We start from the raw sequence: 248,921 nt of genomic DNA on the forward strand, positions 1-248,921 counted from the left end.
GTGTGTATAAATTGTATACTCCATTTATAACTGAGGAGAAAAACTGTCATTTTTAAAATATATATATATAGTTTTAGTATGTGCTATCCCAAATGAATATTTTAATGATTCTGACTTGTAAAACATTGGTTTGGCATCTACTAGGGTTATTACTTGAATTCTTCCTCTGTAAACTAATCAAGATGCAACTGGATCAAGTCCACAGATAAAGTGCATAAGTTAAAAAAAATGGAGATTGTACATCTGAAATTCTTTCTGAGTTGTCAAATCTTGTCCCAAATGAGCATTTGCTGAGTGGTCAAATCTTGTCCTGAATAAGGATTTGCAAATTCAAATTCCATGCACCTGAATTTTCAAACATAAATTATCTGCTTGGGATATGTGTTATTTAAAAATAATATCTACAGATAAAGAGTTAAAAAAAAACCTCCTCAAAACTCTTGTGGAAGACAGGTCACTGGAAACACGTAGGATCTGGTTTGGCAGAATAGATTGTCTAGCAAAATGTAAACAGTTAAACAAATGAAAAAAAAAGATATTCCTGTGTCAGCTTCACCAACTTCTTCTAATCCTGGTATCATCTGGAAGCTGTTTGCATTTCCAAATCAGTACGAGCGTCTCAATCAAAATCTCACTGAACCAAATGTTAACTTCTTTTAGTCACTGCCCAGGCTAACTGTGCCCCTGCCCTATCCAAAAATTTCCATAGAGGGAAGAGAAAAAAATAGCAGCGTTTACAGAAATGCTATCGGGCTTGATTAAATATGGATGTCATGGAAGGAGGTAGAAGAGAAACTGGAGATGCTTAGAAGCAGCTCTGCATTTCTCCCTTCCTCTCCCTAAATGTTTCATACATTCAGCCTTGTATGAAATCAAAGAGGTAATTGAAAACAGTTTGGCTTGTCAGAAGGAAAACAATCACCTGTTTGTTGTTCCTTTGCATGTGCCATTTTTTCCAAATTAGAGGAGGCTGTAGTGGCTCCAATTGGAGTCTTTGCAGGATAAGAGCTGGGAGTCATAAAAAGATTAGCTAGAAATCCCAGGTTTTAAAAAAACAAAAAAAAAACACATTTTTTGACTAGAGAATGAAGAGTGGGGTTGTTGGGTTTGTTTTTTTTTGTTCCTCAGCACCAACATTGCAGGGAAATGTATGCATTTTTGAAGGCTGCTGATGTGAAAATCCTTTGCCTGGTGCCTGGGCCTTTTGTTTCATTTTTCATGGCAATTCCCTGCCCTTTGGCACGGATGCACTAGGAGCAAAATTAATTTCAAGACTCTCATGGAAGATGGCCTCGATGAAATTCCCCCTGCATCCTCCTCCTGGGGATAATTGGGATGTGACGTCATATGAATTGATTGTTCTCCTGAATGGTTGGGGGGGAGGAGATTGACAGGGAGAGGAGAGGAGAGGAGAGGAGAGGAGAGAGAGAGAGAGAGAGAGAGAGAGAGAGAGAGAGAGTGGAGTTCATCAGCAAACACAAACGTGCTAAACCACATTAACAGCTCCTCTGTGTTATGAGAACATAACATCTTGCCTTCACAAGCCTGATTATTGCATCGTAGCCTATAATTCTCAGGCTGGTCTTTTGCTACCTGATTATTATTATTATTATTATTATTATTATTATTATTATTATTATTATTATTAATTTCCATTGATTTCTTCCCCCTCCTGGCAGGATCCGTTGATCCAACGTGCTGCTCCAGAGGCTGGTACAAGATGATAGAGATGGGAAACGCATCATGACAGAGAGTTCCAGAGGGGATGGGCATGCATGTTGAAGCCGAGGGAGGCAAAGAGGCGAAAAAATTGGTTCCTGTGTTCTCCAGGGGTATTGTGTCAGGAGATGCAAGCAAGGGACCATGTGACAAGTGAGAAAGCTGGAGGGATTGGTTGAGATGCTAGCAGCAAGTGTGTGAGCTAAGCTGGCTCCCTCCACCACCCCTCCCTTCCTTTCTCTCCTCTCTGCTCTCTCTCTCTCTCTTGCCCGTTCTCTCTCTCTCTCTCAGCATCTTTCTGTGATTCTGTAGGTGATACAGTCAGAGCAGCATCCATGGCCTGCCTTTTGCCTTAGCCCACTCTCCTCCTGTTTTGATTCCACACATTTCTTCTCCTTTACCTCCCCTCCCCTTCTCTTTTTCTTTTCTTTTTTTTTTCTTTTGCTCTGACAGCTTCACCAGCGATGCATCTGAGAGCCCGGCACTGAGAGTTTACATGAAGCATCTGCTCAACTGGAGTCCTAATTTCCCGTCTTTTTTTCAGCCTCTGTGGAAACTGAGGAATGCAATTCCGCCACCATGATGGAAGGTAGGTCCTTTGCTGATTCTGGCTTAGGGCTTCTGCTGCTGTTTCTTAGGGCAGATTTTGCAGGGCAGAGACGGAGGAGGTTTGAGGTTCTGTCATTTAGTCTCAGTTATGAGGACTGATTTTTTTTTAAAAAAAAAGGCCAGCTTGGATTATGACGATAGTTGTCTTTCCGGATAGCCTTTGCAGTGATCAAATTGTCAGCTCTTTTGGTGCATCTGAGGAGCTGTAATGTTATTATTCCTGGAGCTTTTTTTTTCTCCTTTCTCCCCAGGATGGAAAAATAAAATCCAGCCATCTGTGGCCTGTAGAAATAGTCTCAGTCCAAGAAAGGAGAAAAGTAGTAGTAGCCCAAAAACATTGAGATATTTTTGGTTTGGTCTGATGCCTTCCCCCTCCCCTCCCCCCCAATCAAAATTGATGCTTGAGAGAACATTGTCACTTTAAAAAAAATATGGTGAGAGAGGAGATAGAATGTCAAATATCATTTTAAGCAGGTGTTCTGCAATCTTTTCAGAGGAAAGATTTTATTTTATGCCATGGAATCCTTTTTTTTAAAAAAAAATTATTTATCCTTATTTCAAGATATGCCCTTCAAATAATTGGTGGAGATCATTAAAAGAGCCTTTTGCTTGTATAATATTTGTGGTCTGAAGCCTCCAGGTTGCAGTCATGCCTTGCATGTGCAGCAGTTGCAGCTGTAGGTTATCGTGCTTATGGGCAGAAGTACAAGAAGTCAAGGCAGTCTCCTTGGGCCTGCAGTACAGAATAGGGTGAGCCATTTCGGCCTTCAGGCTTTAAAACCAACCAACCAACCTGGCTATGATCTGCTGCAGGCCCACCACATAGCCATCATGGAACCTGGGTATTTGTTAGGTCAAGACAAGGTGGGTGGGAGCAGGACAGTAGGTGGAAATAGGTTGTAGGCAAGCATAGCAGCTAGCCAGGGCATTTTCACTAGGGACAGCAGCAGATGGCAGCAAAGAAATAGAGACTTCCTTAACTCTTTGCTGTCATCTAGTGGTGGTCTGGATTTTTCACCTAGTTGTCTGGATTTTTTTTTTTTAGATTTAGTAATTGCTTAGGGGCAAACAATTTCCACTCCAAAGAGGGTGCCTGGGACCACTGTTGCATGTCTTGAGGGCAGCTGGTGGACAGGGAGAAAGAACTTCTCACTATTTTAAGTGGCAACTAATTTGAGGAGGACAGAGTTGCCCAACTGTCTACTGGAGTGAAATGGGTGAGAGTTTCCATAAAACATTGAAGTATGTATATTTACACGTGTAATAGAATGTAATCCCATCTGATTGGTTTCTGGAACGGAATTTAATGAAGATGTTCGGTTTTCATCTGTTCTAAGCATCTCAAGTCTAGGCCAAAAAAAACATGTTATGGAGGTATGATAAAAAAAATTCTGGAATGTAGATGGTGTACAGATCACAATGACAGATGGAATGATGAGGTTTAAGAGTACTAAGCACATAAATAGAGCACTTAGTACATAGAGTGCTAAGTCTCTATTTCTCCTGGCCTCCATGCTGTAGATCATGCAGAGATAGTTTTGGCAAGAATTGACTGACACCTGCAAAGGCCTGCGTCTCAAACCTGAAAATTGCATCCATGATGCATATTCATTCCGGATTTGTCATTTTAACACTCCCACCACCACTACAAACCCTGTTTAAACAACTGCCTGGATGTTGCTTCCTTTAATCTAATCGTGAGAATGCTACCTAGAGCCTATTTTTGTCCATGCCAAATCTTTCACTGATCTTAATGAGATTAGATTACAATTTGCCATTTTATAAACTCAGAAATTTCCAACAATGGAAATTGCCTATTTAAGGATTAAAATTCCTGAAATTGATCAGTCTTTTCCATTATAGGAACAGTTTGAAACCGAATGATTTGAACACATTTGAACACATTTACATTCTTTCTTTTAATGATGTATTTGTGTGTATTTTAAATTTCTTGCAAGATGAGTATAGATAATTGAAGCCAAGTTATGTGTTTTTTCAGGACGGATGAATAGGAGGAACTATTGAACTTTTAATATATCTGATTAATAACTTTGGTTTCATTTTCCTTTACAAATTACGTTTTTCATGACAGACATGAATACTGTATGTGATATTAGGATTAATTACTATTGCACTTAATTTAAAATATGTGAAATAACTAAACACACAAATGATTTTGGGGGTATATATATTTATACAGTGCATTCAGAAAGTATTCAGACCCCCTTCACTTTTGTCACTTTTGTTATGCTGCACCCTGATTCTACAGTTGTTGAAATTCATTTTTCTCATTAATCTACTCTCAGTACCCCATAATGACAAAGTAAATAAAGAATTTTAGAAATATCTGTAAATATATTAAAAAGGAAAAACTGAAATATCACATTGGCATAAGTATTCAGACCACTCAATACTTTGTTGAAGCACCTTTGGCAGCAATTGCAGCCTCGAGTCTTTTGGGATATGATGCAACAAGCTTTGCATACCTGGATTGGGGAATTTTCTGCCATTCTTCCTTGCAAATCCTCTCAAGCTCAGTCAATTGAATGGCGACCATTTTCGGGTTTCTCTAGAGTAGACATGTCAAACCTGCAACATCACGTGACACCCCGCGACGTATCGGAGCTTTTTCCCCATTGCCGGCAATGGGGTGGGCGCAGTTTCTTCGTGACGTGTCCAGCCCATGGGCTGGCAGTTTGACACCCCCTGCTCTAGAGATATTGAAGGACTGAAGTCAGGCCTCTGGCTGGGCTACTCTAGGACATTCACAGAGTTGTCCCTAAGCCATTCTTATGTTGTCTTGGCTATGTGCTTAGGACCGTTGGCCTTCTGTAAAGACGTGTGTGTCTTTCCAAATTATGTCCAATCAATTTAATTTACCACAGGTTGACTCCAATCAAGGTGTATAAACATGTTAGCAATTATCAAGAGAAATGGGAGGCACCTGGCCTAAATTTCAAGTGTTGTTCCAAAGGATCTGAATACTTATGCCAATGCAATATTTCAGGTTTTTTTTGTTTTAATAAATTTACAGTCCTTTTTATTTTGTCATTATGGGGTACTGAGTGTATGGATTTCAAAATAATGTTAAACATACAACAAAATAAGCCTGTAATACACCTCGGCCCAAAATAACTTTAAAATGTTAAGGCTATTTATATCAGTTTGTAAGGCTTTATTATTCTGTCAAATTTATTAGAAAGGCAAAATAGTAGTTCTTTAGTTAAGTGATACAATCATTATCAGAAACATTTTAAACTTAACATTTTAAACATACTATTACAAGTACAGTTCTTTAAAAATAGTACATTACTGACCTTCATCAATGTAGACATTGGCCAACCAATAAATAGACTGAATGAACTTCCATTTTACTATGAAGTCTTCGAAGTACTAGTGTTTCTTAAGAGATACCAAACTTCCTATTAATTGATGGAGAAGCACACTGAAAGGTATTTCTCTTATTTTAACGTAGCTGTTCTAATGCTAGAAGGAAATAAAATATTTTGAAGCACCTAGTAGAAGAAAGAAGCAGGAGAAATTCAAACCTACAGAAGCAAGAACTAAGGGAAACAGGGAGATTTAAAGGAAAATATGGTATGGAAGAAAAATAATTAAAAGCACACCAGTGTACAGGAAAGCTGAAAATAAAATGATGAGTAAAATAATAAACTGGCCGAGATCACAATTTTGAAAAAGGAATAGTCTTGGGCTCCTGGTAATCCATTTTCATCCATTTAAGAAGACTTAAAGATCAAATAAAATAAAGTAAGTGTGGCAGGGGATGATAATCAAGAAAAGTGGTTTGAGAGCAGATCAAAATATTTCCAAAACTGTTGGTGCATTTTTATGTAGTACTGCTGAAACACAATGGAATCTGTAAATGTCTGAACACTATTCATAAAAGTAATAGCTTGGGGGAGATACTTTAAAATGTCTGGGCCAAGTTTATGGTGCTGAAACATCTTTTGGATGAATGTTTCGACCAATCCCCTGTCTTGCTTAAGATTTGAGAACTATGACTGACCCGAAAAGCAGGAAATATACATTATATATATGAAATATTACTTGCTTGAAAATAGTTTGACATAAAAGTGCTATCTTTGCAGCCTATACACATATGCATTCTGATTAGACATTTGTTTTCTGCATATGGTAAGGATATTAACAGACTCTAGCCTTATACACATAAGTTTCAACCACACCATCTGAACATTTTGTTTTATGGCACATAGATTGTGCCTTTATTTATTACAAATGTTTTTATGCTATTTCAGACCTCCATGACTAACATCACAGTAATTATCAGAATATGAGAATTAACATAAAGCAGTGTATAAACACAAGCTGCATAAATTGTGTTGTAGTCAATAAAAATCATGTCATCTTATACGAGTACTTCTCAAACTTCTCATTACCCCAAACCATTTATCAGAAGGTCCTTTTTACACAATGTAGGCAAAATACTTTAAGTCAATTTAAATGTCCCAGTTGTCATTGGCTAATAGGCTTGTGAGTCATTATCTCCCCCCCCCCCACAAAAAAATACCTTTATCCAATTTTGGGTAATTTACTGCCTAATGCAGTACAGGTAGTTCTCGACTTATGACCACAATTGAGCCCAAAACGTTTGTCGTTAAGCAACAGTTGTTTAGTGAATTTTGACCCATTTTATGACCTTTCTTGTCAGAGTTGTTAAGTGAATTGCCCTGACTTTTAAGTTAGTAACATGATTGTTAAATGAATCCAGCTTCCCCATTGACTTTGCTTGTCAAAAGGTTGCAAAAAGGGATCACATGATCTCAGGGCATTGAAACTGTCATAAATACATGCCAGTTGCCAATTTGACCCTAATTTTGTTCACGTGACATTGGGGGAGCTGCAACAATTGTAAGTGTGAAAACTGGTCGTAAATCACTTTTTTTCAGTGCTGTTGTAACTTCGAACAAGCAGTAAGAGAGTGATTGTAAGTCGAGGATTACCTTTATCTTCAAAATAGCATGACTGATCAGTTAGCTTGCCCATTCTTACCTCTTTCTCCAAAGGCAAATTGAATAAAATGAGTTTTTGGAAACTTCCCATAAATAGAAAGCAAAATTATGGTTCCTCTGTCTGGTGGGAGAGTCTTCCATGGCAGGGGAGCTCCTGCAGGGAATCTTTGTCTCCTATGTCTCCTCCTTTCAGGCTGCAGAAGGAGTGGGGGACTCTGTGCAAGCCAGAGAAAGCGGTTTTGGAGCAAAGTGGTTCTTGGAGATGGCCAAGTCCCAGCCAGGAAGGACTTTATGGGAGATCACGAATAGCTCATGTCGCTTTTGGACATTCATGCGTTGATCTCAATACACTTTTCTTCCTTTTTGGTAATAATAATTGGACAGTTCCTTTTGTGCCTTCTTCAGAATATTTCAGTACATTTCTTCCACACACTATCCATTTTTCTCCTCTGTTCATGCATTCCGTGACCATTAAAAGCACTCATCCATTATGGACTGCAGTTTGAGTAGGTATTCCTCAGGGTTTAATTTCAAAGACATTTTATATCTGTGCAAGTCTTTTGCTTTATCCCTCTAGTTTATTACTTGCTGTACTCTGAATACGTAACAAACAGCCCTCAAAATTTAAATTCAGCCAGAAGCAGAAGTGATTGGAAGTATATATATATATATATATATATATATATATATATATATATATATATATATATATATATATATATATATATATATATAGTGATATGACTAAGAGGTGCAGAGTGTTATCAATGGGCAGCTTCTCTGGTTACACATTAGCACACTGTCACTTTATGGATAAATTGAATGGGACTATTTTCATTTTCACTGCTTGTCTCTTCATGCGCCTTGTTTACTAGAACAATTTTTTCTAGGTCTCTGTTGCCTTTGCCTTCCTTCATCTGCTTTTAATGTATCAGCAGCCAACCATTTGTGTTCTTTTTCTCGATGGTTAAGATACTTTTGTTTGCTTCCTCTTCAATAACGCCCAGAGTTCTACAAGTACTCTACTCATCAGATATTAAATCTATTCTTTATTTTCACCATGTAATATATGAAATATTCCTGAGATTATATCTTGTTGGTTAATAATTTGTTTTCTTTAACTGACGTTTGTGATCTGAGATTAGATCTTGTATTTTCTGACCATCTTTGCTAAGAGAATATATAGTCAGTTTGATTTTGGGGTTGCTCATTTTGTAGTTCCAGATATAAATTATTTTCTAGGCTGTTGGAAGAAGGCATTTCCTATAAGCATGAATTTATCTCAGCAAAATTCTATTAGTCTGTGTTCTGCTTTGTTTTGTACATTTTTTTTCTATTATCCAGATATTGCTTTGCTTCAAACTTCTATAATTAGTATGCTTCCAGTGTGAATTTGTGTTTGTGTGTGTGTCATGTCATCAAGCTACTGCAAGTTGTCATAGAATTGTTCTGTTTCCTCTCTATATCTGGGGGAGAATAGCATCAGGTCACTGTAATATTAACCTTAAGACTGCAATTAAACTTGTTTTTTTTCTGTTGCAGATTATCGTAGCCAAGCAATAAATAAATAAAGTGTATGTGCTTTTCTGCTTATGAGAGAAGATATTTATATATTTATCTAAATCTAATAGATGGGATGAAAGGATGGCTGGCTGGCTGGTGAGATAGATAAAGACATAGACAGACACACAGAGAGAGACAAAGCTTGTTGGGTAGACCGTTGCAAAAAATTACAGTAGAGTATTTTAAAATTATGATGATCCATTTTTCAAATTCTTTTTAGTAATGTATTTAGATTTCATTGAAGTTAACTGAATGCTGCTGCTACTGTCTATGAAATTCAATTAGAATTTGTGGTCATACAATGGTATAACGCTCAGTATGTTGTTGATAATTTAGTTGGGTCTTTTTTTATAAAACGTATTTATCAGACTTATATAGCTGTCTATTTTTTTGCACCACAATCCTGGGAGGCTTATAAACAGCAATAAAAATTGCAAGCAAACAAGAAAAAAAAAAGGAAACTGCCAAAGGACACACCCTGCACCCACACATCAACACCAATTCTACACGGCTCCAGCTTCACTGTACCCCCACTTGTGGGACAACCCAGTTGTTCAAAGCTTTCTAGAAGAGGATAAGGCCCTTGCAGATCTCTAGGCTAAAGAGCGTTGCAAAATTTATACTTCACCTTAAAAGAGCTTTTCTATATCAGTCATTTCTTTGTGGGATGTCCTATTAGTATAACCTCTCCTTGTGATTTAGTCTCCATATTGCAAGAAAGGGCATTTTTGATGAAGAGCAGCATTTGGTAGCACAGATTTTTTTTAATACTCTGAACCCAGAAGCAGTGGTTGTAGTTTTACAAAGGGAAGAACTTGTGTGGTTGTTAGATGAATGGAGCTCTTTAAAATAATTTATAAAGGTTTTCAAGACAAAAACATAGTTGGCTTGCTGCCAATGCCATGATGAATTTCATGTATGAAGTCAGTGAGGAAGAAAGATTATTTCCTGCAAGTGCTGAAAGAAAATTGTTGCATATGAAGTAAAAACTCCCCTTGCTTTCTTCCTTAGCTTAGCTTGTCCTCACATATGGATATATCTGGGCCTGTCACTTTTGCTCTTTTAGTTCCCCCATCTTTTATGCCCTCCCTCATCAAAACATTATCCTTTGACAGGTTATCTCTTTCCCCAACCACTCCAAGGGTGTTTTTCTTCTTTTCCTTCTTCCACTTTTTATTTTACACTGTAGAGCGCCCGGGATGTTTCATAGTGCTACAAAATCACTGATGTCCTTGTTTGAAAAATTTACAGGCCACCTATAGTCAAAGAAGCCTCCAGGCAGCAAGGAACAGACTGCGAGTTGGTCTTTGCATGTGCCGATGATCCGTGCAACCCAGCAGGTCAATCCTTTTGGGCTATACAAAGTGGTTGCTTGGATGCATTTCAAAGTACAACAATTAATGCAGCTGTGCAGCATGATGTCTACTTCTGGCTATTTTATTTTGAGGGTAAATGGCTTTCTTATATTAAAAAAAAGGTATAAGGCAAACTGCATGTGAGTGCTAGAAATGGCTTCAGCTATTATCGCTTCTAACTGGAAGCTGCCTGAATGAAATCTCTTTTCTCTTTCCAGAGGCCATTTTAGACAAGTAGATGCATAATTCTACACATTCCTATATCAAGAAGGCAGATCAAATTTAGTCCCTAGGAAGCTAGAAGATCTTACCCACTGGTTCTTCTGTGTTTTTTGAGAGCCATATTATTTATAATCAACAAAACATATGAAAGTATCTATTAATATGACTAATACAAAGTGAACATCTGCGGAGACTGGTACAGTGTTTGCAGCTTTGTTCAAGATTCTGGGTCACAGGGAATCTTCTGAATAATTCAGGCACAAGGCCACTACTTCCCAGACATTAATGCTGTAGAAGTGCACAGCAGTGAAGGGTTAGGTAATGTGTAAACACTGGGGACAGTTTTACTCAGATGGGCCCAATCTGCATTAAGCAGGATCAATAGGATTTATTTAAATAAAAATGTAGCATTTGTGGTGGTATACGGATGAGTTAGATTTGGAGCTATGATCCGGGGGAAGGAATTATAAGATACAGCCAGACACACAGATACAGCCAGACAGAACAGACTGGTTTACATCATAATGGAGCAATATGTAATCACTTAAAAAGGTTCTCCCAAGAGACCATTAAGGGCAGTTCGATATAAGGATTCAATGTTACTTTGAAAGCAACTCCAGGCTTCTGTGATTCCACAAGTTCAGCTATGCTGAGAGGTGAGTGTGAGAATCGGTACTCACATAAGTAAATGGAAATCAATCTCTTATCAAAATGAGAGGTAGATGGAAACCCAGCCTCCTGCCCCAAAGAGAGGGCCATCCAACCCAGTGTGCAGAAAGGAGAAAGAGGCAAAAAAAAACCACAACAACCCTGAACACTGAGAGCATTTTATATACAGTACAGGACTCTGTTTTGATATACAGCACTCACTGGAATTCTTTTAGAATAGCTTTTTGCTTTTTTAAAAAAAGAAACCAATAAAGATCCTTAATAGAAGTTCCTGCCTATTAATTAGTTCCAGCCCGGTTTAGCAAGGAGAAACCGACCATAGGCCAATTTACTACCATCCGTTCCCCCATCTGTCGGAACTCCTCACCTCTACATCTCAGGTCTTTTCAAGAGAAAGGCGGTTTGTTGTCTTTCTAGCTCTCCTTTATAGGAAGGGCCGTCATTTTCTTTGCATTTGACCAGAGAAAGGCACAAAATTCAGGAAGAAAAGTCATGGAGGGAGAACAGATGCACAAGCAATTAGTTTGACAACCCTTCTGCACAGAGGGAGATGAGGGCATTTATGTTATTTCAGGATGTCTGGAAACTCAGCTGGACAGTGAGTTTCTCCAGCATTTTAAAGCTGGTAACTTTGAAGATGGATTGCTTTAAATTAATATTTCAATTTTTGAGATAGCCCTGATGCCATAATAATTTTTGGAGGCTTACCCTAAACTTCTTCTTACTGCTTCTGAAGGACGGGAGAATGGAAGTGATGATGATCTGGAAAAATCTATAGTCTTAATTGTGGGCTGGCTGCGTGGATTTGCAGTTCTCTTAGGAGCCTGCAGAAGAATGAAACTGATCCCCCTTCCAGTTAGATGAGGAGAATTTTGGTAAACTGAAGAGTATTTATTGGTAATTCACTTTTTCAGTCATAATAGACTTCTGAGACATCACTTCCCACCACCTGGTTGCTATGGCGCTGTCAGAGAGGCATTCATTGCAGTCAGTTAAAGAGGGAGGTTTTATTCTCCTGTTTCCCAGAAAGATGGGGAAGATGGAGGCCAAATGATGACTCAAAGCCATTCCCTACTCCCTGAATAATGCAGATTCAGGGGGTAGTGGCAATTTTAATACGATCCCTGCAATCCAAAGTACAGATGGAAGACTCGGCTGATGATACCTTATACAATACAAGGACTACAGGGCTTCAGTGCAGCAATGCAAAGAAAGAAAATGATGGCTCGTTATCTAATAGGAATGAACGTAAGTTCCAGATGGAGAGAGATGAAGTTGATTAGGCTTCTTAGGCTTCCAAAAGCAAAAAAAAATAAAAATCCAAAGGAATGATTCCCCCCCCCTTTCTGTTCATTCATGTCCAATTCTCACAGACTGCCCTGATCTGTTAAGTCTTTGCAGTTTTATTGGCAAGGTTTTTCAGAAATGGTTTGCCATTACCTCCTCGTTAGGGCTGAGAGAAAGTGACTGGCCCAAGGTGACTTGGGTGGTTTCCTGCTTAAGGCAGGACTAGAACTCACCAACTCCTAGTTTTTTAGCCTGATGCCTTAATCACTACACCAAACTGGCTCTCAAAGGAACAAATATATGTAGTAAGCTCAACTATATGAGACCAAATAAACTCAATTGTACATGATATATTTTATGGAGGAAATAAGTATAAACAATAGGAAGAACACTAGAATAAGCAGCAAATTAAACATGAGCTAAACGTGAAATTATTTGCAGCTTTTAAAACTGTAGGATGCCATTTTGATTTTCTTCTCTTCCTGACCTTATGGCTAGGATACTGACTGGTGGCTGCTATCCAAAACAGAACTGTGGTACTTTTCCGCTAAGCAAAGCTTTGATTCTTGCAATTGTTGTGTGTGTAAAACTTTTAATACCTTTGGAAGCTTTTCTTTTTAATATTTCCAGAGCACTGACTTCTATTAGTTCTAGTCCAACACTAGTAACAGGATACCTAGATATGCTACTAATAATACATAATAACTGATGGTAGGAAGAGCTATACTACTTGTCATTAGTGATATTCAATAACCTCAGAGGTCATTATACTTGTGTATTAGACCTATAAGAGGTATGCTGTGAAAGGAAATAATCCTTTCTCTTGTAACAAAATCCTAATGTTTGAAATGTTTTTAAATTTTGCTATAAGATACTTAGTACTGTATTTTAGAAGCATTGCCCCTGAGGTGTGCTTCTAATATTTCTAGAATTGTATCAGGAAGGAAAAGCAAGCTATTAAATTTTTTTTTAAAAAAAATCAATTCTAAACCTCCATTTTCTTCCGGGGTTGATATGAAAGCATTTATCTTCCTGATTCATAAAGTTCGCAATCTTGCCTGTGTTTAATCATGTTTATCTTAGCCTCCTCACCAGGAAAAATTTCTCCTCAAAAGATAGCAGGAATCCCTGTGTCTGATAGCTGCCAATCTAAGTTAACCCTGGTTTTAAGCCTGGGCTTAAAACAAGCACCTGAAAAAAAAGTCTCAAATTCAATACAGTGGAGCCATCTATCCTAATTAGTCGATGCAGTTTTACAATTGCTTCATGCGGTGAAGGAAGATGTAGCCACTGAGGGTGCTTCTAAAACATTTATAGCTAGGCTGATTCATGACTTCAGCAATGTAGTAAAGCTTTCAAAAGAGGAGGAAGGAAGGAAGGAAGGAAGGAAGGAAGGAAGGAAGGAAGGAAGGAAGGAAGGAAGGAAGGAAGGAAGGAAGGAGCCAAAACATTGATTGATCACAGTCTACTCTACAGTACCAAATGGATTGTTCTAAACTGTCATGAGCAGGAGATACTTTCAGCTGCAATTAATGGATGGGCTCACAAGGATTCCATAATTTTTTTTAAAAAACTTTTTAACTTTTGTCCTAAATTACTCAAGGCCTGCACAATGCCTTTAGTTTACCTATCCTCTTTTTTTAGAGCGAAGGATACGATCTGTTTCACATGCAGTCTGGTTCTTTTATTGAAGGTGGGAGGTTTAGGGATGTAAATAAAAGGAACAGCCAGCCTGGTGAGTGGGGTCTGGAATTGCTCACTACAAGGAAAGGCTTCTGGGATCTCTAGCTTGGAATGAAGAATAGAGGGAGACATAGTAGAACAGTGTTTCTCAACGTTGGTCTCTTGAAGTTGTGTGGATTTCAACTCCCAGAATTCCCCAGCCAGCCGTGCCTCCTGAGGAATCCTGGGAATTGAAATCCGTTCATCTTCAAGATGCCTAGATTGAGAAATATTGTGCTAGAATCATAAAATAATGGCTAAGATAGCTGTTTCTCTCTCTTAGGTTTAGAATTCAGAGTCATTTGCTAAAACCAGCAGAGGAAGAATCAGGACCAGTATAGGAAATATCTTTAAAAAACAACAACAGCTATTGCTTTTTAAAAACCTTTTCGCTGATTCCAAGGAGGTTATAAGGATTCTCTCAGGGAAGATTTGAAACTAAATCTAGTATTTAGTGAGAGTGTCAAGTAATCCAGAAGGAGACATTCCACCTTCATTGATTTAGGAAATGTCTTTTAATGCAGCTTGCTTCCAGTTTTTATGAGAAACATTTTTATAGGCTTTAATCTGGTGAGTAAGTCATACGTTTCCTGAAAAAAAGCTGATTTCCCTCCCCCCCCAATAATCCCTGTTTATATTGAGGTTATAATGTACTGCATCAGGCCATTGTATTGTATCAGGGTATCCTTGAAAAATATGTTTTATCAAAGATATTTCTTTTAAAATTTCTTAATTATTTGAGATCTGAATATGGCTTAGAGCCCACATACCTTTAAGACTGCATTTTCCTATCAGAATACTCTTTCTGGGAGAAGCTTTTAGTCATGTCTATTTTCATGAAGTAAAGGCAACAGAAGCTGGAAGCTGTTGCTTTCTAGACTCATAGAAAACTGCCTTCTTAGTAGTAAGACTTTCTGCATCTTCTTTAACATTCTGGAAAATTACTGAAGACAGAACTTTAGTAGCATTTGAATATATTATTGTTTCTGTCTTTAATTTATTTCATTCTGAATTACTCAAAATAGATTTATTCCCTGAAATGTTATTTGGTTTTGTTTATTTTTCATTACTGTTATTGTTATCTGTGTATTTTGTAACTTTGATTTGTTGTTGATTGTTTACATTTATTTGTATTTACTGTGGATTATTTTTTTTACTATTAGGGATGTTTCTGTTGATTGTTTCATTATCCACTGTAACTCTATGTTGATGGAGCAGTATTTATTTATTTAGAAAATTTATATAGCTGCCTACTTTCTCATATAATACAAACAGACTGATGAATCAAGGAATGCATGAATATTTCAGGGCATGCTACTTTTTCCATGAACCTGCCTGCAAACCTAAGTAACTGAGAAGAAACCTTTTTCCAGGTGCCATTATTTGTCCTAAAGTAGAATACGGTGGCTTATTGTGGGATATTTTTATCAATAGTCTGTTGATTATTTTCACTATGAGAACTGCAACTAACTTCTGTAAATAATACAACTTATATTCAATTAAATATAAATATTTAAATATAAATATTTAAATCTGATTTTGACAGCTATTTCTGTTTTGTGGCAGTCATTTTCATAGTTCTTTGATGACAGTAACGTCTTTGGTCTGAGGGCCCTTTAGAATAGAATGAAATGTAGAACATAATGTAAGAATATATTGTTAAACAAAAATCTTCATCAGGGTCCAGTCCAAGCTGGGAATAAACAAAATGGAGACTGCTTTAGAAAGAAGGTTGTACTTTATTGAAGATCAAAGCCAAACAGAAGCATGGCTCTGGGAAAGCTGATCACATTTAGCTGGTAGTGGTGGGTTTTTATACCTTTTTGGGCTTTTAAGGTTGTTTCCTGTTCTTGTTTGAGGCTTTGTATTTCCTGTGTCATATACATTGACCTGAGTCTGAGTGTGCCCTTTTGGTATTGGTGGGTTAATCCTATTTTGTCCCCAAAGATCATGCCTTTTAGAGTTTGGGTAGGATATGTAGATTTTAGGGGTCTTTTTCTTCCTAATCCCATCAGCTCTAAGCTTACTGGTGCCAGTCTTTCTAAAAGGATTGTGATATCTGCATTTCTACAGAGCTGGTTTCTGCTTGAGGGAGGGAGACAGGGCTATTAAGAAAAACTTTTTAAGATCATTTGAGGAAATATAATATTCTGCATTTTTAATATTTCCTTCTCTGGGGGGAGCTGACTTCCCACAATATTATGTAAGATGCAAGGGCCTAAGCCCTAAGCAACTGAAAGTGAAGCATTTTGACATTTACATCTGACTCTGGTCTGAAGCTTCATTTACTGTCTGTCAGATATATAAAGATGTAACCAAAATAATTGGTGTCAGGCCAAGAATGTGCAGAAGTTGCCTAAAACTGACATGGCCAATGTTTAGGCAGGAATGGTATATAACTGTTGTGTATTTACTTATTGTTATGTATTCACACATTGAGTTAAATAGAAGATTAACAGGGCTGAGGTAAAACCGCGGCAGCTTTTGACAGCTGTCAAAAGCTGCTGGGCGGAACTGCGCAAGCGCCAGCGACTGACAGCTCAACACGCGCTACCGATGACAGCTCCGAGTTGTCAAATCCGGACGGCCCCGATTGGCGGAGACAAACGGCGCGGGAATGGACTCACCCGTGATTGGTCAAACTGCCGGCAGCTGTCAGTATAAATAGATGTTTTGTTCTCTTGTTGTTTGCCTGGTTCAGAATAAAGAGTTGAATGGTTAACTCGCTGTCTCGCCTGCTTATTAACTAAAGCACTGGCGACGAAGGTGGGATGCCTGCTTGCCTAAGCTGAAGTCACTACCTAAGGGGAGAAGAGATTTTTCCCCTTAGCCTAGCTGGTCGCTTGCTGAAGTCACTCGGAAGCCGAACTTCCATTCAACGCAAGCAGCGGCACCCAAAATTACAGACAGCATGACGAACCATGGCCATATTCGGGAATTCAATACCCGCCACCCAGAAGGCTGGGAGTCTCATCTGGGCCAGGTAGAAGGATACCTGGTGGTCAAGAAGATCACAGATGACCGGGCCAAGGCAGCCGCCCTCCTTTGGCTCAGCGGGCCCGCCGTATATGATGCCGCTGTGGGAATCTTCACCCCGGAGCCGATCGCCACTATCTCCTACGCCGACCTTACCGAGGGGTTGAGCAAATACTTCATGCCCATCAAGTCAGAACTCTTTTGGAGAGTGAACTTCGCCCGGAAACTACAGCTTCCTGACGAGCCAGCAAATGACTTCATAACCCGGGTCAGACACGCCGCATGTCGGTGCCGGTTCCCGGACTTAGAAGACCGAATCCGGGACCAGATCGTCATAGGGCTCAAAGACGAATGGCTGAGGAAGAAGCTGATCGCCAAGCCAGAAATGACAATGACCGACGTGGCGAGAGAAGTCATCGCATATGGGGACTGCCATGGAGACAACCGACGTGCACCTGACAGCGGGCCCAGCGGGTCCGTGCACCAGGAGGACGGCGGGTTCAGCGGTTCCGAAGATGACGACGGCCCCACAGACATAGATGCGGTACAGCGGCGGTTCGAAAAGCTCAGGCTGCAACGCAACTACAGAGGGGGGCCTGCCAACAATCAGAGGGGCGCTAACTTCCAGCCAAACAGGGCAAAGTGTGCCAGCTGCGGCGGAAGCCACCCGAGAGCAACATGCCGGTTCCGCAGTGCCAAATGCCACGGGTGCGGGAAGACAGGTCACCTCAAAGCCGTGTGCCGCAGCCGGAGCCAGGAAAACCTGCATGAACTGGAGGTGACAGCCGAAGGTATGACCCCACACATACCCAGAGCCAGGCACAGTCCCAGAACCCTAGTGCTTAACGTAAGGGGGAGGGGCGGAAGATATACAGTCCACAGCACTCTTAAGCCCAAAGTCAAGGTGGACGTTCTGATTCAGGGAATTCCCTGTGAGATGGAAGTGGACTCTGGGTCCTCCGTCTCACTCATTTCATGGCGAACCTACAGGGACATTTGTAATCAAAGTAGAAAACGGCCCGCCCTTCGACCCACCAAACTCCGCCTAGCTGACTTCCAGAAAACGCCCATTAAACTCCGGGGAAAAGCGTCCGTCCCCGTAGAGTTCAAGCAATTTAAAGGATCCCTCCCTATTCTTGTGACCAAAGAAAACAGAATCAGCCTGCTAGGATTAGACTGGTTTGAGGCACTAGGGATAGCGTTGACAGGTGTCAACGCCATTCAGCTGTCAAACTTAGAATCCGTCTGCCTTCAATTCGCGGACGTCTTTGACAGCTCACTAGGGAAGTACACTGGACCACCCGTATCTCTTAAACTAAACCCGAATGTAATGCCTGTCAGAATCAAGGCTAGAAGAGTTCCCTTCGCCTTGAGGGGAAAAATAGAAGCTGAGCTAGACTGATTAATGAACTTAGGGGTCCTAGAACCGGTAGAAGGGGCAGAGTGGGAGACACCCATAGTGACCCCAGTTAAGCCAAATGGCCAAATAAGATTATGTGCCGATTATAAAGCGACCCTCAACCTCGCATTAAATGCACATGCCTACCCGCTCCCGGCTGTCAAAGACATCCTCGCGGCCATTAAGTCAGGCGCCATATTTGCCAAGTTAGACTTGGCGCAGGCGTATTTACAGCTGCCTGTCACCCCTGACACCGCCTTGGCTCAAACAATTGTCACCCACAAGGGAGCATTCAAAATTAACCGCCTTCAATTCGGCATCTCTGCAGCCCCGGGGATCTTCCAGGAAATCATGGAAAAGACACTTAAAGGGATCCCCGGGGTCTGCCCATATTTTGACGACGTCCTAATTGCAGGGGAATCAGAAAAAGACCTAGCTGACAAATTAACTAAGGTGCTCCTAAGGTTCAGGGAGGCTGGTCTCAAATTAAAAAGAGACAAGTGCTCCATCTGGGTGCCCTCAACAGAGTTCTTAGGTTTTAAAATAGACACTAAGGGAATTCACCCCACTGACACAAAAATTAAAGCTATTAAAACAGCACCAACCCCTAAAAATAAACAAGAACTTCAAGCCTTCCTTGGTTTAGTTAACTTTTATCACACCTTCCTGCCTCATAAAGCCTCCATTGCTGAACCCTTACATAGGCTATTAGACAAAGGCAAAACCTGGACTTGGTCCTCTGAGCATGATAAAAGTTTTAATCTATTAAAAAACTTACTCTCCAGCAACACAACGGTAGCCCTGTTTAACGAACAGCTGCCCTTATGTCTAGCTTGCAATGCCTCCCCCTACGGCATCGGAGCGGTCCTAAGCCATTTAACTAAAGAAGGAATACAGACCCCTGTAGCGTTCTATTCCAGAACGCTGTCAAAACCTGAGCGTAATTACGCTCAGATCGACAAAGAGGCGTTAGCTATAGTAGCTAGCGTAAAAAAAATTCATGATTACCTTTACGGCTGACCCTTTACCATTTTTACAGACCATAAGCCCATGTTAGGACTTTTTACAGTAAACAAGCTAACACCACAAATATTATCTCCCCGCATCCTGAGATGGTCTACCTTTCTGTCAGCCTATTCATACAAGTTAGAATACAGGCCAGGGAAAGCCATGGGCCATGCTGATGGCCTGAGCAGACTGCCCCAACCAATAGTTGACCCAGACCCAGCACCAGCTGGAAGAATACTGGCTATCTCAGACCTCCCAGAATGCCCATTATCTGTTAAAGATATCTCTGCAGCTACCGCTGCAGACAAAATTTTAGGCAGAGTCTTAGGCTATGTCATGACTGGCTGGCAATACACACCCCCAGACCCAGAATTCCAACCTTATATTTTAAAGCAAAAGGAATTATCCACCCATCAAGGATGTTTACTATGGGGCAACAGGGTAATCATACCCAACAAACACAGACTCAGGGTGTTAGAAAGCCTCCACGAGGGTCACCCTGGTACCGTCAAAATGAAGGCTCTGGCCAGAAGCTATGTCTGGTGGCCAGGATTAGACAAACAGATTGAAACACACGTAGCCGGCTGCTATTCCTGCCAACTTGTTAGAGCCGCCCAGCCACAGGCTCCCATACATAGATGGGAAACTACAAAGACACCCTGGTCTCGTATTCATATAGATTATGCGGGTCCATTCCAAGGACAATCATTCTTAATTGTCGTGGATAGCTATTCAAAATGGCTAGAGGTAGCGCCAGTAGCTAGCACAACTTCATCAGCCACAATACAAGTTTTAAGGGGATTATTCGCAACACATGGGCTTCCTGATGTTATAGTTTCCGATAACGGCCCCCAATTTACCTCCTACGAATTCCAGAGTTTCACAACGGCGAACTCTATTAGGCACACCACCACGGCTCCCTTTCACCCATCGACGAACGGCTTGGCAGAGGTGATGGTGAAATCAACCAAGGAGGCACTGCGGAAAATCATCTCCGGCAACTGGCACCGAAGACTGGCACAATTTCTTTTATCACAACACACCACACCATGCACAACTACTGGAAAGTCCCCAGCAGAGCTTCGCTGGGGCAAAAGATTAACTACCAGACTAGACCATCTACATCCAGACAGATCCCCTCCAGACCCAGAACCACCCCTCCAACATAGAACTCTCAACACAGGGCAAGCTGTCTGGGCAAGGAATTACGGGGGGGGGCAACAAATGGACACAAGGGGTGGTCATCGAACAAACAGGCCCCCTGTCATACATCATAGACATTGGACAGAATATACATGTCCGCAGACACATAGACCAACTTCGGCGGCGCAGTCCTCAAAACATAGGGGGAAGGGGTAACGACGAAATGCTGACAGAAGCACCGCCGCAAAGCCTTGCACGCCAAAATTCCCCCGATCGGAATATACCACTTCAACACCCCGCTCCAAGCGACGCAGAACATTCGGAGCCAGACCCCCTGCCCCAGGAGCCAAACCTTGAAGCCCCTGGGGAAAAGGAACAACCAACCGAGACAACCCCCCGGCGCTCCGAAAGAATAAAAAGACCTCCCACCTACCTAAAAGACTTCGAATGGGGAAACCCGAAAAAGAAACAGTTGGGGAAAAATCAACTCAATCAGAGGGAGGGGTAAGGGGTGTTGTGTATTTACTTATTGTTATGTATTCACACATTGAGTTAAATAGAAGATTAACAGGGCTGAGGTAAAACCGCGGCAGCTTTTGACAGCTGTCAAAAGCTGCCGGGCGGAACTGCGCAAGCGCCAGCGACTGACAGCTCAACACGTGCTACCGATGACAGCTCCGAGCTGTCAAATCCGGACCTCCCCGATTGGCGGAGACAAACGGTGCGGGAACGGACTCACCCCTGATTGGTCAAACTGCCGGCAGCTGTCAGTATAAATAGATGTCTTGTTCTCTTGTTGTTTGCCTGGTTCAGAATAAAGAGTTGAATGGTTAACTCGCTGTCTCGCCTGCTTATTAACTAAAGCAATAACCTCATTACATGGGTTCCTTTTTGTTCCATATCAAAGCTGAGACCAAGCTAATAAGCGCTGCCAGATCTCTTCTTCTGGCATTGCAAGAGACAAAACATTCTTAGCCAGTTTGTCCCCCTTGACTACTAGAGAATGTTCCCAATATTTCAACTCAAGAGAAAATATTTCACTGGATGTTTTAGTGCTTTCTTTATTTGGTATTATTTGAAACAGACATTTTTTATGAACAATTGAATTAATTATGTTTTTCCTGGTTATTACCTTGGTCTGTTTGATACACTGAGTATTTAATCAGCTGTGATATGTACTCTAATATCTTAGTTCCTTATTAATTTACAGCCCTTTGCCCATAGTGATGGCTTAAATAGATCTTAAAACAATAGCAGGTTATTATTTTCATATAAATAGCAGTGAATGGAGAGGGTAAAGTGCTTAGGTGGATTGTTTAAGGGATATCCCCAGAGAGCTGTGACATGTTTTTGTCAACTGATAATTGTGCCCAGTTTTGTGAAGATATCATTAGATATTTGTAGACTACCTCATCCAGCAATAACTAGCTGTTTATAAACTACCCAAATCATAAAATTAGAGGCCAAATGTTAGAACTGAAAAGGAGAGACTCGTTTTGTGTTTCTCATATTTTCCCAATGTCCATTTGGGCATCCCAAGTTTATTTGCTATAACAGGGTCTGAAAGAGTTTTATAGAATTATATGTCTATATTCAGTTTGATTAATGCCATTATATGTGAAGTATTGGATCTTGTAAAAAAAAACTTTTGTTTCTAGACTCAGCTTCGGGCTTTTAAAGTCTGAATATTTTGGAACCTAGAGTTGTCTTCACCAAGATCCTTTCCTATAATACTTCAGACCCTAGGGGAGCTTGTGCACTCCTTTCATTCCACAAATTTTCACAAGCCAAATTATTAATCATGATCATCTTCACTGCTGTATTGATTGAACTACCAGATCTATGGATGAGGCAGTCCATGCTCCTGATAGCCAGTAGGGAAACACACATCGAGATATCTTCTCTCTTCCTTAAAACCTGCATTCAAAAAAGGATGAATGGTCACTACCTCTCCCAAGCACAGCTATAAATCTCAGTTCTCCAAACACTAATCCCAAATTCTAGAATAGGTTACTTGGCAGACCCAACATGGCTTGATTGATTTCTTTATTGCATGAAGCTATATAGACAGACATGTCTATGTAGTAACATTAAAGTTCGCTGGGTATAGGTTGGTAGGTAATAGGTCAGTATGGGTATGGATGTGGGTGTGTCTATGCATCAAGTTTTAAACTCTAGCCTTCTTTCTCCCACCTTTCTCAGTCAATGGAAATGTGACCACTTTTTCCACTATTAGTACTGACATAATAGGTCTGAGGACTGCTGGTTCTTGCCTTGCCAGCCTCATTCCTAAGAGTAGCAGGTTTCAATGTGTGCCAGCCTCAAACAGGAGCCAAGGAGAGCCAAAGAGCTGATATGAGGGTTGAACTTAAAATTCTTACCAGTGGGAAAGATTTTACTGTTACAATGTGTTCTTCCTGCAGTTTCTCTTGGGCCACAGCTGACCTGGAAGTTATCAGCTCAGTTCTACTCTGACAGCGTAGAAACCCTGGCATGCAGCACTAAATAGGGAATGGCACCTATTGCTTATATGAGAATACCTTCAGAAAAGTTTGTCCTATTCTTCTAAGTTTCTGGTGTCATTTTATGGCATTCAACATCAGTCTTCCTGACATTGAAAAAGACTAGAGCATCAAATAATATTTTTCTTGTTTTTGTAAGCTGTATTTTTTTAAAAGAAATTCAGACATAAAATTAACAAATAAATAAGATTTTTTTCCCATTGGTAAAAATGTTATAGAAAACATATTCCTATTGCTAAATCTGAATATAAACACAGATTAAGGAGCCAAAGCCATTGTGTAAAACAAAGAGGTATTTAAAGAAATATAATTAAAAAGGCACAAGTTAATTTTTCTTATTCTTTTTCAAACTGACAAGAGGTTTGAAGGATATTACAGTCCCTATAGAAATGTATTCACTTATGAGTACTGGTTTATTTCACAATGATATATGTACTTTTTTTAGTTTCCATTTGCCATTTGGCAGGTATACTTGAAGCACTACTTGAAAAATTGTATCTATATGCTACTAAAATTCTGATTCCGGCATAATCTATAACTGGGCAAAACCATAGGGCAAAACTTTTTGAACAAAATGGGCTAACCTACAGAATATGTCCAAAATCCAGGAACCATGATCCCCATGTAATTGAAATTTGACAAATTTTATAAAACATTTTATGACATAAACATTATCATGAAACAGTTTATGACATAATACAAAATGTCACAAACATTTCCTGTCCTGATGTTTGTGCTGTACAGTTCAACACGAGCTATTTTCACCCCATCTTTTCCAGTGAAGGCAGTATATTAGATGCTCTGTCATTGTTGAAGATCTTGAGGAATCTGGTATGAAATATCTCTGAAATGATGATCAATGGGGCACAGATTATCTAGTAAATATTAACAGTAAATCTCAATAAATTCAGTAGGACTTGATAGAGACCATATGTTAAAAAATCTGTAGTTTATACCTTCAATTGTTTACACAAAATACTGTAATGGTGTCTGCAGAGAAAAAGGTCAGATCCTGGGTATCCTCAACTGTATAAGGTCATCTGTGGATTGCTGCTCTAAGATAAAATGTTCTTAGAGATTTGCAAAATCTTTATTCGTAATCTATTCTAGCATTCTTTCTCACAGCTGTCACAGAAGGCTGGAGTATGCCATAACAAGAAACCAATGCAAGGGTGTCTCACTCATTTTCAACATCTGCCATTCAAATCTATCACCCTTCCCCTGACACTTCATCTATGTGTACAGGTAGTTCTCAACTTACAACAGCTAGTCTAATGACCGATCAAAGTTACAATGGCAGTGAAAAAAGTCACTTATGACCATTTTTTCACACTTAGGACAGTTGCAGCATCCTTGGATCATGTGATTAAAATTCGGATGCTTAGCATTTATGACGGTTGCCAAGTCCCAGGGTCACATGATCACCTTTGGCGACCTTTTTGACAAGCAAAGTCAATGGGGAAGCCAGATTCATTTAACAACAATCATCTTACTAACTTAACAACTGCAGTGATTCACTTAACAACTGTGGCAAGAAAGATTGTAAAATGGGGGGAAACTCACTTAACTCTCTCACTTAGCAACAGAAAGTTTGGGCTCAATTGTGGTTGTAGGTCGAGAACTACCTGTATTTAAAAATTAGTTTGGTGTAGTGGTTCCGAAACCTAGGACAGTGAAAGTTCTGCCTTAGGCACAAAGCCAGCTGAAGGACTGTGGGCCAGTCCTTGTCTCTCAGCCCTAGGAAGCAGACAATGGCAAATCCCTTCTGAAAAATGCAAGGGTGGTCCAGACAGTTGCCAAGAGTCAAAAATTCATTCACAGGGACATATACAAAACTTTGTATGTGTTGTGTCTAGATACTGTTAGAAGGAAAAGTTTTCATCATGGTTCAGTCCAAGCTGGGAATAAACAACATGGCGACTGCTTTAGAAAGAAGGTTGCAATTTATTGAAGAGGACAGCCAGACAGAAAGATGGCTCTGGGAGAAAAAGAGAGAACGAGCACATATAGGCAGTGGGTTTTTTATACCCTCTGGGGCTCTTGAGATTGTTTCCTGTTCCTGTTTGAAGCTATGTGTTTCCTGTGTCATGTATTTTGACCTGCGTCTGGGTGTGCCCTTCTGGTATTCTGCTAGTGGTGGGTTAATCCTATTATGTCCCAATTGTCATATCCTGCTTCCTTGGAGCTGTGGCTGATGACTCTTAGATTTTTGGTGTTGATTCTAGGGATCTTTCTTTCTAATCCCAGTTTCCTGATGCCAGTCTTTCTGACAAGATTAACACATCTATAATTCTGCAGACTTGTTTTCTGCTTGGGACAAAGAGACTTGGGGACAGGGTTGGTTTCTGCTTTTAAATCCTTTAGGGAAATATACTGCCCTTCTAATATTTCCTTCTCTCGGGGGGTGGGGGGGCTGACTTCCCATAATACCATTGATAACCTTATCCTCAGGGAACTTGTCTAATACTTTTAAAAAATAATTGAAACTAGTGGCTGTCGTGGTTTCCTCCCAGATTTCTTATGCCTTGGAAATCTTCTCATTCAGTGTTTGGGAAGGAGGGTCATATTTTCCAAACTCTAAATCATTTTATATACTTCTATATTACAGTCTTCCCCCACTTTATTTGCTGTGTTTCTAGGCAGAAAACCCCAGAGTTGTAATCCTCCCAGCTACAGTATGTGGATTGTTCCAGTCCTTGGATCATGAAGAAAAAAAAATCGGCCCTTTGATTTTTCCGGGGTCAGCCATGACATGTTGGCTGTTTCTGCTGTTTTTAAAACAGGTTCATTGGATGGAATTGCTGGCCCTTTGGGTGCTTTTCTTTTTTAACCGTATGAATTTGACAAGAGTTCTGCCTGACTGCTCTTAATTTTTTTTACTCCTAATCTTAAAGTAGCCACTCAAACCCTGTTGGAATCAATAGGGCTTGTTTGCTGCAGGTAGCCTGTCCTGTTGAGGAACTCATACAATTAACTTGCTTACAGTTAAGGCTTCTTTTGTTTTAATCTATCTAAATCGACGAGTTAGTTGTCTAATTTTGTAGCTGACTAAATTTGGCTAGATCTTATCCATTGTTCTGATTGGCTGTTTCTTTCTGAAAACCCCCTTGGAGTTCAACTCAATGCATGATGACTACATAGCCATGTATATAGGGTTTTCTTAGCAATAATCTCCAGGGGAATTGCCCAAAGCTTCTACTGGGATGCCTTTTTTATACACTTCCAAATCTAATCCTCAGGCTTTGTGATCTCCTGGTGATTTCCCATCCAGTCAGGTCTAACCCTGCTTAGCATTTTTCAAGATCAGCCAAAGTCAGCTAGTTGCTGACCATTAAGCGTTTGGCCCAATAGGCCATATGGAAATAAGCAAGAGCATAAACTGAAAAAAACAAAACCCACCGGCTAGTCTGGAAACATTTAATTATATTTTAGATGACATAATAATTATTAATGATGAGTAATGTAGTCTTTTGTTTATTGTTGGAGATTTCTTTATGCTTCTGATGCTACCTCCATTCTGTATGTTTGTGATGAACTGTCACTCTTTCAAACTCTACCTTCAAATTGTGAAGCTGTGACTTTTCAGTCTATATAAAGACTGACGCTTTGCATCGTGTACTTTAAAAATATCTAGTGCGTACAACATTGCAGCTGGACTGCAATGTTATTTGTTCAGTTTTTTTACTTCATAAATGAGACTTAAGCCAGCAGAATGAACATTTTCAAATATTTTCAAAATGGGTTTAAGGATGCATGTCCCTTCAACCGCAATCTCTCTAACTTTGATTAAGTATTTGGATGTCCATATCACTGTAGGGATTGCCATGGTCTCTGTGCAAATGTATAGTATTATTTGTGCTTTAAATGAATAATCCTCCATCTGTAAGAAACTGTATTTATAATGCAACTGTAGGGATTGCCATGGTCTCTGTGCAAATGTATAGTATTATTTGTGCTTTAAACGAATAATCCTCCATTTGTAAGAAACTGTATAATGCAACAGACACAGTGATCACTAAAAATGCAAATATCAACATACATATTATAACTTATTTTTTGGGTTGGTTCCTGGCTGGCCTTAATTTAAAATGTTTAATTTTGCAAGGCACATCAGAGTAGGCTATTTTTTCTCTGTGTTTTAACTGCTGTAGATGTACTATTTGATACTTACTATGTTACAGAGAGAGAGCTAGCTTACATCAGCAATTACATTTCTTTGTGAAGCAGCCTTTTTTGGTTGGCCAATAGGTTCAGCTCATTGAAAGTTGCCTGCAAATTTGCTAGGTTATTTTTCTCTTAGGACAATTTGTCAGAATGTCAATGCATTTTACGGGTTTTTTTTTTAAAAATAGGAGTGCCTAGAAATGTTTTCCAAAGCAAATTGCCTATTATGTATAATTTTTATTAAAACTTTTAAACCAGAAAATAAAAGTTACCCAAACTAATAGAAAGAAAGAAAGAAAGAAAGAAAGAAAGAAAGAAAGAAAGAAAGAAAGAGAAAAAGAAAAAGAAAGAAAAAGAAAGAAAGAAAGAAAGAAAGAAAGAAAGAAAGAAAGAAAGAAAGAAAGAAAGAAAGAAAGAAAGAAAGAAAGAAAGAAAAACAAAAGCAGAACAGCCATTATCTACCTTCCATTGCAGGGAGGTGGAGTCTATTCCATCCACCCGCCCCAGGCACCTGATGGGCCAGTGCAGTTTCAAGCAGAGGTTTGGGGGTTTTCTTGCTGCTCTGTTACATGGTTCAGGAGAGGATCTCGTTGCAGCTTGGAATGAGCTGAGGATGAGAGCCTTGAACCTTGTGTGGACTCTCTGTGTCTGTGGTTTTCATAGAGCCCCAGGGTTTACCAAGCAGCTCAGACAAAGTAACATAACAGTTCTCAAAGCACTTCTGGAGGAAGAAAAGAGCAAGGCCAACTGACCATAGATAAGAGCCATATTAGGACTTACTTTGTCCTACGAAGCATAACTACTTCACTGTTCTTATTGCACCTGCAGGTAGCCAACCAGCAGCCCTGTTTGGGTAACTAGATCCCTCCTGGGTAAGAAGGAGCAGGGGAACCTTTGCAAGGTTGCTGTGAGGAATATACTTGGCATCTGTCAGATAAAGTTGCTTGACCCTCAGAGTTAAGCTCTGGCTGGGCAGAAAGTTCGGAGGTGACGGGGACACATCTAAGCCTTGTTATCTGGGAGGAGTTAACCTGGTTGCTTTTGAGGAAGTGGACAGGATCCTTGGGGCTGTGAGCTTGGCCACCTGTGTTTTGGATCCATTACCTTCTGGCTGCTTAAGGACTCCAGGAGATGACATGTGTTGGACCTAAATGGTGATTAATGCCTTTATGTAGTAGGAGTGGTACTGTCTGGCCTGAAAAAGGTGTGCCCTGTTCTCAAGAGGCCATCCTTTGATTACCACACTATTGGACAATTTTTGCCTGTCTCCAATCTTACATGGGGACGCGGTGGCTCAGTGGGTTAGGACGCTGAGCTTGTCGATCAGAAGATCGGCAGTTTGGCGGGTTGAATCCCAAGTGCCGCGTAACAGAGTGAGCGCCTGTTACTCGTCCCAGCTTCTCCCAACCTAGCAGTTCAAAAGCATGTAAAAAATGCAAGTAGAAAAATAGGGACCACTACGGTGGGAAGGTAACAGCGTTCCGTGCGCCTTTGGTGTCTAGTCATGCCGGCCACATGACCATGGAGACATCCTCGGACAAGCGCTGGCTCTTTGGCTTTGAAACGGAGATGAGCACCGGCCCCTAGAGTTGGAAACGACTAGCACGCGTGTGCGGGGGAACCTTTACCTTTACCTTAATCTTACCTGTGCCATGGTGGTGCAGTGGTTAGAATGCATTATGTGGGCTCTGTAAGCTGCTTAGGGAGGGCCATAAAGGACTTTGAAAAGGTATCTAGTCTAAGTGCTATTGCTATTGCTATCTTGCCTTTTTAGGAAAGGTTGTTGAGAGAATGGTTGGCATACAGCTAGAAAGGGTCCTGGATGGAATGGATTATCGGAATCTTTTTCAGTCTGGTTCACCCCTGTGAAATAGCACCGGAATGGATTTGGTAACATTCATTGATGATCTTTGGAGGGCTTGGGATGAAGGTGGTACAACTATTGTGGCCTTTCTGGACTTCTGGGAGGCTTTCACTATCACTGAACATGATATCTGAACTGTCTTCAGGGCCCAGGAGGGAGAAGCACTGTATTATGATGGTTCTCCTCCTTCCTTCATATCTAGTTCCAATCAGGGTTGGTAGAAGGGTTAGCCCCCCACAATGAGGGGTACCCCAGGGCATGGGCCTTTCACCACTCCTTTTTAAATTTATTTATTTATTTATTTTATTATTTGGATTTATATACCGCCCTTTCCCAAAGGACTCAGGGCAGTTTACAGGATATTTAAAAGAAAAATCAGTACAAAAGTTAAAAACAATTTAAAAAGATTAAATCAATCCCTGAGAGAAAAATAAAAACCCCAGTTAAAGTTAAAAATTCTCAGCCTGGGCCAGAGAGCTCGAAGAGCCAGGTCTTCAGGTCCCGGCGGAATGAACGGAGGTCGGGGGCAGTCCTAAGCTCCGCGGGCAGCTGGTTCCAAAGGGCAGGCGCACCCACTGAGAAGGCCCTACCCCTGGGTGTTACCTGCCAGCAATCTTTAACTGGCGGCACCCTGAGAAGACCCTCCCTGTGGGAGCGCACTGGACGAAGGGAGCTTGATGCTGGCAGCAGGTGTTCCCTCAGATATCCCGGACCCTCACCATTTAGGGCTTTATAGATCATCACCAGCACCTTGAATCTCACCCGAAGGGCAACCGGAAGCCAATGCAGCTCGCGGAATAGAGGTGTTACATGGGAGTATCGGGAAACCCCCATCACAACTCGCGTGGCCACATTCTGCACCAGCTGAAGCCTCCGGGTGGTCCTCAAGGGCAGCCCCATGTAGAGAGCATTGCAGTAGTCTAAACGGGAGGTCACGAGTGCATGAGTGACTGTGCATAGGGCATCTCGGTCCAGGTAGGGTCGCACCTGGCGCACCAGGCGAACCTGGGCAAAAGCCCCCCTGGTCATGGCTCCTATGTGATCTTCAAAATTGAGCCGTGAATCTAGGAGGACGCCCAAGTTGCGAGCCCTATCAACAGGAGGTAACACCTCACCCCCCATCGTTAGAGATGGAATAGTCTGGTTGACCCGAGATGCTGGTATGCACAGCCACTCAGTCTTGGCAGGATTGAGACGAAGCCTGTTTCTCCCCATCCAGACCCGGACCGATTCCAGGCAATGGGACATCACGGCGAGGGCATCGCTGGGTTGGTTCGGGGTGAAACTGCTAGGGGAGGTTATCTATCAGTATGCTTTACAACAGATTTGTTTAGTGCACCAATTGCATCCTTTCCTGGACTGGGAGGCCTTGCTCACAGTCCCTCATGCCAATAGAGAAGAATATTTGTAGTTCAGGCTTGACATGAGGGGGTCTTTGATGGTCTCTGAGTTTGGTTGTTTTCTAGCAGACGTTTCTTTACCCAAACCATGTAACTTTATCAGTGCTAGTAGGGAGTGGGGTTTTTCTCTCATTTTATACTCTGGCTTGCCCTGCCAGTATTTGTGGAAATGTCTTGGTGGTTCTTTGGTTGAGCTGTTTACTGTTAGCTTGTTTGACAGTTCCTTGATAAGCATATTGTTTGCTTCAGGATTGTTAGTCTAATTTTAACCTTGGCGTTAATCTCTGCTTGGTATTAATTGCTGCTAAGGAGGTATTCTGCTCTTTTTGTTCCCTTTTTGGCTTGTTGACTATCTCTTTTAAATGATATATAGATGTTGTTTATCTCTATGTGCCTGTTGATGGCCAACTTGTCAGCGTGCCAGGCTTCCAGGAATTGTGTAGCAGTTTTGGACTTGCCTTGGTCTAGGATGGTTACAGTTTCCCATTGGTACTAAAGTTCAGTTGTTCAGTTTATGAGTTAATAGATTCAGCGTCATACTCATCTCATGAGAAAGATATTATGTTCAGCTACACTCTTTCAAGGCAGATTCAATGACCTAAATGATATTTTTCAACTCTGTGGTTCAATGATTCAATAGCTAATTCACTTTAAGCACAGTGCATATTAGCACTGCAATGTGCAAAATAGTCACATTATAATACTGAGCAATTGAGCATATGCACATGTTCTAAATCTGGGAAAAAGAGAATGTGAGACTTATTCTTTCCTTGTTCAAATTACCAATAGATTGACTCTGAGGTCGAATCTTTCACAGCAAACCGAGAAACTTCACAGCAGTCAAGATATTTCAGCCATTAAAGAAAAAGAAAAGCTGAAATGGAAGGGCCCTGCCCAATATTTAATAATCTGACAAAATGAATACTTCACACAGTTGTATGTAAAATAACTCTTCTCTTCTTTGGGAATTCCTGCCATGCATATATTGGATCCAAGACATTCTAAGCATTTGATATGTCCTAAAAACTATTATTAGACTTCATTAAATCACTTATAGCTGTTTTAACAGGTTTCTTGTGATTTTTGCAACTGAGATAGTCTGTTCTCAGCCACCTCCAGTTTGGTAGTTACAAAATTAATGATAATTTTAATTTGTTTTTATCTTTTTCTTCTCTATGTGGACAGATCTTATATCTCTCTCATAGTTTGTGGCTGTCACCTTTGTGCCAGAGCTTTCTTGGGAGTTATGTAAGCATTTAAAAATAGATTTACTCCAATAACAAAACACTAATCATCCATTAGTTGTGTTGTAAGTTTTAAATAAGAGAAATAAATGCTGTTTAGTACAATATTATTAATACATCTCCATGTATTAGTACAAGCCATTGCCTCTGTGACTAGACGACCATCTTGAATGAAAGCCAAGCTTTCATCTTTGTTGACTTGTTTATTTGTCAGATTTATATAGCTGCCCATCTCACAAATAAGTGACTCTGGGTAGCACACAACAAGGCTAAAAATAGTTAATAAATATCAGTTGTTGTTATAATTATTATTACGACAGAAGAGAAGAAATATTGGGTGAAGATATGTTTATCATACAGATTGTCCTTGACATGCAGCTATTCTTTCAGTGGCCATTTGAAGTTATGATGATGCTAAACAAAGGGACTTACAATCTGTACCCAAAGTTATGGCCACTGCAATGCCCTGTGATCACAAGTTCATAAATTGGTTGCTTGACAATCTGCTCACCTTTACGACCACCTGCAGAGATGCAGCAACTCATCCTCACCCACCTGTCTTTTACCCATCCTGCATCTTGGGCCTACTTCTTGCTTGGCTGGGTTCCCACAGGGTTTAAGTCTGCTTCCTGCCACATTGGGTTCCACACTCTTGAGCCTCCTCCCATCTTGTACCACTTACCTCTTCTGAAAATTGCTTTTCTGAAAGAGTGTCCAGACAATCCAGCACACAACCTTCCTATACAGAAACTGTCTCATGCCATCCCAGAAGTGGGTGTCATTTTCGAAGGATTTTTGCATTTTTTAAAATTTTGAATTCTCAGATTGTAAGAATTGTGGCCACTTCCACAATGGTGCCCGCATCTGGGATGGCAAAAGGGAGCTTCTGTGTAGCAAGTCTGTGCAGTGCATCGACTGATTCTGTTTCACAGTATATGCCAGGTCAGTCCACTCATCAACAATTAAATCACAGATGAGGGAGGCCTCATTACAGACTGATCTGGCATTGAGAAGCAGCATCTGAAAGCCTGTGGAGTCTTTGAAAGCCTGGTGACTGGGTACAGGAATTGAGATCAAGGAGTTGGAACATGAAACTAATATGAGATTCTCAACCCCACAAATATGGCTCACCCCTTGTTTCTTGCCATATCTCCCCATGCCCATCACCATTACAATACTTTGGGCTGCCTATATCACCTACAAGCCACATTATCCTCCAATCCATGCCCCCCAATTTCTAAAGCTGGGATCATCTCATAATGCTTAATCCCATCCATCCCAGGAAAGGGAAGCTAGGCACCCTGACACACTTCAGCTTTATTGGCTCTCAGTGCCATCAGGGTGCTCAGTGTCCATCTCCCCCAGTGTATCCACACACACACACATAGACATACATAAACACATCACAGGAACACATCACAGGAACACCCTTCCTACTGATCTCACCAGTTGGTAAAGGTTTCCTTCCAATTTACCCCTACCCAACCAATGTTCACTTCTGGCTCTCACCCAAAGGAGGGGATCACTCAATCAAAGGTACCTAACTAGCAAATAAAGTCACACCTTGTGTGTTCAGCTCTTCTCTAGAGCCAACAGAGGGAAAGATAAGATGCAGTCTGTGGAAAAGAGGGTCTAGTTGCCTTGTCCTCCTTGCCTAGTCACCAATTTCCCTAAAGTCTAGAGTCCTGGACAGTCTCTTCAGATGAAGGGTCGCACAGAATCATATAGTCCACATGGGTACAGACACTGGCAGAAAAAAGGGTGCAAACCCAAAGAACATGACCCCATAACAATCAGAGCTGCAAATGAAGCCCAAGCTATTCCTTCATCCAGCACCAGGTCCACAAGGACAACAGGCATGAACAGCAGCAGGTCCGCCAAAGCAACCAGGGTTGCAACCACAGTCCATCCTCCAGTCTCCTCCTCTAACCCGATCTCTAGCAATAGCAATAAAAGAATTGAGAATCGGTGAGAATCAGACTTCTGGCTGTTGGCAGAATTAGCCTGCAATATTGCAGTATGTGGATCGAGAACTACCAGAAGTACAGGCAGGATTTCGAAGAGGCAGAGGAACTAGAGATCAAATTGCTAACATACGCTGGATCATGGAGAAAGCTAGAGAGTTCCAGAAAAACATCTACTTCTGATTCATTGACTATGCTAAAGCCTTTGATTGTGTGGATCATAACAAACTCTGGCAAGTCCTTAAATAGATGGGCATACCAGACCATCTTATTTGTCTCTTGAGAAATCTATATGCGGGCCAAGAAGCAACAGTGAGAACTGGACACGGAACCACTGATTGGTTCAAAATTGGGAAAGGAGTCTGGCAAGGCTGTATACTGTCGCCTTGCCTATTTAACTTATATGCAGAGCACATCATGAGAAAGGCAGTGCTAGATGAATCAAAAGTTGGAATTAAGATTGCCAGATGAAACATCAACAACCTAAGATATGCAGATGATACCACTCTAATGGCAGAAAGTGAAGAAGAACTAAAGAGCCTCTTGTTGCGGGTGAAGAAGGAGAGTGAAAAAGTTGGCTTGAAACTCAACATTAAGAAAACCAAGATCACGGCATCCGGCCCTCTCAATTCCTGGCAAATAGATGGGGAAGAAATGGAGGTAGTGACAGATTTTATTTTCCTGGGCTCCAAGATCACTGCAGATGGGGACTGTTTCCAAGAAATTAAAAGACGCTTGCTCCTCGGGAGGAAAGCCATGTCAAATCTAGACAGCACACTAAAAAGCAGACATCACCCTGTCAACAAAAGTGCACATAGTCAAGGCTATGGTCTTCCCAGTTGCAATATATGGCAGTGAAAGCTGGACCATAAGAAAGGCTGAGCGCCAAAGAATTGAAGCCTTTGAACTATGGTGCTGGAGAAGACTCCTGCGAGTCCCTTGGACTGCAAGGCGATCAAACCGGTCAGTCCTAGAGGAGATTAACCCTGACTGCTCTTTAGAAGGCCAGATCCTGAAGCTAAAACTCAAATACTTTGGCCACCTAATGAGAAGGAAGGACTCACTGGAGAAGAGCCTAATGCTGGGAAAGATTGAGGGCAATAGAAGAAGAGGAAGACAGAATGAGGTGGCTGGATGGAGTCATTGAAGCAGTAGGCGTGAGCTTAGATGGACTCCAGAAGATGGTAGAGGACAGGAAGGCCTGGAGGAACATTGTCCATAGGGTCGCGATGGGTCGGACACGACTTCGCAACTAACAACAACAACATTGCATTCTAACCATTGCACCACCACAGCTCTAGCTGTTCCTCTGGCCTCCAGACTTCCTAGAGTGACTAATGCAAGTGATAAATGTGGCAAATGCACTAAGTCCATATGTACAGCAAAGCTGCCAGCCTGTTTCTTTTATATATATATATAATATTTTATTAGTTTTCCAATATTTACAATAATATCTTTAAAAAGCAACGTGGTGTCCGAGTTACAATAATTCCATTTCAAACAAATACATATTATTACAAATCTCCACATTATTATAACCAATACTTCCTCTCTCTTTTTTCTTCGATATATACTATCGCTTATCTAAATTAACATATTTCTTATTGCTATCCATCAATCATTTAATAGTTTATTTTATTTTATTTTATTGAATATATATCCATCAATTTTTAGTATATTTCATATTTTAACATTCCAGCTTCAAACACCTTATCTATTTTTTCTAGCTTTAATTTTACATTGATATTAAAATTAAAACGTTAAGATTTCTTAATTTCATATTACTAAAAAAACCTTTTTCCTTTATACAATTCTCTTCAATACCTAGTAATGTAGTCCAGTTCTCATTTATCTCATTTCCATATCTATATCAATTATACAATATTTAAAATAGTAGTCATTAAGATACAAATCACAAGGAGAAAAAAAGAAAAGAAAAGAAAAAAAGAAAAAAGAAAGAAGAAAAAGAAAAAAGGAGGACAATAAAATATTCTTGTTTCTCATTTATAGTTTCCACATATTAAAAATTAACTAAAATTTGTTCCATTTTAACATTCAATACATCCTTCATGTCTATGCATCCAAATATATTAGTTACATTCTATCATTCTTAGCATATATACATCTTAACCCATATCATTTAGAAAAATTCAATATTTCAATGTTAATATTCATACATTTGTATTTTGTTTAATTTTATTATTTTTTAATTAGTTAATCAATATTTTTATCTACTCATCAAAACATTCTCGTAATCCCAGTACCATCCTGTCTATTTTAATATTATCTATTTGGCCTCTTAAAAATGTTCATATTTCTTCAATCTTATTCTTGCTTTCTTCCTTTGCCATGTCATTTTATGCTTCTTTGCCTCAGGGTCATCAAAGCATTCTTGTATTACTATATCATATTGAAGTGGACCCCCAGTCTCCACCTTTGAAGAATTAAAGAATCTGCCAACAGCACCAAATCTCATTATTTTCACCTTTTGGTACAATTGTCCTGGTCCAAATAAACTTCCTTCCATATTTTCTCCATCACCATCTTCAAAAACCTGTATTTGTTGACTATTTAATTCTTCTGCCGGTGTATTTAATTGTTCAATTTCTTCTGTTAAGTTCTGTCCCAGTAAAATATTAGTTGTAGTCACAGTTTGAATTTGAGTTTGTTTCATCGAGATACGTCCTAATTCTTTTCCAAAAGCTCTTATTTCATCACCAGCAGTAGAAAGGAGCTGATAAGTTTGGTAAGATATTACCCACAGAGCATAAATTTGTTTTTGAAACTCTTCCATTGTAAGCTTTCACATCTGATGTTCAAGGTTACTCTTTATCTTGTTTTCTTAAATATTTTCTTGGTTGTTTTTTTAAAGAGAAAGTCAGAATTGCAATTTCAAATTTAGCCACTGAGTGTCCCTCAAGTACTTTAAGAGTTCTTTTCTTTTGTTATTTCTTTCTTAAACATTCTTTTGTTTCCAAAAAACACCCCTGAGTTTGTTCACCGCCTTCCAAAGGGAGGGTTAAATTCCCCCTCCCTCTCCACAGGGGGGAAAGTACTTAGCAGCTTAATTAGGTGAAAAGAAGATGATTAAGGTACAAGAGAGGAATCTTACCCTTGCCTCTTCCACACTGCTTTAATGTTGTCTGATGGTAGATTTGACTTTGGCTGTTTGCAGCCTAGGAGCTGGCCATATTCCTATGGTCAGTCTTTCGTCCGTCGGTACAAAGGGAATGCAGGCACTAACGAGGGGGTTGCTGCCCTCCCGCGTTTCTGCAAAAGCCCCTTCTGTCTGGACATCCCTCCAGGGTGACTCTTCGGTCCTTTTAGGACCCCCCAGCGATGCAAATCTGGATGTGGAAGACAGGAGCCGTCCTCCAGGCGTCCATTTACGCCTGTTGGCAAACCGGAAATCCCCATGCCAGCCTGTTTCTCTAGCCAGTCCTGCACCCCATTTCTTTGGTCACCAACTCTCCAACAGGGACAGGACCTGTCAATGCCCCTCTGTCCCATTCCTTCCTCAAAATCCCCACTCTACCTAACATATAGGCATGACAATACAGCAAATGTGGCAGCACAGCTCAGTAGCAAACATAGCCCCATCCACCAGCTTCTCCAGCTGAGGAGATCCAAATTCAGGTCCAGTTAAGCAATCCATAGGTGCCAATCAAATCACTAAGGGGACCATCTTGATGTCTATGGAGATTCTCAATCATCTAGGTCATGGTTGTCTCAAAGATGCTTTCTCAAAAGGCAATTAGACTGTTTTTCCTTGAAGATGTTTCGCTTTTCATCCAAGAAGCAGTCTCCAGTCAGAATTGAAGAAGCTTCCTGGATGAGAAATGAAACATCTTCAGGGGAAAAAAAGAAAGTCCAGCTGCCTTTTGCAAAAGCACCTTTGGGATTTGTCTTGACTTCTGTTCTCTGCCACCATGTTGCATGTTGTTGTTTTTTTTTCATTTCTAGAAGAATGCCACTGCCCTTATAAGAACAATTGTTAATGTGAACTAATTTAACATTGGGATGGTTTATACTTATTTGGCTTGTGTGGTACTGCATCTTCTTCTTAAGGCAAATGGATGAAATTTGGTATATAATATTTTTACTAGGCAGAGCTGAGCTAAGGTTTGAATTAAAGATTTTGCAGCTCATAGTATATTTTATTTCTCTGATAAAGTCATATGAATGCAAGCAACCTGTCAGCTCCACAAGGTAAGCCAGATCAGGAAATCAATTCCGCAGGAAGACTCAAACTACTCTTATTGAGATTGTCTATAACAGGGGTCAGCAACCTGAAACAGTGAAAGAGCCACTCGGAACCGGTTCCCTCACAAAAGGAAAAACTGGGAGCCACAAAAAATGTGTGCACATGTTCATACATGCGCGCATGCGCAGAACAGGGTTTGACTGAATAGTGGAGCCAAGGCGAGATATGCACCTACCCTGCATATTTGAATTGATTGGTTGAACTTTTTTAGTCCCACTTTTTTTTTTGGACTGCACATGGCAGAGGACCGGGAGCCGCAGGAGATGGCTGAAAGAGCCGCATGAGGCTCCGGAGCCGCAGGTCTATAATAAAATAATCTTGCAAGTCTGATTGTGCTGCAACTCTTTCTCCTCTCCTCTCATAGATCAGTAAATTAGGGAGATGTCTGCCTGAAATGTTATTTCAAAATGAATGAAATGTTATTTCACCCTGGACTTAAAAATGGTTTGGTCCCTTCTGCCTTGGCAACAAATCCTGCATATCTGCATCAAGGTCATCTTCTCTACTGTCTACAACACTCAACACACTAGAATCTGAGGATACCAGTCTGAAACCTAAAACTGTGGTATGAAACTATGGTCAAGTATTATTTTCCTTGTATAACTGTCTTTAAACAGCAATCATAAAAACTCTGGTTTACTTGATCAGAAAAAGCCTTAATTCTATAATCTGTAGACAAAAATGTCTCAGATGATTACTGGTGTATCCATTGTAGACCTTGCAACTAAGGTGAGTAGACTGTGTATACCTATATTTATTTTTTTATTTATTTTAATTCCATTTATATCCCGCCCTTCTCCGAAGACTCAGGGCGGCTTACAAGCTTAGCAGTAGCCTTCATTCTATGTATATGCCTGCTTATTAGGGCTTTCACACACACCCCCAAGCGGCATTATTACAAAGTCAGCTTAATTGCCCCCAACAATCTGGGTCCTCATTTTACCTACCTCGGAAGGATGGAAGGCTGAGTCAACCTTGAGCCTGGTGGGATGCGAACCTGCACTAATTGCAGGCAGCTGGTGTTACTTAAGGAGGCATTAGCCCACTGCTCCACCAAGGCTCTATGTAAGAAAATCTACAAAGCACTGCAGGAAAGATAAATTAATCCTTAAAAATGCAATATATTCATTGATGGGGCAGGTAAGACAGGTTTTTTTTTTAAAAAAAGTGAATGATTTGTACAGCATCTACAGAGGAAAAGGTAGAAAATGAAGACATGCATTTTCTACATGCTGAATTGCCCTGAACAGTTTGTTACAACTCTTCCAGAGAATTCAACTGCATGTCTGGAGTTGAATCACAAGAAAGAAGGATACTTTTCTGAGGGGAGAGAATGTTTCCACATCTCATCTCTTACACAGTAGTGGTGGAAACAATATAAATATGCAAAAGGGCTGCAGAGATTGAATATATGTACTGCAAACAACTTTTATGGTTTCACTTGAATTTCATGAAATGTTTTCCTCTACCTCCAACCTGGAATAACTAATAAATTGCTAATATAGTAAAAGAAAACAAACTGCCTAGAATTAGCTGTCCTCATAACCATTTCTGACTCTAAAGAAAAATATGGCAATATTGCTACAGTCCATCAAGAGTGGGTTGCAAATCACTGTTTGAGGGAGTGTTTGAACATTTGTACTTTCTTCTCCTCCTCCTCCTCCTCCTCCTCCTCCTCCTCCTCCTCCTCTTCTCCTCCTCCTCCTCCTCCTCCTCCTCCTCCTCCTCCTCCTCCTCCTCCTCCTCTTCTTCTTCTTCTTCTTCTTCTTCTTCTTCTTCTTCTTCTTCTTCTTCTTCTTCTTCTTCTTCTTCTTCTTCTTCTTCTTCTTCTTCTCTACTAAAATGTAGTTGAGGGATAGTTGTGTGATCACTTAAAAATAACAATTTATCACCTTTCTTTCAAATAATTCTCAATCTAATAGTTTTCCTCTTATAAGCAAGTGAGAATCCAGTGCAAACCGGCCATCTGCCTTTATGGAAATACAGAGATGGTTATAATATCTCACTATTAATGGTGTCTGTGACAACTTGGTGATATCAAAGAAATTATCTGATTAATCTGGAGGGAGTGTGATACGTGTTTAATTTGAATATTCTATTGCAAATATGTTGTGTCTTTATTCTTTTTTTATTGTTTTAATACATTCAAGTTAATACTGACTTCTGGTGATTGCCTGGACTAATCCCTGCAGTTCTGGCAAGACTTTGGAAGTGGTCTTCCATTGTCTGCTCTCTAGGGTTGAGAGAGACTGACTGGCCCAAGGTTATTCAGGTGGTTTGTGCCTATGGTCCTGTCTCCAGGTTTCTAGTCTGGTGCCTTAACTACACCAAACTGGCTTTCATTATGTTTACTTACAATTCTGTATGACTCTGGATCTTGATATTTAAACTATTAGCCATCTAGTCATCTATACTTTCTAATATTCTAACTTAAATTCAGAGTTATGTATTTTCAGTTTGTACTAAAAAGGCTATTGTCTCATGCCAGCATTTCTAAGCATTTTAGCATTAGTCCCCTCCATGTGACATCAGCAATTCTTTCTTGTAAATGAGTTCAGTAAAATATTAATGAGCGTATCAAATTGCCATGCCAACCAATCAAATTGTTCTTGTGTCTCTGAAGATAATTGTCTCCTTTTCTTTTTCCCCCAATAATGAAATACATCAAAGAAGTCAGGAAAATACAAAGCATTATATCACTGCACACTAAATTTACATCAAAATATTTCTGTATCATTCAAGCTCTGAAAATACTAGGAATGCTTTAAATACCTGGATTATATTGCTGTATGCAATTCGAGCTGGTGTAGTACAAAAAATGAAATATACAAATGTACAAAAAATGAAATATATTTAATTAATAATAATGAAATGGGCCTGATACATATACACTCCATCCTCTCCTTTCTAGTTTGCCGCAAAGGTTAATATTATACCTGAACTAGGGAACAATGATAATAGTAACATGTTGCTTGTCACACAAGCTAAGGAAGAATGAAGTTGCACTGTGGATAAAAATGAAGGAGAAAAGAAAGAACATGTGTGTTCAAAGCTCCAGAATTAGTGTAATTAATTTCTGTTTCCTGCTTATAGTTAACTATGAATATTCAAAGATAATAACTATAATCGGTGTGCTTTCAAGATCAAAGCACTTTATGCTGGGGTTACAATATTTTTTCCATTATTATTTTGATACACAGAATGGCACAAATAGAATTACTTTGTGTAGGCACATAATCTTAGAGTGCTCTTTAGAATCAGAAATGATTGCACTAATTTTTTTTATCTTTTTCAAATAACTAAGCTGAATGATCAGCAGGTACAGTAATATTTTCAAAGATCAAAAAAAGCATCCAATATATTTTGTCACCTTGTACAGTGGAGACAAAGACTGCAAGTCAGTGATTTTGATTCCTGTGAAAGCTAATGAATTATACAGTGCGTAGTCTCCATACTCCAATACAATCTTTCAAAATGTACAAGACATGAAAATGTGTATAAATTCATATTATTAATGCTTTCTGTTAAGATTATGTAACAAAGTGCAGCTCTTGATTAGGTTGGTGGAAAGATTCTTCTAAAATTCCACTTTGTACCATGCAGCAAATTTCTCCACCAGCCGATCTGACTGGGAAATTGTTTAGTTTTAAATGTGGATGTTAACCTGCTGTGTAGAAAGCATGTATTTCTGCCTATTCCCACATCAATTACTTCTGCATAAAACAGAGAAGTACAAGAATTTCAATATGCTTTTAGACAATACCATTTGATTTTTGAATATTCAGATTTAGTCCTCTATTTTCATCTCTGGCTTCTTATTCATTTGCTCCCTGGGCTATCTGTCTTATTGCAACCTTAGAATTGTCACTTAAATATGCTTAGTAAAAGAAAGAAACCATTATTATATATTGGGTTTCTAATAGGAATTTGTCATGCAACTGCAATTAAAGTATATCATATGGAACATGAGGCTTCCTTATATTTAAGATGTAATTATTATTGTTGTTGTTATTCCCCCTAAATAAAGTATAAAGACTCAAAACTGCTGTTCCTGGCTGCCATGAATAGCAAATGCAGATTTAGAATTGACTCCTGGTCAAAATGTGTGTTTCAATTTTATCTTTGCAGTAGCCTGGTCTGGTTACACAATGCCTAGAATATCAGATTTTTCTTCTCTGCTTCCCCTCTAAGTCCTTAAGCATCTGTCCTTCTGATGACCCCGTTGCCCCAGCAAGCTAACACAGTTGTGCAGACTCTACTCTCTAAAGATACTTTCAGGAAATGAGGGTGTGTTTGTGTAGCAAGACAATCATTAGTTTGGCCTCTGGAGGTTAAATGGGTGGGTATCACTGTAGCAACAAGTTGTGAGCTACCTCTGCAAAGCTAAGAAAAGCTGTTTCTCTTCTGGCTTACACAAATGTGCATGTAAACGTGCTTAAGGAGGCTTCGGTGAGGTTGTCATCTTCCTCCAAGGATTGGAAAAGGAGATGGATTGTACCACAGGGAAAAGTGTACAGAATCACCTGTAGCCCTAAGCTAGGTGGGGACAGGTGCAATGCTTCTTTTCCCAGCATTGTATTGCAACAAAGGCAGAACTGATAGTGGCAATCAATAATATTTATTTGGTCAATGATCAGCAGAAATTTATAAGAACAAAAGCAAAGTGAAGCAAGTAAATACAATAGTAATCCTACGAGTATCAGAATATATCATAGAATACAACATTTACTCCTCTGTTATTATGTTAATACAATTGTTACCCGGGTGATAAATCTACAACAATTGATAAGTTTAAAACAAAAATAACAACTGCATATCCCCTGCAGTTTATTAGTTAAGATACTAAATAGATTTATAGGAAAAGGACTAAATAACAACCTGCTGCAGGCAGGGTTTTTTAAAAAAATCTACCAAAGTAGAAGTCCATGAAACAACTTTTTAGCTCTAGAAGAGTGCTGTAATGACCTTGCCTTTTGTATTTCGGTTTTTTATTATTATTATTCTCAGTTTGATAAAATGAACTTTTTCATTTGCTTATCTTTTTTTCAAAGAGAGGAAACATAATTTAATTACTTAAATTATGTTAACCTGTTAACCGCCCTGAGTCTCTTGAGAGAAGGGCGGTATATAAATAAAATAAATAAATAAATAAATAAATAAATAATAACTAAAGATGGCCAACATACCTTCCTCTCCCTATTTTCGCAACAACACAACAACCCTGTGAAATGGATTGGGCTGAGAGAGTGATTGGTCCAAAGTCACCTAGTTGACTTTCATGTCTAAGGCAGGACTAGAACTCACAGTCTCCTTTACCACTAAACCACATGGGCTCTTCTCCTCTTAGGAGAAGTTTTGGATATTGTTCTCTTTTGCCTTTAACAAATATAAGGTAAAGGTAAAGGTTCCCCCGCACATGCGTGCTAGTCATTTCCAACTCTAGGGGCCGGTGCTCATCTCCGTTTCAAAGCCGAAGAGCCAGCGCTTGTCCAAGGACGTCTCCGTGGTCATATGGCCGGCATGACTAGACGCCAAAGACACACGGAACGCTGTTACCTTCCTACCGTAGTGGTCCCTATTTTCCTACTTGCATTTTTACGTGCTTTTGAACTGCTAGGTTGGGAGAAGCTGGGACGAGTAACGCGCTCACTCTGTTACGCGGCACTCGGGATTCGACCCGCCAAACTGCCGACCTTCTGATCGACAAGCTCAGCATCCTAACCCACTGAGCCACCGCGTCCCTTAACAAATATAAATAATGTCAATTAATCAAAACTGTTTGCTTTTATAATGTGTGTGTTTGTATATGTGTGTGAATTTCTTAATATAGAAAATTATGACAGGAAAACCAAAACAGCATTTTCTAAATAGCTTGTAAAAACATATAAAAATATATCTATTTCTTAAAATATTTAGTTTTATTTACTCTGCTGAGGGAGTTTATCATTTATAACTGAGTCCTGGATGGAACCATTCTTCACTTGCAATTGTCTATTAAGCCAGTAAAACTCAATAGTAAATCATACCAGAATTCCTTTTGTGTGGAAAAAAAAAGTCCTTTACATTCTATGCTTTAATTGTGCAGTGTAATATAAAGCCCTCTATTCATTACATGGCAATACTGTTTATTTTTAAAACACAGCTCTCTATATGCTTCAGTGAGACTTAACTTCCAAGTATGTTGAATTGGACTGCCTGCTAAGCCATCTACTGTATTTCTTAGCCAAGTTTAAACCTGGCTGATATAGTCCATTATTTTTTCTCCTATCTCCACAGGATTGAAAAAACGTACAAGGAAAGCCTTTGGAATACGGAAGAAAGAAAAGGATACCGATTCCACGTAAGTATGTACTGTGAATTAACACTCTGAAGATTAACAGAGAGAGATTAAATCCAGTCCTATCCTTAGAACAGTGCCCTCTAATGGGATCTAGGTGGTATGCCTTCCCTTTCATGATTCCTGGCCTCTGGAACAATATGTATATGGTATATGTATTTGTAGCCTGCCTTTATCATTTTTACAATAACACCTGAGCATACAAGTAAATAAAAATAAATACATAAAATTCAAGGCAGCGAACATATCCACAACATCTTCCTCACTCCTAATTTCCACACAACAACAGTCCTGTGAGGTGGGGTTTGGCTGAGAAAGAATGACTGGCCTAAAATTCCCCAGGTGGGCTTCATGGCGAAGACAGGATTTGAACTTATGGTCTCCTGCTTTTTAGCTTGGTGACTTAACCTCAATTTGAACTGATTCAAGGTCCTGAGTTGGGAGTATGTCCCTTGATGGCAATTTTATATACCATGAATTATTTTAGTTGGTGTTGTTCTCATCTGTTTATCTAGGATATACCACATTTCCGTTTTTGTGATTTTGAATTTATTTTTAATTGTCATTCAAAGTAATTTTTAGTTGGTTGGGTGGCCCCTATCAATATGAATTGTAAACAAACACACAAATACATAACTAGAACTGTTTCGTGAATGAGGGTGTTTTACACAAACAGTTACTCATTTCTCAAAAGCTGATTCCCTGATAGTATCACTATTTATTTATTTATTTATTTATTTATTTATTTATTTATTTATTTATTTATTTATTTATTTATTTATTTTTGGGACTTATATGCCGCCCTATCTCCCGAAGGACTCAGGGCGGCTAACAACAATAAAAACAACAATACAAAAGTTAAAATAAATTGAATAAACAGCCCCAATAAATAAGTTAAACTAAACAATTAAAAATTTAAAAAAAACATTTTAAAAAACCCTGTTATCAGTCCAGGGCAGCATGATGAAAAAGGAAAGGACCAGAGATCCGGGGCCATCCAGAGCTCAAGGGGGAGTTGGTTCCACAGGGCTGGTGCTCCCACAGAGAAGGCCCTCCCCCTGGGGGTCGCCAGCCGACATTGTCTAGCCAATGGCACCCTGAGGAGGCCGCCTCTGTGTGAGCGCAGTGGGCGATGGGAAGTCGTTCCCGGCAGCAGATGGTCCTGCAAATATCCCGGGCCTAGGCCCCTGTAGGGCTTTAAAGGTAAGTACCAGCACCTTAAATCTCACCCGGAAGACAACCGGTAACCAATGCAGCTCATGCAGGAGGGGTGTAATATGGGAGTATCGGGATGCTCCCATCACTACCCGCGCGGCCGCATTCTGCACCAGCTGGCGCCTCCGGGTGGTCTTCAAGGGCAGCCCCATGTAGAGAGCATTGCACTATATTTTATCTAAACTGCCAAAGGGGTGAAGGTTGAAAGTTTGATTGAATTCTTTCAACTCTGTCAGTATAGACACTTACTGCAAGTAGAAGCCAAATTCTCAAAAAAGAAAGCTGATGTTAGATGTCCATGAAGAATTGTCTTGCTTTTTTAGTTATATCACAGGATTCTATTGTTGGTTTAGAAGAGTTTTTGAAATGAAACTGTTTCCCATGGTGCAGTACTTAGCAGTTCCTGGATGATGTGTGAGGAAAAAAATTGCTGCTTTCTGTTTCTCGAAGACATTTTTCCCCACCTTATTTCCTTGAAAGTTTTCATAGCAAATATCAGAAAAGCTAAAAAAAAAAATAGGAAAGTGAAGAAGTCAAGGAGATTCACAAGAACTTTTGCATTTTGACATGTGTGAAAATGCTTTTCATCATTCTGCACCAAGCTTTTAGAGTACTTGATTACTGCTGATCAAGTGCCTTTAATTATGCTTATTTGACAAGATTTAAATCATGTTTTGGAATAATATATAAAATAAAGTAATTTCTGTAGATTAAAGTTATGGAGTAGTTTATCAAATCTGTTGGATGCATCACCTCCTCCCACCAAATAGTTTAATTGTGCAGAATAGAAGAAATATCATCCATTGTCCCATTTTTCATCCCTATTCTGCTTTGTTAAGTACCATAGTTTCCGGCGTATAAGACTACTTTTTAACCCATGAAAATCTTCTCAAAAGTCAGGGGTCGTCTTATACGCCGGGTGCTGAAAATTTAGGGACAGGGCTGGCTGGAAAACCTGGAGCGGATCTCCCATTTAGTCTGCGCAGGGAAAGCGGGACCAATTTGGGAAGAAGCTGCAGTCTGTGATTTTTTACAGGCTGGGGTCTGGGTGTCTTTTCTTCTAAAGTTGAAGAGCAGCTGTAGTATATCCCAACTTGAAAGGCAGGTGGGGAAGGCAGCAGCCAGAGCAGCGGCTTAGCTCTAAGGACACATTTGACTCAGGAACTGGGCGGGCGGGCTGGAAAACCTGGAGCGGATCTCCCATTTGGTCTTTTTTTTTTTAAAATCCCATTTATATCCTGCCCTTCTCCGAAGACTCAGGGTGGCTTACAATTTAAAGCACAAATCAATGTGCTTAGCAATAGCCTTCATTCTGTGTATATGCCTGTTTATTAGGGCTTTCACCCCCCCCCAAGCAGCATTATTACAAAGTCAGCTTATTGCCCCCAACAATCTGGGTCCTCATTTTACCTACCTTGGAAGGATGGAAAGCTGAGTCAACCTTGAGCCTGGTGGGATGCGAACCTGCACTAATTGCAGGCAGCTGGTGTTACTTAAGGCTCTGCGCAGGGAAAGCTGTAGAGTGAATTAGGAAAAGTGAAAAAGTGAATTAGGAAAATAGGGAATGGTTGCTGGAATCAGGGGCTGCCACAAAGAAGAGGGAGTCAAGCTATTCTCCAAAGCACCTGAAAGCAGGACAAGAAGTAATGGATGGAAACTAATCAAGGAGAGAAGCAACCTAGAACTAAGGAGAAACTTCCTGACAGTTAGAACAATTAACCAGTGGAACAACCTGCCTCCAGAAGTGGTGAATGCTCCAACACTGGAAGTTTTTAAGAAGAGACTGGACAGCCATTTGTCTGAAATGGTATAGGGTTTCCTGCCTTAGCAGGGGGTTGGACTAGATGACCTCCAAGGTCCCCTCCAACTACTTCTTCTTCTTCTTCTTCTTCTTCTTCTTCTTATTATTATTATTATTATTATTATTATTATTATTATTATTATTATTATTATTATTATAGTTTAATCCACTTGCACTGTTTTATGTTTACATGTTTGATGACAAACAGCCTTATGTTTATAAGTGACAGTTTTCCTACTAAGCACCTGCATGTCATAAGCATTTGAATTAAAATTACCATATTAAAATCAAATCTGATGTTTTTTAATTTTTATTTGGTGTGCGTTGGAAGAGGGGTAGTCTTATACGGCGAGTATAGCCCAAACCCTATAATTTAACAGGAAATGTAGCGGGTTGTCTTATACGCCCAGTCGTCTTATACGCCGGAAAATACGGTATATGCATAGGTTAAAGCTGGAATAAACTAAAAACTGGAATAATCCCTTTAGGATTCTTCATGCTGATTATCTACAGCAGGGGTGTCAAACTCGCAACGTCACATGACGTGTCGTGAAGTATTGCGACTTTTTTTGCCATTTCTGGCCATGGGGTGAGCACGGTTTCGCTATGATGCACGCAGCCTGCGGGCTGGCAGTTTGACACCCCTGACCTACAGTATTGTTTTCAATGGTTCTGGAAAGTTTTGTCCTGCCCAAAATGTGAGGCCAAGTTTCACATAAGAGCTAAAACTTTACTACAGACTTGGTTTGACTAAATTCCTTAGTAACATGCTAGAGGAAGATGCTTTGCAGCTATTCATATGATCAACTTAAAGTGACAAGGGGGAGCCCCATTCAGTGCATTGAAACTCCTGGACTTTTCAGCCTATTGAACATATGAGGCAGCAGGTTAAAGATAGAAAACATGCATGTGTTTGTATGTTTGCATATGTATGGATGTGGACTAAAAAAGGAAATTAGTGGAGGCAAATCAACTAAGAAATCAAATGTCCAATTGGTGTTAGCACACAGGCTGTTTCCTAGCACCACATTAAGGAGGCCCATAATACAGTTGAGGCAGACTATTTGCATCACTAATGCAGATTGTAGCCTAGGGCTCTCAGCTGAAATTATCTAAATGAATTTAAACATGCTCATTGAATTCAGATCCCAAATTCTCTATCCACAAAGATGTAAGAGTTTTAAAAACTACTGAACACCCCCCCCCAAAATTTCTGATAACAAATGTTATTAATGATGTCAGCCTTCATGAGCTGCAGCTCATTCCATCAGATTAATTTAACAATTTTTTTGAAATTCGTTCTTGAATTCGTTCTGTTGCATGTATAAGGCCTATTATAAGGTTAGGAAATGTGGTTTAAGAGAGAGAGCTGAATTATGCAAAAAATCCATTTCAATCTGTACAAACTGAAAGGTATTTGAGGTCATAATCATGTTATTTTAAGTGAGAAGATTCAAAGTAACATATCAAATTTGGTATCCCTAAGCTCTGCCTGACTTTTGTTTGTATTACACCTTATCTTCATTTACAAAGTATATGGGACCTAGTAATAGGCAAAGAAAATGGGAACATTTTTAAAAGTATATTTTTAAAAAGTATGATCATTTTCAGTGCAGCTGTTTTATTGAGCAGTGGTGATAATTAAATTAATGTAGATCTTTGGATTCCTTATAGTAATGGAATGTATTTTCATTTTATTACAGAGGATCACCAGACCGAGATGGAACTGTAAGTTTTAAAGATATTTCTTTTTGAAATTAGCCTTTATTTTGAATTAGGTATATTCAATAGAAAATATGCCTTAAGTATTCTTGAATCTTCTTCCCTATTTCTATTTTAATACTTTGAATATATTAACTATATTCTATAGTTGGTATAGAACAGGCATGTCAAACTGCTGGCCCACGGGAGGTATGCATCATTCCGAAACTGCACCCACTCCATTGCCAGCAATGGGGAAAAAGTCCCAATACATTGCGCAATGTCATGTAACATCATGAGTTTGACATCCCCGATATAGAATATTCTATATCCTAAATTAGAAATATATTGAAAACTATAATTTTCAATATATTCTGATTTTACTTGAATCCAGTTTCCTTCTCAAATTTGCAGACAAATCTTTTTCTTGCAGTATTTTTTTCTCACAAAATCTTCCCATATGAAATAATAATTACTGCACTGGACAATATACAAACAGTTTAAAATACCATATGAAGATTTAAAATTGGAAAATCAGTTTTTGCAATTGAGGAAATCAACTGAAGGTAATCACAACCAGAGGAAAATAAAAATAGGAAAGAAGGGCTGCTCTTAAATTATTGTTGCTGTCTTTTATGGTCTCATATATGCTAGAAAGAAACTTACCTCGGCTATTAGACTTTATGTTTGCAATAAAGAATGTTGGGCTCAGATACAAATTTAGCTTTGTTTTATATTGATTCCTGGTTTAGAAGACTTCCGCATATTTATCTGGTGAAAAATCTAAGAAAAAAATGGGGGTAATTGTTGACTAGTGCTCAATAGATCTTCACAAACAGAACGAAGACCCAGAAATTACGAGTCCTAAGGGCCTTTCCAGATGATAATTTTCTGAACAGTGAATGAACTTCTAGTTCATGGCTTATGAGCTGGATTCACGAAGTCCAACTGATGTTCCCCCCCCCCCCCGCCAAAAAAAAGCATTTCCCCAGCATTTTTATGTTACTGGAGAATGTGGGTTCTTCTAGCTGGCATGTTCTTCTTGCTTTGGGGAAAATGCTGTATTGGTGGAATTGTGGACTGAATCACATAAAAGCTGTCTCATTATTAATGACCAGCATACCTTACCTATTAATTTTATGATTCCTGATTGAAAGTTTCTCCTTTTTTAAAAAAAAAGTTTATGTAATCCCTTACACAATACAGAAATACAGAATTCCATGTGTTTATCCTTTTTAAGAAGTGATAAACATAAAGCATGTTTTCATTTCCTTTTTAAAGTAATTGTCTATTATAAAAATGGTTTTTTTTAATTGAGTTCTTAGTTTGGAAGGCTTTATTAATATAGAAGTGCATGCCTTCTAGATACCTTTTTTAAAAAGTATCTTCTGTGAAGTAAGGTATCTTTTGCTTCCTCACAGCTACACTTCTTACTAGTGATCTTAGATGAGACTGAGCTTTGTCTTCTGGAAAGGTCCCAATACAATTTTTTGCTGGCCTAACTTTTTGAACATCTGACCCAAGATCCTTAATCCTCCCACCTTAACTTAATTCCTTTCCAGCTCAATAGCAATGATTTCAGAAGAACTGAATTGGGTAGAAACGCTTGTAGCTGCAACCATAGCTTGAAAAAAGCTGGCATCTACACATCATTCTGCATCCCCATTGTGTCCGCTCATTGCTTTTAGGTTTTTTTTGTCTTTTTAAACAAAAGTAGACCACACCTGGAACACTTATGTTTAACAGTTTGGTCAAAGCTCTGTTCAGCAGCAGCAGAAGAAAAAAGACATAGACTTTCCTAACTTGCAAGCTGACTCATTCCTTAGGTCCCATTTGTACTGCAGACTACTCTGTACTGATAGTTCAAACTAGCGGTTCTTGAACTGCTTGATGAATTACACCTTTTCCCAGTCTTGACTAATCTCATTCATTCATTCATTCATTTATTCATTCAATCAATCAATCAATCAATCAATCAATTTATTTCTATGGCCACTGATCTCAGTCAATGAATCTGGGCAGTTTACAAACAATAAAAACAGTCAAACCAATAAAATCACTAAACACGTCAAAGTGAAATATACATAGGAGCAAGATACTTGACTAGTTAGCAACAGGTCTTATGAAAAGCTAACAGGGTTTGGGGTCATTCTGATCTCTGAGAGAAAAATGTTCCATAGAGCAGGGGCCACTGCAGAAAAAGCTCATGTTCTGGTCCTGCTAGCTGTCATGCTTTGACTGAGGGGATCTACAGCATACTTATTCCGCTGGACCTGGTTAGACAGGTAGAGACTCTAAAAATTTTTTTCCCTCAGATACTCTGGTCCCAAGCCATGTAAGGCTTTATAAAGGCAATGCCTTGAATTTCACCTGGAAACACACCAGTAACCAGTGCAGCTCACATAGAAGTAGTGTTATGTGTGCCATATATCTGGCAGCATTTACTATCCATGCAGCTGCATTCTGCACCAGTTAGAGTCATTACTCCCACAAAAAAAGGCTCTATTGTTTTACACAAGCATCTCAGTAGTAGTTGTCTCAATCCAGATCTTCAACTCACAAACAAGTAATTATGAATTGTTTCATTGCCCCCAAGATATGCCAAATTATCAGTTTGGATAATTATCCCCAGTTTAACCACCACTGATCTAAGCATAAGAAAGAGGTGATAGCTTTCCTGGAGCTGCTATTAGACACAGAGGCAAGAAAATGCAGTCCTTTCTTTAAACACATTCCAGCTTGCCTACATCATTCTGAAAGTGGAGCCCATAGGTTTTGCATATAGCATATGCATCATGACTTTGTCACACATAAGGAACAGTTGTGTTCTTGGATCTCAATGTTTGAAGCAAATACAGAAGTCAGATCATTTGCATGATGATGTCACGACAGATGTGTTGTCCTTTGCCCTCCTTATCCTCTTACAAATACCCTAGAATCTGTGTTTTGCCCTTGCCATAATTTACTAGCAACTTGGGGAGACAAGTAGTTTATATTGAAGAAATAAATGGAGGAAAGAGTGAGTCTTCCCTGCCACTACTCGCTGTCTTGATCTATTTTAACTTCCCATTTTCTGCAATTTTGGTTAGTGGATTATTTTTTAACAGCAAAACACAGCTTAGAATTTTTTTCCACACGACTTAGAATTTGGCTCACACTATTTAAATGAAATCAAACCTTTATTAAGTTCATAGACCAGCATTGACTCAGACAGATATATTTCCATTAAATCAGCCATACTGAATCTGTGCTCATATAGTTTTCCATTCCTCCCATCTTTCCATTTTCAAGCAAAATCATATTTCTGTAAACCTTAAAATGACAAAGGAAGCTATCAAACCTGAAACTGAAGATTATTCTTATCTAATCATTTTGCACTCTTTCAAATGACATTATTTGCTATTGTATAGTTGTGTAATATGTGCTAAATGTCTCTTAAAATGGTATAAGTACTTTTCTTGCTTTGTGGGACATGTTTACTCCGTGTAGGATGATTGGGGCTACATTCCAGTCAGTGGATTTCCCATCAGGCTGAATTTTGTTCCTAGTTTCAAAGTTTAATATTATAAAAAGGTAAAGGTTCCCCCGCACGTGCGTACTAGTCGTTTCCAACTCTATCTAAGAAGAGGTGTTTATTTTGTAAACTCAGGGATTAATTGCAAGTTTCTGGATGTAGCATCTCCATTATTACAAGACAGACTTCCCATTTTTTTACAGTTTTTATTCCATCTTGAAATACAATCAATGACTACAATTTCTAGTCATAAGAAAATACCATCTTTCCTGCAACTATTCAAAACTTACTTAACACAAAAATACAATTGACCTTTTTTCTTATAGACAAACAGGATGAATTTAGGACCACATCCCTTTTAGATAGTTCAAAGATTGCTTAATTAAATTATTCCTAAGATTGATCTGCCCAGTTTAATTGGAAAAAGATATACTGCATTGAAATACAAAATTGAAAAAGTTATTGACTGATGAAAAAAACAGTGGAGGAAGGTTTGGTTTTGAAATACATAGCAATCTAAAGTTCGGTTAATAGATCATGACATGGTATTTAAAATCATGATAGCTGTCAACTGAATTCCCTTACAATGACTAACTTCTGCTGAATGGAGCAGTACTGTATGTTCCAAAATAGTCTGCTGATAGCAACATTAATTTGGCATATATTGCCTTCAGAAAGCGCATTTTCAGCTTGCTTACTCCATGTGGTTTCATGTATTTTTTTTAAGTTAAACCACCAAACACTTTAACCCTTTTTCTATAAAAAAACAAAATCCATTCCAGCCACCCAGCCCTCATCCTCATGATCCATCCTACAATAGCAAACCAGAATGTGCCCAGGAAGTTGGAAAAGCAGTTTCGGTAAGAATGTGAATATTGGCTTAAAGCTTCAAGTGGGTTGGTTACAATAATGTTGAAACTGGAACAGCTTTGTTTTTCTTTAAAATACACAAATGCATGTTTGATAGTCTCCACATGTTACTTATTTCAATGTACTTTCACCTTTGGTGTTCTAGATAGGATGATTAGCTCTTTGCTTTTACACAAACTACAGTCGAAGTGGTGTAGCTCTTTGTAATTGACAGGTGGATTGTTGTCAATGAACAGATTTTCTATGTGCTGTCTAAGGTTGTCTGGTATGGCATGCACTGTGCCAATAGCCACTGCGGCAATCATGGATGGTTTTTATGTGTTTCTACTGTATGTTCATATTTGTTTATTTGATTTTTATCCCGCCTTTATTATTTTGTTAAATAACTCAAGGCAGTGAACATACCTAATACTCCTTTCTTTTCCTATTTTCCCCACAACAACAACCTTTGAGATGGGTTGGGATGGTAGAGAGTGACTCGCCAAAGTCAGCTGGCTGTCGTGCTTAAGCTTAACTCCTGCTTTCTAGGCTAGCACCTTAAAGCATATAAATACCTAATTATGTTTAGATAATAATTAGTGCTTTGTAATAAAAGGATTGGGGGAGAATTAACTAATAATCACGACCATCATGGCTGGTCACGCTATAATCTTTTGATTTTAATTTTCAGATCCTTATACTTCGTGATCTTCTCCAATTCTTTGTCTTCTATTCCTGAATCCCTGAAAATTGCCACATCAATTATCTGCATTTTCTTCATTTCAAACACAGTTAGGCCTGGTGTGTTATGAGCCAAGAACTTAACCGTTTATATTTGGATATCCCAACAGTATAACTCAGCATTCTTTCTCTCAATGACTTCAGGGTCTTAGGCTAAGATGCCTACAAACCTGCTATATGAGCCTACGACTCAGGATGGCAGGAATTAAATCTGGGACTTTTGCCACTGAGTTATCATTTTAATTTTAATTTTATTAGATTTATATACCGCCCTTTCCTGAAGGACTCAGGGTGGTTTACAGGGCATTTTAAAATCACACCAATACAAAATACAAAAGTTAAAAGACAATTAAAAAGATTAAATTATCCCTGAAAATAAAACCCCAGTTAAAATTCTCAGCCTGGGCCAGAGAGCTCAAAGAGCCAGGTCTTCAGGTCCCGGCGGAATGAACACAGGTCAGGGGCAGTCCTGAGCTCCACGGGCAGCTGGTTCCAGAGGGCAGGCGCACCCACAGAGAAGGCCCTCCCCCTGGGTGTTATCCGCCGGCAATCTTTTACCGGCGGCACCCTGACAAGACCCTCCCTGTGCGAGCGCACTGGATGAAGGGAACTTGATGCTGGCAGCAGGTGTTCCCTCAAATATCCCGGACCCAAGCCATTCAGGGCTTTATAGGTCATCACCAGCACCTTGAATCTCACCCGGAGGGCAACCGGAAGCCAATGCAGCTCACGGAGTAGAGGTGTTACATGGGAGTATCGGGAAACCCCCATCACAACTCACGCGGCCGCATTCTGCACCAGTTGAAGCCTCCGAGTGGTCCTCAAGGGCAGCCCCATGTAGAGAGCGTTGCAGTAGTCTAAATGGGAGGTCATGAGTGCATGGGCGACTGTGCGTAGGGCATCTCGGTCCAGGTAGGGTCGCAACTGGCGCACCAGGCGAACCTGGGCAAAAGCCCCCCTGGTCACGGCTCCTATATGATCTTCAAAATTGAGCTGTGAGTCCAGGAGGATGCCCAAGTTGCGAGCCCTATCAACGGGGGGTAACACCTCACCCCCCCATCGTTAAAGGTGGAATAGTTTGGTTAGCCCGAGATGCCGAAACGCACAGCCACTCAGTCTTGGCAGAATTGAGACGAACTCTGTTTCTCCCCATCCAGACCTGGACCGCCTCCAGGCAACGGGACATCACGGCGAGGGCATCGCTGGGTTGGTTCGGGGTGGAGAAAAAAAGTTGGGTATCATAAGCTTACTGATGATACCCCACCCCGAAACCATGAATAACCTTCCCCAGCGGCTTCATATAGATGTTGAACAGGAGGGGCGAGAGACCCGACCCCTGAGGAACTCCACAAACGAGAGGCCTTTGGGGTGGATCTCTGCCCTCCCGTCAACACCAACTGCGAGCGGCCCAGGAGATAGGAGGAGAACCACCGTAAAATGGGTCTTCCCACTCCCAGCCCCCTGAGGCACTGCAGTAGGATACCATGGTTGATGGTATCGAAAGCCACTGAGAGATCTAATAGGACTAGGACAGAGGAACAACCCCTGTCCCGAGCCTGCCAGAGATCATTCACCAGCGCGACCAATGCCGTCTCCGTGCTGTGCCCAGGCCTGAAACCCGATTGGTATGGGTCCAGATAATCAGTTTCCTCCAGGAACAGAGGAAGCTGATGCGCCACCACGCTCTCAACAACCTTCGCCAGAAAGCGAAGGCTGGAGACTGGACGATAGTTATTTAAAACAGCCGGGTCCAGGGCAGGCTTTTTGAGGAGGGGTCTCACCACTGCCTCCTTCAAGGCGGCGGGGAAGACACCCTCCTTCCAAGAAGCAGTTATCACTGCCTGGAACCAGCCTCGTGTCCCCTCCCGAGCCACATAAACCAGCCAGGGGGGATACGGATCCAACAAGCAAGCTCAGCCTCCCCATAATCCTGTCCACATCATCAGGGGAAACAGGATCGAACTCAGTCCAGATAACATGCTCAAGACTGTCCGATTCCTCCACATCATCTCTTGCATAGTTGTCTTATACTGTACTTTGCCAATGAAAATTCTAATATTTTCTTACAATTCCTACACTGGTTCTCAGCTTTGGAATAGTCAGGAATTCAAGAATGGGAAGTTGCTTTCCAGATGTGAAATAAAGAACCTGGAATGGCCTTTTTAGTTTTTTTGTAATGGGCTGATCAATGTTGGGGCATTCCTCCATTGAAAACATTGACTTTTTCATGTCTTCTAAGAAAGTATAGCATTTTAATTTCTTTCCTCTTATAACAACAAAAACAAAAACATTGTTTAAACTATGTATTACAGAAGAGAACAAATGGTGCTCCAAATGGATTTTATTCAGAGATTGACTGGGAAAGATATGTAAGTAATAGTAATTTTCAAAAAACCCATTGTTGACAGCAGTCTTTTAATTTAAGACATTCTTTGTTCCAGTGAGACTTGGTTACTTATTTGCATGTTTATTATTGTGTCATAGTGACTATGAATTATATTTTTAGCTGATCCTATCATATCAGCCCAAAATCAGTAACAATACCTGCGTATAAAGTATGCTGCTAATACATCCACTTACCAGATACATCCCTGCAGTTGGCCTGGATTGATTCCCCCCCCCATGAATCTAATAGGTTATGTATAGAAGAGATCAGCCATGTCTACCTTTGCCCTTGCTAATAATCTCCACCAACTGACGTATTAAAAGGTTCCGAAACTGAATACATATCTGCTAATTGTTTGGAATGCTGAAAAGTTAAGAAATAGCAATGGACCCTTCCCCAGATTTGTCTTCAGGGAGAGTTCAACTACTTTTTTGAACCCTCCAGCAAAAACTAAGGCTAGAAGGAGTTGAAATATGTGAGATGAGTGGCTATACACATTTACCAAATAAATCAATCTAGCTTCACTTGAGCAGAAATTTAGGACTTTTCCACGTAATCAACTTTCTGTCTCTCAACCCTACTCAGTTCAGTTTAAAAGGACTCCAAGGTTGATTTGAGCTGTTTTCATTGACTTAAGATCTGTTTGGACATCAGACCAAGACAAGTGGAGTCACGTTTATACCTCATTGTTGCTTCACCTCTCTGGCCAAGAGCTGAGCGAAGAAAACTGCAAACTGTTCATTGATCAATGGTTATCCTTCCAAGCTGGAAATAACTAAGGACCTTGTCTATTCCCTCAGTTTATCAGAGCCATGCCTAAAGAAGAACATTGCTTCCTCTCTGACAAACAGAAGAGCAAAAAAATTGCTACTCTTCCCCATCTAGTGTTTCATATGTATATGAACACTTGGCCCATTTGATTTGGAAGCAAAAATATAATTGCAAATCATTGGAGAAATTGGAGAGATAGTCCTTTGAATCACCAATTTCTATGCTGTGTAGAGCTTTATATGCAACCACTGCACCTTGAATAGTATCTGAAAACCCACTGGTATCCAGTGCACCTAGTACAATAGTGGTATTACATGGACATATTGAGAGGGACCCATAACTACTTGCTCCCACTGTTTGGACCAGCTGTAGCTTTAAGGGCAGTCCCATATGTAGAGCTCATTGCAATAGTCCAGATAAGGTATGAATGATTGTGCCTAGAATTTATATGTTAGGTTACTTTTTAATGATATATGGTTGGTTTCTTTTCTGTTAATGTTTATTTTTGTTGTAGCAATTTATTTTTATTTTTTTGAATTTGGAGGCCTTATAAATTCTCAAAATAAATAAGTAAACACCTCGTTAATGCGATTTTTGAGGAAATGGGGAAAAAGAAAAGAATGTTTATACTTTGACTCCTTCACTGTGTTTGCCATACCAGAATTCACCTGAGCTTGATGAAGAAGGATACAGCATCAGACCAGAAGAACTAGGCTATATCCTTTATTTTTAATGTGCAACTTCTAGCTACACCTGCCAGAATTCCCAGCTCCTTCTCAAAACTCACTTCCCAATGTCTGAATTCTCTGATATTGGGGGGGGGAACCCAACAGAGAGAAAAAGAGTAGGATTCAAATGTTATTAGCATTTTTAGTTTTATGCTCCTTATATATTGTGCCCCTGGGAAGAGATTGCCTGATTCCAGATGCCACCTGCTCCCATAATGGAGAGCTCTCTACAATGGACCATATTCAAGGCTCTTTGGAGCACTGTCTGATTTCCCCCTCTAAGTTTACAGCTTTGCTTCCAACTTATGTACTGTAATGTACTAAAGCTGTATTGTACACCACTGGAATCGTACCATTCATTTAAAATTGGTGCCTTGATAGGTCTATCCTGAAACTGAAATAACGTTGTATTGTAGTCTACAGATTGGTTGCACTTCTCTTTAACTGTGATCTACCTACCAAAGGAAAGCACTTTTATTCTTCAAGTGAATCTGAAGAGGAAGAGGAGGCACACAGGAAATTCAACATTAAGATTAAACCTTTGCAATCTAAAGACACTCTTAAGAGCGCAGCAACTGTTGATGAACTGAAAGCTTCTATAGGCAATATTGCACTTTCACCTTCGCCAGTGGTAAGCAACCTATTTTTAATTTGCTATTTCCCAAAACTTCCCAGATTGTATTTTGCTTCTTCCCCAGGTGTGCCATACAATCAGTTTATGTTATTCATCTCTTCCAAACAGCATATCTCACAGCATAAAGGCTTCCTAAAAACCATTTTAGATTCAAGATATGGTGAAAGTTATCATGACTTCCACAGCGACATCATCCTTTTGACAGATCTTTTAGAGAACATTTTAAAGAAGTTACAGCGATTTTATCTCCATACTGCTATTATGGGTTTAGAAATGAATACATGACATAGGTATGATTTATATTTTTAAAAAAATTCCTGACAGTTAGAACAATTAATCAGTGGAACAACCTGCCTCCAGAAGCTGTGAATGTTCCATCCCTGGAGGTTTTTAAGAAGAGACTGGACAGCCATTTGTCTGAAATGGTATATAAGGTTTCCTGCTTGAGCAGGGGGTTGGACTAGATGACCTCCAAGGTCCCTTCCAACATTATTATTATTATTATTATTAGTAGTAGTAGTAGTAGTAGTAGTAGTAGTAGTAGTAGTAGTAGTGGTGGTGGTGGTATTTTGAAAAGCATTTGAAAGAGAAATAAGAGGCCACATTAAAAATAGCCATGAAATGGCCACAATTGAGAGATTTTTTAAAAAATTAAACCGAGTTGTTTGCTCTCCTATTTTTATATCAGTTATTGGAAATTGGGTTTCCAATTTCCAAAAGAGATCCAGGATAAAAAGATGAAGAGTGTCATTAGAAATCTTCAAAAGTCAGAGATAAGAGATTTAAGTCTTTGTGAGATGTAGAAGTGATGGGTAGCATTACCGGGAGCTGAATAATGTACCTTTTACTCTCAATAGTGAAAAGCTTTATTGCTAGAAATTTAATATGACAAGAATACTCAAGACCTGATTATTTTCAGTCATAGTAATTCTGGGAGATGGCCAATTTGTTGGCAATGTCTAGAGCGACAAGATGCTCCCTATTATAGCACTGTCTCAGTATGTCCTTCCTGTAGCCTATGTGTTCAGAGATGGCTGCATTCTGTGCTTTTAGTTATGACTTTTGTATCTCTATTGTTTAAAATTAAGCCTTCACTTTTCCTCTCTTGGCTTGAGACTAATACTATTAGTGTTCCCTGGCTAGATTTGTCTCTACCCCGGTATGGTTAGGAATACAAGTTTTCTGTATAGCTATTTGATCGCTTTGGTTGACTAACATGTTCTATGCTTGTGTCCTGTTACCCACTGATCCCATATGGGTGATCAGTTTTCTCTTTTAGATTCCAAAGAGATTCATCTCAAACTGGATGCTTCCTAGCATTTATTTCTCTCAACCCCACCCCACCTCTGTAGGACAATATAAAATGTATGTTGTCATCTTTTTCATGTTAAACATGAATGATTTGGTATTATTAAGCATGACAAATAACCAATATTGTTAAACATTTTTGTTCATATGGAAATTGCCCCTTTTGCATAGTTGCTGCTTATCCTGAAATGTTCTCTGTCCCTAACAAATTGAATACTCAACTCCTTCTTAAAGAGTGTTTGTACTGTTTGGACAGATACCTGAGGATGAATTATGTTAAGCAGTTCAAGGTTTTTCTGTCCAAACAAAGCTACACAAACAATATATTGACCCAGGATGTTTCATTAGGATTTGTTTTTGCTTCCTCTGATGATTAATTCATTAAACACTAAATAGTACTTACTTTCACTAAATAGTACTTACTTACTAACCAGTTGAGGCTTTTTCAACTCAATGGAGTGATTTGTTCATCAAATCAAATAGTTATATATCTTCTTTAGACACGAACCATTTTAATAACATTCCTTCATAAAAATTATGCAAATGAACTGCAAGTCTACAAATTAATCACTCTTATAATAATAGTACCTTGACCATTATGTTGTGGAAAAGACAACAGTACAAAAAGAGGATGATTGCAACTTTCCCTCAATTGGTCCCTGGGTACTATTTATTTAATTGGATTTGTATACCGCCCTTTCCCGAAGGACTCAGGGCGGTTTACAGGGAATTAAAACAAGAAATACAAAAATTAAAAACAATTTAAAAGATTATAACAGTAACTATCAGTTACTGAACTTGTAAGAAATGATTAGTAGTAAATAATAAAGTTGTACTTGACATAATTTCATAAAGCTTACAAATTATCAGTTAAAGAAACTATATGGCTTTGTTTCTTCTGTCATTTGGCTTTAACAACATAGAATCCAGCTGGAAACAATTTTAGCTAATCTAAAGTCCGGCAAATTGTTTGAAACCTAGTGTTGGGGTAACATCTATGCCTTCATCCTTTATTGCTGCACAAAGTTCCAACTTTTATGCATTGTGTGTGTGTATGCAATTTGGTGGTCTTTATTTCAGTAACTGAGCCTTGCAATCATTATGAATTCACCAGGCTGATGCAGCTGGGTTTGAAGGCAACAGTGTGTTGTATTGTAGTGTATGAAAATCAAGTTCAAGAGGTGATTTGTAACACTCATTTCCTGGACTGTGGAAGACATGGAAGCTGTTAATTAGAATGATGACTTTGTTGCATGGGAGAGAATACAGCTTCCTAATCAAGAGAGGCCATACAGTTTAAGGAAGCTTCTAGAGCTGTAATGCTTTTCATGAATCTAGCATGTTGGAAAGAATAACTTAAATAGCTTTACACTGTGAAAAGGGAAAGTTAGAATGTACTGTCATTTCTTTAAATTGAGTAGGACTATACTTTACATTGGTGGGATGTATTGCATGTACAACTGTTTGCACAATAATCTGAAATTTTTGGAGCATTTAAACCAGGGGTGTCAAACTCAATTTCACTGAGGGCCACATCAGCATTGTGGTTGCCCTTGGGGGGCCAGGTAGGTGTAGCCAGGGTGGGCACGGCCTACTGGGTGGGCATGGCTGGAGTGGGTGTGGCCTACTGGGTGGGCATGGTCAGCTCTACATTGTTCGTGTCAAGGGTGCCTGTGGGGGCCTGGGCAGGAGTGGGACAGATCTGAGGGTGTCTGGCAGAAGGAGATAGGACCGGGGCAAGTGCCAAGGCATGGTCCACTGGAGGAGCCTCACTGTTCCTCTCAGGCCATGGTGGTGGTGGGGGGCTGGATGGTGGCACGGAGGTCAAATGCTCAGCCCAGCCCTCAAGCACCCACGGCACTAAGCCCAGCCCCACTTTCCCAAGGGGGTGCCCAGCTGCACTTACCTCCTCCTCAAGGCTGCTGCTGCTGTGCTTGCTCTCCTTAGCCAGATTGCTCATGATGGGTACGAGGGCAAAGTCAAGAGGGAAGCCCACTCCCTCTCCATATGGGGAGACTTGGCTTTGTATCCAAAGCTTCCTTAGCAATAGGATCAGAGACCCCCCCAAGATAGGCCAGGAGGAGGATGGTGAAAGGGCAGCAGGGAAGGTCTAAGTCAGGACTTCCCTCAGAACCTCCCTCTCCCTCCTTCCTTCCTTCCTTCCTTCCTTCCTTCCTTCCTTCCTTCCTTCCTTCCAAGAGTGGTGGGAAAATATTTGAGATGAGTGAGGGAGAAAAACAGGCAAGAAACGCAGCTGGGGAAGTGTCATCCTTTGTGAGGAATGCACCATCGCCTGGAAGTGGCCAGCACATGGCCCTCGCCTACTTCACATATCTGGCTTGGTGGGCTCTTGGGGAGGGGATGCCATGAACAGCATGAGAGCCAATGTTACCTGCGCAATGCTGCCCAGCCCCCAGCCTGCCCAGTTTTGGCAGGCAGTGGGGCGCTCTCCACACAGTGCCGAGAGGCTAAGCCAGGTGGCATGAATCTGAAGAAAAGCGCAATGCTGCCCAGGCCCTAGCCTGCCTGAAGTAGGCAGGGCCATGTGCTGGCCACTTCCAGGTGTTGGTGCATTTCTTCATTCCTCACAAAGGGTGATACCTCCCCAGCGTGCGCCCAGGGGGCAGTGCCAATGCGGCAGGGGCTGGTCCCTCGCTGTTTCCAGATGGCCTTGTGGAGCTAAAACTGAATGTATTTCAGCATAGATGGCCACCACGAAATTGTACATTGGCCCCCGGCTGGCCTGGGCCAGGGCCAAGGCAGCGGGAGCTGTTCCCTCACTGTTTCTAGGATGGGTTCATGGGCCACATGAAACCGCTTTGCGGGCTGGATCCGCCCCCCGGGCCTTGTGTCTGACATGTCTGATTTAAACTAAATATTGCGCTCTCTTGATTAATCAAAGTAATATCCCTTGTTTAGCAGCATTTGAATTCAATTTTACATGCAAAACTATTATATATTTATTTTGGAATTAACTTTTGGCAAAAGAGAGTTTTTCTAATGTTTCTATGAGCTGTTGTTCATCATGCTACCTTGATCAGAATGTTAGGTATGCTGGATTGAAATCCTTATATTTTTTAATATTTCTAGTCAGAATATGATCAGTTTGTTTTGTTTCTTAGAGCAGTTTTCTATTCACAGCTGTAGTGGTATACATGCTAATTTTAATTGTTGCAGCATAATTCAGGAGAAATGATACCCTTTAAAATATTTCAGAAGAAGTTTGTTCAGGTAGTATTGCAAAGTAAATAGTAATTGCACTGTTATTATAATGGTCTAGAAGTTCTGTAGTAGCCCGATTTAGTTGACTTGTAGTAGGAAGAGAGAATTACATATTATGTACGGGAAAGTGTGCTTACATCGTTCATACGTATATCTAATAAGTTTAGACCAAGATATACATTAAATAGAATGTAATATATTTGGAAAAAGATATATTATCCTTTCCCTGAAGCTTCTTCTAAAACTGCTCTAAGAGTTGAAAAGATACATATAACAGCATAAGAACAATACAGTGGGGAAATACGAAATGTCCCAAAATTGTTATACCTTTTTATCTTTTTTAAATGCTGTTTTTCTTTTAAAAATAAAGTCATGTCATTCACAAAGGTCTGGATATAACCGATTTAAATTTAAAAGCGCTATATTTTTTGGAGCAAATTGAAATGCTATAATCCAAAGTGTTGTTTTCTCCTATAGAGCTGATTATATAACTAGCATGTTCTTCTTGTGCTCCTGAATATATGACTCTTAGCGATGCTAATTTAAGGTTTAGGCATCTCATGAGCTGAAAATCCAGTGTGAGTCTCTGCTTCTTGCCGGAAATCAGAACCTGAAAAGATTAGAGCCAAACCAATAGCAGGACTGAAATTACTCCAGCTCCCTTTGTTCAGTATTAGGGTAGAAATGGAGAAAAATTGCACATGTTCAAATGTAAAAGGAAAGGCTAGTACAAAGCAAATATTCTGTATATTCCTTTCGTTGCTCAAGAAAGTCATTCCCATTTTATATGACTTTTGGGGGATATATGGATGATGGTTGCAGCATATCTATTGGCTATAATTCTTTTTATAATGGGATTTATCATGCCTTTGTTTAAAGAGATTAGAGAGCAGAAGAGCTACAGTATTTTAACACTTTTTTTCAGGCATCGTTACTATTGGATTTATTTTGCAAATTACAAGAAACATAAGCCCATCTTAAAATTTTGCCTCAAATCACTGTTATAAAATCATGACTCACTGGCGATAGCAAGGTTTGCTTGAAATGTTATGAAATAAATGTTAAATTATTTGCTCTTTTTAATAACATTGTGATTAGCTCAATAATGTATTATAAGCCACTGGGTGATGCATTATTTTTCTGCCAAGAAAATCTAATTATGGTGTGTGTTTCTGTGTGATGAATGTTTATGAGCTGTTCTTCAAGGTGATGTGTTAACAAAATAATTTTTGTGAGATGCTTACACTGCCAACTTCATCATTGAGAATTTATGCCCAAATAATTCAACACTGTTAGATGAAGAAGAGAAGACAAGTGTGCCCTATGTCTCTCCTTCCTTCTTCCTAATCAGTCTAATAGACTTAATAAGCTTTGCTGTACTCCATAGTCTACTTTAGATAATGACCATCTGCTCAAACATAGAAAAAAAATATGATGGGGGAGCACTTGGGAGCAAGTAACATTTTTAAGGTCCTACACTATTTAAAAGGAAAAAGAAAGGGGAAAATAATTTGGAACTGACACATGCTAGAAAAGATCAGGTTAGTTTAAAACCTTTGTGGCATTTTGTCAAAGGAGAACTCCCTTCTCAACTAACTCATCTCATACCTCATGGAGATGGCAAACAGATAATTGTACACTGAAAATGAAACCGCAGGAAAGATTTCATTTCATTTCTCTAAATTAGTATTCAGAGCTGTCTGTTGAATTTTAATTGGATTCTATTTGATTACCAAAGGAAATGTGCTGTTCCAATACATAATCAGTAAGTTTTGTTCTCAATTAAATTGGGTAATAGTTTCTGACTGCATAGCTATGCATCATTATTTGCGAGTTAGTCTCATTGAATACAATATGTCTTGCATCTAAACAGATAAACAAAAGAGCTGAACCCAGTTAAGCTGAGAACAACCCTGACAGTAAAAAAATACTTTTAGTCTTTTCGCAGTTACTTATGGAACTTTTGAAAGTGAATTTAATTAAAACTGATTTTTGAATAGATGTCTTTAGGACTGGTCTGTAAAATATTTAATGTATCATTTCATTACTTTTTCCATGGATTATGTAAGTGGAAAATGCCTATTTTTTTCTCTTCTTTATCTTAATGCATTTTGCAGAGGAAAAGTCCGGTAAGAAGTCTTCTTATTCCCTAATACTCTCATGTTATTGGATATAAATACTTCTGTGTGCGTGTGTGTGTACAGGGCTTTTTTTTTGTCATAGAATGCTCAGAACAGAGTTCCAGCACCTTTTTTGGATGGAACATTGTAGGGTAGGCAAGGCGGATTGTATGACATGTGTGAGTTCCAGCACCTTTTTATTTTACAAAAAAAGCACTGTGTATATACAAACATACTTTGTAATATCTGGGAGGGTAGTGCTGTCAGGTTGTTCATCTTCATGTCATTTCACAAGAAGGAATAAATGAAGGACAGCTTGGGGAAGAGAGGCTCTGAGAAGGAAGCACAGCTCTTCCCCACATATTGCCAGCAGCACTAATGGGAAATAAAAAATGGCAGCACGCTAGTTGAATCATTTGCTCTCCCTGAAGAAGCAGGAACCATGTTATCCATGCAAGCAAGTGGTTGGCAGACCGCCTGGTTGCCTCTCAAGCTAATTGACTTTCTTAAAGTTGTTAGAATAAATAGGCAATCCATGATGATTTGAGATGTGAGATTCAAAGGTAACAAAATTCACTTTGAACTTTTGAGTTAGAGCTTAATAAAAGATTTGAAGATTAAATACCATTTTAAAAAAATAGTGTAGATAGAAGATCCTTTAAGGAATATTTAGCCTGCGAAATTTGGGCCAGATAGGTTCAACGTTTGACACAATAAAGCATTGAAATATTCTTATTAAATGTCTTTAAAGGCAGAAGAAGCGAGGATAGGAAATGAAAGAGCACAGCAGCTTCAGAATTGTCCAGCAGAGAATCTATAGAGAATTTGCACTAAATTCACATAGCAAGTGTCCTATTCCAAATTAATTTTGTTACTAAAGATTAAAGAGTTTATCACTCTCATAAAAGCATGCTCTTCTAGGCTAGGAGATATATTGGCATAGTTCAATGGCAAAATTAGACTCTTCCAGGAATAACTTATTAGATATTGCTTATGCAACAATATTAAAAGGATATGAGAGTTTTGTATATGACTCTTTTTTATATAACATATATGATATATAGAATAGTTTGTATTATGTAGAATAGTCTAAAAGCAAAGCATACTGTCTCAAACCACTCACACAGGGAATAGACCAGAAATAACAGATTCTCACTATTTTGGCAGAATAAGGGTCTCAACCAGCTGACGATTCGCAGCTAGACAGGACATAACGACTAACAAAAACATAACTACAGATATGATAAATACAATGAGACATAAGTAAACATAAGGTAAAAGTTATGTAGAGTAATAATAGGTATACGTGAATATTGACAACATACGAAGTGTGCCTGTGTTTTTCAGAAAAAAAGAAAAAGAAAAAGTATAATATTTAACTCCATAGTATGAGCCTTTGCCAACACAAGGAATAATTGCCAATTTTAAAAAATATAAGAAGCTGACAATATATGCACATATTTTTGAATTTCCAAAGAACTGGAGGTAATTGCAAATATGACAAGGCCAGTCTCCTGAACTGCCCAAAATATATAAAGAAAGAGGACATGATTTTTGATTAATTTAAAACTTTAATTAATTTTAGATCAGTAACACTTTTATTAATGTTAGATCTATAATAATCTTTTAACAATATGTGGGATAAAATAAGCAAATGTGGATTTTCTGTTGATGTTGTTCCTGCAAATATCTTCATAGTATAAGTTCATTTTTAAAATCAAGTTTAAACCTGCCCAAGACCTTAAGTGGATTTGGGAAGACAACTATTTGAGGAAAAATAGTTTTGAAATTAATATTTTGTAAAGCTAGAAGATCTCCTACCATCCAAAGCCATTTTTATTACTGATCTTTCACACTCTGACTAGCTATCTGTTCTCTCTTCTTTTTTGCTGATAACAGAGACGCAGCCCGGTAAGTCGTGAATTCATCTTGAAACAGTTGGGTAAATGACAATGGGTAATTTAAGACAGGATTGATTTAAATTTATTTGGGGAATATGCCTCACATAACTTGCAGAGAGTGTTTAGGAGATAACAATTCTTGCCAAGCTTAATAAGGATCTTGTTGGTTAAGAAATATTTCCCATTTTATTCTCTTTAAAACCCTTCCCTATTGAACTCTTGATCATTCAGTTCTTCTTGATCTTCCCTTTTCCTTGGATGTGATGTTATGGCCTCATTTTCTGATGTTAAAATATTTCATGGAATATGATTTGAAAAGAAAAAAATCTGCCTTGAAAAACGCATCCAGAAATGGTCAGAAAAACCATTCTGGATCCAATCCTCTGTCACCTTCTATTCTGATATATAAAGTATAAGGAGCTATCAGAAGAGTATATAAGATAACTTTTTGTTTATGTTTTATACTTCCAGAGTGTTCGGTTTTCTGTTTCTATGTGTTTCCCCCCCCCCCCGTCTTTTTCAATATTGCAGTCTAGATTTTTAGTTTAAAAAATTAGACATAAACCAATATACAAGCAAATGAGATTTTATGAATGTATTATCTAGCTCTGGGGCTATAAACATGTTGTCTAGGATTTTTTGGCAAACTGAGTATGTGTAAAATTCTACATTTGTAACTATTACGCTCAGGTCTATTCAAAAGATGTTTGAATAGTTTGCATGTTCATGTAAATATGAATGAATGAATAAACTGGAAAAGGAACCCACAAAGTGTACTGCATTTTAGTGTATATTTTGTTTTACAAATATTATTTATCTATGGCTTTTCAGCATTTGAAAACAGTTTGCATGTTCATGTAAATATGAATGAATGAATAAACTGGAAAAGGAACCCACGAAGTGTACTGCATTTTAGTGTATATTTTGTTTTACAAATATTATTTATCTATGGCTTTTCAGCATTTGAAAACAGCAATGATGTAAATATAAACCTTTAATTCTAAACTGTAGTTTTCTGTATTTAATTTTAGGGTACAGTTAAGAGGATCTTATCTAGTAAGTACCATTTAAAATCACATTGGACTTTAACTGGTGAAAATCCATAGATGGAGTAGATTTCTTTTATAAGTTTCATATTCTAAAAGAGCAGCAGTAGCTAATTAACAAGAAAGATTCAGAACGTCAGTGAAATAGATCTCAGTATAGATTGAGAATACTTCTGCAAACTGCTTGCAATTTTGGTACAGATGCATAAATATAATTAATAGTCCTTGATGGTCTTAAAGTGATGCATTTTAAATCAAAGTGCCTGCAGTGTATGCCTCCCAGCATATACAAAGGACAGCATAGCAGGAGGCTGATGGTGCAGATCAGCAGAGGGGCTGGACAGCTCCAGGCGATGACTGCTCACTCAGGATAAGCCTAATGACTTAAGCTGTTGACAGCCCCAGGCATGGTCAGCCTGGTGGGAAGCCAGGATCTACACCCATTGTCACCTGCACTGGCAGGAAGCCCAGCTTTGAACTGATTGGATGCCATCCACCTGGGCAGGTACAAATAGACGCCAGGCTTCCCTGTTTCCCCAGTTCGTTCTGTTCAGAATAAACTCACCTTTACCCCAGCTCTGTGTCCGTCTCTATGTGAAGCACACGACTTTACAGTGCCCATGCAGAATTTGCAGTTAACTGACTGCACAATCCATATCAAAAGGCCATATATTTTTTTCTGGGTGTAAGTGAAATATCAATCACAACTCATGGAATACTCTCATATATATAATAAAAATACATATATTTAATGAAAATGTTTTAATTGCATTCATTTTTTTCATAAAAACACATAGGTAGCCCTAAAATGTGAAATGTTACAGTATATGTAGAAAGACTAGGGGGGCAAAAATAATCTTGGAATGATTTATGAAATTTTGTATTATGTTAAGGGGCCATAATTAGTTTTCTGCCATTTTTATTAAGTATTAGTATGCCTTAAGTAGAAAAATGTAGATTGCCTAACTATAATTTTAATATTATACTACATTTGGCCATATGATCATATTTTAAAGATATTAAATTATAATCTAATATTCTCCAAAGCTATCATAGCCTTTCATGCAGGCAGCAGTTAGTGTACCTTCCAGTTGACCAACCATGGAACCCATATATTGACTTTCATTCAGCCCTAGCTTCCCATCCTTATCTTTGTCTTATGAGCCAAGAAAGAAAACACCCCTTGGATCAATTTAAAGTCAGTGAAATGGTGGCAAGGTGGTATGATAGAATAGGAAAAATGCTGAGGAGCCAGAAGGCAGGAAAGTTGAATGTTCCTGTCAATAGAACAATTATCCCATAGCTTAGGAGTTAACATTGCAGAATTGTTCTTGCAGAAATAGCTCCTACACTCCTGCAAAAATAATTGCCTCGACTGAAAAAAGGCTACAAAAGTCGCAATATTATGCAAAAGGGATATACTTATGGTCTCAGTTCAGCACAAATGCCATGTCTTCAGGGGCCCACTGTTCACTTGACTTTATTTAAAAGTCTGCAGGCAGTTTGTCTACATTGTACTCCAAGAACACAATTTTAAATGTATATTTTGTGCTAGGTGAAGAGATAGCAAGACCCCGGCGTTCAACACCTACTCCAGAGCTTCTGAGGTTAGTGTAAAACTGAGGCCCCCAGAGATGTGGAATTCTTATTCCCAAAATGGACATGTTTGGAGGGATTATTGTTTTATGCTTGATTGCCTTAAAAGATTAACTCTACATTTGTTTCCTATAAAAATCTATAAAATTATAGATTTTCTTAGCTAATTCAAGGCCAATTTTCAACCCTGGGTGTGGCTCTATATGGAAAATGACAACCCCTTTTTATTTACATCTTGAGTATGAAAAAGAATATTGTAATGTACTTTTTTATCTAAACTTCTAGAGAGAGAGGACATCAGCTTGTATCAGACTGTGAATTTACACAGATATGATAGCTTGGTTGCCTGATAATATTATTGAATTAAGACAGCCTATCGGCAGAAATGCATAAACAAAATTTACAATACTGGGGACAGTTCTTGCCATCTATTTATATTTACTCTATTATTTATACTTATAAGACTCCAAATAAATGAATAAAGTGGATTCAAAATATAGCTGATTTATTATTTTATTGGATTACAGTATTCATTTTCTGAAAGTTGATCCTAAAATGTGTAATTTATTAACGATTAAGACTGAACATTGGACAAAGAACAAATAACACCAGAAGAACCATTAGTGTTTTGCAAAAGGAAAAGTATTATTGATTAACATTTCTTTGATATCATTTGATTAATAAATATGTTCAGGAACAAACACAGGGAATGCCAAATGGCTTTGAATTGAAATATTTGAATAACTTTCTTTTATCCGAATTTGCTGTGGTAGACCAAATACATAAACAATGTGATATCACAGATTTATGCATATACATACACACAAACATATTTGTACAAATGTGTATGCATATATGTATAAGTACATAATATATGCACACAGACACATACACATTAAATGAGAGAGAGAGAGGGTAAGAGAGTGAGAGAGAGAATGAAAACCTAATCTACACAATAGTTAGTGAGCAGAATTAAGCATTGGGACATGATACTGATTGTTAAAATATATCTTGCATAGTTGCTACATAGATATGGCAATGATTAATAGCAGATCTATAACAAGCAATGTCAAAACAAAACTCAATACTTGTGTAAATATATGAAATGACATTTAAGAGTTTGACCCTTGATTTTATGGAAAACATAAAAAATAACCAGTTTGTCACATCTGCTGATACCAAGTAACTAATTTTCCTGTAGCAAAAGAACTTCAGAAGACCCTACTATCCTAGCACCATTATTTGGTCCACCCCTAGAATCTGCATTTGAAGAAGACAAATTGGAAGGTAAATTATTAAATTGTATTTATTTATTTATTAGATTCATAGCTTGCCTTTCTCCTAGGGCAGGGGTAGGCAACCTCGGCTCTTTTATGACTCATGGACTTCAACTCCCAGAATTCCTGAGTCAGTTGACTCAGGAATTCTGGGAGTTGAAGTCCATGAGTCATAAAAGAGCCGAGGTTGCCTACCCCTGTCCTAGGGACTCAGGTGGGAATACCTAGCTTTCTCTCTATTGGAGTTTCTTCCTTACAGCCTTTGTGTTATTTTGGATTGAAAAATATGATTGTCTGGAAGTTACCCAATTAACCTCTATGATTGAAACTTGGATCTTATCTGCTCCAGTTCAATATCATCCCCAGACCATACTCCATGTACTATACAGTCTTCGCATCGGGCTGATTCACCTGAAATAATCATTAGATCCGTCATTTGATTAACTCTGTCCTTTTCACCAGAGTGTGTTGCTTTATTCAGAATAACAAAAGCAGTTTCATCCCAGGCTCTGCCCCATTTGTACCTGCATGCAACCTCTTGGCGCAGGTATGGAAAGGGTGGGGTACATATTCCAATGCTGCTTTCGTCATGACGTCCCTATGCTCGCTTAGCAAATGCAGCTGACTGTTTCTTATTGTGAGCGTCTCTGTGCTCACCTGGAGTGCTGAACTGCTAACCTAAGAAAACATGGAATCAAATCTATGTTAAGTTTCTTTTTTTGCTCCTATCTGAATCATTTTTAAGGAGCATGTTGATATTTTTTTTAAAAAAATGTTTGCCACATTACCTGAATGAGAAATGCGAACTGGATACACGCATCAGGAAGCCGCCGGTTCCAATGTTGTACTGCCTATTTCATGGTAAAGCAAACACTCAAAATAGTACTTGCAAGTATTGGGATTAATTTTTTTTAAAAAAAATATTTTATTTGAGTAGTTGCTGTAATTCGGTAATACCTAAAGTTCACAGTTAAACTGCTACTGGAAATAAAAGAGAATCAAGCTCTTGTGTTACTTCTAGATTAATACGTTGTTATGTATCTGTGACTTCAGGTCCCGTAGATCAGTCTGAAGTTTGGAGTTCTATGCAACCGGAGAAATCAAGTGTAGAAGCTCCTAATCCATCACGGCCCTTCCCATCTGGAAGTAAGTTAGAATAATTCCCAGTAGAAAAAGTGGTTTAATTTGTTTGGCCTTTGTAATTGAAAAATTCTGAAACGCAGAAATAAGTAAATCCATTAGGGATCGTGGCTCATTATACTGTGTGGAAACAGAGGTATTAATTCAACCGTGCAATGAAAACTCACCTTTACTGCCAATATAATATATTAGAAAGAGAAATTAATCAGAAAATGTGTCATTAAAATGGCTATAGTCATTTTAAAATGCATTATTTTAGTAACATTATTTATGCTACCGTACTGTGTATTTCTGATGGTAGAGATACTCTGTATAAAAATTATGGGATGCTCTTTGAAGGTCAGACGCTAACAACTGGTAGTCCTGCACAAGTGGAAATGTGTTCTGCTTGTACAATGAACTCTCTGAATTGCAGCCCACATCTACATGAGACTGAGTTGGAATACTGCATCCAGTTTTGGTCACCACGATGTAAAAAAGATGTTGAGACTCTAGAAAGAGTACAGAGAAGAGCAACAAAGATGATCAGGGGACTGGAGGCTAAAACATATAAGGAACGGTTGCTAGAAGAGGGTATGTCTAGTTTAATGGAGAAGGACGAGAGGGGACATGATAGCAGTGTTCCAGTATCTCAGGGGCTGCCACAAAGTGGAGGGAGTCAAGCTATTCTCCAAAGCACCTGAAGGCAGGACAAGAAGCAAGGGATGGAAACTAACCAAAGAGAGAAGCAACCTAGAACTAAGGAGAAATTTCCTGATAGTTAGAACAATTAATCAGTGGAACAACCTGCCTCCAGAAGCTGTGAATGTTCCAACACTGGAAGTTTTTAAGAAGAGACTGGACAGCCATTTGTCTGAAATGGTATAGGGCAGGAGTAGGCAACCTTGGCTCTTTTATGACTCGTGGACTTCAACTCCCAGAATTCCTGAGCCAGCCATGCTGAGGGGAAAGGGAGAGGTTTCCAAGCTGAGCCATGCTGGCTCAGGAATTCTGGGAGTTGAAGTCATAAAAGAGCCAAGCTTGCCTACCCCTGGTATAGGGTTTCCTGCCTGAGCAGTGGGTTGGACTAGATGACCTCCAAGGTCCCTTCCAACTTTATTATTATTCTTATTAGTTGTCAATTTCTTTGTGATTGAGCTTTGTCCATCCTTGTCTTTAAAATATTCCTTTTATGTTACAGCACCTCCACCACTTCCGCCCAAAAACATTCCCGCTACACCTCCCCATGCTGGTTCTCCTTTAACAATTGGAGTAGGTAAGAATATTTGACATAAATAGTCAGACCGAATCATTGTATATTTTGCTGCATAATAATGATGACCTTGTTTAGTATACATTATGAAACTTCAATATGAACTGAATTGTAATTTCTTAATAGTATTATGCATATGTGTGTTTAATATTTTGTTCACAAAACATTTTAAGCAGATTTCTCTTTTTAGATACAAAAAAAAAATCTGATGAAGCTTTATACATTATTTTCTAAAAGCCTTGAAATTTTGATACGCTTCTGTTACCTGTTCTATATTAAGTAATCAAATTTAATTTGAATGTTTTTGGTAATTTTATCAGTTAGCTTTTGTTTACTAGACCGAATTTTATGTAAGAAAAGAAGTTGGATAGCTTAAATATGTTTGTCTTGAATCTCAATGGATTTAGGGATTTTTCTCAATCAACAAGTGATTCTGTTATATAATGAAAATTGCCATGCATACCAACTCAATTTTTAAAACATTTCTTTATAAACATATGTAACATTTTGGATCAGATTTCTTTCTCTTTTTATCAATATTTCATTTATGCATACATGGCTTATGGTAGATGGTTACCTCCCCTGGTATGCTACACTTTTATAGAAAGGTAGACTACAAATATACTGAAATACATAATGATTATGTTTCTCAAACGTAGCCTTCTCCAATCTCAAATACAGCAATCGGGAAGGTGGAGGGGGCTGAATAAAAAAATTAATATACTTTTGCTTTCCTAAAGAAATTGGGCATTTTGGTTTCATATCTATTTATTCATAATTACAGAATAATAATTATAGAAGTTACATTTCAACAATGAACTTATTAGCTGTGATCCAGAGCTCTGCACATACAGTCTTCTTTTCTATGGAAAGAAAATGGTGCTACATTGTTTTCTATTTTGTATGCAGATTTGGAAAATTGCGACCATTTCAGATAAAATGGAGGCTGGGGGTGCATCTTTTGTTGTCATTGGGAATTAAACTTGCTTAACTTTTGTTGAATGGCAACTAATCACAGAGCTTGAGACACATACTAAACTTTTAACGTTTTCTTTCACAGAAGGAAAAGAATGTAGAAACAGTTTGTTTAATTTCAGTTTATCCCAAACACTGAAATTTAGTAATGCAGCAATGATTTGAATATAGCAACCATTAATTAATTTTTCATTATGAATCTTTTCCTGTCCCTTAACACATCTGTTGTCAAATGTTCTGCTACATTTACTAAAATTTATTTTGGCAATAATGATGATTCAGCAATCCTAAGAATAGAAATGTATTACGAATTATATCCTTTTTATTTGCTAAAATAATGCCACATTGCATATCACATAACCCAATGCATTACGCAATATACATGTTCATACATGCACATACATCACCTTTTTTAAATTTTGTATCGTTTTGCCATTTCTCTTCTAATATTTAGTAATAAAGTCACAGTGTGAATTGTATTGCCTAGGCAATTTTCTCTATCAATATATAACGTATGATATGTGATTTTGAAAGAAGAATGTAATTTACATGGAACGTATTTCAAATTTATATGGAAACCTGCACACAACTATGTTCTCAAAAGCACCTTTTAAATGTGTTATCGAAATGTCTTTGTGCTAGAATGTAGCTTGAATTTTTGAAAGCCCCATTCATACGTAGAGCAATAATACAACCTAACTGTGCAAGTTGATGTTAAAGTTTGAAATCAAATACTTTGACCACAGGAAATGACCAGACAGCAACAGAGGTCAAAAGTGACAAACTACCATCAATCAATGACTTGGACAGCATTTTTGGCCCAGTATTATCCCCCAAGTCTGTTACTGATAACGCAGAGGATAAATGGATCAGTTTTTCTGATCAGTCCCTGGAAAATGTAACTCCAGAGGTGACTTCAAGGGAAAAAGTGGTGTCCCCCCCTGTGGCATCCGAAATCCCAGAAGAGCCTCCGGAGGCTGAAGTCTCTCGCAATGTTCCATCTCCACTCAATTTAGAAGAGGTTCAGAAGAAAGTTTCAGAGCAGACCCACGTTAAAGATGATAACTTAGCACCAGCAGCATCTCCTAAAGATTTTGGGGTGGGACAGAAAGCAACAGCACCGCCCCCTCCACCTCCTACCTACAGGACAGTGGTGTCATCACCCGGACCCAGCCCTGGCGGTGGCACAGGAAGCACCAGTGGTATGTCTAAACGGCTTTGAGTGTGCTTCAGTGTGGCCATGAATGCTGCCGTGTGAAAAAACAAGCCTTTTTAGCTGTTAGTTTTTTTTTGTTTTTGTTGGTTTTTTTGGCTTTTAGCATCAATCATCCCCCTTTTGTTTGATTGTACTGTGCCCGGTGGCCTTTTTTTTTTTTAATTCCGTGCTCTTGTGACTCAACTCAACTGTGAATCCTTGATAGTATGTTTTATTTTCCTACCATTGCTGAATGTCTAATTGTTGATGGGAGAGCTTTATGTCTTATGCACCAGGTAAAGGTGGGAATGTATTATCATTGATCAGGGATGCTCTAGAATTTACCAAAGCTCTTAATCAAGAAATGAAGTATTTTATTTTACTTCGCTTGGCGATTTTCCTCAGGAAAATATAATTTCCTCATCTATATAATTCAGGACTTCTATGATTAGTAGTTATGAAGAAAAAAACAACCACCAGTCTGATAGCACTTAAACAGTAGCAAAAAAGATCACATCTGTCTAGGAAGGTTTTTTTTTTCTGTCTCAGGGCCTGTAGTGATCTTTGTCCCACGACAGAATGGTCCCAAACCAAACTCTCCTTAACATGGGATGGGGATCTGGGAAAATGCAAATTTTAATTGGCAATCAAAAGGAGCCTCTCAATTAGCTCATATTATAAGCTCCTTTTTTAAAGATAGGTGTAAGAATAGTGCTAAACCCTTCATGAAAATCAGCTTAGATATCAGCTAACAGATATAATAAGAGGTATAATGTTAATGAGGAAAAAAAGAGTCAATTTTGTCTTTCTTGCTTCACAAACCTCTAGATTTGAGATTGGAAAAGAATGGACATGTCCGTATAGTGATCAGGAGATGAACTCAATTTAAGAGAGATAATAATTTAATCTTAGTATAGTAATCCCAATGTGGTAATCCCAAAAGCAAATTATATATAGTACTATTTCATTGGAAATACAAATATGGATATAGCAGATGATTGTAGTAGCCCAAGAAACAAAGATGGGTAGCGTGAAAAATTATTTTAGGAAATCCATTGAGTTACTTCTGAAGCTGTTGTTGTGTACCATGGACTCTAAGGTGTGCTCCAAATGACATCAAGGCAAACTTCTGCCCTTTGTGATGACAAGAAAATATCTTTGGCTGTTTTCAGACTAATAGGAGCTCTGGTGTGAATTTAACAGGAAAGAAAAATATTTAAATCTCAGATCAATAATGAAGACTTCAGGGGAACAACACTTTGGGTTGCTTTCCCTGTAAATACTTTTAAAATTTGTTATGTTTCCTAATGTATCCTTTAAGTAGTTTAGAAAATAAAAAAGGGATGCAGTGAACCATACACCCCATTATTTCTACAAGCAACAAGCTAAACCCATCTCTATGTAACTAAAAACAGTTGTCCAGAGTCTGAAAAAAAACTGTAGTTTTTTTCTTATATGAGAATAATTTCTTGAGCATGTCCAGTAAGTAACTTCCTTTGGGCAACATATGCTTTGCATTTTTTCTCTCATTCCCAATTCAATTTTGGAAGGAAATGAAAACTATCTATTACCTAATTACAGATAGGAAATCAACAATATGTTCATCTAAGTTGAGACTGAAGAATTCTCTCTTGTCTTTGATAACCTCTCCCTGTTGATACTTACTTATCTTTATTTTCACATTTTGTAGCAAGAGTGAATTCTGAGAGAGGGGAACAGAAAGAAGGAATATATTCAAAACCCTATTTTGAGGCAACCCCCCCCCCCCGAAAAACATTCTAGAGGTCTTAGAACTTATCCTTGAAGTTCAATGTTATATTTTTCCCTTAATAGCAAATTTCATAATTACTATTTTTAGGGAACAGAATAAATGTTATCATTAGTCTTTAAAATTATTGTTTTCTTTTAAAGCAAGGAATGCCCTTGTATATTCCAGATACGATAAATGGAATAGCTTAAAGCTTGTAAATTCTATCTACAGATGGATGGTGAAGTGAGTAATTGCTGGTCTAGGTACAAACAGTTTCGTATGGCTTATCATTGTAATAAAAAAAACAGTTATGCAAATTTGAAATGCCCTAGGTGAAAGAAATCCTTTTTTAATTTAAATTATTTTTGTAAAAAAATCAGAAATCAACCTTTCACAGTTAATCATTATATTTTGGGGAAAAACACTTCTCTTATTCCTTGAAGTGTTTTATTTTCCTAAAGTTTGATAGTTGATTTTGATTAAGATGTTCTCCCTGAAAAATACAAGTTAGGCCTGGGTTTGATCTGCAATATAATTGCAACATTATCTGTTTACAGCAAACTAGGATTCATATTTTTTTATAAAAAGCAAAAATAATTTTTGTGTTATCTATTTCACTTATTATTCCCATGAGTGAATGGAACTGGGAGACTGAAGTTAAGCAGGTTTTTAACATCTCTTACAGTTTTATATAACAGTATGTAGAATTAAGGAAGATAGGGGTCTGTAGACACATATGCTTTCCTATCTCAAAATTCCTTTCCTGTGTAACTAAAATCAATTCTTACAATAACTTTTGGGGTTGTTGTATTTTTGCTTGTTTGTCACTTTCAGGGACACAACTGAAGGCTATTGAGGAAGTTTCTTCTTGTGTACTTACCACAACATAATATTTCCATGATGTTTTAATCCAAGTGGAGCAAAGGAGTGCATTTTCAGACACCAGTCCCAATAAAAATAATGTAACTTCATCAAGTTATTCTGAATTCTGCAGTATATGTCAAGAACTCAAAAAGGAAGAATACATTTGCTTAATAATTAGATGGAAGGAGAATGTTTTACTTTACTTTTTCCTTTCCTTTCCTTTCCTTTCCTTTCCTTTCCTTTCCTTTCCTTTCCTTTCCTTCTTTCCTTTCCTCCTTTCCTTTCCTTTCTTTTCCTTTTTCACTTTACTTGTTACAATAAAACATAGGAAACAACCAGAAAAAGTCAAAAAGGAAAAAAATCTAAGCACATCCAGGAAACATACAATATAACAAAAAGATGTGAACAGCCATTCTGGCCTTTTGAAATGTCAGTTACCACCAAAATTATCATAATGATTGATTGGAGTTAGATGCAAAATAGTTTCAAAATAATGTCTTTTTGTTACCAGTCAAATCAGCTTTAACATATTACATGGACACTGATGTGACAGTTCTATTAAAAGTGTCCATTTCTTGTTCTGATTTTGAGTCAGAACTGTCTAGTAAGTTCTACACCAAATACTAAATTTTAGAAAATTGCTAAGGTATCTGAAGAGTCTGTAGAAACGTTTTCAATTCTGTGTATCGTCCCTTGAATATAAAGCTTCTTTGCTGTTTCCAGAAGATAGATGTATTCTTACAAACTGCCACCAGTTTCATGGCGCCGATTCATCATAAGGGTGCTTTTTCAGAAGGGAGAACCGGACTTGTGTTTTTCCTGAAAGACATTTCATTTCTCATCTAAAAGGCTTCTTCAGTTCTGACTGGAGAAAAAGTTTTTGGGTTGAGAAATGAAATGTCTTCAAGGAAAAACAAAGAAACAACCATGACCTAGATGGCTGAGAATCTCCATAGACATAGGTCTATCAATATACATTTCTTCTTTATTTATCACTAACAGGGAAAACTGAACTGTACAGCAATACACAATGAATATTTGTGCAATCATTTTGCAGGTTTTTTTTAATGATACAGTATTGAAGGAAAGGAAAGGAAAAAGGACATGGCAGGACAGTACGGGACAGGAAAGGAAAGGAAAGGAAAGGAAAGGAAAGGAAAGGAAAGGAAAGGAAAGGAAAGGAAAGGAAAGGAAAGGAAAGGAAAGGAAAGGAAAGGAAAGGAAAGGAAAGGAAAGGAAAGGAAAGTTAGTATCAGTGCAAAAGATGTACTATACCAGTAATATGGGTCACTAAAAAAACCTAAATTGTCAACTTTTCCCAAAACCTTATCTCGCATAAGCAAATTATTCAGAGCATGCTTAGCAAATAGAAAATTAGTGATGCAACAAATATTACATAATAATTTATGATGCTGTATTTTAAAGCTCCATCCATCCACCCTACCCTTGCAGCTGAGTGTTTTACTGACTGCATGAAGCATGTAATCAGTCAGTGCTTATAAGTTTCACTAATATTGACATGATAGATCAACTCTCCTGACAAGAATGTCTTGCTTGATACTAAAGGGTTCAGTTAGAAACACCACAAAAAATCTGACTGTTTGCCTCCTTTCTTTATTCCCTTGAAATAAATCTTTGCTGTTTGATAGGGCTGTGCCAAATATTTAAAATGGGATCTTTGTAAAGTATTGCAATATTTGGCTTATACAAGCCAAATATTCATCCTCAAAGCATCCAAGTCACCTAAAGGTTTTCTTAGCTGCCTGTCTATTTGTTTGCAGGTACAATTTTTCTGTACCGACTGCCCCAAAATGGCATTGCATGCACGCATATCACACGCACAGACAATCAGGCAAATCCTTCCACAATTTACTCCAAGCCTTCTGGAGGATGTGGCTGCTTTAACTCTTTAAGGAGGGGCATTTCATTCACACTACATGTTTTATAAAGCACCCCTTCCAAATGCTTTGTGCAGCCCTATGTGTATACTTGGTATCTTGGGAGAAAGAAGAAATGAAATGTACTATTCATTGGAATGGATAAAATAATAAGTATGTATGCTTACAAGTTTTATGGCTCATTTTTATATTTTCCCTTTGGCAGCATGAAAACAACTGCAGCATACTTCCTTCCTGTAATACACACTAATCACTGCTGTAAACTGGCCGTGCATACAGGGAGTCCATGCTGTGAATTCCTTCTATGCTGCAACTGTTCTAGTTTCCAGAAAGAATACTGATAGAGTAGAAAGAAGACACAGCATGGATTCTTCCAATTAAAACAAACGATCGATGTTACCAAACTTAAGTAATAGCTTAGATGTCCTTTGAAGTCATTTGAGATATGATTTTGGAGTTCTTCTAGGGCAGACATGTCAAACACAAGGCCCAGGGGCCAGATCCGGCCCGCGAAGTGGTTTCATGTGGCCCACGAAGCCATCCTGGAAACAGTGAGGGAACGGCCCCCACTGCCTTGGCCCTGGTCCAGAGACCCTCCTTCTGCCAGAGACCCTCAGATCTGTCCCACTCCTGCCCAGGCCCCCATAGGCATCCTTGATGCGAACGATGTAGAGCTGGCCACGCCCACCCAGTAGGCCATATGCACTCTAGCCACACCCACCCAGTAGGCCACACCCACTCTGGCCATACCCACCTGGCCCCCTGAGGGCAACTGCAATGCTGATGCAGCCCTCAATGAAATTGAGTTTGACACCCCTGTTCTAGGGTAATTTTTAAAGATACCTGATATTCTTAAGTTTCAAAAAAGACATTCTAGTCTGTTGGCAAAAAAAAAACCCCACAAAAAAACCCAAAAAGAACTTGTATGGTAGTTGGATTTACATTGGCATGTGAGGTAAATCAGTTTCAGTATTATTCTTTTATAATGAATGATTATACTTAAATGAAACAGCTTGTTTAACAACTGCCAGTGGCAATTTAGAAAACGTGTTCAACACTTTGGGAAAAATTACCCTTGAAAGAGGAAGAATTGTGTCAATTTCTTAAATTCTGGACATGCATTGTTCTCCAGAATAACATTTGATTTTCGCAATTTTAATCATCCTTGATTGTTATCTGATTTGCCAGCTTTTTATCCTTCTTTTTTTTACTGTGATTAACCATTCACTATGGTTGCAAATCCATTTACATGGGAGTATATTCAATTGAACATCATCAGATTTATTTCCAAACAAATATGTGTAGGTTTGCAGTGTACCTATTTTTATCATTATTAATTGATTGCAGCGTCCCTGATTAAATTTTTGGAACAATAACATACTGTCCATTTATTACAAGTTAATATTAAAGAAAGGAGGCAATATTTTGGAATGCTGCATAGCCACACTTAATCTAAAATGGTGCAGTTCAACCAGTGTTCCTTTTGAATTAAACTTTGTAAGGTTTACGCACACGCAAATATATCCAAAACATATATATTGTTAACGTATGTGTGAAAACTGCACTGGCACAAAAGCAGAGAAATAAGCTGTTCTATTTCATGGTTACCTATGTGGTTAGAACTTTCTATTTCATCCAGTTTGAGTCCACATATATGAATGCGTATGTTTACTCAGTAACCCCTGACCCAAATCCCAAGCTGGTTTTGCAGTTGTTTAGCTTGATTGACTCTCCACAGTGTAGCATATACAGTATATTTAAAGGTATGAGGGGAGCTGTCATGAAAGTAGCTTAACACCAGACTGATAATGTACATTTCTTTCAGGGTCATCGTCCCCTGCTCGCCCTGCGACCCCATTGGCATCCTGCAGCAGCCCTACTCCACCCCCGCCGCCACCTAGACCCCCATCTCGTCCGAAGTTACCTCCGGGAAAGCCAGGTGTTGATGTGGTAGGTTTTAGATTTTTTAAGAATTGTTAACTGCACTGAGGATGTCTCTTGCCTACTATGGAGAAACTAAATATTGTAGATATGAATAGGTATTATATGTGGACTGGCTGTATTCTGAGCATGAGGAATACCAGTATAATAAATTAGTAAGTGAAGAAAATGAATAAAAGATGTAAAAATTATGTCTGTTAGGTCTCTAGCTAAATTCTTGCTTTTGTTGGAAAATATCCAGAAGAGTGTTGTCATTTAATGTTAGATTTTTAAAATGAATTAAATTTAAAATTATAGGCTAGTTTTGTTGGCTTTCATGAAGGGTTTTTTTTTAGAATTATTTCTTTAGCAAGACTATCAAGCTTTTCTCATGCAAAGAAACGATAATCAATTATAGTTCTTTATCATTTCAAATCAATCACCATGGCTACTATTTGCAACTATTTCTTCACAAGATAATCTCATATTTATTAAAAATATAGGATTGGAAAAGACTTGTACTTAATAGACTGAAAGATGAAGCTGGAATGTGGCTTTTGTTAAAATATTTTCACTTGTTTTTCATGATTCCAGCCTTACCCAAGAAGTTGGAATAGGAAAGAATTACTAGATAGCTACTACATAAAAGTCTAGCCAATTAGCAGTTCTGATTCAAAAAATTCAGATTTTAGTATACTATAAGATTGTATACTGACACTAAAAATGAGACCACTCAACCCACAGGAGCATCATTAGCTTTGGGCACCAAGCTAGAAGATAGAGAGAAAGGTTTATATCTGCAGCCCATGGTATGAGGAGGCTTTATTATAATTAATATATGCCTTTCAAGTAGTACGTGCCCTTGAAATTAGAACTGATAGACTTCTGAAGGCTTCTAGCATTAAACCTTTGTCCAAGTATAGCTAAAATCGAAACAGTTTGTTATTAAATGGCATGGGTCCGGGTTACTTACGGGAGCATCTGCTGCCGGTATCAACTTTCCTTCGTCCAGTGCGCTCCCACAGAGAGGGCCTCCTTAAGGTGCCGTCAGTCAAAGAGTGTCGACTGGCGGCCCCCAGGGGGAGGGCGTTCTCTGTGGGTGCACCAGACCTTTGGAACCGTTTACCGGTGGAGCTCCAGACGGCTCCCGACCTTCGCTCCTTCCGACGTGACCTAAAAACATATTTATTTGAACAAGCCGGCCTGGTCTGATGGGTTTAGGGCTATTTTAACATTTTGTATTAATTTATTTAATTGGGCTACTGTATTTAATATTTCTTTTAATTTTTATATATTGTATTTTATTGTATTGCCCTGTACACCGCCCTGAGTCCTTCGGGAGAAGGGCGGTATAAAAATATTATTATTATTATTATTATTATTATTATTATTATTATTATTATTATTATTATTATTATTATTATTATTATTATTATCTATTCTCAAGAGCCTGTAAGTGTATTACTCTTCTCTGCTGTAATTCTCAATTTCTTGCCTTGCCCTTTGAGACCAGTTTCCTAGGATGGAACTCTAGACTTGAACATAGATTGAATTAAACTGTCAGCTTTCCTTACAAATTAAGTGAAAACACCTAGTTAATTTACAACTTGCTGAAAGCCAATAGGTCAGGACACTGTGCTCCTTTGATAAACTGTTCTCTGAGAGCATGGTAGAAGGGGCTGAGGTTTGGGGGGTAGCAAAGGGAAATCAGCTAACCATTTAGTCCAAATCTCCTATCAGGTGAATCCTTATTGCAATGCTCCCATTTCCTGAAAGGCAAGTCTGAATTCAGAACCTATTGATTAGGTTGGAATATGTAACTTTTGTCAGCTATTGGCCTTTCAAAAGTAATCATACATGGTTGTTGGGTTGGTTTGGGGATTTTTAAGAATGTATGAATGGTTTTTTCCCCTTAGCAAAAGAAAGATTCCATTTTGCTTCTTCAAAACAAAACAAAATTCAAAAGTGGCCCCTATCTTTGGCATCACACTCTTCTTGGATGAAGAGAGGAAGCTGGCAAAGCCAAAATTGTATTAATTAAAGATGACACTTGCAATCAGTTGTAGTCAGGAAATGGCTGCTGAGAAATCAAACTAAGCATCTATTTGATATTTACGGATGAATCTTATTTTATTTTATTTATTTATTTTATTACATTTATATACCGCCCTTTCCCGAAGGACTCAGGGCGGTTTACAGGGTAATTAAAAACCAAAATACAAAAGTTAAAAAACCAAGTTTTAAAAAAAATTAAATTTATCCCTGTATAAATAAAACCCCAGTTAAAATAAAATTAATCCTCAGCCTGGGCCAGAGAGCTCGAAGAGCCAGGTCTTCAGGTCCCGGCGGAATGAACGGAGGTCGGGGGCAGTCCTCAGCTCCACTGGCAGCTGGTTCCAAAGGGCAGGCGCCCCCACTGAGAAGGCCCTATCCCTGGGTGTTACCCGCTGGCAATCTCTTACCGGTGGCACCCTGAGAAGACCCTCCCTGTGGGAGCGTACTGGACGAAGGGAACTTGATGCCAGCAGCAGGTGTTCCCTCAAATATCCCGGACCCAAGCCATGTAGGGCTTTATATGTCATCACCAGCACCTTGAATCTTCAATTTACCCCCAAATCTAAGACTATGTAGAGTTATGAATATTTTTGAGTACTGAGTGGGTTTATTAAGTGATTGTTCTGTATTTCTAATGTTCTTTGTGTTTATCTATAGTCCAGACCTTTCAGCCCTCCGATTCACTCATCTAGTCCTCCTCCAATAGCACCTTTAGCACGTGCTGAAAGCACCTCTTCTATTTCATCCACCAATTCCTTGAGTGCAGCTACTACTCCTACAATTGGTAACAACTTTTTTTTCCTTTTGAATAATAGTTTCTGTTAGCAGAATGGCTTAAATCCTTTGGTTTCTGATTATTTTTATTTTGGTTATGTTTTCTTTGTTTCATTATCATCATGTTGCATGGAAAATGGAAAAAAACCAGGGGAAAATCATAACAGAGAATCGCAACTGTGATTCTCTTTAGGCCACTACATTTTTTTTACATATCTTTATATACATAATAGTAGGATCTTATAGATCAGGGGTCCCCAATCCCCCCAGGCCAGTTCTGGTCTGCAGCCTGTTAGGAACCAGACTACACAAGCGGTGGGCGACGAGCGAAGGTTCATCTGCACATGTGCAGGATCTAGGTTGCACATGAAACTATCCCTCCTCTTGTTCCAGGGAAGATAATTTTTCTTCCAAAACTGCTCCCTGGCACAAGAAAGGTTGGGAGGGGGAGTGTTATAGATTATAAATAGGATTATACTGTATATGGTAGGATCTAAAGGGGAACACATTAATATTCAGCGTACACATTCATTTTTTTCCTAAGTTATACAGACAGAACACACTCTTAACTAACATACATTGGTTCAGAAAGTTGCATCTTTAACTGTTCCTTTTTTCCAAGAAGGAATCAGAGCAAGAAAGGAATAGATCTCAGATTTTTATATTAAAAAGTTCTTAGTTAAAACCAACATACTTTTAAAAAGAGCCTTGGTGGAGCAGTGGGCTAATGCCTCCTTAAGTAACACCAGCTGCCTGCAATTAGTGCAGGTTCGCATCCCACCAGGCTCAAGGTTGACTCAGCCTTCCATCCTTCCGAGGTAGGTAAAATGAGGACCCAGATTGTTGGGGGCAATAAGCTGACTTTGTAAAAATGCCGCTTGGGGGGGGGGGGCGAAAGCCCTAATAAGCAGGTATATACATAGAATGAAGGCTATTGCTAAGCACATTGTGCTTTAGATTGTAAGCCGCCCTGAGTCTTCGGAGAAGGGCAGGATATAAATGGGATTAAAAAAATAAAATAAAATAAAGACTGAACTACTGCTTTGTGCTAAATTAAATTGAACTATGTGCTTTCTGATAAGCTACTGTATATGTATAGAATTGTCATGTATATCCCTTAATATCTTAGCAATTTAACAGAGAGCGAGGGAGAAAGAAAGGGAAAGTAGTTTGTATCACCCAAGTATTTTGATTTTACATTTCAAAGGAAACAGAATATAAAAATGCTGCTGTGTCTAACCATTGGTAGCATAGTGGTTAAAATGCAGTATTGCAAGCAAACTCTGCCCACAGCCTGGAGTTCAATCCTGACCAGGCTGAAGGTTGACTCAGCCTTCCATCCTTCCGAGGTCAGTAAAATGAGGACCCAGATTATAGGGGAAAATATGCTGACACTGTAAACCACTCAGAGTGTGCTGTAAACCACTGGGAGGCGGTATATAAGTCTAAGTGCTATTTCTATTATAAGCTGCTTTCTGCTACAGGTCTATAGCATTGGCATAAAACTGACTGCATACCAGAACACAACCTTTCTAGTCAATATAGGAAGGCAAAGGTGTGTTGATATGTTCACCACCTTATTTGTAAAAAATAATAAAGGTGGAATACAAATAAATAAATAAAAATGATGGCCAGAATCCAAGAGCATCTTTCTTGCCCCTCTCCATTCCCCAAACAAACAAAAAAAGGAAGACATCTTGTTATCATAGTGGCACATACCTTGGCAGACTATTTCTAGAGTTTGGTCTTTTTATCATGTCCTTCAACCCTGAGATATTATTGGGGAATTGGCAGGCATTTCCTCTTATGGCCATATGAGTGCCTAGTTAAAGACAAGATGTGGATTGCCACTATTTGCTGCCTGCAGAGAGAAACTCCAAAATTTTGAAGATCATGACCCACACAGGTGGAGGACACCCAGTCTAAGTAAAACAGCAATTCATCAGCAGTGAGTTTGTTTGTGTGGGAAAGACTACAAGATAGATAGGTTGGTGCCTTCTAGATTTTTTTTTAAAGTTTATTTCTCTTCTGCCTTGATTACTGTAGTTTAAATAGCAAAGGAGTGCAGTATAGTACTTAAGAGTTGAAAACATCTGGAATGGGTCAGACTTATATTTGTTCAAGAGTCTGTAAAACATAACAGCAGTCTGACCATTTGATTGTTGTACGAATCATTGCTAAATTAAATATATCTATGCTAAATACATTCAATATACAGAAAATGCAATTGTGAGTAGAAATAAGCAGGAACTAGCTATATGTTGACATTGTCAAAATAATGTTATGAACAAAATGTGTTTTCAATGAATTGCAGACAATGAAAAACAATAAAAATTTAAAAGCAGCTAAAATGTATGAGTATGAACCTTCTAAGAATTTGAAATGTGAAAAACATTACTAAAATATTATTCCTCCCTAAAGAATCTGCATTACAGTATTAGAATCATATTCTCTATCCTTTCCTTCTGTTTCATTATTTCTTTATTCTTTCTTGTTCTTCCTGTCCTTTTCTTTGCTGCTTCTTTCATTTTTGTTTTCATTCTCATCTTCTTGAATCATATATTCTGATTCCCGCTGCCATCCTCAATTTCAGTTGCATAACTTTGTTTTTAAAAATACTTTTGTCAGATAGAGTTCCTCCTTCTGCAGATTTCAGATTTGCTCTTTGATCTGTTTCTTATTTCATCAATATTGTGCCCTTTTATACATCAATTTTGTGACGTTTAATTCACATTTATCGCTAGGCTATATCCTTTGCTGTTATTTTTCAGACTTGGTTTCATTCTACTATTAATCTAAATTGTGCTTTATCACCATTTCTGTTATGCTCCTCTTATGTGATTTTCTCTCAACTCTTTTTAGTTTATATGGAAAGGCATTTTGATTATCTACCTAATTATTCTGATTGAAGTCAGAATGGCAACAGTTTGAATATTCTTTCAAAATAAATCAAAGTTGACAATATGAGAAACAGAATGAACTGAAATAATTGTATTTTTCTTTACACGATGGATATATGACAATGTGATTTCCCCTTTACAGAAAATTTTCCATCTTTTAACTCTAAAACATTACTTTATTGCAATTGTTTGTGTTATTAGAAAATGAATTTACTTTCGGCTACAGCGTGCATTCAACTAGTAACTTGTTAAACTTTTAATCAAGTGCTTCAAAATCTTTGTTGCCTTTCTGAAAAATCTAAATTCAATTTCATTGTCTATTATGCGTAATGTGACATTGGGAAGAAGATCTGAGGCATTTTTCCGACTTCTTTCCAAATTCATTATTTATCTTTGTTTTTAATTTGCTTTTGGACAATAGCAGCATGAACATTTTATCAATCAGTGAAATGAATAGCAACTCACTTAATGCTGTAATGTTATAAACTGCGGTCTTTTAGTAGGCTGTGTCATGAGTGACTCAAATGTTCGTATTGTATGTGAAGCTGAGTGTTCCATATATTAGTGCATTTTGTAGGAAACTGAATTTATTCAATACAGTACTTAAGGAGCATGTGTCAAATCTTCAGACTGCGAAGGTATTTCAGAAATTGCAGTTGCAAATCACTCTTGCAGGCTGATTTGTAAAAACTATACAGATAAAACAAAAGTATGATTAATTAACCATATAAATTTACCTTAGAATAATTACTATTATTTAGGGGAGCTGCTGATATCTTTAATGAAATCTTCTACAGATATTAAAATTTCCAAATACCAGTTCTATTTACAGTAGAATGATGTTCTTAGAGATTTTGTTGAATATATAATGGGATATAGATAGGCTGTAGTACAAAATGATTTTATAAATTATGCAAGAAAAATGGCTTAAGAAATCATATTGGCTCTTATTTTATCATTGTTATATTTAATGATTACTTATGTGTTAAAAATAAATGGCTAAGCATTATTTATGTTTATAATATTAAAATAACATAAACTAGGTATATATAGTACAATGCAATTTAATTTCTTAATTTCTATATTTGAAATTTGTTGAATCTGTATTTCTGTGCTAGAGAGAGCCATAGGAATGGTCACATTCTTGGCAAACCACTTTTTAGACTATTTTTAATGTATTATTGAATGCAAGAATATACGTTTTTCTTGTATTAAAGCAAGCTGTTTTGTCCTTTTGATATTGTTGGATGTCTGTGGCCATGCTCAAAAATTTGTTTCATTGTTCTAAATGAAGAAAACAATTATTAAAATTTCAAATTCTGTGTTCTCCCCATGCTCTCCCTGAGCAGGGACGGAGGGAAGGACCGTATTTCCCACAGGTATCCTAATTTTAACAATCTCCCTTAATTTTCTGTTGCAAGATAAGAAAAAAACAAAACAGGGAATGTTTCAGAATGTATTGGCTTTGAAAGAAAATAAATGGAATTTAGTCTTCTAAAAACAGGATGTTTACTTACCATATCTGTTTAAAAGCATCCTTTACTCCAAAAGTTTCTTGATGCTGTGAAAATTGGTAAGGTAGTCTGGTATTGAATGAGATGGAATGGGCTTGACTAATTGCATATGTTACCAGGTGTGCTCAATATCCTGAATGGTATAACATATAATAATTTCTAGCTGAAGGCAAAAACTGGATGGGCAGTTTCTATTGTGGGGATGAAGTGGCAATTACAGTTGAACCAAACTTGGTTGTACAAAGATTAGTTTGGGCCTTTCATTTGAACAAACAACACAGATTTCAAAATACATGCTAGGAACTTGTCCCTTGGAGCAGGGCCCCTTCTTGCTGGGTCTTCATCACAAAAATGCAAGCTACCCCTATTTACAGCAAAACAGATGAGAGGAGGATGTACATTGGGAAAAATCTTCATATTGCAAGAATGATTGAATGAAATATACTTGAAAACAGGGAAATCCATTAAGGTTTTCAATAAAAAATAATAATAACACTTCAATAGATATAATTGCAATAGGAGGCAGTAGATGAGAAGGACAAGATTTTAAATCTATGCAGCTAAAAAATTGAAGTGGTTGCCCGCACATTCATTTGAAATAAAGAATAATGTTTAGCGGAGATTTCATGCTTCTCAGTCATATTATTTTATCATGTATTGTTCTCTTAGTTTCTGAGATTTATTCCATACGTTTATGCTTTGTCCAAAAGAATATGGCATAGATTTCGTTCATTCATTTGTCCTTTCTTATATTTGTTTTTGTGTTGGTGGTAATATTGAACATGATTTTCATAATAAAAGAGCTGTGTCCACCATTTCTATGTAAATCTTTTTTATTGTAATATTTGTGGATTTGGTTAATAAGGAGCTCCTTGGTTTTCATTTAGAATTTGTGTTTGCATTGTTTTTCTTTTGCATTTCTTTTGCTTGTGGATTTTGGAAGATGATACTTATAATGACAAATTGTCCATGTTTTCAAGGCACTGTGAAACACCTGCAAGTATTGTACAAGCAGAGTTGTGGGTTTTTTTTAAAAAAAAATCCAAGCCATTGTCATCCAAATGTTTTCTTCACTACCACTCTCACTATGACAATTGACACTATGAGAGTCAAATGCATTAAATGCATAGCTGATATAGAGGAACTCATGTTGCACATAAGAATTCTGTCTTCTGAATGTTCGTTTCTCCAAAATGAGTTTCTGAGTGATGACATAATGTTTGATACATTGATACAGGAATAACAAAACCTATTAAGGACTATTATGGACAAAAAATTAATTATATATGTTTTTCTTCCAACAACCTGAGACAGAAAGACATCCATGCATACATCCATGCCTAAATGGATACATATATTGTTTCCAGGAATTTTAGAGCTAGGTGTGCTCTTTTAGTAATAGAAGTTTAACATGAAATTCCAATTGTTAGTCATGTTGCCTGAATTCTTAAATAATGAAAGTCAAAGAAACTGTTAATTGCCGACAAGTAATGTTAAAAGCTTCCCTGTTTGGAATTTTAATAAAGTAAAAGGATGAATAAAACCCTGCACTTACCCAGCATTACAGAAATTCTGTAATTCTGTTTATTAATCCGAATTAAGCATTGCTACTTGGATAAACTCTGAGCCAGAGGTTGATGTCCCCTTGGGAAGGCCATCAATTTTGAAGATCCATAATATCAGATTTACAGTGTATGTTACCTTTACAAATAGTGCATGTGGCTCCAGAAACTACTTTAGGCCTCCCCTTGATTCATGATTGTTCTAAGACAGAAATGTAGCATTATTTGGTTCTCTTATTTTTAAATGTTTCTCGCTCAAACAACTTTATAGACTTGCAGCTTCATCTTTTCAAAGGGAAAAAACACGTAAATGGCAAATTCCACTGGAATTAAACTACGGTATATTAAACTGGTATCAGGCATTGAAATTATACCCCACCAAGAAAAATAAAATAAAATTAAAGAAGAGGGAGAGAAAAAAAATCTCAATCACATTTTCAGAAGTTCACAGTTATCCCCATCTGGTAGGATTCCATACTTGCTTATTTTGTTTCTTCCCAAAACAAAACAAGACTATAGTCGATTAAAATCCTCCCCAATTTTCCTTGCACATTAACAGCTTTCAGCACCTCCTCTTTCCCTGTAGTGAGATTAATAACCTGCCTTTCTGACTCACACTTATGTCCTTCTCTCTCCTCTCCTTAACCTTTCCCATTCCGCTTCAACTCCCGGCCATACAGAGAATGAACAGCCTTCTCTCGTCTGGTTTGACAGAGGAAAGTTTTATTTGACTTTTGAAGGTAAGTAGTGCATAGCATATTGGCTTGGGCCTTTCAACATCCTTCTTCTTATATTTTAATAGAAGCCCATTGGCTTCTTCCAAATAAAGAAACCAACTCTACTTTTCAGTATAGTTAATGCTATGGCTACTTAGTGGAAATGATGGGCTGAATCAAAATCATTTTTAAATTGAGTTATTGCTACAATATCCATTCGATTGTTTTAATTATTTACATATAAAGGTAAAAAGAGAAGATATTTATACAGTAAATATTAAAAAAAACAACCTCAGTTACTAATCATCAAGGAACTTGACTCTGTCAACCAAGGCTTCTGATATGCTTTGCAAGCAAGTTTGCATTTTATAATCATTACATTATATATACATAAATATGTTTGTACTTCTACTTGTAGAATTTGCCATCATACTGAAAATCTCCCAAATAATTAATAAAATATTATATTATACTAATTAATTGCTTGAATTGTACATTAGCATTTTTAGAAAGTAAAAATGATTTTTAGGGTAAACTAACATTGTTCAGTTTATAAAAATTATGAATGATCCGTTTATACTTTAGCATTCTCCAATGACACTCATCGTATTAAACTATGTGTGACTTTTTTTCCAGCTTTGCTATTAATGAGATTTACATCTTGCCTTATAATGAGTGTTTCATTCCATGAACCTATTTCTTGTTTTAGCTGGAACAAGAATCTAACTTTAATCTATGGCGTTTTGTACTTATATATTCACGGTATCTGTGGGATTTTATAATCAAGTGTACACATTTTATAGACAAGTGTACACAGTAGGTTAGATCCAGAGTTCAACCATGATCCAGAATTTTGATCATGGTATCTGATACTGGTGGGTCTTCAGTCCTTTTTTTTTAATTTTATTTTGCATCTCCATAAAATCCTCTCTAGAGCATTGGAGCTTCTCTTAGGTGGCATTGAAGAAGGGAGCCTGAAGGGAAACTAGCAAAATTACCTTCCCTTGACTATCTGCGGAGGTTCTGTTGGAGCCAATTGAAGCCATGGAGCCATGAACCTTTAGGATCAAGCCAATTAATTCTTGCAGAGGAATGTCACTTTGGTGACAAGTCTTGTAATTGCTCTGTGCTTTCTTTTTTTAAAAAAAAATGAATTAATATAAAATATATTGACATGGAAGGAAAAACAACTCGTGGCATAAGAGGAACTAAACGTAACATTGAGCACATTCCATATACTTGCCACATCTAAATTGCCCTTTGTGATGCACTTAATAAGAAAAATAATGCAGTTTGGTGGCTTTAGGAATCAATCATTTCTTTTTCATCTATGTGCTGCATACAGCATGTGTGAAAAGGGATTTCCCTTAGTTAAGAAGCAGCTGCCTAAACCTGCCCTAAGACATCAAGCTAATTTGTAGATAGTTGTTTGTTACTTTCAGGTTTCTGTCTTTCAGGAAAACAGTTCAGGGTTTTAGAGGCCTAGGCATAATACAGCTATTCCAATTGCAAATGTCATATCCCTTCTGTGACCAGTAGTTTATATGGTTGGAAACCATTCAGAATGGAGTGATTGTGCTAATCTAGAAAACAGCTATAAAACAGGGATTTTGATTGCATAATGCATGCATTTCTCTCAATCATTCAAACGCTGAGTCAATCTGCACCAATATCCTTGCTTCCAAACATATTGTTCCCTACCTAACCTTAAATTGCTCACATCCTCATTTTCTTTTAGCAGATGTTCAAGGCTGAAGCCTTCAAGATAGGTGCAGAGGCAGTGTTCCAGGTGTTCTTGTTCCAGCAGATCTTAATATGAAAATGTGTACCTGTCCATGCACGTGCGTGGTTGATCTTGTGTTTCAACCTTTTGCAAATGAGAGTACTGTATTTCCAAGTATCCATAATTGCTGTCTCATTTACCTTCCATTACATTTAACAATGCAAGCTGGTGGTGGTTGCAGGCAATCTCAGATACTCATCAAACATATTTTTACTATTGGGCCTGGGGCTAAACTTTTTAATAGGAATTTGCAGTGCATATGCTAGCATTAAAAATACTGTATCACTATATTCGTCCTTTTTCCCTGTGCTCATCAGCATTTTCTTTCTAAGATCCCTATTGCATTTTCAAAACAATAGCACAACATACACATAACTTTCAGTAAATAGATTAGTTATTTGGGGACAGTTAGAAGAAGAAGTTCAAGAATGCGCTGCAGCAAAATGGAATGAATGTACAATCTCTGATAGAATGAGCAGGATAATTTTATGTTTTCAATTAATTTTGTAGAATAAATGGCTGAGTAATCATCTATAATCAAGAAAGAGAACCAAACAATTTGACAAATGAGGAGTCTTTTCATTCCCTTCCACCAGAGTTTCACGACTTTGGCAACTTAAGACGTGTGGGCTTCAGCTCCCAGAATTCCCCAGCCAGCATGTAGTTCACAGATTTTCAAGTTGCCAAGATTGAGAAACAGTGCATTACACCAGGGCTTTTCAACCAGTGGTACAGGTACCACCTGTGGTACATTGGCACCTGGCAGATAGTACGCAACCATCCTAGAAAAGTGGTAGCGGGGGAAGGGAATGAGCTGAACCGGTGGCAGCACCGCACAATACTGAGCGAGAGATGGCTGGAGCTGCAGAGCTGTCAGGGCTCAGTGGAAGCGCCAGGATCAGCGCCAGGCTCCAGCTGGAGCTTGGTGCTGATCCTGGCGCTTCTGAGCCCAGAAGAAGCGCCGATCAGCTGGAATGTTGCAGCATCTCCAGGGTCTTGTGATTTACATTCAGATGCTTGACAACTGATTCATATTTATGACAGTCACAGTGTCCCAGGGTCATGTGAAGTGACCAAAAGCTGCTGCAACCATCCAGCACAGGGGGGATAAAAACCAAACCCCACCCCATCCCACCCCTGCTGCCAATCCTCAACAGAAATGCTCACAACAATTAAAACCTTGGATAGGAGGAAGAGCGCCGCCGGGCAGGCAGGCATCTTGCTCGGCTGTGGCTTGGGGGGCACTTTTTTCAGTGCCATTGTAACTTCGAACAGTCACTAAGTGAACTGTTGTAAGTCGAGGACTATCTGTACTTCACTTTTTTCCTTTTTTGGCGGGAGGTCATCAAGTTTTTGACACCTTGCTAGGCGACTGGTGGTACTCAGATGTTGCCGTATCCTAAAAGTGGTACAATGGGTGAAAAGGTTGAAAAGCCCTGCATTACACTATTGCAGCCTCTCTTTTTTTGTACCGGGATTCCTCTCTGGCTCCACAATCACTGGTGCAGATTGTACTATAGATCAACAAAACATTCAGCATCTGTTATTTCCTGTGGCAATGTTTCTGTACTATGCCAAACTGCTTCTCCCCGACAAAGAAACAAATATTTGAGATAGTTATTAAAAAAAGAGAGCAACATTTTATAATTAAGCATGGTAGATAAATCTCTAATAAATGAGTCATATTTCATTATACTAATTAAATAAGCACTAAATATATAAAATGTGTGATTTCAGATGCAGCATGGGAATTATTTTCAGATTGTTTTCTGATGCTTAAATTAGTTCGTTTGAAATACAACAAACAATAAATCAGCAACTGACACTTCAAATTGAATGATATAATTAAAAATATAAAACACATTCTAAAAAAATATGTTGGGATTCATTAAATTAATACAAAAGATTGAATGCTAACCAAAGAAAGAACTTTTCTAAAAATCTTTATAGCCCAATTTCAATATAAATAAATTCTTTCTGCAGTATATTGCTCCCAAGTTGAAAAAGTATACGTGCTTATTGGCAGCCAGTGTTGCTGTGCTCCAAAGCACTCTCTGCTGTTCATTATAAGGAGGCAGCAGCACATTATATACAGTAAATTACAGCTTATAAATGACATTGTCTTGTGTACGATGCACTGCCTGGATCAAAGTGAGCAATACAAGCAATACATGTGTAGAGTCATACTGTAATTGATGATTGTCATAGAATTGATGAGAATCAGACTTCAACATTTGGAGGTTCCCATTCTGCCCATTTCAGAAGTAGTTTGAAGATTTGTTAATGTTCAATCGCTAAGTAATGTCTGACTCTTTGCAACCCCAAGGACTATACCATGCCAGCCCCCCTGTCCTCCACTATCTCCCAGAATTTGCCCAAATTTGTGTTCATTGCATCAATGACACTATCCAACCATCTCATCCTCTTCTCCAGGGGTCCCCAACCTATGGTCTGCGGCCGGGGATCGGGCTGCAAGCTCTTGGCCAGCGGGCCGTGGAAATGGCTGGCTGGTGCGCGCACCTGTGGGCGTGCATTCCCCCCCACTTGTAGTAGCACCTGCGGCCCCATTTGCACATGCACATGGGCATGAACAGGGATGCTAGCATGAGGCAGGTGTCTGCAGCACATTTGCACATGCGCTGCTAGCCCAGGTGGTTTGTGTTGCCCATTTGCACATGTGCATACAGGCTGCTAGTCACCATGGGAATGCATGGCCGTTCGTGCATGTGCACGGCACCAGCACATGCCACATGTGCCAATGGGGCTGCTAGTGCGGCACCAGTGTGCATGGCCCTGTGAAGCTTCTCTCCTTCCCTCCGATCCTCAAGTCCGGAAAGGTTGGAGACCTCTGCTCTTCTCCTTCAGTCTTCAATCTTTCTCAACATCAGGGGCTTTTCCAATGAGCCCTCTCTTCTCATTTGGTAGCCAGAGTATTTGAGCTTCGGCTTCAGCATCTGTCCTTCCAAAGGACACTCAGGGTTAATTTCCTTTAGGATTGACTGATTTGACCTCCTTGTAGTCCAAGAGACTCTCAACAGTCTTCTCCAACACCACAATTTGAAAACATCAATTCTATGGCACTCAGCCATATATTACTCGGGGAAAACCATAGCTTTGACTATACGGACCTTAGTTAAAGGTTACAGAATAATTTAAGGAAGAACGGTAGCTTAATGTTTTAGCTCTTATTTCTGTTCCAGTAGTCTCAGATTCAGTGCCTGAGTGAATTTAGGGTTAATAGACATTTAGCTATTTTTGGCTCCAAAATCTTTGGGAATTACACACATTTTTCTGTAGAAACTATACATTGTGGTCAGTACTATGCTTGATTTAACCAATGATCTGACTCTGCATATACTTTTCCTAGATTTCTGACAAGACTCCCATTAATTAAATACTAACTGATAAAGATGTTTTGTCTTTTACAAGAGCAAGGAAGCTTCGAACACTCTATTGTGTTCTGAATACATGTATCCACAATTGTCATAAGTCTGGAAATAAGACAGGATCCATAGATGTTTTAGAGAAATAATTAGGTTCTAGCCTGTCTCTAAGGAGACAGACATATCACATAGATACTAAATGGAAACCAAGCTGCTTGCAAATCCATATGTCAGATCCAGTGATGATAGGGTGCCACTCCCACTAATCACACTTTGTGCCTTGTTCTCTCTAAAATCAGTGACCTGCTAGCAAAATCCCCCATTAGCTTTTTCTCTCCGCAATGTTCTTCCTGATTCCACATTGCCGTTATGTAACAGTATAAAATAATTGGTAAATGAATCATTTTTATTTTCCCCCTCTTTCTCATCTTCTGTATCATGACTGTTATATTACAAACTTATAGTATCCACTATAAATCACTTCGAGTGTTTTAATAGAAAGACAGGTGTAAATATATTGACTGCCATCTTCTTACCTGAAATGTATAACTTACATGAATGGATTTTAAGTAGGTTTCCATGAAGTGAAAATGCCTTTCAGATGCTGTGTTGTTGATCCCTGGTAAATCTGGCTCTCACCAGAACCAGAACCAGAACCAGATCCAGAACCAGAGGCACATACACGTTTTACCCTAACAGTAACGTACAACCACATCCTAAGTGCCTCTGCAAAGCAATTTTATAGAAAGTAGCTGTTGAGTTGAAATCAGGAACACATACATACCCACCGGAAGAGTTTTGGAAAATAGAACTATCAACACTGTACAAAAGCAGGATTAAAAATTTGAGAATAATGTCTATTACCTGTATATGGCATGTTTAAATGGGGTTGTTTGAGCCAAGATCTGTGTGTGTAGTTAATGACTCATGAGCTATTCTAAGTACTTTTTATGACTTGAATTCAGTAATAGTATTTAACAAATTGAAATTTAATCAACACAAAAGAGAGGTATTTTTGTTTAGGTAGACTCCGAAATTTCTTTGGGATAGGTAGTATTCCCCCCCCCCCAAAAAAAATCAGAATTTCAATCTGGAAGTACTTCCAGACTGAGCTTTGTACTTGAATTTTAACAAATAAGTGCTTAAGCTTGTATTTCAATTCTGTCTGTTCTGGAAAAAATTATGGCCTGGCTATAATATAAAGCATCTGCACTAGTTTATTGCTTTTGAATATTTTTTGAATTTATTATTCTCAAAAATAGAAGTTAATTTTAAAAACACTTGAATAATCAAAGACTCTTGCTGTTAAATAAATTACATATGTTATATTTATAGTATGAATCTATGAGTAGAGAATAGAAGCATGTAAATTCAAAAGTTCTTTCATATAAGAATTAAGTAACATTTGATATATAAGCATTTGTTAAATTTAATTTTGAAGCAAAATGATGAGCCATTATTCAACTGTTTTAGTGCTGTTTTCCACTGCCCTGAAATTCTTTATACCAACTGTTTGTGGTAAATTTGCAAAAGAAAAACTCAAGAAAGTCAATCACATGATAACAATGGGTTTAATAATGTATCGCATATTTGTCAGACAGGAGGCACCAAATAATTCTAGCTTTTTTATTTCTGGGGTGTATTTTGGCATCTAAAATTCTCAACTTACCTGTGGGTGTATATAGTAGCTGCACATCTATTTAGAAACTGGATCTAAGTGATCAAGAGCTACAAGGTTTCTAACATACAGTATATATTCCAACCAAAATAATTACATTATTTGAGTTTGGGGAAGTTAGATGAAAGAAAAAAGGCAAACACCCCCCCCCCATACTTTCTATTCATTCTTTATACTGTATATGAGAGGATTTGTTCAGGTTGCATTATATTCTATAACAGGGGTCTTCAAGTTTGGCCCTTTTATGACTTGTGGACTTCAACTCCCAGAATTCCTGAGCCAGCGTGCCTGGCTGAGCAATTCTGGGAGTTGAAGTCCACAAGTCATAAAAGGGCCACATTTGAAGATCCCTGTTCTATAATTATCAAAGGACACAAGAATTTCTGGTAAAGAGAAGTAAAAAAAAGTCAGAAATATTATTCTCAAAATTCTTTTATATAGGGTGAATTGAAAATTAATTGCACATATTTGTTTTTGGATGCAAGGAAAAAACTCTTCTTTTGCACCACCTTTGTGGACACTATTTATCAATCTTATTTATTTATTTTTTTATTAAAGAGTTTTAAAGTTTTACAATACATTTTAAACATAAACATAACATACATTATCCAGTACATTTAAAACATAGCCCCAATTCCCCTCCCTCCCCCTCCCCCCCGACTTCCCAGAGCTGAATACAGGGTATTGCCTTTAACAAACTTAAACTAAAATATGCTAAATTAAACTATAATTAAACTCTAAATCCTATCGCACTTTAACTCCCTTAAACATAACTAAATAATAACACATCTTATAATTCTAATAATTAATCCATTATCAATCTTGACTCTGTTGTCCCAAATAAATAGGAGTCACACCTTTAGACTAAGGATCAGCATAAGATATTTTGATCTTCTGTTGAATTCAGTACAATACAGACCCATATTCCAACCATTGAAACCAATAGACTACCTTGTTTTTCGCTCCAGAATGCCAGAATAGATAAGGAACAGTTTGTGTTCACTAGTATACAATGCCCAAACTGCAAAATAATAATGTCAGTTAGTTGGTTTTTAAAAAACTGTTTCAAAACATCTTAAAAATCCATTAAAAGATAGAATTGATTAAATCAGTAATCAGGAAAACGCTCCCATATTTTCAACAGAGGGAATGTTTCAGTTTGTTAAATTAATCCCGAACACAGTATATAGGCAAGTATATAGGCACCAAACAACAAAAAGTAATCTATTTAAGTAATATATTTTCAGTTACAATTTAACTAGAAGTTTTAACAGCTTAACAGGAGCAAGCAATCTCTCCCTGAAAAGAACAAACAGAAATAGTCAAGTCAATTAAATTATACTGTGTTGTGGCTTTTTTTCTCTTTTCAAAGAATTATTATTTATTTTATTTATTTATTTTAATTCCATTTATATCCCGCCCTTCTCCGAAGACTCAGGGCGGCTTACAAGCTTAGCAGTAGCCTTCATTCTATGTATATGCCTGCTTATTAGGGCTTTCACACACCCTCCCAAGCGGCATTATTACAAAGTCAGCTTAATTGCCCCCAACAATCTGGGTCCTCAGTGCCCCAATGCAAAATTACCTTTAATAATCATTTGTATTAATAAATAGAAAATTTTAAATAGTACTAATATTTAATAGTATTAGTATTAACACTTTTAGTGTTAATAATACAATGTGTTGGTATTAATAAATAGTAACTGTAACTATATTAGCTACTGTACATTAATAAGTAGAAATTATAGATATGGCCAAATAGTGAATAAGAAAAGAAGCAAATCCACTAACTTAGAAGTGAGTCAGCAAAATTTTTAATTTTAATTTAATAATATTTCTATACCGCCCTTCTCCCGAAAGACTCAGGGCGGTGAACAGGGCAAGAATAAAAATACAGGATTACAAAAGTTAAAAAAATGATTAAATACATGCCCATATACTAAAAATACATCTTAAAACCCCAATAAAATGACAATAACAACCCCCCCCCAGTCCCCTCATCAGGCCAGGCCAGCTTGTTCAAAAAAGTATGTTTTTAGCTCGCGGCGAAAGGAGCGGAACGCCGTCCGGAGCTCAACCGGTAGCTGATTCCATAGCTCCGGGGCGCCCACAGAGAAGGATCTCCCCCTGGGGGCCACCAATCGGCATTCTCTGACCGGTGGCACCCTGAGAAGGCCCTCTCTGTGGGAACGCACACAAAAGTTGAAAAACATATGTTAGCACAGCACAGGGGGAAAAAAAAGCAGAATTATTTATCATCCATGCCAAAGTAACATAGAATGAATAGTCTTGAAACTCGACTAGCTTCAAAAACCTGCACACAATAAACACATCCTAAGTCCCATTAAATCAGCACAAGACAGAAACTTTGCTGTTTTAAATGTGCTCTGAAACAGAACATTAACAAAACCAAAGCACACACACAGAATGCAACCACACATACCACACAAACACATCAACCAACATTAGGCAAAGTTATTTCAACAACTTTAGTCTCATGTATTAAACTTATTAATGCAAGCCTATGCACATATACCTTTGCATTATCTGTCTGCAGTATTAAATATAGCACAGGCATTGTACATCTGATCCAGATAAATTCTAACTGCTCTGCGCACAGGAAACCTGGATTAGAATGCCACCATCACCTCTGGAAGCTTCCTTTGAGGCTTTCACTGTCTCTTATCTCCTCTTCTTCAGAGGGTTGTTATTGTTTAGAAAAAACCAAGTTCCTGAAGGGAAAAAAACAGGATATCAATCTGACAAATGAATAAATTAAAGTGTCTCCAGGACAATGTTTTTTGGGGAAAAACTAGCAATCACTTTCCAGGCATCTGCAAACAACAATTTCTTCTGTCTGTGCATTAAACTGCTGCTTTCCTCTTAACACTCCAATCCCACAGTGTCCCATTCTTCCAACAGTAGCAGTAGTATAACCAACCACTGCTAATAGATTATATAGGCTGGGAACAGACTGGAAAAACAGAAACTTATTACAAGCCAGAAGACAGCAGCAACACTTGGGACAATAAAAGATAATATTTGTAACTCAGAGTTGAAGTGTGGGGTCCTTGGTGCTCTCTGAGCTTGGTTGTTTCCTTGCAGATGTCTCATTACCAAACCAGGTAACTTCATCAGTGCTAGAAGGGTTTGCCTTCTTCTGATATACTAAAGTATGATAATATGCAACGTTTATGGTACATAAAAAGAGAACATACCTCACTGCCTTCTAGCACTGGTGATGTTACCTTGTTTGGTACGAAACATCTGCAAAAAAACAACCAAGATCATAGAGCACTAAGGACCAATAGAATAGAATAGAGCTGGAAGAGACATTGGAGGTCTTCTAGTCCAGCCCTCTGCTCAATCAGGAGAGCTTATACCATCTCAGACAAGTGACTGTCTAGTTTCTTCTTAAAAACCTCCAGTGATGGAGCACCCGCAATTTCTGAAGGCAAGCTGTTCCACTGGTTGATTGTCCTCACTTTTAGGAAGTTTCTCCTTAATTCCAGGTTGCTTCTCTCTTTGGTCAGTTTCCAACCATTGTTTCTTGTCCTACCCTCTGGTGCTTTGAGAATATTTGTGACAGCCCCTCAAATACTGGAATGCTGCTATCATGACACCCCTGTTCCTTCTTTTCTTTAGACTACCCAAACCCAATTCCTGTAGCCCAGGGGTGTCAAACTCAATTTCATTGAGGGCCGCATCAGCATTGCAGTTGCCCTCAGGGGGCCAGGTGGGTATGGCCAGAGTGGGTGTGGCCTACTGGGTGGGTGTGGCTAGAGTGCATATGGCCTAGTGGGTGGGCGTGGCCAGCTCTACATTGTTCGCATCAAGAGTGCCTATGGGGGCCTGGGCAGGAGTGGGACAGATCTGAGGGTCTCTGGCAGAAGGAGGGTCTCTGGGCCAGGGCCAAGGCAGTGGGGGCCGTTCCCTCACTATTTCCAGGATGGCTTCGTGGGCCACATGAAACCACTTCGCGGGCCGGATCTGGCCCCCGGGCCTTGTGTTTGACATGTAGCCATTCTTTATATATTTTAGTCTCCAGGCCTTTGATCATTTTAGTTGTTCTTCTCTGAGCTTTTTCCAAAGTCTCAAAATCTTTTTTGTAGTATGGTGACCAAAATTGGTTGCAGTATTCCAGGTGTGGTCTTACTAGGTTTTTATAAAGCAGTTCTAATATTTGCATGATCTTGATTCAATGCCTCTGTTTATACAGCCCAGGATTGTATTAGATTTTTTTGGTGGCGGCTGTTGGCTCATATTCAAGTGATCATGCACTGGGACCTCAACGTCCCTCTCACAGTTACTGTTTTTGAGCCAGGTCTAGTCTAATTTGTACTTATACGTTTCATTTTTCTTGCCTAAATGTAAAACTTTGCTTTTCTCCACATTAAAAGTCATTTTGTTGGATAAGGCCCATCGTTCAAGTTTGTCAATATCTTTTTGGATTCTGAGGTGTTGGATATTCTTGCCAGTTTAGTGTCATCTGCAAATTTGATAAGTTTCCCATCTATTCTCTCCTCTAAGTCATTGATGAAGATATTGAAGAGTAGTGGGCCTAAGATGGAGCCTTGTGGTACCCCACTGCTTATTTCTCTCCATGTGGATATAGTACCATTGAGGACTACTCACTGAGCACGGTTTGTCAGCTAGCTACAAATCCATCAGGTGGTGATGTTGTCTATCCCACCTTTTTCTAGCTTACTAAGCAGCTCGTTGTGGTCTACTTTGTCAAATGCCTTACTGAAATCTAAGTATACTATATCCACAGCATTTCACTAATCTACTAATATAGTCTACTAATATAATATAATATCAAAGAATGAAATAAGATTGGTTTGACATGATCTGTTTTTAACAAATCTGTGCTGGCTACTAGTTCTAACTTTGTTTGCTTCTAGTTATTCGCAGATCTGGTTTTTTTATTATCTTTTTCAGGATCTTCCCAGGTATTGATTGGTCTGTAGTTTCCTGGGTCTGTTTTTTTTCCCTTTCTTGAAGACCCTACACTTGGAACAGTCAGAACATTTGAAATCACTGCCCTCCCCACCAATAACCAAGGTTTTGTTCCAAATCCATGCTTTATTTCAGGCTCAGAGTATTGAAATGTTAAGACATTTTGAAGTTACAGTCTAGTGTACCATCTCCCTAATAACTGAATAAAAAATAGCATAATGAGTACTGCTACTAAATTGTGCATCATTGCTTAATTTAGAATTTGCAGGATGGATACAAAGAACAAGCACACCAAGGGAGATGTCCGAATGGCAACAAACTCTGAAGGAGTTTATTAATAAATTGTCCGCAAATATACTTACAGTGCCAGGGGTCCTTCCTTGATCTGCTGCAGTGAGGCTGAGTTCTGAGGATGTCTCTGAAATTCAATTCATGAGGACTTTGTTTTTTCCAGGATTCGACTGTCCTCTGAATGCACATGATTAACAAGAAGGAAATTAATGTTTTCGTTTATATCCATCAAAGAGGAAGGCATTACACATAGGCACACAATAGAGGTGTTACATGGAAAGAAATGTTTGTCTAGCATGCTTGCCGCTCTGAGCCATGAGACACTCAGGAAGCAAAAAACATCAAATGGGTCAGCCATAGGACAATGATAAATAAGAAAAGAGGAAATATTTGTTTTAATTACAAATGAGATTGGGAGGATAAGAATGTTTTTCCTGCCTTAGGAAGACTTCCTTCATACTTTTGGAGATAATTATCTTGGTTTTATCAGCAAAATTGAAGTTCTTATAAATCCAGTCACCTCTACAACCATATGCATCTAAAGATGGATTTCTTTCCCCAAGATTGTTAGGATTAAAATGAAGAATTCAGTTGGCCATTTTATGATATTTTGCAAGCAGGCGGGTGCATTCCGATTAAAATGCAAGAGTGATCATAAAACTGTGTGAATTATTGAGAAAAAAGCTGCTCTCTGCAGCATTTGGATTATTATTATTTCTCTTGCTAGCTTCCTTAATTTTGAAATATATAACCTACAGTCCACTGCCTATTAAATTATGTCAACACCAATGCTTCATAGCTGTTTGGGAGAATCAGGAACAAATCTATTTTTTGTGAATTCATGCTAATTAAGCAAAGAATAATATTTAGACAGTAATATTTATCCTGAAAAATAAATGCACTGAAATGAATGGCAATTCTGCGTGCATTTATTCTGGAAAATGAAGCTTTTCTCTTTTGAGACATATCTGTGCATCTGGATGTGAAGAGTGACACAGACAAGAAATTGACTTACATAATAGATGTATTCATATGATGTTACTCATGATTTCTGCCCAGAACTATATTCAGAACATTTTTATCTTATGAAAAAGGCCTGATTTTATTTGCAAGTAGCTTATTCAACAAGGTGTTTACATACAAATGTTGACACATTGACACAATGCTGGTTTTCAGGTGAGTATTGCATTAAATACATGTTATTTAGAATTGTTTGCCTGCATATGCAGCAAGAAAAAAAACTTAAAACAGACCTGAATGGTTTCAGATGTATTGCTGTATTTTGACAATAATGAAGGTAATTAAAAATACCAACAATCTATAGAAATACAATCAATAATACCCAAAGAGTGTTCAACTAATACAAACTTACTACAATTCTTAATGTTTCTTATTTTTAGTCAAAAATAGAATTTAAAAAACCCTCAGAAAACTGAATATAGATTAGAAGACCATTTATTAATAAATGAGTTTATTCAAAACTATAAAGACTATCTGTAGGAAATTAAATGAAAAGGTGTAATTCCTTGTGTGATTCAAATTCATGGAAGCAAAGGAATACCATTCACTGAAATTTTGTAGCTTTATTCCAACATGTCTACAATGCAGCTGAAAGATTTTTAAAAAGGTGTGTGTGCGTAGGAGGGAGCCATCGCAGTGCAATGGACACAGAAGGAAAAAGAAATAAGGATATGGTTCAACCAGCCAATGCAAATTATGGTCACTTGAAAATTTAAGGATAGAACAAAGGTATTTTGCAAAAATGGGGATCACATGGTTGCCAGAAGACTTTATGGGACTTCATTTCCTTTATAAGCCATCAATGAGTCAACTGGAAGAAAACCGGGGGGGGGGAGTGGAAGGATGTAATAGTCTTACAGGAAGAAACTTGGTTCTGGGGGGAGAGGGAAGCATACAAAATGCTGTAGCCAAATAGTGCTGGGGATATGTTAGATTGGAATGAAATGTGATAGACTAATCACTTGGAAATGCTTAAGATTGCTTAGAATAGAAATAGTATCTTTGAAGCAGAACTTCAAAACATAGGCAGGGTATATATGTGTGATGGGCTGAGAGTTGGTGGAGGATGATATTTGTTCAAGAGGCAGTGGGTGGCCCATAGTTGTGATAGGACCTGGGCAAATTCTGAATCAGAGATTTTTTTACTTTAGGCTTAATCCTCGTTGTTGCACAGTTGTTCCATTCACTTGCATGACAAAAATACAAATCAGTACAGTATTATTATTATTATCTGTTCACAACAATGTCAAGTCAGAGTTGACAGTCCTTTAGCTGGTGTTGGTCTTCATACACATCAAGTTCAAGAATCTAGGATGTCGTAATGAATCGGTGTAGTATATAGGTGAATGCAAGTACTGTGGCCTTTTGTAATTGACAAATGGAAATTTTGTTAATGGACAGATTTTCTAAGTATTGGCCAAGATTTTTTTCATATGGTACCCAATATGCCAATAAGAACCGGGATCACCATAGCTGATTTATGCCATAATCTTTCAATTTCGATTTTCAGAGTTTATTACTTTGTGTTCTTCAATTCTTTGTCTTATATTCTACTATCCTCTGTTATTGCCACATCAATTTATCCACACTTTTTTCTTTCAACCAGAGTTATATCTGATGTATTGTAAGCTAAGACTGTACTTGAAAATCCCTGTTCATTGTCAACTTCTTTTTCAACTTAATGTTCCCACCAATTTTTCATTACCGGTATATTATAATTTTTAGATGTCCCAATGAGTCAGTTTTGGCAACTGTATTATGTCATTGACTATAACCAGTTTGTGCCATCTTGCATGAACTGAATATATGATCTACTATTTCATTTGCTTCTTTGCACAATCTGCATTTTTAATCATTCAGTTTTTCAGTTCTAGCCTTGATTGCATTAGTTCTAATAGCTTGCTCTTGCACAGCCAAAATGGACCCTTCGGTTTCTTTTTTTAATGTTCCAATTATAAGCTATTGCAGATTTTATCTTTATCTACTTTCCCCTTAATCTTTTAGGCAGAAATTGACCATGTAGTGCATTTCCTTACCAGCATTTTGTTCAGGATTTTATTACACTATTTTGATATTCACTTTTTGTTCCCTGTACATTTAGTAACTTCCAGTGTTTAATTTGCCTCAGTGCTTGTTCTTACGTACAAACTTTTGTTCTCTGATAGTTTGGATGATGGTGATGATGATGACAATGACGATGATGATATATACAACAAAAAAGATCTTTAGACTAGGTCTTTTTAAATGATTTGCATTCTAAGAGTTTGGGAAGAATAATTATTACTATTACTGTATTGTTAAAAGGGAACAAATAAGTTATTTTAAATTATTTCTTGATTTATGTTTATATGTATGTATGTAACTTTATTTATTTTAGAAGAATATCTAGAAAAATGTATTTACATTTTCCCTCTGATTGGGCATACAAATTGTAGGCAGGTAAGATGAAGGGCTTTCATTAAATTAGATATTTACAAACTGAGGAGTAGTAAAAAGTTACATGCATAATCCTCAAGGACAATCTGTGAGAAGGTGTGAAATAAGGTTTTGACTCAGCATGCCAAAAAATACCTATTTTGTGGGAACCTAGAACTCAGAAAGCAGAATTTCCTAGAGAGGGATGGATAGAAGCGCTACAATGCTGTTTATCAATGTATTTAGAGAAGTAAATGACTAGGGTTTGCTTTAGTAAATGTTTTTTTTAAAAGAGCATTATTTAAAGTAAATAAAAATTTTGATCTGAGGACAGGTCCTTAAAACAGCCGATTCTTCATTTATGGCTGTTGGCTTTCTTTGGCCATTCACAATGAGCAAATACATTACAATGAGTATCCAATTTTTTTTTTAAAGTATGCCTTGTCTGGTTAAGGCAAATCATTTTCAAAAGCACACGCTTGGAATATTCTTACTGACATAAGGTGCATACAAGTCACCAGATTTATACAGTGACCACTTGAATTTACGGCTGCACTGAATCAATGGTAGCTTTAGCAATCCTTGAAGTTAGAGCCACTGCAGCGTCTCTGCAATACGTGTGATTAAAATTTGGGTGCTTGGCAGCACCACTCACCTGTCTCTTTCTCCCCCCCCCCCGCAGTCTGTTCCCTGCACTCCACCACCACCTATCCCTACTACTTCATACCCAGCAGCTTTTTTTCTCCTGGTGCTGCTGAGGCAGGTCTGGCCAAAGCAGCCACTGCCGCTCCCTGACAAGGCCTCCTTGAAGCCTTGTGAAGGCCTCACAAAGGGCCTATGGCAGGGGTAGGCAACCTTGGCTCTTTTATGACTCGTGGACTTCAACACCCAGAATTCCTGCATCAACTGACGCAGGAATTCTGGGAGTTGAAGTCCACGAGTCATAAAAGAGCCAAGGTTGTCTACCCCTGGCCTATGCAGAATGAGCAATCATACTTTATTTTTATAGGCATTCCCACAGACTTTCCCCCCCCCTTTTTTTTTTCCTTTTTTTTCTTGTTGAAATCTAAGGGATTTTTGCACTTTTTAAAATTCGTTAATTAATTAAATACTGGGTTGAATCGTGAAGCTTTCTGAAATACTAAATGTGGTCTCCGCCTGCACAGAAAACACCTGCTCACAACTCGATAATATATTCAAGTCTGTTTCATTGCCGTGCCAGTTTAATTGAACCCAGTCTAGAGAAAGCCTCCTCCTCCTCTAGTTTTAGTTCAAAGGTTAAAGTAAACAAAAACAGCTTTTTGCTGATCATATGTGTTATGTACTGAGGTTTGGTGAAACACCTATTCACTTGTATACTGAGAACTGACAGTTCTCCAGCACTTGTACTGAGCTCTAACAGTTCAGGTGGGAACCAAAATAGCGGGAATAGTGGGTTCAATCTGATTGGTTGTATGATGGTATATAAAGAGTGCATGTACACCCTAAACCCCTCAGTACAGTTATGGTTATCAATAAAGTTGCTGTTACTCTGTACTCACATGCCTGGCATCTTTCCTGCTCATTCGAACCCGAAACACAACAATATGCAAGGATTCAAGATCCATAATAGGCTCTGAAAATAAATCTATACTTTCTGTCTGATTTGGTTTCTGCATCTGACCCTTATCCCCATGTACTCTTTGAAAGTTAAAATATATGTACCCTGCCAGAAGGAGCATGCTATTACTTAAGTATTAAAAATGATATTTGTACAGTTCTGTTAATGGAATGCTCACCTTTTGTCATTTGTAATTGTAATATCCAAAAAACCCACTTTTTTTCCCTTGCAATCGTTGATATCCTGGGAAGGGGAAGGGATCATTTGATCTTCAGTTTCTCACTATTCTAAATCAAATATAATAGAAAAATGATATGGATTATATCTGCATATACTGGCTACTAAGAAAATATGCAGTATCTATCTAGTGCTTCATTTACTTTATCTAAACTTTAGCTGCCAACAATTGCTTATAGTTTAGACACTATTACTATAAAGTTGCAAATTATGTATAATGCTTCTGATACATGTTCTTTTAGTATAATCCAGGGGTGCCAAACTCAATTTCATTGAGGGCCGCATCAGCATTGTGGTTGCCCTCAGGGGGCCAGGTGGGTATGGCCAGGGTGGGCGTGGCCTACTGGGTGGGCGTGGCTAGAGTGTGTATGGCCTATTGGGTGGACATGGCCAGTTCTACATCGTTCACATCAAGGGTGCCTATGGGGGCCTGGGCAGGAGTGGGACAGATCTGAGGGTCTCTGGCAGAAGGAGGGTCTCTGGGCCAGGGCCAAGGCAGTGGGGGCTGTTCCCTCACTGTTTCCAGGATGGCTTCGCGGGCCGCATGAAACCACTTCGCGGGCCGGATCTGGCCCCCGGGCCTTGTGTTTGACATGTCTGGTATAATCCATACTTTAATCAGCCTTTTCCAAACCTGAAACCCTCTAGATATGCTAGGACTTCAGTTTCTAGACTTCTAGTTGACAATTGAATTATACCAGACAAGTAGGCAGTGGTGGGATTCAGCCAGTTCGCACCAGTTTGGCAGAACCAGTAGCTAATTTTTTGTTGCCCAGGGCCAAAACGGGCTTCCGGAAGCGGCATCCACATAGAAAACCAGTTATTCACATATTTGAATCCCACCACTGCATGTAGGCACCTATGAGCTTTTTATGTCCCTCAACCTATTTTAGAGGTTCATAAAACAAAAAACTAACTGCACATCTCAAAGTTATTTCCACTGGAATATATTTTCCTTTTTTCAGAAAGCTCATATATTGAGTTTAGCCTTTAAACTGTTATTCTCCAGCCATTCTCCCATGTTTATGAACATCATAATCCTAGTCTTCTTTGGCTAATCATATTGAGCAACCAGCACACATTTATCCTTTAGGTTTTCTCTTGTTGACTTCCTCTTTTTTCCTTCATTTACATTGTCCTTTAAGCAACATTTGAGTACTTGCTATTATCAGTAGATTATTGTGATCTTAAATTCAACTATCACTAGACTGCCATTATATAGATTCTCAAATGATTGGCCCAAATGGTCATGTTCTACTGTACAACCATGCAAAAAAAGCTGTTTTAATTTCAAGCAAACATTCCTCTTGTTTTGATGTTGTCTGAATTATATTGCTTTATTTATTATATTGCTTAAAGAAATTTATAAATATTGTATATATTTGTAGACTGCTTTGGTGATAAAAACAAGTTTGCTTTTAGAGGTTCTTGCCAAACAACCATTCATTTAGTGACTGTTCATAGTTGCAACAGTGCTAAAAATGTGGCTTACAATCAGACTTTGTACTTGTCACAGCATTCCCGCAGTTATGTGATTGTAATTTAGGCACCTGGGAATTGTTGCATATTTATGAAAGTCACAGCATCCTACAGTCGCATTTAAGATCTTCTCAACTGGCTTCTAACAAGTAAAGTCTGTGGGAAAGCCAGCATGGAAAACCACAAGTGGTAGCCATGTGATGCCTTATATACATATGTATGTATACAGCATGTCTATATGTGTGTTATGTATATGTACACTTTTGAGAGCAGGCAACAGAATTTCATTTTTAATTTGTGCCAGTATGCCCACAGTAAAAAAATGTCAATAAAGGTTATCTATCTATCTATCTATCTATCTATCTATCTATCTATCTATCTATCTATCTATCTATCTATCTATCTTAATGATTCCACTGCTTAACAATGAATTTTCTGCTCCCTAGTATGGTTGTTAGTCAAGGACTACCTGTACAGTATTTTTCAAAGCCACCTCTATCTTTGTTTTAACATTGATCTGAAAGAAGTAAAAAAGTTTTAGTGAAAAAAAGAATGTCTGGCTTTCATTGGCTGCAGGCTCTTCCAGAGGACCCAGCCCCTTAACAATGGGTGCACAAGATACCCTCCCTGTAGCTGCAGCTTTCACTGAAACTGTTAATGCGTACTTCAAAGGAGCTGATCCTAACAAGTAAGCGTTGTACCCTTTCTTCTCTTCCCATTTAGTTGGCAATTCAGGATTGGATTTATACTACCCATTTCCTCTTGAATACCATTTGTTCGCAATATAGCAACAAATCTAGACAAAATATTTCCTTTCATCAGACACATATGTTGGGAAATAATTGTGGAATGGCAATGGGACACAATTTTTTTTTAAAATGACAGTCCTTTAAATTATAGTTTCCAGGATTTAATGATATTCTTCTTAATGATACCCATTTTGTTAGACTTCTTAATATACCACTTAATGACCAGTGATTAATGTGCCATTTAATTCTTCAAATATGCCTTAATATCTAGGGATGACAAATTAGGAACTAATGTACTTCCTCATGGTGATAATGTGCCGTAATGGAGATTTTCTCTTACCCTCGCGCCCCCCCCCCCGCAATGCTATCGTCTCCGGGAAACTTTCTGGAGCAAATTTCCAATGGGAAGGAGCAGGAAATAAAAGGGGAGAGGAAGTCCCATGTTTCTCCTTCTATCTTCTGCCCTCAGAAGTACACTTAGCGAAATTCTATTCTATACAACTCCAGATTCAACCCAGAGATAGTTTCCTTAATTTTGTACCACATTTTCAGAATCACTAAAACCAGCACAAATACATCCCAAGGCTAATTCAGGCCATATGTTATAATCTTTCATCTTTAGGACATATATCAGTACTGTTCATGCAAAAATAGATATCATATAATTCAGAGGAACATAATAAATCAAAGAGTGTAGCTTTATGCATTTTTCCTAGCCACTGATCTTGCTTTCTAAAAATTGCTTTCTAAAACATTTTATTGTAATCATTTTTTAAAAAATATGAAAATTGTGGGTATAACTTAGTTTGTAATTCTGACACATTTGAAGAACTTGCATTCTTTTTAATAGCATCGCAAATTCTTGAACACCATTTTTCATGTTTCCAAATGAGTGTATGATAGATTAATTCTATATGAATGCCTGAAGCGGGAGTAGAATATTCTGAAAATAAGAAACCAGACTATACATACGTATGTTTTGATTCAAAACTAGTTAGCTGTGCATAACTTGCTCTTTTTTCTCTGCTTGCCATTCTTTTGATTCTGAAGATGTATAGTAAAGATTACCGGAGAAATGGTGCTGTCATTTCCTGCGGGAATTACTAGACATTTTGCCAATAACCCTGCTCCAGCTGTTCTAACATTTCGTGTGACAAATTACAACAGATTGGAACATGTTTTGCCAAATCCTCAACTTCTTTGCTGGTAAATGTCATGATAATAAGGTGTTTTTTTACGGGAAATAGTAATTTTTGCAACTTTTGCCTAAGTCATGTTTATGGCTTATGTTGTTGGTTTATTAATTGATTTTTAAATTGCACTGAAACTTTTTTTTCTGCTATTCTTTGAAAAAGCTCCCAAACCAAACTGGCCCTGGTGTAATACTTAGGTTAGGTAAAAGTCTAGTTTTTAAAAAGCATGAACATGATTTCAAAACTCAGAAGAAAACCATCTCTTAATCCAAGAGATTGTGACATAGGTCCAGGGGTGGGATTCAGCCAGTTCGCACCACTTCAGCGGAACTGGTAGCTAATTTTTTGTTGCCCAGGCCCAGAATGGACTTCCGGAAGTGGCATCTACACAGAGAACCGGTTGTTCACATATTTGAATCCCACCTCTGCATAAGTCCATAGGTGGTCTTTACTCCATTAGATCACACATTGTTAAGTTTATTTCCCCTGGCTTAAAGAGAAATTGTGCAGCTGGAATTAACTATAATTTTAATACAAAACTGACAAATATTTTATATTAATGAAAATGGCATTTGTAACCTCCTGTTTTAAATTAATGCAGTGACAGCACTCATGCTGATGCCAACACAAAGGAGTTCTGGGTAAACATGCCAAATTTGATGACTCATTTGAAGAAAGTGTCTGAACAGAAACCACAAGCAACATACTATAATGTGGATATGCTTAAGTACCAGGTATGAGGTCCTTTCTGATCTTGCAAAGTCTATAATCATAGTTTAATCATAAACCCATCAGATGTTCATTATGAAACATTTTTCTCACAATGTTTTCCTCTCTGTGTCTGATGGCTCATACAGATACTAAATGTTCTTTCTATCTTACAAGGTATCAACACAGGGTATTCAATCTACCCCACTGAATCTTGCAGTGAACTGGCGGTGTGAACCTACAAGCACAGATCTACGCATAGACTACAAGTATAATATAGAGGCAATGACTACACCAGTAGCTTTAAACAATGTGCAATTCCTTGTTCCTATTGATGGTGGAGTGACAAAACTACAAGCTGTGCTTCCACCTGCCATTTGGTATGAACCAGAGGTGTTCCTTAAATTCTTTCTTATTCCATCAGTGTACTTTTTTGGTAACTGAAGTTGAGTAAAACCTTTGGAGAGCCTGAAATAGCCTTGGCAAGCTATAGTCAATAAGAGCCATATGCTTATTAAAACTTTGTCACAACTTTGTCTATATAAGTATTTAGCATTTCAAGTATGATGAGAAAGAGCAAATGGCACTCAGAAGAAGCCATCTCTGTTTCTTTTGGGGGGTTATTTTTGTGTTTAAGATATTTCTGGTATTCTTATTTGTTTTTGTTTTTACAATTGGAAATGGCCAAGAGTCACTAGAAGTTGTATCGCATATACATTACATAAAATTATTAATAAGGGCCTCAGACTTTGTGGAAGTGCAGTACCTCTCTCCAGTTTATTAGGGCAGCCATAGGCTTCTTCACAAATGTATGTGGTGGGGAAATTGCCATGACTTCAGTTGAGTCAACTCCTTAAGGCAATTTTTAAACAGCCATTTCTTTCTTTTAGATTTGTGCAGAAGCCTCAAAGAAGACATGGTTGATTTAATGCAGTATTTTTCAAAGTAGTCTCAGGACCCCCTAGGAGTCCCCCCCAAGCCTCTCAAGGGCCATCAATATCAAAATTATTTGCCAGCCAATGTTGAAACATAATACAATATTAAAAATTCCATCAAACAATCATGAGAAAGGCAGTAAATGCATCAATTTTAATTTCTAGTTCAGTAAAAATATCAATAAATATAACACCTACAAGCAAAAGCTCTTTTTAAGATTCTCCATAATTTGTAAATTTGGTCCCTGCTTTAGTTTATAGCTAGTAGTAACAGTGATGAGTCTTCTTTCAATGCCTCAACAAGGGAAAAGCACATTGCCACAGGGGTCCCCAACATCCCAGTCCGTGGACCAGTATCGGGCCACGGCATGCCAGCAACTGATCCGCACACAAAACCACACCCCCTCTGGTCCGCAGAAGAACCTTTCTCCACAGAACCGGTCCCAGTGCCCAAAAGGTTGCATTAGCAGACAGATTGCGGAGAGGGATTGTCAGAGTGGGAACAGAAAGGATTTTACCTATCTATCCATCTCTTTGCTTTTAGATTTCCCTTGGCAAATCTCACTGTACTCTTAATTGTAGGAACAGGTCTATTTTTGCTATGGTACTGTTTGTATCATGATTCAGATAGAAACATATATATCATTGATTCAGATATATGTACAGAATGCAAATGGGTAGGGAACTTCCTCAATTCTTAACTCAAAATTTTAGTATTAAACTTAAAATACAGGAAATATGTTGTATACAAGTGCAACATAATCATTTTAGAGCAGCGTCGTCCCCCCCCCACCTTTTTGGTCACCAGGGACCGGTTCCACAGAGAGAGGCTTTTCTGTGGACTGGAGGGGGCGTAGGTTTTATGTGCTGCCTGCATCTGCAGATGGGGCTTTGCTTATTTGAGTGGTTTCTAGCATGCCACGGACCAGTGCCGGTTCACAGACCAGGGATTGGAGACCCCTGTTTTAGAGCATGGCACAGTAAAGATTTCAAATTCAAAATGCTTTAAGTTTCAAATTAGTACTTCTGACCATTTTGGAAGTGCAGCATTTTAAAATAAAAAACAACTCTATTTTGAGTCTGAAACAAGACCATTTTAAGAAAAAAATACTTCCAGACTAGAACTTTCAACTTGAAAAAAGCTGCCTAGAGTAGCCCCCACAGAAAGATAGGTGGCAAATAAAGTTAAGAAATAAAAACACATCTCACATTCAAAACGATTTGCATAACCCTACTCTGTCCCCTTATTCAACAAAAAAATAACTGAAGGTGTGACATAAACAGAATTGAGTTAGATGGGCGATCGTTAATTTGCTTACTGTATATTCTAGAATGGAATATAGTTTTGCTAGAAATGTTCTTCAGTGTTCTCTATCTTGAGCATTTTTTTCATATTTTAGGAATACTGAACAACAAAGGATATTGTGGAGAATTCCTGATATTTCTCAAAAATCTGAAAATGGAGGTAACCATAGTAGTTTATATTCCTAGTAAAACTTTCTTCCCTTTCACCATTCTTTGATCAATCACCCATATCTTTTCAAGGTTGAATTACATATTCAACTAGAAATAGACTGGAATAGAAAGCATATAAAATATATGATGCATATAAATAATACAATGTTGTTATATAATTCAATTACCTTTGTAACACCAAATTAACAATATTGTGAATGTTAAAGGAAAATGGAGCCCTAACTGAACAAGCCAATATTATGTGAGTACCTAAATAGATACAAAAAATTTTTTTCATTGAATTACACTTATCTTAACAGGAGATATATTTAATATTTTTGAACCACGGACTGATTCCATGATACCAAACACTTTGTCCTGTTCCAAAGTTTTCAAACATAGCTAAATTTACCACAACAGTAACTTCTTTGTTTGTAAACTTTAATACATTGTTAGATGTAATTAAAACACCTTGTAATAGTTATACTAATACAGGAGTTTTAGTTTCATCCAGTGCCTCTGGGACAAATTGTGAATTCCAACAAATACAGTAGGGTGATTGAAAGGTCTCCAAACCTGGCCTTCTGGCTGGGGGTATTCCTGGATTGAAGTCTACAAGTCTTAAAATTGCTAAGTTTGGAGATCCTAGGCTAATTAAATACCTTGCCATTTTGCAATTTAGCGTAGTTTAAATTCTTCAACTAGTGGCTCAAATGGCTTAAAACCTAATTTGCAATAAACTGATTTAAAGCTTGAATACTTTAACTTATCCATGCCTTTAAAAAAGTTTATTTTCAAAGTTATCTCAGGGCATACGTTGTCATGTGAAAAGACTAGGATGCAGTCCAAACCTTATGTTACACCAGTATTTTGCTAATGGGCTTTCTATAGTCTAGGCACAAGACTGCATTGTTTTCTATATTAATGTAGTTTGATGAATTTTCTATCTGAAGGGGTGGGTTCCTTGCTTGCACGATTCCAGTTATCTGATGGACCAAGTAAACCTTCACCCCTAGTTGTGCAGTTCACTAGCGAAGGGAGCACTCTGTCCAGCTGTGATATTGAGCTTGTTGGAGCTGGGTATCGTTTTTCACTTATCAAAAAGAGATTTGCAGCAGGTAAGGAAAAGCTAAATTCTATTTTCCTACAGTGATATTAATGATAATTATAATCCTATCTCAGATTCTTGGGAAAGATTCGATAGGAAAAATGCCAAATTCAGTCTAAACATCTGACTGTGTGACCAACAATAATAATTAATAATGGAAATGTGTATCAACAAAAATAATTGGATTATTATATGTGATAAGTATGGTTTCAGTGCCATTTGCACCTAGTTATCCAGGTGTTAGAAGGTGCCTGGTCATATTTACCAACTAAGAATTTCAAACTCCACTGAACTGCACATGTGCAGGCAAAAAAATACAACTTCTCTTTCTTGGTTATTTTTCCATATGTCTGCTCCTGCACTTTATCTCAGTCTGTTAAGTAGATGAAGAAGACAGCTAAAGATTGAAGAACACGAAAGCGTTTCAAGTTGGTTGATTACATGTTTCAACCACGATCAGTATTTTAATATATTGATTTTATATAATTTGCTGAATCAGGAAGCAGACCAATGTTCTCCACTGTAGTTCCAGTTGTATATGAACTAGAACTTTGTCAACTTCAGCACATAGGAAGGATACCATGTGGAGAAATTATTTACGTCACATCTTGACAATTTTTATTTAAGAGATTTATGAGTGCTAAAAATGTACCTTTTTTTACAGTCTTTTTTGCTTGATATGTATCCCCCTCCCTACCCTGCAGTGGATATATATGATCTGTTTTTCTAGTTTTTGATTCTTTCTTTTCTAAAACGTAAGATGTCCAGAAACATCTGGAGTTGTATAGCCTCCATTAAATAAATAAATGCATCTATACTTCTTCCTCTCGCATCACAAAATTGTACAATGAAGTTCATGTTTCATAATGGTGTCATCAACTATTTAGGTCTCACTTTGATTCTCATAATTTAACTGGTACTATATTTGGTTGATAACAGTGAGTTTATAAAAAAATAAATCTAGGCATTACAAATGTCATTAACTTTCCTTTTTACATGCCTTTAATTATTTTTACAGGAAAGTACCTGGCAGATAACTAACTGAAGTATATGCAAGTATGTTGAAAATCCATATAGCTGAGGACTGTGTGGTTTTGAGGGGAAACTAACTGAATCCTGAATTCAGGACATTTCTGTTGAAAGCATCAGCAATTCAACATTTATCTCTCAGAAAATGCCATGTTGATCAGTCCTACAGTATTTACTTCTAGATGTAATATTGTTCATGTTTTAAATTGTAATTATTGTATTTGTAAATTGTACTCATTCTAGTAAGGCTGTATTTTGGCAGTTAGACACTTGAGTTTTAGCATTTTATCGTTCAAGAAATGGGTGTAATTTAAACTGTGATATATAAATTTAATAGTAGTAATGTTGAATGAGACAAGCTTTTGGAGGCTGATGCATTTTGTTAATGTATACAATTTGAACACAATGCTAGCTGTGAGAAAAGGAGTGCCTCAAAAAGAACGTCAAAATTAGCTCACCTGCAAATTCATTATTTTTTTCTGTTCATAGCATATATCATACAAACATAGTTACATAAATAAACAGATATGTCTTTAAGTATTTAATTGGTTTAACTTCAGAACATCTCAGAATAAAATGTTGAGGTGATTGTGGGCGCAAATGTAGTTTTTCACTTTAAACATTCCCATCATGTCTGAAGTAAGTTTAAAAGGGGGGGGAGGGAAATTTTTGGATAACTGTTAGAACCTGCGGCTGAGATAAAGCTTGTACTGAGATAGCTGTTGCTTTTTGTTAGTCTAACATGAGTGAACACGAAGATAAAGGAAGAGCACAAAGGTTTAGAAATATTTCTGCTATGCAAGCTTCATGCGGCCTTCCTCATCCTGGTACCTTGCAGATATGCTGGACATCAGCTGCCGTGTGAGCACCAGTTTGGGAAAGCTGGCATAAAACAAGGAAGAAAAGCACAGAAAAGGCAGCAAGGCTCTTCCCACTATTTTCACTAAACCTGGTACAAGGGAAAGCTGACTAACAAATAACGAGTGATGAAGAGAAATCCTGTGGTGGTGGTGGTTTTATTTTTTACCTGAGCAAGCCTCTGATTTCATGGAGCTGCTTGTTTACAGGACAATTTGCATGCAAAAACTGGCTCTGACCAACATTGTGTTCTTCAGCTAGATTTTAACTTATTTGTAGGGAAACAAGAACTTCAAAGAAAAATGTGTGTGTGTGTGTGTGTGTGTGTGTGTTGTGTATGTGTCTCATGCACACACATTACACAGATGTCATCCATACATATCAAGATTTGTAGCCTGGCCGATCTGTATTTGAAAGCTAAAAAAGGAAAGAAAGAAGCCATTTGAACAGCACAGAACAGGTGACAAAATAATTGCTGAATTTTTGTTTCTGTTACTTAAATACCAGGATATTCTACTTCAAAAAGATTTCAAGTTTCTAGTCAGTGTGAAATTTCTTAGGGTCTGAAAAAAGCAAAAGATTTGATTCTCCATTGCTAACATACTAGGTGTGTACAAATATTGCACATCTATCTATTTAAATGGTAGCTGAATTGTAGCTGAATCCAGTACGGATAAGGAATACTATATGAGAAGTCATTGTAAAGAGGTGCAGAGTATCTATTCTGCTATTTTCTGTGCTTAACGACTAGTATTTTTATAAACTGTGGTCTAACTAGGTTGGCATCCAACTGTCTCACTTGCATGTGAAAATAACTGTGCTTGACAAGCAGCTATGTCTGCATTAAAACAAGCAGACAAAATTAAAGGCTCTATCTGGACATGAATATATTTGTTTATCATCAAGTATGAAAAATATATATCTTGCAGTGATAGAAACTAAAATTCCACATCCATCAACTACCTTGTTTTGTTAGTTCCTTTTGGTATGAGTCTTGTATTTGAAAACTATAGAGTTAATTTTATGGTAAATATACAATCCAAAATAATGTGTCCCCCGCTTAAGCGTCACTGGCTTTTCTATCTCACTGATAAATATGATAAAAATTGATTTTTGCTAGAGCTCCTCATGGCTTGAAATGGAAAAGTTATCTTTGTGTTTATACTTTGCATCAGTGCTTTTTTGGTAGAAGAAAAAGGTGCCGGAACTCACACATGTCATACAACCCGCCTTGCCTACCCTACAAGGTTCCATCCAAAAAAGGTGCCGGAACTCCGTTCTGAGCGTTCTATGAGAAAAAAAGCCCTGCTTTGCATTCATATAAATTTTACCATGTTTGCTCTTTCCTGTGAAATTGGGCTATTACCAGCATTTGTTACTCAGTATCGCAAAAGCTCAACAAAGGGAAGCACATTTCGGCTTGCTTAATGAATAGAGAATTTTTCTACTCTGGAATTGTTTTGCTTTTGTTTCACAATGCATAGCAGTTACCCAGTAATTGGGTCTCTATTGGCCATTTCAGATATCTGTGCATTTCCTAATTAGTGCCAACAGAAATTTCATGTATTCTGATTTGAACTAAAAACTAAAAACCATTTTCTTGTAAGTAGTTTTGCAAATGTGGAAAACCCTTTCCCTTCATTTTTCAAAACTATAACATTAAAACTAATAAAGGAGACTGAAAATCTTCATTGATAAATATGAAATGAAAAATCAGTTTAAATTAAAATAATTTGCTATGTTTGAAAGATAAAGATTAGCTAAAATAATAATAATACACCGCCGTCAGTCCATCTGTGCCTGGCGCTTTATCCACCTTCAATTGTTTAATTGCTAAAAAAATTTCTTCTTCTGTTATCAATTGATTAATCTCTTCCTTTTGTTCTTGTGTAAGAACCGGGATGTTAGCATTCCTCAAATATACATCAATATCTGCTTCGTTGATCTTATCTTTAGCCTATAATTTAGAATAAAAGTCCACAAAAGCTTCCTTAATAAGATCCTGTTGATACACAACCTTACCCTTATGTTCTATTTTATCTATATTAGAAGCCCTTTGCTTCTTCCTTAACATGTAAGCCAACCATCTGCCTGGTTTATTGGCATTGCAAAAAGTATTATGCCTAGCAAACCGTAAGTTAGTTGCCACCTGATCAGCCATCAACTTGTCAAACTGTCCTCTTAACAAATTAATAACCTCTTTGATCTTCACATCCGATGGATTCAAAATTAGGGCCTTTTCTTTTTCCCTAATTTCATTCTCTAATTCTTTCCTCCTAAATTCCAAGTTACATCTGTATTTGTTGTTCATATATATTAACACCCCTCTCATATAAACTTTGCTAGCATCCCAAACCATGTCCATAGAAGTACCCTTGTTCATGTTAGTTTCAAAAAAGTCCTTCATCTGTTTTTTACATTCTTCCACGTTTCCCTGGTTTCTAAACAGGTTCTCATTTAGGCGCCAAGAGCACCTATCTCTATTATCCTTGTCAATCTCTAACCAGACTGGACTGTGATCAGACATAGTTCTTGGACAAATCTTTATCTTCTTGATCCTGGAAAAAAAATCATTAGTCGTTAATATAAAGTCAATCCTGGAAAAAGATTGATGTCTATCAGAAAAAAAAGTATAATCCTTTTCTTGTGAATGTCTTTCTCTCCAAATGTCTCGCAACTCCAAATCATCCTTCATCTCGAAAAAAGATTTAGGCAATCTAGCGTGGCTTGGAGTACCCCTAAAAGAACTACACTTGTCCAGTTGTACATCCAAGACACCATTCCAATCTCCCATAAAAATAAAAGATTTATAATCCAACTGAGTGATCTTACTGTGTAATGAACTATAAAAATCAGCTTGTTGTTGATTAGGAGCATACAGTCCAACCAAAAGCGTTTTTTTGCCTTCTAACAACAAATCTATTATAATATATCTTCCTAAAATAATAGCATCCAGCAAAAAAATAAAATATCATTGTTTTAACAATTTAGTCACCAGAGATACATTTACTGGCATTTCTTTTGAAGGTCTTGATTTACTCCTGAAAATAGAAAAATACTTATTGAATCTTTAGCCAATTACACAATTCTATTTTTTTTTACCAGATTTAATACCAAAAAAACCCTCTTACCTGAGCTTGATTTATATACTGGTTTAATCTCAAATAACTACAGTCTTTTTGTTGTTGATTCCTGCTTCCTTAGTACAATTAAAATTATTAATTAGGATTATTAAAAATGTGAATAATGTAATGTAAGGCGGGTTCTTTTTTAAAATTCTGCTTGCAGTTTGTTTCTGAGCTTATTTACCAAAAATAAACCTTAAAGTAGAAATTTAGCTTAGCTCAGCCTTCCCCAACTTGGGGCTGTTCAAAGGTCCATTCCACAGAATTTCTAACCAGCATGGTTTGTAGCTAAACTGCCAAGGCATCCTGAAAGTAGCTATTGTATGTATCAGCCTTTAATATCTGGGAAATAAATTATTAAGCAGAGAAAAAGACACAGTTAAAAGTTTGTTCTAAAATCATTATTCCTTAGTAACAATATAACATTGGACAAAAACATTGCTCTTGCTCTGGGATACTACTTGTTCGTTACAAGCATCCTTCTCCTAGTTTTAAGTGAGCAAAGCTAGGGATTAAATGGGAACATTTTACTCCTGAAGCTCATTAATCTAGCCATGACTACAGGATATTATTCTAACATAAAGTCTTACTCAGATCTATACAACTAGGAAGGACTTTGTAAAACATTTAAACCCAAATCAGGTTATAATTACAGTTTTGTATCCACCTTGATATTTCATAGCTAGAAACAAAATAAAAAAAATAGCTGTAAGTGAGAATTAACAGGGTAAGTATACAGATATATGAATTCTGTGCTGCAGCTGGATGAATCTTCTTTATAAAAAGCATATTCAAGAAATCCTGCTTCATAAAAGAAAAGAAAATCAAACATTTAGCATGTCTTTTAAGCAAGCTACAATGAGAAGCAATTGCCTGTATGGTGTGCAAGGCTTGTCAAATGGATTGTGTCATCATTATAGCTGTAAGCAGAGCCATATTCCTATGCACACTTATTCAGAAGAAAGTCTTATAGCATCTGTGATGAGACTGTCTGCAAATATCCATAGGATCAGGCTCAGGATTGCTCTGTATAGAGGAAATTATTATTTAAAAATATTTCTATACAAAATAGATATTTTGTTTCTTTGAAAAGCCAAGCCATTTAAAAATATATTATGCTCTTTTCAAGGACTTCAATCAAATCAAGAAAAAGTAAAATTGGTTTTAAGCCCATTTAGAAAACGAATATCATTTATACTGGTTAGGTAGGTAGGTTTGGTGGACTTATATTTTTTTTATTATGAATTTAAGAAAGCAATTAGAATATAAAAGGTCTTTGTTCTTCCTCCATTTTGTTGTTTTGAATGTTTGTTCCACTTAGTTACAGCATCTGCCAGTTTTGCACTGAGACTGCTTAGCAAAACTTATTGGTCATGATAGGATAAGAGGTGTTATTTTTCATCTAGCTTGTTGCAGAGCCTGATACTGATTGGGGCTGAGAAGAAATGACTGGCCCAATGATCACCCCAGTTAGCTTTGGTGCCTAAGGATCAACTAGAACCTGGATCTCTGTGATCCTAGTTCAGCACCCTAACCATTATAGGTAGTCCTTGACCACAATTGGGCCCGGATTTCTTTTGCTAAGTAAAGTGATTATTAAGTTAATTGTGCCTGATTTTTACAATCTTCTTTGCATAGTCGCTAAGTGAACCACTGCAATAGTTTAGCAAATCACATAATTGATAAGTGAATCCATTTTCCTCCATTGATTTTGCTTGGCCGAAGCTGTGTGGGAAGGTCACGAATGACAATTACGTGACCGAGGAGACTGCAACTATTGTAAATACATGCTGATGGCCATGTGCTCAAATTTTAAGCATGTGACCGTGGGGATGGTGCAATGGTTGTAAGTGCAAGGACCAGTCAGGTCACTTTTTTCAGTGCCATTGTAACTTTTAACAGTCACTAAATGAATGGTTGTAAGTCAAGGACTGCCTGTATCCTTTGCTGGCTTGCTTCCTACTTCATGCATCCACATTTTCCTCTATTTTTATTTTTCTGATGTGTTGGAATGTAAGAAAGACCTTAGAAAATTGAGGGAGGTGTGTGTGTGTGTGTGTGTGTGTGTGTGTGTGTGTGTGTGTGTGTAGAAGCTGCTCTGGGAGCAATCAGAGTAAAGGGGGAGTAATCCACAATTGAGTACGTGGGCAGAGAAAGAAAGTTAGAAAAGATCTGTCCTAAGTTATCAGAAAGTAGAAAGCGACTGCAGGAGATTTGTACTGTCAGACTTGCAAGATTCTGATAAGGTACCCTTATTCTAAAATAGAATCAATTCATCATGTCATGTTTCCAGTCTCATTTATTTGGGAGGCTGATATTTGATGAAGTGCCTCTCTGTTTGAAAGATTGGTTTTATTTTAAGAAATAATTCAGCCTTTTTTTTCACAGTGCCATGCAGAGTTCTTCCAAGTACTGCTTTTATCAACTACACAACACTCTACATATTTCAGATAGTGTATACTTTAATTGTTCAAGGATGAGACAGTTTCTCCAAGTTATACCATACTAATTTGAAATTATGCTGTAAAGTATGCGTGTCCATATACATATGTACAGTGTGTGTATGTATATATACATATACATATATATATATATACTATATATGTGTGTGTGTGTGTCTGTGTCTGTGTCTGTGTCTGTGTATACACACACACATACATACATACACACATGTACGTACACACACACACACATATAGTGAGAGAGAGAGAGACAGCTTTATTGGTAGTTCTTGAATTACAACTGTAATGGAGCCTGCCCTTTATGCTTGTATGTCGTCATGATTATAAAGTGGGTTGGTCATGTGACTGACCTGATTTTTCTACCTTTTTTGCAGTGGTCATTAAGCAAATGCCTTGGTTGTTAAGCAGATGCCATGGTTGTTAAGCAAATGCCATGGTCATTAAGTGAACCAATGTTTGCTGTGGGGCCAGTTTTGGCGAAAACTGGGAGCAACTGCCAGTTTTTTGCAAAACTATTGTAAAACACCATCATATGTCTGTGGGACACTGCAAAGGACTATATAGGGAGCCCAGGTGCAGAGTCTTCCAAGTGTGATCATTAGACGATTGCTCATTAGTCAAGGACTACCTGTACTATGCTTTAATATATATATTAAAATACGTTTCAGGTATCAACTTCATGTAGAAAGGGATGTGTGCTTCAATTGTTCCTTTACCTCATGGGGTTTCACAAAATAATAAACTGAGTTTTCTTCTTGATCCTGGTGAGTAGACAATGCTCATGGTGAACCAGTCTTGTTCTTGGATATGCACTCTGCCAATAGCTTTAAAATCTTGCAAGTCTGGTACCTTCCACGTGTGATTTACTATTATGATTCCTAGGTACAGGGAGGGTATGAGACAGGATCACCCTGTGTCAAGATAGTTCCAGAGAATGGAAATATCTACTCTGTAACATATGAAATAAAATGTACCTACTGTTGAAGGTGTGTGTATGTGTTATATGTGGGTGTAATCCTTCTGCCCGTGTTCCAACCGAGACTTAGGTGAACTACTTTTTGTCATTATGTCAACCATCGCCTCTGGTTTATGAAGAAACCAAATACTGCTCATTTTATTTATCTGTATGAACTATGTATTATCTAACTGATCTGGGCAGAAGACATTTCTTAGATATAACAGAATAAATGCATTAGCTGAGGAATGCATATTTTTAGAACTTTAGTTTGGGGCTGAAGTCTTGAGTCTGCTCAGAAATTTAATTGTATTCTATATTCGTTGTTTTCTTAATTGATAATCCAAAATGTCACACGAAGGGTTAGGAACTGAATTATCATTGAATTTATGAGCGAGACATTTTTCTTTTGTTAGCTACTGGTTATAGAAATGGTACGTCACAGAAGATATTGTTAAACATATTAAATGATTACAAAAATATTGTAAACAATATTTATTTGTTTCCCTTTAAAAAACAGCTGCACTGAATTTGATCAGAAGAATAGACATTCTCATTCTGAAATTGCAGTTCACTCAACTGCCTGAACATATTCAAGAGTTGAGTGCCCAAATTCAAATTATATATATATATATATATATATATATATATATATATATATATATATATATATATATATATTCATTTATTATGCAAGAAGCTGAATGAAACTGGAAACTATTTTGTCCTTAAACCAGAATATTTGTTAGATATATATTTAGTCAAATGAATATAAAGTGTTAATAACAAGTCTCTAATCTTAATCTTTATACTATTATCAGTTTATGTTGTAAAAATAATTGCATATGTGGTGTTCAATGTGCCACAAATGTGGATTTTTCAAATCCACAGAAACCCCTGATCTGTACTTTAATGTTAATGTAATATAATTAACTTGGGTCTTATTAATCTGGTTTTTTGGATGCTTGTTAATCAACCCTACTACTATCTTGAAACTACCAGGAGAGAAAGTCACCTTTTATTTTCACAATACAAATATGTTGATGCTCTTTTATAAAATACTTCCAGCATGACCATTCATGAAAATAACCTCTACTTTAGATTTGATGTGACTTTTGAAATGCCTAGATTATGATATAATGGACTTTTTAAACAAACTCATTACAAAACAGAAATAAATATATTAAATAAAAGTTTAAAGCAGTGGCACATACTTTCTTTGAAGGGAGCTGCAATTAACCTTTGGAAGCAGTGGCGTAGCGTGGGTTGTCAGCACCCGGGGCAAGGCAAGTAATTTGCGCCCCCTAAGCCCCTCCACAATGGGTGGCGACCCGGCGGCTCGGATCGGATTCGCACAGACAGCACTGCAGTGAGAGAGTGAGTGAGTGAGCCAGGCAGGGGCAGAGAGCTGCGAGTGCGAGCGCCCCCCCCAGATGTTGCACCCGGTGCGCCCGGCCCCCCCTGCACCCCCCACGCTACGCCACTGTTTGGAAGGCATGCTACAGCTGCTTTCTACAGAATAGTCAAAAGACATGACCAAGAATTAGGCATTGAATTGATCTAAACTTAATTAAATGAAAATAATCATTCATGTGATTATTCCCCCATGTCCTCCTGCTTCATTACAATTCTAATTCTGTGGAAAATGTCAGAAGTATATGGGGACATTCTCAAAGGTTAGGGTTCATCTCATCTTGGATTAGAGAAACAGATTGTTTTAAGGCTGTGCATGCTTCAGAAATGATTCCAAATACTGTATGTGCCTTGGATGTTGAGCAACTTTGGCATCTTTTGGCTGTTCATTAAAGCAGGCAAGTCTTTATACAAGCTTCCATGTAAGCCTGAAAAAGATATGACTTCCTTCATGAATCAAATAATGAAAGCAGTATAGTTTAGTGTGCCTCTTAAAATGGATGTTTTAATGATGGATTTTTACTTTTTAAAAAATAATTAGAAGTTAATAGCAAAATTTACAAATAGTTAACTTTTTAAAAGAAAGTAAACGTAATGATACTGTCTTAGCCATGTTTAAGATCTATTGGGTGTTGAGTCTGTTCAGTATATTGAAATGCAGATGCTGGTTTTTAAACATGCAGTTTGTACCTAATTTTCCTCATTTTAAATTCCTAATTTAAAAATTCAACATTTATGTTATAACGATAGCCAATATGTTTGATTACCTCAAAACCAAACTGTTCAATGGTTGGGTCAAACAATCCAACCATTTTTGCTTCCAAATGTACAATTCTGCTCCTGGCAGATATTGAAAGTCACACACTTTTTTTTAATCAGTGGATGCAAGAGCTAATTCCAATGATGCTAATCATCTTAAACTATTAAGAATTTGTCCCATAGAGTCATTGGAAACACAAATCACTCAGAAGAATTTCTCTTTTTTAAGTGGTAAGAAGGATTTTCTATAGCTGGAGGTGGTACCTTTTAGTTTTCAAATGTCAGGGTATTTATTTATTAGATCTATATCCCATCTTTCATTCAGCTCATGACATCATTCCTCCCATTTTTCCTATAACAATCTTAAATATCAGCAACTAAATGAGAGGAGCAAAGCAAGGAATGTGTGTCAGAACAACACAAGGAGCATTGCAATGCAAGCCCTCTTTTCTATGTTCATCACATTGCATACCCCCACCAAAGGTGTAGAGCTTATACTCAGTGCCACTCTCACCATTGTGACCAGTCTGAAATTACCTAATGGATTCTTGTAGCTGAAAGTGGTCTAGAATTTAGGTCTCCCTAGTCCAGCTATGCTGGCTCAGGAATTCTGGGAGTTGAAGTCCATGAGTCATAAAAGAGCCGAGGTTGCCTACCCCTGCCCTAGTCCAATATCACACTGGCATTGATTAAAGTTGGTTGTTAAATGTTTTGTGAGCAATATTTCAGTGCAGACCAAGCAATCTGTGGAAGTCTAAAATCTGCCTTACACACTTTAAGATCTTAAAAAGTGTGTAATTGTGGTTCAGATGAACGTGTACATGAGAACTCTTACTTTCCATCTGTGAGTCTAAAAAAATGCATCTCAGTTGGATATCTCAACACACTAGTCATACTAGTGCATTAGAAGATACGGATTTTTAATGTTTTAATGGCTGATAAACTGTAGGCATGCATGTGGATTAAAGGCTCAGAAAAACTAAATATTATACTTCAGTCATGTTGAACTGTTGTACACCCTATATTAAAAACATTATTTTCTGGCATGCAGTTTAGCATTTCCAAATCCTGGGTTTTACTTCTAAAAGATACAGTATCTGAGTCCTGAAATAGATTACATGGTGTTTTATCAAATATCATACTGTATCATTTTATATTTTAAAAACCTATGTACAAACTGTTTATAGATATTTGTGGACACAAAATACACATGTATATTTTTAAACATTAAAGTTTAAGTCTGGACATCTCAGATTTTGTGTGAAATGAAATACACTATCCTTGTAGTCTAGTTGGCTGTTTACTGCTTATTTTATCCATTGCTGCTAATACAATAGTATCAAAAAAAAATGTAAATTGTAAAATACGTTTGTGGCATCAGAGTTCCTGCAGCAAAGCTTTGAATCAAACCACTGGTGATACGAATATGTTGTATTGGCTTGTTGAAGATAATCATATCAAACCACATATTTTCAATGTTTCTTTTCCTTTTAGATTAGATAACAAATGTCTATTTTTTGTAAATAATGATTTTTATAAATGGATTTTCTTCATAATTTCCCTTAAACATCCATTTCACAAAATCCCAAAATATGCAATTATTTATCGTGCGTACTATACAAATAGGGTCCCCATTTCAGAACAAACTTTATGAAATTCTATAAATAAGGAGAACATTAAATAACAATTAAGCTGTAATTTAAACGTGGCTTTCTTTCCCCTTTGAAAATAAATGAGAAATCTAAAAATAACCTTTTGTTTGGGCCTTTTGTTTTGCTTCTTCAAATTCACATTGCTTTTAATTAATAGTTCTATTTGTTTAATACTTTCTTGATATTAGCAGTATTGGTGACACTAATAATGACTAATGTAGAATTAGTTTTGAAGGAAATCTGAAACAAATGATGCTCCAAGGAGAATTACAGCTTTGATGCTGGTATTATTCTTCTCCCACTGAAATCTTCAAAAGCACTGGCTCTTAAACATGCTTTTTATTTGAGGGAGAATCATTTCAGAATAGAAAATTCATATCAGGCCTGAGGCTGCCTTCTCCTTCTGGTATGGGAAGCACTCACAGATCCTGGTTCTGACAGCATCAATTCAGCAGTATTAGAGGCAGGTAATTCTATTATGCTAGAACAGGGGTCGGCAACCTCGGCTCTTTTATGACTCGTGGACTTCAACTCCCAGAATTCCTGAGCCAGCACAGCTGGCTCAGGAATTCTGGGAGTTGAAGTCCACGAGTCATAAAAGAGCCGAGGTTGCCGACCCCTGTGCTAGAACTATCAAAGGAGCTTTCTGCCATGGTAAGGTACTCCTACCTCAATAGGTAGATACATTCCATTCTTCCAAGGTAGTTTTTCACCTTTCCAATCCAGTAGCCCTGGAATTTCCAAATGGTCCCAATCCAATGCTAACCAGTTTCTGACTTTACTTAGTTTTTTCAGATCAGCCAGTGTGAGATGCTACCATTTGCCAAGGCATCACATCAGCTGGGATGGCAATGGTAATGATGTTATCCATTCAACCATGTCCAATTTTTGGTGATTTTCCGGACCAGCTATTTTCACATTTTCTAATCTTGAATGAACCTTTTCAGTTTTTTTATACTCTGGCTGCTATTGGCTTTTATGATATCTAACCACCATGTTGTTTTGTGGTCTCATTTCCATTTATCACTGATCATTCCAAGCATAACTGCTTTTCTAGTAAGTTTGATCAGCATATTGTTTTGTATTTCATTCTAGGTCTTTTATGTTGTCTTCATGTGCACCCAATTTTAATTATGTTCCCTTTAGTTCATTTACTACACCAGAATCAGCCTTAACAATGACCATAAAATGTATCTATGATATAATTATTAATAGAAGAATGTCCCAGACATTTAGATCAGAAAGGGGTAATTAGGACAATAGCAAATGTCCCCGTAAAACAGACAGTACAAAAGAGCCTGGGCTGTGGTTTCTATAGCATCCACGTCATATAGGGGAAATGTTAAGTTTCATGATGGGTTTTCCTATATGGCCCTCACTATATGATATAAATATTAAGCTGGTAGGAGCTAAAATGTGATTATTTACAAATACGTTATAAAATAAATTTTAACATTGCATGCTGCCTGGAGTCACTATTGGGCAGCTATATAAATTTGCTTAATAAATAATAAATGATGTGAGAGGAAGCAGCAATTTCTGATTGGTCCTCTAGTTGTAAAATCCTTTGCCTTAATAGTGATCTAGTTTGATTTAGCCCTAAAATTAAGATAGCATAAATAAAACTGAAGCCAATACACATCCCTGTCTCACTCGCCTCCTTACTAATATTTCTGTGGTGACATGTCCTTGGTTATTGCACCTGATCTTCAATCTTGTATTCTTGTGAATTATTATGAGCAGCAGAAGCACTGCAGTGTATTTAAATATATATCTCAAAAGCTGATTTAAATAAATGCCACATAAAGAGATTGTCCAGATTTGTGGGTATACTTTTCTACAACGTGTTGCAGCACCATAGCGTGGTTTAACATTGTTCAACCTGCTCTAAACCATCTATAACAGACTAACGGTATTACTTGAGTTGGAAGGGATCTTGGAGGTCTTCTAGTCCAACCCTCTACTCAAGCAGGAGCTCCTATACCATTTCAGACAAATGACCATCCAATCTCTTCCTAAAAAAACTCCATTGTTGAAGCACCCACAACTTCTGAAGCCAAGTCATTCCACTGAATGATTTTTCTCGCTGTCACTGTCAGGAAATTTCTGCGTAGTTCTAAATTGGTCCTCTCCTTGATAAATCTCCATCCATTGCATCTAGTCCTACCTTCAGGAGTTTTGGAGAAAAGTAGACCGCTCTTCTTTGTGGCAACCCCTTCAATATTGGAAGACTGTTATCATATCACCTCTAATCTTTCTCTTTGTTAGACTAGACTAGACGTGACATGCTAACAGTCTTCCAGAATTATCCAAAACTATTGGGGCCAGTTAATGAACATCTTTCTGTTCTAGCCACTAAGTTAATTTATTCTGCAGATGTTTACATATGTTCTGCCAATATGAGTTAATAAACTCATTGAGCAAGTCAGCTGGATCATCTCTTTTGCCCTTCTCTGCTAGTACTGTTACAGCCAAGCTCCCGGCCTTTGATACCAATCTATTTTTTATTTTTTTTAATCCCATTTATATCCTGCCCTTCTCCAAAGACTCAGAGCGGCTTACAATCTAAGAAGCACAAATCAATGTGCTTAGCAATAGCCTTCATTCTATGTATATGCCTGCTTATTAGGGCTTTCGCCCCCCCCCAGTGGCATTTTTACAAAGTCAGCTTATTGCCCCCAAGAATCTGGGTCCTCATTTTACCTACCTTGGAAGGATGGAAGGCTGAGTCAACCTTGAGCCTGGTGGGACGCGAACCTGCACTAATTGCAGGCAGCTGGTGTTACTTAAGGAGGCATTAGCCCACTGCTCTGAAAAATGCTCTTAACACTGGGACCCACCATTCCAAATAATTTGCATTACTTTATTACATAATAAGACCTGAGCTGGGGACTTTCCCTGGTTTGAATCCTTTCATTATATTTCTGTGTCCATACAGGAGAACAAGCTGGGTGATTTGGGGTCAATCACTCCCTCTATGACCTCAGGCTCTTGCAATAAAGCAGTCAGTCAATTCCTGTCACATCCAGTCGATCACCTTTCCGTAGATCTGAAAAAAGGGGAAGCCCCCCCCCCCCCCGCACTTAAGGGAAAACGCTAGGAAGGAATGACCAAAAAATAAAATAAAATAAACGATCTGGATAAAATCAACCAGAGCCTGACTTGACCGGTTTATTTATTAGCCAAACGCTCTTTAAGTTATATTCCCAGGAAGCCAGGGTTGCCTCGTGGGCCAATAAAACATTAAACAGCTTGCCTCAGTCCCCCCCCCAATTCCCCCCCCCCAATCATGGGGAGAACCAAAAGGCTGCCGGCCAAGGAATTCAGAGGGGTGGAGGTCGTGGCTCGGGGAAGCCCGCTGGAAGGCAAGAGGGAGTTGCGCTTTCGGCGTCCCGCTGGTGTTTTCGAAGCCCGACCAGAACACACACACACACACACACACACAGAGAGAGAGACAAACACACACACACACACACACACACACACACACACAGAACGGCAAAACACACACACACACACACACAGACAGAGAGAGAGAGAGAGAGAGAGAACGGCAAAACTCTCTCACACACACACACAGAGAGAGAGAACGGCAAAACACACACACACACACACAGAGAGACAGAGAGAGAGAACGGCAAAACACAAACACACACACAGAGAGAGACAGAGACAGAGAGAGAGAGAGAACGGCAAAACTCTTTCTCACACACACACACACACACACAGAGAGAGAGAGAACGGCAAAACACACACACAGAGAGAGAGAGACAGAGAGAGAGAGAACGGCAAAATACACACACACACACAGAGAGAGAGAGAGAGAGAGAGAGAGAGAGAACGGCAAAACACACACACACAGAGAGAGAGAGAGAGAGAGAGAGAGAGAGAGAACGGCAAAACACACACACAGAGAGAGAGAGAGAGAGAGAGAGAGAGAGAGAGAGAGAGAGAGAGAGAGAGAGAGAGAGAGAGAGAGAGAGAGAACGGCAAAAGCTACGGCTCCGGAAGGAGCCAGCCAGGCGGATGCGCGCGCAGGGCTTTTGCGCTAATCTCCTGTTCGGGCTGGTGGCTCTTCTGCGCTGCCGCCGCGGGAAGGTTCGGGCAGACTTCCAGCCGCGTTCTTAGCGCGCTGCGCCCACCTAGCCTGGCAGCTGCCGCTTCTTCCTCCTCCTTCCCGCGGGCGCCACAAATGCTAGCCTGTCTTTCTGCCGCCGCGATTCGCTCCGCTCCTTTTCTGCACGGCCGCCCCTGGAGGCGGGGGCAAGGCTGAAGCCGCCCTTCCCTCTCAGCCGTCCTGGGCCTGGCTTGTCGCCCGGGAAACCAGCAACATCTCCGGCTTCCCAGGGCTGCTGCAGCGAAAGCGGTAAGAACCGCGGCTGCCGTCCTTCGGGTGCCAGCGTCCGGATAGCTGGCAAAATGCACCAGGCCGTTAAAATGTGGCTTCTCGCTTGGATGCCACTTGAGCGGTCGTTCGGATGTTGGCAGCCCCGAAGATAGGGCGGCGCGGTCGGCATCTCGCGACTAGTTGTGGCTGTGGCTTCATTTTTGTGGGAAACCCCAGAATCGGGTTAATGGGGTAAAGCGTGTTTTTGTTGGCACTGGTTTGGGGTTCGAGTCAAGTTGGAGAACTGTAAACGTCCCAGATCAGAACAAGGGCAAGTGAAAGCACCATGATCTCCTCCAGGCGATCAGTAGAAGTCGGATTCCGCTGGGAGAAAGTGTTTTGGGGGACCCCAGACATAGTGGGGGTACTTCATTCAAAACAGAATGTAGCGCTTGAAATAAATTACACGGACCGCTGATTTCATTTCACTGGGCATTAAAATCTCCAAAGTGCACTCCCCCCCCCCAAAAAAAAGGTAACTGGCCTTTTCTTGGTTGTTGGGGTAATTTTTCGGTTCTCATCCAAGACCTGAAGAAGCTTCTTGGATGAGAAGCAAAACGTTTCCAAAAGGGGAAAAAATACCCCAAGAAAGTCCAGTTGCCTTTTGGAAGAAAAAAAACACACCACTTTTGGGACAACCATGACCTGGATGATTGAGAATCTCCACTGGCACTAGGCACTAAACCTACCAGTATGTATGTTAAGAGTTTAATTTTCTCCGAGCATTCACAGTTATTGACTTGAACGGACAAAAATAGAAGGGAAAAACATCAGTAGGGGTATCTGCTCAGAAGAAAGTAGAGTTTGTGGAGCATGAAGTCAATGTTCCATTTGTGGATTTCTTATAGTATTAAAAGACCCTAGAAAACACACTGAATGTGTGATAGAATGGTAACTGGCTGTGGGTTTTCCCAAGAATGAAGTTGCTATTTTAAGGTAAGTTGTCACTTGTTGGATGTGGATGGTAATAAGTGCAGATTCTGAATCCCTGAATTATACCTGAATTAAAATCTTCTCTGAAGTACTCTTGGATTTTTGTTAGTGCCCTTTTCCTGTCATTTTAATGGCAAACTAGGAAGTTGCAAAACCTTGTTTGTAGTGGTGCTGTGAATCTACTTCTGGAGATCATAGGTGGTTCTCAGTTCCAGTTTGCAGGTTACAAAAGAGAAATAAACATATTTAAGTGGCCATATAATTGTTCTTCCCAAATACTTAAAAGGCTAATGCAATGTACATTTATACTGTCTCTTCAGTTACTTAATTTTGTAAAACGGACATTCATTTCTTTGTCAGCTGCCAATATCTTTTCAGCTAAATATTAGGCTTAAAAATGTAATTCCTGTCTAGTAACTATGTCAGAGATCATGAAGGATAAAACCACCCGCATGGCCAAGAACAGAGGCAGCATATCTTCTATGGGGAGCCATGAGATCAGAGCAAAGGATTTCTTTGGAAGAAACAAAGAGTAAGTAGCAGCATTATATTTTCTTATTTTTCATCTTGTTAATTTTTTGGTAGTTCTGTTGGGTTATTTCCTTTGGGCACCATGAGATTAAAACTGTTTTATATTTAGCCGTGGAAGTAGCTATTTTTTTTAGAAACTGTCCTGTCCCGAGAGCAATATTGAATAGAGATTCTATACTGGCTTCATAGCATTTTGTTCTGCCATAATGGGACATGTACAGAAATCCTGTTCCAGTTGCAGGATGAAATTGGAAAGAAATAACAGGAAGAATGGAAGGGATCAAAATGGCAGTTTTCAGATTAAAAGGTTGTCATGCAAAGAGCAGAGCTATTGTAGAGCAATGTTCCTCAACCTCAGCAACTTTAAGATTTATGGACTTATACTTCCCCAGGTATCAGGGTAATTCTTTAATTACTATATCAAGGCTATACTTAATATTATGTCTTCCCAAAAATGATTCATACAAAATCAATGGGTCTTAACATACCAAGAATCCCTATTCAGGTAGTTCCTACATTCCTTGATGATACTTCACAGATTGTTGATTTTTTATGACAATGAATGCAGTTATTTTTGGTTATAATGTTTAGCTCTGTAAGTACTGTGTCATATATGGATGAACCTGGCCACCATGAGGATAGTCTGCGCCCAGCTATTCAGATGGAGAACACATACCAATTAGGTAAGTATAATTTTTATATTAATCATCCAGTCCCCCATGTAAGATATTTAGGACTTACTGGTTAAACAAGTATATTTAATAAAGGTGATTGCGCCAAGCAGTAGGAACATCCTAGATACTTCATAACCAGACACCATTCTTCTGTTTCTAGGCCATCCTGTTTCCTTGTTTCCATTTTTGACATTCTAATCTCCAATCACAAGAATATATCTTACTTGCATATTTTGTCAGTTCCAGACTAAATTTGACTCTCAAACTCATTAATCTCTAAAGCCATTATCTGTCTTGAACATCTTCCTTTATTACTACTACCCGATATAGGTGTCTGCTCCTTTTAGATTGGATGAGTACATACGTTCATACCTTGAGTGACCACACTGGGAGTATATATTTTTTTAGTATGCACGCATGCATTTTTTGCTCACCCCTCTCAGGAATACCCCTCCTAATATAATGATGCAATATAGCAGGATTGTTGGATCTATAGCCAAGGTTTTCTTTTCATATTAAAATCTTGTAGAATAATGCTATGTACTCTCTCTCTGCTTCTTAGGTCCTAAAAAGTATTTCCCAATCACTGCTGTGAATAATATCTTGAAGGATGTGGTAGTAAGTTATCTACAGGAAGAACAATATGAAGCAGAGTTGTGCAGGCAAATGACTAAAACTATATCTGAGGTACAAAATTATCACTAAAGTAAGAATTAAAATCAATATTGGAATAGAACTTATAGAAACTGTACAGTGCAAATAGAAGGGAGCTTTATTTGAGGGAAATTTCAATTGTTTTTCAGCAACAGAGTTCAACAGTGGGACATTAAGAGTGAAATATAGGATATCTGTAAAAATATTTGATAATTGTGCTAGCCTATGTTAGGACATATTCAAATGAACTATTCAGCTATGATTTTATATCTCAAGTTACTTTTTGAGAAGCTCTTACTGCTACTTTGCTATTCTTTTGTAAAATAAACAAGAAATTGCAAACAACTTTTCAGGCTATTCAGAATGTACTTTTCTCTGTTATATGCCTATTTACCATATATTGAATATGATATCACTGCTATGTGAAGAAACAGTTGAAGGTCAAGTCTTTGTGGTCCAATTTATAATCTAGGAATTTATAATATCTATAACATAGGAGTAAGTTGCTCTGACTAACTGAAGAAATCAGCTTTTGTGACTTTCAACCAATGGTACTTTATCCTCTAAATTATTTGGAATCATAAATCCAATTTAATAACACACTGTAATTAGAATGAAATGGTTAAATACTTAAGCAGATTTCTACTGTATTCTAAGGACTTCTAATTCTAATTCTCTAACAGTAACTAAGAGTTTAAGCAAGTATATTTTTCTCCTAGGTAATAAAAGCCCGGATAAAAGACCTGATGATACCAAGATACAAAATTATTGTGATTATATATATTGGACAGCTAGGTAAGCAGAGCATGCAGATTGGAAGCAGGTGCCTTTGGGACACTACAAGTGATACTTTTTCTTCATACTCCTTTAAAAATAGATCATTGTTTGCTCTTGCAAATGTCTATGCTCTTTACTCTGAATGATGATGCAAAAAAATGTGAGCTGAAAAACAAACTAGGTCTTATTTTTGAATTACACTTCTATCCACATTTACATAATAAGTTGTATTAATAAACCAATGTGCATGGTTGTTATGTTTGCTAAATAATCTATTAATTATGGAAGAAAAAGTCAATTACTTTTTGAGACACCACTATTGTAATTGCAACTAATGACACAGAACTATTTGGTCCTGAATACATTAGTGCTTAAAAATTTGTGAACCCTTTTGACTTTTCAGTGGTTCTGCATTAATGTAGTTTGATATCATTTTCCTCAATAAATAAATGAACAAGTATCATGTTCTTGACTCATTAATTTAATTAGGTTCTCTTTAGTGTGGAGAACAGGTCCTATTTTAGGTAATATTTGTGGAGAAATACTGAAAATTCAAAAGGACTCACAAATTTTAAAGCACCGTTGCAGGTTTCTAGGAAAAGAATCAGTATCCCTGATATAATACCTGTGATAAAATAATAGATATGAATATGAGATCCAATTACTTATGTTTACATTCTTGAATAATGATTGGTATATAACTGTAATAAGCAGAGTTGCTTATTCAGGTAATTAGTTGGAATGGTAAGCTAATCCATTTAAAATGTAATTTGGCTTTTCAGAGAAATTGGTATGTGTTAATAGAAAAACATGGGAAACTATATGGTACTGTACACATTAGATAATAGCAGTAGTAATAAAGCTGTTCTTTTTCTTTTTATATTAGATAAGAACATAATTAGTTCAGGACCAGTCCACTTCCTAAGAGGCTGCCTATTGAGCAGCTAAAGTTAAATAGTATAAACATAAAAATATAAATAAATCACTTGTTAAATGTATTGATAAACTGAATAAAGTTTTAAGAAAAGAAATCTAAAGATTAAATTTGAAATAAAAATGTGTAAAAACCATTTACCTTTTGTCTTTTTGTATTTACATTTTTCCATTAATAAGTACATGACAACTCATTTTAAAAGATTAAGACACACAAGAATAAGTAATCCAGATGATAGCATCTGATTTGAAGCTGATTTAAATTTCCAGCAAGAAATGTTGGAATCACAGTAAGGCAGTCACAAAACTTTGCAGTTTATGAGTAGAGACATCACAGTCACCATCTGACATCCCTGGGCTAATGGAGGCAACATTCCCCCCCCCCCATTAAAATGCATCTCGAATGAGGCTATGAGGTGAGAATAATATGAAATATGTAGTCCATCTGACTGCCAGCTGAAGCTGTTCTGGAGCACTAAGCATTTCTTGAAACCAAATGTTTTTCAACCAAGAATGTTGGTAGGCCTCTCCCTATCTCTGAAAAAGAAAAAAACCCTGCAACATTCTTTTTCCTGCACTTCTTTCCCCAAATATATTTTTTTTCTTTCCACCAAACATTTATCATCACTATTTGCAAGTTTCCTTGCAAAATCCTCAGAAGCATCTTTATTTTGAGATCAGTCCAGGCAAAAAGGGATTAGAATAATAAACATTGAAATATCTAGGTCAATATTGTCTCTTCTGGCTGTCATTCTAGGTTTTCAGTCAGAATTTGTATTAGCTTTATCAAGGATTAAACCCCGTTTGCAGAACCACTGAGCTCCAGCCATTCATTCAAACTGTTCTTTTAACTCCCCAAGAAAGTGAAACATGTTCAGAGATTTTTTTTAATTTGCAAGCCAGACACTATTTTTATGTATTGACAAGAACTGTTTGGGGAAACCAGTTTACAGAATTGCACATTTTATTTCAAGATTAGGAAACAAAGCAGCTAACTTCAGATGGCAGACACACAAGTCTGAAAAAAATGTTTCTAATTTGTGTAACATCCTAAGTAGAATAGCAGCAGCAGAGCTGGGAAATACAAAGTGTAACAGAAAAGATTTGAAAATGCTGTATTCTACACATAATGCAGCTTCCATGGGAGAATCTTAACATTTTTAGCACAGTGAGCTTATAGAGTTTGCACTGCACCCAATAGTACAACAAATGATTGTAAGCTGCATGACATCCTCATTTCTTTTGTGCACAGACCTCTGTTGCATGCCTCGCAAATCTTTCTCAGGCTCCGTGTTGTACTGGATTAATTCATTGCTTTGGGATTTTGACTTTTCCATATAACTTCCGTTGGCATCTGTTGAATGAGATTAAATGATAAATACGTATGCCTTTGTTGTTCCATTACATAAAAACGAGAGAAGCATATTCAGATTTTATCTCCACAAACCTAAAATCTAAAAATTATTACCAAATAAAAGCTAATCTATGTTTTAAATTTTCCTGTGTGCGCACAGTCTGTGTTAACATTTAGAAGATCAACCCGGAGGTTTCAGTTAAGAATTTATACTGGAACAACTGCATTGCTTTCAGAAAGCTTTGCTTTCCTAGAAAGTGTATTCCAAACTGAAGCTAATTTCTTTTCAAAAGAATGAAGAAAATTATATTTTCTTCCAAATGCTTCTCCAATTAGAATAGGATATATATATATATATTTCAAAGCTTGCAGAGGTTGAGGCATAGGAAATTGAAAAGGTAATTGCCAGATCTGGTCCATTTAAGAAGTTCCTCTGGTGCCCCTACCAACAAAATAGAACAGGTGGTAACAGAATGAGATTTTTCCCCAGGTATTCTCTGTTCTATAACTCATAATCTTATTACCCTTATAACTCATCTAAAATGTTTCTATTAAACCATAGCATAGTAAAATCAAAATAATGGTAAATTTATTGTAATGACCTATTGCATGCCAAAATTATGAATATTTGGGCAATTTATATGCTCACCTATGAACCCTTCTGAGAAAGGGTCACCAAGTTGTCTTCTCCACCGTGATCCTCCACAAGCAAAGACAACAGCTCTGACAAATTCTCTCCCGCAGAGTTTAAGTGTTGTTGTTTCCGAATGTATGACCATGACACAGAGGAAAAGCAGCCCTACTAGTACCACCTTCATTTTGTAGGTGAAGCACCTGGTAGCAGTCTGAGCAGGAAAGAAGTAAAGAGCCACTAGAGGTACACCAATTTATATGTATCTGGGCTGTTGGTTGAATGACATGGGCAGAAGTAGTAAAATGTTTTTCTGATAACTTTAAGTGCTTTAGGTTATGTACCTAGGTTGTTCTCAAATAGTTACTGGGCTTTCAGTATATCACTAAATTAGCCAAAATAGCAGCAAGATCAGTGTTCCAGAACATTTATAGTATTCTTCTGCCTTAGATCAATATTATAAATGTGCACTTCATCTCCACATCCCAAAGTTTTGCTTGTGATATTTAACTAAGTGCAAATTATTGTGGCTGCTATATTTTTTAAGTAGTGGATTAACTTAACTAGTAAGTACATTCCATGTTGCTTTGGAACACTTAGCAGAATTACTGGATTCCCTGAGTATTTCCAGTGCTTTAATCATGTATGTGCTGGTCCAGCTATATTGATCTTTTGGTTTAAATTTTGCACAGCTTTGAAAACCATCAATGAATAATTTTGGAATGAGATAATTTGTGTTTTGATTTGCTTTTCTATATGTTTCTACTGCATTCCAATATAATTGTTTTAAGATAGTATTGGTTTCTGAAATTGTGGATTTAATCTAGCAAGGATGATATAGGACAGACATGTCAAAACAAGGCCCGGGGGCCGGATCCGGCCTGCAACGTGGTTTCATGTGGCCCACGAAGCCATTCTGGAAACAGTGAGGGAACGGCCCCCACTGCCTTGGCCCTGGCCCAGAGACCCTCCTTCTGCCAGAGACCCTCAGATCTGTCCCACTCCTGCCCAGGCCCCCATAGGCACCCTTGATGCGAACGATGTAGAGCTGGCCACGCCCACCCAGTAGGCCATACGCACTCTAGCCACGCCCACCCAGTAGGCCACGCCCACCCGGCCCCTTGAGGGCAACCACAATGCTGATGTGGCCCTCAATGAAATTGAGTTTGACACCCCTGATATAGGATGTTGTAAAGTTGAAACTCAGAGAAAAAGCCTTTAGTTCATAAAAGTGCCTTGCTTCAGCTTGAGTGTTTAGTTTAGATAAAACTAAAATAACCGTGAACATAGTTATTTACAATTGCTGAAATTGTATTAAAATTTGAATTAACTTTTGACAGCACTCATAGATGTCCACAGCTAGCCCTACTGATATTAAAAATGACGTGCACAGATGATATTATAACAGACTCACCATATATAATTGCATCCTGATATGCACACGAAATGTTTTTAATACAAATTTATTGATTTTCTAATATTACATTCACATATTTGAAAAGCAACGTAGTGACTGAGTAGTAGTGATTCAATTACATACAGATATCATTAGTACAGATTTCAGATTGCTACCATAAACATTTCCTCTCTTTTTCCCTTCATATATACAGTCTATTTGTAAATTAAAAGACAAATTTTATCTTATCAATCACATAGAAGATAGCTTTCTTACATATATCCAAAGTTTTTAGTTTACACATATTCTAGTTGTTTTAACATACAATTGTTTAGACAATCAATGACCTAATAGATTTTTCAGTTTTAATTTTCACTAACATTTAAATTTAATGTTTGATATTAATCATTCCCAAAATTTTTAATATACTCCCAATTCATCTATCATTATTCCTCACAAAGTCTAATATTCAAAATATACATCCCATCTACTTAACTTCTGACCCTCTATGTCAACAGGTTAAGGATACATAATATGATATCCTTCCTTTTTGCTAGGTTTCAGTTTTTTTAAATAATCAAAATTTCTTTTTATTTCAGTATTAATACTTCCACTCTCTTCCTCTTTGTATCTGCTATCTCTTGCTTAAACTAATAATTTTTGTTTTTAACATTCCATGTAGACCTATTTATTACTTTTAACAATCTTTAGCTTATCTACATTGTTCACCCTTACATGACCTTTATGCACAAAACAATATTCAAATTAGCTATTAGTATTTATACTGCTAAATTTTAATGACCAAATTTTTTTCTTTATCTCAGTTCATAACGTCTTGTGTTCAACATGCACATCTTATCTACTTAAGTACATTCTGTTTTAGATTTCAATAAGATGGTCGAAACTGCATTCTTCTTGAGTCTTATTCTGGCTTTTTTCCTTTGCCAAATCATCTTCCATGTCCTTGTTTTTGGGTCATCGAACCAGTCTCCTTGTAATATTATGTATATTAATTGATATTGACAAAACCATCTGGTCGCTATTTTTTTGAGAGGACTTTTAGCTCTAGTGGGTCGTCTCTATATTCTTCCATATTGACGTGGTTGTTCTGAATTGTTTATTTTCTCATCCAACTGTTCTTTTTCTAAATCCTCTGGTTCCTTCTGAGTTGTATAAGAAACCTTTTCCTTTTTTCAAGTTGTCGATGTCTTTTCTGAGTTTTCAAATGTCAATATTTGTTGAATAGTAGATTCTTCTGTCATAATATTTGAATGTTTCATTTTTTCTGTTGTATTTTGTATAGATGATTCTTTAGTTGTAGTCAAAGTTTGGGCTTTCATATCTGGACTGTCTTCTTGTTCCTTCACTTAGCCTCTTAGTATTTCATTGGTTGTGGTAATAATTTGGATTAAAGTTTTCAACATAGCGAGAGTTTGTTGATCTTCATCCATAAGGAAATTTGTTCCTGGTCTTCTTCCATATTGGTATTTTAAGCTAAAGGCTTTACACTTAGAAAATCCAAAAGAGAGATTTTTTTTCTAGGTAGGGAACACAAAGCCTTTCACAGCTGTTGTTTCAAAGTTCTCAGGGTTATGTATCTTATCTATTTCCCTGGGCAGTCAGCCAGGCCCCTTTTAAAGTTTCCCTTTGAATCCCAAAGTTGTCTTAATCTTTTCAGTTTTTCTTTTTTTTTTGTTTTGTTTCATAAGAATCCAGATTTCTAAAAGAAGTAGACAACGAAAAATAGGAAATAAAAAATCTTTCAATTGACATGCTTTGAGAAATAAAGTTCCAACTGGGATTCAGTTACTTTTTAAAAATTTAAAACGCTCATGGGTATTTAGTCGCTGCTTTTTCTGGAGGGAGGGGAAAAGTCCCCCTTCCTCACTGCAAGGGGGAAAATGCTTAGCAGCTTAAGGAGGTACAGAAAGTAATTAGAGTGTAAAAGAGGTAAATCTCACCCAGTCTCTTCCACGCTGCTTTAAGAGTTGCCTGGTGGAAAATGTGACTTTGGCTGTTCACAGCCTAGGGACGAGCCATAATGGCCAGTCCTTTCGTCCGCTGGTTTGGAGGGAACACCAGGTCTAATGGGAGAGTTGCGGCTCTCCCGCAATCCAGAGAGCACCCCTCCTTGCTGGTCACCTCTTTGGGGTGACTTTCGGCTCTTTTCAGGGGCCCCCAGCGATGTGAAACTGGACGGGAGAGAGAGAGCAAGTCTCCCAGCTGTCCATAATGGCTGCGTGGCAAACCAGAAGCCGCACACAAAATATGTTATACACAGACCTTGCATTGGGTCTTCACAATCAATGTTTTGCCACCTGTCTATGCATGTCTGTATCAGTACTAAAATGATCATTTTTGATTGCCTGATCCTTGAAAACTTTTGTCTTTTCCAGGGACTCTATTTTCATCACTAGAAACAAGAGAGACAGCCAGATTGGTCTAGCACTTAAGGCATCAGGTTAGAAATCAGGAGACAGTGAGTTCTAGTCCCACCTTAGGCATGAAAGTGTCAAAACTCATCCTGCAGCAAGCAGGGCAAGGTGCCGAACACAGGAACGAGAGACTTCCGCTGCGGTCTAGAAGCACTTTATTCTTCAGGGCAACAGCCGCAACAAGAAACAAAGCCAGCGTTGGCCGCTACCTGCAGCCAACGCTACTATATACACACCCGAAAACCCCACCCATACTCCACCCAAACACGCCCACGCCGTCCCATTCCCTATAACTTCCCCACCCCTCCCCTACAAAGCCCTTTGCCCGACGGCCAGTCAGGTAAGCCCCCTCCCGTGCTTTGCCACCACCGTGCTCCTCCCCCTCACCCCCTCCCTGCCGCGCCCAACTCCGAACCCCCCTGTCATCATCCACGCTCGAGGCCCCCAGCCACCCGGGCACCGCAGCGGGGAGGGACCCATCCCCTAACGGCTTCGCCAGCTCCCGAACTACATAGTCCTGCGCAGGCATGGCGTCGGCCGGAGGAGACAGCCGCAGCGGCGGGGTCTCCGAAGCTTTCCGCTGCGCGGCCGAAGCTCCCGAAGCCTCCCAGGCCGCGGAGACACTGGGTTGATCCGGGCCTCCACCAGTCACGCCGTAGGCCAGGGAACCTTGCGCAGACGTGCCGCCGGGCGAGGACGGGAGCCGCGGCGCGTCTGGAGGCGACTGAAGCGGCGGCGCGGCCCCCGGAGCTTTTCGAGCCGAGGAGCCCTGCGTAGACGCGCCACCGGGCAAAGACACCAGCCGCGGCGCGTCCGGAGACAGCAGAAGCGGCGGCGCGGCCCCCGGAGCCTTTCGAGCCGGGGAGCCTTGCGCAAACGCGCCGCCGGGCAAGGACGGCAGCCGCGGCGCGTCTGGAGGCGGCGGAAATGGCGGCGCGGCTCCCGGAGCTCTTCGGGCCACCATGGAGCCAGGTGAGGTCGGCGGCTAGAGGGCAGGGGGTGCCGGGGGGGTGGAGGGGCCCCCCTTGAGTGTCGGGCTCCCGAGGCCCGACAGAAAGCTGGGTGGGTAGCTTTGGGTCAGTCACTCTCTCTCAGTCCAAACCACTTCACAAAGTTGTTGTTGTGGGGAAAATGGGAGGTGGAAGGACTATTAGATATATTTGCTGCTTTGAGTTGTGTATAAAAATAATAAAGGTAGGGTATGAAACAAAAGAAATGGACACAAGGCTAACACGGTTGTCAGGCTAGTAGCTCTTAGAACAGCAGGATACCATCCTAGGAGAACTTTTACGGCCCATTTCCAGTCTATGTGGAGTAAATTATGCAAGATGCAATATTGGAGCAGGAACAGCAAAACAATTCCCAAGTACAATGACAGAAATCCCTGGTAAGGCTAACATGAGGAAACACATGTAATCTTCAGCTATGCTATTCTGCAAATATTTTAGAGGATATATACAGCAGCTCACAAAATTGCAGTTCGGAGTGCAAGGCAAGGCACTTTTTGCCCTTTTGGGGGGAAAAAAAGCACCTGAATATTCTGTAAGGAAGCAAGATAGCTCAGAGCACCTTGTATCATTAAGAAAAGTAGCCTATTAGTATGCCAATGTATATTGTCTTCATTTTTCCTTTGACAAATTCTGTTCTGGATTGTTTGATCTCTTGTAATTGTATTTCCTTTCACATTTGGTAGTTTGGGTGTGGAGATTTTTTTAGAATTTGTTATATGGTGCTTTTTTTTAACAGTGTTTTTGGAGATTACAGGTTGGCACATGGTACTCATTTTCATGGGCTTCTGCCATTCCAAATCCTTTGGAATGTCTACTACAAGTTAATTTAAGATTAGCTTTGGACTAAGAAGAAAGTAACTTGCTCAAAATCCCTTGAATAGTGGCCTGCCATAAGTATAAGAAGGTTTCTTTCTATTATTTTTATTAGAAAAAATAGCTGAGACTAGTTGCTCTTCTAATTATGCTTTAAAATACATTGTAGCTATAATATAAAGAAAGGTATTGGTCCCTTACATCACACATATTCTCCAACTTCAAGACACAAGTGTTGATGACTGTTACCTTTGATATAGAATACCATTAACCTTGATGATACTTTCAGCTTACGAAAGCATTAAAATATTCAGTTCTTTAGTAGAACCAACAAATAAAAACGATCTCTATCTGCTCTTAAAAGAAAGGACACATCCTTTTGTCTCTTTTATGGGGATAATGATTAACACACTGTTCACTCTAATGTATGCCATCTTTAGAAACACAACAGGAGACAGTTTGTCACATAATTTCTTCATCAAAATGTGTAAACTGCACTTAGAGATAGGTGCTAATGCTTCCTAACCAGTTTATAATTTTATCTGTTTAAACATTCAGTTCTTGTTGCCATGCCTGGGAAGCCAATTTGATGATACAACTTAAAATTACAACACTCATTTGTGACGTCTCCCCAGCTTACAAGGCTTAGAATTATTCAATAACTTAGAACTTTTAAATCAGTTAATAATGGAAAAGTGATATGTCTTACATATGGAGGGGCTGTTCTAGACTGGGCTGCTTACTGCACAGGAGGTTTCCTTTTAATTGCAGATTATTGCAGACAAGACCAGTTGAGGTTCTGTGTTGGAGAAGGGGAAGGAGAAGTTGCTCAGCAATAGCTCCTTCCCTTTCCAGGGCCCAGTGCTGCTTCTCATGAAACTCTGGAGAATCAGCAATAGTCTAGAACAAATCCTGATAAAGAGCATGTCGCCAGGTTAAAACAAGTTCCATTCCTAAATTTGCCCTCAAGTTGAATTTGTATGCGAAATGGAGCAGGTTATTTAGTTATGTGTTTGTCCATGACTATGAGCTGCTGAAAACAGGTTTAGTGTTGCCAGATGCCCCAAATTTGTATAGCCCAGCATGTCCTTAAAAGTACCCCCAAAACCCCCCAAAGCCAAAAATTCCCCACAGCTGATCTCCAAACGTCCTAACCTTCCAATCTCCAGCATTCACTTGGCTCGTCAGAGCACACACACACACAGAGACATGCAAGCAGAAACACATGCAGGGGTTGAGCTGAAGAAGAGGGCTTGGAAATACAGCAGTGGAACAGTAGATGGGTCTGTGTTGCACAGACACACACCAGACAGAAACACCACTAGGACACATACACAGAGAGAGAGAGAGACACACAGAGAGAGAGAGAGACACACACACACAGAGAGAGAGAGAGAGAGAGAGAGAGAGAGAGAGCTGCAGCACAAGGACTCTCTTTGCTGGCCTACACCTGCCTTTTTTTTTTGAGGTGGATCTCTTTGCCAGTTGGCCATCCACCAGTTTGAATACTGCAGGCAGCCTATTCATAACTAGGGGTTGTTTTTAAGCTGGAGGTTCATAATCTGGAGACTTTGTATATTTATATGAACAAATTATAAATTGGCCTTCCTTACTTTGATGCTAACCGATTAATACCAACGTGAATCTTAGTTCTATGGAAGAGCTTTGGTGGAGCAGTGGGCTAATGCCTCCTTAAGTAACACCAGCTGCCTGCAATTAGTGCAGGTTCGCATCCCACCAGGCTCAAGGTTGACTCAGCCTTCCATCCTTCCGAGGTAGGTAAAATGAGGACCCAGATTGTTGGGGGCAATTAAGCTGACTTTGTAATAATGCCGCTTGGGGTGTGTGTGAAAGCCCTAATAAGCAGGCATATACATAGAATGAAGGCTACTGCTAAGCTTGTAAGCCGCCCTGAGTCTTCGGAGAAGGGCGGGATATAAATGGAATTTTTTTTAAAAAGATGTTCTCTTAACATCCCATTTTTTTTTCAATAATATAAAAAATATTACAACAGCATCAACAAAAACAATCCTGAATCCAGGCATAATTTAAACACTGACCTGCTTTTTCCTGGATGTCATTCATAGCAAAAGAAGAGAGTATCTTTCATTATTTGTGTTTGAATGCTTGTGTTTGTTTTTGCAGGCACTCTTGGATAACAACTATTCATTCAGAGGCCGTTTAAAGTTACGATGGTGCTGAACGTAGAGACTTATCTACAGTCCTTGAAGTTGTGGCCATCACAACATCATGTAATCTTGATTTGGATGATTGGCAACAGGCTTGCAATAACAATGGTTGCAGTGTCCTGCAGTCACATGATCACCATTTGTGGCTTTCACTGCCACCTTCTGACAAGCAAAGTCAATGCAGAAGCTGGCAGAAGGTTGCACGTGGTGGTGATATGACATCCCACCTAACTACCGCAAACAGAACCATTAGAACTGTCATCATAAGTTGATGTGGACACATAATGTCATACTTTACGACCATGTCTCTTAGAAACAGAATTCCTGGTCCCAATTATGATAGCTAACTGAGGACTACCTGAAATCAATTAATAGTACTTTCCATAAAAACATTTAAGGGCTTTTTAAAACATTCAGAACAGACTGTCTTTGTAGGTGTCTTATATTTGGAAAACAATCACAGACATATATATACAGAACCACATAAATATTTAATAATTAATGGTGAACTATTAAATGCCATGTTTTACATCACCTTCACTTTTCTTAAATATTTCTTTAAAAAAACTACTCTGGACTGGCTAGATTAGAGCCGATCATATCATGCAAAATATCCACCTGAAAAACAAATAAATATATACATGGGTATAAAACAAAAATATTGAAAGGCATTTTAAATAGATTAGGAAGAGTCTATGCACTAAGATGATTCTGTTCTGAGAAATCTTAAAGAAAATTAGCATTTAATACTATAAATGAGAATATCCAGTATTTATGGTATATATTAATATTTCTCTATTTCTGTTCTATCCAAAACCACCTTCTGATTGCCAACAATAAGCCCAAACTTAAACATTACTGTCTTATCACATAACAATTTAGTTAAAATTTATCATAAACCACATACTTATAAGCCACTTCAAATGTTACACAGGTATTTCAATTATACCAACATTCGAGCCAGCACTAATACTTTAAGGCTATAATTCTATACATAGTGCGTAAACCTTTTTTTTCATATTCCCCATTATGTAAACAAGGTGAAAATGATGAACCTGGATCTTCTATTTACAATGTGGTTTCGGGGTGGGGTATCATCAGTATGCTGATGATGCCCAACTTTTTCTCCCCACCCCGAACCAACCCAGCAATGCCCTCGCCGTGATGTCCCGTTGCCTGGAGGCGGTCCGGGTCTGGATGGGGAGAAACAGGCGTCTCAATCCTGCCAAGACTGAGTGGCTGTGTGTACCGGCATCTCGAGTTAACCAGTCCATTCCACCTTTAATGATGGGAGGTGAGGTGTTACCCTCCGTTGATAGGGCTCGCAACTTGGGTGTCCTCCTGGATTCGCGACTCAGTTTTGAAGATCATATAGGAGCCGTGACCAGGGGGGCCTTTGCCCAGGTTTGCCTGGTGTGCCAGTTGCGGCCCTATCTGGACCAAGATGCCCTACGCACAGTCACTCATGCGCTTGTGACCTCCCGATTAGACTACTGCAACGCTCTCTACATGGGGCTGCCCTTGAGGACCACTCGGAGGCTTCAGCTGGTGCAGAATGCAGCCGCGCGAGTTGTGATAGGGGTTTCCCGATACTCCCATGTAACACCTCTTCTCCGCGAGCTGCATTGGCTTCCGGTTGCCCTCCGGGTGAGATTCAAGGTGCTGGTGATGACCTATAAAGCCTTAAATGGCTTGGGTCCGGGATATCTGAGGGAACACCTGCTGCCGGCATCAAGCTCCCTTCGTCCTCTGCACTCCCACAGGGAGGGCCTTCTTAGGGTGCCGCCGGCAAAAGATTGCTGGCGGGTAACACCCAGGGGGAGGGCCTTCTCTGTGGGTGCACCTGCCCTTTGGAACCAGCTGCCCGTAGAGCTCAGGACTGCCCCTGAAGACCTGGCTCTTTGAGCTTTCTGGCCAGGACTAAGAATTTTAATTGTAATTTTATTTTAATTGGGTTTTAATTGGAGTTTAACAGGGGTTTTATTTTATTCAAGGACTAAATTTAATTATTTTTAATTGTTCTTAACTTTTGTAATTTGTATTGTTATTTTAAATACCTTGTGAACCGCCCTGAGTCCTACGGGAGAAGGGCAGTATATAAGTCCAATAAACATAAACTGTCAATCCGAGACTAAAACAGCTGAATCTCATTATCTTGTAAATCACTTTCTGCCAACTGATTGATTGATTTTCTTTTGAGACAATGTTACTAAGCTCAAGCAACCACACTCATCATTAGATGATCCTAATATTGGTGCCTTAATAACTTGTCTTCAATTTATAGGCAGAAACAATGCCTTTAAAAAACACCTGTTCTGTAGTTTCATTCCATTGCCTTAGCATCCACAGGAAATACAGTCCTGTCTGAATGATGATACAGTTATAGGCCAATATTACAACCACAAGCTCAGCAGACTCAAAATAATAAATTACTACCGAGGAACAGGAGGTTTAGTTGCTTACATCAGGTGCAGGCATGCTAGCTTTTCATGCAGCAAAACATACCTTCTTTCTGTCTGAGACGGTCATATTTCTCAATGCATAAACAGTGACTAGTCCATCACTGTCCCCAATCAGAAGGCAATCTGCACTTTTAGCAAAAAGTACAGTTGTGAATTTCAAATTGCCAGTAGCATGATTCACAATCAGGGGATCCAACCTATAAATAGCAAAAGATGTGCAGTTGAAACTGGAGAGTTGTTTGGAATATTCTACTGCAAGGCATTATTTACCCATTATTTATTGTTTAATGTAAGTTATTTATTTTTTTCTAAAAATATTTTCCATGTATTATTTTAATTATGTTACATTTTATCTACTTTTCAGACAATTGTCTTACAAAATAGCTTACTCTCCAGGAAGAAAGACATACAAGGGAAGGGGGGATGCAGAAAAAAAAAGATCAGTACTTCAAGGTCTGGAATATGAATAATGTGCTGGATAAATTTATTAATATGCTGGTGGCGCAGTTGGTGTAGTCCAATTGTAGCCATGGGACAATAGAAATATAGTGTGTGATCATAATTCTGTTTAGTGTTGCTCGGAAAACATTTTTAAGAAATGCTGCTACTTACGTGCTCACACTTAGATCCCAGATTTCTACCCTGGTTTCATTCACTGCTGCAAACACATAGGCAGAACTCGGAGACCACATGATATCATAAATAACATTGGAAGTGGAAGTAAAGATTAAAACCGGGCGAACTGAATCCTGGCGCCACAGCATGATAGTCCAGTCTGCAGAACAACTTAGAAACACTTCTGTGCTGAAAGGATTCCATGTGATCTTATACACAGGGCCCTTAAGGAGAAGCGAGAAAAATATAGCAACATAAATGCAAAGTTAGTGAGATTTTGGAATAATTTTGTTTGGATGTATTCATGAACAGGGCAGCAAAGATCAGGAATGGTGTAGCGATATTTATGCAAAAGTATACTGCTCTTCTTGAAGCTTAAAAAGATTTTAGAAGATAATTGAATTCTGAACAATAATATGCTTGAATGACACACTTCTAACCAGCTTAACTATACTGATTGCAATCCAGAGGAAATGCTGAGTAAAGACATAATTGAATTGTTTTATATTCTGAATCCTCCTGATACTGTGCAACTTCCTTTGCAAAGGAAGAAGATTAACTTTTGGTTCAGTTGCTGCAGAGAGAGTTTTGTAGTGCTCCCTTGGAAGTTGTGGACTGACCAATTTTTCCTAACGCGAACATCCCTTCTGTCCTCCTTGTAGTTCTAAGATTTACATAAACTTCCTTGAACCCAACGCAGCCTAAACAAGCCTACAGATGGGTGCCAAGAAAGATTATCTCGAGTCACAAAGCAGGGGAGACAATAGTTCCTTCCCACCAGTGGAGGAGGGCAGGGGGGCAACAGTCCCTAAGCTCTTCAAAACTGGAGCAGTGTAAACAGAAAACAACAGCTTTGCTCTGGCTTCAGATAAACTGATGCAGAGTCAGGGGAAAAAAAGTAGAGCCAAACTTCCCAAACTAGCCATGAGTCTGGAAGTCTGGATTGCCTTGTGAACTGCTGTAAAGACCTCAAATAGAGATATTTTAACAGAGAAAGAGAGAGGAAGTTAAAAAAAAAAGCAGTGTGGTTTATTTGATCAGGTTTCTTTAATTTTTATTACCTTGTGTCCTCTGTAGGTCTCCAGGTACTGCTCATTATAGGAACAAGAACATTTATGAATATAACCTTCTTCAGTTCCTGCCATGTAGATATTAGTGTCCTGAAACAAAACCAAATTACTATGGGTCCTTTTCTTTTATTCAACTTGGATGCCTTTGCAGGAAGGTTGTTTTTCTCCTTTCCAGGTAACATTTGAAATTATTAAATTCTAATATAGGGGAATTTTCTAATGTATAAATCAATGAGCTGACCAACTGCATAATCATATGTTTTACTAAAAAAAAATAGAACAGGGGTGTCAAACTACCAGCCCGCGGGCTGAACGCATCACGACAAAACCGCGCCCACCCCATTGCCGGCAATGGGGAAAAAGCTCCGATACGTCGCGCGACGTCACGTGACGTCGTGAGTTTGGCACCCCTGATATAGAACAACCAAACATATTTACAAAAGCAAAAAGGGTGAATGTCAGAAGTTAGCAGAGAGTGGGGAGGGACACATCAACATTTCCAGCATTCTTCTGGACATCAGGGCAACATAACAAAATTGCACAAGTGACAATGAGTAGCCTTCCACTTTGAATGCCATCAGCTGGCATTTGGGTACCACATTTGAAAACTGCTAATGAATACTAAGGAAATATTCCATTTTAGCCTCAGACTTAGTCATGTGTGCCTTACTTTATTTCTCTCCCCACAAAGAGAACCTCTTCTTTCATGAAATACTAATTTTTTCACATACTGTATGTGTTGTATTACATGATGTATAAAGAGATTTGTATGTCTCCCAGTTTTCACTTCTTGAGAAGTTACCATATGTAAAGGGGGGGGGAGAAAAATCCTGCATGAAAATATACCTAGTTTAAGTATATGGATGAGTTAAATTCCTGCTTTCTTTCTTTTACTTCTCTTGAAATAAGTTGAGCAGAATGTGGTGATGATTAAAGGAGACACTGCACTCAATTTCCCCAAAAGCATGACTACCCAAGATTTCTGGACTTTCCATCTGATATTAGGTAATAAACAGCCAAAGGTTTTCCTGCATTGGCTAGAGCATGAAAGCTCTGCCGTCTTTCAAAAGATGCCCATTTCTCTGTTTAGTTTGGAGATCTAAAAAGCTGTGCCACACTGCTTGTTCCAAACAGTTGATAGGAACAAGCCATTCCTATCAGGTGGTTCACCATTTGGGGCAATGTTTTTGCTATGACTTACATGAATACTGATGAAATATTTCAGGCCAGGGAGTATGAATTAAGACGTTATAATCAATTAAATACCTTTGGATGAAAATCAAAACATAGTCCTGGAGCCTGTCGAGATATAAGCGCTTCACTTTTTCTTTCTGTTCCTGCTTTTCTCTTTTCAGCTGTGGTTCGCTTTAGCTTCATTAGGTCTGTAATTTAAACAATTGCAAATTGTTTATGAGGGCTGTTCAGACTCTTTCTCATATACAAAAAGAAGCAGGATTATTTGTCCGGAATAAAGGGGGGATGTCTTTTTAAAACCACATGCAAAAAATGACTGTCCCTCAGATGAACACAAAGGAGAGTTTACGTTCCCCTCCTACTATGCCACCCCAGTACAAAATCTCAATCATGAGCACAATCTCATGCTTGTACAATCATTGGGAGGGGGGAGAAGTCATGCAATGCAACTGCTTTCTATGTATTTTAAGTTATACACAGTTCTAAAATACTACAGCATCCCTCCAGCATCCAGTCCCAACCTAACAAAATTATCCAACAATTTTCCCAACTTGATGTGATCTGAATGGGTTGAATTATGACTCTTCAAATTTTGAAGGGTCTCAGTCTAACATTTCTGGAAGGCACAGGTTGGGAAGACTGATCAGTACAGACATGTCAAACACAAGGCCCGGGAGGCCGGATCTGGCCCGCGAAGTGGTTTCATGTGGCCCGCGAAGCCATCCTGGAAACAGTGAGGGAACGGCCCCCACTGCCTTGGCCCTGACCCAGAGACCCTCCTTCTGCCAGAGACCCTCAGATCTGTCCCACTCTTGCCCAGGCCCCCATAGGCACCCTTGATGCGAACGATGTAGAGCTGGCCATGCCCACCCAGTAGGCCATACACACTCTAGCCACGCCCACCCAGTAGGCCACGCCCACCCGGCCCCTTGAGGGCAATCTCAATGCTGATGCGGCCCTCAATGAAATTGAGTTTGACACCCCTGGATCAGTACATATGTGGCAGCAGATTTCTGAATAGATGCATTTGGCAGTTTTGTGATTAAAAAACATGCAAGAAGCAAGAATGATAATATTAGCATATTAATTATTCTTTTTAGATACCCGGATCTTGTCACTCAGTTATCAAGAAGAGAAGTGATAATGTAGATTCGGTGACATTAGTGTCAGCTATTCTCCATGCGCTCAGTCTGATCAAATCAATTTATGTGAATAAAAACACTTTATTTTTAATTTCAGTTTTTATTTCGCCCACCTGCCTATAGCAAAAAAGCTGAAGGTAAATGAAAGAATGATGCAGTACTTTATTTCATTTTTGCTAATGAAAGTAGATAGTCCTGAGGATATTTTTGCGTAAATGTGGAAAAGGTTCACATAGACATAGAGATCTGTCATTACAGACCTATTTTTTTAAAAAAAAATCTGTTAAGATAACAAATCACAAATAAAAATCAACACAAACCACAGTCTTAAATTGCAACCCTCAAAATTATTTCAGATATTTGTGTAATGTGAAAATATTTTACCTGTGCAGCTCAGTCCTTTTCGAACAAACCATTTAGTTATTCTGCCATCTGCTGAAATGGAGACGAGGATCTCCCCTTTGTCTTCTCCACTTGTTCCCCTGTCTTGCTCCACCCATCTCAGCTGCCAAACAGGCCCTAAATGTTTATCGTGGGATTCGCTGAAACATATTTTCATAAAAACACAACTCTTGGGTTTATACAGCAACTAAGGCACAATGGTACAAAAGAAAAAAAAACTGCAGGGGGATAAGCTTACATAAGCAGACATATATGCAGCTTATGAAAATGTGTATCAACTTGTGACAGTTACTTGACACATAAGCCTAAAGTTGAAGTTCTATATACACACCATCAATATATCTCTTACTGCAAAGAAATTAAAAGAAGATAACCCGTGGTGATGAAAGTTTAGTTTTCAGGGTTTAGACTAGATCCCAACATGTTTCCTTCCAAATACATTAGATCTATAACTTGGAAGATTTCCTGACATTGAAGAAAGCTCATTTAAACAGAAGGATGAGAAACAGTTTAGAAATTTCCTTAATGATTTAGCCTTAAAACACTTGAAGTGGAACATGTTTCCTATCCACCAGCAGCACATTTTAATTACCGGTAAGTAAAATATACATAGGGGCATTCAAAAGAAAATAAGTCATTCTAACTATTTGTTTGGAAGTGGAAGGAGAACATCTCTCTTAGTAAACAGCATCAGGTGAAATGGTAGTATTTCTGTGGAAAGTTGTTTCTTTCAAAGAAAACTGGCACAGTAACACTGGATTCTTAAAACTGCTTATCATTCAGAGAAACAGGAAGTATAAATAATATCTGTCATTCCTCCAAATTTTCAAAGGAGCCACAGCCGTATAGACAAGGAATTAAGTATTAAAATAAATATTACAAAATAAGGCCTTAACACTGCTTATAAACCTATAATTTCCCCCCAAAAAACCAATTCATTATAACAATAAGAAGTTTGAGAAAGAGCTTAGAAGACTTATGATATATACCTGTTGTCTAGAACTGAAGTTTGATTTCGGGACTGGACATTATAAACTTCTATTGTCCCATTGAACAGTCCAACTGCTAGGAGGTTTGGATTGGCTGTAGAGAAATCTAATGCAGTTACCCCATGAACACAGTTGTAAATACGCTCTGGCCACTGAACAGATTGTAAAAATAAAAGTGTTAAATAAAAGATCAGTCACAAAATTCATCACTTTTTAAAAATTACTTTCACATTTCTAATTAAGTATATTCCTCTTTGAAATGTGTGTGTGTGTTAAATTATTTATAGCCACTGTCCCCCAAAATCCCTTTAGCTCAGGCTACAATGACAACTGTTTAATTTTTAGGCTGATTAGTATATAGCTATTACATACAAAGCCATAACATCAATGCACAGTGGTACACACATTAGTGAAAACAGTATAAGCCTTAGTAATTAATTTAAATAACATTTGTTTTGCATCTTGGAAGTTTATGTCCTAAAAATGTAGCTATTTTAATAATGTTAATAAACCATAATACATTTAAATAATTAAATAAAATTAGGAAAAAAATTCTAAATGATAACGGTAAGACAGTACTTCTGAGATAATATGAATTGAATTAGATAGCTTATAAAACTCCCTATCTTTCAAAAGACAGGCAGGCTGTCAATGAATCATCTGGATTTTACCAAACGTCTTCAGATATGCATTGGTCTGAGATTATAAATAAACTACCTGATTTGATATTAAGCAAGTATAAAAAATATATTGCTGCTAACTCATCATTATTGTTTACAATAAAAATGCAACCAATTCAATTAAAATTTTAATATTTTAAATGTGTGCATTACCATGGGGTTTTTCAGTGACCAGCAGCATGCCAAGCCTTTCTTCTGCTCTTGAAAACGAAACTGCCCATAACCAACAGCTAAAAGATCCTAAGAGCCAAGAATGTGAATTACTACCAGCCAACACAGCATTGAAAATGCCATGACTTTCATTTTGAGTTCATTAAAGCAAGCCAACAAATAATAGAGCTGTTCCCGCAATGAGATGTCCTCCACAGCCATAGAGACTACTACTTTCATCTAAATTTCCAGTCAGTTTTCCCCAAATGGAGCATTGCATTCTTCAACCTAAAAGGTATCAGGTTGGATAAGTTGACTTATTGGCACCAAGCAGCCTTGATATTGTCAGATTTCCCAGTAATGCAATCACAATTCTTCAGACCTTTCATTCCTTATTGAACACTTGTCTGGATTTGACAGATTTCCAGACCCAACTCTGCATGCTTAGCATCCTCATTGCAGATAAGAATGAACATAATAGCTCTTCGCAGGAGGCAAAGAGATCAAAGAGAAAAATTCATTCTGCAGGATTTAAACTTTAGGCATCTCTTCTGGCCCTTTCCATTTGAGGGCCACCTGATAACCTAGTTGGTTGAGATATAGTTACATGTTGCCCTTCTTTAGCGTAAGAACTGCTGCTTCCTGTTTTACCAGCCCTTACAAGTAAAGCCAGCCAAACAACTCAATAATTACTGCTGCCTAGGATAGGACAAAAATAATGTTACCAACACTGGCAATATATATATAAAATTATTTATATATATATATATATAAATATATTTATCCAAGTTATTCTGACAATGACTGGAAAAAATCTCAAATCTTTTTCTTGATAATAGTATATATTAGCAAGAAAAAGATTTGAGATTGATACACACACACACACACACACGTATATACATACATACATGTATAAGTATAACTAGACAAGAATAAAAATACTAATACCCCCATAACCCCAACAGCTGCTTGACTTCCTGATATACTAAGGGCAAGATTCAGGTTCTTATTTCCAAGACTGCTGGTTTTGAAAATTGCTAATTATAGTCTGTATTTTGTTTTAGTGACATATGCTGTAGTTAGTTTTGATGATGGTAGAGAAATCTCTGCCAGTGAATAGTAGATATATTCTAATTATTGTCATAATTAAGGTCTGAAAGCTGGTTTGTAATTAGGCCAACTCTTCACGGGAAAAGGTTTATTGCCATTGCCACCATCCCAACAAGCCATAATTCAGGGGAAATTTGAAAAGTAAAAAAAATGATGCAGAGGGGGATTAAATTTGGGAAATATAAGAAAAAATATATATCTAGGAAGACCACAGAAGAAATGAAGGTACGGGAAAAGAAGAGAAGGGTGTTAGATATTAGATAATTGAAAAAATATTGATAAATACAGCTATGGAGAAACTCTGGAATTCAAGAGGACAAAGAAGGCAAAACTTTATGGAAAGGTGGCAGAGAGACAGAAATAAAGAGCCTGGGTAGTTGATGTCAGAAAGCAATGTAAAGTAAGCAATAAAAGGTAATACATTATAAATCTCATTCAGAGCCAAAAATCTAGCCTAAATACCAGCTGTTCCATAAGTTGAGTCAAATAGGCTTAAGGAGTCAAGATTCAAAGGCCAACAGTGATTCAAAATATGTGGGCACCTTCTACAACAACTAAAGCAGCTATAGCTAGAAAATTCCAGGAAGGTGTCTTTGATTTAAAGAGTTGCAAACAAATACTGTCTATGTGTACTTGTGTGCCCTGAAGCACTTTTTTTCCAAAACACTACAAAGCCCTTGTTAATCCATGAAGTCATTTTTTCAGCCTCAACAACTTTAGGATATGTGGACATCAACTGGCTGTGGAATTCTGGGAGTTCAGGTCTGGACAATTTGAAATTTTTGAGGTTGAGAAAGATTCTTGACAACTATTCACTCATTCCTTTGCTTTGGCACAAGAGTTTCCAGGCTGTTCCAAACTAGTTTAGAGAAACCATTGCTACTATTCTCAAAATATCTTCAAACAACAGGTCATGCTGCAATTCTCCAGTCTGGACTAGTAGAATGGGTAATGTGCAGAATCTTTCTTGTCTGTGGTAAATTATTTCCCTACAGTTAAAAAAAATGGATAAAGAAACATTGCAGGCCATGGAAACAGAGGTCCCTAAAGCTTTTTTTTTATTCTGATACACTTAATGTTCCAGATTTAGATATATGCAACTAGAAAAATAGAATCAGATTCCATATTTAGACGTATGTACCTAGAAAAGTAGAATATTTCTCTGTGCTGTATTCTTCTCAACACAGCCTTTTCATGTCCTTGAAAATGTCAAGAATGTCTACTGAATGTGATAAGGTATAACAGGAAAGAAGATTCCTGAAAATCATGTAGAATCCTTACACAAATGGAGCTGTACCATTTACTGAGGGTTTAAAGGTAGAAAGAAGTGGGGAAGTTCACTTCTGCCGGCCTAGTTGCATATCCCTAAACGTAATATACATCATCAGAAATTTAGTGATCTCTTACAGGGTTTAACTTGTTCCAAGCCATGCAGCTCACATTGTTGCCTTTCGTCAAATTGCACCCATAGGACCACAAGGCTTCCATAAATGGCGGTGGTAGTTCTTCTTGTCGTTCACCAAACTCTAACAGCAAGGATGATTTCACTGGTGCCTGTTGTCCCTCTTCTTCTTCTTCTTCTACTTCTTCTTCTTCCTCCTCCTTTTCCTCCTCCTTTACTGATATATTATCAAATTCCGATTCACTATATTCAGATTTGACATCTGGTTCTAAGAAAAGCAGAAAAACAAGAAAATGCCAATATCATTACATTCTCCAACAGGCATTGCTTATACTCACTCAGGTCAGTGACAACCTGACCGGTATCTAGATACTGATGACTGCCATGATGAAAGGTATGGGGGCACCAAGAGCTCTACTTTTCACTCTCCCTTTGAAATAAAAACAGCCAGGATTATTTTCTATCCAAATGGCAATGGGATCTGAAGCTATCTCCATTGAAATTACAAACTAAAAGTGTAGAAACATTCACACATATCATGATGATCTATTAAGGAAGGTACAGTATGTATCACCAATACTTGAAGTGTTCGGCCCTGCTTAATCTTCCCAGTGTGGCAAGAGCTTTAACAGCAAAGCCGGTTGGATCCCAAGAGTCTTCAGCTTTTTTGGACCTGGGAACTCCTTCCTCTAATCTATCACACGGTCTTATTTTCAATGCTGCACTATATTATTGCCTTTTCCTAGATTCTAAGGCTCCAGTTTCAAAAGTGAAAGGAACATTGGCATTTGTAGCTAATCATAAATGTAAAATGAAATCAACTCCTGGTAAAAATTAAAATTCAAAGTCAATGAAGAAAAAGAATATTTTCTCCTTTAGAGCTCATTATTCATCCCCTCTTCCTCCTCCTCCCTCCCTCTCTCCCTCCCCTTCCTCCTTCAAAATGACACTGAACTTTCCATATGTTGGTTATTTCTGCCTTTTGAGATGCCTTAGATTGCAATTCCCAACACTCACAAGACAACTACAGACCCACACATCTAAAGAGAAACCATTAGGGCTTATTCGTTTATATACAGTGTTTTCTCAAGCAAAAGCATGATATAAATGCAATAAAGTATGCCACAGATACTTAAGGTGCAGGGCTTGCTGCCAAGATCCTACTCTTCTATGTAATGTCTGAAATGTTCTCATTTTCTCCTTAAAAAAAAAGAGGTTCCCAATGCCCACGGATTACCTGTCACAGTATCTACCATGTTCATATCTCTTCTGAATTAACAAGATAAACATTTTCATGTTTTGAAAAACAAGGACCTAGCATTAAGAAAAGCTTTTAATTATTTGTTTATTTCCAGCAATGCCTCCAAACTGTATATAGGTCCCAGAACCGTTCTTCAAAAAATAAGAATGGTGGTTATCTACAGATCAATACTTTGTTATAAAAAATGCCCAAATAGGAGAAAAAAATAAATATAATGGAATGGTAGAAAATCATTCATTCATTCGTTCATTCATTGACATTTTCCCCTTTCTCTCTGAATCTACCAAACCTCAAGGCATTTTATAATTAGCAAACCACATAATTTTAATAGGAACAGAACTATAAAGTACGGAGGAGGGAGAAAGGTTTTTTTCTTTACGTGTCCATGAGGAGATATGTTTCTTTGGTTTTGTGTATGCAATTTTGTCTGGATTTTAGCTGTTCTTTTTTTGAAAAAGTTATCAGTATAGTACTATATGTCATTAAGACATGTTTTGGGAAACGTTGCCTCAATATGCTTCTGGGAGGATTACCTGTTTGCCTTCTGTAAAATGTTTTTTCTGGCATCAAGGGATCATCCTATGTCTTTGTTTATACTTATGGTTTTATGGTAAAAGTTACTTTAGTCCCTGTTCTGTGGAATGGATTTGGACCCAAATTATGAAAATTCACAAATCCTATGTGCACTGCCTTGAAGCTCAGACTTTTCCTCTGCCTTTTACTTACATTTCTAAAAAAAATTATTTAAGTCTCTTGAGTCTGCCTTCTAGGGAAAATGTTTTTTTTGTAACTGACCACATTTATCTTGACAGCTATTTGGAGAAAGGTCAAGCATTGAGAAGCCTTGATTTAATTCTTCAACAACAACAGAAAGGAAATAATGTGAATGACACTGATGTCTTTTTGAGGTGTAACCCACTAACTCAGACATGTCAAACACAAGGCCCGGGGGCCAGATCCGGCCCGTGAAGTGGCTTCATGCGGCCCGCGAAGCCATCCTGGAAACAGTGAGGGAACGGCCCCCACTGCCTTGGCCCTGGCCCAGAGACCCTCCTTCTGCCAGAGACCCTCAGATCTGTCCCACTCCTGCCCAGGCCCCCATAGGCACCCTTGATGCCAATGGATGTAGAGCTGGCCACGCCCACCCAGCAGGCCATGCCCACCCAGCAGGCCACGCCCACCCAGCAGGCCACGCCCACCCGGGCCCCCTGAGGGCAACCGCAATGCTGATGCGGCCCTCAATGAGATTGAGTTTGACACCCCTGCACTAACTGAAGACCTTTGTCCTAGCTTGTAGGTATCATCAAAACATTCTAACAGCTCATTTGTAAACCCTGCTAACATTTTTTTTTCAGGAAGCAAATTAGGACTTGTATAAATAAAGTTGATTCATAAACAGTGAGTTTGAGAACTCTTTCCCTACCCTTTCCTCTAAGAATAAGATTACAGTAACATAAACTAACTTAGATATTTTTTATAATAAGATAAACTATTCCTGAACTCAGGTTGATGAGTAAATACCTGATCACTTATATACCTATGAGGACAGGAAGTTTTCGATAAGCTGCAAGTTTAGGCTGGAAAATATTCTCCATTAGGACTCTTTCCATATAAAATAGATCCTGATTAAATTTATCAGATTTAAGTATAATTTCTGAGTGGTCTTCTGTTTCTTCCTGGATTCTGGAGAGAATTACACTTTCAAGATCAATAATGGAACTTGAAGTAAAGCTTTCTGAAAGGAAAAAGGAAAAAAAACAGCAAATGTTACAAAGAGAATATCTGAAGTATTAGAAGAAAGTAATGTTCAGTTTTTCATTTTCTGAACTGACTTAGAATTTTAAGGGCAGAAGAAACATTTATTAATAAATAATATATTAAATGTTATGATGTGCTATTTTATTATATATTCTTCTACTTTCTAGAGAAGATTGCTCTGTGACATTTCAGTCTCCATTTCAATCTACAATTTAGATGCATGTATATGTGTGTGTTTCTGTGTGTCTATGAGTGTTTTGCATGCACACCTTGAAACCATTTCAATATAGCTAGAATTCTAGGCTATAAACTCTATTCCTTTAGTGTTTATATATTGTTAATGTAAAAATCAGTATTAATTTAAAGTGTATTTTTCATAAATGCTGAAACACTATGCACTGGGGAGTAAAATCCATGTTAAAAATGGATTTTCATCTAGATTAACAATTATAGAATTACTCATTAGGATTTATTTGATCCCATATCAGAAAATTGTAGGAAAAATAAAGAGAATTCATTCATTACACTGTGATAACCCAAGTCAATAGCAACAATATCTCATCATTTTTAAAGATATAATCTAGTTAAAAGGGTAAAAGCATCCCTGATATACTTTTCTACATATAATCTACGGGTATTATGTAAATCTTGATTTGGCTGAGAGAAGATATGGAAATTTAATATAGTATGTAAAAATACCTGTTTCCACAGAACCAAGGGACATAGCTTTGTCATGCTCTTTGACTGCAGCTGATTTACCAGTCACTGTAGTTAGTGCTCCACTAATTGTTTCTGCTGTTGCTGCTTCCAAAGCATTAAAAGAATCAAATAAATCCCAAGTAGTGGCCATTATCTCTATGGGGGGGGGGAGAAAAGACACAATGAGTTCTGCTTTTGTTCTATATGTAAACACCATGTATTTATGTTACAATGAAATACTGCTGATATATTTTAGAAAAACAAACTGATTGAATCTCTTTAACTCATTTAAGAAGCTAAGATAAATATAACTGGATGTCACAAAATTCTCAAGTTTTCTTTGTATAGCTGCACATTCTTCCAGAGGATCATAAAGAATGTGTTTAGATAAAGTATTTCATGTCAGTTTTCTAAACAACTTCTCCAATACAATTTTTGTCTAACTGCTTCCACTCACCTCACAGGGGTAGCATTCTTGCACAAATATGCTCCATATATTTAAAGTATTTTTTTTTAATAAAGTGAAAGCATCCTTGACTACTGGTGGTTTGGTTCATGAAATTTTACTGGCAACATTAAAAAGTTGGTTTGCCATTGCCTTCTACTGGGATTTTTTGTGCCCTAATTTCCATGGCTATCCAACAACCTTGGCAGTTCCTTTACTAACTAGTGCTGACTGCTTATTTCTGAGCCAAGGTCCATTTGTTTCTGCTGCCACCTGCTGAGGTTTTAAAATATAAAATATAAAAAAGAAGAAGTCACTTATCTTCTTAGTTGAACTGACTAGAAATTATGCTCACTTTGATTTGAAACTGAGCCATGGAGAAAGACAAAGAGAGAAAGCAAAGGAGAATGGTGCTTAGAAACTGGAAAATTGGGAGCTCCAGTCTTCCCATAGACATGGAAGCCCACTGTGTATCTTTGGGTCAGTCACTTTCTCCCAGCACAATTCAGTTCACAGAGTTGTTTTTGAGGGGAAATTTAGAAGACTATTTTGAGTTAATCAAAGTAAAAAAATAGAATATAAGTCTTAATAAAAACATCAACAATAATGTCCCACCCAAGCAGAAACTGAAGCTAAAAAGATTATTTCAGCAGAACAATAATCAGAAGCCTAGTCCAAATCAATTATGAAGTACTTCCAGAGAAGAATGACAAAGATTTGGGAATGAACTGCACAGTCACTAGGCTTGAATATTATTGAAAAATATTTCTCGGATAGAAAAAAAGAGAATAAGAGCAAGGAAAGCTGTGAGTGTGTGTGTGGGGGGGGGTTAGGGGAAATTTCAAAACAGATTCTTAGCTGATTACAGGAAATAATGTCTTGAGATAAAAGAGTGTTCAAATTTTTGCACCTACAATATTCACTGTTTTTATATACAACTTATTTATTACACAGTCTATCTAAAATTCAGTTCAAATCATTCTTAGCCATCTGCATAGCATTGGATGTATATAAAAATACACATACAAGTAGTCCTCAGTTTACAACTACTTGTTCAGTGACCATTCAAAGTCACAACAGGGGGAATTATGACCTGTCCTCAGAGTTACAGCTGCCGCACACCCCACAATCATGTGATCACCATTTGTGACCTTTCTTGTCAGTTTTCCACAAGCAAGGTCAATAGGAAAGTCAGTAGGGAAAGTCACAAGTCACTCCTGTAAGTCACTCCAATCACTTTTTCTCCCAAGGATCCCCACATAGAGTATGAAATTCCAGGATCTTGTATGCCATAAATCCCCTGCCTGTACTTTGTAGCACCTGGCCCCAGCCCCCATTAGTTGACCCACACCCCCTGCTGGCCTGCTTTGGCTCAGAAGTGCCTGCCTATGGCATCTCTAACCTCTCACTCACTGACCTGCTTATTTAGGATTCCAGTCATGTGAGGTCCTCTCCTAACCATGAGATCTTTGGGTTATGATAGCAACCGGGACTACTGGGATTGCTATTGCTAAGTAATGCAGTCACATAATGATGTTGTTTTATGACCCACATTGCTTAACAACAAGAATTCTGGTACCAATTATCATTAGCCTGTATTTTCACCCTAATCAACCTGATTCCAATGTCACCATATGATTTTATAGATACATTAAATAACTAAAGGGGCATCAACTCTTACTCCCTGCTCAGTGTGAAATCATTGTGTAAACATTTGATTTATTCTTTCTTTTTACCTCCATATCCCTTAAATTCTATTGAGTAACCAATCTTTAATTCAATATTCAAGTGTTCTATAATTCAAGTCTATCCTCTTTATTATATACTTTTTAAAAAATCAATATAGAAAGGACAATTTTCTCATACATATCTGTAGAATGCTGAATCGTGCAAACACAACTTTAAAAATTGTAGGTGTAATTTTTATATTAGTTGATACTATCTCATAAGAAATCTTTAAAGGCGATATTCAATATTTCTGCCAAAGGAAAAGAAAACAAATCACATAAAGCCCAAACCATTTTCTTGTTTACATATTTGCATAGGAAACTAAAAAAAAAAATTCTGGTGTTGCTTCCAAAGTTGAAATTGTAGATTGTTCCATACAAAGTCAATGATCTATAAAAAAAATTCCCCACTATTTTACCTTTGTCAGCCATTACAATTTTGTCACATTGTACTTCCTTTGCCTTTGGAGCTCCATTCAGTGTTTGCATCATTCTATTGGTATATTGATCATTGCCAATTCTGTTTTTACAGAGTTCCATATAAGCAATATTCTTTCTCCTTTGGAAAACAAAAAGATATGCATTCAAAGTACTTTATGCAAATATTTCAACTTCAATCAGACATCATTTTCCTTTGCAGATATCTTCTTAGAAATAATATGTCCATAAAAATTGTACATGGAAATTGGCTCTTAAATGATACTGCATCAGATGTGGAATTCTGAAGTTGAAAACCCTTAGCTAGGAGTAGGTACTCTGTTGGATTTGCTTTTAAGCAGATATGGGCAGAATTACACTGTGAAATGTTTTGGAATGCTTTTGAAGGAGTTCTGAAGAAATTATGATTGGGTATCCTAACATTTAATGACTTTTTTCCTTTTGAAGTAGGTGTTGAAATTGTAGAAAGGAGTTGAGAATCATAATTCAAAACATCTGAAGGGCAATAATTGGGAAATACTGCTCTAAAACATAATATGAAATAACTTGTAAACTACCCTAGAATACATATAATAGTAAACTACAGTTTGGTGCTACGCACATTCTTTTTTTCCTGACATGATGTAAACTTTCACTTATGGCTTGAATTGCTCAGATTAGATCTCTAAATTAACTGTGGCTTACTAAAATAATCCAACTTCATATAAGACAGTCTTCAAAACTTGAACTCTACATGAACTCTTCTAGTTCTATGACTCTATGTCCATGTAGTCAGCAGGAGTTGAGCTAAACTCAAGGGATATTTGACTTGACTTTTGCAATTTCACCAGGTTCAGATATAAAGCTAAAGTGTAATCAGTTAAACAGGAGATTATCTTTTCCTGACCGTTAGAACAACTAACCAGTGGAACAACCTGCCTCCAGAAGTGGTGAATGCTCCAACACTGAACCTTGGTGGAGCAGTGGGCTAATGCCTCCTTAAGTAACACCAGCTGCCTGCAATTAGTGCAGGTTCGCATCCCACCAGGCTCAAGGTTGACTCAGCCTTCCATCCTTCCGAGGTAGGTAAATGAGGACCCAGATTGTTGGGGGCAATTAAGCTGACTTTGTAATAATGCCGCTTGGGGTGTGTGTGAAAGCCCTAATAAGCAGGCATATACATAGAATGAAGGCTACTGCTAAGCTTGTAAGCCGCCCTGAGTCTTCGGAGAAGGGCGGGATATAAATGGAATTTAAAAAAAAAAAGTTTTTAAGAGGAGACTGGACAGGCATTTGTCTGAAATGGTATAGGGTTTCCTGCCTTAGCAGGGGGTTGGACTAGATGACCTCCAAGGTCCCTTCCAACTTATTATTATTATTATTAAGTACCTGTACAAGAGGAAACAAGAAATAGGAATGCGCAAGACAAAAGTTGCTTGAGATAATGCTAAACTATAACTCAGTGTAACAGCAAAATACTTCGTTGCTAAGAAACGCAGTAGAAGACAACATGTGGCTCTCAAATCTTGTTCCACAAGTCCCACAACACTTCAAATACTGTTTGTGCTGTCTAGAGCTGTTGAGAATTGCAGTTCACTAACCCAGAGTGAACATGTACTGTACTGTTCTTCCTTGATACCGCAGAAACAAAATATGTTTTGTATATATTTGTAACACAAGCCACCACAGGAACAAATTCTGAAGTTATAAAGTCACATTTCATCGCAAAGTTGCTAATGAGAGGCAAGGTTGTGTAATATCCATTACATTGTGCTTACCTGACATCATCGGCTTCTTCAGATTCTGCAGATATCATAGCAGTTGGCATGTTAAACAACCAAATGGTTTCTGTCTCAGTCAGGAATATATCCACGGTCTTTTCTAACTCGTGTTTTGTCAGCTGCTCTAACATCTCTTCTCTTCTAACCTGGACATCTACCACGAGAGAGAATGAATTCATACTTTGCATTTAGAAAAGAATATATATACTGTAGGTCATAGGCGGGTTATTGGGACAATGAGCGTAAACTTTTTTTTCTTTTATAAGAATAGGCTTTTCTTCTAAGGTGTAGAGACATGCTAGAGAGGGTGAAGACCTAAAAGCAATATACAGTATGTTCCTCTGCTCTTCATGTTGCTTCAGGAACGAATGAATCTTTATTGTCAAAGTACAACTATGTGTACATTGAGATTAGCTGAGCCTCCCTTTGTGCTCCCACCACCCCCCCAACACACAGTGACAACAAGCCCTCCATCTTACTACGCCATGTGAACCAACTACACCACACACCGGCCTCCCAAGTCAATTCTGCATAACATTCACACAAGTTATTTCTCATTCAAAAGCCTAACAGCCCACGGATAAAAGGTGTTTTTCAGCCTGTTGGTGCAGCTGGCTATACTCCTATATCTCCTACCCGATGGTAGGAGAGTAAATAATTCTATTAATCAATAAACTCTGGCAAGGGCAAGTAATATTAAAACTAGCCAAGACATGATATCAATCACTTTTTAAAGAACAAGTTACCAGGGAGACACACAAATGAGATGCAGTTCAGTAGCACCCATAGCATAGAGCTAGGATCAGAGAATGTGCAGTATTAGCCAGTTTAGGTTAATCACCAAGACACTTACTTGTTATTTACTGCTATTGATACCTTTGATTTTATTAAACATCAAAACATTTTGTATTATATTTTATTATACTATTATTATTACAATCATTGTTAGATATTTCTCCCATCCTTTTTTATATATTGTATGTCATATTGTACTGCAAACTGACATGAGTCTGGTACAGATCAGCAGCTTATATTTATGGTGCAGAAGAAGAAGGGAAAAAATGATTATTCAAACATTTGTTTTTATGTAGATTTTTACCTGTAAAACTAGAAATGGTGTCTCGTCTAGATCCAGGCTCTACAATCTCTTCTGCCATTGATTCAGTAGAAGCAGTTGATTTTGTAACACTGCTACTCCCATAGGTTCTGTAGTTTCAATGGAAAATTTTATAAGTAATGGAAATGGAATACCAAATGCCATAGAAAGGAATATTACATACCAAGTAAAACATAGCCACAGAACTATTGATAGCTTAGTAGTTTTCAGCTGCTCTTAACATTATCTACTGGAGGATGAAACATTTACCTCTAATATATTTACACTGTTATTGTTCTGTTATTGAAAAGGCAAATACATAAGAACTGAGGAGACATTGATTTGAAAATAGCACTATTCTTCAGAAAATAGTTCACAAAATATTTCTAGTTAGTTCACACACTTATGATTTCTGATTAAGTTATATTTTCAAAATAGCTAAATGCCTGTCCCAAGGGCAAGAAGAATGATGCGTAAAAAAGAATACATTAAACTGCATTATAATAGAATGCATACACACACACACAAAATTAATTCTTCATTTGATGAAGTCTATGGGTTAGAGTTCACTAAGAATTAACTTAGATAAACTCCTATTCATGTCTTCTTCCCACCGTAATATACATAAGAGAAATTCCATCAGTTTATGTTTTCAATCAACTATGCCTTGACAGGTACAAACCAGAACTTTGGTGGAGCAGTGGGTTAATGCCTCCTTAAGTAACACCAGCTGCCTGCAATTAGTGCAGGTTCGCATCCCACCAGGCTCAAGGTTGACTCAGCCTTCCATCCTTCTGAGGTAGGTAAAATGAGGACCCAGATTGTTGGGGGCAATAAGCTGACTTTGTAATAATGCTGCTTGGGGGGTGGTGAAAGCCCTAATAAACAGGCATATACACAGAATGAAGGCTATTGCTAAGCACATTGGTTTGTGCTTAAATTGTAAGCCGCCCTGAGTCTTCGGAGAAGGGCGGGATATAAATGGGATTAAAATAATAATAAAAAAACTTATAAACTATTTTTCATTTTAATGATTGTATTTTTTTTAAAAAAAGAATGGTCTTACTTCAATTATAGCGGAGAAAGCTGGCTTACTTTAAGTAATGTAGTTTAAGAGTTAGCCACTATTTGAGCTTCAGGAGTAATTAAATGCAGATGGAGAAACTTTCAGTATCTTGTCAGAGGAGAAAATGATGATAGCTTTAGTTTTCTGCATCTGCTTCTCATCATCTTTACCGATAGGCTCAATCTTTCCAATATTTTAATAACATTTTATTTTTCTGGTTTTTTGCTGATTCAATTAACAACTATTATTTGTGAAACTTACAAGAAGTAGCAAATCCTTTGTTATACGATAGTATTCAGCAGGGTTGCCCACTTTTACCCTTGCTTTTTGGCTTAATACTTGAACCTTTAGCTACTATTGTTAGGCAATCTTCAGATATTATTGTTGTTTCTTTGGCACGTTATAAAAATTTAAAATTATTGTAAATTGGATACTTTACCTCTCTGCCCAATTTTATACAGATAAAACAGATAATTCATGTTTTGGAAAGTATTCTGCTTATAAGATCAATTGGGATAAATCATGGGATAAACAATAGTATTCAAGAACTTTAGGTACATGTTACATTAGAGAAAAGCAGTATGGGTTTTGCCAAAGTGGTTTTATGGGTTGTCATATCATACCTGGAGAATGGACCTGCTAAACTAATACTAGCTACAGAAGTTTGTTGCATCGATAAAGAAGACAAGAAATCAGGTTGAGTCACCCCAGCAAAATCATGTACTGATAAAATTTTGCTTTGTCTGTGTGCGACATTCACTTCTGGACGATAAAGCGGACGAGGTGTCACATCTTTTCCCTGATCATCAAAAACCTGTAGATGTAATAAAATCACAAAAGTACAGTAAAAGAGCTCTATTCTTCCCTCAGCCCGTGTAGAAACCAATAGACTTGCAATTGTTGCCACTAAGAAGATAATATGATATGGTTTACTTCAAGACAGCAACTTTGAACTGATATTCTATGCATTTAGATTAGAAGAAATGAAAAAAGGCATATATTGGTTGTAATAGCACATGCTTCCAGATTTCAAATTATAGCATTCTTTTCACGGGATCACTGTATTGCGGATGAACATAAAACTACTTTTTTTTCTGATTTTTAAGAAATAACCAGACGTTTTGCTCTGGTTTTACGCAAATATTTTAAGAGGAGAGCTTTTTAAAAATGGGCTTTGGACTGATTGATTGAATAGGCTATAAGAGCATAACTGTGAATGAAAGAAAATGCCTGAATAATATTTTATTTTAACAATATTTAAAATAATGGTTTTGCCCATTAATTTGATTAAAAAGATTCAGATCTTTTCTTTAAAGACTGGATGTTTCCTATTAGCTCAGATATGCTGCTTTTCTTTATTAAATTTTTCTGGGTACTTTTAAGACTACGTTAAAATATTAAGGGACAGATTGCATTAAAATAGCATGGACAATTCATGGAAACTATATAACATTATAGCTGAAAAAGTCATAAAGTACATTAACATTCTTATTCTGTTTTAAGACTTTTAGGTAATTCTTTGATTTATAAAATGAATAATTTTTTCAGCCAATGTGTGAAAAAAGGGACCCATTGAAAAGCCCCAGATTCTGCATTCCACTTTCTTATTGAAGTGAACATTTGCAAACATATGAAGTACATCAAGTTGAAAGATTCTTCCATCTAAATTACTGATAGCTACAGGCCACATATTTTGTATTTAACCCAGCTATTTCCTATCAATTGTATTAAATCTTTTTAAATGGATATTCCCTGAACCTAGAAATAATTGTATGCAAACCATCTTAATATCAGACTATATATTTGTTTATATAGCATTATCAATGTGCAAGAAACTTTATAAAATACAAGATCAGGAGGACTTACATGTAGCTGGAGGATAACAGAGGAAGAAAAGGAAAATGGGCTTCAGAAGAATAGGGAAGAAAGTTTAACTATTTGACTTTCCATTAAGCAAAGGCTTAATGAAAATATGGGTATTAAAAGGAGTAAGCATGATATAGGTGTTTGAGCAACAGAACAAGCACCCAGGAATAATAAACAAATGGGGGAAAAATAGCTGGAATGGGAAGATTAATAATTTGTAATTTCTTTTGGAGTCATGAAACCACCATTGTTTCACTGTTAATGTAGTAGGAACTGATTTAATACAGTATCACCTCATTAATGACTGGGTGACATTGGAAGATTCTGTAAATCACTAATTGAAAAACAACCTGTGTCACAAAGAATGGAGATTCATATGTTTGAGATGGGTGACCACATAAATTGAATAAATAAATAAAAGTTAGTAGAGGACACTATGAATGGCATAAACTTTCATATATACTCAAAATAAACAATCATTTGCTCAGTAAAGATGGCAAGACTAACAAACTCACAAAGAAAAGGCAGAAATATCAAGCTTTTCCTTTTTACCGAGTCCTTTCCAACAAGAGACTTGTGTTCTACTAGCTAGTTATGAAGAGTAGTTTGAAGGTATAAGCCCTGCATCTTCAGCTTGATGTGTGGTCAGGGAACACCTATTCATTCTGAATATATTCAAAATTTCAGAGCCAAATCCATTAAAAGTATTTTTAAAAAATTGCTGATAGCCTGGCTGGACATCTAGCTATTCTCTATATTACATAAAGAATATACTTATGCAATTTGTTTTATGTAATACAATGCTAATTATTACATAAATGAGACAAATGTCTCTTATGTTTAAACAGGGTGCGAGGAGAATACAGAAAATTGCAGAGCAGTCAGTTTTCAACTGGGAAGATTCTAAAACACATTGTAAAGTAATTGTAAGCAGATAATTAAAAGCTGGATGATATTTTTTAGATGACAAACAAAATACAGACCTGGTAGAAGAAGATACAAAATACTTACAGTAGTTCTCAATAGGTCTACAGTGGATGTTGTGCCACATATAAACTCTCATAATTAAATGGCAGACTTATGTTTAGACAGGAATTAACTTTTGATTAAAACTAAAAATATGTAAACCTGTAGCTTAGAAGACAACTAAGCAATAACTATTGGGTTTGATCCGGTATTTTATGGAAGATGTTCCATTGTTTCCAGCTTTAATATTAAAACATATCCAGTTGTATAAAATGAGCAGGAAATAATCTTTTATTTTTTAGAAATAAATGTAATTCATACATTATATTTATTTCTACAATAGATTTAAATATTTTTTTCAATCATAATTCCATCTTAAAATTGTTGCCCATTGCTTGAATGCTTACTGTTTTTTCAAATGACCTCTTGTTAATGGTTAGAAAATACAGTAAAGCTCATTTCATGAGACACAAATATACACATTTACTGTTATGCAGCAAAATGTTATTATTATGAGCATTATTGTTTAAAATGAAATTATCATTTAATTTGATGGAGTGATACCAAAGGAAAACAACACTCATGTTTCTCACTTATAGAACTTATTCAAGAAGAATGATATTAATTTATATGCTATCTGAAATAATAACAAGTTTCTTTGGAAAAAGAAAGCAAAGGTTATACCAATAGTAATAGGCACCTTGGATGTAATCCTAAAACAACTACAGCATCATTTGAACATCATCAGCATTGATAAATTCATCATTAGCTAATTGCAAAAGGCAGCTTTGCTCAGAACAGCTAACATGCTGCAATGATACCTCTAACACCATCAAACATCAACATCTGCATAACCTAGGTCCTTGGAAGGATTTGATAGGTGGATAAAAATGCCAAATCCAATCTGAACATCTGGCTGATTTGTGTGATGAATCAATACATTTCTAACATGTTTGCATCTTTAAGAGGCTATCTTGGATTTAGCTGTTAGATAGACCTACACTGATGATTCATGTAGTGCCTGATTACCTGGACAAGAGGTTTGCTGCTTGGTAAAGAACCCCTTTCCGTTTTTGGTTCTGAAGTGATCACAACACTCCTCCGAGCCATTGAACCAACTTTGCTGGTTTGCATAGCACTAATGAAGCTCAATTGTCTCCCAGATGCTGAAGATGATGGTAACTTCTTATATATATTTTGTTCTTTTGCGATGCTCCTGGTAATAAATAGAGTATACAGAAGATTACGTAAAAATTACAAGGTTAATTCAAATTAATTGGCCACTTAAAATTTGACACATTTACTCTCAAAACAATACTATAATTCAAACTTTCTTAACCAAGCCAAGTGTTATTGGGCTATAACTGTGAATACTTGGTGACAAATATGAAAATACAGTCCAGTACATTCTAAGGACACGAGACTAGTAATGTATGCTATAGGTCTTTATAGTAAATGATATTTTACAGTAAAAGATGTATTTCATTAAGTTAAGATATGAGGTTCTTTGGTTGACAAGCTGGATGAATACAAATAGAGTAAGATTATATATGAATGTAGCAAATGGGTTTGCTGAACTATCTACAGTTGAACAAAACATGACTTAGAACTCTGTGTGAACCCAGATGTTGGAAAGGTTCACACACTCAGGTTTTTCTTCAGTTTATGATCCTCAGTGGACATCCTTGTAGATGAACTGTCTCACCTGTGAAAATTAGATTCTATATGGTGACAGCTATTTTAAACTTTAAAGTTTTTAAATTTTAACCTCAATTGCAATGTTGCGTGGTTGAACGGAGAGACGGACACTTGAGCTGGGTATTGATTCTTTATTGAGGCAGAAATGAAGCTGAAGCAAAGGTGTTACCTGGCGTCTCTTTATACCTGCCCAGGTGAATGGTGACCAATAGATTTAAACCTGGGCTTCCCGCCAGTGCAGGTGGCCAATGGATTTAAACCCTGGCTTCCCGCCAGAGCTGACCATGCCCTGGGGCTGTCAATGACTCGCTCTATTCAGGCTTTCCCGCCAAAGCGGTTATAGCCTGGAGCTGTCCAGCCCCCTGCTGTGCTGACATTTCCGTGTATGCTTTAAAGGCATACACTACACCCCTTCCCCCATAGTGAGGAATTACCCTCTGTCATTCTGTCTCCATAACTATATACACTTATTTACACTATACACAAAATTTACATATACAAGAGTTTACAATTGTTAGTCTTCGGTTGCTCCTCCACCCCCCTAAGAACGCACATAGTCCTCGAGGTAGCTTGGAGCCTTGTGTGGCCTGCTTGATCTTCTTGGGACTGTTTCACCTGGTGGTGTGCTGCTATGTCTAGGCTCTCTTCCTTGTTGTGAATGTTGTGGTGGATTGTGGTGTGTGTGTGTGTGTGTGTGTGTGTGTTGTGGTGCCTGGGTTTTGTGTTCTGCTGGGTTCTGGTGACTGCCTGGTTTCTCTGTCAGTCTCCTGCCTGGGGTGGGGTTGCCACTATGCCCCTCTGGTAACCCTCCTGGGTGTTTGCGTTTGTGTTTGAGTTGGCTCTTCCTCCTCCGCCCCCAGTGTGTCCTCTATCACCCTTTCAGGAGCCCTTTTCCTCAGCTGATCCAGGTGCCTTTTCCAAAGGAGTCCCCCCTCCACCCTTACTCTGTAGGAAAGGGGTCCTGTTTGCTCTAATATCTCCCCTGGCACCCATGAATGACCTGTGCTACAGTTCCTAGCCCAGATGGGGTCTCCTGTGTTGAAGCTTGTTTTGATGTTGGGGGTCCCGGCGTCTGCTGCTACCCTGTCTGGGTGAAGCCTGTCCAAAGTTGTTATGAGGCGTCTGCCCCATCTGAGTTCCACTGGGCTTTTGCCTGTGGCGGTGCAGGGTGTTGCATGTTGGTGTAGGAGGAATGTGGCTAGTCTTTGTTTCCAATTTCCCTGTACTATGCGCTTGAGGGCATCCTTTGTCGTCCGCACGAATCGTTCTGCCAATCCGTTACTGGCAGGGTGGAAGGGAGCCGAGGTGGCGTGCCTAATCCCCAAGGTCCTCAGGAACACCTGGAAATCCGAGGAGGTAAATTGTGTTCCATTATCTGACACGATTACATCAGGCACCCCCTCAATGCTTGAATGGTTCCTGCCGAGGTCATGTTACCCACAGGCACCACCTCCAGCCATTTAGAATGGCTGTCTACTGCAACCAGAAATGTGTGGCCCTGGAATGGGCCTGCATAGTCTATATGCACTCTGGACCATGGTGAGTGTGTCTCCTTCCACTTGTGGACTGGTGCGTGTGGTTGTTCTGGCCGTGTCCTCTGGCATGTGTAACACCCTGCTACTAGTCCTTCTATTTCCTTGTCTAATCCTGGCCACCACAGGTAGCTCCTTGCCAGGGCTTTCATCCTTACTATTCCTGGGTGGCCTTCGTGTAATGACTGGAGAACTCTTTCTCTGAGCCTTGTGGGGATGATGACTCTACTTCCCCACAATAGGCATCCCTTGTGTGTGGACAGTTCATGCCTTCTGGAGAAGTAAGCAGTGAACTTTTGCCCTGGTGATTTGTCCTGCCACCCACTGCTCACCCATGATTGAACCCTGCTCAGAACCTTGTCCTTGGGAGTCTCTGTGGCTATGTCCCTTGCGTTGAGGGGGCATTCTGGCAGTTCCTGTATTGCCAGTATTTGGACTGCCGGTGCTGGGTCTGGCTCAGTGTCCCTTAGGGGAAGCCTGCTGAGGCCATTGGCGTGCCCCATCTCTTTGCCTGGCCTGTGTACCAATTTGCATGAGTAAGCGGACAGGAATATGGACCAGCGTAACATCCGGGGTGACAGGATCTGTGGTGTCTGCTTCTCTGTTGTAAATAACCCTAATAATGGCTTATGGTCTGTATAGATCAGGAATTCCCTACCATAAAGGTAGTCATGAAATTTCTTTACCCCAGCAACCACTGCCAGTGCCTCCTTGTCTATCTGGGCGTAATTGCGCTCGGCAGCTGACAGGGTCCTGGAGTAGTAGGCAATGGGGGCCTGAGTTCCATCCTCCCTTAAATGGCTGAGAACAGCCCCGATCCCATAAGGGGATGCATCGCAAGCATCGCAAGGCAGACTGGCTGATCCTCCATGAAGTGGGTGACTATGGCATTGCCTGCTAACAGGTTCTTCAGTGTTTTGAATGCGTTAGCGTGTGTATCAGTCCAGTTCCAGGATGCTTGTTTGTCAAGCAAACTGTGTAGGGGTTCTGCAATAGTGGCCTTGTGTGGCAGGAATGCATGGTAAAAGTTGAGGAGGCCCAGGAATGCCTGCAACTCAGACTTGTTTTGGGGAGTGGGGGCTTCCTTGATGGCCCTGACTTTGGATGCCAAAGGATGGATGCCTTGAGCATCAATTCTGAACCCCAGGAACTCTGTCTCAGTTACCCCAATTTTGCACTTCTCCCTTTTGAGTTTTAACCCTGCACCCCTGAACCTCTCAAGTACTGCCTTCAATCGGGCTGCCAGTACGTCCTCGGAGCTGGCTGCGATCAGGACGTCATCGAAATAGGGGCAAACCCCTGGTATTCCCTTGAGGGTCCTTTCCATCACCTCCTGGAATATTCCAGGAGCCACGCTGACCCCGAATTGCAACCGGTCTACCCGGAACGCCCCTTTGTGTGTAATGATTGTTTGTGCTCTAGCAGCCCCTGGGTCTACCGGCAGCTGCTGATAAGCTTGGGCGAGATCCAGTTTAGCGAACACCGACCCGCCTTGCAGGGAAGCCAGAATGCTGTTTACCGCAGGAACCGGGTAAGAGTGAGCGCTCAGAGCCCGGTTGATTGTTCCCTTATAGTCGGCGCAAATTCTAATTTTGCCGTTTGCCTTGAGCGGTGTTACGATGGGGATTTCCCATTCCGCTCCATCGACTGGCGTTAGCACCCCCTGGTCTACCAGCCTATCCAATTCCCACTCTATCTTCTGTTTTAGCGCGACCGGAACCCTCCTGGCTTTCATTCTAATGGGTTTCACCTGGGGGTCTAACTTAAATGAAATTGGGGGACCCGTGTACCTTCCCAGCTGCCCGTCAAACACGTCCGCAAAATCCTTGCAGACTGCTTCCAGGGAAAGGCAGCTCCACGTCTGGTGAATCCCCGTGATTCTGATGCCCAGCGCGCTGAACCACCCTAACCCCACGAGGCTGGTCTGCTGGCCCTCGACGACCAACACACTCAATTTGCCCTCGAACCCTTTGTACTGAACCCTCACCAATGCTTCCCCCCGGACGTTAATGGGTGAATTTTGAAAGTCAGAGAGGGTCAGTCTGGATGGCCTCAAGGGAACCCATTGACCGCTCCATTTGCAAATCTCCTTAAACGTTCTGGCGGAGATGATGGACATGGCTGACCCTGAGTCCAGTTCCATTGTGCAGGGGACCCCTTGCAGCTTCACCCTCAATTTTATTTTCGGGGTTAGCGCCGCTGGGGCCTCTGTTAAATGAACTTTCAGCCGTCCCGCCGTGTGGCTGACCGTCTGTCCCGGCAACCGCTCCCCGATACCTGTAGCGAACTGGAACTCTGCCTCCACCTCGTGCAGGCTATCCCTCTGCCGGCTCCTGCAGACCGCCGTGATGTGTCCGGTTTTTCTGCAAGCCCGACACTTGGCCGACTTGAAACGGCAGGTAGACCAGGGATGCTGTCCTCCGCAGCTGGTGCAACGGGTAGACCGGGAGCTGTTCGTGCTGCAGCCGGAACACTGGGTAGACCGGGGTTGTCCGCAGCCGCTGTGCTGGGTAGACCCGGGCCCGCAACCACAATGTTGGGTAGACCGGGGCTGATTCGCGCTGTAGCCGTGGAGTTGGGTAGACCGGGGGCCGTTCGCTCTGCACCTGCACTCCTGGCATCTTGCGTCCGCCGCAGCTGGTCTTGGCTCCTTCACCTTGTCCCGGTTGGAGGTGACTGGTCGCTGCTGTCGGTTGATGGTGTCCACTTCCAATTCTGCCCCGTCCACGTCACCGCAACCGCACAACAGGTGGATGGACTCGCCTTCCCTCACGTCGGACTCCTCAGCCGCATCCCAGGCTAGGAATTCCTCTTGGACATCCCTCAGGGTCAGTTTCTGTTTAGGAAAAATTTTCTGGCGCAGCTTCCTGTCCCTCAGCCCGCAGACGATCCGGTCCTGCAGCCGGATCTCTAAATTCTCGAAATTACAGAGGCGAGCTGCCTGCCTCAGGGCGGCCATGTATTGCTTTGGAGTCCGTCCGCGGCTAGCGTTGTCCGGTGCAGGATCCCGTCCTCGTCGCCAGTGCAATGTCGCGTGGTTGAACGGAGAGACAGACACTTGAGCTGGGTATTGATTCTTTATTGAGGCAGAAATGAAGCTGAAGCAAAGGTGTTACCTGGCGTCTCTTTATACCTGCCCAGGTGAAGGGTGACCAATAGATTTAAACCTGGGCTTCCCACCAGTGCAGGTGGCCAATGGATTTAAACCCTGGCTTCCCGCCAGAGCTGACCATGCCCTGGGGCTGTCAACGACTCGCTCTATTCAGGCTTTCCCGCCAAAGCGGTTATAGCCTGGAGCTGTCCAGCCCCCTGCTGTGCTGACATTTCCGTGTATGCTTTAAAGGCATACACTATATCCATTACTTAAAGTATCATATTATATGATTTCCATGTTTTGAATGTTTCAATACTGGGGTGGTTATGGGTGTTTAGATGGGTGCCCTAATCATTTTATAATATTGACAAATATGGGCAAATGGAAGTTTAGATGTTATACCTAACATAGCTTATTACTATAGTATAGTCGTAGTGTTTATACAGCATAAGAAAAAAGGAGATAGTAGAATTATGGTGGACAGTTTGTGTTCCACAGCTTTTCAACATTGTGCATCTGTGCTTTAGTGGATATACATGCTCACGAATTCAGTTGATGGCTAATTGCTATAATTTAGTAATAACATTATGAAATGAGAAAATATCAATCTATTTTACAGCTGTTATGTAAATTAAATAAATTATCCTTTCCTACTTGAGCATATCACAGGGTAAATGCTGGATAAATTACTGTATTCATACAGAGGACTAAGATACGAAAGGGTGTCATGAATGATTTAGATACTTCTACCTCTATCTCTAAATTAGTGTTTATGTGTACATCCATCCACATATCCACACATACATTTTACATTAAATCAATGGGCTGATATCTCCCATTTATAATTTGTATCTTCCCATTATATTTTCTATCTTTTTTAGTCACCAAAATCAATTATGGTAGGGCAGAATAGCTGCTCAATATATGATGGTAGGACCAAAAACCATTCTTCTGCAAGAACTTTTATTGTTTTTGATAATTGATAAAAAGCACAATACGGAGACAGTCTTACTCATTATGGTTTAGTATAAGGTGAATTTGAGACTAACCAGTTCCACTTCTTTCCTTCCCTTTTCTAGCATGGCTATTAGGAAGCTTTCAGAATAAATTGTGTATACACACCACCTATTAACCTTTCTCAACCACTTGTAATCTCTTCAAATAAAGTAAACAAAACATTAGTCATAAATTCATAAGCACAATTAATATGTTACTTAAGAATAAAACTTAAATATTCTTAATTTAGCAATGATACTAAATTATTTAATTTGAGAATATTTCAATTTATATACAGTCATACCTTAGTACTCAGCTGCTTGGAAACTCATTGAATTTGGTACTCAATGCATTTTGGCCTGAAAAATTTAGTTCTGGTATTCATTATTTGCTTGGCACTCAACACACAAGCTGGAACTTGTGGGTGTCAGCTGCCTTGTAACTCACTATGTTATTATTATTGTTTGGTACTCATTGTTTTTGGTACTCATCACACCTCCCAGAACCAATTAACAATGAGTACCAAGGTACTAGTATATTTATTATTTAGCCAGCTACATTTTTATTTACTTTAGAATGAAAATTTTTAGAACCTCATGAGAAATGGAATCAAGGTGCTGGTCATCACCTATAAAGCCCTTACATGGCTTGGGTCCGGGGTATCTGAGGGAACACCTGCTGCCGGCATCAAGCTCCCTTCGTCCAGTGCGCTCCCACAGGGAGGGTCTTCTCAGGGTCCCACCGGTAAGAGATTGCCGGCGGGTAACACCCAGGGATAGGGCCTTCTCAGTGGGGGCGCCTGCCCTCTGGAACCAGCTGCCAGTGGAGCAGAGGACTGCCCCCAACCTCCGTTCATTCTGCCGGGGCCTGAAGACCTGGCTCTTCGAGCTCTCTGGCCCAGGCTGAGGATTAATTTATTTTAATTGGGGTTTTATTTGTACAGGGATAAATTTAATCTTTTTTAAACTTGGTTTTTAACTTTTGTATTTTTGGTTTTTAATTCCCTGTAAACCGCCCTGAGTCCTCCGGGAAAGGGCGGTATATAAATGTAATAAATAAGTAAATAAATTCAAACAAACAAATTAGAATCAGAACAATCTCCTACATTCCAGTTTTTAATTGAGGGGATTCTTACCAAATGCTTGAGGAAAACAAACTGCAAAAGTCTGTTTCTATAGAGTACATGCCTTCTCCCCATCCTCATGTCCCACAGCTGAAATCTCTTGCCTTCATACAGGCAACTTTAGTATTAGGAATACTGCATCTTCAGATTTCAGGAAGAAATACATTTATCCTATAGTCCCACACACCTTTCCTCATTGACTGCTATAGATTGCAATGCTAATAAGCCATAACTACTTGTCCAAACTGATGTGATGTATCTAAAACAGTAGAACAGCAGCACATTAGGAAAAATTGTATCAGCTTGTCACAAAATGACCGGATATAGCTTCCTCTTCATTGAGCCTGGTACAAAACCACCCCTTTGCTACACTAACATTATGCTACTTACATATTAATAGTGATGATTTGCTTCTTCTTTTTCTTGCCACCCTGGTTATTACTAGTTTCTGACATGATCAAGGTGTTTAAAGTAAAGAAAAATGTATTTTGAATATACTATCTGTCTCCCAACACAATGGCGGAGAAAACACTGAAGCTGTCAAATAAGCAGCAGCTCTTATTGCCAGTATGCCAGCACTCCGAGAAATAAGATTCAGCAAATGTCTAGGTTACTAGATTGCTGCTTTAAAATCCAAATTATGGTAGGTACAAAGCCTGACTCCCTCAAAGCTACTGTTGAAATAGGAAACTGTTTACGTGGTAACCATGACAACCACCTTTTCCGCATGTAGCTATATGATTGGCTGACAATAAGAGAAAGCCTGGATGAAAACAGAGATTGGATAGCCTTTGTTTGCATTTCTTACCCGCTTGGTTATTGCAGAAATTTAGAATCTACTCTGGAAATGTTATGACTATTGTTGGTTTCAGATTTGAAAGTTCTGTCTGCCTTTCATTCCACCCAAATAAAAGGGAAAATTATGCAGCTAAACCTCTTTGTAAATTTGATTTACTCTCATCCACTGATGCTGCATTTTGAACTTAATCTGTACTATATATTTTGTACTTAACCTGTACTAACACATAAAATATATAATTTCCCTCAGGAACTCATTAAGAAGTGTAGCTCACAGCAACTTTGGGCTTAATCCGAAATCTCGTTTAAATATATTAAGAAGAGATAAATTTGATATAGATGTTGCATGGAGCTCTTTTTGCATGTAATTTTTTCTGTCATTATTCTATCTATAAGTTTTGACTGATCTATATACTGTTTTATATATTTTGCTTTTATCAATTGTTAAACAAGGGTCAAAAATTGGAGCTACCTTAAAGAATATGCAGAAGCTTCACCTGGTGCAAAATGCAACAGCTCAGGCAGTTCTGGGTGTTGGTTTTTCAGGACATAGGATGCCTCTGTTCCATGGCTGTTTTAACTGTCTTTGCGAAGCCAAGGTGGGCATGGCCTGAGTGACGCATCCGGCCAGTGGGCCACCACTTTGACACCCCTGATCTAGAGTCATGTATACAAGATGGGAGGGCCATATAAATTGATTAGTAAATTAATTCTAATTGCACTATGACTTTGTTATATGTGGGAAAGGTAGGATATGCTTTACACATGTTCACTCTGAGCCCATGTTATCAATCTGAGCCCATGTTATTGTGAAGCTGTATATACTGATCCATGACAAAAAAGAACTGTTCTTTATTTTTTCTTGCTGCTTGGCTTTTTGTAACAACGTAAAGATAGTAAAGTTTATGCCATTAACAAAGTATCCAAAATGATTAAAGAGAAAATTAAATTTAGAACTGCTATATTTAAAAATATTTCTTGGAGAATAATACTTTTTCATTTACATCAGTAAGATTCATTTTTATATTACATTGCATTGTTTTACACCTAGAGGACTATATATAATAATATCAAATTTATATTCTAATGGTTACTTTCTAGTTACTTTTAAACATGATATATTTCTTAAATGCATTCGAGGCAAATTGTTTATAAGTGCATAAATAAAAAATCCAAAGAAACAAGATTTATATAACAAACATGTCAGTTCAGAAATCCCAAAATAAGTTTCTTTTGATTATTTCGTCATCTCTCTCTCTCTCTCTCTCTCTCTCTCTCTCTCTCTCTCTCTCTCTCTCTCTCTCTCTCTCTCTGTGTGTGTGTGTGTGTGTGTAATTGTAATAGATTTTGCAATACTGGTTTTACTTATTTGATTTTTTAAAAATTCCATCTTTATTACTTTATAAGCAACTCAAGGTCATAAACATACCTAAGACGCCTATCTCCTCTTCCTATTTTTCCCACAACAACCCCATGAGGCTTAGAGTAATTGGCTCAAAGTTATTCAGCTGGTTTTTCATGCCTAAGGCAGGACTACAACTCAGAGTCTCATAGTTTCCCCGGTCAACATCTTAAACACTACACCATGTTGGTTGGCAAATGAGTCTAGTTTCTGAAAATTGTTGTTTCTTTTTGTTTGTTACATTTTCTGAAGATGCAACCATTTTTGCCTTTCCAAACTAATATTGGATGTTATATCCATAATATTCCCATGTCTTTTATGTTTATCAGTTTTTAACAGAGGCTATGATACCACAGTAGAGGTGACAAATAGATTTAAGGAATTAGATCTGATAGACAGAATGCCTGAAGAACTATGGACAGAGGTTCGCAACATTGTACAAGAGGTAGCAACCAAAACCATCCCAAAGAAAAAGAAATGCAAGAAAGCAAAATGGCTGTCTGAGGAAGCTTTGCAAATAGCTGAGGAAAGGAGGGAAGCAAAAGGCAAGGGAGAAAAAGAAAGATACGCCCAATTGAATGCAGAATTCCAGAGAATAGCTAGAAGAGATAAGAATGCCTTCTTAAATGAACAGTGCAAAGAAATAGAAGAAAACAATAGAATAGGGAGGACCAGAGATCTTTTCAAGAAAATTGGAGAGATGAAAGGAACGTTTAATGCAAAAATGGGCATGATAAAGAACCAAAATGGCAGGGACCTAACAGAGGCAGAAGAGATTAAGAAGAGGTGGCAAAATTACACAGAAGAACTACCGTATATACTTGAGTATAAGCCGACTCGAGTATAAGCCGAGACCCCCAATTTCACCCCCAAAAACTGGAAAAAGTTATTGACTCGAGTATAAGCCGATCCGCCGTTCTGCAAGCCTCTGCCGCCAGCAGAGGCTCGATCCGCCATTTTGCAAGCCTGAATACACAGGAATACCCTGTGTGGCCGCGGCTCTCGGGGAAGCCCTGGCTGTCCGCTTCCTCGCTCCACGCTGCCATTCGGGGCCCGCGCGTTCCCCGGGCAAATCGCGGCGCCCAGCAGGCGAGGAAACACGCCCGCTCCAGTCGCCCCCCCTTCCCTCAGGAGACGCGAAGCAAGTGACCGCCCGGAGCTTACCGAGGACTTGCGCGCAGACCTGCCGACGTTTGGGGAGGTTTGGGGAGGCGCCCAAACCTCCCCAAACGTCGGCAGGAGGAACGGAGACCTGCCGACGTTTGGGGAGGTTTGGGGAGGCGCCCAAACCTCCCCAAACGTCGGCAGGTCTGCGCGGAGGAACGGAGACCTGCCGACGTTTGGGGAGGTTTGGGGAGGCGCCCAAACCTCCCCAAATGTCGGCAGGTCTGCGCGGAGGAACGGAGACCTGCCGACGTTTGGGGAGGTTTGGGGAGGCGCCCAAACCTCCCCAAACGTCGGCAGGAGGAACGGAGACCTGCCGATGTTTGGGGAGGTTTGGGGAGGCACCCAAACCTCCCCAAACGTCGGCAGGTCTCCGTTCCTCCGCGCCCTGCCTGCCTGCTTCTTTCCGCTGCGGAAAGAAGCAGGCAGGCAAGGCGCGGAGGTCCGGAGACCTGCCGACGTTTGGGGAGGTTTGGGGAGGTGCGCGCGCACCTCCCCAAACCTCCCCAAACTTCGGCAGGTCTCCGGATGGCGGTGGCTTGGGAGAGGTGCGCGCGATCCCGGAAGCACCAAAGCCTCGGCCGCGCACAAGTCCTCGGTAAGTTTTTTTGTTGACTGGAGTATAAGCCGAAGTGGAATTTTTCAGCCCAAAAAGTGGGCTGAAAAATTCGGCTTATACTCAAGTATATACGGTATACAAGAATGAGCTTAACGTCCCTGATAATCACAATGAGGTGGTCACTGACCTCGAGCCAGACATCCTAGAATGTGAAGTGAAATGGGCCTTAGAAAAGCTGAGCAACAACAAAGCTAGTGGAGGTGACAGTATTCCAGCTGAGCTATTCAAAATCTTAAAAGACGATGCAGTAAAAGTGCTACACTCAATTTGCCAGCAAATTTGGAAAACTAAACAGTGGCCACAGGATTGGAAAAGATCAGTTTACATTCCAATTCCAAAGAAAGGCAGTGCTAAAGAATGTTCAAACTATCGCACCATTGCACTCATTTCTCATGCTAGTAAAGTTATGCTTAAAATTCTACAAGCTAGACTCCAGCAGTATGTGGATCGAGAACTACCAGAAGTACAGGCAGGATTTTGAAGAGGCAGAGGAACAAGAGATCAAATTGCTAACATACGCTGGATCATGGAGAAAGCTAGAGAGTTCCAGAAAACATCTACTTCTGCTTCATTGACTATGCTAAAGCCTTTGATTGTGTGGATCATAACAAACTGTGGCAAGTCCTTAAAGAGATGGGCATACCAGACCATCTTATTTGTCTCTTGAGAAACCTATATGTGGGCCAAGAAGCAACAGTGAGAACTGGACATGGAACCACTGATTGGTTCAAAATTGGGAAAGGAGTCCGGCAAGGCTGTATACTGTCACCCTGCCTATTTAACTTATATGCAGAGCACATCATGAGAAAGGCAGGGCTAGATGAATCAAAAGTTGGAATTAAGATTGCCGGAAGAAACATCAACAACCTAAGATATGCAGATGATACCACTCTAATGGCAGAAAGTGAAGAGGAACTAAAGAGCCTCTTGTTGCGAGTGAAGAAGGAGAGTGCAAAACTTGGGTTGAAACTAAACATTAAGAAAACCAAGATCATGGCATCCGGCCCTCTCAATTCCTGGCAAATAGATGGGGAAGAAATGGAGGTAGTGACAGATTTTATTTTCCTGGGCTCCAAGATCACTGCAGATGGGGACTGTAGCCAAGAAATTAAAAGACGCTTGCTCCTTGGGAGGAAAGCCATGTCAAATCTAGACAGCACACTAAAAAGCAGAGACATCACCCTGTCAACAAAAGTGCATATAGTCAAGGCGATGGTCTTCCCAGTTGCAATGTATGGCAGTGAAAGCTGGACCATAAGAAAGGCTGAGCGCCAAAGAATTGAAGCCTTTGAACTATGGTGCTGGAGAAGACTCCTGCGAGTCCCTTGGACTACAAGGCGATCAAACCGGTCAGTCCTAGAGGAGATCAACCCTGACTGCTCTTTAGAAGGCCAGATCCTGAAGCTAAAACTCAAATACTTTGGCCACCTAATGAGAAGGAAGGATTCACTGGAGAAGAGCCTAATGCTGGGAAAGATTGAGGGCAATAGAAGAAAGGGACGACAGAGAATGAGGTGGCTGGATGGAGTCACTGAAGCAGTAGGTGTGAGCTTAAATGGACTCCAGAAGATGGTAGAGGACAGGAAGGCCTGGAGGAACATTGTCCATAGGGTCGCGATGGGTCGGACACGACTTCGCAACTAACAACAACATGATACCTAAAGCAATTTCAATGGCAGTTAAGCTGTAGATTTTCATATTACTGTATCAAAAATTCAGAATAGTTAAGCAAATGCAATTCTTCACTTTCTGCAAATAATTTGCAGTCCGATTCAATGTATCTTCCAATGGGGCTGGAAGCCATATTATGCTATTATCGTAAAAGAGCAATTTATGAATGTACCTATGATACTTAAATTATTTATACAAGTTTTGCCTTCTGCTGAGAATTCTTTTTTTATTAATATTCTTGTTAAAGGTTGCTTCATTTCCTTTTACATTTTCATTGTGTGTTTGCTAGTTAGCAGTGACATTCAAATAGTCTTTTTATGCAATTCAAGTCTGTGTGTTTATTCAAGTCATGACTTTCAAATGAAATAGGGCTAGATCTATTCAATCCATTTCTGATGGCATTTTGGAGAAAATGTTCAATTCAGTGAAACTTACAATGAAGCATGAATTTAACAGTTTGTAACTCTAGACTGTACTCCTACAATGACATTCTTACTAAACGTTTTACTACCAAGAAGGTATGAATTGGAATGGTTGAGAAACTGTTCTCTTGCTCCATATTTGGTTATGGAGACATATGTCAATTATTGAAGCAATGGAATCTATAATTATAATAAACCAGTTTTAAAATGAAACCTCATTAGTCAAGATTGCCAGATCTGACCTGTATTAAATCCAGAAAAACACTAAATATCAGCAGAAAATATTAAAAAGTCTTTTTATGCTATTGGTATCTCAAGATGTTTTGAGGCAAAATCTGATAGACATCAGTAGTCAGTAGCTTTAAGTAGGTGCAATGAAAACTATTAATGCACATGGCAGAGGCTAATTTGTGAGCTAGCTTGCTCATAGTGGGCTCAGATTCAGATTCAGATTGACAACCAAGAGCCAGACCCAAAGACAGTTTCAGAAATGCTAGCAGACAATGAGTAAACAGAAGAGATAAGGCAAAACAGTAGATACAACTGCCTACTCTCTCTGAAAATGACAGGGCAGAATTATCACACCCACCCAATGCAGAAGTTCAGTAGGGTGGAAAGAGAATGGAGCAAAGGCTATGTTCACTCAGAATCTGAGTTCCAGCACTTTCTTCCTCTTTTCTCTTTTGTGAAAAACTTATCAAATCAGATTAGGTTATTGTAATTCAAACACATTGAACAAATACAGTGGTGAAATAGACACACCTTTACTACTATTCCTGACCCAATAGTTATCAACTACTGTAGCTTTATGCCTCAGTTTTTCATTTTTACTGCATAGAACAACACTAGCAGAAAAAAAAGAAAGGAATAGAATCCATGATGATGCTTTTTTTTTTTTTTACAAAAATGGGCAATATTTATCTTTTCTTAGATATTCAACTGGGCAATTTGTAAAAGTTTTTCCCACCTGTGTGCTTTCTGAATTTGTAAAATTCAATGTTACAAATTTTACAATTTTACAATCTTTTGATAATGCGAATTAAAGACTATCCTCCTCATTATAATTTAATAGAAGACTTCAGGGACTTTATGCTGCAGGCCTTTTAAGGTTTACATACAGTGCTTTTTTTTGTAAAAGAAAAAGGTGCCGGAACTCACACATGTCATGCAACCCACCTTGCCTACCCTACAAGGTTCCATCCAAAAAAGGTGCCGGAACTCCATTCTGAGCGTTCTATGAGGAAAAAAGCCCTGTTTACATATATTATTTTTTAGTTTTTAGGGATTTTTTATGATCCGGTAATCCCTTGGGATGGAGTTGGGAAGGCTAAATGGAACTGAGTATTTACTGGTCAGATGCCCTTCCTGATGCCTATGTGGAGTTCTCATCAGATATCTTAATTTACGTCCTGAGAAACAACTGCCGCTACTTAAGATTGAACTCCCAACCTTCCAAGTGGGAGGCAAGCATCTTCACCACTAGGCCACCATGCCATTCATACAGATTTTAGTATTTATATGATTATACTTAGGCTCTCTCTCTCTCCCTCCCTCCTTCCCTCCCCCCCTCTCTCCCCATGTCAGTGACAAGCCAGTCAGTCAATTCCAGTTGCAGCCAATGGATCAACTCTCGGTTAGAACATAGAATCATAAGGCTGGAAGGGACCTTGGAGGTTTTCTAATCCAACTCCCTGCTCAAGGCAGGAGCTTACATCACCCCAGTTAAATGGTTGTCCAGTCTATTTTTGAAAACCTCCAGTGATGAAGCCCCACAACTCTGGGAGGCAAGATATTCCATTGATTAATTGTTCTCACTGTTAGAAAATTTCTCCTTGATTCTAGGTTGGATCTCTTTTTAACAAGCTTCCACCCATTACTTCTTGTGCTGACTTTCGGTGCTTTGGAGAATCAAGTCAGTCCCCTCTTCTCTGTGATATCCCTTCAAGTACTGGCAGACAGTTACCATGTCCCCCCCAAACTTTCTCTTTGATAGGCTAGCCCAGGGGTCGGCAACCTTGGCTCTTTTATGACTCATGGACTTCAATTCCCATGCTGGCTCAGGAATTCTGGCAGTTGAAGTCCATGAGTCATAAAAGAGCCAAGGTTGCCTACCCCTGGGCTAGACATACCTAGCTCCCTCAACTGTTTATCATATGATTTAGATAATCACCACCACCCCCAAAAAAGCAGACCCCCACACCTGTGGAAAAATGCTAGGAAGGAAAAAACTTTCCTATACAGCCGTATGTCTTTTAGTTACAATTTCAAGCTATTTCATTCCATTTAAATATTGAATTCTAAATTATTTAAAACCTTAAAAGGTATTATCACATGAAGAGGTAAATCAAAAATCATACATTTTTACTGGACATCCCAATTCCATGACATGTTTACTTACTTGTGAATTCTATTTTTGGTTAAAAGTCTACTACCTACAAAAAAGCTCCAATAAATTTCAAAGTAGATTGTAGTTATTCGGTTGATACACAGACTTGCAATATGTTAAAATATATGGCTTTATTGTGGCAAAAGCCTTAAAACACTAAATCAGATACATCAAGCACTATGCTCAGGTGTCAAATTTTATATGTGTATGTACTGTATGAATACAAGTAAAAAATAAATAAAATGGATTCAGAATATTATTAATTTAATATCTGTACAATTACTATACAAATCTGAAACACAAATCAATCAGCAACTATTCATAGTAATGTTGCTCTGCTAGTTCAATAGAAGGAAAATCTATTCATTGAGTTTAAATGAACAGAATGCTGACAAAGTCTTGTCATTCTCATCACAGTTATTCTTTAGTAAGTTGGCAGCAGAATAAAACATTTCCCTTTAGTTTTTGAATGCTGCTTTTCTATATCATATTTGCATTTATGTATTATTCTCATAAAAAGCCAGTATTGCCCTGCCGACCACATAATTATTGGCCTACTATCATTTACTGCATAGTAAGGATGTCTAAATTAACATAGCTTCCTTTCTAGAATATATTCAGTAGGATTCTTTCTTCCAAATAACAGATGATTTGAATCTTAATTGTTCTATTGTCAGCTGTAATGCAAAGGAATTATTAAATAAATGAAAGTAATTTACATACATCTTTTATTTTAAACATCTAAATTATTACTATACTAGGAACTTATTCAAATGAATATGATTGTACTCTTAGCTGAAATTTCATACACTGGGAAGCCCTTTAACATGAGATGCTGTTACAGAACCAGCACATTCATAAAATAATAAATACCAACAACTGACTAATCTAATAAAAAATGATTCAAAAGTAAAAAAAACTAATAACCAATGGTATGCCTAATAAACACTATTGTAATATAAACGGGGAAAACAACAAAACCTTTTATGAACATTTTAATTTACTTAATGCACAGGTAATACTTGAGTTTACAACTATAATTCAGCTGGAATTATGATCACAGGTTGAAGCATCACATGATGCTTCAAACTTATAGCCATTTTTACAATGGTCATTAAGCAAATGCCATAGTTATTAAGTGAATGCCATGGTTGTTAAGCAAATCTATTTTCCACACAAGTATTTTTTTTGCCAGAAACAGGAAGTAAATGCTGGAAACCAACAAAAAAAAGATTGCAAATCCTGGTTATATGACTGCAGCACCAGTTGCCAAGTGGCCAAAAGGAGATGACATGACTGCAGGGAAGGGTGCTGCAATTGTAACTCTGAAAACGGGTCATAAGTAACTCTGTGGAAGTCCATCATAATTCCAAACAGTTGTTAAATGACTGGTTATAAGTCAAAGATTACCTGTTACATTTGCCATACTAAACATAAAATTTATTTGTTATTATTTATTAAACAAATTCATATAGCCACCTAACGCACACATCAGTGACTCTGGGCAGCTTCAACATTTAAAACTCCTCCCCTACCCACATTTGATAATAGTGATAAAGTAAGAATGGTGCAGACAAAAATGCCCTGTATAATTTGTATTTTAATGTTATAAAAATCATATAATTTCAATTAAGAACTACACATACTGTGATTAGTTACCTTTTCAGAAATACTTTCTTACTTAACCAGATAAACAAAATGACCATGGGTGGATTGCTATTGTTTGGATTTTAAAGTTACAGAAGAAAAGTTACAGTCAAGTGTCCTTGGCAAGCAGCAACTACTACTAAAACAAGCTGAAAATCCTAAAACTGTCTAACCAGTAGTAAGACAAATCCAAAGTCAAGACTATGCTAAACACAGGAGGAATTAAGGGCCACAAAGTAAGCAAGGCTGTGTTGTCATTTTAAAGAGTTTTAAGTGTCTGTTTTAGGGATAACACTTTTAATTTTAATTTATTCCCTCCCCAAAATTGAAAAAAAATGTAGTCAGTTTTCAGCAATCATGTATCACTGATCCAGGGATCACAAGACTCTACCTCTGCTAAAGATGTCCAATATATAAAAAAAGTCATATTGTATAAAGTCACTTGACAGTGGGATGGGTGACATATAGCACAGATTAAATAAATAAAATAAAACATTTCATGATTGCTTTAAAATAACCTGTCACACAAATTAGGCTTCAATTGGTACCAAACTAATCAGCACAGTCAAATAACTCTTAAATTGAACTGAAAGAACAAATTAGTTTTACGTTTACGTTTACGTTTTATTTAATTTATATACCGCCCTTCTCCCTGGGGACTCAGGGCGGTTCACAGGGCATATAAATAAAAATACAATACTATACAAAAGTTAAAACAGAGATTAAATCAATGCCCAATTAAAAAACAATAATACAATCTAAAATAACAATTTAAAACCCAGCTCCCCCATCAGGCCAGACCAGCCAATTCAAACAAATGGGTCTTCAGACCACGACGGAAAGTTCGGAGGTCCGATGCCGTCCGGAGCTCCACCGGCAGTTGGTTCCACAAAGCCGGGGCACCCACAGAGAAGGCTCTCCCCCTGGGGGCCGCCAGTCGGCATTCCCTGACCGGAGGCACCCTGAGGAGGCCCTCTCTGTGGGAACGCACAGGGCGGAGGGGAGTTGAAGCCGGCAGCAGGTGGTCCCCGAGGTACCCCGGACCCATGCCATGTAGGGACTTAAAGATCATAACCAAGACCTTGAACCTCACCCGGAAGACAACTGGTAACCAATGCAGCTCGCGGAGCAAAGGTGTAACATGGGAGTACCGGGAAACTCCCAAGACAACTCTCGCGGCCGCATTCTGTACCAGTTGGAGCCTCCGAGTGGTCTTCAAGGGAAGCCCCATGTAGAGAGCATTACAGTAGTCAAGGCGAGAGGTCACGAGCGCATGAGTGACCGTGCACAGGGCATCCCGGTCCAGATAGGGCCGCAACTGGCGCACCAGGCGAACCTGGGCAAAAGCCCCCCTAGTCACGGCCACTACATGATCTTCTAGGGTAAGCCGTGAATCTAGGAGGACTCCCAAGTTGCGAGCCCTATCCACGGGGGGTAAGAGCTCACCCCCCATAGAAAGAGATGGAACATTTTGAATGTCCCGGGATGCCGGAATGCACAGCCACTCAGTCTTGTCAGGGTTGAGCTGAAGTCTGTTCCTCCCCATCCAGACCCGAACCGCCTCCAGGCAACGGGACATCACAGCGAGGGCATCACTGGGGTGGTTTGGGGTCGAAAAGAAAAGTTGGGTATCATCGGCATATTGATGATACCCAACTCCAAAACCACGAATGATCTCACCCAGCGGTTTCATGTAGATGTTGAACAGGAGAGGCGAGAGAACCGACCCCTGAGGAACTCCACAAACGAGAGACCTAGGGGCCGATCTCTGCCCCCCTGCCAACACCGACTGCGAACGTCCCAGGAGATAGGAGGAGAACCACCGAAGAACCGTGCCTCCCACTCCCAATCCCCTGAGACGCCGCAGCAAGATACCATGGTCGATGGTATCGAAAGCCGCCGAGAGGTCTAATAGGACTAGGACAGAGGAATATCCCCTGTCTCGAGCCCTCCAGAGATCATTCACCAGAGCGACCAATGCCGTCTCCGTGCTGTACCCGGGCCTGAAACCCGATTGGTAGGGGTCCAGATAATCCGCTTCATCCAGGACCAGAGGGAGCTGATGCGCCACCACACTCTCAACAACCTTCGCAAGAAAGCGAAGGTTGGAGACTGGACGAAAGTTGTTCAATACAGCTGGGTCCAAGGCAGGCTTCTTGAGGAGAGGTCTCACCACCGCCTCCTTCAAGACGGTGGGGAAATAACCCTCACTCAAAGAAGCAGATATAACCGCCTGGAGCCAGCCTCGTGTCCTCTCCCTAGCTGCATAAACCAGCCAGGAAGGGCACGGATCCAACAAACATGTGGAGGAGCTCAGCCTCCCCATAATCCTGTCCACTTCATCAGGGGTCACAGAATCAAACTCTTCCCAGATAACATTGACAAGACCGTCCGTGTCCTGATCGCCTGACTCTGCCCAGCTGGAGTCCAAACCGGTCCGAATCCGAGCGATTTTATCCGACAGATGTTGACTAAATTCCTCAGCACGACCCTGCAAGGGATCCTCCCTCACCTCCTGATTAAGGAGCGAGCGAGTCACCCTAAACAGGCCGGCCGGGCGATTATCTGCGGACGCAATGAGGGTAGAGAAGTAATTACACCTCGCCACCCTCATCGCTGCGAGATAAGACCTAATATAGGTTCTTAACCGCAACCGGTCGGGTTCGGATCGGCTCGACCTCCAGCAGCTCTCTAGGCCCCGTTTCCGACGCTTCATCTCCCGGAGCTCTGCGGAGAACCATGGAGCTCGCTGGGATCTGCGCCGGGTCAGGGGCCGCAAGGGTACAACCCGGTCAAGTGCCTCAGTGGCTGCCCTTTCCCAGGTTTCCACTAAGGCATCCGCCGAGCTGTGAGCAATGGAGGCAGGTGGGGACCCCAGCGCCGCTTGGAATCTATCAGGATCCATTAAGCGTCTGGGACGGTACCATCTAATTGGTTCCGTATCCCCACGGCGGGGGGTGGCAAAACGGAAGACCATCCGCAGGAGATGATGATCGGTCCATGACAGGGGCATAATAAATGGAGAGCCCCCACTAAGATCATCCAACCACCGTCTAGATAAAAAATCAGGTCAAGAGTGTGGCCTCCCTCATGAGTTGGTTCAGAAATTACTTGCGTCAGGTCCATGGCCGTCATGGAAGCCATGAACTCCCGAGCTAGCTCAGATGAGCCTCCCAGGGATGGTAGATTGAAGTCTCCCAAAACTATAAGTTTGGGAAACTCAACCACCAACCCTGAGAGGATATCAAGCAGCTCGGGCAGGGCTGCCGCTGCACGACTAGGCGAAATGTACGTCAGCAGCAAACCCAACTGCGCCCCAGAACCAAATCTCACAAAGAGAGACTCACACCCGACTATCTGAGAAACGGTGGTCTCCCGCGGACATAAGGTCTCCCTAATAATAACCGCCACTCCCCCACCCCTACCTTGAGCTCTTGGCCGGTGCAGCACCCGGAAGCCTGGTGGGCAGAGGTCAACCAAAGGGACCCCACCCTCTGGGCCCAACCAAGTCTCCGTGATGCAAGCCAGGTCCGCCTGCTCACCCTCAACTAAATCCCTAACGAGGGGAGCTTTATTAACCACGGACCTGGCATTCAGGTACACCAGCCGGAGCTCAGGAGGCTGCACATCCTCGCTCCCGGAACCTCGGGGAAGAAGCAGAGGGTCGGAGCGCCTCACCGCTTGCAAATAGCGGGGACGGCCCTCCCGGTAACGATACGGCCCCCTGTCTATCCGCCTGCTGCCTTTCCCCGTCGTGGGAATTGATAATCCCACGACCCGCTCATGAGCCCCGGCGACAACGCCACCCCGTTCTCCCCCCGTGCCATCAGACCCAAGGCTGGTCTGAACCATGGTAGATCGGCCACCCCCCATAGCCAAACCACCGCTATCTCCCACCCCGCTCCCTAACCTTATAAAAAATTTGGATAAAAAAATAATCAGAGGCTTCCTAGAATTACATGGATAGCCCCTGCCCCTGCCCAGCCATCTCTCAGAGACCCAAAACTCGGGCCCGTCATCAAGGTCATCAACATTTAAGGAGGCAGGTCGCACCCAGGAGAGGGGGGCACCCCTGAGGGCGTACAAACGCGTACTCGTATATTGCCGCATAAGTATAAAAGTCCAAACAGTCCAGGATAGGCATCCCTAGTTGTCCATGGGAGGATTGAACATGACAGAAACCTGGATCCACCCAACTTCACTGCCACTCAGTTGGGTGGCCCCCAAGACAGGCCGCAGCCCGTTCTCTCACAACGGGTAGAGGCTCCGTTCCTGGGGGTGGACCAGATATCCTCTGGGTAGGCAAACCCATAGAGCTCCCACCTCTATGTGGTTGCAGATGGAAAAGTCCAGCCACTCTCCCACCGTGGCCGATACCCAGGTATGTCGAAAGTCCAAAGGGAGAGGGGAGAGGATAGGTAGGCAGATGGTAAAAAGTGTGTCCAAGGCAAGGAGGATAGGCAGGCCAGAGTAAAAGTAGTCTAAATCACCAGCGTCACTGCTAAAGCAGTCCAAAGATGATACACGATGCAGGAGCCCCATGTCGTCCTTGCTCCGGTAAGATGACTCCCGGTCGTCTTCTTCGCCAGCCAAGCGGTCCGAAGACGCCGTCGCCATAAGAGGCGGCCTGAAGCAAGAGAATAGGTCCACCATCGTCGCCAAGGTGAGTAATAATAGTCACCCTCTCCACCGCCAAAACGGCCCGAGGGCGACACCACCACCAAAGCGGACCAAGGCGGCTTGGAGCCACATGGAAGTCCCGCCGCCGGCGAAAAGATCAAAAGCCCAAAGGCACCAGAGTCAGCAGCCGGCCCCCGCGAACGGGGCGACAGTCTCAGAACGCCGGCACAAACAGAAATGGCCCTAAAGCCAGCTGATGAATCCCCGAGCGTCCGGAGCATATCATCGTCCCTGTCACCACCAAAGCCGGGCCGCCGCCGCCATCGCCACCACCGCCGAGCGCGGCCCAAACAAATCGTCGTGCAGGCTGCCACTCGCGCCCAGGCCGACGCCCACGCCGTCGCCGCCATCTTCACCGCCGCCGACCGGACAGCCCAGCGGACCTCACGGGCGTTGTGACGGGAGTTGTGGAAGTCTATATTCCAACTAACAAGCAAAACTAAATATGCAGTGCAAAATTTGAAAATTGTTACTAACAGTGGGTTCAAATCAACCCAATGTATAATATAATCAGACAAGACACTAAATTCTCCTATTAAAGATGTATTTATTTAACCATTTATACAGTCATCCAACTCAAATTATGTGATTCTGGGAGGTATACAAATAAATATGCATATTTATTTGGAAGTATTTCTATGTTTTGTATTTTATTCCTGTGTTCCTTTTTACTGAAATATGTGAACGTGCCATACAATCAATTAGTCAGTCAGCAGTTTGGTGGTTCAGACATCAGGCTAGAAACTGGGAGATGATGAGAGCTAGTCCCACCTTTAGTACACTAAGCCAGTGAGGCAACCTTTGGCCCATCTCTCTCTCTCAGCCCTAGAAAGCAGGTAATGCAAACCACTTCCAATATCTTGCCAAGAAAATTGCATGGACTTTCAGTCATCAGGAGTCAACACTGACTCAAAGGAACACCACCATCCCAATTGCAAATTAGGGGTAATTGTTTATGACATACTGTATCTATGAAACTCAATGTATCATGACTTGCATACAACAGGATCTAAAGATTTATCTTTTTTAATTTCACCCAATATCGTCACTGTCTATATTAACATTCTTCAAATGTCCCTTCTACATAGTTGGTAATTCGTAGAATAAGTCTTCAAGAAGACACAAGAAGACACAATAAAACCACATCCTGGATTTCAACAGAACAGATTGTACTGCAATGCACTTTTATGATTATATTGAAATTCCACTGCTTTCATCTTCACATTTACAGTGCAACATTTTATGTCCTGTTGGAAATCCTGCTGAGTTCAGCAGTATTCAGTAGAATCTTATGCATATTTATTGGAGAGTGCAATAGTTGCATGTAACTAGACACTGTCCCACTGAAATCAGTAGATACAAAACAGGCAGCACTGGGTTGGTTTTTTTTTTCCATAATGGGTTTACATCCTTAATTATGTTAAACAGCTCTGGAATATTTTCAGCCACTAAATGTCAGAAGACCCAGGTTGCTTGGTCGGCACTGTGTCATCAAACTTTGATGGCCCAACGGATACAGTTCTAAGACCCTCCAAAAAGAAATCCTTTTGCTTTGCGGGGAGTGGTTGCAAATTGCTAAGTTTTGTAACCTGAGCTCTCTCCCCACACGTACGCAGAATGGCAAACCATAAATCAGTCTCTTCAATCCTTGTCTCCTATGACACTTGCACTCTTGGCTCTTTTTATGAACGTGGTGGCACAGTGGTTAGAATGCAGGCTACTTTTGCTGACTGCTAGTTGCCTGCAGTTTGGCAGTTCGATTCTCACTGGCTCAAGGTTGACTCAGCCTTCCATCCTTCTAAGGTCGTTAAAATGAGGATCCAGACTGTTGGGGGCAATATGTTGACTCTGTAAACCGCTTAGAAAGGGCTGTAAAACACTGTGAAGCAGTATATAAGTCTAAGTGCTATTGCTATTTTCTCTACATAGTCCTTTAAATATACAGGTAGTCCTCAATTTATGACAATTGAACCCAAAATTTCCATTACTAAGCAAGACAGCTGCTGAGGTTTGCCTCTTTTACAAGCTTTCCTGCCACAGTTGTTAAGTGAATCATTGTAGCTCTTAAATTAGTAACATGGTAGTTAAGTGAATCTGGCTTCAGATTCTGGCTTGACTTTGCTTGTCAGAAGGTCAGATGACTAGGATGGGACAGTGCAACCTCATAAATATGTGCCAGTTGCCAAGCATCCAAGTTTTGATCACCTGACCATGGGGATGCTGTAACCTTCTAAGTGTGGAAAAAAAAAGGTCAAGTCACTATTTTCAGTGCCCTTGCAAGTTGGGTCACTAAACAAATGGTTGTAAGTCGAGGACTACCCATATGAGACAGCAAAAGGCAGGAGTCTTCAAACTTGGCCCTTTTATGACTTGTGGACTTCAGCTCCCAGAATTCCTCAGCCAGGCACGCTGGCTGAGGAATTCTGGGAGCTGAAGTTCACAAGTCATAAAAGGGCCAGGTTTGAAGACCCCTGGCATAAGGTAATAAATAAATACTACAAAACTTAAAATAATTACCAGTGTATCCTTTCCCAACTGGAAAACGCGAGACTAGTATTACTACCTTGGCTGACATCATCTTCCCTTTAGGGATAAACTTGTTTTCAGAAAACAAACGGCCAAAGGAGCCATTCAGTTTTGGCAGCAGCGCCACGCTTCAAGCAAGAAGCTGGTCCTTTTTTTTTTTTCCTCCCGGTGCCGCGTTTCCCACCTGTTAGTCCCCGCTCCCGTCTTCGTGACGCGGAAGCTGCCATTCTTAAGACCATGGGCAAACAGGTACGTGAAGAGACTAGCCTGGGGAGCAGGGGGTGGGTGGGGAAGAGAGCCCTGGTCGACTCTTCCCGCGTTTCGGGAAAGATAAAAGGCACCGCTAGCCTGCTGTGGAGCGGAGGGAGTGGGGTTAGGTCTTTCCCCGTCGTGAGTTCCCCTTCTTCTTGCTCATTTATCCCTGCTCGTTTGCGATACGGGAAAGCGGCTATCGCTGCTTATTTGACCCAAGTATGGAAAGAATTTGGGCTCCGTTCTTCTACTGGGGGGGGGTGGGAGGAAAATGAGCGAAAGGGAACGTGCGAAGAGAGCGCCGAGGGTGTGTGTGCGTGTGTGTTTGTGTGCGTGTGTAACTTTGGCAAAGCGGAAGCTTTTGACTCACCCCGGCCTGTCTAGGCGGGTGGGTTGAGTCGCGGGCTTGTACGAGGTGCTCATTTTTTTATTTTTATTTTTTGGCGGCCCCCGCGTTACGTGCGCGCAAAACTGTCGTCCGCCAAGAGAAGTCGGGACCTCGCTGTGGGTGGGGACTGCGCGTGCGTAGCCCGTTTAAAACGCACACTTTTTTTTTTCTCCCCCTCCCTTCCCCCCAAACGGCCCCCGGAGAGTCCCGAAGAGATCGTTTCTCTTCCCGTATTCGGGGCGGAGGCGGGGGCGGGGGGGGGGAGGAAAAGAAAGAGCCTTCCGCGAGCGCGACGCCGGCCAGCGGACGCCGCCGCCGCCGTCTCGTGACTCGGAGCGCTCGCGCTGGCAGAGAAAGAGAAAGGCAGGCGAGAGCGGGCGGGCGGGGGGGGGGGGAAGCGGAGAGGCGGTGTCGCGGGCGCGCCCACCTCCTTTGCGCGGTGACGTTGGGCCTCTTCCTCCCCCTGGTGGCTTCCCGCTCCCTCCCCTCCCTTGCATCCACTGCCGCCGCTTCCCAGAGCCTGTGAGCCGCCGCTGCCGCCGCCGCCTTTCCCGGGCCGTTTCCTCCTCTCCGCCGCGGCGGCGGCGACGACGATGTGATTCCCTTCTCCAGGCTCGGCCCGCCCCAGCTGAGCGGCGAACATGGCGGAGGTAAGCGAGGGAGGGGGGGGGGGGAAAGAGTCGCGGGTGGCGGCGAGGGGATGGAAAGGAAAGGATGGGAAGGGAGGGAGGGAGGGAGGGAGAGGAGGAGAAGAAAAAGGAAGGAAGAGGAAGAAGCGGCGGCCCGGAGGAGGGAGAAAAGATGAGTCGAGTCCGGGGCCAACCGGGAACTTGTTGCGCGGCCGCTGCCTTCCTTTTCCTTTCGCTTCCCGTCAAGTTAGTTACGGAGATGGGAGGAAGGTCCCGAGATGGGCCTGGGTGGCGTCTGGCGCCTAGAACTCGCTCTTCCCCTCCACACACACACACACACACACACACACACACACACACACACACACACACACCCCTGCGGGACCCGGCGTGGCGGGATGGGGTGGGCGAAGGGGGTGGGGTTGGGTGGGGACGAGGAGAAACGTTGACATAACCCAGGGGTCTTCAAACTTGTCCCTTTTAGGACTTGTGGACTTCAACTCCCAGAATTCCTCAGCCAGCAAAGCTGGCTGAGGAATTCTGGGAGTTGAAGTCCACAAGTCCTAAAAGGGCCAAGTTTGAAGACCCCTGACATAACCGTTTCGCTTCCTTCTGGGTGGGATGAGAGGTGCCTTCCTGCGAAGGAGAAGAAGGGCCCCCCCCAAAAAAAAGAAGGCTGCTGCTTTTCTTCCTGTTTGGGACAGTCGGGATTCACCAAGTTGGCCCCCTTGTTTGCTTCCACCACCACCACCACCCCCGACCAACCACCGCAGAAGAGTGGGAGGCGGAAAGGGAGATCTGGGGAGACCCGAAAAGCTTCGTGGGTCGACTTTGGGGAGTCAAAAGAGAGGCTCGTTTTGCTGAAGCCCCCCCCCTCCCCTTCCGACGGTTGGGTGTTTTTAGCCTTTGAAAGTCTTGGAAAGGGGGAAGAGAGAGCCCTGTGCTGCCCCAGCATTTGAGAGTTGGCAAGATACTTTCTCTAACAGGTTACATTTTTTGGCCTGTGAACGCTGGGAGGGGGGGGGGAAAGGCCAGTCTCAGCTTAGACTGGGATGGGAAGGGGCTTGTAAATTTGCCAGACCTGTAAAACGTTTGTCGCTCCCTCCCCCACCCCCACCCCTTTTGAAATTCAGAAGTTCAAAATGGTGTTTTAGACTCAGGGGTATGATTGAGCAACTTATCAGGAGTTGCTCGAGGTGGCTGGGCAGGAGGTGGCAGCACCTGTCCAGCTTTTGGTGGGCATCTAAAGCTAGGCAGGGACTGGCCTGGTGAAGAGTTGGATGGAAGACCACCAAGGGATACCAAATCTATAGGCTAGAGAGGAATCTTGAAAAAACGTCCAGAAAAAAAGAATAGCAAGCCATTTCTGTTTTGCTGCCAAGCGAAAAGCATACGGATGTAGATGAGCTTGACTAGGAGAGCTTACTTTAATTCTTTATGCTACCATATAGCCTTTGATTCCTACAAGTAATGGGGTGTTGTTTCAAAGTTGATAGTAGTATAGCTTACTGATATTTGAATATTCCTTAAAACATTGGTGTGTTTTTTGGTGTGGGGAAAACCTCTTAAAATCTCTTATCCCAGCTCGAAGGAATTAGTTATCTCAAAAATTAATAACAAGGAGCGTCTTTCCCCACTCTGCTTAAAAAGTGTTATAATTATTCCATGTGGAGCCAAACAAATGCAGTGCTTTGATGCCTATGCTATCCTCTCCTTTGCCCACTTTATAAATAAAATTGTGGCCATGTGACATTTTTGTTTAAAATGATACCAAAAATGAAAAGATGTAAAAGAAATTGGTTTGTATTTGCAGTTATATTAATATGTGAAAAAATTGGGAAGCTCATCGCATGACCGGCACGAGAACAGTTTTCAGGAATCCATTAAAAAAGGAAAAGATCAGAAAATATTAATCATTACAGTTGAGATTCAGAAAATGAAACTGATTAGTTTCATGAACACGTGACTCCTGTTCAAACTTGCCTGTTTTCGCAGTTTCCTTTTTGAAAACTTAATGGTTTTTACATCTGTTTGATACAATGAGTTGAAATGAGTTATACTTAACTTTTCTATGTTGTATTACAATGTTGAAAGCGTCCTCTGTTTTTGTAGTAGCTTTTTGCCTGCTTTTCTTTTCTAAGTAGATAAAGCAGCATTACCTTAAAGTTTATCATGAAATAATTCAATTTTTAATAGTGGGGCTGAAGACTTAATATATGTCCTATTGTTTTCTGGAGTTTTGTATCTACTTGTATATTTGTATTAGTTTTATTCTTATTTAGTCAGTTTTATGCTGACTAAATAGAATGGTGAAAGTAAATTCAATCAAAAATCTGACCTCTAATTTAGAGGAAGAAATATATGCATCTGAAACAAGACTGTTTTGAAGTGATGATTACTGCTAGATGATCAGGCTATCCAATGATTTTTTTTCTTTTTCTCTGTTTACTTTTTACCATTTGTTATCAGAGGGATTTCTAAAGTACAAAGGAGTATATTTTTAAACAAAATCTTTATAATCAAAACCAAAAAAATAGAATAATAAAAATAAAAACAAATTGTAACAATTTCATTAAAACAAGATGAACTATTGAGTTTTTCCCCTTAGGAGACACGTTTACTGAACTCATCAAAAGTCTCCAAATCATTACCTGATCCAACTAAAGAGGCACTAAATAAGGCAAGCATTCCTGGGGAAAATATTTTTGAGCAGTATTATCATAACAAAAGAATCCTCAAATATGCATGAATGAGTATGAATAATATTGCTAGCTACTAATTTTGCTTCAATAGTTTTAAAATAATTCAAGTTTCCTTTAATTATCAAAATACTTTAAAGACCAAATAATCTGATCTGATCACTTAGTGGTTTTTATATGTAGAATTAAACTAGTAATTTTTTAACTGGGAAAAGGTATTGCATTGTAGAATATGGAAAGACATACTTTTTTTGGACCTCACCACACAAATTTTATATATTGTATTGGCTTTGCAAAGCAAGCTGTTTCTGTTGTAAGAAAAAAAAAGCAGGTTTTCTGGTTTGTATAGTTTCCATTTTCCCAGACTAAAAAATAAACAATAAACTAAACTAATTTTTCCCACTTGAATAAAGTACCAGGAAAACCACATTTGTAAAAGTTTACAAATTTCTAAAAGCTAGTAAAAGTTTTTACATTTTGCAATAAGTTACATTAACTGCAGAATTTTGATATGCATTCATGATATAGTTGAATCAATAGTATACGGGAAGTTAAAGCTGTAGAAAAAAAGTTTATGGTAAATTACTGTCAGACTCGTTGACAACTGCTTAAATGGAAACTTATTATTAGAGGTATGATTGTCACAAAGTTGTTTTTAGCAAAATTAATAGAGAGACAGGATGGGCTTACTAGAATTTCAGCAATTAGTTATTTTCAATTTAGAATCAGTATATAAATTAAAATTCTCAACAACTTTCAGACAGATTGATAAGGAAGTGGATTTCTGTCCTGATAACAAGGAAGCTTACATAGGTTGTTTATATGTTTTTATCAGTTGGGGAACTAATTCTTACTCTACTTTTATTTGCTTATCATTATGTCAATGGTTATTTATTTGCTTATCATTATATCATTAGTTCAAAGTTATGGCGGCCTCTAAAAAAGTGACTTATAGCAGTGGAGATAAGGGGCAACCTTGCCGTGTTCCCTTTTGTATTTGAAATTTCCTAGATGTTTCCCCATTAATAATTACTTTTGCTTCCTGGTTAGTATAGATTGCCCTAATTATGTTTATAAATTTTTCACCCATAGCCATAAAATTAAGTTGTTGATATAAAAATGACCATTTTACATTATCAAAATGTTTATGATGGTTGCAGCATCTTGCAGTCCCGGTCATGATTTGTTTCCTTCCCATCCGTCTTCCAACAAGCAAAGTCAGTGGAGGAAGTTGGAATCGTTTAACAAACGCTGTTATTCACTTAACAACACAGTAAAAATGGTAGTACACTCCAGTCACCCAATGACTCATTTAATGACCGTATTACTTAATGACCAAAATTGCCATCCCATTTATGGTCATAAGTTGAGGACTACTTGTTGCAATAAAAACATCAATACTTACCATTTTTGTTGTTGTTAGTTGCGAAGTCGTGTCTGACCCATCGCGACCCTATGGACAATGTTCCTCCAGGCCTTCCTGTCCTCTACCATATTCTGGAGTCCATTTAAGCTCACGCCTACTGCTTCAGTGACTCCATCCAGCCACCTCATTCTCTGTCGTCCCCTTCTTCTCTTGCCCTCAACCTTTCCCAGCATTAGGCTCTTCTCCAGTGAGTCCTTCCTTCTCATTAGGTGGCCAAAGTATTTGAGTTTTAGCTTCAGGATCTGGCCTTCTAAAGAGCAGTCAGGGTTGATCTCCTCTAGGACTGACCGGTTTGATCGCCTTGCAATGCCAACTTAGAGAGAGCTGTTTAAAATTTAAAAAGCAACATAGCATTGCAGAGTTAAAAGCAGGGGCATACAAACAGCAAAGGCAAGGCCTTTCCCAGTTAAAAATTAATGATTCTACCCACACAAGCTCAGAAATACAAAATATTCCAGTTTCTCCCTTGCCCCATACCTTCAGTCTTTCAAAGAAACAATCTTGGAGCCAATCTTTTTTCTTCTTTGGTAGTAAATTCTGTAATTATGCTATAGAATCTGGTTTCCAGTGATGATAATAAATTATCAATATTTACTTATTGGATTCATATCCTACCACAATTCAGATAGACTCTTGGCTTTAACATCAATATGGAAATAAATGATATTTCAAATTTCCTGGTCTCACATAGTTTAGAACTTTGTAGATCAACACGAGTACTTGAATAGCACTTGGAAGCACAAAAAAAGCAAGGAAATGTTTGAAGAGCAAAGTAATGTGATGTGTGGAACATATGCTTTGCAAAAGTCTCCCTGCTGTCTTTTGCACTAGTTCCAGTTCCGGATCTATAGCTTGTTATATAAAACAGGTTTGTCTAGGATGGTAAAGAGATCTTGAAAATCACCTGACCCAGCTCACTGTTCATTTTAAGATTTTTTAGCGAAAGGATCCTTTTTTAGTATACTTGACAGAAGGCTGCTTAGCTTCTGCTTCAATACTTCCAAAGAAGAAGAAACATACAACTACTTGAGGCAATTGCCAAACAGCCCTCAAATTTTGAAAGATTTATTTATTTATTTATTTATTTATTAGTTTTTATAAACCGCCCTTCTCCCGAGGGACTCGGGGCGGTGTACAGAGGAAGGAAGGTATACAGACCGAACAATAAAATAATAAGAAACACTAATGAACACAAACTGGGACCCCAATTTCCTCATTCTATTTATAAATTTATAAATTATTTCAGTCAAAGTGACTCTAAATCAGAGGTCCCCAACCTTTTAGGCACCAGGGACCAGTTCCATGGAGAGAGGTTTTTCCACGGACTGGAAGGAGTGTGGTTTTGTGTGCTGCCTGCATCCTGCAGATGGGGCTTTGCTTGTTTGTGCGGACCGGTTGCTGGCATGCCACGGCCTGGTACCGGTCCACAGACCGAGGGTTGGCGACCCCTGCTCTAAATGATGATAAAGCAATTGCCAGTGCATTGGCAATAAATTGCAACAATAATGAAAGAAAAGCAGAATCTTATTATGTTTTAAGATTGTAATATAGCATTCCTACACCAGGTACTCTATAGTAGTCAGAAACCAAAGGTATTCCAGAAAAGCAAGTTTTATGAACTTCTAGATCTAGAACATCATGACAGTGGGAGCTACTCTTGCCTTGGAGGGGGGGGGAACAACCTTTTCCAGAGGAGAGAAGCCCACTTCAGGGTATTCTGTCATTGTACCTCTTGATTGGCTGAGCCTACAGCTTTTTTTAATCTCTTGGGGTAGAAAACTACTTTTGAAGGCAACGTGCTTCAAATTGCTATTTGCAGGGTGACTGATAAGAAGAGATGAAACTCTACCTTGTACTTGCCAATACCTGGACTGTCTGGTTGGCTAGTGTGAGGCAGAATGCTAGACTAACAGATTTTGCCCTAATCAAGATGGGTGTTCTTTTTTGAAATTACATTATTTATATTTCTGTAAAATTTAGATTATCCTAAGAATGGTGAAATGTCCCTCTCATATCTTAGTGGTTCCATTTAGGCTTCAAGCCTTTCTAAGTTCATCTTCTGAGTTTGTTCTCTGACATCATGTTGGTTGGAAATTCTGAGATTTCCATCTTAAAATGTGCAGAGGGCACTAGGAAAATGAAAGAGATGAGGTCACCCAGTGGGGTTTGTTGTGGGGAAAATAGGAGCTTATCTTGATTGTACAAAATAAAGGTAGAATATGCATCTGGTAATAAATAAATAAATACCGTTGTCTTTGAAAAAGCTTTTTCTGATACAAACAAAGCAGTAGAAATTCCTAATTATAGTGCATGAACTCTATAGTTTGCATAATTACAGGTGAGTATCAACTTGTTACTTAGATTTTACCATACAGTTAGTGTTATTCATCTTTGGCCAGTAGTAGTCTAGCAGTTAAAGTGTCTGGCTGGGGCTGATCTTGAGGCCCAGAAAAAAATGGACCTTCAATATAATAATCATAAAGGTGTGCCACTATAAATCATTGGAGACCTAGGTAATAGCTTCCTTCATGACTGTGAACTCAATATTCTTTGTCATTCAGTTAAAAAAATAGATTGATTTCCAGTGTTATATCATTACATTTAAAAGGTAATTGCCAAAAGCTATATCCAATACTTTTTGTTGTGGTCATTAGACATATATTTGAGAGATAAATAATAGGAAATTATGGCATTTCAACAACTTATAGTTGTTTTTGTGTGTTAGGCTTTCAAAATGTGTACTTGCTTTCTTCTGGCTAACAGGGACAGCATGATATTGACTTTAAATAGTTTATTGAAAGGCCTGCAAGTGTGTTCTTTTTATTTGTAATTTCTAGGGCTTCTGGCTTTGTGGCACACTGGAGTTATGGAACTGACAAGTAGACCATACTCGGCTATTTCTCACCATGTTACGTAAAAGGGACTCTGTTCATCAGCATTTAATATTGAACAGGATAAAACAAAATTTGCTGTTAGGATAGGAGCTGTCAAAAAAAAAGATCAAGTTTGAAAATAGGCTGAATAGGGCCAGGGGTTGCAGAGAAGAAAAAAAATCCAAGAAAATTTTACCACTGTTCCCCTCTGAAGGTCACAGTGTCATGTAATGTGAACAATTTTTTTTTTTACTTTGAACTCCATTCTTCCTCTCTGCCAGTCACATGCCTTAAAGTGGAGCTATTATTAGGGGGTTGGAATGAATTCTGAGTGCCATGCTCTGCAACCCTAGCTTTTAAAAATATGTTTTTGGCAAATTTGTATCTTGCTCTATTGTCTGTACCACAATCAGAACTGATTCTTATTTGATCTGAATCTGATCTAGAACTTTTGGGACATGAGCAAGATGAAATGGAGAATATTTATGTAGTTTTAGAGATACTTTGTATATTTAACAAGGTCCATTTTGCTTGATTTTTTTTTCTTCATTAAGAACCAAGTATTTTATTATTCAAGTAAAAATTAAGCCTGGGAGTTCCAAAGGAGCCTTTTTTCAAGAGGCAACTGAACTTCCTTGTTTTTCTTTGAAGACGCTTCTCATCCAAGAAGCTTATTCAGGAGTGTTTTCCACAACACAGTATTTTCAGCAGTCCCAAGAAGGCTCCACACCCATTTGCACTACTCAGGTGACCCTGAGGACACTGACGAATCTCCAAGTGGCCTCAGTGACACTCTAAAAAGAATGCAAATGACCAAGCTGTCTGCAAGGAATATAACTCCTTCCATACCCCCACCATCTAGTCAGAGTTGAAGAAGCTACTTGGATGAGAAGCGAAATGTCTTCGAAGAAGAAAAAACAAGGAAGTCCAGTTGCCTCTCGAAAAAGTACTAGAGTAAAAACCCGAGTAAAAACTAAGCCTCCAAAGGATATGGTTCCCACTTTTGCAGAACTGTCGAGAACATGCTTTTCATTTGTTAGGAAACTTTGTGCTTCCTGAAAGGTAAAGGAGGTGGAAACAGATACATTTTGAAGTGACTGACCGTTGAAGCAGCTCTCTGTTATCGTACGTGGCAGCCTCAACGGCTAGAACATCAATACATTTATGTGTAGTTGATGGGCAGTGTCTAAGCACCGATATTAAGATAATATCTTAATGTCTTTAGTATAGCTTCCCAGGCACTTTAGTCTTTGAGGAAGATGCTACTGCCAATAATAAAACATTTAAATTCTGTTTTAATATTACATGTACCATATAGTATTTAAATTACTATATCCATTGTTGCTGAATGCCAGATCCATCTATAATAATATTACTTTTATTCATAAGTTGGTGGTAGATGAACAAATAGATCTAAGGTATAGTTGGGGAGGAAAAGGCTATGGTCCTCTTGAAGATTTCTCCTCCTGAGTTTTGTGTTTGATAGCAGCAGCAATGCCAGGGCTTGAGGGTGGCTGTGCTCTTAAGAAATAATTTATCTGTGACCAGGGGTCCTAATTTTGAGATGGTGTGGTGCAAATGTCTCTGCATTCAGCTGAACTATATGGACAAGTTAAGGATTCCACTTGGCTGACCCAAGAAGATATATTCCTCTTGGATTTCCTCACTGGACATATTGGTATTTCCATTACTATTTGTCTTACAAGCTTTCAGTCTCTGTGCCTTGGAGGAGAGTCCACATTTAAGTCCACAACAGCCAGATAACATTTGCAAGTGGGTCAGACAAACACCTCCCTAATTCATTGAAAAGTAAGGAGGAGGTACAACATAATCAGATGTGCCAGATTTTGTTATAGTTAGTTTCAATGCAAGTAGTTTTAGCCTTCTTGCGGAGTTGATTTCTTGGCTTTTTTAGAAAATCCTTGGCAGCTTCAGCAAGTCCCTTTTATAAATCCAATGTAGAGGAATAAGCTACAGCATTCTTCCATGTGTATGTCTTCTTCACTTATTAAATCATAATTTAGTTTCACTTGTAAATCCACTATTTCCATCTTCCATAGGCTATCGTTTTTGAATCCACCTTCAGTTCAATTTCAGTTTTATTCAGTGGACTTCTTCCTCTTCAGTACCATCTTCTGATTCTTCAGTAAAGTAAATAGCTTCCTGAAACCCATTCATTGTAGATCTCACTTAAAGTGTCCAGTAGTGCCCAACCTTCAAAGTTATCAGTTGTTTCCAAATATATAGATATTTTCCCATTGGAAAGGGTTCTTTTGATTAAGTTCAAAATCTTAAATAAGTCCATTTATATTCTTAATCTGTTAAAAACTTTCTAAAGTCAATACTAAACATCCTTTTGCTATAGGTTCCCTCCATGTTTTTTTTACATCTTAGAACTTGTAGTTGAAACTTATTTTTTGAAGGATTAAACAGAACTCAGTGATTTCAGTAAGACCTGCTAATCTGAAGGTTCTCAATCTATAAGCAATAAAATAAATAAATTCAAAATTATTAAGAGGTGAACCTCAATTGAACCTGAAGTCCATATAGACTGCATTAGCAGCTATAAGTTTGATGAATTCCTAGTCAATCATAAGTTGATCACAAAAACACAGTTCCTGCCATCTGCTCACAAAAAACAAACTCTGCAGAGTAAATGTGGGTAATCTTGAGATATCTGTTTTCTCCAGAGAGATTTTGGCAACCTACATCTGGCATCAGTTCATCATGATGCTCACCAGAAGTGTCTCCTTGTTTTCTGACAGTAGGTCTAATTAAAGAAACTGTGTGATTCATGTTTCCCTGGTTGTGTTCTGTTATTAAAGATTTGATATTACGGTAATTATTGATCTTGGAAAGTATAAACTTCTTAATGTATACTTACTTACTCAGGGAGAGGTTGCTTAGGGTTGTCCACATATAAGAAAGGGAAATGTGGGGGGTGCAGAAATTTTGTTTTCTTCGACAGCTTCCTCTTATGGAATATTCCTGTATCATTGTTCTAGTCAGTACACAATCCAATCTTTCATAGACCTATGAAGACAGCTTTTCTGGAGGGCCTCTGAAGTCTATTTTTTGCAGTTATTAAGTGGCGTTGGCACTTCACACCCACAACTGATCTTGAATTCCACTGATGCTTATCTACTGCCAATTGGCTTTGACCATTAGTAAGATCTCCTGCTCAAACGGGGTTGGACTAGAAGACCTCCAAGGTCCCATCCAACCCTTCTATGTTCTATGAATGTTCTGTTCTAGTTCAGATTCTTGTAGAGAGCATAAACTTGCAAGAAACCTTTATATTCATTTGAACTGCCTGGACTCCTGATTTCTCATGCATGACATAGACAATATTATTCAGAAACTTTGAAATTATATATATATATATATATATATATATATATATATATATATATATATATATATATATATATATATATATATGTGTGTGTGTGTGTGTGTGTGTGTGTGTATGTGTGTGTGTATGTGTGTGTGTGTGTGTTAAATGTTTGTTAAACATTCAGAATACACTTGCTTGGTCCCAGACACGGGACAAATCTTATTTCCTGTTTCAGCCTAGCCCAAGGCCATCTACAGGCAGTACCCACAGCAGTGGCAGCTCATATTTGTGTAATTTTTTTGGCTTGCTTTATTCTTTGTTAGCAAGCCAAAAAAAATTACATTTACATACATACATACATACATACATACATACATACATACATACATATTACTGCTAAGAATATGTTCATTTCATTGCTTTTTCTTAACTTTTTCCATAAATTCTTTAGTTTTTATTGATAGATGATGCATTTATGTGTTTGTGACAGGTATAGGTTTGTTAAATTTTTCATCATGAAAGATGGATAAGTAAAAGATATCTGCGCGAGTAATACCGAAATAAAATTTGGCAGACCAGACATAAACACAATATTAAATATGAACATGCCAAGGGGTTGTGTTTCACTTAGACATTACAGTTTACCAAAGAGTAATCTTGAATATTAGAAATCTGAAATATCTGTTAGTTTTCTTAACAATTGTGTGTTTGAGCATTTAGGCTAATATCTTAAGAGCTTAGCTATAGCCATTTTGCTGCTAGTTTGCTTGTGATGCAACTGGTAAGATTTTTTTCCCTTTAATTACATGTAGTCCTTGATTTATGACCATAATGGAGACTGCCCATTACAGTCATAAGTTGAGACAGTTGTAAAGCAGGTCATCATATGCCCAGCCCAAATTTATGACCTTTTGCAGTCATTAAGCAAATGTCTTATTCACTATGGGGTATTTTGCCAAAACCGAAAGTAACATAGGTTTTCAGCAAAACCATCATAAATTGTGGTCACATAATGGCTATAAATGTGAGTGAGTTACTGGGTGCCCATTGGAACCTGGCCATTGGAATTTTGTAACTGGGTAATAAGTTGTATGACAAGAACTACCTGTATTTTACCTATGCCTAAAAATAATCATTGCAAATATTTACATAATGTGTATATTTTTCTTTTTGTAACAAATCAGACATCAGACCTTTTCTAATTATATGCTTGATTTAAATAAAAGTTTAAAATTACAATTTGTGTTATTTCTGATAACATTTTCTTTTTCTCTTTTGGACAGCCATCAGTTGAATCAGCAAGCCCAGGTAATGTTTTATTTTAATATTTACTAAATTGGAGAAGATATAAGTTCTTTATTCAAGTTCATTTTGATTATGTACATATTATAGAATGCACAGTTGTTGCTATAATTAACTACACTGAACTATTTAGAAGAATCTGTGTTCCATGCTAAAAGACAGTTTGATCTCAAGGGATCACTTCTAATGATCATTACATGCTCGACAAATATTAGGGCCGTACAAAGCTTTGGAATGAAGTGCTTCACAATGTGCTTTCCTCTCAGTAAAGCAGCTGTGCATACAGATAGCTAGGAACAGCTTTGGAATCAGCTATACTACACTTGCAGAAGATTGTTGCTTTAATAATTTTAGGAGAGATGTTTCATTTGAATGTTTTGCATAGCCCTAACATATGTCTGTGTCATGTTGCTACATATTTCTACAAATGTGCCTTTGAACTATAACTAGAATTTGGAAAATATGATGCATGTATGGCATTATCTAACAAATTTGAGATTAATGAAAGAGATTTATTATGCCATAACTAAGGTCAAGTGCCAGCATGAATAATGTTATCCACTTGTAACAGAAATGTATTGTAGGTTTATTGATTCTTTATTGATTCTTGAGTAATACACACATTTTTGATAAAAGATTAACCTTTTCAAGACCTGCTTAATTAACAAAAGAGATCTCACTTGTATTTTGTATCTTTGTATATAATTTAGGAGTCTTAAACAGAGGCAGCAACTAGCTTACACTGACTGATCTCAAAAAGCTAAACAGGTTCAGATCTGGTTAATATTTGGATGGGAGACCACTAGGAAATCCTAAGTCAGGAAGTTTAAAAAAAGTTAGGAAATATTTTCTCATAACTGTCTGTATTCAATAAACACAGATCACAAGATTATGTGTTATATTCAGAAATATAACTCTCATAAATAAGTATCCAATAGAGGAGAATATATGTAGCTCAGGGTTGAACTGTGTAATCCTTAATAATGTCTACAATGAAATGAAATGTCTGCAAGCAAACAACTCAGAGAGCACTAAGGACTCTATAAAGAAGGATATATTTACCATATTTTTCGGACCATAAGACGCACCCAGTTTTTAGAGCAGGAAAACAAGAAAAAAAAATTCTTTCTCCTTCTCTCTCTCTTTCTCTCTCTCTCTCTTTCTCTCCCTCCCTCTCCCATTGTTCCTTCCTTCCTTCCTTCCTTCCTTCCTTCCTTCCCTCCCTCCCTCTTTGTCCTTCCCTCTCTTCATTAGAGCAGTACCCGCGGAGGCGGCCCTGCAGCCCGGGTTTCTCTTGCAGAAAGCAAGCTAAAACGGAGTGAGGGAGATTGCCAGAAATGCGAATCGGCCAATCTCGCGCTCCTGCAAACTCCCTCGCTCAGTTTCAGCTTCCCTTGCTACAAGAGAAAGCAGGCTGAAACGAGGCAGATTGCAGCAGCGCGAGATCAGCCGATTCGCATTCCTGGCAATCTCCCTCACTCCGTTTCAGCCTGCTTTCTCTTGTAGCAAGGGAAGCTGAAACCGAGCGAGGGAGAGTGCAGGAGCGTGAGATCGGCGTTTCTCAGCACGTGCTGATTCGTGCTCCTGACAATCTCCCTTGCTTTCCACTTGTGGAGGTTGGGGCTGGCGATACGGATCACCTTCGGACCATAAGACGCACCCTCGTTTTCCCCCCCACTTTTGGGGAAAAAAGTGCGTCTTATGGTCCGAAAAATACGGTAAATTCTGTCCATAGCAATAATGTATTTGAAATCTTATGTGTTAAGGAATCATAAAGAAATTGACAATTTGGTAAAATCATAATAAAATATTTTGTTGTAATGTAACTTTATAAGACCTTGATTAGGTTATTTTTTTTTCTTATATTTGCAGATTAGCTGAGTTGATACTAAAAACAGCCATTCGCTTGAAATGACTTTTAAGTCCTATAAAAATGGTTTTAAGTCATTTGGATTGTTTAACCTTGATAGAACTGGGGGTGGCGGGAATGGATGGGGTAACATTCTTCAAATATGTAACAAGAAGTGACACAGATAACCAAAATACATTCTGTATTATTCCCAGGTTCAGAACAAAAAAAATGGATTCAAAATAAAATAAATTCTGATTCACTATTAGAAAAATTCTAATTATCCAAAGTATGTGGGATCACCTTTGCTGGTTGTGTTCAAAGAGGACTTAACAATCATGACTGGACCACTATAATTTGATATTTGGTACAGAACCTAAATGCTCCTTTCAACTCACATTCAACACCTCTTACATTTCTTCTACATAATCTGAGAAACTTTGAAATAAAACTATTACATAAAGTCAGTTCTTATGTTAATATCATAGATTATGATATGTAATATGAGTTTAATTAGAATAAGTACTTGCGGGAAATTTTTCATGTCATTGTCATTATTGTCTATGTAAATGTCACATAAGAGTTTAGGAAGCTGCTATGCTAGCCAAAATAATAATATATTTACTCTGCATTTGCGTAATGAAGGTTTTGGGCTTTCTACTGAGCTTTTTTAGATGATCAAAATGAGAATATTATGAAATAATATTATGAAATAGTTTTGATAAAAGAAAAGAGCACAATACAAATGTACTAATATAGTTGGAAAAATGTTAAAACATGGATATGGTATTTTCATGGAGTAAACCACATAGTTATTGTGTGCAACGATTTCATTGATTCTTAATAATTGATATATAATTATTACTCTTGCCCTATTTAACAGAAACATTTAATTTTTTAATATGTGTTTGGAAAGGGACTTGCAGAACTCTGGTAAAAGGGTTTGAGAGGTGACAGCCAACATTTTGGAAATGCAATTTCAGCTTTATGCCAGGTATGAGTTGTGCAGCCCAGATTTTTGCACTTCAGATAATACAGAAATCTAAGTGAGCAGATTTGTCATATAAATAAATGCAGAGAAAAGGTAGAATAAAGGGGACAGGCTTTTAAATTTCAAAAAGTTTTGGGGAAATGAGGAATTAAAGGTAGTTTCTGAATGTGTAGTATAGAATGGAAGCAAAGCAGGCATGAGAATAAAGAGAGTGCTTCAGGAATAGTTAGGATTGAGCAGAGGGTAACACAATAACAGAGTTGGAAAGGACCTTGGGAGATCTTCTAGTCCAACCTGCTGCTCAAGCAGGAGACCCTAAACCAGGGGTCTGCAACCTTGACAACTTTAAGACTTGTGGACTTCAGCTCCCAGAACTCCTCAGCAGCTGGCTGAGGAGTTCTGGGAGCTGAAGTCCACAAGTCTTAAAGTTGTCAAGGTTGTAGACCCCTGCCCTAAACCATTTCAGACAAGTGGCTGCCCATTCTCCATTTAAAAGTCTCCGGTGATTGAGCACCTACAACTTCTGAAGGAAAACCATTCCACTGGATAATTGTCCTCACTGTCAGGATTTTTTAAAGATAAGATTAGAATGTAAATGTAAAATTACAATTTTAAGGTAAGATGTGTGAAATCCTATTGGTTATTTAATGTAGTGATGGAGATATAAGAAATGCTTGTGATAATAGAGGTGTTTTGGCTGCAGCAGTAAATGTTAAGTGCTTCTTGTATGTGGATGATACCATGTTTTTGGCTGAGAACAGAAATGACTTGCAGTGAATGCTAAATAGACTGTTCAATGCAGATTTGAAAATTGTACGATACCAAAATAATTGTGTCTAAGGGGTAAAATGGTGTGCCTGATTGAAAATTATAAATGAGAAAAAATAGAGCGAATACAGTTTGTGACCTATTTAGAGCTTTTTGCAATCCTGCAGTACTGTGAGGGGGTACAATGTGCTCAGAGCATCATCTAAATTCTGTTAATATACTCTAGTTAAACAAACAAAACATAAAACAGTACATTGTGTCATGTCTCCATCAAACACATTGAGTCAATAATGACTGTCTTTAAAAAAAAAAAAACAACGTGATTTCCTGGGTCTGTGACCATACATTGTTAAGTTTAATCCTAGGATAGTCAGATGTCAAATGTTCCAAGTCTTGAGAGATCAGTTATCTATGAGTTTGAGGGGACCTTTCATGTTAAAAAAGCACATTGGTTAAAGACCACTGGAGTTTACTTACTATGCAACAGATCTGCGTATATGAATCCCACTTTGATCAAAAAAGGTCTCTGTGGCCTCAAAAAAGAGTTAATGTTAATAAGGCAAGGAGGGATGGCAAAACCATTGTCAAAGACTTTGATTACCATCAATCCAAGATCAGGTAGATAACGTACAAATAGAGAGAAAAAATGCTTCAAGAACAAGATGTATAATATCCCAAGGGTGATTCTAAAGGATCTGCAGGCCATTGTAGCATTATTTGATGTCATAATGTTTATTAGTCCACTATAAGGAAAACAAACAACTGTTCTCCAGAAAGTATATTATTACCCACTCAGGTTTGCCAAAGAAAATTTGGATGATCCAGCAGACTACTAGAACAATGTTCTGTGGATGGCTATAACAAAAAAAGAACTTTGAATATTTTCTCTATTAGTTAGAAAATGAAGCATTTCATTTCAATAGAAGAACTGAATCATGATTTTGAAGCATGACACATACTTCATAGTTGGTTTGGAGTCTCACAACTCAGACAGCTGCAATTACTGAAAGAACAATGGATTCTGGGTGGTACTAGAAAATTCTAATGCAGCTTGTCAGGGTTTCCATCCATGAACTAAAGCTTAAACAAATGTGGGACATACAGTACAACAATAACCCTAAACACACCAGTAAAGCTACAACAGAATGGCTGAAGCAGAAGAAATTTTGCAATTTGAAATTGCTATGTCAAAGCTCTGATCTTAACTCATTTTGCAGGATGACATGAAATGAGCAGTTCATGCAAGACAATCCATAAATGTCTGTTAAAGCAGGAATGGTCTATAACAGTGGTGGCGAACCTAAGACACGGGTGCCAGAGGTGGCACTCAGAGCCCTCTCTATAGGCACCTGTGCCATGCCCCGGAGGTGGCAACTGTCCATCTTCAACCAGCCGCCTGCTAATTTGCCGAGGTCCCACGTGGCTGAATGCATCCTGGCACGGCTAGTTTCTCTCCCCCCCTCCCATCCCTCCTGGCCTCGCATGCTCTCCTTTTCCCAGGCACAACCCACTGCATCACCTCCTCAGCTGTTGGCCGACCATTCATCTCGGAGGCGGCTTCTTTGAACTGCTGGCGATGGGCTGTGGAGCCCCAGAGTGAGCCTGTTGAGGGGCCAGCAGGCTGTGGCTATTGACGGACACCGTTGGGCCCCATGCGCTCGCTGGCTTCTGTGTGCGGGGGCCAATGGTGTCAGGCAGCAGCTGCCCCAGCCCTTGCCTTGACCCATGGCAATGGCACCCCTACCCTGCCTCGCCTCTCCCACAGGATGAGTCTCCTGCCTACCGCCCCACCTGCCAGAGACCACCTGGAGCTCCCCCAACCCTGCCCACCCCACACAGGTGTCCCCACAAGCAACATTGAGGTGACCACACCCACCCAATCTTCCATGACCGCCACACCCACCCTGTGGACCACGCCCACCTGGCACCTAGCGATAAATAAGTGGGTTTGGGGTTGCAGTTTGGGCACTCGGTCTCTAAAAGGTTCGCACCACTGGTCTATAATAATTTAAGCTGATAAAACAGGAAGGATCAACACGATGTAAAAAATATGTTGAGACCCTAGAAAGAGTACAGAGAAGAGCAACAAAGAAGATTAGGGGACTGGAGGCTAAAACATAAGGAATGGTTGCTGGAATTGGGTATGTTTAGTCTAATGAAGAGAAGGACAAGAGGTGACATGATAGCAGTGTTCCAGTATCTCAGGGGCTGCCACAAGGTGGAGGGAGTCAAGCTATTCTCCAAAGCGCCTGAAGGCAAGACAAGAAGCAACAGATGGAAAGTAACCAAAGAGAGAAGCAACCTAGAACTAAGGAGAAATTTCCTGACAGTTAGAACAATTAACCAGTGGAACAACCTGCCTTCAGAAGCTGTGAAGTGCCTCCAGTGCTCTGACACTGTTTTTAAGAAGAGACTGGACAGCCATTTGTCTGAAATGGTATAGAGTTTCCTGCCTGAGCTCGGGGTTGGACTAGATGACCTCCAAGGTTCCTTCCAACTTTATTATTATTATTATTATTATTATTATTATTATTATTATTATTATTATTATTATTATTATTATAAAACTCATTCATAAAACATGAAACTCAGTCAACTGAACACTCAAATTGACTGGCACTAATGGTTGACACGGGTTGCTGCCAGCATCCTAGGTATCAACCAGGTATCTCCTTAAAATGTAAGATTAATATAATAATATTATAATGTTATATATATTTAGTTGAGGTCATTGCTAACGAGGTACTACCAGCTATTACATTTAAAGCCAAAAAAGAGTATACATTCTAAGGAGAAATCACTTATATTTCTACCCAAAGTTACTAAATGTTAACATTCACATTTTCCAATAAAGACCATGATGATTGACTTATTGTGTTCAGCAAAAACATGACACATTACTTTATTTTGGGGCATTGTTCTATCAAAATCACTTTATTATTAGGACTTAGATGAAGTTCTGATCCTAATTTAGGTCACAAAACCACAGGATTGCAAATAATTTTAGAGGATTCACAATATTTTTATCACTATTGCAGTTGAATTTATATAAATAGAATGTTTACTTATGGTGGGAAAATAGGTAGAGAAATATTAGTATGTGCAAATGCTGGTGAAAACATAATGGGTAGTACAATGTTTGTTTGAGGAATGAGTGTTAAAAGAAGAAACAACCGCTTGTCTGTAAGAACATATTTTTGCCCACTTGGCAATATGGAAATTAGAACTGGGGAAAAATCTAAAAGCAAGTTAGTACAGTAAAAATGGTTACTTAAATATTATGCAGAATAAATAAGAAGGGATGGGGGTCAGGAATGAAGTGATGTGGAGATGACTAATCAGTAGAACAGCAATATTTTAAGCTGGTTTAATCAGATGTACAGAGTGAATGCAGAGTGAAGTGTGTTCTACTTAGTCAATTCTTTAAGATGACACTTAGAATGTTGCATCCAGTTTTGGTCACTCTAACATAAAAAAGTTGTTGACACTGGAAAGAATGCAGGGAAGAGTAACAAAGAGGATTAGGGGATTGGAGGCTAAAACATATGAAGAATTTTTGCAGGAATTGGGTATGTCTTGTCTAGTGAAAAGGAGTACTAGGGGTGACATGATAGCAGTCTTCCAGTATTTGAGAGGCTGTCACAAAGAAGAGGGGGTTAACCTGTTTTCAAAAGCACCAGAAGGCAGGACAAGAAGCAATGGATGGAAATTAATCAAGGAGAGAACCAACCTAGAATTAAGGAGAAATGTCTTTATATTGAGAACAATTAAGCAGTGGAAGAGCTTGTCTCCATCACTGAAGGTTTTAAAGAAGAGATTGGACAACCATTTGCCCAGAAAGGTCTAGGCTGTCGTCTCCGATAGCAGATAGATCCAGAATATGCTATATGTTCTTTATAGGCCTATGTATTCCTCCTCCTGTAGTCATCCTGAACTGAGAATTCAAAAGATTAAGATGATAAACATTCCAATAGTAAAAGTAAATGGGGTGTTCAATGAGAGAAACATACAAGGAATGGCAGACCCAAACATATATGTATACATATTTGTATCTAAAGCATTTGAAGCAGATTGTCCCGGATTCCAGATAGAGCAAATCCTAAGATGCTCAAAGATTTCTCTCCACATATTGTCCAAATTCTTCATTCGTTGCATGAAATAGTTTGTACATCCCTAACATGGAGTATCTAGTATATGAACAGCATTTTCTTAGCAAGCCTGATGCAATTCAAATAATTAAAAACAATGATTCAAGCAGGGCTTCCTGTGCAACAACTTTGACCTTAAAACTCCTATCTTTTAATTTATATTTTAATTAATTATAATTTATTAAATTATATTTTATTTACATTTAAAATGAAAGAATGATAATTCATAGAGTCTCTGAAGATTTACTCAATAAGGTTAAAGGGACATATCTGGAAGCTATAGTTTTCAAAATGTGTCAATTTATATCATGATGACTGTAGCAGCATATTTTCCCTAATGGCAAATTAGTGCATTGGGCAAAGAAGGCTAACACGTTATTTGATACAGAAGTTCAATTCAATGTCAAGAAAGTGCAGGCTGCCATAATTTATATTTACAAGCATACATATGAGAACCAGCAGCAGCTGGAAGATATTACCATGTGGTTAGTTTTATATATAGTTTTTAGTGGAATAGTGAAAATTGGAATTGTTCTTCACTTATGCTGCAAATGAAAATGAAAGTACGTACATAAAGAACTTTTTAACTGAGACTACAACTTTGGCTAGTACAAAGCATAGCTATATAAATATTATAATTTTCCAAGATTATAAAGATTTGAAATATGTTTGTGCAGAATGTCTTCATTATCCTCCCAATCTGGAAATCTGAATTTATATTAAGAGAAAGTAATATTTTGTGAGCATAGGTACTAGAATGTTTATAAAGTTTAGTCCTATATATTATTTTTCTATAGGAAATGAAAATCTTTAGAATTTACAACAGAATTTTGTATCCATGTATATGTGGGTAAAATTAAAATATTATCCTCATCTAAAACATGCTTCTGAGATTGTTCACTTCTATCTAATTTTGCCACAAAACTACACTTGTATCATTTCTTTTGCGATATCCCCATGATATTTTCTTCATCTCGACCTCAGCCCAAGTCAGACATATTTAAGTGATTCTTAGCGATGTTATTCTGGCACTGTCCAGGAACAGCTTCACAATGTGTAAAATCCATTAGTTTCACAAGCTGTTATCTTGAAGGGAAGTTAAATGCCTTGTAGTGAATCAACTTGCAGTGATCAGAGGCAATAAAGGCAGGATAGTGATTGACAGGGGAGAAAGCAAATGTCATTTCCATATAGTTTTCTGCTAAGGTGGAGTACATAGCACTATAGTTTGATAGTGGAGAAAAGCCTGAGTAGAATTACTATATGAATGAAGGCGAATACTGTATACATGTCCTGAGATAATGTTGCAGGATCCAATCTGGGTCGGTCACCGAGATCAGTTTTTGTCTTCCGAGCTTTCAGATTCATGCTGGAGCCCATCTTCGGGGAACTTTGGATTGGACTGGATCCTGCAGAATTACTATAATATCATTGTTCTATGATTTCTTCAAGTACTGTATTTATTATCTTGCCTTAATTGTTAAATTATTCTTGATTTTTGCAGTCATGTAGTAATACTATACTTAAATCTCTGAGATGATCAGTGTTCTGGTTATTAATCAAATTCTAGGAGGGTCTGCAACATCAGATGACCATGAATTTGACCCAACAGCAGACATGCTGGTACATGATTTTGATGATGAACGGACACTAGAAGAGGAAGAAATGATGGAAGGTGAAACAAACTTCAGTTCTGAAATAGAAGATCTTACAAGGGTAAATATTTTTTTTAAAAAAACTGCAAATATTATACATGCATATTCTTCTTGCAAATGCCTGAAAGTAAAAGACATTTTTCAAAATTTCAGTGAAATAGTGGCTTCAGAATAGTGACTTCAGTGTTACATTTTTTGCACATTGCCTGACATATGGTATAATCTGTTTTTATTTAGTGCATTATTATGTTAATATTCCTGAAATGAATATCATCCAAATAAAAACAGAATTATGTAAGTACTTATATATCTGAAACATCCCTGCAGTTATTTTAAATGGCACACTTAAAATGTTGTTAGAAAAATAATGGAAACAAAACAAAAATTTAATCTATTTCTTAGTAGGAGGACATATAAAATATTATATAGCCATTGTAGCATGTTCTCCATACTCCTAATTCTTACAGTTTTTCATAGATATTAAACATTATGGAAACTTATCTCTTTCTAATAAGATATAAAGTTTATACAGTCTTTATTTAGTATAAAGTATTTCCATCTAAGCTATTGATAAAGGGTGTTTTAGCTGTATTTATTTTCTAGAAGCCCACTTGGATATAAAAATTCCAATTTTAGGAAGATAAATTTTTAGACCAAAATGCAAAATCTTCAGATTACTTCAGGAAGAAAGATACTCAAAAAAGCAAAAGAACCTCCCCCCCCATCCTGGATGATCATAAAACAGTAAATGCTGGCATGCTTATGCCTAAATTGTATCCTGAGCAGTTCCTGGGACTGTTAGGATGAAAAAGCAAGTAAACAATTATTTACCCATTGTGGATTATAAAAATCCAATTGCACTTACAAATTTCTCCGTTTAAGCAATTACAAATGTTCTTTAGTAAGTGGAATATGATGTCAAAAAGAAATTGACAGTGCTTATATTAACATGTTGAAGATACCAGCTTCTGCTATGTTTTTTTTAAAAGTCAACCTACATGGAAAAAAGTTCCCTCTGAAAACAATACAGCTTACTTTAGACTGGTTCTTTATGTAAGGATGAAAGTAGTTTGATTATTGACTAATTGTACCAGCAGATATGAGATTAGAATTAGGTTGATGGTTATGAATTCTTGGTATATGCACATTTTGGAAAATATACAATATTTTAGTTATAGTAGACTAAAGTGAAAAATATTTAGGTTGTTTTCCTATCAATGATTTCTGAGATAATTACTTTGTATTCTTGAAATCAAAGAATTAGTGAAGTGAACTTTACTGGAGAATAGCAGTGATTGTGAGATTATGAGAACATTGCAAGTTCCATGTCAGTGTTCCTCATCATTTATGTAGCAAGTGTCACCATGAAAATGTGTGTCCCATCAATTTGGTGCAGCTTCTTAATGGAACAAAGAGCCTGCATGCCAGTCACATGTCAGTTGCTTATAAAATAGATAGCGAAGGTCAGAAGTACTGAAAGCCTAGTACAGATAAAATGCTAGTACATATTAAAGATGTTGCATATATTCAGTTCTATGGATAATTTGATTAATATTGAAGATTGCTCATTGGGATATATTATGGCTGGTTACATCAAATTTTTGTATGATTGAATGACATATATTTAGCTTGCACATTATTATATTGAATACAGATAACAGATTAGTAGTTGATGAAATCATCATCTAAAAGGTGTTTTTAAAAATACTTGAAACTTATCTGTTAGAATTTCAGAGGCTTGGAATTCATGAGACTTGGAAAATGCAGTTATGTTTTGAATTATCTTTATTTCATTTATTAGATTTTTTTTACTTTATAGCTAACTCAAGACTGTGAACATACATATTATTCCTTCCTCCTTCTGTTTTCCTCACAACAGCAACCCTGTGAAGTGGGTTGGGTTGCGTTGAGAGACAATGACTGGCCCAAAGTTACCCAGCCGGTTTTCATGCCTGAGGCGGGACTAGAACTCACAATCTCCTGGTTTCTTGCCCGATGACTTAATCATTACACCAAACTGACTTCTCTTTTTGTTTTATTTTCTTTATTACTGTTGCTCTTTCTTTACTATTTTATTTTTTTTATCTCTACTGTTGTGTATGTGCATGTGTGTTGTGTATAATACTCATGCAAATATTTGTACATAATCTATATACATAGTATATGTATGTACTTATGTGTACATGTTAATTGCTGGCCTACATAAATATTTTTCAGGATGAAAAATTACCTGTTAGAATGAATACGTTCTTATAGTACGTTTCTGGCACTATAGAACAATTTTGGCACTAATTATATGGCACTAATTAGTCATGTAATTAGTGTGTAAAAAAGATAAACCTACCTTTCTGCAAAATACTTACAACTGTAGATGTAAATTTATATGTATACACATGCTACTCCATTCAAAAGACCTTTTCATTTGTGATAATCTGATATCTTTTGTCCTGCCTAGCATTAATTTGTTCAAAATCAATATAACATAAGCCAATCACTTGTAGCTTTTCTTCCTTGTTACTATTGTCAAATTGAGTAGTGTATGTGTGTGCCTGTGCCTGTATGTGTCTTAGTGTTTCCTGTTCACACAGAGTAGAAATTGCTCCATCCTGCTTTTCTTGTACCTGATTGTTATGTGGTTGTCCTATCAGACAGCATCAGTATCCTACCCTGCCTTCTGCTGTTAACAAACACGTATACACTTGAAGTCTGTCTCTATAGACATACAAAGTTCAACAGTTGCTCACCAAGGAGCAATTGTTGCCAGTGTTGATTAGTCATCCCATAATGGTTTATAATTGGTTAAATTCTTATGTCCTGTTTTAATTCTTTTTAGGAAGGTGATATGCCAATTCATGAGCTTCTTAGCCTTTATGGTTATGATGGTTCTGTACCACTACCAGAAGAGGAAGAAGAGGAGGAGGAGGAGGAGGAGGGTGAGGGTGAAGATAATGATAACAACAGTGGGTGCAGTGGAGAAAATAAAGTGAGTTAGACTTATTAATTTAAAACCTTGGTTTGCGCTATTATGTACATATGCCTTTGGTAAGCAAGCATTTAATGACTTGGAATCTGCAATACATAGAGAAGCTCTTGTAGATAAAAGAATGTAATCCTGGTATGTAGTTTTGATTTTCAGATTTAGTCTTGTAGATATATGTGCAGGGTCTAAAATATTGGAAGGCAAGCTGAGATTGACTGCTTCAATAGGATTGCTTTGAAGAAAAACAGTGTTAGAATAGCTGTGTTCATATTAGTGTCTTCTCTGTTTTTTGTTTAAGTAATTCCTGAGAGTTGAGACAAGGTGAATTTCGGGGGGTTTATGAGACTTAATTTGGACTGTGAAGAAAGCTGGGGTTTGTTTAGTTAACAGTTGAATAGGAAAGAACTTACCGTGAGGGGAAAAAGTATTTGATCCCCTGCTGATTTTGTACGTTTGCCCACTGACAAAGAAGTGATCAGTCTATAATTTTAATGGTAGGTTTATTTTAATAGTGAGAAACAGAATAAAAAAAAATCCAGAAAAACGCATTTCAATTAAAGTTATAAATTGATTTGCATTTTAATGAGTGAAATAAGTATTTGACCTCTTCACAAAACATGACTTAGTACTTGGTAGAAAAATACTTGTTGCCAATCACAGAGGTCAGATGTTTCTTGTAGTTCGTCACCAGGTTTGCACACATCTCAGGAAGCACTTTTTCCCACTTGTCTTTGCAGATCCTCTCCAAGTCATTAAGTTTTTGAGGCTGACATTTGGCAGTTCGAACCTTCAGCTCCCTCCACAGATTTTCTATGGGTTTAAGGTCTGGAGACTGGCTAGGCCATTCCAAGACCTTTATGTGCTTCTTCTTGAGCCACTCCTTTGTTGCCTTGGCCGGGTCATTGCCATGCTGGAATACCCATCCACAGCCCATTTTCAATGCCCTGGTTGAGAGAAGGAGGTTCTCACCCAAGATTTGACGGTACATGGCCCCGTCCATCGTCCCTTTGATGTGGTTGTACTGTCCCCTTAGCAGAAAAATACCCCAAAGCATAATGTTTCCATCTCTATGTTTGACGGGGATGGTGTTCTTTGGTTTATAGGCAGCATTCCTCCTCCTCCAAACATGGCGAGTTGAGTTGATGCCAAAAAGATTGATTTTGGTCTTAGCTGACTACAAAACATTTACCCAGTTCTCCTCTGAATCATTCAGATGTTCATTGGCAAACTTCAGATGGGCCTGTACATGGGCTTTCTTGAGCAAGGGGATCTTGAAGGCGCTGCAGGATTTCAGTCCTTCACGGCGTAGTGTGTTATCAATTGTTTTCTTGGTGACTATGGTCCCAGCTACCTTGAGATCATTGACAAGATGCTCATGTGTAGAACTGGGCTGATTCCTCACCATTCTCATAATCATTGATACTCCAAGAGGTGAGATCTTGCATGGAGCCCTGACCAAGGGAGATTGAAGTTATTTTGTGTTTCTTCCATTTGCAAGTAATTGCACCAACTGTTGTCACCTTCTCACCAAGCTGCTTGGCGTTAGTCTTGTAGCCCATTCCAGCCTTGTGTAGGTCTGCAGTCTTTTCCCTGACATCCTTGGACAGCTCTTTGGTCTTGGCCAAGGTGGAGAGTTTGGTACCTGATTGATTGATTGATTGCTCCTGTGGACAGGTGTCTTTTATACAGGTAACAAGCTGAGATTAGGAGCACTCCATTTAAGCGACTGCTCCTAATCTCAGCTCGTTACCTGTATAAAAGATACCTGGGAGCCAGAAATCTTGCTGATTTGATAAGGGATCAAATACTTATTTCACTCATTAAAATGCAAATCAATTTTTAACTTTTTTGAAATGCATTTTTTTGGATTTTTTTGTTATTCTGTCTCTCAGTTAACATAAACCTACCATTAAAATTATATACTGATTGCTTCTTTGTCAGTGGGCAAACGTACAAAATCAGCAGGAGATCAAATATTTTTCCCCTCACTGTATATTTGTTTAATTAAAGGGGGTTGTTCATAGTTATAATTATTAGTGACTTTCGCAGTTCAGCCTCTGCCATTATCATTACTTCGGATTAAAATAAATGGAGGAGCATGCAGACTTGCAAGGCCCCTGCCCGCTTTAACTTTAAATACAGTCAGACATCCAAGAAATAAGTAACTGACTTTTCATAGAAAATTGGAGTAGTGCTGTTGAGATTGCTAATCATAGTTTTAATCTTGGCGTAGAGGTATTGGATTATCACATTAGAAAGGTTCATCTTTTCATCCCCTTATCTAGGAGTATTTATTGTTCACTTCTGACCTGCCCAATATCTGGCATGTTTTATAATTATTGTAGTGTATTACAATAAAGGAAATGTTAATTAATTTTAGAGTACTACTAGAAATGTTGCCATGTTGCATGATTAATCAAGAGAATAATATGGAACAGTGCTGAGCACGAAAAACAATGCAAGAAATCTAAGATGCACCAATAAATATTTGTTGCTGAAAATCTTATTAATCTTTGGCCAATATATTTAATCTACTAAAACTATTTCCTTGTTTACATTGCTCCATTTATGCTATTTTGCTGTATGTTATTAGAATAAAAAACTGGGTAAAAATCCTATTAGGTTTCTCAAAGTGCTATAATAGAGCATCTGGTAAATATAGTGCCATGCTAAGATTATACAACATCTGCTATTGTTCCAGGCTTATTCTTTTGTTCTTGTTTTCTTTTTTCAAGTAAAACAAAATTTCCCCAATGCAAACAATGTAAAAGATTACCATAAAACATTTAGAAATCAGTTTTAGAATTGCAACTAGTTTGAAAGCATTGCAGAAATTTGGAATACTTCAAATCCATAACTTTTCTCCCTAACATTTTCCTTTTTTTCCTACTTGGGACTTTGTCCTTGTTAGAAACACCAAACTATGGAAGCTGATAGGGAAATACAAAAAGGGGAAAGGTGTTGAATTTTTCTCTTTAAGGCCAAGTCCTTTCTCCAGATTTCAACCTAAGATATTAAAATGTCAAGCCAATTTATTAAAAATCATTTCTGTAATATTTAATTAGGACATTTCATCTCAGGGTTTTTTTCCTAAATTGCCTTGAATTGGCTTTATTTGTCCTGATTAATAATTTAAGAGAGTCACAGGAAATGTGCAACTTCGATACTTCTTATTGCTTTCTTGCTACCTTAAAGCTACTTGACAGAACTGGGGCCTGAGAACATGTGCATGCATACACACACACATATACATACACAGAGAGAGAAACTTTTTTTGCTTTCCGTTCGCAATGGAATATAGTGAAACAGAACAATATAGGTGTGCGACCAGAATTTAATGATAACAATTGTGTGGAATGTTTACACTCACTCTAAGGAAAGGTAGCTTGTCCACAGTAAATATACTCTGATGACTTCTCAGATAGCCCCAGGTTGGGTTCACCTTGAAAATGGTTCAGAGATAGTTGCTTATGCAAAATGCAGTCATGATTTGGTGACATAGATCAATGTTTCTCAATCTTAGCAACTGTTAAGATGTATGGCCATCCTTAAAGTTATGAAGGGTTCAGAAATACTGACATAGATAAAACCTTTAAGTGAACTCATCTTGTGATAATTTTCTGGTCATATTATGGCTACCTTTCATAACGATGAAAGTCCTTTTCCTCAGATGTTCTCATTTTTACTTTCCTATCTAGCATTCCCTATCTTTTTTTGGCAGTCTCTACCTAATCTGGACATTTTGAAATCAGTCAAGGTTGGTTAGCTGCTGCCAATATTTGGGCTACGTTATGTAATAGCAATAGCACTTAGACTTGTATACCACTTCACAGTGCTTTAAAGCCCTTTAGGCAGTTTACAGAGTCAGCATATTGCTTCCAACAATCTGGGTCCTCAATTTTACTGACCTAAGAAGGATGGAAGGCTGAATCAACCTTCAGCTGGTGGGAATCGAACTGCTGGCAGTCTGCAGAATTAGCCTACAATACTGCATTCTAACCACTGTAATTCTGTTTGATCACTTGATCATGAATAAATACCTAAATAAATAACTAAACTCCCTAGACTGGAAGTAACTTTCCTTGCTTTATTCTGCCATAGTTAAGATATTTGCCAGGAAAATGTTTTGGAGCACATCTTGAATAAAATAGGGAGTTTCAGTACTGATTTCAGCAGAATTGTCTGTAAATGTTGAATATGTTTTCCCGAGAGAAAATAGATGTTTGTTAGTCACTTCTGCCAAAGGAAACAATTTTTTTTCATCAGGTTTTGCTTGGTCGTTGGACCGATGATTTCAAAACAGATAATTGAAGGCAACTTTCTAATATATGAACACTTTGTATATTGCAGTGTTTGTGTATGCGGTGGCTACTTTGGTATTATTATATTTTGAACAATGTGTGTGTGTGTGTGTATACGTACACACACAAAATGATAATTATTTCTTTATATCCAGTATAAACTGAATTTTCTAGAAAAATTATTTTTGTGGCTGTGTTGCATATGTTATTTTTTTTGTTCAAGAGGGTCTTCAGAGTAAAATGCTCTTTCTGCCAATTTTCTTTTGCACTTATTAGGAGTTGCAGAATTTTTTGACAAATTGATATATCAGTACTTCTAATCAGAAAGGTGAATTAAATAAATGTTTGTTTCTTGCTGTGCTGCTAAGAACTTTATTTTTTCTTATTTTGAGAGACCTTATTTTAGGTAAAACCTCCTCAATTATTTTTATAGATAGATAGGAAATAGCCCTCTGATTGGCTCCACTGAAAGATATCACACAGCAAATTTATAATTAACTTTATTTAATCAATCACAAAGGCACCTTAATAAGTTGCATCCAAACTAAAGTTTGTTACTAATTATGACAAATTCTTACTATAATGAATGTGAAATAATGTCTGTGAGGCACTGAGACTTCTAAATTTCTCTGTATTTTTTAAAAAGATTAAATCATGACATAGATTATGGGAGTAGAGGACTTTATAACCTGGAGGCATATTTTGAATGTGATATGTGCATTTGCAAAGTAGCTGTCATAATTGGTATTCCCAGTCACATAACACAAGTTTTTTTCACAGTGCTCTCTACCAACCTTTTTGTGGAGACCAGAGGCATTCCTGCAATAAAATATATTTATTATAATTTATTACCTGTATTTGTGCATTGCCTGTTTCTTCTTAGTTGATGTTTAAAAACTGGCCTTTTTATTTTATAGCATAGTAACAATATATTTTATTATCAGATCTCTTTCATAATCTCAGGTGAGGCAGGATTTAAACTTTAAATTTAACACTTAAAATGCCTGTTCATAAGAGTGTTTACAAGCAGAATGTTGTTTATCTCTAGTTCATAAATTTGTTAGGAAATAAGAACATTAAAATAGTCTTTCCTTTCACCCCACAGATTGTGGAAGATTTGAGGTATATCCATTCTACACAAACTAGAATCAAAGTTAGAAAGGAAATTATTGTGGTGAAGTAATTTTTTTTTCTTTGCGTCTGCAAAGAAGTTGACGTAAACAGCCCATCTGAGCACTGAAGAATTAAATAGGAATATCTGGCCTGTGATTCAGAAATTTCTTAAAATGTATACATTTAAGGTTGTTCTTGCTTGATGTTATAGACAGGCTACAAACCAGTTTGTGGGCTACCAATTGCATGTTTTATATTTTCTCATAGAATCTTATTTGGCAATTCTTTTTTAAACTGCAGAGTTAAGAGTACATTTTGTGATAATGAGAACGTCTTGAATAAATGAAACCAGTACCTAGAAAATATTTAAAATCACTCTTAGCAAATTTGGGCAAAGTAAATCCAGCCATATAGAAACAGTCTACATGATCGTTCCTTCCTTCCTTCCTTCCTTCCTTCCTTCCTTCCTTCCTTCCTTCCTTCCTTCCTTCCTTCCTTCCTTATGAAGTTCCTTCATTGAAACTGGGATACATTACTAACGGTATTGTCCAAAATAGATAAAGGTTTGGAAAATTCTCTTTCTAAAATCAGATTCCAAGGAGGCAGATGAAATCATGTTTATATCTAAATATTTTTAAAAATAGTATTAGTATATTAAATTGCTGAAGGGAGGCATGAATGAATGAAACTTTATCCCATATATAAACAGGAAGTATATAAAAAAGCATGATACAGATAATACACTGTGAGGAGTGTTTACTGCTTTTCTTCATTTCATGCCATTTTTAGATGTGGTGGTGGTGGCTGTGGCTAAGCGTCAGCTCTTTCATCCTCTCCAGTCTTAATGAAGAAGGCGTATCAGCCTCAATTATCCATATAGTCATTTCTAGGTTGTAATATATTGTAATATTTGGGTATTTTCATCTTGCTTTGAATGTCCTATAAAGAACTACTCACAGTTGGTCTATAAGAAGATGACCCCCCACAAACACCAAATAATTATTTGTGGATGGGGATCTTACGTTCCCTGTAATTCTTAAAAGATTAGAAAATGTTGCTGAAAGTAAAAGTGGGCAGGAAATACAACAAATTGCAGACTTTCCTGCTGAAAAGCATTGGTGCCTTTGAAGATTAGCCATTTGGAAGAGCCTGTTTTCATGCTGAAATTTTAATATTCCTGACGAAAGCTATATTTTATTTCCTTTGATCTCTTTCCCTGCCTACATTTATATCTAGTTTTGTTTCCCTCTTTCTCTTTACTTCCCAGAGCTGCTATTGCTGACCCCATCTCCATCCTGTGATTACTTTTATATTCTTTTTCCTCTTTCTTCTGGCATTACTTATAAAAGCTAAGGCAGAATAGTAAGCTCCTGTGTTGACCTTCTCTTCACATACATTGATTGCTTTGTGCAATTGCTCAGAGACTGCTATTATTCTATTACAGTGCCAGTCTTTAAGAAAAGTTAAAAAAAAAGCCTATTCATTTTTGTCCAGTCTCTTAAGTGTTGTTAATAAATTATATAGCGTACATATGTAGGGACCACATTGCTTGGCTAGAAAAAAAACAGGTCTTGGCTGATAAAGATTCAGGACAGAACATTCCAAATAGTCAATTGTAGACTAATCAATTATCCTAAACCATGTGGCAGAAATTTTAGATCTCTAAAAATTGTAATGGAAATCATCAAACAATCTATGGATTGCAATCTTACTAGATTATTGCATTCTGTAAAAATATATACATACAAGTCAAATGTACAGTGAATAGAAGCCTTTCAGCCCAAATTCCCATTGGAAGAAGGTTTAAGCAAACCTCTTTTTAATTTAATATGAATATCAAGTTCCTAACAAGTATCTAACTTCTCACAAAATGTTCGTCAAAAATGTCATCCCCCTATGCTAGCAAACAACCCATTATCTGTTTTGCTTTATGCAGATAATGTGATCATCCTCTTCCTGATACATGCTGACTTCAAAGTTAATGTTTACAGGTGGTCCTCAACTTACAACCATTTGTTAGTGACCGCTCAAGCTCACAATGGCACTGACAAAGTGACTTGCGACTGTTTTTCACACTTAATGATTGTTGCAGCATCCCCATGGTCATTTGACCAAAGTCAGGTGCTTGCAACTGGGTCATATTTTTGATGGGGTCATGTGATCACCTTTTGCCACTGTTGGCAAGCAAAGTCAGTAGAGAAGCAGATTCATTTAACAACCATTTTACTAATTTTACAACTGCTTTGATTCACTTAACAGTTGTGGCAAGAAAATGTCGTAAACTGGAACAAAACTCACTTAACTGTCTCAATAATGGAAATGTTGGACTCGATTATGGTTGTATATTGAGGAGTACCTATATTGTAAGGAAGAAAAAATAGAAAATAATTGTAGTAAAACAAAAGTAGTTACATTAACAAAACAATGCATAAAATGTGTCATAAATAGAAAATCAAATGCAGTCAGTTTGAACAGATATTAACATGTATTAAGAGAACTGAACTACAATTCCTCAGTATTGAAAAATGTAAAATAATTAGGAATTACGTTTCATTCCTCTGCTAGAAAGAGCAAAAGAAAACTATTTCATCTTTGCAGAAAAACCTAATCATTAAATTTGCCAAGCACTATGAACATAATCACATTCCTTGTGGAATCACACTTTTCAGGGCCAAAGAGCTGAGTTCAGTGCACTTTGGCACACAAATTTACTTCTATAAAGATGAAAAAAATGAAGGTAATTCAGTACAAGTTCTTAAGAGCAATTCTTCACTCACTGCGTTTCAGTGCAAGCCGAGGCCAGAGCTGGGTTGCATTACAGTGAAAGCCCATGTGAGGATTTACTGATTGAAATACTAGTTAAAATTAATTTTGAGGGAGAAAAGTATCCCAATTACTATACATTAAATCTAAGCTTGACTAATTCTTTTAAAAAAACACATAAGTTCAGCTTGCTATGTAATCTCGGTTCACTGGCATCTGGGTAGCCCTTATGAGAAATCACACTATGTATTCTGGATCTAGGTTTTACAGTAGGAGTAGACTTTGATATAACACTGGCCTGTGGAACAGGATTTATTTACTCTTTTAAATATTTATATATTTTCTCTGTCCCTCACAGAAGTACATATACTCTTGCCAGCTTTTGGCCTTTCCATCATGGTTGTAGGAAAAAAAAATCACTCTTCCATCACGATCACTTGTAATGAAACTGTCTAGAATTACATTCCAATAGATTGTTCCATGTCAAAAGATAATTAGCTGTGTTTTTCTCTTATTTTAATTTATGCTGTTGGCTGTGCTATACATAGAAGGTTGGTCTATGGCACGGGTCGGCAACCTGCGGCTCCGGAGCCGCATGTGGCTCTTTGAGCCGTCTCCTGCGGCTCCCAGTCGCCCGGTGCGCGCGCACCTCTCCCTCCGAACGGGAGGAGATGCGCGTGCGCACCACTCCAAAGGTTTGGAGAGCTGCGTGCGCACCTCTCAGAACGGGCAGCGGCGGTACCCGTTTGGAGACCTGCTGGTGTTCGGGCGGAGGTGTGGTTTGGAGACCTGCTGGTGCCGGTTTAGAAAGCTGCCGCGGCCCGCAGCAGCTTTCTAAACCAGCACCAGCAGGTCTCCAAACAAGTGTTCGGGCAGAGGTGCGTGCGCACCTCCGCCCGAACACCCGTTTGGAGACCTGCTGGTGTTCAGGCAGAGGTGCGGTTTGGAGACCTGCGGCAGCTTTCCAAACCGCACCTCCGCCCGAACACCAGCAGGTCTCCAAACGGGTGTTCGGGCGGCAGTTTGGAGGTCACGGGGGTGGCTTCGGCGACGCCTGGGCTGAAGGTGCCGCCGCAACCCAGCGCCCGTCACGGAGACCCGTCGCCGCTGGCGTGCAGGTGCGCCCACATAAAAAAAAGTGGAACCGCGCGCGTGTATCCACGCACGCGGCTCCCACTTTTTTTTATGTGTGATGGAACCGGTTCCCAGTGGCTCTTTTGCTTTTTCAGGTTGCCGACCCCTGGTCTATGGTCATGAATAAACTTTGATACTTAATGCGTTACTTAGTGCTATTCCTATTTCCTCTGGAAGTTGGAGAGAAGTCTTATCATCACCATACTTTTCTCATGAGACGGGATTGTGTATGAGATTGATTGATTATGCAAATAGGAATCAGTTGCTTTCACTGGAAATTTTACCCAGTAGTATTTTATACTTTGTTTTTGTCTTTTTCGGAGTGTAACTTTTAGCAGGAATATATGCACACATATGCCTGTGCAAATCTGTCACATTTTGGCAAATATGTTACGTATGTACAGGTATGTTTTTCAGCTAGACTTAGCAACTCTAAATTAATGAGGGAAGCATTCAACAATATATGTGTCTACACACAAACACACAAGTGTGCATGAATGTGCAAATAAATATGTGTATGTACGTTCAATATGTTGTCTCTTCATTTGGGGGAACCATAATTTTTTAGGGAAATTATTTCTGTCCTTTAATTATTGGTTAAAGTTTTTTTAATATCTTGGGAGCAGGTAATTCAAGAACTGTTCAAGTTCATAAATAATACTAGAGCTAGCCAGTTAAGATGAACATAAAATCAGTGATCCTTTTCTTGGTCTCATCCTTTAGGATGAGTAGGTGAAACAAAAAATTTCCAGTGATAGTATTGAAACTGAAATATTTCCTGTGAATATTTACTAAGCTGCTTCGATTTTTAGTTTTAAGATGCTTCTTAAGATACATTGCTTTTTTGTGTTTTAATGTGTAGCTTTGATCTGTTTTATTTGCTGTATTCATCATTTAATTGGAGTTTGCTTTAAGATCTCTTGTTATATTTGCTGCATTATGTTTGCTAGAAGTCAAGTAAAGTTAAAAATAATTGCTTTTATCTTTGTTACATTGTTTCTAAGGAGGAAGCTATAAAGGATTCATCAGGTCAAGAGGATGAGACACAGTCCTCCAATGGTGATCCAGTTTCATCTGTTGTACCAGAAATAATTCGCCCACGTCGTTGTAAATACTTTGATACAAGTATGTATTTTTTAAAATCAGTTTTCAAACATTTTAGAAATGCATGGAAGTTGTAGAAATATTTGGGCATTCCCCTGTGCAGTAAATGAACGTCAGGAGAGCTAGAATCATCGCAATGATGAAATCTGGAATTTTGAAACAGGTTGACCAACGCCTACTTTTATGTGAGAAATTTGCACAAAAAGGCAATGATTTTTTTTTCTCTGTAGTTGAAATCTTCTGAAATACGGATAGAGTCTCTCTTCTCACTTCTCTAATATTTTAAAAGTAATCTGCAAGGAGAAAATGTTTTCTTGTGGAAAGAGAATTCTGTTTATGAACTTCAGAGCTCTTTATCAGCTGCTGGTTGGAGACAGTAAGAACTTTCTGTACAAATAAAAGATTGCCTTTTCCTTTCTTGTAGAGAAAGACAATAGTTGCTGGTTGTCTTTACAGTGAAGGTACTTATCAAGGATAAATTGTCTGGGAGTGGGAGAATGATCTTTTCTAAAGTCTTGTCTCTTGATATCATTGGACCTACTGAGGAGCATACTAGAAGGCATTTTCTCTGTAAAGATAATGCTGGTTGGTATTCAAACTTCTGAATTCTATATTTGAATCTCAAGATCTACTGCCCTGCTTTCTAATACATTTCTGAGAAGAGTATATAACCTGCACAGTTATGCGTAAAAACATAACCCAGGTATATATATAGCACACATGATGCTGTTACTGCATTCAAGTGAGAAAATCCTCTGTGCTCCGAAAGAGAGCATTTACTTCTAAAGGCTGGATAACTTTTTTCTTGTTTGCTATGTGAGATAAGCTCTGAGCACTGTCACACTGAATACTGAAGGGGAGGGAAAAGAAGAAGGGGGTATTGAAGAGAAGGAAGAGTGGCTGGCAGATTTGTTAAACCAGAGATTCTCCATTTTTGATGTTCACTGCTAATATTTGGAAATAGAGGCTTAGCTGATGTTATCTGTGACCTGATCATTGCGCTAATATTTATATTTGTCTAATGCTAAGAATTTTAAGTAGCTTTTCCTCCATTACTGCCTGTTATGTTTGTTTGTTTTTGTTTTTGCCTTTAGCATAATGTTTTTGTTTTTGTTTTTGCCTTTAGCATAATATGTGAATCCATTTATGTGAATATGTGAATCCATTTCAAAAAGAAAGCTAGAGTTGATAGACTGGGAGTAGCTTATATTTGTAATTACGTATACGTATGTATGAGCAGAAATGCTGTTAACATAAAGTTAGTGAGTCCAAAAAGTGCAGCAAAATAATTTGGTGTGGTACCAAAACTAATATATGACATGGTAATTTTTAATCTACAAATCTCTGGTTTAAAATGTCATTCGTACTTGCCCTTGTGTATGGAATTTGAGGGATGATGGAATGGTTACATAAAATTATTTTACAATGAATTGCTTAGCTAATATATTCTGAAACATTTGTATATATTCTTCTAACGTATATCCCTGGAAAAAATACAGTTAACTTTTAGCTGTGTGAACAAATTCTCCCCTTTATATGAAGAAGCATTTCTATTTTTTAAAGTTTTTTAAAAAGTATTTGCCTCTGACAAAAGCTTGTTTTATATTTTAATGCTGCTTTTTGTGACTTTCAAGATACAGATGTCCTTAAGCAACATTTTGTTGAATGTATCAGCTCTTTAGCAATGCTATTTACCTAAATAAATATATTAGAATGTACATTTTTAAATATTTTTCAAAAATGGAAACCTCCTAGCTAACTGTAGTTCAGAGCATTATGAGTCAGGACATACCAACCACAATTAGTCACACAGAGTTGGTTGTGACATCACAGTTCAATATTTAATTAACCAACCAGATATGGGACTTGAAAAATCTGTAGAAAATAGTTTGTTTGAAGAAATGTAAATCCAGGATAGCTATACGTATGTAAGTGAAAGTTGTTATTTTTTTAATATAGATAGTGAAATTGAAGAGGAATCTGAAGAAGACGAAGACTATATTCCTTCAGAAGACTGGAAAAAAGTAAATATGAGCTTTATGATAAACTATCAACATAATATAACTATTATACAAATTAATTTGTGGGAAAAATCATTCCTAACATTATGAGTATTCAAAGCTCCTTATGAAGCTAGTCTCAGCAAGTTGGGGCTCAAGGAGCCTTTACAGTTAAGCTATTTGAAGATTATATTTGAATGATGTCACAGACTATCACAGTGCTTTGCCCAAAGATCTGAAGCATGCAGCTATAGTTTATTTTAAAAATTCTAACTCTGACTTAAATAAAATCATTGTTGAAGTTTTGTTATTTAAAATGTATTGAACATTTAAGAGGACTCGGTTAATACAGCAAGGTTTTGGAAAGGGGGGACTTGGAAAAATATTATTACATCTGCAATTTTATTATGTTTCATTGGAATTTCCTCCCCTCTTTATCCAAATGATTGTAGCTGGGGGAAAAAAATTCATTGTTGTGTCTGCCTGACAACTAGTGCCCAGGTTGAAAAGCTTGTTCTGACCCAGTGCAGATTTTTGTTTTTAATCTGACATTCAAGGTAACAGTTTGGTTTTGCAGATAAACTGGATCATTTATTACTTAAGTGTACTCGCTTCATACAACAAGTCAGAATTCCAGAATCTTTTCTTATTCATGAGCAATGAAAGCAAAGGAAACCTTAATTTTATATGCAAGTAATCTGCTTTGCCACTTTCTAACTAGACACAATCTGAAGTTGTGGTTTATAGTTGTTGCAAACTCTTTGCATTTGGCAGCAGCAAGTCCAAAATTTGGATCGAAACTTAGCTTCTTTGTTTGTAAGTTCCTGATTTGTTTAGCCATTCAGGTTGGAAGCTACTTGGCAGTTTTTGAAAAAATGCTATAGAATCTGGAATTTTTATTGGCAAATTTGGTTATTATTAAGCCCATGTAATAGTTTACATTGCATAAAGAAGTCAATATATGAACAAATACGCTTATTTCATACTTTTAAAATGTTTATTATTCCAATTGGTATTTGGCTGTCTGTCTAGTCATTGAACGTAAAGTATGGTGTTTGATCTATGATTACAGATGATTTATATTTTTTTCCAAACAGGAAATCATGGTGGGCTCCATGTATCAAGCTGAAATTCCAGTTGGCATAGCTAAATATAAAGAGAATGAGAAAGGTAAAGTAATTGGCAATTTGTTTTAATTAAGGTTGTAATTAAGATTTTAGGTGAGTTCTTGAGGAATTCACTTTAGTAAGGTTGATGTATAAAATTCTTGCAATTCATAAAGAATCCTTAAGAATAAGGTATAAGATATAAAAATATGCAAGGAAGCTTAATATTTATTCATACAGTGGAAAATATATGTAGAAAATAGAAGCTGGCTTTGAACATCATTTTAAACAAATTGGTTTCCTTGTCTTGTGTTTCTAATGTTTTTAGTATTATATGTGAACTGAAACCACTTTGATTTATTTAAAAATATGGTTAAACAAAGCAGCTCAGATATGCAGACACACACATACACACAAGAGCAAGGAATGATACAAACACTTGTGCATGGTTTCCTTACCAGTTACAAAACTGGATTTCCCATTACCAGGTGCAGGCCTTTCTATTGCATCTCCCATGTATGTAACTTCAAAATTCCTAATATCCCACGAGTTACTGATTAATATCTCAAGCCGTCAGTTCAACAGCACAATCTCATGTATTATAATTGAATGAAATGGAGTTTACATAGAAACCAGCCTGAATTATACCAGCCATAATAGTGAAACATTTTTTTATAAATGGCTTTGGTGGTTGCAGAAACTCTAAGAACAAATTGGTTGAGCAACTCCAACACTTCCTGCCATTTGGAAAGTTGGTATAATCTGCAAATGTAATGTCATTAGAAATCAAGTTTGCACTTACCTGGAACTTGGTGAAATAAGTAAAATAAATAAATAAACAGGATGAGGCATTTTCCTGAATCTCTTTGCTAGAGAAAATGCTTTTCTCTTCTTTATTTCAGCTCTATTTTTCAGTAATATTTTAAAATAACGGAAATTTATGAGCCATCTTAGATGCAAGATAAAATGCAAAGAATTGTCCGATCTCTAAGTATTGTTAGGAAATATATAATTATCTGTCTGTAATTTTAGTGTATGAAAATGATGATCAATTGCTATGGAATCCAGATTACTTGACTGAAGATAAAGTGATTGAATTCCTTAATGAAGCCTCCAGACGGACAGGCGATGAGAGAGGAATTGATGCAATTCCTGAAGGATCCCATATTAAAGATAATGAACAGGTATATCAAATATATGGAAATCTTCATTTGCCAACAGAGCTTTTCCACTGGCTACAAAGAGAGTGGTTTTCAGCAGTATACCCCAATCCTCCTGCTTATTTTGTTACCTACATTTTTGTTAAAATTTGCCCTGGAGGGTTGTGAGCTTTCCAAAACAGTGTAAGAAGATTGTGTGGTTGATGAAAACAGAGAAAATCCGGGAAAATTGGTTCATTTTTTCCATCAGCAGAGCAGGCCACTCCTTCAGGATGTTCCTGTCAGAGGAATAATATTCTATATCCAATCCCTAACATTTTAGAACATCTTGAAGAGATGATCTAGAATTTTTTTATTAGCTATATAAAAACCTGGAGGTCATAGTTCATATTGCTTGAGTTCTGTCATTTTTTAACATTAGAATTTTAAAACAAGTCTAAGAAGACAATGTGGACTTCTTCTTTTGCAGGCTTTGTATGAATTAGTGAAATGTAGTTTTGATACAGATGAAGCATTAAGAAGATTGAGATTTAATGTAAAAGCAGCCCGAGGTATGTATGATTTTATTTTTTAGCGTGTTTTACTATTGTGAATTTCTACATCATTTTTTAAATTTGTTTGTTACGTTTACACACACACACACACGCCACATAGACACAGTGATTTTCATACTTTAGTTGAATATTTTATTCTCTTAAACTTCAGCTCTGGTGTACACGTATATTGCAGTAACCATATTTTCCTTCTGGTAGATATGGAGAAAGAGAGTTCATCTGAAGATTCCATGTAATTGGGGTGGTGGAGGAGGTGGGACGGGAAGAGGACAGGGAGGACCTAATTCATAGCACATCTTTTGCTGTGGAGGTATTTCCATACTACCTTGGTTATCTTGAAAACTAGTATAGCATAAAAAAGATAATGATGGCAAATCATGGCATTGTATTTTCACAGTGCAATGATTTCTGTAAGTCTGTATGAATGTGAAGAGCTTCTGTGCAGAAAAGATTTTGTCTGCTCTGAAAATGAAAAAGGACAGAAAGGAAGGAGTGGTCCCTTTTTAGATTCTGCTTTCTAAACCAATTAACCCCCAACCCTACCCTAGGAAATAAATTAGGCAGGAAGACGCTTCCAATACGAAGCATTGCTCACTTTCCCTATGTACTCTTTTAAATTCACCATAAGGAGCTTCTCCGTTTCCAAAATACCTTTAACTAAATAAAATGTCACATCTGTATCAAATAGGAGACATGTTATCATTTTTAGTACTTAAGAATTCATACATAGACTTCCTTGTTTGACTTGAAGTTCTTATTTATGTATTGTATTATTTTAATTCAGAGGAGCTGTCTGTCTGGACAGAAGAAGAATGTAGAAATTTTGAACAAGGTTTGAAAGCTTATGGAAAGGATTTTCACTTAATCCAAGCAAACAAGGTTAGTAACTTGTATAATGATGAAAGCCTTATAAGGTGGCGGGTTTCAATTTGCTTTCTCTCAACACTTGAGTTAGAAGAGATTCAGTAGATCATGGCCATCATGGTAATGACAGAGATGATCCATGTTACTGAAGGCCTGAGTAGCCTGAATGTAAAATACTTATTTTGTCTCTGACCTGCAAGCCTAAAATTGCCTTTCCAGCTGTTCCAGTTTGGAAAGTTAATTTGAATGAAGTCACATTTTTATTGTAATGAAGGCAATACCTTGACTTACAACCATTGGTTTAGTAAGTTTGAATGTCTACGGAGGTTCTCAGTCATCCAGGTTATGGTTGTCCCAAAGGTGCTTTTTCAGGAGGCAACTGGACTTTCTTGTGTTTCTTTTGAAGACGTTTCGCTTCTCATCCAAGAAACTTCTTCAGCTCTGACTAGATGGTGGGGAGTGGAAGGATTTATGTTGCTTGCAGAGAGATGGTCATTTGTATTCCTTTAGAGAGTCATTGAAAGCATCTGGAGATTTACCTGTGTCCTCAGGGTCACCTGAGTAGTGCAAATGTGTGTGGAGCCTAATAAGTTCGAAGTTGCAACAGCATTGAAAAAAGTGCATTCCAACCATTTTTCACGATGACCGCTGCAGCATTCTGGTGGTTATATGATCCAAATTTGGACAGTTGGCAACTGGTATATATTTATGACGGTTGCAATGTTCCAGAGTCATGTGATCACCTTTTGCAAATTTCTGACTAGCAAAGTCAATGGAGAAGCCAGATTCACTTAACAATCATGTTATTAACTTAACAAATGCAGTGATTCACTTAACAACTAGGGCAAGAAAAGTCGTAAAATGGGGCAAGACTCACTTAACAATTGTCTTGCTTAGCAATGGAAGTTTTGGGCTCAATTGTGTTCGTAAGTCAATGACTACTTGTGTTATTGCTTAGCTTTACTCTAATATGGCACTCAAAGAGTGCGTTCAGTTTTGACCTCATGAGGCCTCAGTATGACAAATGCAGTTATTCTCAGTTATAGAATGTTATGATCCTTTAACAGATTGAATTTTCCTTGCCCATATTAACAGTGATTATCACTGATCACCAGTGGCTATCACTTAACCGTCATTAAGATTGAGGTTGACCAAGTTGCCACATAATCACTTTCCATCCATCTTAAAACAGAGAATCTTGTTAACTTTAACCATGCTTAAGTTTAGGGCTAAGTTAGAGCCCTGGCATTACCGTGTGCCAATCTTAGAAAAGCTGTTAAATCCCATTTCACCCATAGCATCCTACACTGCTGATGCATGTCCTACTCCCCTTATGTTACCCAGTTGGATCTTCAAGCGGTCATTATTTGAAATTGAATTATTTAAAGCAGACAGAGGCATTATGGAGAAATTACTATGCCTCCTTATCTTTGAAGTGCTGCTGTCAAATCACTGGCTCTAATATGGTCAATGTATCAGGACATTTAATATTGATTGCATCTCTCAAACCCTTTTGTTTATATTCTGCAAAAGATATTACACTATTTGGTTGCAGTTCTAGTGGCTTACACAATTCTATTGGGCAATACCAGGGGTAGGCAACCTCGGCTCTTTTATGACTCGTGGACTTCAACTCCCAGAATTCCTGAGCCAGCTGCTACCCCTGGGCTATACAGTAGTTTTATTGAGATTCAGTTTCTTTGATTGTACAGAATTCTGTTTGTCTCTTTAAAAGCTTTTGCACCCCAGAAAGACAATTCAGTGTTTTCTAAGGCTGTTAAGACTTGATTTGCCTCCTGCTTACAATCCATTGTTGTTGTCAATTAGCTAGAATGTTGAGTTCTTCTTTTTTCCCATCCCTTTCTTAGCAAGAGTTCAGTTACTAAAAAAAATATTGATTTTCTGTGTGTTATTTCAAATAATTCTTCATCATATCCACTCCATGACAGTGGAATTCTTCTCCAGCAAACTCAACAGGATTTTACTCTGTAACAGAAGCAGTGGTTTTTTGGTCCCTGATTAAAAAACTGATTTGCCTGAGGCTTGACTTACAGGGGCCTATTTTTGATTATTGTTTGTATTATAGTCCTACTATCTTATTCTAGCATTATTTAAGCAAATGAATATGTAGGCAAGATTAGAGTACCAGCACAATCATGATGATGATGTTGGTGATGATATGCAGTTGTCAAAGCATTACAAAGTCAAAAGGGGTGTTGCATGATGTTTGAGAGGGAAAAAAAATAAGAATAATTTGTTATCTGCTGGCTTGTCTATATTGAATATTCCCTTTCCTATAAATATGTCCTTTAGTATGAATGTTATATTAAAGTAGATTATATTCTTGGTGTGTAATAAACACAGGTACGAACAAGATCTGTCGGAGAGTGTGTAGCATTTTACTACATGTGGAAAAAATCAGAACGATATGACTTTTTTGCTCAGCAGACAAGATTTGGTAAAAAGAAGTACAATCTCCATCCTGGTGTAACGTAAGTCTTGTAGATTGTTCTCTCACCTTGCACTGTACTAAAATTTGTTTTTTTTTAGAAATGACAGCTTTTTTAATTAATTAGAAATGAAAGTGTTTCTTTCTAGTCATCAGTCTGAATACCACTTTTGTATTACATTAGAATATTATGTTGTCTTTTCAAAAGTACACATGCTATTATTGAAACTGCAACTTTATCCTTTATACTGAAGGTCCAGATTATATGTCTCATTTTCCCACAAATGTGACCTATATTATAACTGATAGGAATATCAGGTTGGAACAGTATAAGAAAAGTAGTGGAATGGGAATTTTAACTGAGATTCCTCTGATCTGAATCTAGGATTACACTCACCTGCTCTCTTTTGTAAAAAACATAATACAAAGGGAGGATTTTGCTAAGTATGCCAGTTACCTCAAGAATTTCTGTGCACATTTCAACAATAAATAACCCCAGGTCACCTAGGAATAAAACAGAAAAAAATATAGACAATAGACAACAAAAGGGTCATAGAAATAGTTTAAAAACTTTAGTAGCCTGGCATAGAAATGTTACTTTAGGCAAGCCTTTGTCGTATTGTTTACTGTATAATAAATCTCCATTCAAAATTTAAAATGGATTATTCTTTGAATGTCTTAACTGGACATTTTCTACTAAGGTGTATCATATTAGAATGATGCCTTAGGGCAGGGGTGTCAAACTGCTGGCCTGCGGTCCGGATGCATCATGCCGAAACCGTGCCTACCCCATTGCCAGCAATGGAAAAAAAGTCACGATACATCGCGACACACCACATGACATTGCGAGTTTGACACCCCTGCCTTAAAGTTACTGGTCATTTAAAAACCACAGTTGGGATTGGCAACCCCAACACTAAGTGACATGGTTGTTAAGAAAGATATCACATGATCATAATAGGTTTATATATCACTTCCTCTGTGGTTATTAAGTGAATCACGTTATTAGGCAAGTTTTCATATGACCACAACTTGCAATTTTATAGCTGGCTTCGCCATTGACTTTATTTGTCAGAAGTCAACTGTGAGACATGCAGATGGAGATCATGTGACTGCAAGACACTGCAATACTCATAAATGTGAAGACTGATTATAAAGTTTTTTTTAGCACCACCATAATTTTGAACAATGACTAAATAGGGCAACCATTAAGTGAGGGCTACCTGTATTTTCTAGTACTTTCAGCAAGAAATAGAAATCATAAGCAAGTTGTAAACAAATTAATTGTTGAATTTCTAAACAATTATTGAATTTCTAGGCTCTTACGCTATTATTATTTTTTATCTTAATAATAATAATAAACCTTTATTGTCAAAGTACAACATGTGTACATTGAGATTAGCTGAGCCTCCCCCCGTGCTCTCTCCCCACAACACACAGTGACAACAAACCCTCCATCCCACCACACTATGTGAACCAACTACACCACACACCGGCCTCCCAAGTCAATTCTGCATAAGATTATGTCCCATTTAAAAGCCTAACAGCCCATGGATAAAAGCTATTTTTCAGCCTGTTGGTACGGCTGGCTATATTCCTATATCTCCTACCGGATGGTAGGAGAGTGAAGAGATACCGTCCAGGGTGTGAGTCATCCCTGAGAATCTTCCTCACTCTTCCAAGGCAACGAGCCCTGGCGATGTCATCCAGTGGTGTCAGGGAACAGCCCACAATGTCTTGTGCTGTGCTCACTACCCTCTGTAATACTTTCCTATCCGCGGCTGTCAGACCAGCATACCAAACCACAATACCATACGAGAGGACGCTCTCTATAGTAGACCGGTAAAAGAGGGTCATTAGCTGTTTTTCTACCCTGTTCTTCCGCAAGACCCTAAGAAAGTGAAGCCTCTGTTGGGCCTTTCTAGCCACCTGAGTTGTGTTAACTTTCCAGGTCAGATCTTCACAGAGGTAGACTCCCAGAAATTTAAAGGAGGAAACTCTCTCTACACAGTTCTCTCCGATGTAAAGTGGGGCAGGTTCCTCCTTTTTTCTCCGGAAGTCTAACACCATCTCTTTCGTCTTGCCGATGTTTAGGTGCAAGTTGTTGTTACTACACCATATGGATAGTTTTTGTACCTCCGCCCTATATGCTGTCTCATCCCCACCTGTAATAAGACCCACCACAGTTGTATCATCTGCGAACTTGATTATCACAGTGGATGGGTCAGATGATACACAATCATAAGTGTATAAAGAGTACAGGTAGGGGCTAAGCACACAGCCCTGTGGCGTGCCGGTGCAAAGCTTCATGGGGGTGGACAAAGCAGAGCCGACCCTCACTGTTTGTAACCGATCCCTAAGAAAGTCTTGAATCCAATCGCAGATGGCGGGGGAGAATTTCAAGTCAGTCAGCTTCTCGATGAGAATGCTTGGCAAAATGGTGTTGAAAGCCGAGCTGTAGTCAACAAAAAGCATCCTGACGTAACTTCCAGGCTTCTCGAGATGACTTGTTACAGAGTGTAAAGCAGTAGCTATGGCATCGTCTGTCGACCTATTTCCCCTGTAGGCAAATTGATGTTTGCCGGGAGCTCAGAGCCGCTGCGTGTGAACGCGCCGCCATCTTGAATGTACAATTAATACATATTCATTGAATTTGAGCTTTTTATCTTAAGTACAATAATAGAACTTGCCATTTCTCTGGTTTTGCTTTAGCATAATATGATTTAATATATGTGCAAACCAGGGAAATTTGTCTTCTTCAATAAGAATTATGGTTTTAAAATCTTGGCTTAGCATTAGGTGAATGCAGATTGTTCAGTGTAGCACTTCAAGTGAAGCATATTTGAAGAGCAAATTTCTTGAACATTTTCTTAAAGGGACTACATGGATCGTCTTTTAGATGAAAGTGAAAGTGCGGCATCCAGCAGAGCTCCTAGCCCTCCTCCTACAACTTCCAATAGTAGCACCAGCCATTCAGAAAGAGAGGACAGCACAACCAGCAATGGTAATCAAAATGGTAGGTAAAATATCTTCTTCCATCTATATTCCCTAATGGTGCATTCTTTAATGTGTTGGTGGCTCCTTCTATCTCTTGTTTTAACCTCAACTCGTTTACTGTGGAGTAGCTTGGACTAAGAGAGAAAGATTGGCCAAACCTACCCTTGAAATTTCCATCACTAAGGGTAAATTTAAAACTGTGTTTTCCCAGCCCCTAGTGTAACATCTCAATGCAGTTCCAGAAATAATAATATTAAGTAAGTAGAAGCAGGGGAAAACACACACCAGATGGTATGCCTTATTTAAATGCAAAGAAAATGAAATCAAATTTAGTATGGATTATGATGTCATCAACCACTTTTGTAGTGTCACTCAAGCTATTTAAAAGCTAAGTAGTTACAAATTGGGCGACTGCATTCTGTATATATGATATCATATCCGTGTTTTATGGTTTGTTTTTGTGACTTGTTTTTTTAAGATGGTAGTTCTTTTCTGTTTTATATTCTCTTTTCTTTCTAGGTGTATCTACTAATGGGCCAAGTGAGTTATCAAATAAAGATGACATGAAAATTGAAGGGCTGCACATAAATGGACCAACAACTGGCAAAAAAACGCAACTTGTAGATTTTGATACAAATGGTTATGAACCTGAAAATCTTTCCAATCATTCTAAACTTCCTCATTCAAATACAAGGCATGAAGATACAAATGAAAGGCCTATGAAAAGGAGAAGAATCAACAGCAGTGACAAAGAGTGCACAGCTTCCTCTGAAATTTTCCAAGAAACAGTGGCCCAAGGGAAATTTGAAGACCAGGACACTGTGGGTGACTGAACACATTTCATTCAAATAATTTTATGGGATGTCTGCATTTTCAGGATTAATAGGTTCTCTTTACAGATTCAAATCCCATAAAATAATTTATGGAGATTTTGAAATATATTTTAATTGCTTCCTAATCCTAGCTAAGATTACAGTATACCTTTTAAAATCCTGAAATGCAGATGGGAGAAATTTCTATCAGAGAGGCAGTTGCTATAGAATTGATTGAGAGTTTTGGGTTTTTTAGGCAAATTTCTTTAGATGACTTCAGGGCACTAACCTGTTATGTAAATTATACTTTGAAAAATAGCTTAAAATTCCCAAGCAGAATTGATAAAATGGAAGTGAAGAAAGAAGCAATATTGAACAGTTTTAAGGAATACCAGTAAATCCTGGTTGCATGAGAATTCATTGGCGTGTGTATAATGTATATGTGTGTCAGCGTGTAGGCATATGTAAATATGTATATATATGTGTGTGTATCTGTGTATATACATATACATACATATATATATATATATACACACACACATATATATATATATGAATGAATTATATTTTAAAAATAAACCAAGAGGTTTGTATGTAGAATTATTGACATCAGTGATGTCTTTCCATATTCTTATCTGGAAATAAGAAATACTTTCTGTATTTTTCCAGATTTTGTAGCCTTTGAAAGATTTTTGCAATACTAAAAAGTGTGTAATTTTCATAACTTGTACAGTATGGTAAACTTTGATCTTCTGAGAGTTGATCTTCTGAGGATTTGTCAGCTTCACTTTATTTTGCTAAAGCTTTTTTTATTAATAAAAGTCATGTTTCAGAAAGCGGTAGAAATTTTAAATATTTAAATTGCTTACCCAAATTAATATCAGAATTTTCAAACTTTTATCTTGGGACAGATGGTGACTTAAAAGTTTTTAGATTAGCGTGATGCTATGATTGCACAAGTGTTCTTGCTTTTATAATTGTTTTTCAGATTTCTTTTTATGAGATAGAGTCTAAAAAACATCATCTGAAGGCTTTAATGTTGCTAACTCTTGTTAGTCAAGGTCATCCATTACTTTATCAGTTTATATGTACATTTTGGTGAGCACAGTAGAATTAGGAATTAATTAAATCTGGCTACCTTGATGAGGACCAAATGCTTAGCCTGCATGCTGTGGGTCCTTATGCTGCATCCAACAAATCCATGGATTAACTGCTTCTGGGGAAGTACAAAAGTATGGGTAGTAGTTATTATGGCATGTATGTGTACTAATATGCATGGATCTGAGGTACTGTAAGGATTGTTGACCTTCTTTACGTTTGAAACAAATCCTTGTCAGTCTGGAAATAGTTTCAATAGTGTCAGTTCCTATATATAAAAGGATTTGGATTATGGCCATAATGAAGGTTTACAGAATCAATCTCTCAATGACATATAAAGTCTTTCATTATTTTTTTCTTGCAACTTTGGCTATATAAAACAAAGTTAACCATGTGCTTGTCTTGGGGCTTACTTGAAATGTTACAATTATAGCTTCCAAGTTGATCTGCTCATTTAATGATTTGGCAAAATAGTTTGATTTTAATTATTTAGTCCACTAGTCTTTTAGATTGTCCCAAAACACTTTTGTTGTAGTTCCTGGAAATATCTTTTTTTTTTTTAGCCTTCTGCTTTCTCATGAAACATTTTTGATGAATTCCATGCTTTAACATTATAGGACTAGTATTTATTGTCTGTTGCTTACAAGCAGTATAACGTGTATAGATGAAATATTTAATCTTTTAAATTTTACTGCTTTAGGGAAAGTGCCATGGCTGACCAAACCCAGTTTTGTTAATATGAAAATCCAAAGTTTTTGTAGCCTCGTATCAAAGATTATGTTTTAAAAAGTATATCAAAGCAAGGCAGTGCAATGCTTTTAGAAATCTTATTGCAACTTTGAAAACCTATTTTCTGTTCCTTGTCTGTATTTTTGCAGGTTGAAAATGCTTGCAAGACTGTTCATAGGAAAGTTTATAAATATATTGTTCTCAGGCTTGTAAGTAAAATATAGCACTGTGTACATTTTTTAGAAACTACTTTGGTCTTTAATCTTACCTTTAATGGTATGCCTAAGAAAATCCTGACATTCCATACTCAATATGTAATGCTCAGCTGTTTTTAAGTATTTAATTGTAATGTGCATCTCATTTATGCAGGTGTTTATACAATATTTTATTCATGTTCTTTAAAATGCAGCCACTATAACTTGATAAAGACATTGCACTAGTAGTACTATTTAAAAATCTTGTAATTTAGCAACCAGTTCAAACAGCTTTTAGTGCAGTTTGGAAAAGATGACCCATTGTTTCCAAATTGGTCTGAAAAGTCAGTACAGCTTTGTATAGTGATTGTAATGTATATTTTAAGCACTATTGTGTCCTGATCCATAAAGTGCATTGTATGCAGTCTGAATCAAACCTTCAACTCAACAGGCCTGACTGTTGGCTTTATAAAGGGTTTTAAGTGATATTTTGAAAGAAATCAAAAAAAATTGCAAAGTAGTTTTTATAAATTTTTCACATAGTAATTTTGCACTGTTGGTAATACCTGTGTCTGTTACCTAGCTCCCTGTCTGCAATTCTGGAAAAGCTTATTAAAGTATTTTTTTAAACATATTGCTTATATAAATACAAATATTGAGTACTTAAAGAGTGGAATTTGTTTCTTTTAAGAGAATGTGAAAATGCTGCTTAATTATATGGGAGAGAATACTTGAATTGTTCAATAATAGTTTTAGCAAACCTTTGCACTTCAAAATAAAATTCTGTGCTTCACACTAGTTTCAAACTAAACTCCAGATATTTAATGACAATAGGGGGTTTTTTAAAAAAAAACACAAAACAATTAGGGATAAACTGAGTTGTATACAATCTTGCTGTGAAATTAGAACTGTAATATCTAAGTCTGAATATTTTTGTTGAGGGTATTTACCAATAAAATGTAATCATTTCTTGACATACCACAGAATATAGAGCTGAATTAATTGTTGTAATAAAAAGATTGCTATTAGAAGTATTGAGAAATTACTAGCCCAGATAGAATTTGTTTCTTAGATTATAGATTATTTTTAGATACATTCGTATCTTTAGTAAAGAAAAATGAAAAGTTGTAACAAATATTTAATAAACAAGGGTTTGGTAAAGCCAGGATCTTATAAGGCTATATTCATATAAGTAAAAATTTAAAAATTATAGTGCCTGGAGTTAATATGTTAGGAAATTATAAAAGAAAATTAAACAATTTTTATTTTATGATCATTTGCATGGAAAATCAGTAAAATGCTAAACTATGTCATGGTTCTATTTTATATAAATTATATGTTTATATAAAATAGAAACCAGAAAACAACTTTAAAGAATGACCTGTAATCTTTCCATTTTGATGTCCTCCAACTATTTTGAACTACACCACCACATTGGCCGGACATGGTGCAATTACAGTACAGTACAATAGGGTTTCAT

At 38.4% G+C, this 248,921-nt stretch overlaps 4 protein-coding genes across 7 annotated transcripts; 3 read left to right on the plus strand and 1 right to left on the minus strand.

The window, feature by feature from the left end:
- Positions 1-1,765: 1,765 nt before the first annotated feature.
- SGIP1 (SH3GL interacting endocytic adaptor 1) lies at positions 1,766-117,781 on the plus strand (the record flags this gene model as incomplete). Its single annotated transcript, XM_083360236.1, has 26 exons — positions 1,766-1,832; positions 2,264-2,308; positions 44,362-44,425; positions 49,142-49,166; positions 53,436-53,513; positions 56,556-56,612; positions 58,062-58,116; positions 58,584-58,759; positions 67,312-67,323; positions 68,345-68,369; positions 69,915-69,966; positions 71,157-71,242; positions 72,286-72,378; positions 73,553-73,627; positions 75,346-75,801; positions 82,132-82,256; positions 84,939-85,065; positions 90,413-90,469; positions 91,712-91,771; positions 111,169-111,280; positions 112,392-112,547; positions 113,136-113,268; positions 113,420-113,622; positions 115,578-115,642; positions 116,586-116,750; positions 117,759-117,781. 26 exons carry the CDS (start codon positions 1,766-1,768, stop codon positions 117,779-117,781), a joined length of 2,592 nt encoding a protein of 863 aa, XP_083216362.1.
- A 15,534-nt stretch (positions 117,782-133,315) lies between these two features.
- DYNLT5 (dynein light chain Tctex-type family member 5) lies at positions 133,316-137,149 on the plus strand. The gene is made up of 5 exons (XM_083357334.1): positions 133,316-133,359; positions 134,728-134,845; positions 135,436-135,527; positions 136,081-136,205; positions 136,892-137,149. The coding sequence occupies exons 2-5, from the start codon at positions 134,733-134,735 to the stop codon at positions 137,093-137,095; spliced, it is 534 nt and encodes a 177-aa protein (XP_083213460.1). The 5' UTR covers positions 133,316-133,359; positions 134,728-134,732; the 3' UTR covers positions 137,096-137,149.
- An 11,079-nt stretch (positions 137,150-148,228) lies between these two features.
- On the minus strand, positions 148,229-199,049 carry DNAI4 (dynein axonemal intermediate chain 4; the record flags this gene model as incomplete). Its single annotated transcript, XM_083360237.1, has 18 exons — positions 148,229-148,328; positions 150,216-150,369; positions 150,785-151,011; positions 151,849-151,947; positions 153,124-153,239; positions 154,578-154,735; positions 155,585-155,736; positions 156,418-156,504; positions 158,932-159,194; positions 161,725-161,922; positions 162,645-162,800; positions 165,236-165,375; positions 167,012-167,168; positions 168,114-168,220; positions 169,800-169,990; positions 173,038-173,224; positions 186,138-186,244; positions 198,834-199,049. The coding sequence occupies 18 exons, from the start codon at positions 199,047-199,049 to the stop codon at positions 148,278-148,280; spliced, it is 2,766 nt and encodes a 921-aa protein (XP_083216363.1). The 3' UTR covers positions 148,229-148,277.
- On the plus strand, positions 198,277-248,239 carry MIER1 (MIER1 transcriptional regulator). Of its 4 annotated transcripts, none has more exons than XM_083361124.1 (14): positions 198,277-199,056; positions 210,654-210,678; positions 219,999-220,144; positions 222,917-223,066; positions 233,379-233,499; positions 235,438-235,502; positions 236,576-236,648; positions 237,617-237,768; positions 238,214-238,295; positions 239,083-239,177; positions 241,527-241,654; positions 244,488-244,627; positions 245,128-245,433; positions 247,397-248,239. In XM_083361124.1, exons 1-14 carry the CDS (start codon positions 199,048-199,050, stop codon positions 247,399-247,401), a joined length of 1,497 nt encoding a protein of 498 aa, XP_083217250.1. In that variant the 5' UTR covers positions 198,277-199,047; the 3' UTR covers positions 247,402-248,239. The 4 variants fall into 4 exon arrangements, with proteins under 4 accessions (XP_083217250.1, XP_083217248.1, XP_083217251.1 ...); XM_083361122.1 differs by having other exon boundaries at positions 245,128-245,429; XM_083361125.1 differs by lacking the exon at positions 222,917-223,066 and having other exon boundaries at positions 245,128-245,429.
- The last annotated feature ends 682 nt before the right edge of the window (positions 248,240-248,921 follow it).

This window comes from Vipera ursinii (genome assembly GCF_947247035.1).
Source record: "Vipera ursinii genome assembly, chromosome: 3".
Lineage (NCBI taxonomy): Eukaryota > Metazoa > Chordata > Lepidosauria > Squamata > Viperidae > Vipera > Vipera ursinii.

What these genes read in the sequence shown, in the direction of transcription:
- DYNLT5 (XM_083357334.1), top strand. Translation starts at nt 134,733, where the DNA reads ATGTCAGAGATCATGAAGGATAAAACCACCCGCATGGCCAAGAACAGA. An exon ending in TTCTTTGGAAGAAACAAAGA is followed by an intron (nt 134,846 to 135,435) that starts GTAAGTAGCAGC and finishes TATAATGTTTAG; the next exon opens with CTCTGTAAGTACTGTGTCAT. An exon ending in GGAGAACACATACCAATTAG is followed by an intron (nt 135,528 to 136,080) that starts GTAAGTATAATT and finishes TCTGCTTCTTAG; the next exon opens with GTCCTAAAAAGTATTTCCCA.
- MIER1 (XM_083361122.1), top strand. An exon ending in CTTCAGAAGACTGGAAAAAA is followed by an intron (nt 235,503 to 236,575) that starts GTAAATATGAGC and finishes TTTTCCAAACAG; the next exon opens with GAAATCATGGTGGGCTCCAT. An exon ending in TAATGTAAAAGCAGCCCGAG is followed by an intron (nt 238,296 to 239,082) that starts GTATGTATGATT and finishes ATTTTAATTCAG; the next exon opens with AGGAGCTGTCTGTCTGGACA.